Here is a 288358-nt window from a genome sequence, read left to right as displayed (position 1 = left end):
AAGGGCCACTGCCAGTCTGAGTAGAAGATACTGACATTGATAGGCCAATGCAAGACAGTTTTGTGTTGTATTTATTTATTAGCAGAATGCCACCTGAATCTTGTCTAATATCTGATGGGGATATTAGAGAGATTCCTTCAGAGCCATGCCTCACCGTTCATTGAGCTTCTGTGCACTTACAGCTTTCTGCACTACTGTATGTTTCACAGTGGGTTTTCCCTTTGTAAGCAGAATTCTCCTGCTGTGAAGCACCCCGAACTGTGCATATCTGCCCTCCCCACATCTTGGTACTATCCCTACTGGAGGACCTGCTGTTATGTGGGTGGAGGGAGCCAGGAAGAGCAAGAAGATCCATAGAAAGCAAAACACTCACTTTTTCCTTTCTCTTTCTCCCCAAAGGAGGGGGAAGACTCAAGCTTTTCCAGGTTTTGAAAGCCACAGGGCTTCTTTCAGTTGAAGCAAGGTGAGAGAAGAGAGGAAAGAAAAATGTGTTCATTATGGGGAGATTCCCCTGAAGGGAATGAACACTCATTGTGGAGGAGACCTCACATGTAAAAATGGCCATTAGGTGCAAACTGAGAAGATGTTAAGTTAAAATCATCCCATGCTTTTCATTGCTTTGCAACTTCTGACATGCTCTTTCCTGGCCACGATGCTTGTCCTACTACTCTCTGGAACTGTGATTCTCTACCATACGCATAGCTACCACACGGCACTGTTCAGGTCACGTGGGGGTGGAAAATTGCCCCCACACCCCTCCTTCTTCCCCCCTCACCCTGCCCCACCAGACCCAGCAGAGGCCACTGCTGGGCCAGCACCCCTGCCCAACCCTGCTCCACCAGGGCTGGTGGAGGCCACTGTGTGTGCCCCTGCCCGGCCCTGCCCTGCCAGGCCCCGTTGCTGGCCAAGATAAGTGGGGCAGGGGACATGGGGGGCAGTGCCCCTGCTGTGCCCCATAGGGGCGGAAAACTCAGAGTCTGCCAAGGGCTCCATTTTCCCAAGCTACGCCACTGCCCTCTACACTATAGTAACTTCATGAGAGTGACCATTCTTTAATACTGTAGCCAAAACTCACCAGATTTTTTTAAAAATCTACACAAACATGCACACATGTTATATAAATCCTCAGGAGACTGAGGAGTTCTCAAAAAAAAAATCACTGGAGAGTTGTTAGTTCCATTAGCAAACAGCTAGCAAACTTTTGAGACTGGCTCTTCATCAGGATGATTTTCTGTTGCCAAGCTTTAGCACATTTCCTTGAGGGACTGGATTCCCCTTTTATTTTTATAGCCTCATTTTGGTGCTTTTGTTTATCCATAATATAGCGCTCCTGAAATTAAAAGCATTGTTTATGGGTCTTTTTGCACTGAGACTTCACTAACGTGGCATCGCATGCGTTTCCTTGATGTACGTGTACCAGGCTTCCTCCCTGCTTTGTATTAAACATAAACAAAATAAATAAAACCATTAGAATTGTGGAGTGCACTTTATTGCTTCAGCTTCGGCATTTTGTATTTAAAAATTCTGCCTGTGTGACACCAAGCTTTTGTATATGGCTCTTTGAGGCTTTAATTATTGTCTCGTTCTGTTTCCTCCTTTTGTTTGCTCTTCTGCAAAGGGTGCTGGATTCATCACTCAGAATCAAGGGATGAGCAAATAATCCCTATTTGGTTTCTTTCTTCTTCTTTTACATTTGCTATTAGAAAAAAAAGAGATGTTCTATATATGCCATACAAAGTTAGTGATCACTGAATTGTAAAAAAAAATCTCAGAAATGAAAGGAATGGAGAAGCACCATTCATATGGAATCCCCTTTCATGAGGAGCGCCATATATAAAGACATCCTCTATGAAACACTGGACAGAGATATTTGTCTTTAAAAAACATTTCCTTCCCCATTAATCCATCAGGTGCTGGATACATCCAGGAGCTCAGTTTGAAGGCCAAAGCCTCCTAAAGCTTCCTAAAGTATGAGCCAAAACCTGCTCACTTAAAAGTAAATACCACTGAGTTCAATGAGACGCTCTCAAATAAGAGTGTGTAGCATTGCTGCCTTAAGCAGATTTTGCATTCTTCTCTTTTTCAAGGGTTACATTGGTATTGATTGTCTGTGCACCTGCTAAAATACAAACTGTCCAAACTGAGATATTTAGATCACTTGCTATCAGACTGGTCTGTTAAGCACTTAGCATACTTCTGGCTATTAAAATGTCTGAAACAGAACCATTAATTATGTATTTGTTTTATATCTATACCATAACAAATTTGCATTGGTCCCTTTTAAAAAAGCCAAAACAAAATTGCAATACTGTTCAGACAAATAACTCATAAAGGACACTAATGAGCAGTGGGAGATGGAGTGGAAAAGCTTTAAATGTGTCCCGTTATTTAGTAGGATAATTAAGAACACAGTCCTACCATGGCATTTTATTACAGAAATAGATAAGATCCCATCTTATTGCAAGCAGGTGCTGTAATGAAGCAAAGCGAGATCACTTTCCAGAAGGTTATTCTAGTCCGGAGAAGATTGCCAATTTTCCTTATTGCACCTGAAGCAACTTTGGTTTTGACAGACAAAGTCTGTGCAAGGAAGACACTTTCTGCCCATTGTTATCTTGACCTCTGCCTGGCACACGGACCAGGGCTGCAAATGATTTTTTTCCCCAAATTCAGCCAGATGTCCCAGGAGTCAGCTTGAAAAGAAGAAGAAAAGGTCTGAGTGCATTAGAGAACACTTGTTCTCTTGGCTCTTTTCGGATTCATTTCTGTCCCCTTTTGTTTCTGGAAATTTATTGAATAGGTGTTGGGCTGGCTGACTTGATGGAACTTCCACAACCCACTGCACACTACAGTACTTGTGAAGCTAAGCAGATCTGTACTTCACAGTGGGGACTCTCTGACTCAAAGGGCAGTGGATATTCTACCCCTAAATGCTGTCAAATGCAGAGACTCCCAATAAATACCCATTTCCCCACACCTGGTCTTTTTCAAGTTTGTAGGAGCTCCCACATGGGTAGAGACCTGGTAGCCAGGATGGTATAGTGCAGGGGTAGGGAACCTGCAGCTCTCCAGATGTTCAGGAACTACAATTCCCATCAGCTCCTACCAGCATGGCCAATTGGCCATGCTGACAGAGGCTGATGGGAATTGTAGTTCCTGAACATCTGGAGAGCCGCAGGTTCCCTACCCCTGGAGTGGTTAAAAGTGGTGGACTCTAATCTGAAGAACTGGGTTTGCTTCTCTACTCCTCCATGTGCGTAGCAGATGCTTATCTGATGTTTCTCCGCTCCTACACACGAAGCCAGCTGAGTGACCTTGAACTAGTCCCAGTTCTTTGGAACTATTTCAGCCCCACCTATCTCACAAAGTGTCTGCATTGGAGAGAGGAAGGGAAAAGGTTTGTAAGCCCCCTGGAGTCTCCTTACAGGAGCGGAATGTGGGGTATAAATCCAAACTCTTCTTCTTCTCTTCAACTTGCTATCCTCCTAGTTTTTGTGTTGGTGGAGCACAGCACAGAGCTTATGTAGCCCTGAAAATCATAGCTCCTTCCAACGAATATTTGCAGACTTTAATCTTACTGATAGTTTGGAAAGACAAATTGATGGAGGCTAGGTCTATCAATAGATAGGATGGGCAAATGAAACCTTCACCATCAGAGGAATCCTATCTCTGAAAACCAGATGCTACGAATGAACAGCAGCAGAGAGGATGTTGCATTCCTTCTTAGCGTGTAGGCTTCTAACACTCACCTGGCTGGTCGCTCTTGGAAACATGATGCTGGACTAGACCCTTTGTCGAATCCATTAAGGCTCTCTGTATATTCTTAAAGAGACATAAATGTATGAGGAGAGAGAAAAAGGAAAGTAGAAATGGCTAGCAATGCAGGGGAGAAAGAATGGGGAAACAGATGTAGACCAAAAATGACAAAGTAAGCAAAACAGAGGGGGTTCATGGATCTAAAAGGGATGCACACAAAAACATATATCATATTTCAGTAGTCCAGTCTGAACACTAACAAAATATGTTTTGTATAATTAAGGACCCTGAAACAAAAGGAACTGTGTATTGTCCCTGTAGAAGGGGAGTCAGAGTAAACAGGAACTCAGTGACAATGGGAAAACCAGAACATTTGGGCTACCTTTCAAAGGAACTGATGCATTTTCCCCAGCCATACCACTGAAAGTCTGGGGGGGGCAGTTATTGCTGTTATGAACATGTACACTAATGTTCTTGCTGCAATCTCTGATTTCCCATCTCCTTTTTTAAAAGTTGTTCGACTTTTTCTTTGCAACTCTACAGAAGTATACCCTTAGACCTGCACCATGAGTCCTATTGTAAGCAGCTCTCTGTGCGGTACAAAATATGGTTTGTTGAAATACTGGCAATTCATTATCTAGCTCTATTTTTCTTTATGCTATCATGGAGGTAGAATTCAGCCCAAAAGAAGACAATTTGGATTCAATGCCTCAGCAACTTGCTCAATTAAGTGCATAGCTCAATTTGCATCGCCAAGCATGTTTCATTCTTTGCAAAGTCACAAGTTTGGACCCCCTGATGTTCCCCTGTCCCCTCCAGATGTGTCAAGGAATTCAAGTGCATTTGTCATGCTATCAGGCTTCTTTGAAAAAGAGGACAGGATCATGGAACTTCCGTGGGCTTGTTTTGAAGTTTTAAATAGCTAATGCTTTCCTAGCAAATTTATAGCAGTACCGAAGCCATGTAATTTGGATAGTGTCATTAGGAACTTTATTAGTAGCAAGTCATTATTGCGACTTCAGACTATAAGAAGAGCTATTAAGAATGAATGACCACCCAGGATAGGAAGCAATCTAATAAGTGTAAAATTTCTGATTACGTTATTCCCCACTGACAAAAATTGGTATTTTCTCAATGGCTCACAACAGGTTTAATGGATACAGAGGAAAGACAGTTAGTGGGCAATAAAGTGTGAAGCAAAACATTAGCTGCAAATAAATAGCAGAATTCCTCCTTCAGTTGTAATAGTCTTGGGTTTTTAAGCAGCCAAGAATTCTGTCTTGAATGTCATAACAGCAAAAGGTGCGATCTAGCCCTAGGTTGGAAATTGAAGTTTTTCTTCCCCAAACCAGTATTTAAGTAGCAGAAGCAGTATTTTTCCAAAAATATTGGCATTTTGCTGCCTAGACCATTTATTTAAAAAGCAACCAAGCTTTGAGGGCCTCCAGAAGGCATCCCATCTGCTTATTGGAGACGGGAAGGAGTGCAGCTACAAACAAGAATCTACAAACCTGGGGGAGGGTAGTTCCATAATGTAGAAAAATCACAACCAGAGAGAGAGAGGAGAGAGAGAGAGAGAGAGAGAGAGAGAGAGAGAGATATGCTATTCAAATGTTGCAAGAGGCAGGTGGATTGTGTGAACATGGAGCAGAGGGAAAGTTTTTAAGTAGCAATCACAATGTTTTTTCATAGTACATTTTTACAGTGGTTTTGATTTTCTGCTTGTGTCGATTTTTTATATTATGTACTCATGTTGTATAGTTTTTTATACATAGTTTGTAGAGTGCTGTTTACATGCAAAATGTTCACTCAAAAGCAAGTCTCAGGCCCTTTCTGCACAGCAAATGTATTGCAGGTTGCAGTCGGGGTAAAGTGACCCGCTTTCCTGTTTTTGTGTTCGCATGCATCTGTGCAGGCATGTTGCTGTTGTGCCTTTGTATGGAAGCATGCATATTTTTAAAATTTACCTCCCGCTGATGCGTAGCTATGGAGGCATGCATAAATGAACTCCCCACAGGCATGCTGACGTCTCAGGATACCACAATACAACCATCTGCACCTACATGGCTAAGCAGAGGTAAACCACAAAATAATAAAAAAGGAAAGTGCAGCTGAATAAAATGCCTCCTGCCCGGCTGTTCGCTCACAAGTGACTGCAACACAGGATTTTTCAAAAGACTCACGAATAGCGTGATTCTCAAAAAACCCGGTTTGGGGGAAATAACATGGGGCAGACTTGCTTTAGGGGTGGATCTGTGTGAAGTGCCCCCCCCCACACAGATTTTTTCCCCCATTCTAAACCCATGTTTAATGGCCCGTGCAGAGTGGGCCTCAGGGTTATGTGGATTCGGCAGATATCTCTGCTTCAATGGAGCTCCATGGTAGCAGTGGAGAAGCTGAATTGTGATGCTTGCTTGCAATGCTCAGTTTCCTATAGGATAGCTGCATACCAGCTCAATGCATCTCCCTCACAAAATCTGAACAGCTAATTTTTAACAAATCACAGTTATATATGTCACAGAGATCTGAGGAGGAAGCTCACAGTGGTATGGGTATAATGACAGCTGGAGAACCAGAAAGGTCCCTGAAGTGATACACAGAAGTCACAGTATTCCTCAGGATATGATTGTTTCAATCCTAATGTGTTTTTCCAGCATCAGTGACTACCCACCATGTTTATTTGCTTCAAGTGTCTTTTCAAAGAAAGGGTGTTGAAGATGAGTGGCATGAGTTTTCAAGTTTTTAAGCTGGAAGGTAGCCAAAGACACTAGGAACTGTGACTGTCTAATTTCCTCTTCTCCTCCCATCACCATTAGAAGCTATACTTGAAGATCAGTTTCAAAACAAGGACTAAGGTTTTGGGGAAAAGCTACTTCCTTGACTTTTATAGCATTAAGTTGACTCAAGGGCACAGCTGATATTGAGGATTGCAGAGATTCTACTGGATCACTAAAAAGCTTAATTGCAAAACAGGTTTGCTGAGGGCATACGTGACTGAGGCCAGGTATATTGACTGGTAGCAAAAAAAATCCTTATGAAACATTAATGATGGAAAGCAATAAATATCTTAGGACATGGGCAGCCCAATCCAGAGTCTCTGGCAGAGCTACTTTGGTGTCATCCTGCCACCTCTAAGAGGGCTTCTCAGTGGCGCAAGCAGGCAAAAAAATCAGAAAAAGTCTCCATAAAACCTCTCAATTTGGTTTTATGGGCCTGCACCACCAGTGAATTTGCCCAAAAAGGGTGGTGTATGGCCAAGTCACCAGCACTGGCATTCTGGCAGTCAAAGGCCAGGTGGAAATAAACTAATGTCAGTTTCACCCTTGAGTACACCTCTGGAAGGACCCCACTACACTGACAGTAGTGTGGGGTGCAAGAGTGTGGAGGGCTGTGGTGGATGCCCATCTGTGAATTTGCCCCTCTGCCAGTGTAAGTGCCCTAGGGAGGGCAAATCAGCTGCTGCAGCCTTGCACTGACTCCATAGGTGAATTCACACCCCGTGACTGGAATATATGAGTGATAGAAAGACCTTCCCTTCAATATGATTGCAAACCACAGACCAGCTGCACAGAAAAGAGAGGGCTGGATACACTGGATGAAGTTCTGGATTTTCATCTTTCCCTTCTATTTGAGGTTTGCATCAACGGAGAAGAGACACACACAATTTTATATTATCTACCCCTGCTGCTGTAGTACCCCTTCACATGGAGGGTTTGCTTCCAATCCTGAGAAGCAATCCTGAGAAGAATTTGGGGACAAATATCAGGGTGCTTGGGGAAGACATGGAACAATCCGCTCTGCCAACTGCTTCTTTGAACTGTTCTGTTAAATCCAACACACTGTGATGTCTGAAGTGCCAGGTAAGCCTTGTCAGTTAAAAAAAAAAATCCAAAACCATGTCTTACATTTGACTGAGATGAAATAAAATGACACCAAAGGGTATGCAAGCATTTTAGTTTTGTAGCATTTTTCATCAGGCTGGATGATAAAAGGGTGGGGATGCTTATGGCCATCATCTTAGAGCAGACTAAATAGACTCTGGATGGAGTTAGTCTCAGGTTATGCCATACTATGCAATGCCATACTATGCAGATAATTTCAGAGAATAGCTATGTTGGTCTTAGCAGAACAGCTGGATTTAAGTCCACCAAGAGCTGGATTTAAATCCACCAAGATCAACAAAATTTTCACTTTCAAGACTAAAAGCTCCCTTCATCAGATAACATCTGACAAGGGCTGCTCTCTTAAAAGCTTTTGCTCCAAATATCTTAATGGTCTTTATAGTGCTACTGGATGCACATTTATCTAATTGGATGCAAATCTATGCAGAGTTACTCCAGTCTATGGCCAATGATGTCAGTAGACTGGAGTGTGTTAAATGCCATATAATTGCTTCTGACCTATGGCAACCCTATGAATTAATGTCCTCCCAAATGTCTTGCTGTTAGCAGCCTTGCACAGGTCTTGCAAACTGAGGACCATGGCTTTCTTCATAGAATCAATCCATCTCATGTTAGGTTGTCTTCTTTTCTTGCTGCCATCAGTTTTCCTAGCAGAACTGTCTTTTCCAGTGAATCGTCTTCTCATAATGATAGCCTCAGTTTAGTCATTTTAACTTCTAGGGAAAGTTCAGGCTTGATTTTATCTAGAACCCACAAATTGTCTTTTTGTCAGTCCATGGTATCTGCAAAACTTTCCTCCAAAATCACATTTAAAAGGAACCAACTTCCTTCCTATCAGCTTTCACATCCATACATAATAATGAGAAATACTGTGGTAAGAATTAACACACATCCTTAACATACACTTAAAAATCTTTTCTAGATCCTTCATGGTTGCCCTTCCCACTCTCAGTCACCTTCTGATTTCTTGGTGGCAGTCTCCCTCTTGATTGATAATGGAGCCAAGGAACAGAAAATCTTGAACAATTTCAATTTGTTCATTGTCAGCCTTAAAGCTGTAGCCATTATCCCTGTAGCCATTATCTTTGTCTTCTTGATGTTCAGATTTAATCCTGTTTTAGTACTCTCTGTTTTAAATTCATTAGTAGTTCTTTCAAGTCTTCACTATTTTCTGCCAATGATATGGTAATCATCTGCATATCTCAAATTGTTTATGTTCTGTCCACCAATTTTCTTTTGTCCTTCTAACACAGTTTTGTTATATGTCCTGCATACAAATTGAATAAATACAGAGGCTCATTCCGCACATGCAGAATAATGCACTTTCAAACTGCTTTCAGTGCTCTTTAAAGCTGTGCGGAATAGCAAAATCCACTTGCAAACAGTTGTGAAAGTGGTTTGAAAACACATTATTTTGCGTGTGCGGAAGGGGCCAGAGTTAAAATACGTCGTTGTCTGCAACCTTTGCCAATTGGAAACCATTCTGTTTCTCCATTTTCTGTCATAATATTAGCTTTATGTCCAGAATATAGGTTGCTCATCAAAACAATTAGATGCTGTGGCACACCCATTTCTTTTAAATTCAAGCATAGCTTTTTATGATCCACACAGTCAAAAGCTTTGCTGTAATCACAAGCTGATTTTCTTCTGAAATTCTTTCATATGCTCCAGGTACCAAAATAAATTCTAAACACAATCTCTACTGCCTCTTCCTTTTCTGAATCCAGCTTGAACATGTGACATTTCTCATTCCATGTATGGGAACAGACTTGGTTGTAACCTTAGGCTGGAGTAATGGTACATAATAATTCTGCACTGTTAGTCCTCTGGGAAGGAGAATGTGAGATGATAGCAACTTCCATTTGCAAAGGTAAATGAACTTAATCAAGTGCCTCTCTAGCACCAAAAGGAATGTACAGGTCTCTTAAAAGGATGAGAGCTGAGGGAAAAATACAATAACAATAGTGGAGATTAACTTAAGATGATGCATGAGGTAAGGGATCAGTGAATGCCAAATTGTATACTATTACCTGGCTTGTGGAACTGATGTGTCTTGTCAAGAGGGCAGATTCTTGCTTGCTAGTTTCTAGGAAACATGATTGCTTGAATGACGGGCTACCAACTGGAAAGATATGTAAGAGTGAGCATTTTGGGATGAATAGTGTGGGGAACAGCATCATGTGATGCCCCATTCTCTCCAAAACTCTATGGCAAAAATTATAGATGGTTGGGGAATAGATGGTTGGAGTTTCAGGCAATGCTGAGACATCACTTCCAGGAAGTGATGCTAAAATATCATGCAATTCCACCCCTTTTTTGCTGTGGATGTTCCATTGGGCAAGGGCAGTGGGGGCAGAAGATTGCCTGCTGCAGCATGCAACCTGGGAACATTGCTTAGATACAGGACTACTTTTCTGGGGGCACATTATGGCCTTGGCATTCTATAATTCTAGGGGTGGCAGCTGTAGGGACAGAAAGCCACAAATGGGTGCCTTTGTGGCCTGCATTTGGTGCTCCCCCCCCCCAATCTGGACTGGAAATACACATGAATGTTGAAATTGTACAATGGTCAGCTTAACATTCACCATGTGCCTGATTCTCTTTTGCAGTTCAGAAGCAACCACTTTGAGGCAAAAAAAGTGCTGGATTCTGAATATTTTTTTAAAAAAAAAACAAGGGACTGATTCCTCTTGGTGGTCACAGGCCATACTTCCTGCATTCTTCTGAACTTCCATCCCCCAGCAATTTGCAAACATGCACATGCATTAAAAATTAACCTAAAGTATGGATATAAATAACAATGTTAACATTAAGTGTTGTTTCTTGTAACGTTCCTTTCTTCCATTTGCATACAAATATGCATTAGTATGTTGCGCAAACATGATAAATTCCACTTGCATCTCCAAGAAAGGAGCAGAACCCTCTGTGATTTCAACACACTTCTTCCTTAGGAGGTGGTGGTGACACAAACGTTGCTTGTAGTCCCTTTGATGAAGATCTTCTCTATCTCTTTTTGCAATGATCACTAAGCTCCTCGTTATGCCAGAATACGATAATGTACCTCGTCGCGTACAGATTAATTTTCAGCTCTGCCTGACATCCCATGCTATCGGAGAAAATTACCCCCCTTTGAAGTACAATGTTCCCGAGAGAAGCCCCACTTCCTTCATTTTAAAAAGCACATTAAAAGTTTGCTTCCTTGATGAGAGCTCAGATTGGCTCCTTTGCAGCCCTTACCTTAATTCTTATCTGTCAGGGTAAGCTCTTCTGTCTCACTCTTTCTGTCTCCTCCTTTCCCTCGTGTTCAAATCCCTTTAAAACTGCACTGAAAAACAACAGCAGAAAGGACTGTAAATTTGTCTTCATTTGATGGGGACTTCCCATCACGGACTCTGTACTATAATCAACAAACTTGCAGCAACTCCACAGAGCTTTGCCAAATCCCTTTCGCTCTTCAAATTCTTGTTTACGCACCAGCCATTGACTGCACAACAGTAGCTTTGATCACTGTCAAATATGAAAACAATAAAGAACGAGAAAATATATGGCCAAGCACCTGAAGGCTCCACTGAGGAAATACAACAGGCACAATCCAGATAATTTATTGGCCATGAGATGTAAAAAAAGGAGAGAACCTGATAAGATAAACAGTTGCAGAGATGGATTGAATTGGTGAGATTAATTTTAAGGAATCTAGAGACTGACTGAATGCTGAATTTTGTTTTTGGATAAACTTATGTTTATACATGGTGTGAGCTGATACTCTTAATTGGCACAAACATATTAATGGAGATTTGTGCATCTAAACATGTGGGGTTTAACCATGCCTCCAGTTTTGGTGCTGCTAAATAAACATACACAAAGCCCTAGACCAGATAGGCATGAAGCAGACCTAAAAAAACAAGAAATGGATGGCATAATGTTACCCAAAATGTTGGGAGTCTGCACCTTTTAGAGTGGGGGTATCAGCAAGAGCAGATATAGCAAAAGGTCTGGAAAGCTCAGGGTCTTTGTTGCCTATGTATTCAAAGATCAGTTTTTGCAAGAAATCCTGAAGGAGAGTATATAAAGTTTAAAAAGTTTATTTAGGGATAATGGGGGTACACAAGCACACAATAATCAAAGCAGCAGAACACACACACAGTCCTAGGATACAAACAGTGTTGAGAGGATAGGTTTGGAATAGATGGAGGGACTTTGGGGAGAAAGGGTCATAGTCACCTGATCTTGGAGCAGAAAAGTCCCACAAACAGAATTGAGTGACCCACACTTAGTTCTTATAGAAGAAAGAACAATGCATTAGGGACAATATCAACAGATAGAAATATTGAAATATTGAACACTGGCTACTGGGAGAGGGGGCTTTTTATGTATGAGTGGCCTTTATGTAGAGTGGCCTTTAATGTAGAGTTATGTAGAGTGGCCTTTAATCTCTCAGGACAAAGAAGACTCTTGCATTTGCAGAGGAAGACAGGACATCAGCTTTAATGGTTTGAGTATTAAAGCTAATGGTTTCAGTGTTTAGCCTGATGGGCTAAACTGGGAGTGCCTGGAAGTGGCAGAGTGCTGAGTCAATTGTAACTAAAAACAATGGCAGTGTAAATAAGGTGGCCATTGGAGAGAGACTAGTCAGAAAAAGAAGTATTGGGTGAATACAATACTGGAAGGAACACTTGGGGCAAATACATTAACAAGTCCTTTGTCTTTGCAATGGGGGACAGTCCAGGGCTGGAGATGGGAAAATACTTTCCAATGCAGGGGCACTCTTAATCCCTTTAGGAAGGGGGTTCAATTCTATGGGACCCAAAAAGGGTAGGGCCCATCTCCCACTGCCCCCTGAAGCAAAGTTCCCCAAACCTGGATGGTGTCATCCAGAGACTCTCCTGAACATACCCTGAAAGTTTTGTGACTGTACCTTCAGAAATGTGCACCCCACAGCCCTCCACCAGAAATTCCCCATTGATAGCAATACAGCTAAGTCACTGCAGAACAAAAAAATCTTGGGCAAATTTCTGGGGGTGCCTGCAGGGGCGCATTTTTAGATGTATTGGCACCAAAATTTCAGGGTATCATCAGGAGACTGTCCTGATGATACCTTTGGGGGTATCATCAGGACAGTCTTCTGATGATACCCTGAAATTGTGGTGCCAATATGTCTAAAATGTGCCCCCTGCAGGCCGAAATGTGAAAACACACACAAAAATAATAACGCAATTCGGCTACAGATGTGATTCGGACAGCTCAGATTCGAACCCTACTCATCCAAATCTGTCTGAATCAGTGCAAATTCAATCCAAACTCGGATTCAAACTGTCTGAATCTCCAACCTTACCTCACAGGATCATTATGAGGATGAAACAGAGAATAAAATGTATGCCATCATAAGCTGTTCAGAGAAAGAGTGAGATACTGTAAACTCTGTATACTGTATATACAGTTCCAGCCTTTGGCAGTTCTAACGTTTGATGACCATATTACAAGTAAGCAATAATTAACGGTAAACAAGTGAAGTTTTTTTTTTAAAGATAGTGACTGTAGTGTTTTGTTTGTTTATATCTATCATTCAATATGAGATTTCTTTCCTGAGGTTTCACATCTGAGAAGTTGCTTTCCCCCCTCCCTCTAAACAGACCTGACACAGTTGCACAGAAAAGATGGAAACTTATAAGCACACACCCAAAAACTGTTTTTATAACCTGCAGTTCCATCCTAGCAAAACTTTTGTTGCAAGGTGTCACACCAGTAAATTTATTAGGGTAAGCACAACAACACATGTAAGTTGACCCAACCTTCCTCTTCACAGTTTTCATTGATTACATAAATGGGTTTGAGAGATTTGATTTCCAAGCAAAATACCCATTTAGCAGTCAAGCTGTCGCTAGTTGTCCATGCAGGAAATGAAACTCAATGTCAGATCAGCCCTTGGGGAGCCATAAGCAATGACTTAATGTACTGATTCAGAGGGAGGAAAGCGATATTAATATAAGGGATTCCAGTTCCTGTTCATATCAGTATTGAGTAAAATGGCTAAGAATGGACAAAACTAAAGAAGGATAGCACTGACATCCTGAGATCTGAACTGAGGAAGGAAGGAAGGAAGGAAGGAAGGAAGGAAGGAAGGAAGGAAGGAAGGAAGGAAGGAAGGAAGGAAGGAAGGAAGGAAGGAAGGAAGGAAGGAAGGAAGGAAGGAAGGAAGGAAGGAAGGAAGGAAGGAAGGAAGGAAGGAAGGAAGGAAGCTTTTATTTGACTAGAGATAAGTGATAGAATTGAAACTGTGATTTGAGCCAGGTGTTTTTTATCTGTCTTTTACCAATGTTGTCTCTGTCATGTCAAACATAGATTGTAAAGGTTTTTTTTTAAAAAAAATAGAAAAGCCTTCCAAATCTGACTGAGAATTGGAATGTGTGCACGCTCAAGGTTCTGGAATCCCTCTTTCATTGTGCCATCAACTCCAGTGTGGATCAAAATTCTGGCACATCCCTATCAGAGGAAGAATCAAAAGTTAATGAGGAGATCAGGGTTCAGAAATCAACCAAGGAAGCTGACAAAAGGCATTTATTTATTTTTTTTTTAAGTTTCTAGAGACCCCCTTGAAAAAATAGGAAGAACCCCAAGAGACAGGCACATCTCCCTCCCCTTCTCTTTCCTGTGGTGGTAGTCCTTAGAGTTTGATTCAGTCAAGAACCATCTACAGCCTCAGGGAAATCCCTTGAACTCCTAACCCTACACTTGAAGGTATTGGAAGTGTCTTCTTCTCCAAATAACCACAACCCATATAAGTTGTCCAGTCTTCTCTTCTAGAACCAGAAGTGAGTGGAGAGGAGGTCACCCTGGAAAGTGAGGGGCGTGGCATGAGAGTGTGGCCTCAGGGCCTGCTGGCACTTACTTGTCACATCAGCAGGGGATAGACAGAGACCCATGCATTCAGGAAGGTGAGAGCTCTGCCCTGGCTCATCCATTCCCCACTACTTATCTGGCCAGGTGCCAAGCCCATAACAGCCTCATGAGCTGCATGAAGAAAGCTCCAGATTCAGTCTCTGGAATCTCCAATTAAAAGGTTGCAGTAGTAGATGATGTGTAAGATTTCAGCCTGAAATCCTGGGAAGCCGCTGCCAGTCAGAGTAGATAATACTGAACTTGATAAACTAGTCATCTGACTTGGTATAATGCAGGTTCATTTGTTCATGTATCTGCCACTGGTCTTGAATTCTGCCCTTTCAGAGGCACTTTCCGCACATGGGCGGAAATGAGCCTCGAGCGGCCCCCACTCCCCCCCAGCTGGAGAGGCTGCACCGCATGGAGCCGCCTCTCGGTCAACCCCCTCCACTCACCGTCATGTCCAGCGTCACCCTGGAGGGCTGCAGGGACCCACCCACGCTGCCCTCCGAACCTCCAGCGGTCGGAGGGCAGCATGGGCGGGTCCCTGCAGCCCTCCAAGGTGACGCTGGACATGACAGTGAGTGCAGGTGATGGGGGAAGCAGCATCTTCCCAGTGGTACAGTTCGCACCGCGCCGATGGGAAGACGCTGCTTTGCAAAAACCTCACTTGTTTTGTGAGGTTAAAAGCGGTGGCTTCACACCGCTTTTAGGTGGCCAGGACAGCACTGCTGCAATCCCTCGGCAGCTGTATATCACCTGTGCAGAAAGGGCCAGAGAGTCTGCTGTGGCCCTGACAATCACTAATTACTCTCAATTCTTGCCTTGCCTTGTCAGTAAACCACTGAAGGCAGCAGCCTGAAACAGGAGAAATTATCTGAAAAAAATGTGTCCCCTAGCCCAAGACATGCAGAGCTCATTGCCATGCATGGCTCAGTAATAAAGCAAAGGTCCTCTTCACAAGCTCAGCAGCAGTCTTTCCTGGCCAATAGCTCAATAAAGGGGGAAATAAACAGTACTGCCACTTAAAACATGATCCATCACCACAGATGTTCTAGAGGTGTCCTAAAGTCTAGTACTGGAGAGACAAGTAATGGTCAGCTGACATGCATTATATTTTACATGCTATATTTTGAAATATATTGTTAGCCCCTCCTGAATCTTTACAAAAGGGCAGAACGCATAGCATTCTATAACGGCCATTTGTGCAGTGGGAATGTTTCAAATTACTTTGTATGGCTTCTGCTGTGCAAAGGGTGTGCAATTGACACTCTGACAAAGCTTTTATTCAGAGGCAGCCTATCTCCAAATGCAGCAGCTCAGGAGGAGACGAATGGAGGAAAAAAAGAACAAAAAAGATGGCACAAATAATTAAAATAGCAGCACAGGCATTACCTGCCGTGATAACAGAGCCGCTTGGTAGCCAGGTTTGCACCATGTCAGCCAGGAAGCTTCAAAATCAACTTCACAAATTTCTTTTTGGCAGATGGAAGGGAATACTTAAAAGAAAAGCCCTGCAAATTTCCCATGAAAGGTGATGAATCATCATAGTTAAGTGACAGCGGTGACATTGGAGAGAGTGACAGAAGAAAAAAGACACTGTTAGCACCCGCTCTTAAGCCTGAGAATATGAACCCCTTGGTTTTGGTATTGATAGGAACAGGTCAGGTTTGGTTCTTTAAAACTTCAAAGAGGGGATATGATATACTGTGAGAAAAGGTGGGTGGGAAAAGGAGGAAAGAACAATACAGAAGCAACCTGGATAAGATGATTAAAGATCTGAGATGAGCAAATGTCTCCCCTTCCATTACTGTTCCATGGATTCTTTTGCCCCCATTTCTATGGACGTGAAGAATGTTTCCCAATCCATTCCTTAACTGTTTCATTCCAGTTTAACAGGGTGGATTTTAAACATTAATTGCCTAGCCGGTTCATGTAGAGTTTGCTATTTAGCACTTTGTACTTTCATCTATGTATTTCCCTCTCCTCTACAATACCAGCACAAAAAAACATTTCTGATCGTCAATTCATGTAGGATTGCATCCAGATTTTTTGGATGTAGTGTTTGGTTGATAAACATTTCTGCTTCTGTGCACTGGGGGGGGGGGGATGATGCAACTGCAAATAACCCACTTATTTGTTTAACCCACTTTTACTTAAGTAGGTAGCAGCATCTCATGTCTTCAAAGTGTTCATAAGAAAACAACATAAGAGAAGCTCATAGTCAAAGAACTGGCTGACTCCTGCCCATTTTTACTTTATTTTGTTTCATTTTATTGCCATCATGTCACATCTGACTTATAGCAGCCAAGTGGGGGGTTTCAAGGCAAAAGATGTTCAGAGGTGGTTTGCTATTGGCTGCTGTGTCAGACTGTCCAGTACGAGTGAGGAATTGTTATTTAGGTTTCAGAGTGGGGAATATTTACCTTAAGTACAAAGAAGCACCTGATAGGACACACCAACCTGCACTCTCATTGACTCAGAGGGGGAGGAGGCTATCTCTCTGACAGAAAAAAAGTTTGAAAGGCTTTTGGATTCTGATTCCTTTGAGTGAACATCTGATTGCATTAACTGTGTTAAACATATCTATTCTAAGGGAGTACTTCAGTCAGTGTGAAGACTCTGGCCTGTTCCACCCGGGACCCTGCAGCAGTTGCACACCGGCATGTATGATGCCAGCGTGGTCCCAGGACCACTTGCACACTGAGATGCAAGCGGCCCCAGAGTGACCACGGGGGTTGAAGGGCAGCGTGGGTGTGTCTCCTCATCTCTGCAGAGCTCCATAGAGAGAGAAGGTAAATGTAGGGAAAGCAGGAGGCACCTAAAAGCGGCACCTCAAACTTAGTGTCGTTTACATGGTGCCAGCTGGAAAATGCTATTTTCCAAAAGCCTCACTCATTGAGGGAAGCAGGAAAACAGTGTTTCCTTGCCAGTTTCAGGGGGAAAGCATAGTGCTGCCTCGATGCAGAGGCTGCAGCCATGTGAACAGCTCCCCTGGAATGGTGTTTTTACCATTCCAGAAGCTCTGTTTTTGGTCCATTCGGAGTGACCTCTGACTGGTTCTACTGTCAGCATAACCTGAGAGAGGAAAAATTGTATCCATACAAAGATAACTGGTTGTTTATTAAGGGGTCAAAGCTAAATTGGAAGAGCAGAATCTTTCCACAAGGGGTCATATATATGAACAGGATAGGAATAGAGGAAGAACAAGAATAATTCCTGGGACAAGTTAGTCTGGTGTATTTGGGGTTTTACTTGGTTTTACCTCCAGAGAGATCTGTGTTTAAGTTTTAGATTTCTAATTGAGTCAAGACTGTGAGTGTGCATACTTTGGAAACGTACCAGCCTGTTAAGATTCTGTAATAATCCTTAAGTCAGAAACATCTGAAACTGTACCATTTTTGAAAATATAAGCTATTGTAACTGAAACTTATAAAGCCTAAAATAAGATCGGTGCCGGAAAATTAAGAAACTGAAAACTGATACCTAAGCCAAAGCTCTTGTATGTATTTATCTCCTATCTATTTTTCCTTTCATCTAAGTTTCTCTTGTTCCCATCTCCTCTGATAAATAAGTGTTGATTCTGTTTGATTGAACCTGCCTCAGTGTTATTTGGTGCCTTGCCAAAAGTTAAAATAATGGGCTTCTTTCACCTTCTGGGGAGTTATAGGGCTGAGCAATATTCCTTTGAAAACACTGCCTGTTACCATCCTAAGCAGCTCAGTCCCTGGAAAAAGGTGGGAAATCTGACAACCCTGGTCAGAAAGTGATTAGCCTGCCTCAGTAAATTAGTAAATTGTGTGTGTGTGGAGTGGGGGGGGGGGTGTCTGTCATACCTGCCCTTCATTTCATCACCCTAGCATTCCTTGAAAATCTCCTATCCTAATACTTGTCACGGTCAACCCTTTTTAGCTTCTGAGATATAACAAGATTGAACTAGGCTTGGCTCCCCAGATCAAAGCATTAGCACCTCTCTTATTTTTTGAGATTTATGGATGATATTGTTATCATCTGGACACATCATAATTCTTTCAGAAATTTCACCAGGCCTTTAACAATTTTCACACATCATCAACCTGACCATGAATCAATCTCCACAAGTAGGGCTTTTTGTAGACATGATTGTAGACTTGTACAAGCACAGGACAAATACATAAATACCACCTAACTCTGGAAACCTACTATTCACCAAGCATATCTACATGTACCCAGTTTCCATCCTAAACACACTAAATAATCCATTCTCTACAATCTTCTATTCTACAGACACATCTGTACCAATCCCTCTGATAGAAATTCTCACCAGAGATATCTACAACAGACATTTTTGGAATTGCAATATACACCTGATATAGTCAGAAATGAGACTGGCAAAGCCAGAATGATACTCAGGCATAGCATCAGTGGTGGGATCCAAAAATTTTAGTAACAGGTTCCCATGGTGGTGGGATTCAAACTGTGGTGTAGCGCCAATGGGGCTGGGCAGGGCACAACATGGGCGTGGCCGGGCATTCCGGGGGCAGTGCATTCCTGGGCGGGGCTGTGGCAAGGATGCAGCCACTGTGCCAGTCCTTGGGTGGGAAACGAATGCACGCAGGTGCAGGCTGCCATGCACACTGGTGCACCTCCTGCTAAACTGCTTCAAGTTCTGTGCGCTACTGCTGAGAGGAGGGGCGTAACTAAGGCAAAAATCACGTGACAAAATCACCAATTAGTAACCCCCTCTCAGCACACACAAATAATTAGTGACCTATTCTCGGGAACCGGTGAGAACCTGCTGGATCCCACCTCTGCACAGCATGCTACAAGATAGGCCAAGCCCAGGACTCATCTCTGCACTGCCTGCCACCTCCAAGACCCACAGAGGCAGCATGGAATTTTTCTGTTTCAGGTTTAATAGACCCAAACTTTTTGAATTAAAATAAAAGCTGAAAAAAATCCTCAAACCAATATGAGAATTTGACTTTTTTGGCTTTAAAAAAAATCCCAAGTCTATTAAATCATGAGGAAGGAAGGAAGGAAGGAAGGAAGGAAGGAAGGAAGGAAGGAAGGAAGGAAGGAAGGAAGGAAGGAAGGAAGGAAGGAAGGAAGGAAGGAAGGAAGGAAGGAAAGTTACAAAGCATCAGATGGGCCATAATATATAATTTGATGAGCTTAGGGATGAGAGGAAATTATTCTGAACTATTTTGAATGATTCTTGCTTGATGGCAAAATGTCTACTTATGAAATTGGTGCATACACTGTTTCTCACAGATGTAAGTTTCTTCCACTCATTTGTGCCTTTCTCCTCCCTTGTATTATTAACACATTGTAAAATAACACATTGGATCTCATCATTTGTATGACTGCATCAAGATTATTTTTATATGGTGTTTTACTGATGCATATACGATCCTGTATACATTGAAAAAATACCTTGGAAATATAATCCTGATGCCATTATATGTACAATCACACAAAGCTTGCTTTAATGTGGTATTCTGTCAGTGGGCACATTCAGATTGTCATGTAGATGAGGGAGGAATATGGAACTGAACTGATAGCTGCAATGAGCTATTCATATAGGATGCTTAGTATAAAATATTACAATACACAAACAGAACATTGAAACTCCTTCAGAATTAAATCAGAAACTCAAAAAATCCAGGAAAAAAATTGAAAGGAAATTTTTGGAAACATCTTTCATGTCCAGTTTTTGACTTGGTGGATCCTAGTTTGGGAAAGTCTGCTATACTGTACATTAAAACAATGAATGACATTTGTTTTGTCATTACAAAAATACACATTTTGAATGGCAGACCCATATCACTGAAAGCTGTCAGTTTCAAGAAGATATGTCTCCAGTATGTTAAATGGCAGAAAACTTTCAATATTCCTACTCTAACCTTAGGAGTGTTTAAGGAAACCTCTCACATTCATGCCGAGTAGAGGAATATATTTGATTGTTATCCTGTTCTTTCTTGTTAATGTCCTTGTAACAAATGTTACATATTTATTCTCGTTCATGCTTTGAGAGTCCATTTAACTTTTGAATGAAGGGAAGAACAGTTAGAGGAGCAGTCAGAGATGACAGAATATTGTTAAAAAGCTATCATATCTTCAGACCCATCTGGTACTACTGTGGCAGCAATGTGTTACAGGCTAATAAAATGACTATAAAGGATGGGGAAACCAGCAGTGGGAAATAATTTTTCCCTTTAAAAGTCTTTTCCCATTTGTTTTATAGACAGGAGAATTAAATTGCCCTGTGTCATCGGAAACACAGCTTTATGCAACTCATTTCAAAAATTGTCTCAATTTCACTGTCGACTCATTTGGATTGGACCAAAAACTGCTTTGCTTCTACACTCCAGAAAAAGTTCAGGATGAAGAAAATATATTTGCAGTGTGGATGTATAAAGTGCTTAAATCTGTAAAAAGCAAAGTTACTTTAGTCTAGAAAGAGGACCCCACCCTCCGGTTGGCCCTGTGCTGATCTTCCACCAATTTGTGCCAGCAATGTGGATCTCTGGCTGAATCAGAACTACAATTACTCTCCATTCCAAGCCCCGAATGAGAGCTGTGATGATTTCTAAAGAAGTGGTTTTCAAAGTTTGTTGAGAAGCTTTGTGAAGGTTCCAAAATGAGAATGAGATCAGTAATGGTGGACTAACTACCTGTCAGTCATCCTCCAAAATTCAGGAGAAGGAATATACTAAGATCTTTCTGGAGAAAATTTAATCTCATGCTTCCACTGGGTGGTATATATGATTATCTTTTCTTCAGTTTGGTTTTATTATAACCCTATGAAGTAAGTTTGTCTGAAACGTACAGATTATTCAATGGGCTTCATGCAGAGCAGAGATTTGAACCTGAATCTCACAGATTCTCCCCCAGCATTCTAGCCATTATATACCATATTTCCCCATGTAGAAAAGAGAACTGCATATGCATCCCAATTGTACCCCAGAATCCTTTGCAATACAAAGCAGTTCCATAACAGACCTTCGGGAGTGAACAAGTTGGCATGATGTGGTATAGTGGTTAAGAGTGTTGGACTGGTATTTGGGAGACACAGGTTTGAATCCCCACCCCCACCCCCAGTGCCATGGAAGCTTGCTGGTGGTAAACTTAGCCAGTCACATTTTCTCAGCCTAACCTATCTTGCAGAGTGGTTGTGAAGAAAGTGGTTTCCCTAAGAAAGTATTTTGGAAGTTTTAGAAAATCTCTTTTGTCCTAGTTCTGTTTTTGTTTTGTTTTAATCTGCAGGAAGATTTTTCCCCTCAGGGAAGGATTTTAAATAGTGATATACCATATACGTTTTGAAGTGGCATAGTCCAGCTGCCACAGAACTCAGTCCTGATTGCCACCATAATTTGCTGCATGCATGGAAATGCCCATTCTGGTTTCTGCTTGTCTCCTTCATTTCAGAAGTAACATTGAAGCAGAATTCTTGTCATGGTGCTCGATGCCTATTAGCTAAGCTTCTCTGTTTTAACCTCAGACAAAAAGAATAGCTAGGGTTGATCCAGAGACAAAATGAAGCAAATTGGGTAACTACTTGATCATTTATTGAGAAACCAGCAAACTCCAAGCTTCTATTGTTTTACCAGTGAGAGAAGGCACATATATAATTTTGATGTGTAAAACAGTGAACTATCTGACCTGGATAGCTCAGGTTAGCTAGATTCCATCAGATCTCAGACTCTAAGGCCCTTTCCACACAGGCCTTTTACAGCGCCCTGGGGACAGCAAAAACGCCATCCAGAGGGAGCTGTTCGCAAGGGGGGCGCAGCTGTTTCACAGCCGCACCACCCTCGCTCCTCCCCAGCAGCGTGAAGCCACCATTTTCCCACCTCGCTCCCCGAATGGTGCGAACGGCAGCAGCTGGAAGACGCCATCCTCCCCCCTTGCCCAATTGACTTACCATCCCTGTGACCATCTGGCGCATCACAGAGGTCTGGGGACATGGCCCCCTGCCCTGCGACTCCGGAGCGGTCTCGCAGGGCAGGAGGGCATGTCCCCTGGCCTCGGTAATGCACCAGACGGTCGCAGGGATGATAAATCGATCGGGCAATGGCGCAGCGTGGCGCCGTCTTCCAGGTCGTTACCGGGATCGTTTATGTGAACGATCCCAGGGGGGTTGGGTCGGCATCATGGATGCCGACCCGACTCCCAACGTGGCTGTGCGTAAGCGGCCTAAGCAGGGTCAGCCCTGGTTAGTACTTGGATGGGAAACCATCAAGGAAATCCAAGGTTGCAATGCAGAGGCAGACAATGACAAACCACTGCTGAGTACCTCTTTCTTTGAAACTCCTACAGAGTTGCCCTAAGTCAGTTGAACACTTTCTTTCATTCCCATGCATATCAACCAAGAAGAGAAATACACAATTTTTAATCTACTTGGTAATGTGAGGTATCCATTTACTCTTCTAAGAGTTATCAATCTAGATTTTATACCAGACAACCAGGAGCATTTTTTTTATTCTTTAAAATCTACAGGCTAAAGAATTGGTTTTTTTCTTTAAAAAATACTGTATGGAGGGTCAAAGAAAAAAAATGAACCACATCTACAGTGCAATTCCAAGAAGAGTCAACCCTTCAATGTCAGTTGAAATCAAGGGGCTTAGGAGGGGGCAACTCTGTTTAGGATTTCCCTGCTATACTAAGATTTAGATTAACTGAGCAAATGCAGAGACATGTTCTGCTGCAACAACAGCCTTTTCCAGAGTCAAAATCTTTTAAATAAATAATCAATAGATGAAATCCAAGATAAGAGGAAACTGCAGTTTGTGAGCTCTCTCCCCAAGAAACTTTGCAGTTGCCTGAGAGGAAAAATAAAGCAGAGGCAAATCCTGGCATGAGCAACTGGCCCAGTCAAGAAAAAAAACTTTCTCTGATCTAGGCATATAACCAATCTTTGTAACACTTCTAATTTGATTGAAATGTGTATGATTTTTTTGATAATTTTTCCTCATTCTACCATCTTGTCCTCACCAAATCAATAAGATTCAATAGAAATCCTGCTGCTAAGACTGACTTCTATTTTCTTTTTTTAAAATGTCAGTCAAGTAAAAATTGCAGTGTAATGTAACTATGATCTAAAAATAGTTTCAAAAATGCAGCAAAGGAAAGAACAAAGAACTGGAAATTTGCTAAAAGGAATAAAAGGGTCTTTCTAACCAAGCACAAAAGCAGAGAAAAATGCATATTCACACATTTATACTCTGATCTTTCCTCAGTTTCCTGTGGTAGTTGCCAGGAAAGAACAAAGAGTACATTGTAGATGTTGCAACAATCAATGTTGTAATTAGTAAGCAAATTAGTCTGCTTGGATTTACAAAACTATAAGGCTGATTATACACAATGTGCTTGTTGCACATAATGTCCATCACAGCAAAAATTTATTGTATGAATCTACTTCCTGGAGCCCCACTTTCACTTTCTATTCTCTCCGTGTCATGACTTTTAGCACGGCTTTTAATTTGTTTAGCTGTCAGAGTGGGAAGATTTGCCAGTGAGTACAGATTTGCCCTAGAGATCTTCCCTCTGCCCATAGCCAACCTCCCCTCTCCCACCCACTGCCATCCACACCTTCCCTATTACTCTCCCTTCCATGTTGCCAGCTGCTTCAAGTTAAAGAAAAGAAGTTCACTCACACAGACTTAGCCAATGTACACCGACCTTTGCATTTCATGTTGATAGAGGTGTACATCGATATAATAAGAACAGAGAATGCTTGGAAATAACAAGCCTCTCTGTCTTCTGGTGGCAGTGGCACCAGCAGGAAGGTGTGGTGGAGAAAATATCAGCTCTAGCAGGGCTATATATGTCCTCTTCTTTGGCAGTGTGTGGTCCAGAGAATTGCTTAACTCTTTCATTTTGGGGGTGGGGATTATTTTTGGAACAGTAATGGATAAAAGTGCAGTTTAAAGGCTTAGTCAGCAATTTTGGCTACCAGATGTAGTGAGATCTGTGCCTTTAAGAATAAAAATAAATGCCTTTAAGAATTGTGCATTTAAGAATCATTTGATGGGTGGAGTTAAGAGAACAAGGCCTGGAGCATTCTCTACAGAAAAACTTGGGCCCAGGAGAGAGTGTGTTGTCACATGTAAACAGAAAAATACAAGGAGACTCCTCTGCAAGCCCACTGAGTTCATGAAAAGCCCCAATGTGAATGTTTGATCTGTAATGGGCCTAATATAGCAACTCCCCTAGCCCTATAGGAAATGAGACCTTCTAGTACATTGTGGGGCTAACTCTATGGTACAATCAACTATTAGGTCAATTGATAACTACATATTTTATCCCAGTTATGTTACTAAAACCTAATCCTTTCATCATTCTCTCAGTCTCTGTCTCTGTCTCTGTCTCTCTTTCTCTCTCTCTCTCTCTCTCTCTCACTCACACACACACACACACAATTCTTGCTACAAAATAGTAAGGACATTACAGAGAAATTACACTCTGTTTGTTGTGTGTGTTTGTGTGTAAAACAGCATTTTAGTCTGTTAGCCATTAACTGAGGGTGAACTTGAAACCCAGTAGTTAGCAGAAAATGACAGGGAAGAATTTCTCTACATCTTAATTGCGGCAGCCAGGAGTGCTGATAGTATGTAGTTAGGTGGATTAGCAAAATCACACACAGCACAGACGGCCTTTGTTTCCACAGTGCGGATGAGTTTGGGTTTCGATTAAACTGATGCCTCAATGCTTGTGTGCACGAATCATTCTCGGCTCCCCATCGCCTCAATCATTGCTGTATAGGCACAGCGCACCGCACGAGCCTTCCTCCTGCTGTCATGCGACTGCATTGCCTCTTTTAATCTTAAATGGCCACCTGAGTTTCATGTGATAGACATTTTATCTTATCACCAATTCAGTCCTTGCCCTTTTCAGAGGTGGCACTGTCAGATTGAGCCAGAACTGCTGCATGAATCATGATTTCAGATGGAAAATTCTCTTTGGCATTTATGACTAACATTTTCCCCCTTTTTTGCCTTCATTGGTATTTATAATGTGATTGAGACTGATATTTGAGTTACAGCATATGTGAAGGGAGACACAAATACATCAAAATAGAAGGAATGCTTTAAACACCCTCTGTACTTTTATCCTCTTTATACTCAGAGAACTGCACATACATTCTGTGATAATCCTACCAACTATCTTGTGAACTGGGCTGGCATTATCAGTATCTTGCTGTAGATTGGATAGAGCCAGAATTTAGGCTGAGACAGAGACTTGCCTAAGGACATTTTAGTCAGTTAGTGGCAGAGGTAAGATCTGAACTGGAATTTTCCCACTTCAGAGCTTTGTGGCTTAGCCAATGCACTACATAGACTCTTCTAATTTCTTACATTTTGCTTCAACCACTTTCAACATTCTGTGAGCAGTGAGTGTTCACAGTCCTTTCTAGATGGCTTAGAGTTTTATTCCTCTTTGCTTTTTAACTGAGGGGATGGGAGGGAGGGAGATGTACCCTCTCCCTCCCTCCCCTCCCCTTCCTCCTATTCCCCCTCACTCCCCTCCCCTTGCATGCCACCCTCTCCCTACTTCCCTTCCCTCCCCTTCCCTTGCATTTCACCCCTACCTCTCTCCCTTCATTCATTTTTCCCCTTCCTCCCCTCCCCTTTATTCATTTTTTCTCCTTGCTTGGGGAGTGCTCTGAGAATGTAGAAACTCCTACCTATGTGAGTGACCTTGTTTTTCTAGTTTAATGACTATGTGCTATCCACATTACTAACAGCAAGTTGGGCCCCCACAAGGTATGTTGGAAATCCTACTGCACCCCCCCCAAAAAAAAATGCTCCCTCCTGGATTGCCTAAAGTGAACTGAGCAAATTGAGTGCCTCCCTTTTTTCTTTAACTAGTGCTCCCAGCAATCATTCCCTGGGGCACCCCCAAGCCATTTTTTCTTTCATTTAATTTTATGGAAACACACCTTCAAAAAATGTTACATTTCAGATTCAGATGTCAAGGATCCAATAAATATCAGTATCCTGATTCCAAATGCCAGTTTGCTATTGGAATCCAGGTATATCTGGGGATTCCAATATAATTATTATTTGGTTCCATTATTCCATGTGGATAATCTTTTCAGAAGGATGAAGGCGATTTTTATGAGAAAATTGCTCCAAAATTACTGTGATCCTGCCAGTGTCTGTCTTCAAACAACTCCCAAGTTTCAAGAGAATTAGACAAAGAGGTCCAATTCTGCGGGCCCTGAATAAGGGGCCCCAGTCATCCTTCATTGCTTCCTTCCAGGGAGGAGAATTCCATGCTTTCTCCATGACAAAAAATAGCCAAAGAAAGAAGAGCAAGCAAAGCAATCCTTAACCAAAAGCCTCTCACAGCAGTCAGAATCAACAAGCCTAAAGAGACAAAGAACCAATGCAAAACCAGAAAATCCAAATGGATACACAGGACAGTTTGGCAACCCTAACACACATACATACTCACACAATGCACAACATGAGAACGCAGCTCATTGTCAGACCACTAGGCTTGGAGATGTGAATGCAACAAATACCGGATTTGGCCTCAATCTGGGCAAATTCAGGCATATTTGGGCCAAAATCGGCTGAATATGTCCTGTCCAAATATGAATGAATCCGAATGCAAGGTATTCCAGCTTTGGGGCAGTATTTTTTGTGTTTTTTGCATTTTGGCCTTCAGGACGTGCATTTTAATGCTAGCGGCACCAAAATTTCAGGGTATCATCCAAAGACTGTTCTGATAATACCACCGGGGTTTGGTGAAGTTTGGTTTTTTTTGGGGGGGGGGGGAACAAAGTTATGGACCTCCAAAGGGGGTGTCTCCATTCTTTCCAATGGGAGCTAGCAGGAGATGGGGGCTCTTGCTTTGGAAGGCACCCAAAAATTCAATGTGAACATGGCAGTAAACAGAAGCATTTTGCACTGTGTCAAGCAAATTTCAGAGAGGGTGGCTATGATTTGCATCAGTATGGACAGTGTGATTGGGCAATGACCATATCTGGACCAAGCCGTGCGAGGAAGGAATGGCAAGGGCCAGGTATACAAGAGGCCTTGCAAAAGAACAACACAGCTGCCAAAAATACACACAAAGTTTTAGCTGAATGTCTGCTGGTCTGTAGGTGATCCAGATACCTGAGGAGAGGCTCCTCACCGAATGGTGCTGTGCCAATGTTTGGTGTAGCAGCTTGAAACTCCATGAAGGCCTGTAATGCCCCTTGGTAAGTATGCCGAGTAGACGGAGCAAGGGATTCCATGATGCCTAGTGCTACCCAGCGCTGCCAAGGTTCCAGAACTGCTGGAAATTGTTCACTTTGCTGGCCAATGACCTGGAAGCGAGAAAATGTCCACTATGCTGTTGTCCAGGCCTGGAACATGGTGAGCAGAGAATGTGATGTTAATTACCAGGCAAAAGGTAATCCACCTCCTCATTAAATGCATCACCTGCTCAGAGCGAGAGGATTGCTTATTAATGACTCTTACTACCGCCATGTTATCACACCAAAACAGGACTCTGTGATTTGAAAACTGCAACTTCCAAATGTAAACTGCTACTAGAATGGGAAAGAATTTTAAGAAGGTTAGGTCTGTTAAAATGCCTGATGCCACCAAGTTGGCTGGCCAACATTGGGCCCACCAGCTGCCATTAAAATACACATGAAACCCAAACTCCCTGATGCATCTGCTCGATTACCAGCTAGGCACCCAGGGCAAGGAGGAGGAGGAGGAGGAGAGCACGCATTAGCCCCCAAGCGGGATAAAACTCAACCAATCCTGAAACCCTGCACCAACAATGTTTTCCCTGTGATGCGGTTGGGAAGGAGGGCAAATGTGTCCCTCTCCTTAGTAACAAAGCCTCGTTGGGCTGAAAAAAACAACCTGTGAGCAGGGGGAAAAAACCCAGTTAGAGAAGCGACTTGCCCAGCTTGAGTCTTCACGTGAGCAGGGAGGGATAGTTCGTAGGGGTGGGGGTGGGGTTTCTAGGGGTGACTGTGACCTCCCATGCTGGTTGACTTGCCCTCCCACAGCACAGACTTCAGCTAAGTAGACCCAGCCTGTAACCCCCTTCCCGACCCGTAAAATTAAAGGTTGGGCCATTCCCAACATGCCACCTACCTTCCATGAGGTCGCTTAGAGTAGCATTTGATCAGATCAAGCTCGGCAAGCAAGAGGGCTTTGGCACACTCAGCCCTGCCTTATGCGACAAGCTAGGCCAGGCATGCCCAAAAGGGGCCCAATGGGCACCTGCTGCCCCAGGAGGGTGAGCAAAGTGGTGAGGATGCTGTTTCCCCTCCCCGGCCAGCAATGGTGGCCGTGTTCAGTCATGGCCTATTTTTTCAGAGGATCTTCAAACACTGACTTTTGATATTCCTAGTTAGTGCTAAATATTTCCAGGATTTTTGGAGACCCATTTCTCAGTATCCCCCCCAAAAAATCCAGATACCATCCTGAAATCTGAATATATACAGAAAATACCAAGAAAGTTATATTCTATCACCAAATTCAAATGCACAACGCTATTTAGTTTGCAAGACCATATTTTATGCACATCCAGAGAGACCTCTGAATACACTGAGATCTATTCATTATCTAGATGGCTTGGTTTCTCAGCTTTCCTCATCTACACAAAAGCCAGCCTGTTCACTTTTTCATCGACTGATAATGGTAATGTTAACATTAGAAAACGTTAGATTTTGTACTTGGTAGTTTAAAAATGGAAGGTTTTATATCCATTTCCTCCCCAAAACTTTGTTCCAGATCTAGCAGCAGCGCCATTCCTCTTTTTATGAGCTTCTCCCTGATTTTATCCTCAGGGTGTTTGCAGAAAGAAGGTTTAAATAAGCCCTCCATATGGTGCGTCTTAGTTCACCCTCTGGAGTTCTCTGCAAGAGAATAAAATCTTTGCTGATTTTACGCATAAAACAGATCATAGTTTCCAGTCAAGGTACATTAATTTTCTATCACCTTAATTCTTCCCTCAGTGTTAATCCTTGGTTTACTTCCTTTTATCTTGATTTTTTTTAAAAAAAATCTGATTGCAAAAAAAAATGCTGCTGCTATTTTGAAATATGTTAGTTACAGTTTTACTTCACTCTGAACAAAAACCCTTAAACAAAATTGCCTGAGCATCCTTGAAGATCAAGTGGTCTGAGTGAATTATGGAGCATTGCTCCATCCTTCAGAAATAAAAACCGTCCCACTTCATCTCTTTTGTATTTGAAAGAAAGAATGCTAGTCCACTATGTACAAAATATACTTATATCCCTTTGATGTTTCCACAGATCATGTGGAGTCTTAATAATGTTTCAGTAATGCTTCATCAATCTGCAGTCTCGAAGTTCAAAACAGAGCAGTTGGGAAAAGTGTGAGGAGCCATAAAAGGCCATCTAGTGCGGTCATGTCTGACACGACAACACTGCATTGTGGTCAGGTTTCAGGGAATGTTTTGAAAGCTGCCCACAAACTATCTAGGCAGCAGCCACCCTTTCTAGAGAGGCTTCCTATCTGACACTTTTCCAAATGACTTGAGAATGATACCAACCACAATATCATATTCTGCTAGTAAAAAAGGGAGAAGGGAGCCCCCTTTGCCCGGCTGAAACAAAACAAAAAAGCTTTGCAGGTGATTATGGACCTTCCACTGACAAAAGCCTGGGGCTGTATAAAGGAGGAGAACTGGACAAGACTGAACTACAATTCTGGCTGGATCCCCTTCATTTGTTTTTCTTCAGGGTGTCATTTACAGATTTCACTCACTCCCCCCCCCCCACCCGGAATTACATTTTTAGTGAACACAGCTGGAATTACAACCCAGAATGGGCTAGCTTAAATGAAATATGTGAATGGAACAAAGCAGATTGGCACACTCGTCAGAAAAACAGGAATGACAGGAGCTCCCTGAAGTGACAACTATAACATTTCAGGGAGCAAACTCAGGTTCGCCTCAGTGTCATGCGCAATATGTTCCTAATTCTCCAACTTGTTATAGTTGTCACTTCAAAATTAGCACTGCTCAACGGGCATGACGAAAAAATGTCCTGATCTTTTAAATAGAGGTTTAATGTGTGGAAATGAACAATGGAGCTTTCGTTACGTGGAGGTAAATAACACCACCTGCTAACTAACCTCCCATTAAGCCTCTACTAAAGGAGCATAACAGGTTTTTTCCCCTCTGGGAAGTTGTCAACTCTGCCTCCAAATAAGGACATGAGACGTGAGCACGCAAGTTGACTCTTTTATTAATAGGTGACCTATTTTTATTTCATTTTATCCGATTTCTAAGCCACCTGTTCCCTGTATGCTCAGGCCGGCTCTACATCAATGGCATATCAGTTACATACGAGTTACATATCTAGAAAACTCTGACAGCCACTCCGTCAGATTACTTTGAAAAGCCATTGAAATCCACAAGCACATGGACAATTTCGACAGGAAGGAAGAAACTATGAAAATGAACAAAATTTGGCCACCAGTACTTAAAAACACTTGCATCAAGACAATGGTTAGTGAACACCACCCAGACTCAGGATGTCTCTCTGCAGGAAGCAAGAAAATGGATTACAAATGAGTACTTAAATGCACAGGCAAACCTCTATGCAAATGCCCTTACTTCCTGATTCTGCAACTTCAGTTGCATACTAATGCTAAAATGGGGAAATTCCACTTAACGGATGCTAATTACACTTGCAAACTGCACCTTTAACACTTGTTAACAATTGCAAATGGTTCTTTCTCCCACCCTGGGTATTTCACAAGTATATATACAGTTTACTGTCACTAGATCCGCTGAAGATGCCAGCCATAGATGCAGGTGAAACTTCAGGAGAAAATACTACTGGACCAAGGCCATACAACCTGGAAAACCCACAACATCCTAGTGATTCCGGTTGTGAAATCCTTCAACAATACATATCTAGATCAGTTAAAAATTCCTGTGTTAAAGTGAGATGCTGCTAACAAGCAGCTGCCAGCATTTGGGGCAAGCTCTTCACTTTATTTATTCCTACCAACAGTGCTGAGAGGCGTTAATCATCATCCCTCACATGCTGCTCCAGCAACTAAGGAGCTGAAGTGGCGTAGTGGTTACAGCAGGTGTACTGTAATCTGGAGGAACCGGGTTTGATTCCCCGCTCTGCCACTTGAGCTGTGGAGGCTTAATCTGGGGAATTCAGATAAGCCTGTGCACTCCAACACACGCCAGCTGGGTGACCTTGGCCTAGTCACAGTTTTTCTGAGCTCTCTCAGCCCCGCCTACCTCACAGGGTGTTTGTTGCGGGGAGGAGGGAGGGAAAGGCCCTTTGAGTCTCCTTACAACTCCTTTGAGTCTCCTTACAGGAGAGAAAGTGGGGGGGGGATATCTTCTTCTGAAAGTCTCTTTCAGAGAAGAGACTTGGCCAGGAAGAGCAGAGTGACCTGCTGGTGTTCATTTTGGAGGGCTTTTCTCAAAGCCACAGCTTTTAAAACAGTGTTATTTTAACAGGGGTTATCTCTTTTTCTCCTTGTAAGGCTGCTGAATCTGGAAGGTGGGGCTTAACAGGGGTTAACAGAGTTCATCTCTTGTTCCTCTTTGTCCTAAGAGGTGGGGCTTTTGTCCTGAGAGGTGGGGCTTTAATTCAGTCTCTGGAACCAGCGGCGCGCGCCTGGCGGCGCGCACAATTTTAATTTAATTTTTTTTTGTTTTTTAAATTAATAAGGACATATTTGACAGATAGTACATACAGATAGCTCCAGGGGGGCAGTGACTAAAAGCTTAATATCTAAATATCTAAACAAATCAGATATGAAGGCAGAAAGCCAGCAGGGGGATGGGGGCTTTCCAGCGTTTTGCTCTGAGTGTCACATGTATGATTATCTGCCACTAGGACAGAAGTCGTGGGTGTGCCCTTGCTGCAATGAGCTCCTGGCACTCAAGGAACGTGTGCGTTCTCTTGAAGCCAAGGTGGAAAACCTGGAGAAGCTGAAAGAGGGAGAGAGGGTGACAGACGAGGCTTTCAGGGACCTAACAGCCGGGTCCCACTCCCAAGGTGACATCTCTTCAGATGTCATGGAGAATGAAGGCCTTGGGGATGGAGGGTGCCAGTCTGAGGTGGGGGAAGATGCTCCCTTAGATGGGATCCCTTCCTTAACTGGTGATCAGCTATCCTCTCGCACTGAGGATACCCCTTGGGGAGGTGGGGGGCTCCTGGTAGTGGGTGATTCGATCATTAGAAATGTAGAGAGTTGGGTTTGTGAGAGGCGTGATGACCACATGGTGACTTGCCTGCCTGGTGCGAAGGTTGCGGATGTCACGCTTCGTCTAGATAGGCTTTTAGACAGTGCTGGGGTGGAGTCAGCAGTTGTGGTCCACATTGGCACCAACGACATTGGGAAATGTAGCCGGGAGGTTCTGGAAGCTAAATTTAGGCTGCTAGGAAACAGGTTGAAGTCCAGGATCTCCAAGGTGGCATTCTCAGAAATCCTACCCGTTCCACGCGCAGGGCGAGCTAGGCAAGCGGAGATACAGGGTCTCAATGCGTGGATGAGAAGGTGGTGTAAGGCAGAGGGTTTCAGATTTGTCAGGAACTGGGGAACCTTTTGGGACAAGGCCGGCCTGTACAAACGGGCCGGGCTTCATCTTAACCAAAGAGGAACCAGGCTGCTGGCGCTCAACATTAAAAAGGTGGCAGAACAGCTTTTAAACTGATCACTGGGGGAAAGCCGACAGGAGCTGAGGGGACTTCGGTTCGGAATACAGTATCTATGGGGATGCAGACAGAGAGGGAGGTTTTCTAAATCAACCACATACAAGCGAGGAACATAGCAATGTGCATGTGACAAGGGATAGTGTCTACAAAAGACTTGAGGGTAAAGCACATAAATCCCAGGTTAAGTCAGAGTGAGGGGATACAGGTGTCTCTATGCTAATAGTAGAAGCATTCGACCTAAAATGGGGGAGCTAGAGTACAGAGTTTTGAAGGAGGACTTTGATATAGTGGGCATTACAGAGACATGGTGGAATGAGGAGAACCAGTGGGATGCTGTTATACCAGGCTACAGGCTCTATAGGAAGGATAGGACAGGGCGCATTGGGGGTGGAGTTGCCCTTTACATCAAAGAGAGTATAGTATCACATAAAATAGACAATGCAAGGGGGACTGGTTCCCCTACAGAATCACTGTGGATATCAATACCAGGTGTGAAGGACAGTTTAATATTAGGAATATATTATCGTCCCCCAGACCAAAGTGCACAAGAGGATTCTGAGATGGAAAAAGAAATTAGAGAGGCCAACAAAAACAAAAATGTAGTGGTAATGGGTGATTTTAACTATCCCCATATAAACTGGATAAATGCATGTTCAGGTCATAGTAAGGAGAGAGCATTCCTGGATATGCTAAATGACTGTAGAGCAGATGGTTGTGGAACCAACCAGGGGAGAGGTGATCCTAGATCTAATTCTATGTGGGACCCAGGACCTGGTGCAGGAAGTCAGTGTTGTTGAGCCGATAGGGAACAGCGACCACAATGCTGTCAGATTCAGTATCTCAGCATGCGAACAAGTGGCAACTACTAATGTAGTTACATTCGCCCTCAGAAAGGGAAATTTCTCAAAGATGAGGGGGATAGTGCGCAGGAAGCTGAAAGGGAAAATCAAGAGAGTCAAAACTGTCCAGGATGCTTGGAGGTTATTTAAAAACACAGTAATAAAAGCTCAGCTGGAATGTGTTCCACAGGTTAGAAAAGGCAGCACCCAGTCCAAAAGAAAGCCACCATGGTTAACAAGAGAGGTTGAGGAAATTATCAGAAAAAAGAAAATGTCTTTTAGAAAATGGAAGTCCAGTTTGGCTGATGAAGAATACGAGAGGGAACACAAATGGTGGCAAAAGAGAAGCAAGTTAGCTGTAAGGGAGGCAAAAAGATTATGAGGAATGCATGGCTGCGAACATCAAGACCAGCAACAAACAGTTCTTCAAGTACATCAAAAGCAGGAAGCCAGCAAGGGAAGCGGTAGGCCCAAGAGATGACAAAGGAACAAAGGGTGTGCTAAAAGATGGCAGGGAGATTGCAGAGAAGCTGAATGAATTCTTTGCATCTGTCTTCACCCAAGAGGAGGTGAGGAACATTCCTGCACCTGAACCAAGCTTCTTAGGAGGCGAATCCGAGGAACTAGCGAAGATAGTGGTAGACAAGGAAGAAGTTCTGGCAGCCATTGATAAACTAAATGTTACCAAATCCCCTGACCCAGATTGCATTCACCCAAGAGTTCTTAAAGAGCTCAAGCATGAAATTGCTGATCTTCTCACTTTAATATGCAACTTATCCCTGAAATCAGGCTCCATCCCTGAAGACTGGAAGATGGCCAATGTCACACCAATCTTTAAGAAAGGATCTAGGGGACCTGAAATTACAGGCCAGTCAGTTTGACATCTGTTCCTGGTAGAATTAGTAGAATCTATCATTAAAGATAAAATTATTAAACATGTAGAAAAGCAAGACCTGCTGAGAAAGAGTCAGCATGGCTTTTGCAGAGAGAGCAAATCCTGTCTTACAAACTTACTAGAGTTCTTTGAAGGTGTAAACAGGCATGTGGACAGGGGTGAACCGGTGGACATTGTCTACTTGGATTTCCAAAAGGCTTTTGACAAAGTTCCTCACCAGAGACTGTTGAGAAAACTCAGCAATGAAGGAATAAGAGGGGAAGTCCTCCTATGGATTAAAACTGGTTGAGAAACAGGAAACAAAGAGTGGGTGTAAATGGGAAGTTCTCACAATGGAGAGATGTCGGGAGCGGTGTCCCCCAAGGATCCGTTTTGGGACCAGTGCTCTTTAACCTATTCATAAATGACCTGGAAGTAGGGGTGGGTAGCGTGGTGGCCAAGTTTGCAGATGATACCAAATTATGTAGGGGGGTGAGAACCACAAAGGATTGCGAAGAGCTCCAAGCGGACTTTGATAAATTAGATGAGTGGGCTCAGAAATGGCAAATGCAGTTCAATGTAGCAAAATGTAAAGTGATGCACATAGGGGCAAAAAATCCAAACTTCACATACACGCTACAGGGGTCAGTGCTATCAGTCACAAACCAGGAAAGGGATTTAGGCGTCTTAGTTGATAGTTCCATGGGAATGTCAACTCAATGCATGGCAGCTGTGAAAAAAGGCAAACTCTATGCTGGGGATCATTAGAAAAGGAATTGATAATAAAACTGCAAAGATTGTCATGCCCTTATATAAAGCAGTGGGGCGACCGCACTTGGAGTACTGTGTCCAGTTCTGGTCGCCGCATCTCAAAAAGGATATTGAGGAGATAGAAAAAGTGCAGAGAAGGGCAACAAGGATGATTGAGGGACTGGAGCACCTTCCCTATGAGGAGAGGCTGCAGCATTTGGGACTCTTTAGTTTGGAGAGGAGGCGGCTGAGGGGGGATATGATTGAAATCTACAAAATTATGCATGGGGTAGAAAATGTTGACAGAGAGACATTTTTCTCTCTTTCTCACAATACTAGAACCAGGGGTCATTCAATGAAAATGCTGGGTGAAAGAATTAGGACTAATAAAAGGAAACACTTCTTCACGCAACGTGTGATTGGTGTTTGGAATATGCTGCCACAGGAGGTGGTGATGGCCACTAACCTGGATAGCTTTAAAAGGGGCTTGGACAGATTTATGGAGGAGAAGTTGATTTATGGCTACCAATCTTGATCCTCTTTGATCTGAGATTGCAAATGCCTTAACAGACCAGGTGATCGGGAGCAACAGCCGCAGAAGGCCATTGCGTTCACATCCTACATGTGAGCTCCCAAAGGTACCTGGTGGGCCACTGCGAGTAGCAGAGAGCTGCACTAGATGGACTTTGGTCTGATCCAGCTGGCTTGTTCTTATGTTCTTCCTCCTCCTCCGATGCTGGGTAGCCCTAAAGGTGTTCTCTCCTCAACCTACCCAACTGCTCCAACCCAGAATGGGCTAGCTTGGAAATGGTCCCTCATCCTTAGACACCTCAGTGTATTTACCTAAGCTGTAGCAATTAGTTATGGACTAATCAGTGAAAACATTAGACAATGACAGAATATAACCATTTCCCTAGACTCTGAGGAGAAGGCAAAAAGCCCCTCTTTCAATTTGAAGGAGCACCCTTCCCCAAATTCCTCCTCCATCCCTAGCATTGCCAAGTTTCAGGTGGGGCCTGGAGGTCCTCTGAAATCTCAACTGATCTCCAGATGACCGATATCCATTCCTTTGGAGAAATTTAAGCTTTGAATGGGAGACTGTGTGATATCACATTCCCACTGGACTCCCTTCTTTTCCCATATTTGATTTTCTGGAGGCTCTGCCTCCAAATCTGCAGGAATGTTTGAACTCAGAGTTGGCATCTGCTCAAAAGGCAACCAACTACTCCCGCATCATTTACAGGGAGGGTTCTTTCAGCAAAAGAAGAGAGTAGGGAAGAATATGGGGACACTATAGAGTAGTGGTTAAGAGTGCTGGACCTGTATCTGGGATACCCAGGTTTGAATGCCCACTTGAACCTACCTTACAGGGTTGTTGTGAGGATAAAATGGAGGAGAGGAGAATGATACAAGCCACTTTGGGTCCATATTTGGGAGATCAGTGAGATATAAATAAATAACTATAATAGATACTCCAGCACATTTCTGATTGGTTGCTCCACATGAAACAGTAAATGGTTCTTGAAGTCCCAATAGTGCTGTTGTGCCTTATTTAAAATGGGGATTGGCACAAAACAGTACCCCAGGTTTATAAGCTGGGAATTCAGGATGATGTATTAAAGAGGAATCTGTCTTCCTGTCTAGTTCATTGCTATCCCACCTTTTCTATTAGGCTTTCCCTTACCTATTTTATCCTCATAACTACTCTCTGAGATAGATTGGGCTGAGAGAGGTACCTGCCACAGAAGCTATTGTCACATCTTATTTGTACTTAACAAGAAATTCAACAGCTACAGCACCTTATTTAATGAAGCACAAATGGATTCTCTGATTTTAACAGCATGATATTTTGAAATAGAGAAACAGAAATAGAAGCCAATATTTGGCTATAAACCAGTTAATGCCACAATACAGATTCTATGTGCAACCCAGAAAAGTATCTTAGAGGTTCTTATGAATGACTTTCAGCCAATAACCAGAAAAGAAAACAAAAAGGTTCCCATGCAGTATTTGAAAGTTTAAGCGGTCCTCCAGAAGACAATAAACAGGTTTGCTGTCCACAGTGGAGCATCCCCAAGTTCTGGATATTTTTTTTGCCTCAGAATAAACCATCATGGGCTTCTTGCTCTTTTTTTCAAAAGAGTACATATGTGGTGCTTTGTGCTAACTTCGGGAGTGGGAGAACAAGGGATGGAACATTCCTCATAGATCAATTCTGTTTCAGAAAGGTGAAGTAATTTGAAAATCCAAAATCCTGGGAGAAATCTGGATGAAGAGAATTTTGTCAGAGTCCAGCAAAATGGCTGCCATTATTTGGCTGGCATGATTAACTAGATGCTCATTGACAAACTGAATGCAAGGGTTAAGAAAGAAAATTGTTAACCTTCACCTTCTTTCCCTCCAAGGCTTCTGTGAAATATCATCAGACTTCAGAGATGTGGCATTTCACCGGCAGGTGACAAAAACCAATACAACAACCTGATTCTCAGACAGCAGATGTGCAGAATTAAAATAATTTATCAAAGCAAGGGTTTAGTCAAAGAACAGAACATGAGAGAGACATATGTCCTTTAGACAATGGATGATTTCACTTCAGCTGCAGATTGTCAGTCTTTGTTCAAGTAGCCTTAAAACCCAGGATGAATTTGTTCATCACAGCAATGCAGTACTATACATCCCCCAGATTGTCAGTTAAAAATCAGCAATATCAGTGGGGTTGCATCGGTTTTCTGATACAGGTTATGAAAATATGCCCATGTTTTGCTACTGTTCAGCACATCATTTCCCCAGGCTGCTGTGATCTGGGTAATACTCCCCAACCCCTCACCAGCTGCTATTTCTTTTCCTTGCATTAGGTTTATGAGCAATGCTACCCAGTTGAGAATCAGACCGTGAACAGGATAATAATCTATATAGCCAGTGGGAATAGGCAAGATGATGATGTCACATGAGAATATAAATTACTACTAAGAACAAGTTTAGGTGGATAGCCATGCTAGTCTGGAATAGAAAAACAAAATTCAAGTAAAGGGACACATTAAAGACCAGCAAAATATTCCAATCAAAGTTCACTTCCTCAGTTCCTGGATGAAGTGTACTTTGACTCATGAAAACTTGTACACCAGAAAAATATGTGGGGCTTTAAGGTGCTCCAGGTTCTAATAAGAATGAGTAAGGGAAACAGAAAGGAAACTGGAAATGAGAATAACGGAAGGCAGTGTAAAACCCCTTGTGCACAGCAAATCTATAATGGGTTGCAGTTGGGATAAAGGAACCCATTTTCCTGTTTTCATGTTCACGTGCATCTATCCAGGCAGTGATTGGAGCCCATGGAAACAATACGGGATGCTGTTGTGCTTTCACGTGGAGATGTGTCTATTTTTTTCATTACTTCCCACATATGCGTAGCTATGCAGCCATGGAGAAATAAACCCCCACAGCTGTGCTGATGTCCCCTGATACAATCAGTTGCACCTGCAAGCTGAAATTTTATATTTTAAGGAAAAGGGAGGCAAATAAAGCACCTCCTGCCTGACCTCGCTCGGGAGTGGCCCCAACCCAGGATTTTTGAAAAGAATTGCTTGTTTAGCGATTTAAAAAAAAACTGGGTTGGGGAAAATAACTCGTTTTGGGGGCAGGACCTGTGTGAAGTCCCCACTTCAAACAGGAAATTTACGATCCGGCATCCGTGTTTATTGGCCTGTGGGGATAAGTGATTCTGCAGCCATTCTTGTAAAGAACACTGAAAAATGCCCAAAGTGGTAAGCCAGGGATTGATTTGCTGCAGTCCAGTCTGAATAAAACATGAAACTGGATTGGCTACAAGTGAAAAGCTGCCATCCAATTGGAAGGCTCGAGGGAGAAATTTTTGGCACCAGTTGCCAACCCACCAACACTGTCTTAAATATCATAGGATTAGCTGGTCACTGGTAGATTCTACACAGCAAATGTATAACGGGTTGCAGTCATTATAAAGAAACCTGTTTTCCTTTTACCTGTTCACATGTGTACCATTCAGACAGCATCTGGAGCCCATGGAAACAATCCAAGTTGCTTTCATGCATTCGCGTGGAGATGCTTCTCTCTCTCTCTCTCTCTCTCTCTCTCTCAGTTTCCTGCAATGCATGTGTAGCTGTGCAAGCATACAGAAATGAACCCCACAATACAATTGGCTACACCTGCATAGTTGCCTATGTGCAACACACAATTAGAAAAAAAAAAAAACAGGGACCTGCCTGCAATGGCAGGACAATAAGAAATATATTGCTGTAGCAGATGGATTCTCCCTGACTGTGAGTGGTGTGGTGGAAAGCAGGGAGGGCAATAAAGGCCCTCCTGCCTGGGTGTTCATGCAGGAGCAGCTCCAACCCAAGGTTTTGCAAAAGAATAACTGGTTTAGCGATTTTCAAAAATCACAGATTGAGGGAAATAAAACAGGGCAAACTCGTTTTGGGAACGGGACCTGTGTGATGTCCACCACCCAAATTGTTCTTATTGTTCTCTACACCCAGTGGTGAGATTCAAATAATTTAACAACTGGTTCCAGTGGTGGGATTAAAATAATTCAACAACTGGTTGTTTACAAGCACCATTTTAACAACCGGTTCTGCCAAAGTGGTGCGAACCTGCTGAATCCCACTACTGTCTACACCTGTTATATTTGCCGTGTGCAGAATGCACCATTGTTGGGGGTCCAGCAGGAATTTTTGGACTTCTTCTCTGATTGGCTTTTGGGGGTGGCTTTTTTGCCTGCTTCATAACATTCAGGTTGGACAGTTATTAATAGCTTACTTAGGCCTGGTCATTGTAGGCCCTAACCAGTTTAGCTGGATTGGGGTGGATTGCTTATTGATAGATGGGGAAGCACTCTGAGCCACTATCAGATATGATGGGGTGTGCATTCTGAATAGACCACCACTTGCTTTATGGTGTGATGGGGCATGTGAAAGAGTGTCTTTGGTGCTCAGCAGGATCTTTCTGAACCTGGGAGTGGTTTCATAGCACATCAGGGAAGGGGCTTGGGACCCTCTTTGTGCAGTATGCGCAAATAAGGGCAGCAATTGCTGCTGATCAAGTTTGGAGCCAGGGTGGATTTGCCAAAACAAGACAGACATGGCTAGGCTGCCTAGCTCAGCCCACCTCAATTAAATATCCCCATAGTTAATTGGTGATGTAGATCAGCTGTTTTAAATGAACTTTTTAAACCATTACTGTGGTCTTGTGTCTTTATTGGGCACTGGAGCAAAAAAAAACCCAGCATTTTTTGACATTTCTGATTTTTTAAATGAAAAACTGCACAGTTTTAGCTCAGCTCTAATCATAATTTCTTTGAAGTTATCTCATTGTTTGATCTGCCTGGAGAGTGGGTACATGAAGGGATTGAATTAAACTCTTTAAGACTACTGCATAACAGCACACAAATAATAAATTATGGTAGCACATGACAAATTAATGCACAAAAATTAATAGATAAGTTGGCAACTACTCTTCATCAGATCAGTCTGCAGTGTTTCTCTAAGTAGCTTGGAATGAAAAAAAACATTTAATCTATTTACCCATGTATCTGTTTAATAGATTGGAATACATATTATGTACAATAATAACCACACAGTCAATTCATTGTTTGATTCCTCTTATCTTCTTTACTACAGATGTGAAGACCTACAATGCTGCCCTCTCAGCAAAAGATGAAAACTGTCTTCCAGTGAAACTATAAGCTGTGGAACCTTCTCAGATAGTCTTCTTGTGGTGAGATGTAATTGTGGACACTTTTAGTTGTCATTAATGCTGATCCTGTTTCTGTTGCTGATTTTGATCTGTTTTTGTTTTGTATTTTATGATGTCATTTTATGGAATTCTAGACAAATATGTCTTGGGAAGTCATTCCAAAATATGGGTTTAAAGACAAACTAAGGTATCCTTGGCAACCACCCAGCCTTCAAAGGTAATGATGCCCAGAGTGATGCTTTGGCTGATGCTCTTAAGTACAGAGGAGAGTTTTTAATTCCAATATAATGCCAAGATATTTCATATTTTCATGTCTATACACAGTATAGACTATTCCTACCATACCACATTCATACAGTTGGGAAGGACAGCCATAGTTTTGTTCCATCAAAGCAACTGGAACTAATGAATTGAATCAGAGTGGTCACGAACATTCGGTAACGTGACTACCAAAGGCAAGAGGTCCAGTGATCAATGACTCATGGCTTTAAACAAGGATATGAAGGGAGTGTCAATAGAATTATGTCAGTTTTAATTTTTACATGGGAAAAGCATGCTGCTTCAAAAGAAAATGAGTATTTCATGTAATGAATTATGTTATTAAAAAGCAAGGTCAAATTGAAGGGTAAAAAGGACACTGTCCTACATTTAGCTGTGCATTTCTTGGCATTTCTACCACAAGTTAATTTATTAGCTGTTGTTTATGATGGAGGATTAGTCATAAGAGGGTGTTTAGCCTTCGTGCGTTGATGGTTGGGTCAACAAGACTTGTTCCCTGTATGATTAAAGCAATGGCCTTTTATTCCCCTTTAGAGCACATAAGCTCTGAATGGCAGAAAAGGGAATGTGGCAGCATGCCAATTATGTAAGAAGGCTCTTTAGAAAAGGCCGGCCCCAGGCTAATAAGCACTTAATTATTTTAATCTCCTCAATAAAAATTAAAAGAAATGGAGGATTTAACCTCCTGTCTACTGGCCAGGTAAAAAATGTAGCAAACAATTCAATCCCAGACCTCCTTGCCTGAAACTTAAGTTAAAGTTTTGTTTTGGATGTGCCATTTGAAACCAGGAAGTTCAAACAACATGTATTTTTTAAGCTATTTTATGATCTATCTGTGGATGGTGTAGCAGTTAAGAGTGGTGGACTTTTATCTGGAGGATTGGATTGGATTCCCCATTTGGATTCTTCTCTGGTGAACTGGATTTGTTTCCCCTGCTGGGTGACCTTGGGCTAGTCTCAGTTCTTTCAGAACACTCTCAGTCCCACATACCTCACATGGTCTCTGCTGTGCGGAGAGGAAGGGAAAGAGTTCGTAAGCAGCTTTGAGACTCTTTATGGCTGAGAAAAGCAGGGAATAAATCCAAACTCTTCTTCTCTTTACAATCCTACCCTTCTTCTAAGGAGGTGAGGGCAGCAAATATGGCTGTCTTCTCATTTTACACAACCAGGGATGCCAGCTTCCAGCTGGGACCAAGGAATCCCTCAGAATAATAGCTCATCTTCGGACTACAATTTCCTCAGAGAAAATGGATGCTTTTGAGGGTGAGTTGTACTGCACAGTACTCCACTGAGGTTCCTGTCCTCTCCCGGCTCCAGATTCCCAGGAATATTCCCAGGAATAACCCTACTCTCCCATGCTTCACAGGGGGAACCTGGCAACCCTAACAGCAACCTTTTGAAGTGGGTCAGGCTAAGAGAGTGTGAAGGGACAAAGGTCAACCAGTGAAATTCATAGCATGGTAAGGACATGAACTTCAATACATCATTTACCACTGCAACACACTGCGATTCTAAAATGGTTTACATTATATTATCTTATGCATTGTGACTCATACTAATGCCAGTTCCTGGTTTAGATGCTTAAATCCCTAACAAAAACATTAAATTATATAGCCACATTCTTATTTTCTTTTTTTCAAATCTAAAGATCACATCTATCAGTAATCAACAGCTATAACCAGGATAAGTCTTAAGCAGAAGTTTCTATATGGCTAGAAATGTATATGGATATACCTGGGGTATAGAGGTTAGCACATCAGACTAGGTTTTTGGGAAACCCAGGTTTTGAACAACTACTGTTCCGTAGAAGCATGCTGAGTGACCTGTGGGAGAGTCACACTACTTTAGCCTAACCTACATGACAGGGTTTAGGGTTACCCTGACAACCAGTGGGATCAGGGGATACTTTGCTGGGTGGCGGCACCCTCACCAATGGAAGTGATATCGGAAGTGATATCACTTCCTATGCACACTGGAAGGGATGTCAGATGTGAAAATCCCCTAACAGCAATATCAACGACTCTGTGGAAGTATGCAGTCCTTGAGCTCTTATCCCACAAAGCACTACTGATGGATGCTCCTAAAAATGGGCAAGGAAGTTTCTGACCTTGTTTGAGCAAACTTGAGGCAGCTCCCTGACCTAAATTATCCGAAGAAGAGTCTGTAAGCACTCTCCAAGTGCATATGAAGGTGGGGCTACAGGGAGCTATGTCTGTCAGGTTAATGAAGCAGAATAAATCAAGCATAATCAGCAAAGCCATAGATATGCAGTAGTTAGAGCCATCAGCTTCAGTGAAGAAAGCCCAGACTGAAATCCCTCCTCAGTCATGAAACTCACTAGGAAGTGTTGGCCTCCTTCTTAATTACTTAAAGAAAACCAGGATGATGGGTGGAGGGTGGGGTGGAGGGGCACACATGGCTTTCTTTAAAAATATAGTTTTACAAATCTGAATTGGGCCTGAATGAGGGGACGCTTGAAACCATAGTGTCTATTATCCTGTAGATTGGCTCAGCAGGGAACAGAAATGCTCAGGAACTTATAGCTGCCATCTGTGGGTACTTCGGAGCAATGAGGGAAAGAGGATTTAGGAATCAAACAGAATTACTAATTAGGACTAAGGTCCTAATTTTAAAAGCCTAAATTTTTGGAAGGGAGGGGTGCCTTTCTCCACAGTCTGGGGCAGTTTTCAATATCTGTTACCTCTCTTGATGCACAAGTGGCCCTTCTCAGGATGCTCTGTCCTGAAGACTCGACATTGCTCATGGAAATCCCTCCACACCTAACATGGGGTCCCTACACTTGTGACTACTTCCAAATTTCCTTCCCAATGACAGGTGATTGCAAAGTTGTGGACGAACACTGTCCCCTTGCTCTCTGCATTTATTCATGGCTGTTTCCAGACTTGTGACTGCATGCTTGCGATTAGATAGCGTGTTCCAGGAGATGAAAGAAAACCACCCATAAAAAGCAAGATGCTTCTAGCCACCAAGCACACAGAAAACACACTCACATACACTCTGATGTCTTGGAAAATTTCCTTCATATCTGTACTACTGAATTTCGTGCATCAACATTATTCAGAAGTACAGAGTGCTGTCTGTGTGATCCACCAGCTCTGGAACCTGAATTAGTCTTGCCTGTCCCCTTTTAGTAGGGGGAAATATCTGACAACAGACCTGCAATGTGAGAGGCGGGTAATTGGGAAAATTTACATCTGTGTATACAGAGGTCACTCCCCAAAGAAATCCACTTAAAAACCAGAATTGAAGGAGGAGTGTTACAATTTTATTAAAGGATTAATGATAATTTAAAACACACACACACACACTGCCAGCACACATACAAAGTTTTGAGAAGCCTAAGATATAGAGACAGGTGATTGATAGAGGAAATAGGAGAGAGCATTGAAGGAAGGGGGATATTTACAAAACAAGAAGAGGTCTGAGGAAGCAAGATACAGCGACCTGCATTGCTCACAGGAAACAACACCTTGCACAAGGAGAGAGGTGAATTGCCCTAGGTTTTTTTGTGGGGAGGGGTCTAGCTGTAGGAAAAATTGACCCTCTGGCTATGATAATTTCATCCTTGCTCTGCTCCATGTCTGGCCTGCCTATGACACCAAGAAATGATGGTAGGGCCTCAGAAATGACCCCCCATACCCCGCACACCAAGTCCAGCTATAGGCTTGTATGCGAACAGCATCATGTTGAAAGTGGGGAAAGCAACCCCAGTTAGTCATGTTATACTCCATGTTTTATAATTAATGTAGGTATTTTTTAAAAAATGAAAACAAAACAAATACCTAAATCAAAAACCCACACAAGCTAAGATGATCCCACAAGAAGTTCTGGGTGTCAACCTTTTACTCCTTTATGCAAATTAAGTCTGAACTATGTTACCTGTGCTTCCATTGTTGTCATTTCTCTGCAACAACCTGGGCTTTGATACAAGCCACATTTTCCTTATGAGTTAAGACTTCATCTGGCCCTGATGCTGGAACTCGGCAGATGGTCCTTCTTAGGTCTCAAGATCTGCCTGAAAGATTTACACAAGATCATTATAGTTGAGGTCTAAAATGTGGTCAGACTCACTCCTAGCCACTATGTTATTCTTAAATGCACTATTTCCTCTCTTTTCATTTCTTTTTAATGAACTATGGATGCAAGATTTTTTTTTATAAGACCTGCATTTTTTAAAGATGCTGGTGGGAATGTGTGCTGGATATTTTAATAACTGTTGGTCAAAAACCATTCCAAAATACTTTCTTTGTTTGTTTTTTTAGTAGAATAATAGCATTTTCCTAATTTAGGAAGTTGAAGGGGTGAATAATGATATAATATCACAGATAATATCAGCAATACAAACTGAAAAATTAACCAGTGAAGGAAGACAGGGCCACTTCTATTACTGACAAAATTCCTGTGAGATAATATAATGATATAATAATATTTACATTTTTATGTGTTTCCTTTCACCACAGTGGCTGGTTCATTCAATATTTGACATTGTGAACCTATACAGATGACCAAAGCCCTGAGGTGAAATTTGTCATCTGTTTATAATGAGCAAATATCCCTTATTCCATTGTTTCATCATTAAATTATATGTTTGTCAACCGTTTCTCTCCTCCAAACTGTGTAAATATTATATGTTATATGTGTAATAAATACAATATTTACATTGCTATATAACTAACTTATGAGCATAATAATATGCATACAATATATGTCGCTGATTAATTGATGCACAGATAATACTGAATATATCTTTCACTATAGGGAGGAAATGTGGGGGCAGAAAACAAAAACGGTTATGAAAATTAAGATCTATGGATTTAATTCATGGCAGTGACAGAAATCAAAACCAGGTTTTCCAGGTCAAAATAACAAAAATGAAAAAAAACTGAAGCCATCTCTTTTATACATAAGATTTACAGCCCAATCCAGACTTGGCAGGTGGGCAGGGACATCGTCATTCGAGGACCATCCTGCCCCCTCCAAAGGGCCTTCCTGTGGTGTAGAAAGCCCAAAAAGGAAAAACAACAGCCCACCAGAATCCCCCATAGGGCAAAAAAGTGGAGATACACAACAGAAAATGTAGAGTACTTCTGAGGATGACTCCAGCAACACAAGGTGGTTGAATTGGCAGTGGAAGCTGACTAAGGTCAGCTCCACCATCAGAAATGGCCCCACCATGCCCCCTCCATGCCACTGCGGCTCAGGAGTGCAGACACAAAGCTGGCCACTACTATCAGGCATCCCAGGGCCCTGCAGCAGCCAGGTACCAGCAGATTGCCCTCCACCTGGAAAAGTTCCTTGGCGAGGACAAATCCACTGGTGTAGGTCCATGCCACCCCCAGAGGGGAATTTGCCTCCCTCTCGGATTGGGCTGTAATTATCCTTGTGGAGAGATTTAAGGTTCCTTGGACAATTGCACACCATTTTGTCTAAACTGAAAAAAACCCTCACTAAGTAATTTGAAAGTGACCTCTCCCCCCTCAGTCTGTTGCTAGAGGAAATGGGGGGGGGGGGATAAAAGAAGTACTGGCAGGTTGATTTTTTAAAACAGTGGTTTATGGTAGCACTTGGCAATTTATAATAGGAAAAGAACTAGCAGCCTTCAAATCACCTGTTGATTTCTGCCTCACATAAAGGCAGAGCTAAAGTTCTGTGGTCAACTGGAAATATTAGTTTCTTTAAACCATTTTCTGCAAACATAAAGCAACATCAATGGAGAACACTTTTAGCAAGAACTCCATATCTAAAAATGGTACTTTTTGTCAAAAATATTATCCAAAGAACATTATGCTCAAAACACCTTGGGATTTTCCAATAAATATTGGCTTGCACCAATTTTACTCTTGTCCCTAAAACAGCCTTTACACCTGCATTTAAGTGAGCATACAAATTCTCTGGAATGGCTTTCCTATAACTTTGTATAAGCCTAGAGTTTTGTATGAGTATGCTTTAGAAGATTGCTACTAAAAATTGCTATCATATTTTTCAGGTTCTATCCATGCTACAAAATTATATCAGTTTTATACCAATTTTACTATCCCTCAAGTGATCTTGTGAACTGGGCATTAGAGAAGTATAACACTTTACAAGGTTTCCTTGGGAAGAGAGACCCAGAATTAGACTCAGTGCAGTTTCATTTAGTTATTTATTTGATTTACTATGCCGCTTCTTCCCCTCTAGACTCATTGTACTTGTACTTTGGAATCCTGTGAATGAGATCTGCCTCTTACAAAGCATGGTTAATACATGGAACTTTTTAACAAAGAAGTTAATAAACCATTTCTTCTGTGGAATACAATGATCTATTGCACCAACTTTTCAACGGGTTTGCAAAAGTATATTGGTTCAGTTGTTAAGATTTCAGATCCTGAGTGCTGAAACAGGACAGACACGAGTTTATGTGCATTTTGCAAAATCAGCCAGTACAAATATTGTAGGAGGAAGTAGCATTTGAGGACACATAAACCAAAAGGTCATAAAACTAATTGCATCATTGTAATCTCAAATCTCCTAGCCCAATTATGTCTGACACATTAAAAATTATGACCATCATCTACGGAGGATTGGAACATTCAAGCAATGTAGCCTGAGGTCTTGGATATATTTCACTTGGTTTTATTTTCACTTCTCAAGGTCTCAGCAACGCTACACAGTTGACAGTAATCATAAATAAAATAAGACAGGAAAATGGTCCATAATGTAACTCTCCTTTAGCTTAATTCTTTTCATTAATCTACCTTATTGGTTGTGGCATACACTTGTTTGAGATGGTGAAGGCCTAATAGCCCTGTTTCTCTTACCGTATCCATATGTAGGGCTGTCGATCAATGACAATTATTCCTTAATGAACATGTAATGATGGGCAAGCCCAGGGAGAAAGGAACAAATAAATCCCTCATTATAGCCTTGATTACAAGCTAGCTGAGACTCTTGTCAGTGTGGCGTACTGTGCAATTTTGTTTACCCAACATCTTCAGACATAATCGGCTGGATCAATGGCCTAGAAGAGTTGGAAATCTTCAATCTAGCAAGCCAGATTCATAGAAGAAGAAAAAAGTTGAGTGTTCATCATCTCTCAAACAGTCCCCTGGGATTTTCATGTTTGATGGAGCTTCTGCTATTCTCAAGTCTCACCAAAAGGGTTTTTTTCAGCTCACATAATCATAAATTGATGATTGAGTTACAACTATTGCATTAAGTTCTTAAATCTCCAATCCCATTGTCTTCAACCTTCTAATTTAATGTTCTACCATTTGTTTAAGTACCTCAGTTGGGTACCAGGTTCAACAGAGTATAGTTATGCTCCTCAAGTACTGTCTCAGATGCTGGTTAATGTCCCTGCTCCTTCCTCTCCTGCCTGAAGAGGTGTGGTAGGTGGCAATGACAGACGGGATATTGACAGTGGTAGTTCCTCATCTATGGGACACTCTTCCACCTGAGGCTTGTCTCATTCTGAATGGTACTCTCTGTAAGACTAACCAATCATTTACTTTTACCCAGGATTTCAATTAAGATTTTATCTGACAATGTTTTTTCACTGTCTGTGTTAGCCTATTCTGTGAGACCCATTTAAAACTGTTAGAGGTTTTATGTTGAGTTTCTACTCCGGCTTTTTTTAAAAAAAGTTAATTCTTGGCTACTTTTTGTTCAGTACTTTTATCTATGGCTGATTCCACATGGGCCAAAAACAGTGGTGTGAAAACGGTGTGAAAAATGTGTAAAATGGTTTAAAAGGGTGTTACACCGTTTTCACACCATTTTCACACCGGTGTTTTTGACCCTTGCGGAATCTGCCTAAGTGTTTTTATCATGTTTTCTTGCAGCCATAAGCAAGTTCCCTGGAGAGGCATAAAAATGTTCTAAACAAATAGACAATAGAAAGGCTGCTGTTTAGCACAACTCACAGCCACCCCGAGCAACTGCACTATGAGATGCAGCAGGTACAGCTGAATATAACTCCACCATGACCGCCTTTCATAGAGATTGGCTTTGTAGCAGCCTGAATAACTGATGTCAAGTGTGGGGTATATTAAAGTAGGTAATGTGCCCCAGGGACTGTGGATGGATTCCTGATTGGTGGGCATGCACCACCCTTTTTCTGCTGTTCTTCTCCCATGATTAGAAGGAAATTCATGCATGGTTCTCACTGAGGAAGTCCCTATATTTCAATTGATGTACCACTAGACCTATGCACAAGTTATGGTGAACACACATGCTATTCATGTACTGTATACACATGATTTTTTAATCATATTAAATGAGTTTCAGCTGAATATGTGATACAAATCCACAAATTTATCAATGTGCTAGTCTCTGGTTTCAGATGTAAAGTGAATATGTGCTGGCTCTTTCTCATTAGCATGTGTAAGCACATACAGGCAGGGTGGATGTGTGTTCATGGCTGTTGATGAGCTTGGTAGACACTAAGGGTGCCCAGTTTAGGCTGGGAAATTCCTGATGATTTGTGAAGTGGAGTCTAGAAAAGTAGGATTTAGGGATGGGACAGACCTTGCTATCGTATAATGCCATATAGTCTTTTTTCCAAAGCAGTCATCTCCTCCAGCAGAATGGATCCCTGTCATCTGGTGATCCCTTGTAATTCCAGGATATCTCCTGAAGATTGGCATGTCTAGTAGGCACTGACCCAATGGAAAGACTTTAGAGATCTCAATCAATCAACTGTTTGATTGAGATTCTTACAGGAGGCTCCACATTTATGATGTAGGTATTTGCAAAGTGCTTCTGATCCATTTCCCCACAATGGATCAGCATGGGATCCAATGGCCAACTCTGAGAGGAACAGAAGTTCTTGAGATCTTCTCTAACTGGTTCACTGATACCTATCTGATATCTTTGCTGTTACCTGTACAATACTATTACTAGTAGGCCTGCCCTTTTGCTAGTTAGGTCAAATGCAGAGATAGCATGGGATACTACAGCACAGCCAGAGATAATTGATGAACATCCTGAGGCATCTAGGGATGAAAGGCTCTTCCTAAAAGAGCCCATTATTAATTGAAGCAGCAGGGTGGGTTGTGGCACCAAATCCTTTGATACTGAACAGTTCAAACACTGGCAGGGCAGTCCTATGCAGAAATATACCAATCTAAGACCACTGAAATGAATGTGGTTAGAACAGAGTAACTCTCCTTGAGACTGCACAGTTAGATGCTCCAGCGCAATCTTAAACGAGGATAAACATAGCCAATGGTATTGCTGATGAAGTTGGGAGCCAGAGTGGAGTTGCCCAGATGATGGTAGCCAGTGGGCTACCTTAGTTGCAATTTGTGCTTAAGTGCATATCCATTGAAACGGATCAGCCACTTAATTAATAAAGCCTAGCTAAACCTTTTGTATTGCTTTGTGCCTTTACTAGTGGGGAGGGCGTGTTGGTTTTCTTAGCCACTTAGAGTGAGAAAACACATGATTCCTGGCATCAAGATTGCTGCTCAAATTAATATCAAACCACACGTTGTAATGTAACAGGACTGCAGGCATCTGACAAATACATGAACTGGACCACTTTGTGCATATGAGTTAAATAACCACTCTTAAAGGGGGAGGGGGGGGAATCCTAATGGATTTCTAAAACTTAATTGCTTCTTTTCAAAAAGGAAGAAGACACAGTTTCATATCCAAACAGGCAGCATATCTATTGCAAAAGCATGAAAAAGAGAATTTAAATACTTAATTGTAACTTTTATCTGTAAGAGGAAGAACACCCTTTGCCATCTTCCTTATCTCATGCAGTCGCTCGTCAGACTTGGAACATACTTGTTGTCTTGAATATTGTCAGTATCCAAGTAAGTCTCATCAACAGAAATTCATATTAATTGTGATTTTCTATATCTGAATTTACATTATCTTGTGTGTGTGTGTGTATGTGTGTGTGGTTCAGAATTAACTTTTATTCATGTTGCATTAATTCCATGTGCAATCTTAAACTTTTCCCTAGATTGGTGAGTTTTCAGAAAGTTGAAAGTGCCTGCAAAAGCATTCAGGCATTGGCTTCTATGAAACAATAGTTCCTTTCAGGAAAAGAACATTTGTAATCCCATCTTCTTTACACATCGATATCAACTCACAATTACTATTGTACACACAATTACTTTGAAATGATTGCCCTCCTCTTCTCCTTGCTAATGTGGAATAGAAGTTCAAGGACCATGAATTAGAACTTATGTCTCCAAACCAGCTAGACCTCTACGTTTAATGTCAAAGGAGTGGTTCGTAGCTGACAGCTGATGTGGATTTTCAATGGATATGCTTTCAAAAGTCTTTTGGTAGAAATTTCTCTCCAGGCTTTAAATTTTTATTAGTGCTGTTCTATGCCAAGTTATACCCTTCTAAGTCAATTGATAGCAGTAGGCTTAGAAGGGCATATCTCTGCTCAGGACAGTGTAAATTTATCTGTACTATTTTCTGTAATGGGATAGATACATTTGGAAAGATTGATTTCCAAAATCTGTACATAGCATTGTCAGTATGTTCACTGGCAGCTTCCAGTTCCTTCAGTTCATCTGTATCTCACCCCCTCTCCCTTTAAGTTGCAGACATTAGCCTTTTCCAAACAACCAAAATAAAACTTTTTGAGGCAGGAAATAAACTGTTTCCTTCCAAGGGGTTCCACAAAGTTTTTTGCCCAAAATGTTTTATTTCCAGCCTGAAAACATTTTGAATGTATCCTTGATTTTAGTAAATCTTTTGTTGAAACATTTTCAAAACATTTTGGCTTGTGCATATTTCTTTAAAACATTTCCCATGTTTTTCTGCAGTCTGCAGACTTTCTCCTGGGTGCCAAAAAAGAAAGGACATCATCACTCAAAGTGTGACTGGCTTATGTAATTCACTTCTACATATAAAGATGGCCACTTGTTCAGAAGGGGATTAGATGGATCCAAAGAGGATAGGTCATCAACAGCTAATGACTAAATGGTTCAGAGGTGGTAATTCTCTGAATACCAGTGTAGGGGGTAACAACAATGATTTATCTCAATGTCTGTAGGCTTTCTGGAAGCATCTGGTTGGCCACTATGTGAAACGGGAAGCTGGACTAGATGGATTGTTGGTTTGATCCAGAAAGGCTGTTCTTCTCTTCTGAATTGTGATATAACTGTATGACCTTCCTCAGAAGGGCCACCAACTCTTGTCATTTTTTAAAAAAATCTCCACTACTTTGGCACAGCTGAGAGACAGTGTCCTGTGGTCCAGGAGCACAGCCCAGAAGAGGAGTAGTTGTAGGGCAAAAGAGACAGCTGATTTATGGCAGGTCAGTAGGCAGAGCTCAGTGCAAATAAATAACAGCTGAAGACAAAAAATGGTTAGGGTGTAAAATATCTGGCTGAGCTTTTTGTCCGGTTAGTTGGTAACAGTATTCTATAGCTACTCTGTTTACAAAGATCTGGCAGGTTTCATCAAGGTATAAATCTGCTCCATTCTCCTGTTTTGTTCTAAAGAAAAAATCTTGAAATACTCAAGGACAAAGGAGATAAATTGTGTATCACTGAAAGTGGTATCAACTTGCAGGGCATTAAAAAATACCAGCCAATTATATGTGCCATGAGGCGGTCTTCCAAATAAATCTTCTCTGTTCCTGTGCTCCTTCCTCTCCAAATGCAAACATATTGGCTGTGATTTGTCACTAGGGTCTGTTCAAGCAAGGGAGCTCCAGTCTAAAACTGTTGCTTAGAGAGCAAGGAACACAGCCGGCGAAGTTGCATTCATTTATCTTCCTTTTGTTAGGAAGACTAACACATTGGCAAAGCTGCCGTGAAATGTGAACTAAATTAGTATAAAGCCCCAAAGACCTGTGCTATTATTATGATCAGGCTGGTTTGTACATGGTACCGAAATAAATAAAATAAAATCATGCCAGAAGAAATACAAATTCCTTGTCAAGACAATTCACAATCTGAATGAAGGATTAAGTCTTTGCCTGAAATTCCCCTGTATGTTTTTTTGACAAATCATTTCTATTTCTCTGGGATTTCCCCCCCCCCATAAAAATTTAGTTAATTTGTCATGTAGACCTTTTATGATTCTATTCCCCCAGTTGTGGTTTCAATACCACACTGCTGCTATTTATCAGTCACATGGGTAATTCAAGCCAATTAGGGTTCATATAGGCCGTTTCCGCACGGCCAGGATGCGCCCCCATGCCGCCAAGAGTTCTGGCGGCGTGGGGGCGCAAGCCTGTTCGCATGAACGGGCGAAGCGGAGGCCGGCAGACGGCAGGCGGCTCCGCATGGAGCCGCCTCTTCCCCCATCCCCGCCCCACTCACGGTGTCCTCGTCGTCGCCTGCTGGGCGTCGCAGCCCCTCTGACCCCTGGAGGTCGGAGGACAGTGTGGGCGGGCCGCGATGCCCAGCAGGCTTAATGGCGAGGACACCGTGAGTGGACGGAGACAGCGTCTTCCTGGCGCGTTCGTGACTGGCCGCTGAAGACGCCTCTCAACAACAACCCTTTGTGCGGTTGTTGTTTAGAGGGTTTAGTCAGGTCGCCTGGGGAGGGAAGCGCAGTCAGGTCGCCACTGCTGAGTTGCAGCAGCGGCGCCTGTGCGAACGGCGGCCTGGGGGCGGTGTTTTTACCGCCCCCAGGCCGTCGTTAATGGGCCGTGCGGAAACAGCCCTAGAGATATATGCTAATGTCACTGAAAGAAAACAGTTGACTCAGATAGAAAGCATGCAAACTGATAGGCAAGAACTCTTGAACCTACAGGTGAAAAAGAAGGTAATTTGAGGCAATGCTGGAAAAGAAATTTTTGGAGAACAGCAAGTAATTTCTGCCCAAGCAGTCTGTCTGAACCTTCTTAGGAATCATCTCACTGAGGCCCCTTTTGCACACGCAAAATAATGCGTTTTCAAACCACTTTCACAACTGTTTGCAAGTGGATTTTGCTGTTCCGCACAGCTTCAAAGAGCACTGAAAGCAGTTTGAAAGTGCATTATTCTGCATGTGCGGAATGAGCCTGATAGTCAGGACCCAGGACTCATCCATCTTTCTCCTCCAACAAAAGAGTGTTCAGTTCCAATCTAGAGCAGAGCCTCTTTAAACTACTCCATACTGGGAGAATGATGCTTGAGGAAGTCTTAAGAGCCCACAGCCACTCTGAAATGCTCTATTCTTTTTAGGACAGTGTTGAAACAAGTCACTTTTTAGAGAGCTGTTCAAATTCTACAGACCTTGTATCTGCCTTGTGTTATGTACCAGCCAATGTGGCATAGAGGTTAAGAGCAGGTAGATTCTAATCTGGAGAATTGGATTTGCTTCCCCACTCCCCCATTTGAGTGGCAGAGGCTTATCTGATGAACCAGATGTGTTTCCGCACTCCTACATTTCTGCTGGATGAGCTTGGGCTAGTCACAGTTCTTCAGAACTCTCTCAGCCCCACCTACCTCAGGCCCACACGTCTGTTGTGGGGAGAGGAAGGGAAGGGAGCTTGTAAGCCACCTTGAGTCTCCTTATAGAAGAGAAAAGTGTGGTATAAATCCAAACTCTTCTTCTCTTCTTCTATTGGATCCCATCTTTTTCCTTCACTTGCTTAATACTTTTGATTTCTCACTGTGCCCCATAATTAACCAAGATATGATGCTATGTTACTCAAACATGTACCTCCTCCTTTTGGGTCATCTTTGTAAATAATCCTCCAAGGTAGAATGATGAACTGGGGAAAGAAATTATAATCTCAAAAGAGATCACGTCATGTTCAAGAGGACGTTTAGGTCCTGGTACAGTATGGTGTAACTATGTGAAACCAAGAAAAGCCACTGTACCTAGGCTGGTCAAATAATTATCCCAGAACTATGTTCTAGTGAAGGTGATTTAATAAATAAAGTGCAAAAGTACAAAAAAGTAACCTCCATAGCACAACAGCATAAGCATACCTTAGCCAGATCAGGGGATGCATGAATAACTTTTGTCTCTTACCCCTTGTAATATATGCAGGCAAATATTGCCACAAAACTGATGAAGACTCCTCAAAAACATGTCTATATTGTGGATCATATTCTGGTTACCAACTAAACTGGGAGAACCTGCAAGAAAAGCTCCAGACATTGGATAATTCTGTTATCAGGACTGTTATGTCTGTGGCTTGGATACTTGGGTTCATTAAAGAGTGTGTCCATTTGGAACCCCGTGGTACAGTTCCTGACTTTGTCTGTTTATTTGTGTATTGCTGACACTGATATTTGTTAGGGAAATAGTCCTATTTTTCAGCACTGATGATGCATGATTTCAGTTGAAAGCACTTTCCACTTTTTTGCACTTTGCACCTTATTTATTAAATCAGCTTCACTAGAACATAGTTCTGGGATAATTATTTGAGCAGTCTAGGTACAGTAGCTTTTCTTGGTTTCACCTGGTATAGTATAGACATCTCCCCAGTTCTCCGCCTCCTTTCATAATACATTAGAAGTCCACGCTTTTATATTTTATGCCTTCTTCTAATGCACACTCTCCCCCCCCACCCCGAAGAATGGATCTATAATTTAGAATCTGTTGAATTATAGCTCCAAAAAAAAAGCTAGCGTACAGTGAAATATTATTACTGATGAATAAGTGTTGCTAGCTATGCTGCTATGGTTCAGGGTCAATTAGCATTTCTAATAGAAACCTTGCTTGACTGAATATTCTAACGACTACTAAAAAGAAACAGATCTAGCTTTAAACTTCACATACCCCATCCAGCCACAGGAGTTCTATAAAGCGCCATTTGTTGAAAAGAGAGAGAGAGAGAAAGAAAGAAAGAGAGAGAGAGAACCAATTTGCCCACTTCGATTAGTACAAAAGCTTGTAACGCTTCTGGTTTAAGGCATCTTTTTGCCACTTCTGTAAAAAAAAATAACCTTTGAGTTACTAATTACATTTTTTTAAAACAAAAAAGATGAATACGCTGAAATAAGGTGTATTGCATTTAGGCTTAATTGTAGTATTATGATTTTTGGGGCCCTGGCTATTTGCTACACAGTCCATAGATTGCAGAAGAATAGCTTGCTGGAAAGTGAGTGAATGGGGCTGATTTACTCTAAATTATAACTTGCAACTCAGCTATAGAAGGCGGCACAGAGAAACAAGTCTTGACCTTGTCTCAAAGACAAAAAAAAACCTTGAGGGGGAAAAAAACTCTGTTGAAGTCAGTCTATTCACACAATCATTTCTGAGGTAGGACACAAGGCAATTGACAGCCATTTTAGGGAACAGCAAATGGTCCCTGTTGTGGTATTTTTTTGTATGTTACTTTACTTTTTTCATCAGTTTTGTTCCTCCAGATCTGGCATTTCATTTGTATCATGTACACTTGGTGGAGAAGTTTTATATACAGTTTATACGGGATTTATATCCCACGTATTGACGTTGATCCTAAGATGCCATTCTGTCGGCGCCACAGTAGCTCCCTGGTGAAATGGCTTCCTCATCTGTGGAGGAAGGGAAGGAGATTTTGGCTGAATCTCCCCTCCGTCTGCACTTTCCCAACCTCCACTCCAAATATTCCTTTGGATCCTCTGACCTACAGATGTTTGGGGCATGGCAGGTTCAGTGAGACAAAGAAGGAACCAGGGGGCATTCATTGAAAATGCTGGGGGGAAGAATTAGGACTAATAAAAGGAAACACTTCTTCACACAAGGTGTGATTGGTGTTTGGAATATGCTGCCACAGGAGGTGGTGATGGCCACTAACCTGGATAGCTTTAAAAGGGGCTTGGACAGATTTATGGAGGAGAAGTCGATTCATGCTACCAATCTTGATCCTCTTTGATCTGAAATTGCAAATGCCTTAACAGACCAGGTTCTCGGAAGCAACAGCCGCAGAAGGCCATTGCTTTCACATCCTGCATGTGAGCTCCCGAAGGCACCTGGTGGGCCACTGCGAGTAGCAGAGAGCTGGACTAGATGGACTCTGGTCTGATCCAGCTGGCTTGTTCTTATGTTCTTATGTTCTTAAGGAAGGGAGATTTATCCCGTACTCTGCTGATTTATGGATGCATAAACAACTGTAAAACCATGCATAGATTTTGTAGGAGAAACTGGCACAAAGAAACAAAACAAAATGACTGGGAAGCAAAGGCCCACAGGTTTGATGTGCACTCGCAAAAGCAAAAAGGATGTTTCGGAGTGTCAAAACCAGACGTAGGACACATTCAAAGACATTGATTATTCAATTTTCTTGAGGTAAAATAGTATTTTAAAAGAACCCCATAGGAAAGGGTCTAGTTAATATGTCCCATATAGAAACATAAAGATTCTTGACTTTTCCCATGTGGCAGCGTTAAATGCATTTCTGTTGTTGTTATACAAGGAATTAGGGAATGAATTAGTCCAGTGCTCCAAACACTGTATGTCATATATTATTTATATTAAGAAAGAGAAAATAGAGGTGCTCTAGATCCAACATTTCTCTCAGCAAACTCCTATTTTAATTTTGTTTCTTTTATGTCTAGGAAGTGTGACTATTCTTGCTTCATTTGTTTTGTTCCAAAACTTTCCCATTAAATGCATGCACGTGTCACAGTTGTATGAGGAGTGTGAAAAATGGTGTAAAAATGGCTTACAGGAACAAACAAATTGGGAACACCAGCAATGAAAAGGGCAAACTGAAAAAGCTCACAACATGCAAAAACAAGCAGAAATTGTAAAGGGCGTATTTGACATCCCTTCTGGATAAGACCCTTGTGCTGCAGCCAACAGGGCCATTGTTGAACCAGGGGTGTGTGGGAGGAGAGACACTGGTACTGTATTAGGCACAAGATGGATATCAATACTATGTTTGGGTTACTGGCATTAGAGTAAAGAGATACTTAAAAACAGAAGTTTTCAGTGTGGGGCTGCCCCCTTGCCTGGCTCAGACCAACCAGGTGTGTCATCCCTCCTTTCCCTGTTCCTGGGAAGTCTTCAGCCTATCCTTACTTCCAAGTGACATGGGTGTTGGCTCAATGCCCTGCTTCTTCTCCTGGAGTTCAGGCTCTGGTGCTGTTGGTGATCTCACCATGATGGGCAGCAGCAGGCTGTGGCCTGGGTGGACTGTGGGGGCTTGTACCTGCCCTTTGCCCCAACCTGAGTGGTCTTCCTGGACCCAGGTCCCTCATGATCTCTCACAATCACCCTTTTACTTCCAGCAGTCTTGCTCCTCTTTCCCTATCTCCTTCCTTACCTCTGTCTTCCCTTCCCCACCTTTGGCCTTCCTTTTATTCTTCTTCTCCCAGTTCCACCCCTTTGCCTCCCCTCCTTTAGACCCCATTGGGCTATGGGCCACCAATCTGGCCTGGCTGGGCAACCCATTGGCTGCTTTGCCCATGGCCTGCCTTCTCCTCTAAGCCAGGGAATGGCAGAGGCTGCCTTCTCCTACCTCCCCTTGGGAAGTGTGAGCATGGTTGGCTCACTGCTGGTGGGCCTGGGTGTCAGTACTTCAGTGGCCCAGCCCTCATGGGCCCTTGCTGGCCTGTCTGCCACCCTGTCCCATTTGCTGCTGGTGCAGGGGCTTTGGTGGGAGCCAGGCCAGCCACCACAATGTTCCATGACTTGGCACTGCCATGGGCCAGCCTGGCATCTTAGGTAAGTTGAAGAGCTATGGTAAGGTGACCAGATGGTCACCTTTGTAAACCGGGACGGGCGGGTAGGCGGGCGGCCGCGTGCGCGCATGCAGCCGCAGGAGCACACTGCCTTCTGGGGCGCTCCCGTTTCCTGCCCTGTCACAGGGCAGGAAATGGGAGCGCCCCAGAAGGCAGTGCTCCTGCAGCCGCGTGTGTGGGAGGCTGCTGCACTGCCTTGCGCCCCAGAAGGCAGTGTGGCAGCTTCCCGTGCACGCGGTTGCAGGAGCGCACTGCCTTCTGGGGCGCTCCCCGGTTTCCAACCCTGTCACAGGGCAGGAAACCAGGAGCGCTCCAGAAGGCAGTGCGCTCCTGCAGCTGCGTGCGTGGGACGCTGCCGCACTGCCTTCTGGGGTGCGTCCCAGAAGGCAATGCGGCAGACTTCCAAAAATCGGGACACTTCAAAAAACCCGCGGGACGCGGGACAAATTGTTTTAAGGCGGGAATGTCCCACCAAAAGCGGGACGTCTGGTCACCGTAAGCTATGGAGAAGCACCAGGCAGTGGGCACAGAGGTGGCAAGGCCCAGACAGCTGGTGGAGCCTTGGGTGTCAGCTGCCACTGGACAGTTTCAGGTTAGGGACTCCCATCTCCAGGTAGGACCTGGGGATCCCCTGGAATTACAGCTCATCTCCAGACTACAGATATTGGTTCCCTTGGTGAAAATTGATGCTTTAGAAGGTGGATTCCATGACATTGTACTCCACTGAGTTCCTGTCTTCCCTAGGCTCCATTCCCCATGCTGATTGGCTGCCGTGCGGAAGGAGAAACCGAGATAGAAACATCCCAGTATGTATGATCCCGGTTTTCCCCTGGCATATTTTGTCCATCCGGAAACCACCAGTAATTATCAGTTGAAGTGTAAACAAAGTTCCCCAAACTGAATCTGGCAACCCTGTTTCAGGAGGTTACCAATATTGGTCTGTAGTAGAAAAGCAAGATCCAAATCCTGTAGCAACAATGAAATTCCAAGGGTATAAACTTTAAATGGGAGTTTTGACTCTTGAAAGATTTTGCTCTGAAAATCTTGTTGGCCGTTAAGGTGTCACTGGACTTGATTTTTTCTCTTAAAGGCAGGATTGATTCATTTAGTAAAAATGCAGTTCCTATTGCAAAATTCACCAGTTTCTGTATTCTTTCCGGAAGCCCGGGAGTTGGAATTATCTGAACAGCTTATTCGTGGTCAGACTTTACATAAAGTTGGCACTATTCAGCAGTAATGGGCTTCACTGGGATAGTAGATGGTCACTGATTGATGTGGCCAACGGTTGAATGTACTTCCTAAAATCTACCCTCCCAATGGAAACTGAGCCTTGCTTTTCCAGAAAAGAGTAGAGACAGCAGGACAGTGGCGTTTTCCGTACAGACCATATATCCTGGGATAAGGAGGTAAAACATCCAGGTTCGGCCATGACTTTTGCATGGCTTCTGGGTCCAACTCGGGCCTGCCCCGCCCTGTGAGATTTCCCTTATCCTGCGGCTTTCAAAAATTGCTAAATTGGCAGTTCTTTTGAAAAAAAAAACAACCATGCTGCTCCTGCCCCCATGCAAACACTGCGGGAGACAGATGGTTTATTTTTTCCTGCCTCGCCGCCTGCAGCCAATCAGAACGTTGGCGATCAGTTCCCGTATGCACAGCAACGTTGGCGAGGAAAATGAAAGTAAACCCGGGGCCATGCATAATCACTTGGAGTTTTTCCTCCTGGCCTGAACATGCTGATGGGCTGCCGTGCAGAAGGAGAAACCGAGATAGAAACATCCCAGTATGTATGACCCTGGTTTTCCCCTGGGATATTTTGTCCATCCGGAAACCGCCAGTGATTATCAGTTGAAGTGTAAACAAAGACTAATTGCATTGTTTTCGGTACAAGGTAGGTGATGTTTTCATCACCCCTAAATAATGTGAGATATGGTTACCAGGTGGCAGATAAAGTTCAGAATCAGCTACATAGAGAGGTGGTGAACTCTCCCTCTGGCAGTCTTCAAGCAGCTGCTGGATAACACTTGTCAGTGATGTTCTAGTTTCATCCTGCGCTGAACAGCGGATTGAACTAGATCAGGAGTCTCCAACCTGCGACTCTCTCTCTGGAGAGCCACAGGTTGCAGACCCCTGAACTAGATGATCTGTATGGTCCCTTTCAACTCTATGATTCTATGAAAATTGCTTTGCAGATAGCTCCAACCCATAGGCTGTCACTTGGCTGTCTTGGAATTGGGGTCTTCAGAGAAGCTTCTCACCTATGCTGGGAAAGGTAAGTAATGTGATGGTCAGTGAACAAAAGCCATTGGTTTAAATTAGGCATAGCGGCCTGAACAATCCAGATTAGCCCGAGCTTCTCAGAACTTGAAAGGCAAGCGTGGTTATGTAGTGAGATCCGCATGGGTACTTCTTTCATGGGAGATCTCTAAGGATGACTGGCATTGATGTGCAGTGGAGGGCACATACATGTAACTGTTGGTCAAATACATGGAAGAAACTGCTTAACTATTATACAGGTATGTTAATGAAACAAACTGACCACAGAAATAGTGGGTTCCCCTTTCAGGCAAAGCTGAATAGGAGACTGACAACAGGCATCTAACTCTGGGCCAGAGGTTAGCATGGGTTACTGGGTCCCATCCAGTTTTGTTTTTCTTGTAATTCTGTGGTGCATTGACAAAGAAGGCAGCAATGAGAACATTGCTGATTCTGGCATCTCTTAGGCATGCATGAGTTAAAGACCTGGATAAAAAGGCATGTGGATTGAGGATCATAATGAAATGTGATGGGGAGAAAGGCAAGTATGATGAATTTATAATTTGTGCCTGGAGGCCCAGAGAACTGGCATACTGAAGCACCAGACAGAAGGAAACCTTAATGGCTCATAGTGCTCACTATTCAAATGTACAGGGTTAAAGGAACTTGACGTGATGAAATGCAAGACATGAAACTGTCGATGCTGAAAGGAAAAGCTCGCAATGTAATATGGAAGGGAGGGCTCTACGTGTGTACAAGGTGATGTACTATGTTGTTCTTGCCTCCTCCATTTTATCCTCACAACAACAACCCTGTGCGGTACGTTAGACTGAGAAAGTGACTGATCGAGAGGTGACATAATTTTGGACAAATATTAAGATTTCTTGATTTGAGGGTAGATAGAAGAACGTGGAAGGTAGTTCCAGATTAATGCATGGAAGGTAGTTCCAGACCATCCCTGCTCACCAGCCCACTCTGGATTGGGCTGTTAGACACCTTCCTGAATGATGGGAAAGGTATTCACTGTATCAGTCCTACTGGCCATTGCAGAGGAATGGACCCACCACAGAGAAAGCCTGAGTCATAACCATTGTCAAACAGTCATTCTAGGTGAGAGTATCACCAAAAGGCTGTCCAGGAAATGCAAGTATTGCACAAAAAATGCACTGTTTGACATCATGCTCTCCATCATCTGCCATTATCTGCTTTGGGACTGGTGCTTTCAAATCCTTGGCTGATGATTCTGCTGCTGCTGCTGCTGGCTTATCTGAATCTTTGAGCATTATCCAAAATACATGCTGCACATCAGCCAGTCTTATTTAGCCCAGCATCTCAGTACACCTTAAGGAGAAGCATGGACAGCTGGTGGCATTTGGAAACAAGGGATGGCCAAAATACCAATTATAATTTGTATATATGTGGCAAAAATTATGTGGTCTATCAAGAACACTTCTTCACACAATGTATAATTCACTGCTACAGTATCTGATGATGGACACTAAACTGTGGGCATTGAGTCATCAGCGAATGATTATTAATATTGATGTGCTAGATGAAATATGTATTGGCAAAGGCAGCATACCTTTGCTTATTAGATGCTAGAGATCAAAAACTGGGCACGACAGTTGCTTCTGTGTTCTGCTTGCGAATTTCCAGTGGCACACTGTTGACCTTATGACAGAATGTTGGTCAGAGAAACTTTTGCTCTGACAAGCCTGTCCTAACATTAGCAATGCCAACCCAGCCATGACCTTCCATGTGCAATTTTAATGCTTTGGCTGCGTTTTCTCTTCATGCTGCTCTTGCTTACAAGAAAATTAGTGCCATAATGCTCTAGCATTTATCAATTTGCAGTGTTTTTCCACATTCTTGATCCTGCATTTATGAGTCTGCATTCAACCCCAAGTTTATTATTATCCATTTATAAGCAGCCAACAAAATAGTAAATTATGTATTTCAAAGACCTGCTGGCTGACATTTTTAAAGTTCACTGGGCATTTTTTTTTACATAGGAGAAATGTGCTTCTAGCACTCAAAGTCTGAAATCTGATTCCCATTTAGATGTCATTGAGAAGAAAGTGCAATGGGAATTCATTAATATTTCATTGCCTATGCATTCCAGACTTTGGCAGGGCCGTCCTGTACTCATTTGTCCAACATGGAAAAGAGCAATGTGTAATTAGATAGGTGTATTTGCCTTGATTGTCTGTCATTGCTCGCTCCAAACACACAATACATTAATGCTTTAATTAAGTGTTTATAGTTTGTTCCAGCATGTACAAAATGCTGCAGGAACAGGCTGAAGTCTAGTGCTCAGTTTCAGTTTAGCTTGGATCCTACACTGTATGAGCAATGGAGTTCTAGAGAATGGAAACTACCTTGGCTCCTCCCTCTCATTGCATCCTACTGTGTGTCACCCCCTCCCCACATACACACACTCCAGGATATTTTAAAAGCATATATATTATTACAATGAGAAAAATACAACTTGGGGAATATTCCAGCAATAAGATTAAAGATCTATATATCGATCAACATATCTATGCCTATATCTATATAGGAATTCATATTTGTGATCACAGGGGGGGTGGAGAACGAGAAGAGAACAAACAGTATCTACTCCTAGTTTGGAGAAAAAACCTGGGGGACGGAGCCTACAGTAACAAACCCATGACCCCACATGGGTGCATGTCACTGCATGGTTCTCCAGTCACCTGGTGGGGACAGCCATCTGACAGCCCCCAAGTTGGGCACGCTACTGAATGGCTCCATCCCCAAGATCCCTTAAGAGAGTCCCTAAAGTGGAGGTGGGAGGGCATGCAGGCACAACCTATCTCAAATGGATTCATGCCAATGCCCAAACCACCACAACAGCAGGGCACCCATAACATTAGATGCTAATGTATTTTTCAACATTTCACAGTTTAAAAAGGTTATCAAACTGTCAGTTTCACCAACTTCATCAGATGGCCAACTTCATTGTCTTGCCTCTCTGACTCCAGACTTCTGTTCCTCCAGTGTTGTCCTTGTGAGGGTCAGGGGACCTGAGGCAACAGTACAGGGAGCAAACGGGTAGTCTGCAGCAGGAGGAAGGAATTAGCAAAAATGACTACTGCTGTGTCAGTGGAATAGTGCCTTAGGCTTCAAACCACTGCTTCTTAAAAGCTGTGGATAGGCCTAATCTTTAGAATTCTATGCCCCCAACAAATTAGAGGTTAAAATGAGAGATGAGACCAAATTTTGTAAGCTGGTTCAGCTCAGATTTCTCTTTCTGCCTTGTGAGAAATGAGCACAGAAATCTTTTTTATATACAAGGTTTTCCTCGTGCCAATTTCCCCCCACTAAAATTAAGATATTTTCCAACATATTTTCTATATAAATAACACATAATGTTTAAACAAGATATAAAAAAACAGAAGCATTAAAGAGAGCAACAAAAATAAGGTGAACCCAATTTAAATCACAATGATAATATATTATTTTTAAAAGAATAAAATAAGAATTGGTTTTATACCCCACTTTTTGTCTACTTTTGAGTCTCAGCATAATTTACAATCGCCTTCCTTTCTCCTCCCTCACTAGACAACTTGTGAGGCAGGTGGGACTGAGAGAGTTCTGAAAAAACTGTGACTAGCCCAAGGACACCCATCAGGCTTCTTGTGAAGCAGCACAGAATCAAACCCAGTTCACCAGATTAGAGTTTGCCACTCATGTGGAGGAGTAGGGAATCAAATTTGGTTTTCCAGATTAGAGTCCGCGGTTCTTAACTGCTGCACTATACTGGTTCATCCCTAACAGAAATGGGGGCTAATAATGATTTGAATACCTTTGATGGCTTGTTTGTATATGCTTGCCCAACAGTAGATTTTTCTATATGTGATTGTAAAAAACTTGATGCCCAGCAATTATCTCCATTAAGGAGACTGTTATCAGATAGCAAGTATTAGAAAAGCTTACAAACTACTATGGAATTGTTGGTACCATTTGCACAAGAGAGAAGCAAAATCAAAATAGGAATTTAGGAGACAAAGCAGCATGGGACAATTAAAGTTACCCTTGTCATAATCTGCTGCATGCAGCTTTCCCAGTTCATGTACCATTACACATTCATAAATTGTAATACACATTTCTGCCCAATTGTATATTAATTCCTGTTTCCATATTATGTTTAGCTCCTGTGTACCCATAAATCTGTTTGCAGGCTTACGGAACCCACTTGGAACGAAGCTATCTGCTTGCTCTAATTTGGGAACAAGGAAATAGCCTTCCTTTTTACAGCCTCCCTCTTACACAATCAGCATTCAAGTTTTTTCTAAAGCACACAATTTGCTGCTTAGAATAGAAGTGACCAGCAAAGGATTCTGAAAAGGAGCCCAGCTCTTTGAAGTGTTCAGTGTTTATTCAGCAGGTGGTTAAAGTCCTTTTTTCCAGGTAGGGTATTCTCATTCGTCAAGCTCAATTGGAAAAGGGAGCAGGCTGGTCCAAATGGCCTTTTACATCTTCTGATCCTTGCTTTCAGAGGGACTGTCATTTTTTTAAAAGGACCACAAGTTAACCAATCAATGATCCTGGCTGAAGTAGGCCACCTTTTACGATTAGGAGACATACCATCTCAAAGGCAGTGTGGCATTTCAGAGTAATAAAATTCCAATTTTTTTGCCATTCTACTGTGCTAACCCACAAATTGAATATAATACTTAAGGGGAGCCATTCGTTACATTTGTCCTGCATAGATTCTGACCTTTTAAGAAGCCATTAAAAACACAGGCATGCAAATGTGGGAAACTACCCAGAGGAGTGATTTATCTTGGATGTGACCTCTTGATCTGACCTTACCAGAAATCCTTGCTTTATATACTGGCATAAGTCCCATACTTTTTTTTTTCCTGAGAGGGGGGTGGTGTTGAGTCTAGCTATTCAGACATGCTTTCTTCCAACTAATAGAGAACTAAAGATGAATTTCCTAATTTGGGATTATGATAACAAATAGATAAGCTTTTTGAAAAGTCAGTGGCATAACATAAGCATTGTTATGCTCACCTTCTGGCGTTATCTTTTGAAATCTTTGGTTTATCAATAGACCTTAGACTGCATTCACAAAAATTGAAAAGACCTCTCAACTGATGTGAAATGGTAGAACTAAGGGGAGCAAGAAAACCTGAACATCCACCATGATGTAGGTTAAGAGAAGGTGGAATCTAATCTGGAGGGCCAGGTTTGATTGCCCACTCCTTCACATGAACAGTGGACTCTTATCTGATGAGCTGGATTTGTTTCCCTGCTCCTACACATGAAGTCTACTGATAGACCTGGGGCTAGTCCCAGTTCTTTGGAATTCTCTCTTACAGGAGAGAAAGGCAGGGTATAAATCCAAACTCTTCTTCTTCTTAAGAGGAAATAATACATGATCATCTCCTCCACTTTCCCTGCACAGGCAGGGGAAAAATCACACTTGTCCTCCTTTTGGAAACCATGGGGACTTTCTCATCTGCAGCACCATGAATTCAGGAGTGGGGAAAATGGAGATGCCCCATACTGGAGCACATGAGGAGCTTTAGGACATCTTGGAACTTTTGCTTTGATAGTTATTTCAACCTTGTGTATAGCTGGGAGAAAGTGTTAGTGTCCAAAAATGACAGAGTCATCCAGAGATCTGACCATCTTCAAATCTGAACATAGAAAGCATGCTCACCAGTTCAGTATTCCAGATTGATGTATACTGTAGACTGATTTCATGGGGCAAAAATAATGTTGGTATGAGGATATGAAACAGCAATAGTCACAGGCTGATTTGCCCAAGAGACAAGTAAAATCAAAGTGCAGATTTTGAAATCAAGTTGGGATGATAAATTTATAACCATTGTTGAATGCCTCAACAGTCATTAATGCAAAAATAATATGTCTCTTGCCTGAGCCCCCTTTTTTAATTTGTACATATTTGCAAAGGAATTGATTTCACAAAAAGACTCCAAAACCACCCTGTTTCTTCTAAATAAAACAGACCAGCAGCAACTACAAATGATGTGATGTGGCTACCTCCATTTCATGGATTTTGGCCACTACTATAATTATGCTTATTGGTTCGCCTTATTTTCACTGTTGTTTTATGCCATTTCAGTGTGATTTCTACATGGTTTTTACAACAATGTATACATCACTGATGCAAAAATAACAGTGACAAAGAGTGTGAGGAAAAATACGGTGGTGTGGAAATAAAGACTCACAGGTTTATTTCTCACAAAGGAGAAACAGGATCAAAATGGGCATATTTGAATCTAAAGTTGCGAAAGCCCTCCTGACTCTCAGCAGGGGGTGGAGAAGTACAGTTGCTAGTAGCTACTCCTAGAAAGTTCTCCTGCTTGGGAAAGCACACAGCACAGAAATCATTTTGATTCAAAATCATGCTTTTCAGTTTACATACCCCCTGGATTTTTCTTAGGTTAAAGAGTTCATAAGCACATGAAGGGCAGCAGGATAAATGCTGAGAAGTTCAATTGCCACGTGGGGTGCAGCTGCTGGTTTGTTGTGGCGATTGCATCCTGTTGATCATTCACCGTGCAACTGATGCAGCAACTTCCCACATAAATCACTGCCATGTAAGAGTAGCTATGGTGCTTATGCTAGCAAGACTGGTAATGGAACATGTGAAAAATTACCTTTTCACTACAGTTGGAGTATCAGCAAGCAAGCTGTGAATCATTGCAGGTTTGGGCTTGCTTTTGTGCTCTTTGAGAACTTGAATAATAATAGAAAGTTGTTTTCCTCTAGCCAATATGTTAATGGGATTATCATGGTACTGGCCCTGAGTTGGATAGCTTAATGGAGAAACAGTGCAATTCTAAAAGAAATAACACTCTTCTAAGCTTCCGTGAAAATAGAATAACACAGCAGCTCTGTTTAGGACTGCACTGAAAGTCAACGACATCCTATAGGTCTATGTTACAAATATCACTTTTAATACTCTACTGCTTGGCAGCTGAAGAGGCCCAGAGAAGATACCATGGAATTCTGTACTACCTCATTGGGTTTCTGTGAGGATAAAATGGAGGAGGGGAGTGTTACTAGACTGACCAATGGTGAAGGGGGTTTCTGTTTCTAAGACAACAGCATTTCTACCCATCTTGCCAAGCTTTGGGATGTCTAGCAATGTTTTGTCAAAATGAGGTGCCCATTCTCTGCATTGGCTAATGTACCCACAAGGACAAAAAGTCTTCTCTGAACTTGCCCTAATAATCCATATCCATCTTGCAAAATATCTGCCTCACACCCTTCCCAAAGAGATTAAGAAAAAACTGCTTCTGCCTTGGAAAGTATTTCCATTACAAGCTCTGGACTACCATCCCTACTAAGACAAAAGACTTGCTGTAGTTGCCCAAACTTCTTCCTCTGACTAATTTCATTCCAGAGACCATCTTATTTACATTGCCATTGTTTTATAACTGTAATTTAATCTGCTACCTTCCCCCTTATGGGCACTCCCAGTTTAGCCACTTAAGCCAAGTGCTCAACCCATTACACTAATGTCCCAAATATTTAAGTTTTATGTCTTACTCTTGTCTTTCCTTGGAAAAGCAAGACTCTCCTTTATCTAGGAAGATTGAGCTCTCTCAACCCAATTCTCCCTATAAAATAGCCCTTCTCTCAGTACCAGTACCCAGTATTTCTCAGCCTGCCTTCTGAGTTGCTGCTGCATGCCACCTGCATTCTACCTTGCTTCTTTGGAACCCACTGCATATTGCTGGTCTCTGCTTTATGGAACCAAAACCACTTCAGGATCTAGTACAGTATTAACTCTAAGAACTCCCACAATTCCTCCACTATTCCCAACCTATTCTCTCAACACTGCTTATATCCTACAACAGGGGTAGGGAACCTGCGGCTCTCCAGATGTTCAGGAACTACAATTCCCATCAGCCTCTATCAGCATGGCCAATTGACCATGATGGTAGGGGCTGATGGGAATTGTAGTTCCTGAACATCTGGAGAGCCGCAGGTTCCCTACCCCTGTCCTACAAGTATGTGTGTGTTGTGCTGCTCTGATCATTGTGTACTTGATTTTTTTATTTTTCCTTTAATGAAATCATTAAACTTTACCTTTATGTTGATACATTACAACTTCCTAGGCATCTGGGTGAGGCTCGAATTATAATGAAGGCCAACAACCAGCTAAAGAACTGGCAGCTGTGAAATCAACCAATAATAATAATAATAATAATAATAATAATAATAATAATAATAATAATAATAATAATAATAATAATAATAATAATAATAATAATAATAATAAACCATGGTTGGGCCAACCAGCTTTTCTGCTGGTTAAAAAGGGGAAGGAAAACCCTTTGACTTCCAAAAAGGCTATGCTGAGGATCACAGGACCTGCATGAACAAAAGGAGAGAAATTGTCAAAGACTGAGCAAAAGGCTGTGTGGATTCAACCTCATAACACATCTCATGAACTGAATTTTATAAATACAGAACAATGAAATAATGACAGTATACTAAATCCAGCCGTGACCTGGATGCCCCAGACTAGCCTGATCTCATCAGCTCTCAGAAGCTAGTCAGGAGTTGTCTCTGGTTAGAACTTGGATGGGAGATCACCAAGGAATACCAGGGTCACTAAGCAGAGGAAGGCAATGGCAAACCACGTCTGTTAGCCTCTTGCTTTGAAAACTCTACTAGGTTGCTGCAAGTCACCAGTGACTCCACACACACAATGTACATCCAATAATCAATGCAGTATAAGAAAGGGGTATCTATTGATATTATTTTATTTTATCAATTTACTTGTTTTATCAATATATTTTATTAATTTACTTAAATTTATCCCACCTTTCTGTTCAGAAGACACCCAAGGCATCACAGTCAAAGGATGGAGCTGAGCAGCTGGAAGATCTCTAGATGGCAAAATCTCTTCAGGCAAAAGGCCATAAAAGCTCTTTCCTGCTACATTCTTAAAGGATAGTTAAAAGTATGTAGTTTGGAGAAGGGAATTACCTTCATCAGTTGAGGAGAGTGAACAGTTGCCCCGTTTTTGCTTCTTTTTAAAATTTATTTGTATCTCTGTTAATAGTTCCACTCTCTTTTTTAAAAAAAACTTTTTTTGTTTCTTTTATGTGGACAAATTCTATGGTCTCTGTACAGAATTTATACTTACAAGATAGACATTATTATGTATATTATACTTCTAATTTACCATGCTGATTTATTGACCTGCGAATAATATTGAAAAATACACCATTTGCAGCAAAAATATCAGTGTGTGGGGAAACAGAAGATGGCACTAAAATATGTAGGCTCAAGCTGCAGAGGGGAAAAAAATGAACAGAAGATTTGGGAGCTGAAATGGAAGAGTCTGAAACCATCCCTACTCCTCAGAGGATGAAGAAGACTGAAACATCTTGGAGCTCCAGAGACACACTGAAGCACATATACAGCTTTGAACAGAAACTTCTGATTCCCTTTTATATATGGATACAAGTTGGTCCCAACCACATTTCCTGCTGGTGAAAAAAGGAAGAAGGTATCCTATGTGATCACCAAAAATCTATGCTGGGGGCTGCATATACAAAAATCACACGGTATGAAGAGAATTGTACAAAATTAACTGGAAAAGTTTTCAATATAGCTTTTTCCTAGAGCACAAGAGGCAGAAGGGTCTATTTTGCCCATAAATCTTTGCAGATGGTATTTTAGACCTCTAATAGTGTCTAAAGAAAAGATCTCAAGGCTTTAATATTTTTGAGCCATGTGTAGATGACAGATCTTAAGAGCTGAGTAATTCATACTTACTGAATAATTGATTCAATTAATTTCCTCAGTCTTTGAAGCATCCAAGAATAAATAGATTGCAATTTTCTTTAATCTGTTCTCTATGCAAAGTTATTTAACAACTCCTCTACCTCCATAAATTGAATTTCTGCAGCTGAAACAAATGGGACATTTCTGAAACCGTGTACTTCAGTGTGGTTTTCCACATGCCTCAATGAATATTGGTTGTTTACAGTCAACCTTTGCTGTGTGAAATTGCAGGGGAATCTTTAGTACAATTTGTCAAGAAGTCTATTGGAGGACTTTCACACAGCTTCTTATAATTTCACAGTGTGCTTCATATAGGAGAACTCTGGAGCCTGTGTCCCTTACTCACCCTAACATACACAAATGCACACAGTTGTCTTTAGTGGTGATTACATGAAACTAGACCTGGGTTTCACATTTGGTGAGTCTTTGACTCCATCCTCTCACTACTTCCAATGCTAACTCAATTGACATTGCTGTGGACTTGCTGTAGGGATGCTATGATGTTTGCAACCTTAATTAGGTTGTTGCTGTTCATACAGCAACCATTGTTGCAAACCATTTCCAAAATGCATTGAAAGTGCATTATCCAACATGCATAGAAGCAGCTGTAGCAGGGTGTTGTTTTATCCCTCCCCGCATTGCCCTGCTACCTTACCAAGCAACAGTGGAGGATCAAGACAGGGATTAGGAGGTTCCGTTCTGTCAGTTTTGTCACGCTTGGTCAAATCTAAAAGGCCATGGTCTTCCTATAACCATGCTCCCCTCACCTCATGGAGGTCCAAATAGCCAGCTGGAGAGAGAGAAGGTACATCGACAAGCATGATGTAGTGGTTAAGGGTGGAGGACTCTATCTGGAGAACTGGATTTGATTCCCTACTCCTCCACATGAGTAGCGGACTCTTATGTGGAGAACCAGGTTTGTTTCCCCACTCTCACACATGAAGCCTGCTGGGTGACTTTGGGCTAGTCACAGTTCTCTCAGAATTATCTCAGTCCCACCTACCTCAAAGGTGTCTGTTGTGTGAAGAGGAAGGGAAAAGGGAGCTTGTAAGCTGCTTTGAGACTCCTTATAGGTAAGAAAAGCGGACTATATATCTAAACTCTTCTTCTTCATCATCATCATCATCTTCTTCTTTTATGGCCAGAATCAACTGGCTGTTGTGAGTTTTCCAGGCTATGTGGCCATGGTCTGGTAGTTTTTTGCTACTAAATTACAGCCACATTGTTCAGAAAAACCCCAACAGCAAGCTGAAATGGTTGTATAAATAAATAAAATTCTGGTTATATTTTAATGAAGGACACTTATAAATAAACATAGCAAGTGTCAGTAAAGGAGCACAGGCCACATTCCAGGAAATATTTCTCAAGATGCTACTTTTAAAAGAAAATGGTTGGACTTATCCTGGAAAGATGCAAAATTTTTTAAAGAAAACAAGTTAAAATAACTACTATGAAAACCAATAGGTACGCACATACCTTAGCAATCCACTGCCAAATGAATCTTGTTCTCAATGGCAAGGTCCTTGTAATGGAAAAAAATATCAGCTAGCAGCACCAAAAATAATGAGCTGAGGAAAAGGATTAATGTAAGCTCTAAGCCTGCACTGGAGGCAGCCACTGCTGCTGAAGGCAACTTAGTGTTAACGCAATTGGAGCATATTGTCTCCTAATCTACTTGGGATAAATGTTTAGGGATTTTATTAACATAAAACAAGATAGCACGAGCAAATTTGATATCAATTAACATACTAATTAAATGTCACTTAGCTTTAGCAATTACTTGATATTTAATTAACCAGTTGAATACCTTGGGAGATTGGGCTTCTTCTACATGTAGCAAAAGGGCAATTGCAACAGATCTCTGGGCATCGGCAGGATGTTAAGGCAGCTTGTTGATGGTAACAGAAGGACCTGCATTCGGCACGAGTATGTTGAGCATCCACCAACTTGGGGGATTAATTTACAACTAATATAACTGAGCTGAGTGCCGCTTCAGAAGCCTAAACCTGCCTTAAATACTTAAAGAACCAAACTGTTAAATATCCATGTGTGTGTGTATGTGTGTGTGTGTGTACAAATATTTTGTTTTAGCTGACCAGGAAATTCATGCCTTTGTTTAGCATTAGCTTTTACAGGAGTGTATCAAGGTGGCATGTCTCAGTAGCAGTGGTGAAAAGGATTCAAACCATGAAATTTTGGGGGTCCATTCTGGTTCAGCAAGGACTGAAATTGTTCCAGTTGAAAGGGTTTGCTGACGTGATATTTGATACATCCCTCCTGCCAGACTAATTGTTTTCTGAAACATGCCTTGTAAGTATGCTATTGTGCAAATGTGAGTTTCTTGATCTTGGTCCCAGAAAGGTTAGATACTGGTTGTGAGGGTTCACATTTCAGCCTTTTGGATTTTGCCTTGCTTCACCTGCCTTTGCAAGGGACCATGGGTTTGAAGTCCCTTGCACATCTCTGTGTGTGCAAACTTTTCATCTTTATGGCCTCTAGAAATTTAGCTTGAAATATTGAATGATGGTTCAGGACTGCCAAATGTACTTCACAAAGTTGTTATGGAAGGTAACACTAAATTTGGCCTGGGGTCTCTTTAGGGCTGGCAAGGAACTCACTGGTTGTCTTGATCAATCTCAAGAAGGGTCTCTGGTAGATTTTCTTTTTGCTAGGATAATCCCAGCTGACTAAATCTTAGCTTAAATTCTTGAAATTTGTGACAGCATTGATTCTTAAGCTGAATGGTACAAAATATCTCCAACATTTATCTCTGTGATGTTGAGGAGAGTCTAATCAAAGTTTTACTTTGGGGCAGTAGCTTTGATCACTCTTCTTGTCTATGAGGATCAGAAACCCCCTATCCAACTGAGCAACTAATTGGCCCTCAAGGAGATTCTCAAATGTCCTATGGATGAATTGCTAATGAGATGGCAAAAGTAGTTTTCTCAGTTTGTTTACTTAGATTTATGAGACACCCTTCCCTATATGGGCTCAGGGCATCATATAATGCCAACATAATACATACAATAAAATCCCATAAAAACCACACATTTCAGCAATACAAGCACCATAAAACCATTTAAGGGGAGGGTAATTAAACACATATCTATGAGCCCCATTCGATCCTTTTCCTATGAACCTAGTCTAGGGCTAAGAAATAGTGGCTCACCCACACAGTTTACTATGAGTCATTTTCAAATCAGGATCTCCAAAAAGGATCTGAAACATCCAGCTGCTGTTAAACCTTGTCTCTGCCCCACCCCTTTCTTGCAGGTAACCTCTTGAAAGCTAGAGCTGCCTCTATGGTTTAAGCGCAAAAGTCCTGAGTGGTGGATTCCACACAGCAAATGCAGTCATTACAAAGGAGCCCGTTTTTTTCCCATTCACATGAATGCCAGTGATTGGAGCCCATGGAATCAGGCAGTAATTGGAGCCCATGGAAACAATCCGGGTTGCTTTTGCATCTTTGCCCAGAGACACTTCTCTTTTTACAAAATTCCCTGCAACACATGCATAGCTGCACAGGAATACAGAAAGAACCCCCACAGCCATGCTGATCATCCCACAATTTGATCAGTTGCACCTGCATAGCTTTGCATCTGCAACATTCAAAATTTTAAAGAAAAGAAAAAGGGACCTCCCTGCAATGGCCTGGCAACAATGGACATGTTGCTGTAGATTGGTCATACTCACTGCCACAGGGAGAAAACATACTTGCCTTAACAGACCAGGTGCTCAGGAGCAGCAGCAGCAGCAGGCCATTGCTTTCACATCCTGCATGTGAGTTCCCAAAGGTATCTGGTGGGCCACTGCGAGTAACAAAGTGCTGGACTAGATGGACTCTGGTCTGATCTAGCAGGCTCTTTCTGATGTTCTTATGTTCTTACTTGGGGGACTTTGGAGCCTGTGGGCTCTCAGAGAATCTGCCCACAACCTGCTGGGTGACTTGCACAGAATGGCAGGAGAGCAGATTCTTCCTGGTGGTGGACAGCACAGAACTTACAATGAGCAGGTGGAAAGGAGGGAAATAAAGCAACCACTGCTTAGCCGTTCACGTGGGAGCGACTCCAACCCAGGATTTTGCAAAAGGATTGCTGGTGTAGCAATTTTCAAAAATCCCAGATTGAGGGAAATAAAACAGGGCAAACTTGTTTTGGGGACGGAACCTGTGGCTGTGGTAATCGAACAGCAGACAATCACTGAAAAATTGGCTTCCTGTTCACTGGTCAGCATAACCAGAGAGTATCTGAGAATCCAATGGTGCTCAAAAGCTGGAGAAAGTCAGTGTAAGAAGACTATCATCTTATTCTTTTTGTAGGCATCTCAAAGGCATCATGCTGGCCACTGGTGCAGAATGCTGGGCTGGATGGACCTTTGTTCTGATCCAGCAGGGCTGTCTTTATGGCTGTATTCTTCTGTTTGTTTTGATACAGGCACTGTTTTGAGGTAGGCACTGAATTTAATGACAGGATAAATCTTGCATCACAGAATTTGTTTTGGGAAAGAATGTTTATTGCAATTAATGACTTTTATTTTTGTTTTAAAAAAGGTACCCCTTCCCCATAACCTAGTCCTTTAAAATGTACAAAAGGATTTTGTGTTGTGTTTTGCTTAAATAATGAAATCTTTTTTAAAATACTTTAGACTACTTATTTTAATAGCCTTGCCCAAGGCTTTAACTAACAGCGTCTTTTATCCCAACACAAATTGCCGCTGTTACATGTAAGAATAAAGATGAAATAATAATAATCATCAAAGAAGCAAGTTGAGGACTACTATGGCCTTGGAACATTTTGCCGAATGGGGGAAAAACACACAACAAAAGGGAAATTGCAAAGCTTTCATCAAAATAAGCAACATTTGTTGAAAGGATTAAATTTTGGATCAGAACACACAGCCAATTAGATGGCTTTTTGTCCCAGCTGAGAGGAGTAATTGGAAAATCATGATTTACACAAAAAAATCATTATCTTCTTGTGATCTGCCTTTCTTTTGAAAATCCTTACATGTTCGTCACTCAATTACAATCCGAGAGATTAGGCAGCTCAATATATTCTGGATTAAAGGTCATCTCTTACTACAGGCAGGATTTAATTGCGAGATCTATACAAATTCTACAGACATTTTGTCACAGCTGTATGTGCCACACAGTTAAAAAAATGGGGGAAAAAAGAAAACTCAAAAGATCCCCAACTCAAACCTGGGAGATATTTTTCTCCTTGATGATTATGTATCCTTACATTCAACATAGCAATATACGAAGCTGCTTTATACTGAATCAGACCATTGACCATTGACTCATGTAATGTAGTATTATCTACTTTCAATGTTATCCTAAACAGTGTTACAGTGTTCTAAACACATGACTTTAGTTGTCTGGTGTAATTCGACACTGTTTGGCTTGTAGTAGCTCTCCAGGGTTTCCGGCAGAGACCTTGCTGCTGGGGAATCACAGACTTGAAGGATTACCTCTCCTACCATGATCCTATATTGGAAATTCTACTTCTCCACTGAGTACCTGCTCAGTATTTCCTCATGCTAGTTTGTTAGAATGGGATGATTATGTTGGTTGATGTTCATTTACTTGCTTACTTCATTGTATCCCATCTTTCTCTGCAACAGGAAGCCAAAGCACCCTGTAACATTCTTCTCTCCTCCATTGCATCCTTATAGCAGTCCTATAACATGGTAAGGTTGAGAACACAGGAGTGGCTCAAGGTCATCCAGTGGTTTTCCTAACAGAATGGGGACTCTGATGTGGGTTTTCCAGATCCTAGTCTAACACTTTTAACCACTATGCAACACTGTCCCTCTATGGTTGCTGTGTTCAGAAATTGTTGAAAGTTGTTTGGCTTTGACAAATTATTCTAAGTCCTCTTAAGTCCATCACTGGAGAAAGGTGCGTTAAAAGTTTCATAAATAAATATTATAACAAACAAATACTGTTCATTATAAATTGACATGTAAGCACCCCCTCCAAAACAGATTTTGATATGTAAGTGCCCCCTCCAAATAGTTTCTTTTGGCATGCTTCCTGCAATTGGTAAGCACCTCTTGACTGCCACAATAGTTTTTAAATGCTGTTATCTGAATATCAGGATAGGACAGGTTAAATATCAAGAGTAATGAATATATATTTCACAGTGGAGAGGAAGAATGTGCAGAGAAATCTAAACTGCATGTTAGGAATTGATGGGTAGCTATGAAATTGCAGATTAAATCTTAGTACATCAAAAATTATGTTTGCCTGGATGGCTGTAAACTTTCCTTGGGGAAATTAAACTTGATCATCTCAAGGTGTTTCCCCCATGGCGCCACACACTGGGCAGTGTTCATTACAGCTTGCAAAATACGCACCATTGCTGAAATGTCCAAAGTTTAATCAATATCAGCAATTTCAAATTGTTCAAATTGCGTGGTTGAGCATAAAAGAGAAAAGTCGGGTTTTCAAGGGAAAACTCTCGTTTTGGTAACAAATATACTATCGTACTCAGTATCAAAGTTACATTTGCAATGAAGGCTTCTTCCCCAGCAATGGATACACCTCATAATAATGTCACTGTTGTAACTAAGATCAAATCTCACATTTCAGCTGGTAACCACTAGTTTTGTTTTTGTCACTTGGGCCCATTGATACAGATGGTCCTTATTCTTGATCACAAATAAACTTTGACTTTTCACACTTGATACTGGCGAATTGGCTTGACAGTGCCGAGTCTGGCCTATTGTGGTAACAATCTCACCATGGTGCCCCCCCCCCCCCACGCTAGATATCAGCAGTTAATCATCCTTGTTGCTGAGGCTTAGGTGGGCCAGTCTGAAAAGATGAGAGGAAGACTATTTCAATAGCCTTTCTGTTGTTCAGTTGCTGATAAAGCTGGCATGTCCTTTATACAGTTGTATGGAACTAGCTGGTACTGAGCAGGGGGGAGTGGTCTTCTCAAATTGGCTGAGATAAATTCCTATTTTTTTGCCTGCATTTTGATTGATTGATTGATTAAGTTTTTAGGCTGTCCTTCCCCAATGAGCTCAGAGTGGCTTACAATAAAACAGCGTTAAAATAATAATACAGTGTAGATAAATACAGATAACCTTTAATGGCATAGTACAAAGATTTAAAATAAAATACAAAAACAAAATACAAAGCAAAATTAAGATTGTTTGTTTATGACCGTGCATGAAAACCTGGTCGTTTGCTCTAGATCATCGCTGAATTCGTTGTTTAACAGATAAACTATCTTCTGCTGGTCTGTCCAGCACTCTAAACCCATCAATAAGGTTGAGAGGAACTTTGTTCTGACCTAGTTATGAAGGGGGCAGTAATACAGAACATGGTATACAGTTTCTGCAGTTTTCAGCAAAGAAGCTCGCTATGGGGTGTTTTGGAGCCTCTTACATCCCTCAAAGCAGAAGGAAGCACATTGCATCTGGCCAAAGTGATGGCACGTCAGTGCTCCGGATCAGAAAGAGCGAACACATATCTGACCACGCCTAGGTGGCCATATGGGCTGCCAAGGGAGAGGGGAGAGCAGAACTTGTTTGCATGAGCCATCAATTTTTGATGTTCAAATTCAAAAAGTCTAGATTTTAAAGCGGAGAACATCTCATTGGGAAGGAGCATGGCTATAATGTTGGGAGGCAGGTCCAAGGCATGGAGCTTCACTTCTATGTGGGCCCACCATTCGGTAACATGCAGAAAAGCTAAAGCCTGGGCAATAAGACTCATGTCCTCATGCCTGAAGCAAAGCTGGATCCACTGCTTGAATGTTATATGCCAAGCACTGGATCCAGCTTTGCTTCGGAAACATGAGAACATGATACAGCCCAGGCTTGCTTTCTCTGCAATGTTACCCACATAAATGAAACTTCACTCGCTCTCACCTAGGCACAAGTTGTGTCACTCAAAATATTTTACACAAAAAGGTAGATTGGATCCACTCGATATTTCTATTCCAGGATTGGATCCATAAAGAAACACCATAAAAAAGTTGTGGGCAGACTTTTGCATTAAAAATACATTTATAATAATACAGTATAATCTCTGGTATCATACAATCCCTCTGGCAGATAAAACATTTCTAATAATATACTATTCCTATCCCTAGATCTATCACTCATGTATTCAGAAGGGAAAGGAAAGAAAAGGGAGCAATGGACATACAATAGGACAGAGGAAGGCAAAAGGGAAATGGGAGAGGGAATAAGAGGTCAGATTACTTAGTACCCATTGCTATCTTCAACCGTAGGCCTGGTAGAACAGCTCCATCTTATGGGGCCTGCAGAATTGTAATGGATACTGCAGGGCCCAGGGCCCACTTGACAAAGGGTTCCACCAGGCTGAGGCTGAAAAGGCCCCAGCCCTGGTCTAGGACAGTTGCATAGTCTGCTTCCAGCCCCTGGAGTTAAAGGGGTGGGATGGAGATCTCTTAAAAATAGGCCTGGCCTCAGTGGGATTGATCTGCAGGTAGCGGGAGCTAACTATACCACACACTGGGTTCTGAGCAGACAAAAGGTCTAGAGATGGAACTTTCTTGGTGTTGTTCATTAGTATCTGAACACACACAATGACCAACGTAGGGGAGGACAGTTCATGAACAGTATTTCTCAGCACATGTAGGTGTTCAGGCAAGGAAAAGTGATGTGTGGTTGCATTCCTTCTTCAAGCTCTGAGCCAGATGTTTCTTTGATAGCTGTTTTTCCTACAGCCTTTTGATAGATGTTTCATCTGGTAGCTTCTTAGGGAACCCATGCCAGTGAGAAAGAAACTGTTTATACCTTTCTGTTCTAGTGTATGCAATTATAGTAAGCCTTATTGTATCCCACATTGGTGTCTTGTGTCTTCATTCTGGTGTGTATGGGATTGATTGAGTTAACTGGATACTTTCCACAATGACTCATGGAAGAATACTGTATTTCAGTGCCATTCTTGCCCCCTCATAATGCTTGAAGGTGGGACCTTTCAGTTTCTTCCTAGAAACAGCATATTCTGCAATGAAAAGACAGACAGCCTACTGTAATTTATAGTAGGTCTGACCAAGCCACAGATGTCATACTGCTACTTGCCAATTGCAGTCACTTCACACATTCACTGTGCATTGTGGTTAGCATCCCAGGTGTATAAATTCCCTGTGGATTTCTCCAATGTGATCTGTTTTCTTTCTCTTCTTTCATTGTGCGTTGAATTATTCGGTTCCTTTCATATCTTGTCAATCATGGTAAGGTTCCACTTCTTTCAGCAGCATTGTTTAAGTTTTAACACTTTCCTGAATCTTCCTTTCTTCACTTTCTCTGATTAATTAGGTCAATTTCATATTAAAGGAAAACCCAGAGGGAAACAGTTTTGTCACACTTCAGCAGAAACCCTGGCAGATAATAAATATACAATATTAGTCCAACATGGGTAAATCCATTCCGATATATGCCATTTTAGGAAGGTCGCTACATGGACATGTAAATGCAGATATGTAAATATATCATGAAAATTTTTTGGCAGTTTGTTGAGCAAATATTTTTTAAAGATTCCATTTCATAGGTAGAGCTAATATTTTGAAATAACACTATAAGAAAATTGATATTAAAAAATTCCTATTGTGCTTAATGATATGCAGAAATGTAAAAGAAACATCCACAGAATTCAAAAAAGAGCTGCCAACTGGATTTTGTCTCTTTTATCCAAAAAAAGGGGGCAAGGATTCCTACAAATCCACAAGGAACATCTGAAACCAGCAGCACACTGATTCCAGTCTGGCTTAACATACCATAACAAAGAGGCTTTTTTGAGGCTGTAGGAAAAACCTTGGGAGCTAGCACAACATCTAAACAGAAGCGAGTGACCACCCTCCATCTGGCACTGAGGAAGAGGACATTCACTGAGCACCAAAAGTGATGACAATATCATACAAGTACATATGTCTTTTCATTTCCTTGATTTACAGTATCTGTGGTCAAGATGCTGACTCAATTAACATTGCTGGCACTGCTGAGCGCACCAACCAGATTTAATTGAATGAAGAAAACCGGAATGCATTTTTGTAAGACATTATTTCTTACTGCTCTTTGAGGTAATTTGACCTCATGAGTAGCTTTGTTACCAGTCTGTCAGAGCCCTCAAAAGGTCTAGTGATCAAGGATAGTTTTATCTTTCTGGTGCTTTGTCTGTACATATTTTTTGGGGGGTGGAACTTTCAACTGGTCCCACAGCATATGTCCCTGTAAAGTTCTCATCTATACACAACAGCAATTATGACTTTTTAAATGACCGTGTCTCCATCTCCTACCTTAAAGGCTAATTTTTGCTAAATGTTATATTTTCAGGCAACATTTTTCAATATATCATATACTGCCAAGCATTCTGGAGAATGTTTCAAAATGTGATTCTTAAATTGTTCACTCTTCTAACCCCTTATATCCCCAACAATGATTTTTGGTAACTGAACTATCTTGGGCAGAGGGGTTGATATAATTTTGCAGACTTCGGGTCTTCATTTAAATGTTTGACATCTGTGGATCTTACTTTAGTGCTAAGTTTTATTATGTGTTATTAATAGTATTAGTCTGCATTTTAACCTTGTATGTAAGCCAACCTGAGCCCACCTTCAGTTATGAAAGGTAGTGTATAAATCTAATAAAATGAAATAATAAATAAATATATGTTTTATTTTATTTATTTATGTTATTTAGTATTAAACTTGTATACCGCCCTCCCCCGGAGGGCTCAGGGTGGTTCACAATAGGTAAATAAAATAAACAGGTAAATAAATAAATACCGTACATTTAGTACTGGTCCTTATTAAAATACAGTGCTCAAATTATAACATACCATTACAAAAGCAACAGATGGCGTCCAGCAGCTTAAACTCCTCTGGGGGGGACAGCAGGGCCCCCGCTGTTAAAGGGGGGGCGCACATTAGCGGCTGGTTTCCCCAAAAGCCTGGTGGAATAGCTCAGTCTTACAGGCCCTACAGAACTCATTAAGGTCCTGCAGGGCCTGGACAGCTGGAGGGAGAGCATTCCACCAGGCAGGGGCCAGGGCTGTAAAAGCCCTGGCCTGAGTGGAAGCCAGCCACATCATGGAGGGGGCGGGGACAACCAGCAGATTGGCCTCTCTGCCCGAGATGCAGAGAAGGCTGGAGTAACAGGGACGAGATGGAGTTGGCCAGACAGTCCCGTAAAGTCTGAAAGGATCCCCAGAACCGTGTAAGAGCCTTAAAGGTTAACACCTGGCTTTTGTGAAAACTTGATTCAAAACTCCAGCACTGGGGAGCCGAGTAAGAAGGCGAAGCGTGAAGTATGGGTAAGATGTGATCTCTGATGGCACCTCCTGTGAGCAAGCGAGCCGCCGCATGCTGGACCATGTTCTTGAGTTCTCACTCATTTCATGAAAGGCTCCTATTCTGTTCCCCAAGCAAAACTGTTTCTGGTGCCCTGTGCCTGGCCAGAACAGAGTGGGAGAGTCACAAGCAAGGTTCAACAGTTCAAACAAAAGGTTTAATATTTAGAAGAGTGGAGACCCTAACTCCTCCCAGTGTCTGTCTAAAATAAAGTACTTGCTTGACTGGACAGTAGAAGCTGTAGACTTTTGTTCTTTCTTTGACTGCTTCCAGGAAAGTCCACTTCTTTAAGTTCCTTGAGCCTTTATCTGGCTACTATTCTCTGTAAACCTTAACTTTATGCTCTCTTTACACCTTTGACGTGACAAATACTGCTGCCTCCTGACTCCCTAGGCACAGTGTACTGAACTGAATTGATTGAACAGGGGGATTGCTGGGTAATAAAAAAGACTGCCTCTTGGGAAACTTCTTAAAGGGACAGGGGCTAACTAAAATTCCCTCCCTTTGGAGACTATATAGAGGATTAAACCCATGATAGCTATGGGGGTAACTGATACAAAATAATGAAAATAATAAAGGCTTCTGTGGGGGCATGACAGCTCCAGTAAGACCATTGAACACCATTATCAACCCATACTTGCTCAAAGCACTTCAGAGTAGCTACCAAATACTCTTTTGTTTTTGGGAGTACAGTGGAAAACCAATAAGGGGGGGGGGGTGTCAGCAGCATCCTGATATGCTTGTTGTGACTCCCCTTGACTAGTCCAAAGACTCTGGCAGATTCCGCACGGGCCAAAAACAGCAGTGTGAAACCAGTGTGAAACCGGTATAAAATGGTTTAAAATGGTGTAAAAGGGTTTACACTGTTTTCACACCATTTTTACACCACTGTTTTTGGCCCGTGAGGAATCCGCCTCTGCATCTTTAGGGCAGGAGCCCAAGGAGCCAAAGCTGATATCTCAGGAGGACTAGAAGGCTCATGGAGGGCCCAGGACCACCAGTAGACCTGCCTATAATGTTTCAGCAGAACCAGAGGCCCCCTGCTATAACCCCTGTGACTAGCCCCCCAAATAATCACCAGACTTCTGCTGAGTAGGATGCAAACCCAGCCCATTAGCCTCTTTGGGAGCCTACACAATGCAGGGAGGTGAGTTTATTGCAAATTTCATACTGTAATTAATAAAGCCTAGTTGAACCCATGCATTTTGTCTGATGACTTTGTTTTGGGACATCTAGTTACATTGGATCATATCTATAGCATATGCTGTCGCAGCTCTGTCGCAGTTTCTTTAAAACTGAGATATAAGGGAGTTGATCTATATGTTTCTTATTATCATGCATTCCCATCCCAAACCAGCCGTAACTCTGAATTTCAAAATCATACATCTTTCCAGTTAGTGAAACGAACTGGAACCACCCAAGTCTCACATTCCTGATTATGCTTTGGATGCTGAGTAAGCACTTTTGTGTCCTGTTATTTATTTTGGAGACAACAGAATGAGGAATTTAGTTTCCATCTGTACATTTAAATAAAAACAACAAAAGCATTTGGAGAGAAACATGTTGGAACCTATCATCAGCACTTTCTAGAATCCCTAAATTGTTTTCTTCTTTTTTTTTCTTTTTTGCTGTTTTGCAAGAAGGTGATTAATGAATTGTTGACAGTCATAAAGAAGCAAACATCTTGGAGATGTTAATCTGCATCGGCTGACTTCGAACGGCAACTGAGTAAACCTTTTTATTCGTGATATTGTGAGAATCGATTGCAATTTGCCACTGGTGTCTTCTGAGCATATTTCTTCAATGTCACAGTCGTAAATGATAAATCACACCAACTATTATTTCAAACTGGAATGTCCTGATTTAGAGATGATGGAAGGGTAGAAAGAAGCAAAAGTCTCTGGGGCAGAAAACGTCCTAGCTGGTACATGCAAAGAACCTCCCAAACCTTTGCACTGTATGGAAAATAGTGATTAAATGAGTGAAAGAGAACCATAATACAGATGATGAAATAACTTCGTAAAAAGCATTTTGGCCACCAAAGCTCAGAGATCAGACAGGCAATCTTGGGCCCAATAGTAGCTCTCTCAATATGATCCACTTCATCTGTAGTTCATTACTGCACTGAAACTAGCCAGCAGTTGTAGAGATTTCTTCTGATTTCCTCCACAATAGTTATTTCCCCTGAAATAGGGTGTTATAATCCAAATTGACCATGTTGCAGAGCGGAATCGCTTGCATAATCTGTCCACCCGTATTCCTTTGGTGTGTGCCTATATGTGGGGGAAGGCTAGTCACTGGACATACATTTGAACAACAGTTTGAATATATGCAGATCATATGTGTGGATTATATGTATAAAATGTGTATCCCAAATATTCAGTCTGTGCAGATCAATGGAAATGAGCTTTACTAAATTTGAAGATGAAGAAGAGTTGGTTTTTATAACCCACTTTTTCTCCATCTTTAAGGAGTTTCAAAGCAACTTATAATCACCTTCTCTTCCCCTCCACAACATGTACCTTGTGAAGTAGGTAGGGCTGAGAGTTCTAAAAAACTGTGACTAGCCCAGGATCACCCAGCAGGTTTCATTGAATTTGCAGAGTCCTATCAGGAGGCTTCAGTGTAGAATACAGCAAAAAAAAAATACAATATGGAATAGCATTAGACACATTGGCACATTCCTTTCTTGGAACTTGAGCTGGGATCTCTGTGAATTAAAGCACTGCTTCTGGGACCACTGGGATTGCTGCTTGGAACAGAAAACTAAAAGCTGTTAACAATGAAACAAATATAAAGATTTTCAGACCTTCTGGGTAATATGTCCAGGGGAAGGCCAACGGGATCACACTCCTCTGGCTTCCTGTCTATTTGCATCCACCCATCTGCTGCCAGCATATCAATTCAAATTCTAATATGTTTCCAAGAATAAGGACTTGAACTGTCATGGGCCAGTCCCTGGACATTGAAAACTCTGGTGTGGAGCCTGAAGACACTGTAGAGCCAGAGCTGGCTCCTTATGAGGAAGTGCAGACAGCAGAGCCTGCTCCAAGCCCTCCCCTAAAAGTCAAGGCAGAGCCGGATACCGTGCAGCTGGGAGAGTCATCTGGTATCTCAAAAGAGCCAAGTAAGGAGCCAGTTAACAGAGTGAAAGGAGAAGTGCTCGTGTTACTGCTAGTACAGCAGAAGGCTCTGCGAAGGAGGCATCTTCATCTGAGGAGGGCTGAGTCCTTGCAGGATCCTAGACTCGTTAGCCAGAATCTCCTACATAAACCCTGTTTTTGACTTGGCTCTGCCTGAGTGCAACAAGTGTGTTACTGGAAAGTTCCACAAACCAGGTTACCTCTTCACGTTTTGTATCTCTGTGCCTAGCCTGCCTGCCTGCCTGCCTGCTGGAACTCCTGGACTTACTGTACTCTGGATGGTCTGACTACACATTTGCTTACTACCTGGCTTGACTCTGGAATGTTTGACCACAGCTTGCTTGCTACTTGCCATGACCTTGGTCTGTCTGATATGCCATAGCTTATGCCAACCTGCAGCACATGAACCAAGGTCCAGCACTGGAACTGCAATGACTCTCTACACTTCCCCAATCTTAATCCCAACATCTGATTTGAGAAATGTTTCCTTTTTCTTTTGGGTGAAATTCATGTTGAAACTTGGGGTTAAAAGGGGATATTCAGAATATCCCAGTCACCTGTCCTTCTGTTTCAAAAGCATTAGCCAAACTGTTTCAATAGGCTCTTGAATATTGTACAAAAATATCTAGACAGTCCTTCCCTCCCTTTTCCCTTTCTCCTTTCTCAAACTTTCATTATTTGCATCTGTTATGCCATTTAAATTACACTTTGGATGGTTAAGGTAATAAAATTATGGAGGGAAGTAGAGGGGAGGTTTAGTAGGGTAACCAGGTCCCCCCAGCAACCAGTGGGGGTGGGGGAAATTACCAGCAGCAAATTTAGGCTGAGTTCTCTGTCACAAGCAACATGGCGATGTGCACTGGTGTGTACCAAAAGTGATGTCTTCATGTCTCCAACAACCTGTTATCTAGCTTAACAGTTATGAATATATTTTTCAAAGTAGCAATGGGGAAAATAACCCAGCTTGGCAGTGCAAGAGGCAGGCTAGGTGGGATCCTTTAGACAACTATACCAGAATTGGCTTTTGAACCGGTCTACAGAGAATGCAAAAGAGACCAAATTGTAGTTTAAATATTTTAATATACATTTTGGTTGCAAACAATCACACAGCAAGATATGGAGAAGCATACACACAGTTCCTAAGTGATATAAAAAGGGGGGAGAGGGATAGGTTTGGATGATAGAGTTGGGAGAGGGAGCAGGGGACTTATACATTACCTAAATTCAGCTGGAGAAGTTCTTGGAGAAGGCAAGGATTCCTATGCCAGCATAGGGATCCAATGCGAAGGACAATATCATGTCTCCAACCAACTAGACCAAGAGAGGTTTAGCCAGTAAAGAGCGCTGAGGCTAGGGTGCACAGTACTGTTATACCCTTTTGCACAGGTAAGGGTGGGAACAAGTAAGTTTCATTTTCATTTTCCTGAATCTGTTGGGACTTCCCATGCTGGGATTGCTGGCTTGAGCTAAGTAATAGCTCTATCTATCGTTTCTAAGTGTTGGGATTATAGAGTCAATTGTTCCTTGATTACATCAGGAAAGCCTTGATTGGCTTTTGAACAGAGTCTTCTGAAGGACTCTGTCCAGGTATTCAATTTGGCTGAGACTTTGATTGGATCAGGAAGGGATTGATTGTTAGGGAGATCATATCTAAAGGTGGAGGAAATGCAGGGAAGGAGTGATTGTTGAGGAAATGGTTTCTCAAAAGCAGATTAAATGTAATTTCTAGTATCAGGGAGTTCTCAGGGAGTTCTCCATTGTGTCACAGCAGCTTAGCGGGATGTGGTAATCAAGATGCATGTCCATGTCTCATGAGGCTTCCAGCTAGGGTTGGTAGATGGGCAAAAAATTCAGTCCCAGTTCAGATTCGGGCCAGCCTCAGATAGAGGAGCTCAGACTGGCCGAGCTCTAAGCCTACCAGGCTCGGATCCATCCGATCCTGCAGGAACATCAGAGATATTCGGATGCATTTTTATTTTTTTTGTTTTCACTCTTCGGCCTGCAGGGGGCGTATTTTTGAGTTTATCAGCACCAGAATTGCAGGGTATCATTAGAAGACTGTCCAGATGATAACCCCCATTTTTGGTGCAGTTTGGTTCAGGGTGGCCAAAGTTATGGGCCCTCAAAGGGGGTGCCCTTATCCCCAGTTTTGCAGCAGTAGCACAATACGGCAGCCCAGCCTTGGGCTAGCCTGCTCCATCCATTCATCATTTACTTGTTTTCTGTATATTTATTATCCACCCATCACCAAAATCTCTGGGCATTATTTATACTATCTATTCATATATAGTTTTTAAAAGTTAACTGGTGACAGTCTTTTCAGCTCTGCTTTTGATAGGAACAGAGTGCAGATGCAAGAAAAACAGAGCCTACTCCAAGTCTGTGTGTGAGGGGTGAAGCCTGGTAAAAAAAATGATATCCAGGGTCACCAGTATACTTTTCCTGGATCTGAAAATTAAGGGCTAGTTTGAATAGCAATGATCATGGCATGGTCCATTTTAGAAATAAAGTTGAATTTGTTTCTTCCAGGATTCTTGGAATTGTATGGTTGATATCAAATTGTAGTAAATTTTGTATGATTACATTAAGCCCTGAGAAATGATTCCTGAGTCCTGATGGCAGGCCAGGGATGGAGTTAGCATTAAATGTGGAAACTGAAAAGAGAAGCCAAATAATCTCTTAGGACCTAAGTGCAGTTAGTTAGTTCATCAGAGAAGTCTACCACAATACTGTAGGTCACAGGCTGATTTTAGCAGAATCTGATAGGCCATGTATGAAGTCTAGCAGATTCTGGTGATTCATAGCAGAACCTGGTTAACTAGTTTTTCAGATCTAGATACTGGATATCTGACAGGAATCCCCAATCAATCTGATAAGGCTGGATGATCATCAGTATCAGCTCCAGCCTGCAGGGGCCTTGGGCAATGATCCCTCAAACAGTAAAAGGTAGGAATTGCTTTCCCCAGTATTCTTGTGTGCAAAGTGAAAGTCATAATGCTGTTGTGTTGAGGGGCCTTTTGCCAGTGTTGGAGCCTGGGCAAATGCCTGAAATTGATACCCTCTAGAGATATCCCTTTTTGCAACCCTATTGTAAAGTTGAATTTCTTTTTCCTGACCTTTCATGTAATCTGCAATAAATTGGTGGTGCTGTGAACTTGGCTATAACTTCAAGAATAATGATGCTTCCAATTTGAGATCATGACATTACAGAAATCCCACTAGAGAGACATTTATTTTGCATTGTTTTCTGACCTTGTGCCTTTTCTATTAAAGCTCCTTAAAAAATTCTTTGCCATACCTTCAAGTCTTTGAATTTAGCCTTTGTGAAGATACTACGGAGGACTGTTCTAAAAAAAGATCAGAGCATGACTGAATCATAGATCAATTTTACAGTTTCAAATATGATGCTCCTTACATAGAGTGGGTTGTACCTTAAACAGGTCCCTGGGGAGTCCTCTCTCTATTTGTAAATGCCCCGAAGGAGAGACAGTCAGTGATATTATAGTCTTTGTCTCTTAGAAGAACTGCTTACACCCTACTGGTTTAAGGGGTTTGAGAAAATGAGTCACAGCCAAGAGACATGATTATGTCAAGGCATCACCATATAGAAAGGTGTTTTTTTTGTGCACAGCTAATCAGACAATTGTTATCTTGATCTCAAATAACTTGCTTTTTGGAGCAAAATACACTGATATTATCCAAGTGAAAAAAACACATTCCCCATTTGATCTCACATGGACCAGTCTGATTTCTAAGATGTTCACTGGATGTCCTGATTGGAATGCTCCCACCACAAGAAGTCAAGTAGATGGTTTCCCCCTGTCAGGGATAGGCCTTTTCCATAGTAGCACCCCACTTTTGGAATTCTTTCCCCAGTTCATCTTTTAGATCCATCTTTTCAATGCCAAGTCAAAATTATTTCATTTGCATGTAGGTATTCAACTTTGGGCTTGGCCAGTTTTGTACTGCTGGCTCTGCCTCCAAAATCTTGGGCCATTTCCGCACGAATGCGGAAGCGGCCAGGTCGGTGAGGCCTGGGGACATGCCCCCCTGGCCCTGCGCGCCTGCTCCAGCAGTGCAGGCAGGGGGGCGTGTCCCCAAGCCTCGGCGATGCGCCGGAGGCCCAGGGACAAGGTAAGTACAGGGAGGGAGGGGGAAGCTCCAGGAAGCCGCTGCCGTTTGCACGGCAGTGGCTTCTAGCCGGCGTTTCCTCAACAAGTGCGCTTCGAAGCACACTGGGAAAACGCCAGCGTCGGGACGGGCGGCGCGGCTGCGACGCAGCTGCGCCCCCTGTGCAACGGCGGCCTGGGGACGGTGTTTTTGCCGTCCCCAAGCTGCCGTTTATGGCCCGTGCGGAAAGGACCTACCTGACTTTAGACATGGAGGTTTGCAGGCAAATACAGCTGTATAAAGGTGGACCCAGTCAGGCCGAGCCTGCAGTTTGATGCTGGACTTGGCCTGATCGGGTGCACTGTTCACAATGGCATATCTAGGGAGGCTAGAAGGGACAGACAACCCAGACACCACTTCAAGAAATAATGTGAGGGGCACATTTGGCTAGTCCCCAGGAGCAAGCAGGGCCATGTGGTGGCAGCAAGGCACCCACCCCTCCTCAGCCCAGCAGCAGTCTGCTCAGCTCTCTCCCCCAGGAGCAAGCCTGAGGCAAATTAGCATAAAGGGTCCCTTGTTTTATTATTGCTCTTAATTGCCTTGCTACAGGGATTTCAGTGTGAGTTGTTTCATATTTTGTAATCTGTTTGGGGAACTCTAAGATAGAAAAGTAGTGCAAATATCTAAAACCAACAAACAAGCTGACAAGGGCATCCAAGAGCAACCAAAGGAGGGTGAGAACCAGAGGTGGGATCCAACCAGTTCTCACCACTTCTCTAGAAGTGGTTACTATTTTTTTCTGAGTGCCAAGAAGGGGTTACTAAAGCAACCTCCCTGCCCAAAAGGGACTGGAGTTGCATGTGTGCGGTGCCTCCACTGTTTGAATCCCACCACCATCAGAACCTGTTATTAAAATTTTTGGATCCCACCACTGGTGAGACCTATATTGGAATATGTGCTTTGGAGGCAAACCTGCTTTAAGCATCAATCTCTCTAGTTAAGACCTTAGGTAGCAGGCCTAGTGAAAACCTCTGTCTGCTTCTAACTTGACACAGTAGTACAGGCCTAGAATGACTAATAGTCTACCTCAGCATATGGCAACTCTGTTTATCCAGATTTTTTTGTCTATCGCAAAGTATTCTCCAGGCACTGAAAAGAATACAGAAATGCAACTACTGCTTCTGTAACTGATAGGAAAAGTGAGATCTTTAGACTGTCCTGATCATCCTAAAAACCTAGCCTTCTGCCCATGTGCAGAAAAAGACCAGGGATGGGGCAAAATCCTCCTAAGAAGACAACTCTAGCCCATCTCTTATTCATTTCTTTTTTAAAAGCTTCATCTGGGGATCTCTTCTCTGTGGACTGTGTGCAAGGTCCATCCTTGTAAACCATCACTAGAAGGAGGGTCAAAACCAGCACAAAACAATAGATTTAAGTCAATTACATCTCCATGTGAGTTTGTGCTACAGAGAGAATTTATCACAATGGATTTACAATAACCATTGCTAGCTAAATGAGCTGATGCAGGATTTACAGCCTTATGGGAGATCTCTTAGTAGATTTCTTGTTAACTGGAGCTAAATTTGTAGTAATTGGAGACCTTATCAAATAAGGAAGATAGGTCACCAGGATTGACCTTCAAGACAAATTTGTGTCAATATCAGCTAAATTACTCTACTGAATATTGCTCACGGCCCAACAGGTTTATTGAAAATTCAGTTCTTCCATATCTGACATCAGTTCACATTTGATTGGTTGATAGTAGAGATTAAGTCTATGGATTTACAATTGTCACTGTGGGCCGAAAAAGCTGATGTGGATATTGTAGGCTTATGAGTTGGGTTTTTGTCAATGGAGGATAAATCTGAAACTGTCTCCTCTTGAAAGGAAGGATTGCAAATTTGGGTTTGGTCATCAGCTTTATAATCCAGATAATAGCAGAATCAATGTCTCAATAATGACCCAAGTCAAGTGTCCATAGTCAACAGTGTAGTGGCAAGTTTGGCTTTGTCTAACTTGACAATTATATCTCACATTTAATGTATTCAAAAGACACCAAAATATCATTGCAACATTCTGGCACAGATACTTTGGCTAACTGAAGTAACGAGAACCATCCATGATTTCTCAGTTATGTTCAGATTTCTTTTCATTAAGACGCATGAACAGATGTATGTGAATGAGACAATCAAGTTAAGAATGCATCCATGTAAATGATGTGTCCTCTTGAGATCAAGGCTGGATTTGCTCGAATAATGGCAGCCATGGTTAGATTTAAGATGAGATAAGTCATTTAAATTAACTAGTTAAACATTCACTGTTGTGTCTTCATTGGGGAGGGACGGCAGGGACAAATATTACAGCAGCGTTGTCATTTCCAGAGGTAGGACACCTCTGAACACCTGAGTCAAGGAGCAATAGTGTGGCAGGCTGTCCTACTATTAGACCTTCCTACTTGACCATTTTTGAAAGGGGAAGCTGGATTAGATAGATGACTGGTTTGATCTAGTATAGCTGATGTCACAATTTTCTCATATTCTTGCAGTCTATGGAACGAGCATCACAATGTTTTTCTGGCTGTGAGGTGTTTTTTTTTTCTGAGAAAGAACTAGAGTTCTGAGAAATTAACATTCTAAAGATGCCCCTTCTCAAGGGGATGAATGTGTTCAGAATGGAGGAGCTCAGGGGACTGATTATTGCTTCTGGTACATGATGTTTCTCAGCATAAGGCTAATTCAACAGCATAATTATGCTACATCTGGATATGACTGATTTACTACAGCATCCTAACAACCATGCCTCATAATTAAGAGAGAATGGGATTTGGCTACTTTGAGAATGCACCTTTCCAAATTTTCATTGCATCCAGTTGGCTCAGACAACAGTGGATTGTATGTGACAGGAAGTCTATCAGGGACCTTGCGTTATATTTCCTTGGCCAGAGCCAGAATGTAGCAGCACTTAACGTTCAGTGGGCCAATTTCAGCTTTCTTTTTAAAGTGCAAACTACCCAACTGCCTTCAGAGGGATTTCCTGGGTATAATTACCAACTCGCTGTGGCGGTATGCCTAGAATGGATGTTCATGCCAGTCTCTTTACTTTGAATGTATGCTTAGTCAATCGGCAGCTTTTCAAGTCAGACAGAAGCAAAACCGCTATTTTTTTAATACCCTTCTCTTGCCAGCACTCAGTTATGAGAATCTAAATCTCATTGATTGCAGTGGAATGTCAAGATTGCAGCCTAACAGGCTGTTCCTAATCATGTTGACTTGGAAGCAAGACTCGCTTTGAGACTGGGATTCCTACCCTCATCTGGTTCCTCTTTTGTCCCAGGAGTTCCCTCAGTTTTCCACTACTTCTTAATTAATGTTTAATGAGGAAAATTCAGACACTTAATTTCAGAGCTGGAGTATATGCAGTGTGCTACTTTCCATTCATTTGCATCTTTTTTCCTCTTTCCACTGATGCACGTGTGAACACCGATCAAACATAGCAAAAACAACCAAAAGGTCTTAATATAATTGTCTGAGTTTGTATTGACTCTTTTTATGCACTGATTTACTGGCACACACATGCATTCCTATTTTTTGGCATAATACCACACAACAATATTGGGGATCCGTTGGAAAGAACCATCATATCACTTTCAGAGGGTTTTTTTTTTTGCCTTTTTTAATGTACACATCTTGGAAATGAATGAAGAAAAAGAGATGCAAATGGACTGAAACATTTCCAGAGCTGTAGCTTCCCTTTGCCTTTATCTCTCGACTTTCAGCCTGGCTGGTGAATGTTTGATGTTATTAATTGCCATTTGATTGTAAGATCATGTAATACAGTTATCTAAACATTATCAGCCTTCTAACCAAAGGGAAGGGTCATTTTAAAAAAAGGAGTGCAAAGCATGGGTGGGAAAAATGGTATTTTCCAGGTTTGAGGTTTAATTGGTGGTGTACCGCCCACGGGGACATGTGGGGTCACATGACCCTGGGCACAGGCCATTTGGTCATGTGGGGAGTGGAAAATTGCCCCCACACAGCCACACCCCTCACATGCCAGCTCCCGAGCAGACCCTCCATGCAAAAGGGGCTTGGCCGGTGCTCTACACTTCTCCTGGTGCCCTCCCTGAGAGCCCTGCAATTGGAGCAGATGGAGCAGAGACTGGTAGGGACTAGGGAGGAGGGAGGAGATAGGACTGGCTGCTGGCCTGCTGCTGTCAGGCATTGCTGTGTGGTGAAGCAAAGCACTAGCCAAAGGGGAGGCCAGCTCTTCCGTGGGCCACTTGCCCTACCTTCCCTGCTCATCCACCATTTGCCCATCTGCTCTGATTGGCCACCATACCTGGCAGCCCAGCCCACCTGGCCCAGCCTGTTTTCCTTGGCCTGCCACAACCAGAGATGTAGGAAAGAGGGAACACAGTTTTGCAGGGATAGTGCAATTTGAGGGGAGGGCAAAATTTGGATGTCAAGTCAAGTAGTATTTATTAAGCCATTGGCTATAACATCCAAACATACATACAGTTAAAACATTCAGAAATTTGGAGGTGCGCTTTCAGTAGTTGCCTTGAGCACCAATTAGTGAAACTATGCCACTGACTGTTCAACTGCCAGTTGTTGGTAAGGGAGGGAGGGAAGGGGGAGACTTTATTGTAAAGGCAGCTGGCTGAAGTTTATTTGACCTCCTTTTATTGCCACCTTTTTGGGGGCAGGGGGTGGGAGAAACCCAGAAAATAGTGACATTAGGGAAGAATACCTGGTTTGAACTGCATGTGAACATGTCCCTGAAGCTTGGGATGCTCCTCACTATGTGCTTCAGTCTACATTTCCAAATGTGTCCTGAGAGTTGTTGAGTTCCCCTTGAGAGACCTAGTGCCTGCAATGAGAATCATTGATTTGAATTAATATCTTCCTTTGGCCTTACTAAAGATATTGTTTCAGTAACTACGGAAGGATATGCTGTTCTATTTTGTAACTGAACTCTTGGGTTGTAAAAGCAGCATAAAGAAACTGGATATGGGAACAACAGCGCTCTTTTAAATCTACGAAGTTCTTTATTTCAGCATGACATATTAAAAATGATCAGTAAACAGAGATTGAGATATCAGTTTTTTGGAAGTCTTCCAGTAGCTGGATCTGGCACAAAGTCATATTTTGTTTCTGCTACTATCCTTTCTTCAACTATGACTGATCTTGATTGGTTTTGCAAGGAGAGGCAATTGATTATGTGTAAACAGGCACTTTTGGAACTGCCCTCTCAGTTGAGGCAATGTTAAAGGCCCGGTAGGATACAGGGAGATGGTCCATGATAACACTGTGGACGGGCTGTGGCTCAGCAGCACTCCATGCAGAAGGTGTTTGTTTAATTTCTGGTAACTCACCATTTTAAAAAACCTTTAAAAAAACCCCAAACCCTCAAAACCTCAAGTAGCAACAGTTCTCTGTCTGAAACCGGTGAATGCCTCTGCCTGTCCAGTCATGGTAAACAATACTAAAATAGGACTTTTTCCACATATGCCATTGATGACATTTTCAGACTGGAAATAAAATATTGCCTCCATGTTCTGCATTTTTCCTTCCTTTGGTTTTGGAAACTCTTCTGAAACACTTTTTTCTCCATTGAATCTGTTTTACAGTGTTCCTTTTCACTGAAACGTTTCTGAGCCATCTTCCCTCACAGTACAATCATACTGAAACATTTTATTCTCCACGCCAAAAACATGGGTCATTTTTCATGCCCCCTCTGGGGTTGACAAACTTCAATTAGAGTGCTTGCTTTGACATTTTTTTAGTCCCTCTTCACACCTCTTCTCTTAAAATTTATTATTTCTCGCTCCCCCTCCCCCCCTCCGTTTTTTTGTGTCAGTGAATTAGTGCATGGCTAGGGAAAAAATGCTGATGGCCAGTAAACATTTTGAGAAAGGGAGTGTGGACGAATTTCATTGTAAATGCTGGGATTGAGATGGTGCAAGTGGCATGTGTAGAAAAGGTCTAGTTGAAGCAATGGCCTAATTTAGTTCATCAGATCACCTGTGCTTATGTGTACAAATGAAGTTACCATAAAATGAGTCAGACCACTGTCAAGGTTAATATTGTCTACTCTGTTTGGCAGCTGTTGTTCAGTGTCTCAAGTGGAAGTCTTTCCCATCGTGCACTAGCTGGAAATGCCAGCGATTGAGCCTGAGACCTTCGGCATACAGAGGAGGTTGTCTACTAGAGATGCTCCACCACTGAGCCATAGCTTCCTCTCCAATGAAAATCCTAAATCATGCCACTGCAGTAGAATGAAATACCCCCATTGAAATGCTTTCCCCATATTGGTGTGTCCATCCCTTTTCTGCATATAAATTTGAATAGACCTGTTACCTGGTATAAATATTTCTTAATTACTGGTATTAATTACGAGGAAATCAGGTCATAAACACTGTGTGCATTTTTTTTGTAGCAGGGTTTCAGAAGAAAATTCTTCTCTAATATTCATTAAAGGTCTTCAATGCAACGTGGGCTGAGACCCAACTTGGATCTGAACACCCACTTTCAGCGATATAATCAAGCAGCATTTCTAGATGCTCTAAATAGGGCAGAGGCTCACAACAGTCATTATCTTCCTATTGTACATAATAACTTAAAGGAGGAAGAACCGATTCACCATCAGAGCTAAGGATATAAAAACCTTATGATGGGGAAATGAGTGTTTGCCAGGTGCTTAGAGGAAGAAATCCATAATAAAACAGCTATTGATTTTTCCCTCAGTGTTGCTGAGTGTTTTATCAAAAACCAGCCTTACCCTGTCATTTGAATTTTCAATTAAGACACTGTGTTCCATGGACATATTTGCTATCATACCCTAATGACATTTATTTGATTCCTAGAACCTCAACTGCCATAGTAAAATTGGAATTTGTCTCTTTCTCTCTCTTTTAATTAAATGAATGATTCAGAGAAAAAAATAAGACTATATCAATATTTTTTCTATGCGCTACATGGAGACAATCCAGTTTTAAAATGAATTTTTATTTATAGTTGCAGAGATTTGAGAATGAGCACTTGCTAAGATGAAGTAATTATGGGATGTCAACATTACAGGTTCACTTAAAGTTGTTCACTTGTGTGCACATGGAGGGCAGTCTTCTGCAGAGCAAGTACTGCAGCAGCCAGCATAGTATAGCCCTAAAACGATGAACCAGAATGAGCCAGGAGCTAGAAAGTCCTTGAGCAATGAATGGCTGAGTCGTGGATTCACAGTGACCTCAAGCAAGCCACTCCCCCGCTTCCACAACATGGGGATACTAATACTGGCATAACCTATGGGGTCATGGTACTAATCATATATGAGGAGCTTGGACAACTTGGAAGAAAACACTAGAATACTGAGGATATATTTAAGATCTAAGATATTTAATATATAAGATCTTCTGTACTTGGCCAAAGTTGACTTCTGGCTAACCTGTTTTGTTTTGTTCTAGGAGGCCATTCAGAATTGCTTTCCTCTAAACCTGGTCAATTTTGATTTACAGATTTCCTATTTCCTTGTTTCAAGAGACTGCTTAGAACTGGAGCTTCACACAGGGCACATTTTCCTCTGATACCATCCCACTGTGTAATATTTGTTGGAAGAAACAACATCTAGCACAGAAAAGGAACAGAGAAGAAGACCCAGCAGGCGATGGGCAATGGTCAACTAGATAGAGCTGTAAGGTTAGAGACCCTTCCACCCTTTTGTGTCATCTCTTTGACTGATCATCTCCTAATTTCCTCCTCAGAAGTCTCTCTCCCTTTTTCCCTAGCTACCGAAGTAATTGAGCTATCTCTTTCCTATCTGAAATGTAGTTCCCTAATAAACATTTAATCAGTGAGTCTGCCACTTCTTGGCATAAAGCAATCCACCAACAATTTTTGCTACATTTATATCTTGCAAAGTGGTAGGGACTTTTTAGGAGAAGGTACTCAGGACACCTCCCTATCCAGGCCCAGAACAGATCCAGACTTGGGTAGGTTCAGTATCAAATGCTTTCTAACCACAACCCATGCTAAAAAACAAACAAACATGTAAAAAAATGGAGTATTGGGAGGTTTCCAGGCTATATGGCCATGTTCCAGTAGCATTTTCTCCTGACGTTTCGCCTGCATCTGTGGCTGGCATCTTCAGAAGATGTAAATAAATGTTTAATCTTACATTGGATCTGATTACACTTACAGCAATGTGTATTTTTGTTTTCTTTTGTACATATATCCTATGAGCATTTTCATCCAGCTTTTTTTTTCATCTTCTAGTTTCATTTCGGCAGTTTTATGCCATTTTTTACAACCTTTCTTCCCTATATGCTATTTTTGCATTATTCTTATGGCATATGTATCTTAGACCATTTTTGTGCAGTTGGTTTCCATGTATAAACAAAAACGGGCATCAGTGTTAATGTCAGCTTTACTATGAAACATTGCAATTTTGTTTAAGAAAGAAATGAACTCAATTTTGTCCCAAGCAATGAGAAACAGAAAAGAAACTTCAGCTCTTTTATGATTTCTTGGCACTCAGGATAAAATAGCAGCCATCATTTTCCAAACTGAAGCAACAAAATGCAATAATAAAACACGTTAAAATTGAAGTCAGTTTTTGCATATGAATAGTATAAACTAGTGTAATTTTGTAAAAATGGTATGTGACATAGTATAAAAAGGCATGATGAAACCCACCCACTACAAATGCATACAAAACTAAAAGAAACGGGAAATGGAATAGTTGTACTACTATCCCAAACCAACCAGCTGTTGTTGGTAAATGTACAGGAGTTCTCAGTGTTAACTATCCCTCTGATGAAATTCCCATCAATTGCTGTTAATTTTGTGAGCAGATCAAACAGCCTTTTATTTGTTGACTACCTTCTCTATGTAGGTTATTTTTTCCTGGAAACATTATGAGTAGTTGTCCCCCCATCTAGATTAGAAACATCTCTTGCTTCTGAGTACATCTGTTATGGTGGGGAAAAGTTGACCAACAAATAGTCAACTATGGAATGGGTGAGTTCAAGGCAAGTGGATTCAAGAAGAAAATACAACATGTAAGCATGCAACACCAGAAGCATATACACATCAACTTCACACTCGGAAAAAACTCTTGGGAAATGGATGAACTTCTTCTGAATGTTCGCTGAGAAAGGACACAATATACCAAGCTGATTTCAAATCATATTGAGAGAAGTGTGCATAAATTGCACAGGAGAGGACCTCTAGTGTCCAGAATGTCTAGGATGAGAGGACAATGAATAGGTCTAGGAAAGACAGGATAAAGGGAAAGAATTCAGAATTTGAGCTTATGAGTAGAAGTCCAATACAGGATAGGGGAAAGTTCTCATGGCAGGCTGTCCTGGAAGTAATGAACCTTTTCCATAGAACATGAAGTCTTCTATACCTGGCCTATAGAGGCAGATTATTAGTCTGTCAATACTGTCTACTCTGACAGCAACTTTTCAGAGTAGAGGTCTTTCATACCACCTACCATCTGATCTTTTTTCACTGGAAATGCCCAGGACTGAACCTGGGATCTTCTGCATGCAAAACAGATGCTCTGTCACTGAGCCACATTCTCACCCTTTTGCTTTTTTTTTTGTATTCGCATTAGGAGTTTTCACTTAAAATTATAATTGTTTTATGCAAAAGTTCTTGTGGAAGTAATTAAAGGATAGCCTTGTGCCAAAGGAGATTTTCTACAAGCATATAGGAACTGAATAGAAGGCACTGCTGAATTAACACTCTTGAGGTTATTTTAAACTAGAGCCTTGGAACAGGCAAACAACAGGTTTGTTTCAGTTCCAAAAAATGTAATCATGTGTAGGTCAAGTGGAATTAAATCCAAGGCTGAGATATTCAACTTTTTTTCAAAGGATTTGGCTACCATGGATTTCAATTTCATTTGGGTTCTTCTTTCCCTTTTATTACCTCCTATAGTATATAAAAATCGTCTTTGAAAATTTGCACAGTTTAGGGCACAGAACAATTGTTACCTGATAATAACAGAGTAAGACAGCCTATGCTTGTGGCCTATCTCACAGGGTTGTTGCAAGGCAAAACAAACTGTTCAGGTTCTTTGGATATGAACAATGCTTAAAGGAATATCGTTTAATAGGACGCCGATCATGTTTTGTACATAGGAAGCATCCCCCTTTCAATCAAAAGTCCTAATTACTGGTTTCCACTTGTCTCCTCTTTTTCATATTTGTTTGATTGGCTCTGTATCACCTGGAATGAAGTCCATTAAAAATCTAGGTTTTTCATCAGCTGGTATCAGCAAACAAGCAAAACTCATACTTCATCCTGGCCAGAAATCATGGCCCAGTTTTTCAGACTTTGAAGAAACCAAATGAAATTGAAATCCATGGTAGCCAAAATCTTTGAAAAAAAGCTGAACACTTGGAAACATCTCAGCCTTGAATTTAATCCCACTTGACCTAAACATGATTACACATTTTTGGAACTGAAACAAACCTGTTGCTTGTCGGCTCCAAGGCTTTAGTTTAAAATAATCTCGAGTGTGTCACGGATAGAATTGCCAGTTGGGACCCACAAGAAAGAGGGGGCATATCTTCTCTCCTTTTCTTTGCTTCCTTATTCCCCCTTCTCTAACCTCCTCTTCTTCCTAACCCCTCCACTCCTGTCAATCTTCTTTCCCTCTTTTTCTTCCCATTACGTAATCTTTTAATCTCCCCATATTTCCCCCTTTTTCTTCTCCTTACCTGTTAACCTACTCCTCCCTCTGTATTACCCCATTCCATCAACTTACCACTCCACTTTTCTATCAACCGAATCCTATTTTCCTCTGTACCCCTTCCCCTGTCATTGTACCTGCATCTTTTTTGCCCACCCACCTTTTCTACATTAATCTACCCCACCCTTGTACTCACCTCACAATCCCCCTTGACACTTCACTCACCTCCACCCTTGCTGCTCTTTTTACCTCCCAGAACAACACACCTACTCTTCCATTGATTCAGGTTTTTCAGCACTCCCCTCCTTGCTACTGCATCTTCTGGCCTTCTTGTTGCTGGGATAGCCTCTTCACCACCAGGCAGCATTCCATGATTACGGCAAAATTGCTGCATTACTTTTTCTGCTGAAGCCAGGTGGCCCTCCATGGATGCTGGGCTCCTCACTGACACCCCCCCCCCATTCTCTTCCAGCAGGAATGTTGGCTTGGGGGGAAGTGGCACCTACACTCCCCCCCCCCATTTCTTCCTTCTCAGCTTGGAGAGGGGCACAAAATTCACTTTCTTGCCTGGACCAGTTCCGCTCCTAGGCTGCCAGCTGCTGCCAGGCCTGCCTTAGCTCCAGGGCTGCGTCAAGTCCAGCATGGCTCCCGGGCTCCTCCAATACCACCAATGACTCCAGAGGTAGGTACATCCTATGCACTTAAACAATTTAATCCCCACAATGCATTTTAAATATGTCAGATGTTTCTGCAAATCTAGGAGGTCCCACAAGTTTGCAAAACATCGGATTTGGGTAAATATGGCTCCAATCCACACTTGAGAAATATATCGATTATCATTATCAAGCCAGATTTTGTTATCTTTGCTGAGGAGGGCAGTAACCAGTTTTCTATTCATCTGAGTTTCTTCTGCTCCCCATTGTATTGTTTGGAAATGAGAACAAAGCTTTGGCATAGTTGCCTCTTCTTTTTTTTTAACAGCAAAGCTCAAAATTAGCACAACAGAGCCATCACAATCTGCTCCCTGTTATATAAAACTCATTTAGGAATTACACACATGAGGTATGCTTACAAATGATCTTAATTACAAACTAATTACAGTTTGGTTCAGCTAATCAGATGATCGGCTGCATTGATTTTTATCGGCTGATTAACGCTAATATAAAGTGTTGCAGAAATATGCCAGACTTGTTCAGGAACTCCAGTACAGTTTTGCATTAGGGTGGACTGCCCCAAGAAATCTCCAAATTTGTTCTTGAGACTCCATTTAATGGCAGAACTGCAGACCTAGTGAAAATCTGCAAATAAAAGTTTACATCCCTGGTTGAATATCCTTCCTTTTGAACCTAATTCCCTGATCTAATCAAGTCCAGCTTGGAGGTTTCCACTAGCTACACCATAAATATATCCTCTGTTACTTCACCAAGGGAAGCGAGTACACATTTCTATAAGAGCCGAGTTAGTAACAGGACAATGCTTACAGCGCAAACTGAAATTGGTTTGCTAATTATGAGAAAAATCTGTAAGGATTAAGTACAATCCCATCTTTTTAGAGAAAACAATTGGCTCACTTTTAAAAAAAATATAATTCTTTCAATCCTATGTATATCATCCTAGTTGGCCGTGAGTTGCCCTGCCCATCATTTCATTGACAAAATATCAAGTCAATGGACTATCCTATCTTACTATCCAGAAGGCACACTTAGGCCATTTCTGCATGGGCTAGTTAGACCGGTGTGGGGCCGGTAAAAACAACATTGTCAGGGGGAAGATCACACAGGGCGGCATCCCCCCCCCCAACAATGGCATTTTTTGGACTCACTCAATGAGCAAGTTTTTTTGGAAAACGCCGGCTTCCATTCAGTGCAACCGGCACAGAGCAAATGGCTGGCCAGGAGGCACTTTTGCTCTGGCTGCACTTGTGTCTTGTCTGCATAGCCATGCAGGCACACAGAGTCATATCAGGGTCTCAAAGGATGTCAGTGTGGCGGGGGGGGGGGAGGGGGTACATGTGTGCATTCCTGCAAAGCTATGCAGAAATCAGTGGCCAACAAAAAAAGCCATGCTGCCATGCAAAGTCTTGTGGCCCTGCCAATGTGCTTGGTGTCGACGGCAGGGCCAGCCGTGCAAATGGACCAGGGGGACACCTGTGTCATTTACACTGTTAGCACAGCACTTTTTATTTGCTGTGTGGAAGGAGCCAATGGAGCAGTGCTTGGGAAAAACATGGAAGAGGTAACTTCAGCTCCCTGTTCTCCTCATTCCACCCCCTCCCAGCCCACACCAGAACGGATCTTTCCAGGGATCAGAAAGATCTGCAAAAGTAAAGTAATGCAGAAAAGCTTTGATCCAGAGGGTCAGTGCTAACCCAGTGTCATCAGATTTCAGAAGCTAGCAGGGTCAGCTGTGGCTAGAACTTGGAGGGGAGATTAGTAAGGAAATTTAGGATTGCTATGCAGAGGCAGTGAATGGCAAACCACCTCTATTCATCTGATTCTTTGAAAACCTTATGGAGTTGCCGTCATTCAGCTACAACATTATAGCACTTTCCACCAATGCAGGAAAAAGACATGTTCAGTGTATGGAGTGGGAGGAAACTGCTCATACGAGCAACCCAGGCAATTTCATTAAGACCTAACAATTAATTTCTGGGCACGTGACAGCAGCGGCTACTGGTCTCAGCTGTTTAGCCCAATGAATGCAGATTATGAAATACAGCTCATTTTTAATTGCATGAATGGAGTAACACAGTAAAGTCAGGGAGGGTCAACTTATAAGGCAAATGAGCAGGCTGAACTGGACACACTCCTATTGCAAGAATATTATTTTCTCCCTATGCAGTACTGATAGTCCTGAGAAATCGACCACATGATGCATAACTGAAGGCTCTTTCTCCTTGCTATTGTATAGCATCTGCTATACAATAGACTCCATTCTCCCCTTCTCGGCTTCTAGAACAGGATGCTTTAGTAAACTAATCATAACAGTTTCAGGTTTTGGAAGTGTTTAATTTGTATGTTTATAGTAGAATTCTAAGCAGAGTAACACCATTCAAAATACATTGAAATCAGTGCGCTTGGAAGAGAGAGTTTAAGTTTGCACCCTGACAATGAAGCTATAGTTGTCCTCATTATAGAATAGCTGCAATTCAAACTATTCCACATTTGTTCTGATTTTCCCTGATTTTTGCATGACAGCCATGCTTTTCTCATCAACATTTTCATTTGATCGCTCTAGCAGGAAAATCTGATTTTCTTTATGACGATCAAGCAAATATGCATATTTTTCCTCCTTTCTCTTTAAATTCAAAGCTGTTCAATGAGCCTGCCTAGAAGGGATCAAATCTGAATTAGGAGTAGGAATGAACTAACATTTCCTGTTTTACGTGGATCCTGTTTTGCTGCTTTTAAATTATGTGTGTGTGTGTTTGATTCTCTGCTTTTCTCGGCTGGTTTGGTAAATTAACACCCCCATGAAAAAGATGTGAGTTTGTGCCAGCATATTTGCCCACCCCACCAGCACATTTGACAAATGCATCAGTGGGGTGGGCAAACTAGGAGGCGGGTGGGTGCCACATACCTCAGAGGTACCTGATCTGGAGGGGAGGCTGGCTGTTCTCCTGCCTATTTTTTAATTAAAAAACAGCTCATCCAGCGATTAAAAGACAATAAATGCACAGTGGGAAAGATTCATTCAGGCAATCAATTCTAACAATTCCAGATCTTTCTGGACCATATCTTCCAGTAGTACAAGAACTAATAATAACCTGGCTGCTCGCATTCCAACTGAGGCCTGGTACCAACACTATGAGAACATCTTTAGTGCTGAAGAGGTTGGTGCCATAACCCAAGACCCACCATTCCCTAATAATCTCTCGGACTGGCCTTCGGTTTCTCCTTCTGAAGTAGTGACCTTAATAGAACAGCTTGAGCCAGGTAAGGCAGCAGGCCCTGATGCACTACCGCCTGATATTTTTCAAACATTTGCTGATTGGTGGGCCCCACTTTTGGCCTCTCTCTTTACAATGATCAATAAAACTGGTCTAATCCCTGAGGCCTGGACAAAGGCTATAATTGTGCCCCTTTTTCAAAAAAAGGTGATCACTCCTTATCAGCGAACCATAGGCCAATTAGCCTATTATCAATACCGGGGAAACTTTACGCCAATATTTTTCTCACCAGATTTGAATGAATGGGTTACTTTGAATGCCTTGAATGTCTTCAGGAGACTCTCCTGGTGATACCACCCAAGTTTTGTGAAGTTTGGTTCAGGGAGTGCAATTTTATGGTTCCCAAGGGGGCGTCCCCATCCTCATTGTTTCCAATGGGAGCTAATAGGAGATGGGGTCTACCCCTTTGAGGATCCCCTAAACCAAGCTTTACCAAACTTGGGTGGTATCATCAGGAGAGTCTCCTGAAGATACCCTGCGATGCAGGTGGTGCTAGCTGAAAAAATGTGCCCCTGACAGGAACCCCAAGGTAAGTATGGGGGTGGGATTTTCTGTTGGGTAGATTCTTTTGTTTTTTCTCTTTCTTTTAACATTGTTTAGAGTGAGAGAAAAAGCAAATTAAAGACTCCACCACCCCATTTGGTGGCATTCGGGGCTCTTTAGGAGAGTCCAAAGCATCCCAGCACTCAGTCAGCATCACTGGGAAGAATGCGGGGTGGGTGGGAGGAGGAACAGGACAGAAAGACTTGCTTTCTGACCCATTCGCCACACCCTGCACCCTTCTCAGCAATGCTGACTGAGTGCTGGGCTGCTTAGAGAGCCCAGCAGCCCAGTGCTCTGTCTGCAAAGCTGAGAAGAGTGCAGGGGAGGAAGGGAACAGAATTGAAAGATCCTTCCCCTGGGAATTGGCTGCATGCCGGGACCGTTTTAACAATTCTCATATGCCACTGAATCCTGAATGTCAACAAGCCACGTCGGCTTGTATTTGGGAGCTTTGTATTTGGGCCGAATGTGGCTCAAATATGCCCCAATCAGCCCCGATTCAGGCATATTTGGCGATTCAGGCTACTCGAATCACCAAGCCTATGTATATATACACACACACACAAACACACACAAACACATATGTGAAAATACAGCAAGAAAAATATTTTATGGAAAAATATTAAAAATTAAAGATAAAGCAGCAAAGAATTGTAGGTGCAATTCTCACAAATGCGAAACAAAATTGAAATGAGGATTTTCAAGTATGTAAATATACACACACACATACACTAATTGTGCTTTATCCCAGGAGTTTATAAGTAAGCCAAGGAACATCATAGTTGCAGGACCCAGAAGGAAAGTGCAGTTATTTTGGCTTCCAGGATCATCAAATGTTTGTGGCCTTTGAGCCCTATTGAACCAGATTAGCATTGGTCCCACTAGGCCTTACCATTTACTCTTTCAACCATTCCATAACAAAACAAAAATGAATTCCAAAAACAGAAACCTTCTGCTAAAACCAATCCAAATAATATTGTCCAAGCATTTGAATTCCTAGGCTTGATGTTAAAAAGTAAAAAAGTAAAAATAGGATGTCTTTAGCCATAGTCTTGAGACCTCTCACACTGCATATAGGTGCTTTGTTGATTTCCATAGGTAAGGAGGGCAGTGTGGCTAATTAGTATCAAGTTGCATCCTCAGTATATTGGGATAAAATGGGAAAAAATGGATGCTATCTTCTAGTTTCTGATTTTGGATACTGCCATGGACCAATGCGGCTGCCCTAATTTTTTTTTTGTAAACAATCCCATGAAGTAGCGTAAAATAACAGATAATAACTAAATTGGTCCTGTGAGCATCATAGATGAGCATAAATTTGAACCAGGGCTCCCCAGTCAAGTCTGGCATCCTCTCCACTACATCCTTGTGGTACTAGACTTGATGTGTTTGGTTCTTGTTTTTTAGCTCGTTAACTGTGCCATACTAAAATAAGTCATACTCTTCTGAGCCCACTGAAGTAAATGGGTTTAGAAAGGTATAACTCTGTACCAGAGTTTCTGCTGCCACTGTTGGTTTAGCTGAGGAAATACATTGAAATGGTCTCTGATCCATTTCCACTGCATTTTGGCCTCTGAGCCTCCAGGGCTACACACGTATATTTATTTTTGGTCACACTGCTTTTAACAGAGCTCTCTGGAGAGTCATTAGAAATAAGTAGCAGTTGTTTCCTGAATAGAACAATGCTCAGAATATGCTTCCAAGTGGTATAGAAATACAAAAAATGAGTTTTTATTTGTAAAATGGGGTTACACATGCACACATTTTTAAAAGCAACTGCTAAATTTTATAGAACAATCAATTTTGTATGTTGGAAGATAGGAAATTCAGAATGTCAGAGGCGCACTCCGCACGGGCCATAAAGACCGGTGTCCCGCCAGTAAAAACACCGTTGTGGGGGAGGAGTTCGCACTACTGCCACACCACTGCCGCTGCTGGAGCACCACTAAGCAAATGGCACTGGGTGTAGATCGCTCCTGTTTATTCAATCACTCCTGTTTACACAAATGTGCACCTGTAATCGCTCCTGTTTGCACAGATGTGCACCTAACACAAATAACTGTATGTATGAGTGAATGACCTGATCTGGACCATCTAGGCTAACACAATCTTATCAGATCTCAGAAGCTAAGCAGGGTTAGCTTTTATTAGTACTTGGATGGGAGACCACAGACCACCAAGTAAGTTCAGGGTTACTACGCAAGGGCAGGTAATGACAAACAGTTTCTATTTGTCTCTTGCCTTCAAAACCTTAAGTGATCAACATAACTTGGTTACAACTTTTTGTATTGAATTTTCCAAACACAAGGCCAACACAAAACACAGATAACAAAAAAAAACATTAAAATACAAAAATAGGGCAAAATGACAAAACTATATAAATGCATAAAGCTGAATCAAATTATTGACAGGAGTCCTAGCATTTAACACATTTTTTCAATCCATCTTACAATTACTAATAGAGGAATTTGTTAATGGCATTGAGGACTGTTCATATATTTTATACTTCATTCCATGTCCATCATCCAAGGAAAGTTTTAGATTTTGAATACCTTTCTGATTGATATATGAAATAAAATCATGTCATGTTTCACTTGGGTGCAATTTGATGGCAGTTTACATGCACACACAAGTGAGCCATTGATCTAAATGTTTGGTGAGGTCTCCGCCCTTCACAAGTTCTGACAAGCAACCTTTCCTCACAGCTGCTAAAGAAGACCCATCAACACAATGGAATAGTAGGTCCATACCAGATGATGTACATTCTTCTGCCAACTGCCCTTTTCAATAATCTCCAGAGTTTCTGCTTTGTAACTCTGTCTTCTACTAACCCCTCTCCCCCCACAAAAAACCAGTACTTCCTGGCAGGGGGAGGAGCTCTCTTCTCCTTTGGCATTCACCCTCCCCATCCCTATCTGGTTACCAGACCTGGACCCTCTTTGCAGCTGGGGGGAAGGGGAAGAGAAACAGGTCACAAGCATTCTAAAAGTCAATACAATGTTTTTGAAAGCCTTAATGACCTTTACAATAATGTGTTTGGGTGTTTTAGACAGACTAACATACTTTATTGGTTTTATATTGCCATTCCATTTCGACACGTCCAGGGAGCTCAGAACAGAGACACAGACAATGGCAGAAAACCACCCAGAAGGTTCCACAGCTGAACGGGGAACCAGCCTGACATTCAAATCACTACCCCACACTATCAGTCAACACAAATATTAAATATTATCATTATCACATAGGTGGAGAGGGGACTTGATTTTCTTCTTTGATTTGAAAAAGCCCAAGCTTTAGCTACGGTTATTAATTATATGTTATTAAATTTTGCCACATTGTTAGTGCACAAACTTCCTCTTTGCTCTGGATACGTTGGCTAAATGCAGAGATGTGAAACAGTAGGATAATGATGTTTCCATTTCTCACTGAATGTTCAAAGCTGGTCAAAGTGACATACAAATTAACATTTGGAAAATGTAAATCAGGGAAATCAAGACATTTATTTGATATGCAGGAAAGAGGGGAAAAAGACCAAAGAGAAAGCCTGGTAAAGGGGTAATATTTGATGACAGCAGAGAAAGTAAAAGGAAAGTCATATCAAAGTCCACTAAGCATCATCTGAATCTCACATTCTCAGAAACTTTCTTTTTTCTTGATGGCCTTTTATGACCAAGTGAAACCCTACATTGGAAGTTACACTGGAGGAGATGTAGATCAAATCAATCCGCAGCATCCTTTATTTCTGCAAGGGCAGTTAGCTTCAAGGAACTGCATTGATCTTGGTTCTGAACCTTATAATCAAGTCTATTATTCAGTATTGGAATTGAGCCAAGATTTACTTTGAAACTTCTTTTATTGTAAGAGCAGGAGAAGGAAAATGAGAAGCAAAGGGGAAAAAGTCATTGCTTTCTCTATTTTTATTTTCAAAGTGGACTTCCAGTGTGTGACATTTGATATGCTTCTGCAGAATTTCAATACCTTGATGTCAACTCATAGGCAGGCAATCGATAAAAAATATAGAACTCCACTTCCTCTTCCCTCAACAGTGAAAAGTTCAGGGTATGATTTCAGTGGTCAATTTCTTTTCTTTTTTTGTAGAACATATACTGGTGCTTCTGTTGTCTTGCAAATATCTGTATACTGATAAATGTTAAGATGAAATTAAAGGGATGCAATATCCACTAGAGGCAACCTTAGGTGGAATCAGTTCAAGCAGGCAATGTCCAGTGATTCAACCCGCTTGCTGCCAACTTGGGGAGTCATTGGGTCCATTTGGGCTATATTGATGATACTGGAGCCATGGACATTCTAAGTTAGAATAAGCCTGGAAGGCTAAACGAAGAAACTTTGGAAAGTTGATGGGTCTTTGATAACTGGACAGGAAGTTTAAGATTTAATTAAAGGAGGGTTCAGGATGAACTAGGTCGAACCAGGACATGAGGGATTTGTATGCTCTTTGTGAAGTCGAGGACAGGTGTGATTCTCAAGGCTGCACTTTTGTTATCCAGATCTGAGTGGCTGAACCTTCAGGAAAGGTATTGTCTACTGCTAGACACACTTGATTGGGCGGGGGAAAGCATGTGCTAGGCAAAACCTCTCTTAGTATCAAAGTCCATGAATTAAGATGGCATCCATCTCAGTTCAAACTGTCTATGATACCAAGCTATGACTGATAGAACATTTTAGAATATGGACCCCCTGTTGCATGCCAAAATATTGACTTCAATGGACTTCAATGGACTTCGAAAACTCCGTTCAGGATTGCACTGCAAGTTTTTGTGTTCCCAGTCTGAATCTTTAAACTTTAAACTGCTCTACCATACTGTTAGAGTCTTGTCATATTTTTTTGCCTAGATGAACCCATCTTTTAGAGTTGTACTCAGAAGGGGCATATGTCTTTCAACGATGGTCACTTATCCCTCAGTCAGGGCCACCAAAGTTAGCACATAGTTCCCTGTGGCTTTAGTTTTCTGCCCATGCCCTTGGGTGAAATGTTTTATGGTGTCAATTGAAACAGCAGACAAAACAGCAGATGAAAAGGCCATGAAAACAAAAGCTCTCTGGGAGCTTTTTTTATGATTTAAAAAGTGCTGAAGATATTCAGGAAAGTTCACTTAGCAAAGAGCATAGCCTTCAGTTCCATTTTCGATTGAAGGCTCAATCTTAGATGTCATCTTTCAAGGCACTGGGAACTTTCTGATATGCACATCCCCAAGGAGTCCAAGACCACTTCTGTTGGTGTGCTGGAGGTTTCTGTTTTCCCTCCAGACACTACTTAGGAGCATTATAAATAAATGACTTTTGATCTCTTTTTCTACCAGGCTGGGGTTTTGATCTGTCTCCCAAAGTTGTCCTTGCCTTACAGATGAGAAATAAAGAGGCATGTAATAGTCACTAAACTCTTCACACTGGTGTACCAACTTATTCCATTTCTTTTTTTTTACTGAAGGTACTGTATATCAGGACTTCATTGTTTTCAATAGAATCTTGGGCTCATTCCGCACATGCAGAATAATGCACTTTCAAGCTGCTTTCAGGGCTCTTTGAAGCTGTGCGGAATGGCAAAAACAGTTGTGAAAGCAGCTTGAAAGTGCATTATTTTGCGTGTGCGGAATGAGCCTTGGTTGATTCCACTCATAGCCTGACTAGTCATGATGAAAAGAGAACTATGATTAGATTTACTATCTTTTTAAAAGGGATACTGTTTGGAGGGGTTCCAGTTCAGGTTCCAGTTCAACTCTTTTGTCTCTGCCTAGTTTTACTAAATATGAGTGACATCCTTCTCCATGCTGGAGTAATATAATGGATTACAGAAAGAAAAAAAAAATACAGGCACCTTTTTGTGCCCATCCTGTAGGAGGGTCTGTTTTGATTGACAAAATTATGCAATGGCAGAAGACTTTGAAAAACCCGCCCCAAGGGTCCCAATGTGAAGAACCCAATGCAGCTGTTTTCCCACTCAATCTTATCTCCCATTTGAAGAACTGGTGTTCTGGAGAAAAAGCTAGAAATAAATTCATCAGGCAGGATGGCTCCTGCTGACACCCTGTTGGATAGTATTAGGCTATACATAAAAAGCATAAGAGGTTTCTCCAACTACTCGGATTATGTACTGTCAGAGGCCACATTGTGCCATGTGTCATGAGAATGTCCAGTAATAATGACATTTCTAAAAAAAATAACCTTGAGCCTACAAGTAAGTCCACTAACATCAAAGATACTTCTTTTAACAGATCTTCTAATGAAAGCTATGCTAAATGGATATACACACAGTGTCATCCTAAACTATGCATCCCAGCCTCCAGGTGAGAATTGGGAATCCCCCAGAATAACATCTGATCTAAAGACTAGAGAGATCAGTTCCCCTGGATATTGTGGAGGGTAGACTTTTTCACATTGAACCCCACAGAGGTCCCAGGCTCCATTCCCAAGTCTCTAGGAGTTTCTCAACCTGAATTTGGTCACCCTACCCCCTGCCATTCCATTGGTGGTCCAGGAAAACATGACAACTATATCCTAAATACTTATTCCAGTCTAATTCCATAGCAATCAATGTAGTCAGACTCATGTACCTGCATAAGAGTGATCTGAAATTCCTTTTAATTTCAACAGAGACATCTGTCATAACTAAAGACAGGGCCATAGCCCAGACAGGACCCGTGTGAACCCCCCCTCCCCAATAGACCATTATTTTGCTCCACCTAAAACTTAAAAAAAATATATAACCATCTATTTTCCACCTCTGGGGCATAACTATTTCCATGTAAATATTAGGATCTTGTTTCTAGAACAAAAAGATTTCTAGCAGATGATGAAGAAGAAAAAACAATTTTCTCCCAGTTCTTTTAGTTATTACGCTGATTGGGGAAAGCGGATTGGATATCCCCTTTTAAGATTGGCTACAGCGCTGTATGGAGAACCATCATATGCATCTCCATTACACATACCTTGCCATGTAATATTTCCCACATCATTTGTATTGTATTACACCAGGACAATTGATTTTGTCCCAAGTGGCCAATACGCCCACTTAATGTGAAACAGTAAATGTATTTAAAATAAATGTTGCCTTTAAAAAAGTAACATAGCTTTGTTAAATTGTGGAATTTTTATATCATTTCTGTTTTCTAATGCCTATTACACTCAATGATTATGTGCTAAATCAACTAAGCCTCTGGTCTCAGGAATGCTTTGTTTGTTGCCAATAACTCTTGCCTATTTGATATTGTTCTCCTGGTGCCCAGTACAAACATCAAATGCAACAAAGCCCTAACATAGGTCCCTTCTGAAGTGATGGGCATTTTATCACATTTTTATAGAGGGAGATAAAACAATAGTTCCATCTAAAAGTGAAAAGCCCATTAAAAGGAGAGTTACAGCTTGAGCTCAGAGTTTTACCATATTTATACTTCAGTGTCTACAGAATGATCTTTTAACTGTTGTGTTCCTTAGACCTTTACATCTTCGAAAAGTTATTGTACAAATAAATCAGCCCACTTACATTCTTTCTCTCTCCTATATACAAAAATTTAACAACAATTGGATTTTCTCCCCTTCCCTACTGGCAAAAGACTATTTGGTGGTTTATTTCATCATCATCCTTGTAAACTAAGTCTTTCTTCTTTTTCTTCTTCTTTACTTATCTTGTTAAAATAATACATGGCAGTGGAAGTGCAATGCGATAAACTCCTAGAGTTCTGCAACAGAATACTTAAATCACTTGTAAATCCAAGAGGTCTCCATGAATAAACATTTGAAGTAGAGCCATGGCCAGGCCTATGGCTACAACCATTATACTTTGGACAACCAGGGAACATTTGCTCGGATGATTTCAGGCCTTCTAGGAGTTTTGCCAGAACACCCATTGCATCCTTGTGGAAAATGTTCAGCTTCTTGGGGATCCAATAGTTTTCCTAGATCTTCTCTCAGATGGATCCCTTGCAAGCCATAAGCCTTGCCATGGCAGCCATACCATCAACATATTACTTGACTTGAGCCCATAGACTTTCTTGAGTAGAATCTTGGCATGAACATTGATTTATGAGTTTGAATAGCATCTTAATGGGACAGGAAAAGTAAATAGCCATAGCAAAGTACTGACCTTTGGTTTCCAGTTCAGCTTTCTGGCCTGTATCACTTTCAAATAAATATTTGAATATTCTTGCATATCCTTTTTTAAAAATCCTAGCCTGCAGAAAGCAACGGACCGCATTGTTACCTTGAATCTAGCTTCATAATAAACTTGTAAAAGAGACTATGGGGAGAACAAGACTGATCCGGCTCTAAGGTGCCACCTCTACTCAAAACAGACAACACTGTGCTTGACAGTCAAATGTCCTGGTTCTGTAAGGCATCTTCATATGTGAGACAGAAATAGGGATGCTGTAACACCTGCCATTTCAGCTGTTCAGTTGTTGTCTAGTTAAGAACAGTGAGCTAATTGTCCATCAGTCAGATTTCTGGTTTCAAAGAGTTTGAGCATGTGAGTTATTTTTTTTTCAAGTATTCAAATAACACTGTGCAATGGACAGTGTTTCATAGATGCCATGCTGACAGAGGTGAATGGAGTCATGATTCCACCTTCCCCACTGACATTTTCACATTTTCACTGCACCCTCTTGGCAGCCAGTGGTGTCAGTGAGCAAGTCAATCAGTCAGCCAAAAATTAAAGACACTGTTTTTTTTAAAAAAGCCTTACTATTCAAATGCTCAAACTTATTTTGCTCATGCACAATTTTGCACAGCCTTATTATGGGAGGCATAATTCCCCTCCATATCATTTAATGGTGTGATCCAACCACCCACGACCCCCAGGAAGAATAAGTGCCACCTACTGCAGAAATGCAAAAACACCTACAAGGCAAACAGATGAAACTCCAGCACCACAGTTGGATAGATCCAATGAAATGTCCCCGAATGTGCAGGGTTGATTACGGCTGTCAGACAAGATATCCTTGGCTATCAACTATGTGTGTTGAGAAGCATCTCTGAACTGAGGGGCCTTGCAGCTTCATGGAAGCCCTCAGATCTGTTGGTTGCATAAATATTTTGGCTCAAAGCTACACTAGTCAAGTATGTGCAAGACTTTTGTTGTCTTACTAAATAAATTCTACTTCTGTCTACTGCCATCTTTCATTAGCTTTGCAATTTTGCACCAGGTGTAGGTGAGTACCTCTCTAAATATTAACTGGTTCATGTACAGTGGCTTTGTATTGCCTGCTAATTCATATCTGTTGGGAAGTTAATTATCTAGCTTCAATAATCTACTTTGATGAATATAATTCAGGCAAAATTTAGAAGGAAGGGGGCAATCTGTATGAAGTATGGATGATCTCCTGTGGAATGCAAGCTTGCAAAAAGATTCTTATTCAGAACATCATGCAATTCATACATGATGTGTAGAATAAATATTCATATTGTAACAGAGAAACAGCAACTTTTCTGGTGCGGAATGCTTTTTCAGATACATTTCCTGGCATGGCATAGTTAAATTGTCAAAGTAGAACCTGGGTGTCCAGGGATGGGATTGCCTCCACCCTCCTCCTTACCACAGATACCCACCCAGGGACCATGGAACACTCCACAACTGGTATCCCTGTCTTTGGAGTTCCCAGCAAGAGCAGAGACGTGGTGGCAAGGGGGTGGAGTTCCCAGCAAGAGCAGTGGCGTAGTGCCAAGGGGGTAGAGTGGGGGTGCATGACACAAAGGGTGCACGCCAGTGCAGAGGCATGGAGGGGGCGCTCTGGGATCTTTCATATTGGCATGCAAATTAAAATCTTATTTGGAGCACCAGTTTTGACTCTTCTTCTGCAAACTCATCAGCCTGAGCCAAATGGCTTTTACATTCTTTTGAATTACACAGCAAAGAAAACAACAGAGCTGGCAGATAAAATACATTCTATAGATTTGGGGTGAAGGTCTCAACATGTCAAATGATTAATGTGAGATGATGATTCTAAAGGAGAGAAAACACCAATTAAGAAGAAGAAGAAACTGGAAATGATTTAAAGCTTGCTTTTCTAACGTATTTCAAGTTAGTACTTGCATAAGAAATGTTCTTTCAATAATAGTAAACATTGATGCACTTTTATGGCCCCAAATAGCACTAGTTGTTTGAAGATGACTTATATTTTAACTTTAAAAAAATGATACAAAATTAAAAACAGTCTGCTGGGGAGGGAGGCTGTAGCTCCATCCCTGTTCAGACCTTCGAAGACGTAGTGAATACAGAATAAGGGTAAGTGGTTTTATCTTTGCTGACCTTCACATATTCATTGGGAGGACAGGTCTGATACATGTACAACTCAATCAATGGAATCCTATGCAGAATTGTAGTCTTCTAAGCTCATTAACTTTAATGAACTTAGAAGAGGATGACGTGTGGAATTGCATTCTATGTGTGAAGTTTGCAAGAGCCTATATACATATAATAATAAATGCTTGAATACTTTGTATACTTGAATACTTTGTATACTTGAATACTTTGTAAAAAATGCTACAGGGGTCAGTGCTATCAGTCACAGACCAGGAAAGGGATTTAGGCGTCTTAGTTGATAGTTCCATGGGAATGTCAACTCAATGCATGGCAGCTGTAAAAAAGGCAAACTCTATGCTGGGGATCATTAGGAAAGGAATTGAGAATAAAACTGCAAAGATTGTCATGCCCTTATATAAAGCAGTGGTGCGACCGCACTTGGAGTACTGTGTCCAGTTCTGGTTGCCGCATCTCAAAAAGGATATTGAGGAGATAGAAAAAGTGCAGAGAAGGGCAACAAGGATGATTGAGGGACTGGAGCACCTTTCCTATGAGGAGAGGCTGCAGCGTTTGGGACTCTTTAGTTTGGAGAGGAGGCGGCTGAGGGGGGATATGATTGAAGTCTACAAAATTATGCATGGGGTAGAAAATGTTGACAGAGAGACATTTTTCTCTCTTTCTCACAATACTAGAACCAGGGGGCATTCATTGAAAATGCTGGGGGGGAAGAATTAGGACTAATAAAAGGAAACACTTCTTCACTCAACGTGTGATTGGTGTTTGGAATATGCTGCCACAGGAGGTGGTGATGGCCACTAACCTGGATAGCTTTAAAAGGGGCTTGGACAGATTTATGGAGGAGAAGTCGATTTATGGCTACCAATCTTGATCCTCCTTGATCTGAGATTGCAAATGCCTTAACAGACCAGGTGATCGGGAGCAACAGCCGCAGAAGGCCATTGCGTTCACATCCTACATGTGAGCTCCCAAAGGCACCTGGTGGGCCACTGCGAGTAGCAGAGAGCTGGACTAGATGGACTTTGGTCTGATCCAGCTGGCTTGTTCTTATGTTCTTATGTTCTTACTTACAAATCAGTGTTCAAAAATGAACTTCACTTGCTCATGATGCATTCCTTGCTCAAGTGGAGCATCAACCCATGGGCAATTGGTTCACAGGTTGTTGGGGGTTTTTTTAGAAATTGTGTTGTTGTTCTCCCTTGTATTATGGTAGGTATTGGTGATGTCAATTTGATTTTTATCTTTAGCAGTAAGTATCAGTTTTCTGTTTTGAACTGGTCAACAGCCAGTTGAGTGCCAGAGTAGTGTAGTGTCAGACTAGGAGTGAGAAACTTGGGTTCAGTTCCCTCTTGTGCTATTGAACTTACTTTGTGTGACTTTGGATCAGTCATACTTTCTCAGCCCAACTCCCCTCACAGGATTGTTGTTAGAAGAAAATCAGAAGGCAAATTCCTTTTGGGAGAAGTGGCAGATGAATTCTTTAAATGAACAACCCATTTCCCATTTTGTTGCTTCTTTTATTCAGATCAAACCAGTGATTTCATAGTCTTGTGCCATTGTAATGCAGTAAATTAGCACTGGGTAATGGACACATGTTATATACATGTTAATATTGTGTAAACTGAGGCACAACGTGGGTACACTTTACCAATGAATTGCCAAAAGTTTTAAAAAATGGTGAAAAATGTGAACTGTTATCAGTGACAATGATATCAACAGTTATAAGAACACTCACTCATCCTTATGGGTAGGAAAGGAAATAAGTTAAAATTTTGTAACTCCATAGAACATGCAGGGGAGCATACAGAGGGTATCTCGTTGGATCCAGTCCAATGAGAAACATCAAAGAGAGCAAGCCAAAATGGAAACATTACAGCTCAAATGCCAGAAGCCACTGCTGTTGCCCAGGGCCGCCAGCACAAAATGTTGAACTGACATGCCTGGGAGGTGGGGCTGATCTTAGCTGGCCTCCACTGACCAACTGGCTGAGCTACTGGTAGAAATATGTGGTTTATCTCTACTCCCCCTATGGGGGATTCTCAGGACTTTGTTCCTTTTTGGTAGCTTTCCACACCATGGGGAACCCTTTTGGAGGGGGCAAAGCAGCACCAAAGTGGTGCTGTCCCCACCTGCCAGACCCCTCTGGATGGGGCTGTTAGTGTCTGAACTTATGGCAAAATAAAGTTATGGTTTTCTGGTCTGGATTTTTGCTTTGACCAGGCCAGTTTTTCTGCTCTAGGTGAAACTCAGTTTTGCTATCTCTTCTACACAATGTTGTTGTTGTTTTTCCTTCAGTTTTTCCCCAGATCAAGTCAAGATTGGGTTTTGCATTATTCACCTGTACAAAATCAGCAAGAAAAGACCCAGAGATCCAAGGGAATTTACTGCAAAAGACAGTTGCCTGGAGTGACTCTGTTTTTTGTTGCTTGATTTGCAACCGTATAGGCTTGAAGCACCTATGAGATAGGGGAAGTCACTGAAATACTTAGTTGGTGTCACCATGGAGTGACAGACATTTGAAAGATGACTAGATTTGGTGTTCTCAACAGAACACAGCCTTATCTTAATTGTATGGCAGATGGGAGCACTTCTACCTGTTGTTACCAGAGTAACGGACACTATTGATGGACATCTTAGGATACTGCCAGCTTTTGCAGGTGGAAAGTTCTTTCCCCCCAGGTTCTACCAGGTTGGAGCCAAAGTCTTCTAGAGCCAGATATTTTTCCATGATGCACACCAGGCCATAGCCACAGTGAGGGAAAGTAGTGCCCCGCCCTACCTACAGCACTGGTTTATCCCACCTAAGAACTGCAAAAACAGGACTTTTGAAAAACAATGACATTTCTGTTGATATAATTAGAGTTTCTTTTCAGAATACAAAAATGCCTGGTTAAAAATGTCAGTGACAACTGCTGTCCTCCCCCGCCCCCGCTGTGGTAGTGCTCTAAATGTCATCTATCTATAACTCACCCAGTTTCACCTGTCCAAGATTTCCATTAGTGTATTTTTCAATATCACAGTCATACTTCTGGGCAGGTGATCCCTAAGGGAGTAGAGCCTCTTTGGTAGTGATGGATGGCTCTGCCCTGTCTCATTTCTTGTTTCAGGATGCTGTCACTGTGAGCTGTTTAAGTCCATCAGTTCATTATTGTTGATGGCATCAATGATGCATTCATTTCCTTGTAAGCCTTTGTTGTGTACACATCTGTATGGTTTTAATACATGATTTTTGACATGCTGTGTATGTCATTTGCGTCTACAGCCAATATACACCAAAGTGAGGGTGATCTGCATGATAATAAACACCTCTCTCCCCACTAGTATGGCCTACCACTGACAAGCATCCTCTGCTGGCTGCCACCATTTTGGGCAATCCTACATGTCTCCAAACTCAGCCAACATCACTATTGGCCTTTTCTCCAGGGGAACTGATCTTGGGAGTCTGGGCATCAGGAGTAATTATTGGGGATATCCAGCTTCCCCCTGGAGCTTGGCAACCCTAGCATCCAGCCAAGAGAAACTAACTAGGGTGCTCTAAATAAAACTGGGTCCCCCTTCACTGATCAATCAGTGCACCCCAAGGATATTGGACAAGACTTTTGTGAGGCCTGTGGTTAGGGTTGCCAACTTCCAGGTGGTGGCTGGAGGTATCCTGTAATTACAGTTGATCTCCAGGTGATAGAGATCAGTGGAGTCTCTGGCATTATACTTTATTGAACTCCCTCCTCTCTCCAAACCACACTGTCCTCAGGCTCCAACCCCAAAATCTCCATGAGTTTCTCAGTCTGGAACTGGCAGCACTACATGTGGCTCCCTTGTTGCCTTAGGGAAAATTGTCCTTCTCTGAAAATCTGAAGTTGAAACAGACTGAAACAGTGGTGAGAAGCACTGAAAGATGAGGCACATCTCCATTGTCTGTTTCTCCTTCCCCATACACAAGCTATTAAGGGTTTAGATAAAGCTGTACATCACCAAGAGAGCCTTCAGAAACTCCATTCTCACAACCAGTGAGCAGAAAGCTTAAGAAAACCTTCCTTTATCCTCAACTGCCTGAGGGTACTTACCTACCATTCCTATCGTATGAGTTGAAACACTGATGTAGATTGTTCTCATTTTAGAAAGATGATTCTGTTGGTTCTGTGACATAGGAAGCAATGAGTTCATGAAGAGGCATGTGTCTAGTACCATGGTGTGAGTCATCGCCAAATGTGGTGGCATCATATCACTCCAGTAACAACTAAATCAGCACTATGGTTCATGATCATAAACGGGCAGTGGATTTCTTCCAAACAACATGGAGGCTTACTCACATTGGAGTCCATTTTCAATTAACATCTTACAGCGCAGACCCAATACTTCTCACACAGTGTTCAAACCAGTTTTGGGGATGGTTTGTTAAAGTGTGGCAAAATCTCTGTGGCAGTGGCAGATGTGTTTGTTGAATAATAGAGCTAGTCCCAAAGAGCATCCTTTGTGTGATTGGAATTCCAAGTAGCCTCAAAGCTTCGGTAAAGAGCAAACTGTATGTGCATCACTTGATTGACTCACAGCTGCAGGTGTGCATAGATTCATCAAAAAGCACTGCCTATAAGATGACATTGAACAACATGAACATCCTACTTGTGTTGGATCTGGAAAGGGGTTATTCACGCATGCCACCACTTGATATTGCAAACATGCATCAGCCATTCATAGTATATAGACCACACACATTTAGATTAATCCTGAAAAGCACATTAGTCTTACCTCTGGGATGCTGAGAATTTGGCTAAAAATACAATTGATATACAAATTTAACATGTTCAAAGGTGTCAATCAGCTGAGAGCCAATCGCACAGTCTGTTTGGTTCTTGCCAAACAGCCAGAAACCTGTGACAAATCAATTTGTTTTTTAAAAATGCACATCTGCAAGGACGTGGTAAAGTTAAAGCAATCATCAGTCATTGCCATTATTTGAAATAATTTAGATGACCACCAAAGAGAGGATTTTATTAAAACACAGCACTTATTAATGACTAATGTATATGATTTGTGTCTGGTTTAATTAAAGAAGCATTTAAACAATTGCCTACTGAGTGGAGCAGTCATGCAGCAGGGATAGTGGAGGGGGTCAATCGAATTTAAAGTTGGGCTGTATGAGAATGCATATGCACAGAAGCCAATTACACTGCACTGCATGGTTATGTAGGAATGTGGGAATCCAGTGAAGAAATCAACCAGACAGCCACAAATGGGTCAGCAAACAGTTACAGAGGTCATTTAAAATGAGCAGGAGATGAGCCAAACCAGGGGAGATTGGAGCATTCCTATGTGAAATATTTTATCTGTGGTATCTTTTTTTTTCTTTTCTAAGTTGTTTTGGAGATCTTACAAAGTAATCTCCACATGGGGCTGCTGGGAGAAAAATGAGCCTGTTGTCGAATGCATCTGCATTCGGAGTTAGGACATAGTGATATTTTCTCTGCTGTGATCCATCTGCCTGCAATTCATTTTGGTTTATATCTTCTCTCCATGATGCTCTGCTGCAGCCTCCTGCTTGTACTTCTATTCTGGAAATTGGGAAACAGAATAGTTGGCTTTAGGGATTTATATCCCTCATGGGTAATGGCTCCGATTACTTAATCACCTCACATGTTTTACTGAGAAAAGTTGGAAGTGCAGTCATGTGAACTGGGTGTCATGAAGACCAATGGCACCGTCTGTTTCTGCCTCCCTGGTTGTAATCTAACTGGTGTCTTCCTGACATTTGGGAGTCTGGAGCTGGTGTTTACTGCAAGTAAAATCTGCAGTCTAATTGCCAAGCTTGTTCCTGATTTGTTACTATTTAACATTTATTTAGCAACAACAGATTGTTAGGTGCTGGTTTATTGTTATTAGTTTAGCCACAGCATTTTCATTGGCAGAGGATATCTTAAGATTGTTTAGTTCTTTCAACAGTCCCTGAAGCAATCCAAAAGGGTGGTGTAAGTCCAAGAATCGGGTGCCGTGATGCCAACCCTCATTCCCAGAAGGGAGTCAACTAATGTTGGCTCTACCCCCAGGAACACCCCCACCCCCCGCTGGCATCAAATTGGGATGCCAGCACAGCCCCACCACAGCCTGGACTTTTGGGTGTTGCAGTGGGCTGAGGGACACTGTGCATCTACCTTCTCCACTGTACACACCCATTGGACAGGGCTGCTAATGATACAATGCCTCATTCCTATATTATGAACATGCTGAATGGAAAGAATGCAAAATGGTAGATGAAATTTCTACACAGATACTTGCCCTTCAGACAATGTTCCCTGCAGAGGAAAGGGTGGGGGGTTAAATGGAAAAGACCCATGTTGTAATTGGGCTCAACTAGCTGACTACAGCATTCAGAACAGCCTTCATTTGGGTAGAAGCACATCACTGCAACTGGGGATTGCATCTAAAGGCCACCACAGGCAAAATAGATCTGAGATATAAGTGTCTTGCTCCAGAATATAAACGGTATCTGAGACAGAGGTTCTGTCCCTTGCCATATCAGAGGGTCTTTTAAGGATTGGCCTCCCATATCTGAGCCTAGATCTCTGTATGGAAACCATAACTAAACTGCATGTGAAGAGAAAAATGGTTTCTATATAGACAGAATTTTAATATTTAATGAAACAGAAGAGATAATTCAATCCAACATTATGGACATAAGTTTTTAGGTGATTGCCTAGGATGACCCATCATAGTAGGATGGACTTTTTAAAAATGCATTAACAATATTAGTATTGGCTCACTATAATTTGGTTTAGTTCCCCATATGGCTCCAATGATTCTTACGGCACTGTCATGGCAATCATGAAGCCCAGTTCCAGTTACTTTAAGATAGTAAAGTATGGAGAATGAGAGGAATAGAAGGAGGAGGAGAACAGAAGGGGGGAAAGTTTCAAAAGTTGGAAAAGCAAACCATACAACATAACATATTGAAACAAAAACAAAAAGAACAAATCCATGTAATCCACTAATACTGTCAATTTTTTTCATGCTGTTCAACAAGATGATAGGATAGCAAGAGAGGTGTTTTAAAATTATTTCAGGACTCTTTATATAACTCTTTATATAACACAAAATTGAAAGACTGGATGCTGCAGTTCCAATGCAAGTGAACGGTTTGACTTCTGAAATTTTATATTCAGCTTTTTATCTGTGCGTTTTACTGATTTCCATTCCAAGCAAACATGTTAAAGAATGACTCACAGGAACTCACAGTCTCTCCTCCCCAAACTCCACTTCTTTGCAGACCTTTCTTCATGCCATCCCGAAAGCTGCATTTGAAAAGAAATTGCTTTTCCTTGCCAGCTCTTCCATCTCAGTTGTATAGCCCACACATCAGACATAGCCTGATTGGAGCATGCCAATGGCAAATTAGTCCCAGTTAATTATTGTGAATTCTCAATTTCCAAAGGAGCAAAAAAGCCACAATAAAAAAAATGGTGGCTTTTCATAATACACATCAAAAATGGCTCCCAGTGTAAACTAATATTGGAAGTACTATATGTCAGTCTGCATTTTTTCCACACTTGGGGATCAATCTGAACTGGGGCTCAGCTCCAGGACCTATTGTCAATTTCACGACTTGGCCCAGCAACATTCCAATTAGGACATTAATGGATTTGTGTTTATAGCTCCAGGCAAAGGATAAAAAAAGGTTAATTTCTTTAAGACCTTTTCCCTGACACTGTATTTTTCAGAGAGGAAAAGGCGTCCTTCCATCCTACATTCCACCCACTAGAATACAGTGGTTTCAATCCAATACAAAGTTAAGTGGGCTGAAATCAGTGGCAAAGAACAAACTCTTACACACTCTCCTTAACCAAGAAGCCATTACAGAAGCTGCCATAGCAATTGAAGTGTCTCACATCACAGAAAGCTAGTGTGACATAGTGGTTAAAGCATCAGGTTATAGTTGTGAGAACCCATGTTCAAATTGCCACCAAGCTAGCATTGATCTTGGACCTCACTGAGTGACCTTGGGCCAGTCACAGATGCAGATACTCAGCCAAACATACTTTCCAAAGGCGTTATAAAATCAAAACAGAGGAGGGGGGCAATGTATGCCATCTGGAGTAGCTTTGTGGGAGGGACTGATACAGTTGAGATGGCAGCTTGGAAGAGTCAGAAAACCTCATTAGGATGGAGGGTGAGGATAGATTTTTTTTTAAAAAAACCTGCCTCCTGTTTCTCATATCCCTTTTTACTGTCTTCTTCAGTGTGGGATTTGATATTTAAAAAAAATGATGAAGGGAAAATACACAAACTATGAAAAAGTTGATGACTGTTTTTTTTTCAGTTGTTTCTTGTGGCATGCAGTCTGAGAAGTAGGGCTTTAAATCAGACAAGTGCTGCTCATGGGTTCATTGCAGAACTAAAACCATGTTGTCTGCATTATTTTATTACCAAATGGGCTTGACAGATGAACTCTAATGTTCAGGTTTGTTCTTTCAGAATAAACCAAGCCTGCCTGCCTGTCAGTCAGTCAGTCAGTCAGTCAGTCAGTCAGTCTGTCTGTCTGTCTAGATTGGATCTTGGAACTGGATTATTTTTTGAGTCTACAATGAGATGGAAAGTTGGGAGGGAAACTTTAAAAATACCCATTAAAACACAGGAGTGGAGAAATGAACCATTCACCTTCCTGTATTTCCACCCTTCAAAACTTTCTTTTTAAAGGCACATTTTTCACAATCAGTCTCAGTGCCCAGAATCAATTATAATCAGAAATACAACGGATAAGAAGTGGGTTTAAAGGGGGGAAGCATGATCTGTAATGCAGCTGACCTCATCTCCCTACTATATGTTTCTCCTATGTTCCTACTTATTAGGATTCAGCAACATCTGAATTGGTTGGGTCACTGTCTACTGGACAATTGATCCTTTGCTATATTTTTAGGTTTAATGTCAGCTAGATGTTTGTGGAGGGCACGGTTTTCTAGCCTGGCTGAATTAAGAGAATCACACATACATTAGACACCTCCTAATTCTATTCCAAAACATTAATTTTTTTCACCTGTCTTTGAGTGCATGTCCTCATCTTTAATATTAAAATAAATGGCTGTGGGAAATGTAGCTGTTCTTGGGAGAAAGAACCTAAAGAGCAAAGCATTGGGAAGATTAAAGATATTAATCTTTTTATGTTTTTGCTTAGCAAATGCCCCATCTACTGTATGAGCAAATTGAGATGCAATGCTGAGAGATGTACAATCTCAGGTCTTCCTGACATTCGAAAACCTAAACAGTAACTGTAAGGCCTCAAAGTTGGATTAGGCCATATATGGTGGATAGGAGTATTTAATTCTTCCATCCCCCTCATGATTCATCCATCAAAACTGACCTATAGCCAGAAATTTCCCTTTTTTCATTTCTTGCAGGAGTCAGAGGGTCAATTGGGACTGGGTGAAACCATGTGGGCAAGAAAGAGTTAAACTTCTGTTCTTTTCTGCATGGTTCTAATAAAAATCATGGGCCCATGTGACTACTATTTCACTTTTTTAAATTCCTGGAAGATTTGTCCATGGATCTCCCAAACTGCATGCTAGGAAAATATAATGCAAGATACCTAGAATGAGGACATTCAAATCACACAAAAGCAGCCCACAAACTCACAGAGGAAGAGTTTATTGAGGGATAATTGGGGCAATTTGTTGGGGTTTTGATGCTTCTGAGAACTATGCAGCTGCAGAAGTTTAGATGCTGCATCTGGCAGACCATCAATCAAAAATGTGGGGGCTGGGATGGCTGAAGTTGAGGAAGGTCCAGAGCAGCTGAAGTCACTACTAACAGGTCCAGAGAAATCCTGCAGAACATTCTGGAAATCAGTAGGAAGCGCAGGTGAGCATAAAGGCCCTGTGCATGGGAAAATAAATCTCAAGTCATTCTGGCATTGGTTCAGACTTGATCAGAATTTCTAGATCTACAAAGGTGCAAAAAATAAAAATCCAGCACATGGCCTCCTCCATGTGTGGGGCCATACAACCTGAGAGAATCTCAATGTTGCCATGGACTCTATGAAGTCTGAGGAAGACTCTGACAAGGCTGTGTCTATGGGGATATTGAAATCACCCAAGGCTATCAGTTGAGGGAAATGTCATTTGGGGACTGCAACCATTGACCTCTTCAGGGTATCCACTGGTAAGTTTAGTGAATAGTAAACCAGTGGGATAGCCACCCTCTCCCCAGTACCTTATACCAAGCTCACACAGTCTATTCTGGAGATTCCAGTTGCAGGAATCTTCCAACAGGAGGAAAATCACACACACACACACACACACACACACACACAACCCTTATCTTTTTGTACATGACTGATGAAGGACCACATAACCTGGAGAACGATGCTGGATGTGAAGAACTGTTTTATCAGATCCCTACTCAGGCCTTGGACAAGCATGCCAGATCAAAGCTGTCCTGCTGTATAATATCTTGAAGGGCTCTGCTTTTAGTTCCAATTGATCCAGCATTACATAGCATTAGTTATTAAGAGGAATACTCAAATCCATGTACTCTCATTACTCTCCATCCCCAAAATTGTCCCTCTAGGATTTGCTTTCAGGGGCTTCAGCAGGCTAGCTTCTCATCCCTTTACCCCTTTTAACTGAATCTCAACTGCTTAATATTTTGCGTCTCGTGGGCCATATTTAGTCTTCATCGGGCCAGTTTTCAACCATTTTTTTTTCTAAACATATAAAACCATACTTTTATGCATACCCAGGGAGTCCTTTGAGTATGTCAAAATCCCTCCTTTAGCTGTGTTGACCTGGTTTTGCTGCTTTCATGATTGGCACAACAGTTTGCCACTTTACTATTAGCTACAGTGACTTGCAATGCGCACAAATTAGCGTTATGAAAGTTTGAGTCCAGTGGCACTTTTAGGACCTACAAACTTTTAGTCTTGGTGAAAGCTTTTGTGTGGCTGCACACTTCTTCAGATACACCAAGACAAAATTCACCAGCCATAACATATATGTAGAGGGTGAGGAGAGCTAGTTAGCATTAATTTGCATTAGTAATGAAGTGTTAAGTGAGATTGGATTAATGCAGGTGGTGAAACCTGTGAATGACAACAAACTAGCATAGTTTACAAACACACTCAGGAACTGAATAGTGTTAGCATATACAGAGAGATAAGAATCCCATATCTCTATGGGGTCCTGGTGTTTCCATTGTCCCGAGTGTTGTAATAAATTGTAACTCAGCAGCCTCCCATTCTAGTCTGTTTCTGATTTGTCAATTTTATGAATTCCTGATGTCAGGCCTGTGTCCATTTATCCTTTGCTTGATCTGTTTGCCCTATGTAGAGAATGAAAGGGCATTGCCGGCATTTAATGCCATATACAATGTTAGAAGATGAGCACGTGAATGAGCCTGAGATGGTGCTCTTGATGTTTTTAGGAGATTGAGGACAGTTTTGACAATTTTCTCTTGGACAGTTTTAACCCCATCTGGGCCCAAAAACTAGAAAAAATGACTTTATGGTTGTCAGGGTTAGGGTCTTGATACTTAGGTTTTGTGGCTCATTCCAAGGGTTCTCATATCAGGACTAGGCCACACACATGATGACTGCATTTAAAATCTCAATGCATGCATGTTTTTTTGTGTGGTAATGCTGCTTATGCATGTTGGAGAGGGGAGGTAATAATCTAGACCTGTTAACTAAATGATATTTTGTGCTGTAGTTAACATTTCTGGTCTAGTGAATAGCCTAGGGGTAGCTACCTTTTTCGCATTATTTTTGGGGCTCAACGTTAGCAGACTTGAAAATATTTTGGGAAAACTGAAAAACAAACCTGATACTTCATATCAACTTTTTATTCACTCTCCCCAAATTTTTCAGGTTTTTTTTTTAAGCCAAACCTGAAAAATGCTAGCTGAATGTAGGGATCAGTTGAGCTGATGCCTTGTCATGCCCCTGGACTGTTCAATAATGAGACTTGATGTTCAGACGATTTATTTAAATTGAAAAATAGCTTCAGGAAAAGGCATTTAGACTTCTATTGCCAGAACTAAGAATTAGGCCCTGAAGCAACTTCCATTATAATAGCCCCCCAACCATGCTCATTCCACATCACACAACACCACAACATCAAGGAAAAGCACCCCTTTCAGTCCCATGGGAAGCAGACAGCACGGCCTTCACCAGAGCAAAGCAACCCATCCTCCCCAGTGCTTTGAACTGCAGATGCCAGCAGGTGTCTAATAAGCAGATTAGCTTGAAAGTGAAACTACGAAGCAATCAATATAAACATTCTGGGAGAGAAGAAGCCACATCCGGTGCTGGAACCATGACAGTATTGGGCCAAGACAGGGCAGATCCTGACACTCCTTCATTAAGCTATGTGGAGCTGCCTTGCCACTTGCAAAGCCAGAACCTGCTCCATAAGTGGTGAGAGAGAGTTCCTGTGTGTGTGTGTGTGGGGGGGGGGGGGGGCGGCACCCCTCCAAAAAAACCCTGAAATGGTTTTTTCCCATTGCTTTTCATTTGATTTTACTGAATGGCCAGCCCTAGAATATTTCCTCTCTTTAGACCTTCACATGGTGACCACATACATTTATTTACTGATACTCCTCTGTGGTTCCAAAGCTTCACCACAGATTCATAGATGCAATGCAGTACAATTTCTAGTGTGTGTGGAAGTACTACCTTTACTACTGCTTATCCAGTGTGACATTGCCAGGTCCCACCCTGTGACATCACAGGATCCTTCCTCACCAGTCTCAGAATGCTAGGGATCTGCAATCCTAAAATGATGCCCAATCCAATTTAAATCTGTGGAGTGGAGGATTTTGTTTTGAAATTATAAAGCTGCCCCTTGACTGCACTTCTGGTTGCAGATGAGGGGGGGGGGAGGTTTGCATTTATAATATTTCTACCTAGAAGCTGTACACGCATCAACAGTTATCATACAGGGGAAAACAGCTTTGCCTAGCCTTCTCCCTGGCATTTTTTCTATGTGTGTGAAGGGGACAGAATAAGGAAAAGATTGTATTCAAATGTGAAGGGCTACTAGTCTAGGAAAAGTCTCGGATACTACAAATTGTACAGGCTGGTCCTCACAAATAAAACCATGCTGCTCTTTCAGGTACAAATGACAATCATCCCATGGCCATGTGCTTCCCATAATAAGTTTGCTAAAAAAGAAGATATTTTTGAGTCATAATACTGAAAGTAGCAGAAATGTAGTAATTTTCTCTTCAAATAATGATGATTGAAGACTATATTAGTAGTGGTTTGCAGTGACCTTGATCATCATGTGCATAAGTGATCAAAGGTCACTTCAACCCACCATTTAAATCAAATCTAGTAATGATGCACATTTGCTGCTCGCCACATCTGCAGAGATATCAATGCAAGAGTGCTTTGAAGTGGCATGCTGCCTTAAATTCAGAAGCCACCCCCACATAAACCACTTAGGCAAATTAAAATATCCTGATTTTTTTTTAAAAAAAATCTTGCAATCTACTTCTTTGATTCATAAAACTTCTGGAACACAACTTGTTGCTTGGAGGTAGTGAAGGGTTGAATCAGGCCAAATAAACTGAAACGTAATCCTTGGAATAAGTAGATATGCCATTTTCATTTTTTTAAAAAAATGCATTTCATTTCTTTTACATTTTTAGTCTCACTGTTGCTGGATGCAGTCCACCTCATTTTCTCACAGTGTTTGAATTAATCTTTCAGTTTTGCTTACGCCATTTTGATGCTGCTTGCCCAGGTATGGAAACATAATGGTCATATAGACCTCAGTGGGGCAAATGGTATCCCCCCAGGGCTGTTTCAGGTTGGGGAAAAGGTGCAGAGGCAGAACAGACAACACTATCTTCTGGGATTGAGCCTCCAGATGGGACTCAGACCACAATAATACAGTGCCCCTTAGTCCCAGTGCTGAGAAGTGGTTCAGTAAAGATAATATGTTCAGTAGTATCAAAGGTTACCAAGAAATCCAGCAGAACTAGCTAGGTCATATTCCCCCATCTAGCTTTTTACAGAGTTCACCAATTAAGGCAACCCAAGCAGTCTGTGTTTCAGATCCAGGTCTATAGTAAGACTGAAATAGCTCTGGAAAATTAGTCTCTTCCAAAAACTCCTGGAGCTGAGAGGCAAAAACCTGCTCAAATGTAAGATTGGCCAGAAATTTGCTAACATAATAGGGATCAGGGACTTTGTATTCCAAAACCATTCTAATTTTTGAATCCTTGAGCATGGATGGTACTATCCCTGTTCTCAGCCAGTTCCCCTCTGGTAGTTTTTATAAGCCAAGAAGGTTCAAGAACACAGGTGGTAGGTCTCACCTATCCAAGGATTTTGTCTACATCATTGAGATCCACAAACTGAAAAGTACCCATACAAATTGGACAAGCAAATGCCAAAAGGTACATCATCTGGATGTGCTTCCATACCAGCATCTATCCAAGAGCAGATATGAGCGATTTTGTCTGCAAATTGATCACAGCAGGCCACTTCATGACCAGAATCCAAATCCTTCAGGCTATGATGTAAAAGTCTCTAAGCCACATGAAACAGCGTGGCTGGATGATTAAATGCAGATGCTATGATAGTGGGGAAATGCTTCCTTTTTGCTGTCATCACTGCCACAGAATAGGCTCTAATATGACCTATATGGTGTGTTTGATCAGTCTTGTTCTGGGTTTTCCACCAGTGGCACTCTAACAATTGTCCCTCCCTTGTGTGTTTTTCCCCTCTCAATATTAATCATGGGCATATTTGATGAAATGCTGCCCCCCCCCCCCCCGCCCAACAACGTGACTCAATCACAATGTGGTTTATGTAGGATTGTATCAAGATCCTTTCAAGAGAATTATTCTGAAAAGCTCTGTTCAGGATATTCAATGGGACTTACTCCCAGCAAAGTGTTCTTAACACTTAACAACGATGTCTTTAAGCAGTGCTTGTAATTCGGTCAAGCCTTGTAATTCGTTAGGGCAGGGGATTCCAACCTTATTGAGCCTGCAGGCACCTTTGGAATTCTGACAATGAGTGCAATCACAAAATGGCTGCCACAGCTTACTTAGTGAAGCTGTGGTGCAGGTAATTCTAAAGCATTCTAAATTCTAAAGCAGGTAATTCTAAATTTAAAAAATCTTCATAGCCAATCAAATCTCCAGTATCTTGCTGGGCAAATGTCTCATTTGGCCCTGCTCTCTTTCTAACAGCATTTAGCAGATGTCAGGAAGAATGTCAGTTGGTGCCATGGCTCTTATGGGCAATTTGTTGGGAACACTTGCTTTATGGCCTGATAACTGACTGGCATAATTATCTAATAGCCTTGCTCAGCTAGGTGGTTTGATAGTCATATAAAGACATCCCCTTCGACATAATTTTCCTGTTCTCAGAGTTTCAGCATTTTTTTAAAATGATGAACATGCAAGACAACATGAATTACAGACAAATATTCTCCCATTGGATTTATAAAACTGGTTTCCTGTCCATTCCCAGCCGCCAGTAGATTTTCCCGAGAGATCCAGAATGCTCATTGAAATCCTATTGCCAATGAAGAGGAAAAAGGATTTTGGCACCAAAAACATTTTTCTGCTGATAGCATGTCTGTGATCACGGAGTCATTCGCTAAGACCGGCTTTCAAAACCAGACAACTGATTTATTGCTTTCAGGTTGGAAGGAGGCAATAAAAAGACTCATCTGACAAAAAATTATAGGGACTCTTTTTCTCACAGGTCAAATCAGAACACAGACTTCAACATTACCTTTTGTGATTTAAGCATCAAATCTGGGCCCAAGAAGCAACTCTTAGTAAATCCGCTGCTGCACTTTCTCTGTACTGTCTTAGCTTTAATTTTTCTTCCCAAAAGCTATGGCATAGTAGTCAAAACCACTCCTTTACATAAACTATCTTTGTTCCATGAATCTCAGTGCCTCATCTCCCTTTGTGCTCTCCTGGTGGTCTTGAATATGGAACTTGTGCATTATAATGGACCAGAGAACATAGCAAATTAAAAAAAAAATCCTGAAACATACTCAATATTGGGAAGGGGGGTTAAAATAAGTTGGACACATGTCACCTACTGCATGACTAGTGAAGTATTACATGGTGGCAGATGGGTAGGGAAAAGGAACTAGCATTGGAAGGGTTGAAGGGCCAGAATCTGGAAAAAAGACAGGGCCGATTAGAAGCATGGGATTTCCTTTCTTCCATGTTACATTTTCGCCACTGTTGTCTGATATACATCTTCAGTTATTTCTCAGAAAAGGACCATGCTCTTCTTTACCCTGATTAGGGACCCATGAGTACTGACTGGCTAAGTAGGACTAAAGTCAGAGACGGATTCCTCACAGGCGATATACAGTGGTGTGTGACCGATAAAAACGCCATTGTGGGGGAAGACTTCACACAGCTGCCGCTGCGAAGCTGCAATGACCCATTTCCCCCACAACCGAGCGAGTCTTTGAAAAAACAATGGCATCCACCCAGTGCCGAGGGAATGGCACCAGTTGGAAGGTGCAGTTTTTGGGATTACCGCTTTTTTTTCAATTTACCTTCAGTGTTGGGATTCAGCAAGTTTGCAACACTTAAGCAGAACCGGTTGTTAAAATGGTGCTTGTAAACAACCATTTGTTAAATTATTTGAATCCCACCATTGCTTACCTCCTCTTTTCTGCATAGCTCCGTGGAGATGAGGGGAAATGTCTCCTGGCCCCTGACTCCCAAAGTGTCACCATGGCCATGGGGACATTTCCCCTTGTCTCTACAGAGCTGTACAGGGAAGAGGAGGTAAGTAAAAAAAAGATGGAGGTGCCCCTCCATCTGGAGGTGTCTCTGCGAGCCACTGCAGCTCTGGGGCCACATGCATGGAAACATGCAAATGGACCCAGGGGTGCACCAGCATCAAATATGCTGGTGCACCACCATTTTTAAGGCCCATGTGGAGTGGGCCAGAGTCAAATAACTGCTGAGGTTTTTTTTTTTTCATTTTCAAAAATTCTTGCAGAAAACCTTTACAAAAATCATCAAATGATGATGCATAAGCCATTTCCTTTTCTTCAGATACCAAACTAAGTTAAATTATATATAAGTTGGACTAAGGAGGTCTAGCTGTGTGGCATCACATTACTTGCAGTAAAAAGACTGCCATTGAGGTTCTGGAAATTCCTAGAGTTACCCTATGTCACTTTCATTTTTTCCACCAGATGTAACATGATGCCAAAACTGGCACTGATGTATTGTTGTTGTTGTTTATCTCACCCCCCACTAAAAGTGGGAAATAATGAAACTGGGGAGAGGGTCCCCCACCCAGCCTCAGGCCTAGGAACCCTAAGTCAGAGGATTTATGGCCACTGTCCAGCCCACTAGATAATATCTGAAAAAGAGAGAGACTGAGGGCTGGTTATGGTAGAAGTAGGAGTGGGTTCCAGTTAGCCAGATGGCCACAAGCTATTTTTTCTAGGCTAATGTGCACAAGCCCAAATCTGAATGGTCTTTCCTCATATTGGGCCTGCATTTTCAATTTAGTGAAGCTTACATTTCAAGGTCCTTCACCTCAAATGGTGTTAGTATCACTGATTTGGATAAAAACATATTACAGCCACAACCACCATGTTCATTATTAGCAAGAACTTACATTCTAATAGCAAACTTGGCCAAACGTTTGGATAGTTAAACTCAAGTGACCAGAGTTGAGACTGGGCAAGATAGATGTTTCTCCAAATTTGAAAAACCCCAGGTTTGCTGAAAAAAGTGAAATCAAAAACAAACATTGGGGGTTTGAAAAACCTGACAATGTTAAAAAGGAGCGTGTGTAGCTTTAAGCAACAAATGGTCTCATTGGCTGTTGCTAGGCAACCACAGCATTCCAAGGCTTGGTTCTGTCAGTAAAAGCAATATGGGGGGACAGGTCTTTTCCACACCTAATTTAGCCTTTGAGGGAGGGCAGCCATGCTTCTAGGATTGCCAGCTCTAAGTTGGGGAATTACTGGAGATGTTATGGTAGAGTCTGAGGAGGGAAGGTAGAGGCCTTAGGTGAATATGTCAGAGAATCCATCCTGGAAAACAGTAATTTTTTCCATGTAAACTAGGGTTGCCAACCTCCAGGTGGGGGCTGGTAATCACAACAGAATTACAACAGTTTTCCAGTTGGTAGAGATAACTTCATCTGGAGAACATTGCTGCTTTGGAAAGTGGACTCTATAGTATTATAACCTGCTGAGGTTTTTTTCCTCCAGAAACCTCACCCTCCCAAGGCTCCACCTCCAGATCTCCAGGAATGTCTCTACCTGGAACTGGAAACACTAATCAGGAAAAGGGGAGAATCTATTGCAAGCTTCCATGAAAGAGAAAGAAGAAATAGTGGAGGAAAGGAAATTGAGAATCCCCCTCCCCCTTGAAGCTTTGAAGGTTACTTATCATGCAAATGGGCATGGCCCAATGGCATGTACCACACAACTGGGCCATAGGGTTTTTTTTAGGTAGAACCTGCTGGGTAAGGAGAAGGAAAGTGGAAGACAGAGGGGCATATGCATGTAAGTTGGTGTTGGGCAGGGAGCAGAAAAGGAGGCAGGATAAGGCAGAGACTATGGGGGCTTTCAGGAAAGGGAAAGAAGAAATGGTATGGGATACAGAAGTGAGATGTCTCCCACAAGTCTTTGCAAATTCCCCCTTTTCTTTGTCTATTCTGTTTTTCACTTTGTTCTTTCTTGTTCTTTTTGCTTAACGCTGAGCTTTGGAATAATTCTGTGAACACTGAAAGCTAGTTCTTAACTTTTAAATTGTTCTTATAAAGAATTATAAAGTGATATCATGCTTGGCTGAATATTTCATATAACGAGAGTTATCTTTAATAAAGTATTGAGAACAGGGAAAAATGCTCCTGTTTTTAGTAATTTTTACTCTTGTGAAACACAACTGACTGTTAGCACTATTCTCCAGCACTGTGGCTAATTGTATGCATAAATAACCTTGGGGAAGTCTATGGATGTCCTCAATGAATCTTCTCCCATAAACATGCTCATGTTAACTGTCTCCTTTGTCACCCTTGGTATAAAGTAGTGAAAGTTGCTGGGATCCCTTTTCCCTTTAATTCTGTAGATACACTCACCAGTGGCCCCTGAGTGCCAAATTGGTTGGGGAGTCGCGATGCTCCACTGGTATGGAGAACTGGCTTGCGGTGGGGTCATGACTGGGCAAAGGAGGGGGTGTGGTGGGGGCATTCTGGGGCTGGATGGGGGCAGGCGGCACCATGGCAGGGGCACAGGTCATGCACATGCCCCGGGTGCAGTTTCCTCTTGCTCTGCCCTTGGATACCACTTTTCATTTAATATAAAAATAAACATACAGTGAAGTTAAATTTCAGTTATTTGACTCAGATGATAAACAACAATTCACAAAGAAACAAACAATCCCTCAACATATAAGATTCTTCCGAACAATTACTCTTTCTACTTCATTGGAACGAAGAAGACCAGAGTGGCTTTCGCTTCCCTTGGTTTATGCTTATTACTGAACTGTCTAAAATTTCCAACATGCTTTCTAACAAGTTTTAGCCTAGTAAAAATTTGAAATTTCTCATCCCTGATTATACCACTGTTTATGGTATGTATTCTCAGTATTAGGTAGATTTTGCTGTAGTCTACAAGCATGGCATTGTGGTTAACAGTGGTCGACTCTAATCTGGGTTTGATTCCCCATTCTTCCACATGTACAGTGGACTCCAATTTGATGAACCCCACTACTCCACCTGAAGCCTTCTGGGTGACCATGGGCCAGTCATAGTTCTCTCTGAACTCTTTCAGCTCTACCTATTTCACAGGGTGTCTGTTGTGGAGAGAGAAAGAGAAAGAGTTTGTAATCTGCTTTGAGACTCCTTAACAGATAGAGAAAATTGGGGTATAAAACCAACTCTTATTCTATATACTGCATTATTTGATATATTAAGTATGATACTTTTTTGCATTATTTCTGATTTGAAATCTTACCCCTGTTGTATTGCCTGATGTCTCACACTACTGGGTTGCATAGTTTTACACTGTGTAATCTGCTGTGAGTCTCAGTGAAAAAGGCTATCTATAAAAAAGTAAATAAATCTCCACTTCAGTTTCAATTCACTTTGGTGTGCATCAAACCCATGATTCTAGATTTTTATGCCATTTTCTGCTTCCCCTCACTAGATTTTTGTCATAAAACATTACTTTTTTTCAACATTATTTGTACATCAATGTATTTTGTGTGTGAGTGACATCAAGTTGCAGCTGATTTATGGCAACCCCATTAGGTTTTCAAGGCGAGATACTAGCAGAGGTGGTTTGCAATACCCTTCTTCTCCATAGCAACCTTGGAATTCAATATGTCAATAGATTGGTATTATATGTGTAGGCATAAATGACAGACATTGCAAGTATAAATGCAACATAAATTGTGTTTAAATTCCATACAACAGGCACACTTGATTGGATAAGACAACCATGGAAAATAAAGATCTGAAACAGATGCCAAAATATATAAAAATCTAAACATAGGGAATATTTGCTAATTGTGTGTGTGTAAAGTGCCATCAAGTCACAGTTGATTTATGGCAACCTAAATAGAATGGTCTTGAAGACAAAAGACTAAGGCCCCTTCCGCACACGCAAAATAATGCATTTTCAAACCACTTTGCAAGTGGATTTTGCTATTCCGCACAGCTTCAAAGAGCACTGAAAGCAGTTTGAAAGTGCATTATTCTGCATGTGCGGAATGAGCCTTACAGAGGTGGTTTGCAATTGCCTGCCTCCCTGTCATGACCATGGTATTTCCTGGTGGTCTGGTCTCCCATTCAAATACTAATCAGGACCAATTCTGCTTAATTTCAGAGATCTGACAAAATCAGGCTATACTGGGCCATCCAGGTCAGAGAGTTGGTCATTACTACTCAGTATATATAATCTCTCTCCCCCCCCCCCCTCTACTTTTATCCTCACAAAAACTCTTTGAAATAGGAAATACTTGAAACAAGTGACTGGACCAAGGCCACCTAGTTAACTTCAATGACTGCACAAAACTTTGAAGTCAGGTCTCTCAGGCTGAAGTCCAATATGCAGTTCCCTCTATCAGATCAGGTTGTCGGATAGAAACAAAATATCTTATGGATGAGAAACACAGAGCCAGCTCTTTCAACTGAGATTTTACTGGACACCCTCTTTGTTTCAATACATTGAGAAGGCATTGATGTTGAGATATGGGGGGTATCTAAGATGCCAGCTGGTTTTGATTTCAAGAGAATTTTTTAAGCACACAGAACTACAGCAATGGCATTCTCTGTGGAAATCACAATGGGTATATTATTCTTTAGGAATATTGAGTTTGGAATATTTAGAAATCATCTATTTTATGGATATTAATAAAAAGCTGAGTTGTACAATCTCTGTCCACTCATATTTTTAACAGCACAAGATGCCCTATTTTATTAAGCAGAGAGTGAAGTGACAAAGTGTTTTAATAATCTTGCATGTTGTCCACTGCCTCATTCAACTGAATTATTTCTTTAGTGGGTTGAGTCCCTGAATTTTAACCATAGGATTCTGTCCCTCCCTGCTGTGGGTGCACAAAATGTCTTACAAACGAAGGTAGGTAGCAATGGATAAATAAGAATAAAATTGCTGATATACCATTCTGGGCTGGAGTATAACTTACAAGTAACCCACACGCTGTAACTAAAAATGAGGAAATGTTCCTGGTTTCATTTCTTTTTTATATAATTTTATATTTTCATCTGTGGTTTTGGTTCTTCACTTCTCACTGATTTTGCAGATTCCCTAGTGTTGCTTACACAAACCATATGGCTTTCATGCATCATTTATATATATTTACATGCACACATGCACGCACATACATACATACATACATACATACATACATACATACATACATACATATATGTGTATATGTGTGTGTGTGTATATATATATATGTATATGTATAAGTGTATATATGTGTGTGTGTGTATATACACACATATATATATACACACACATATTATATTACATTATTATATTATGATTGACATTATTGCGCTATCATTATTACATACCTACATACCTACATATATGTGTATGTGTATGCATATATATATGTGTGTGTGTGTGTGTGTATACACACACACACACACATATATACATATATACATATATACATGTATGTATGTATGTATGTGTGTGTGTGTATGTGTGTATGTGTATGTGTGTGTGTGTGTATGTATATGTATATGTATATGCCATTCTTTCTTTACACACATATTATGTAATGTAGGAAGCCAGAATGGGGTAGTGGTTAAGTTGTCGAAATAGGATCTGGCAAACACAGGTTTAAATGCCCATTTGTGACTTGGAAACTTGTTTGGTGACCTTGGGCCAATCACATACCCTAAGCCTTGGCCCAGGTGAGTATTTGGATGGGAGACCTCCAGTGAATAGCAGGGTCATGACATAGAAGTGGGCAATGACCAACTACTTCCAAAAGTCTCTGGCCTTGAAAATCCTACAGAGTTGCCAAAAGTCAGATATGAATGAAAAAATGCAAGCTTATCAATGCTCACACATCGACCCAGTTAAATGAAATTATATTCTTGAAATAATTCACTATGAGGAAACAGAAAATGGATGTACTTGTCTTTCTTTCCCGTCCCAGAAACTGAAGGACTCTGGAGGTGCATTTTCAATTGGGGAAACATAATGGGAAAGAGCTTAATATTCCGTTCCGCAGTGCCTAAACTTCAATTCATATTAGATCTCTGTAGCTGCTTCTTAGAACTAAAATAGAGGCCAGGTTTTTGGTTATGGAACCTCAGCATTGCACATGTTTTGCCCTGAATTATTGCATTACTGTGTGTGGTCTGGGAAAGAAGAAGAGTTGGGTTTTACACCCTGCTTTTCTCTACTTCTAAGGAGTCTCAAAGTGACTTACAAACTTCTTTCCCTGTTTTTAGGAAGTGAATGCAGCTTTTCCCAAACACAGTGTTTGCACCCCATAGACTGCAGCCACGCCCACCAGTGGGGTCCATCCTGTGGCCTCAGATAGGGTCTTTGGCTTCCTGCCCAACAGCAACTTACATGGGTACTGACTGACTAAGTAGGACTAAAGTCAGAGAAGGATTCCGCACAGGTGGTATACAATGGTATGTGGCCAATAAAAAACACCGTTGTGGGGGAAGGTTTCACACAGCTGCTGCTGGTGGTGCAAAGCTAAGGTGACCAGATTTTCACCTTTTTGAGGCGGGTCGCCACAAGCACGCGGTCATTGAGGTATATCGTTCTTTCTACGCTTCCCGGTACTTCCCGCCCTTAAGTCATTGCAGGGCGGGAACTCGAGCCGCCTCAGAAGCTGCAGTGCGCGGCAGCCTTCCAAAAAAAATCAGTGACATTTAAAAAATCCCTGGACGGGGATGACAGCAAATCTGGTTACAAAGCTGAACTGTCCTCGGCTAAAAAAGCGTACATCTGCTCACACTATGCAACGCCGCAATGACCCATTTTCCCCACAATGGTGTTTTACTAACACGCTAACCGAGCATGTCTTTTAAAAAAAACAATGGAGTCCACCCACTGGCATAAAAAGGTTGCTTTCCCCTGGCCTGTTCTATTAGGCCCCATTCTCTGATCTGTCAGATACCGCACTGCCATTCCTACTCTGTATTTATTTAATTGTTTTATTAATTTCAAATACTGCTGTACAACAGAGTCATTTAAAATACCTCCAGCTTCCTGCATCTCAGTGTCTGTGCAAGCCCTATTAAAAAAGCACTGCACATCAGGATGAAGACAGTAACATTCTGATGTGATTTATGCTCGTTACAGAGGCACACAGATTTTGTCACATCACATTTTTGTAATGAATTGGAATGCTAAAAGCTTGTTTCTATCACCATTGTGCATCAGAAATTTCACTTTCATGCTTTCTACCCATTTGAAATACATATGTAGCATAGTGTTTAAGAATCAGTAGGCAAAGTATCTCCCTCTTAAGACTTGAAGCTTGAGCCAGAACATCTTCCTAGTCTAAAACAATTTTCATAATGAAATGTCCCCCTTTAATATCTTTTGCCTGGGACTGCTGAAGTCTATCCATTTAATGCCACTTCAAATCAGCTTATTGGGTTACATGAAACTCATGCAGGTCAGCTGATCACCTGCAGCAGTTTCTCATATATCTCTAGTTCAGCTACTCATGTACCTGAAGTGGAACAGTACAAAAGCCTCATTTCAAACAAGGAGACAGATATTCTGTGTGCACCAGAGTTATCTGCAACTCTAGTTTGCTGAGCTCCATTTCTGAGTGTCTAATATTAGCAGAATCTTCCATTGTCACTAAGGCCCCTTCCACACATGCAGAATAATGCACATGATTCAATCCACTTTCACAATTGTTTGCAAGTGGATTTTGCTATTCCGCACAGTAAAATCCAGCTTCAAAGTTCATTGAAAGTGGATTGAAAGTGCATTATTCTGCATGTGTGGAAGGGACCTGAGAGTTAGTTCACCCAAGGAGTTCTTATCTAAAACCATGAATGGGATTCTGGTGTGGTGGGAGATTCAATCCAGGCTCCAACTTGACTTGGAGCCACATCCAAAGTGGATGGCATTTCCACTCATGGTAGCAATGACCTAGGGAGATGGTAAGCTCCTGCTCACTGGCAGTCATTAAGCAGAGGCTGGATGAATGCTTGTCTGGGAGGCTCTTGAGTGATCCTGAATTGAGCAGGAGGTTGGACCATATGGCCTATATGACCCCCTCCAACTTTATGATTCTATGATGCTTTTCCAGGATCATTACCTAGTTGGGCCAGGTAATTAACTGAAACTTGGGAAACACTGTGACCTTTACAAAGTGGTGTGAAAATGCACATGTGCAAAATACCCTCAACAACAACAACCCCAAACACTAAGATGGATCATCTGCAGAAGTTTCATTTACTGCTCTAGTTCAGCTATGTCCACGACAGCATCACATCAATATCATTGTATAGAACTGTGACTGTTCATGGCACATGCTACAGAGCCAAGTTACTTCTGGACCAGATAATTCATTAATATTGGGAAGATCTATGATGAAGTTGTGTGAGCATGCAAATAAAAGAGAAAATCTTGACAGTAACACAGAATTGTATCAACTTCAAAGGCAAAGTTTATCATCACTGACTGATTAATTTGCTGGCCATTTATACAGTTGTCTTCTAAGTGGCAAGCAGTGAGGACAGGTCTGTGGGAACAAGGGGAAACAAAATCTTTCATAAAACTGTGTGGGAATACAATACCTGGAACACTGCCCAAAACACTGTACAGTGTTGCATGAATGTATGAAAAGTAACCCAACAAACAGACTCAGTCCTCTTAGAAACAGCCAAACAGCCTACAAAAACAGCAGAGCTGTGCTTACAAATGGTGCTCAAAATGTGAGCCAAACTGCCAAGTGGTTGAACATCCTTGTTGGCTACAAGTCTTTTCAGTTCTGATCATTTGAAGGTAGTTGAGCAGCTGAAGAAGAAAACCAGATGTGAGAAAATCATAGGTTATTAACGTTATTCATTGCATAGCATGATCATCCAAGTGCATACCTGTTATGCTTCTTGAGTTATTATGTTCATGTCATGACTCCGCAAGTAGAGAGATGCTGAAATGGGTCCCCCGGATCTTTTTAGAAAACCTAAGTTAAACAAGACCAAAAGCATTTTGATAATGTTTCTGCAAGCCTGGCTACATTTTAAAGGGGTTGAGTGCATGCTCCAGATTCTCCATCAAGACTGCAGTTGCTATGGCTGCAAAGTGGCCTGTAAACCACTACTGTTCCATGGCTATCATAAAGGGCCATCATAAAGTTGACCATTATCATCCAGCAGGGAAGGGAATATGGAATTTAATGAGTGCAAGTAGACTTTCTGTCTTTACATCAATGTTTAATGTCATTCTGGGGCAATCTGTAAAATGTTATTAATTGCTCCAAGCCATGTAAGAGTAAAGGGAAGGAGAGATCTTTTCACTATGCAGATATTTCGGGTATTGCTTTCAGCCCTCGAATTTTCTGAAATCATTAGAATGCTTTCACAATGTGGCAGACCTTTTTTTCCCCAATGACAAAACTCTATTTTCTTCAGCACAGCCCTTAAGATTATTCAGATATAGTTCAGCCTAGAAGTTGGTTTCATATATGTTACTCAGTTTGTACCAGAGGCGTAGCAAGGAGGAAAAGCGCCCGGTGCACTGGTGCATCCTCCACCTCCATTCTGCCCCATTCTGCCCCTGCCATGCCCCCGGAACACCCCCACCACACACCCGCCATGCTCTAGCCACACACCTTGAGGGTGCATGCCCAGTGCGTCGCACACACCCCTCCCCGCTCCCTTGGAGCTATGTCTCTGGTTTGTACAGTTCCTTTATTTTAGAAGGTACTGGCTTATGGTTTTTATACACACAATCCTAACATAGGCCTGGTATTTATCCACGCTCGCTCAGCCCTCTTGTTAAGAAAAATCGTCAACGATGAAGGAAACTCTCCACTGAGATAAACAAAATAAATCCCTATACCCCAGACCCACTGGCACACTGGAACACTCCTCTACCTAAAGATATTCCTATCCTGGTGTCACAAGCAAGTTCCGGGGGGGTGAGGAATCTGAAGCACTTTGGGAGCATCTGCATCTGGGGAGGACTGATTCCTTACAGAATCCAACCATGTCTTGGGTTGGCTCTGCCTGGACACAATGAGTGTTTTTCAGTGGAAAACACCTCACACCAGGTTCCCTGCTCCATGGCTTGTCCTTAGTGCCTAGCCAGCCTGCTTGCTTGATGTACTGGACTTGCTTGACACAGGACTGTCTGACTACACATTTGCTTGTCACCTCCCTTGATTTTGGACTGTCTGGCTATACCTTTGCCTGCTACCTGCCTTGACTTTAGTCTTTCTGGTACACCATACCTGAAACCTGTTTGCAGCATACCTGGTTTATATGACCAACCACTTGCCCTCCAAATAACCTTTTCCTCAGGTCTGTGTATAATTGCTTTCTTCAGCACTCAGGCTGATAGCAATAGTCTTTGTCACACTTTGGCCCTTTCTGCACATGCAGAATCATGCACTTTCAATCCGCTTTCACAATTGTTTGCAAGTGGATTTTGCTATTCTATACAGTAAAATCCAAATGCAAAGTGCATTGAAAGTGGATTGAAAATGCATTATTCTGGCATGTGCAGAAGGGGCCTTTAAAGAACTAGTCCTTTAGTTTTTACTCAATTTGGGCAAACAGCCCTAAACAGCAGAAATGTTCAAAATCAAAAGCCCCTTAGATTGTACTGACAAGGAAGTTAACCTCCTCCCCCCTCTGCATCATACAGTTAGTTAGCCAATCAGAGTGCAGGAGGCCACAGCCTAGGCTCTGTATGCCACTCTCTGAAGGTAAACAAGTCTTTTCTTAGATAGAACAGCACTTTAAATTACCTTTTTCCTTGCAGTCCATCACAGCAGTAATTAATTTTATATTTAGAGGGGCTTCATAATCTGATACCCATGGCTTGTTCATAAATCTGGCTTTGGAAAAGAGAAAATATTTTAGCATGAAAGAAAAGGAAAAAAAATCTCTGACTCACATCTATAGTTCCAGCTTTAGCCCAAAGAACGGCAGTGTGGTAGAAGTAATAATTAGGGTTGCTAAGATGGTACCAGTATTATATTAAAGGTAGATAATTAGTTTGACCTTGTTTATGCTGTTTAGATTGATCTTGTTCTGATCTCAGGATGACGGAATTGCCACCAAAAAGGAATCCTACATTTCTCCTAGTCATAAATAACTGGAGGAAATATATAACATCATATTATTTCATTGTGTGTTTTTCTGTTCATCTCCAGAGGCAGCCAATAATGCTAGAAAATGCATGATATGATTGAATGTCAGGTATTTTCTTAACTAAGAAGAAATGGAGAGAATATTAGTCAACTCTGTTATGTATGTGTGTACTGTCACATCAACACAAGAAATGCTCAGAGATGGTTTGTCATTGCCTGCCTTTGTGTGACTTGCCTCAGATCACCCAACTGTGACTGGCCTAAGTTCACCCAGCAGACTTCATGTGGAAGAGTGGGGTATTGAATCAGGTACTCCAGATTAGAGTTCACCACTCTTAATTACTACACCAAGGGGCTCTCAATGTTACAGGTACATTTAATTCTACATTGAAGTTTCTGAAAGCAATGGCTGCTTGCATCTCTGCAGCACAAATCCTCTGTGAGCACATAAGCAAGTGGTCAGCAAAAACTACCCTTGGTGAGAAGTCACCAGGCTGTTGATAGTTTTCTTTCTGTTGAATGTGAATGGTGTGGTAGTTCAATAATCTCACCTTTTGTGTGAACCCATCTGGTTCCAAATAAATGTTTTATTTCATATTACATTTTCAAAGCCATTAATCACAGGCAGAGTCCTTGGTTGGGTTAATATAGTGGTGTCTTTTTGTTATGCAGATTAAGAATAAGCAGCAAGGTAGTTTTTTTTATAATTTTATTTATTTTTATTTATAATTGGTTTTATATACCGCCCCTCCCCCGAAGGGCTTTTTTCTCACAGAAGGTATATTTGTAAGTATTATTATATTGTGTAGAAACAAAATAAATGATCTTTTTAGAACTTTTTATACAGAAGTGGAAAAGAGGATACTGGAATGCAGAAATCTTTTAAAAAGCCACATCTCAATACTCCAGGAATCCATTTTGTTATATATTAAAATATCCCCCCAGATATTTGCCAGAATGAAGGTTCTGCCTGTGTACAAGGTGTATGAATTGTGGTATTGCTACTGCAAAGCTGGAGGTCTGTCAAAAGGGAACAAAGCTGTAGAAAACTGACCAAATACAGCTACTCAGATTGGTCCAATCTGTTTGGTACTGGAACCAAAGTTCATGTTTCTGGTCAGTCAGCAAACTACCTTTTCTTACTTCCTTCTAATAGGTTCTTGGCTGGCAGATATCAAGTACAACATGATTAAGGTTGGTACAAATGGACCAGAACAATGTTGCATCATTATCATTGTTATTCCCCCCCCCCGCCCCCGTCCCTGTCTGGTTCCTGTGATTCTGCTCAGGCAACTCAAATAGATTGCATTAATCTGTGCAGGCTGTGCTGCAGTTTGTACTGTGGGTGCAGGGGCCAGTCAGGATCACTGAGATCCCAGTGCCAGGAGGAAGAATGGTTCTCACAAGAAATGCTGTGTTTCCATGAAAACTATGCAGCTGAGAATTCCCCCACCTGAGAATTCTCCCACTTGAGAATCCATCCCCCTGAGAATCCACCCCTTGAGAATCCCCACCCGCCCACCGGCACAACATGGTGGCTGCCCATTAGAGAGTCCACTCTAATGTCACCTGCCTGAGGAATCCACGATACTGGTGAGTGAGAGGGGGTGGGCATAGATTACTCCCTGCTTGCTGTAGTTCGCATAGGCAAGCAAGAAGTGTCTGAAACCCAAATTAAAGAGGAAAAAGTCACTAATTTCATTTAACCTGGGTTCAGGCAAGTATAATGGGTCAGAAGCAGAAGTGGGATCCAACTAGTTCTCACCACTTCTCTAGAAGTGGTTACTAATTTTTTCTGAGTTCTGAGAAGGGGTTACTAAAGCAACCTCCCTGCCCAATAGGGACTGGAGGTGCGGGTGTGCGGTGACGCCACTGTTTGAATCCCACCACCATCGGAACCTGTTATTAAAATGTTTGGATTCCACCACTGGTCAGAAGTGTTTGGGAGATGAGTTCTGTGGGATCTTTTCCCCAAAAACACTTTTGAAAAGGACCTGAACCCATTATATTTTGCCTCTGCAGAATCATTCTCTCTCTCTCTCTCCCTCGCCCCCACCCCCCCTTCACTTTCTACCTTGGTAAATGTGTGTTAAAAACATTAATTCTCAGGAACTTAATAAACAACTATAAACGTTGGTTTCTGAGAAAGTCATCTTTCACAACATGGTATCTAACAGATGGCTTTGGCAAGACCGATCTCCAAAAAGGAATGTGTGTTTGTCATATCAAATTAGTAGTAACGAGGAGATGGGTAATGGAGGTATTTAGAATCGGAAAAAATAGTCAGTGAAAAAGAAACCCATGCATACTTCCTTCTCAACCCCCCCCCCCCCCGATCTCGGCTATGTTCTGATGATTAAGCATTTAATCCCAGCCTTGATCCACTAGATTTACCCTTAAGCTAGATTCCATCTCTCTCACATCACTCTATCCTGGGGCAAGTTCTCTTTAGATCAGCTCAATGCCATTACCAACAAACAAACTGGTAAAAGCTTCTGCATTAGAGGCAAATAAACAAAGGAGACATTTCCTAACACAGTGATTGGCATTTACTTCAGCTGCATCCTCTCTTATGTGTATTCCTGGGTGTGGCACCATTGCTTATGTTCAGCTGTGTTATCCACAGGGAATAAACCCAGGGAAACATTTGAAGCTACCTTGTACTGAGACTTTTGCAGTGGGAGAATGGCCCTTACAGAAAAACTGTCTTTGCCAAAGGCCTTTACTCTGATTCAGCACCCTCAGTCTTCGCAGGTCATGTTACCACATTTAAGGAGATTACGGTTGATTAGTGGTGGTGGAGGTGATAAGGTTGATTTCCATGTATTGTTGTTCATGACAAATACATCTCAGCCAGTAGTTTGTGGAAGTTACCGGTTTAAAAGGCTATATTAAGGCACTCCTAAGGTTTACATGAAACTTGAGAATTCTGATAGACCATTTTATTTACAAATGAGATAGGAAGCCAACTGAGTTGGAAAGGAATTTAGGTAATAGGTAGAAACTGAAACAGGTAACAATTCAGCTTTCAACAGGCACAATTTAGGAGAGAATCACTGGTCCACATCTGCTGCTACTGTTGCCATTTTTAATGTATAGTGTATATCAACAGTGCTATATATATACAGTAGCAATTTTAAAGTATCGGAAAGTATATTAAATCTAAAATTTTGGTAACAGATATGGGAGTAAGAGTAAGAGTTGATTTTTATACCTTGCTTTTCTCTTCCTTAAATGAGTCTCAAAGCAGCTTACAATCACCTTCCCTTCCCCTCCCCACAATAGACACCGTGTGAGGTAGGTGGACTGAGAGAGTTCTGAGAGAACTGTGACTTGCCCAAGGTCATCCAACAGGCTTCATGTGGAGGAGAAGGGAAAACAAACCTGGTTCACCAGGTTAGCGTCTACCGCTCATGTGGAGGAGTAGGGAGTCAAACCCAGTCCTCCAGATTAGATTAGATCTTAACCACTACTAGGGTTGGAGATTTGGATAAAACAAAAAACAGATTCAGCCTGACTCTGGGAGAATTTGGGCATATTCGGACAAAAATTGTCAGAATATGTCCTGCCCAAATATGAATGAATCCGAATGCAAGGTAATCAGGCTTTTTGGGGGGTATTTTTGGTGTTTTATCACGTTTTGGCCTGCGGGGGGCGCATTTTTAAAGCTAGCGGCACCAAAATTTCAGGGTGTCACCTGAAGACTGTCCTGATGATACCACCTGAGCTTGGTGATGTTTTATTTAGGGGGGGCAAAGTTATGGACCCCAAAATGGGGTGCCCCATCCCCCATTGTTTCCAATGGGAGCTAGCAAAAGATGGGGGCTACCCATTTGAGGGTCCATAACTTTGGCCCCCTGAACCTAACTTCACCAAACTTGGGTGGTATAATCAGAACAGTCTCCAGGTGATACCCTGAAATTTTGATGTCACTAGCTTTAAAAATGCACCCCTGACAGGTACCCCAAACAGTTAGCCCCCCTGAACGAAACATCACCCAACTTGGGTGGTATCATCAGGACAGTCTCCAGGTGATACACTGAAATTTTGGTGCCGCTAGCTTTAACAATGTGCCCTGTGCAGGTCAAAATGTGAAAAAACACCCCCAAAATACAAAAAAATTCAAACAGACCCGAATTTTTCAGATATACCCGAATTTTCAGATAATTTTATGCCCAAATAAATCCAAATCCGAATTTCAGATAATTTTATGCCCAAATAAATCCAAATCCGAAGTTTACTAAATTTCTAGGGTATTTACCAAGCCTAAAACCATGCTGGCTCTCATTAGAAGGATCCAGTATAGAGCTTAGGACTGGACGTCTCAGGGAAGGGAGGGATATAAATAGAAGAGCTTATTTGGTAAGCAAATAAGCCACACAGGTAATAAGCAGAACATCCAGTAGAAGTAGAGTTATGATATCTTGTCTACAACACTGAAGACAATTAGTTCAAATGATGAGACTTTCCGCACAGTGGAAAGGGCGCCTCTCAACTGGCAGAAATTATGTCGGTGGAGGGAAGGGGGCCATTTGCATGGGAGCATGCGAGCATCCCCCGCAGAGGTCGGTGCAGAAGAGGCGGAGCTGCATGGAGCCGCCTCTTCTGCATCCCCCCCACTAACCTCGTCCTCCAGCATTGGTCTGGAGGGCTGCAGGGACCCGCCCATGCTGCCCTCCAACCTCCAGGGGTCAGAGGGCAGCTTGGGCGGGTCTCAGCAGCCCTCCAGATCGATGCTGGAGGACGAAGTGAGTGGGGGGGCGGCACTTTCCAAAAACCTCCCTTGGGAGGGGAGGTGGAAAGTGGCGCCTTCACGCTGCTCGGGGCCACACAGGACGGCGCAGTTGCATTGCAGCAGCGCTGCCTGTGCGAACAACTCCCCAGGGACCAGTGTTTTTCCGTCCCAGGGCCACTGTTTTTGGCCCTGTGCAGAAAGGGCCTAAGATTCCATGTGCATGTCAGAAGGTTTATAGGACCAGTGGGGATCCTATTGGCCTGAGCCACCTTACACTCTCCATCCAATTCAGCTGCTATAAGGAATAGTGTGAATCCCAGGTCATGTAGTTAAATACAACATTAATTAAGCCAAGAACTCTTTTGGGCACAGAGGTTAAGACGTCATAACAGTTTGAAAACAAGATGCCTGGGATCCCAGGGAGCATTTCCAGACTGAAGACTTCCTATTAGCCAAGTAGGACTTTCTCATTTCCTCCTTCCCATTCCAACCCAATATGCCTTCCACAATGTTGTTTCTAATTGACAGGGAGTCACGTCAATGGCATGTCAGGGTGCATTTTGGGACAGGGGAGCCAAAGATCCAATCCACAGGCTGGCCATTTCCACACAGCACAAATAAAATGTTTCAGGATGGGGAAAAAAGCTTTTTGGGGTTTAATTCCACAGTTCCCTCCCAATTTTTTTTTATTTCCAGCCTCAAAATATTTTAAATGAATCCCTTTAGCAGGGTTTTTTTTTTTTGCTGGAACCTTTTTAAAAAGGCTTCATTTCTGTGCTGTGTCTTTAAGATGTCATTTTGTGAGATCACTCTTTGCCTGCAGAATTTTACTGCCCTGTTTTTTGGAGTATTTCAGAGCATTTTTTGATATATTTTTGGGGGCGGGGGTTTAGTCTTTACAGCATAAACTACAGAAGGCTCAGGGAACTACTGCTTGAGACTGTGAAGCATGAAGCACTGATCTGTCCACATGCTGGGGGGAAAAATAGGGAAAAACGGAAAATTGTAGCCAGGAATCTTTTGAAGGGGATGAGTGCGAACAAAAGGGGAGGGGGAGAGGGTTGAAAACGTTTTACAAATGTTTTAGGAGATTTGTGTGAAATGATGATAAAAATCCTCCCATTACAGAAAATGTTCCACAGAGCATCTCTTTCCTTTGGTTATGTCACCCAAATCTGTAATTACTTGTTTCAGTATAAGGATTTGCATATCTCCTATCTAGGCTGTATTATGAATCAAACATTTCTTGAGACATTTTTGAACAGCTCAGAATGTAAAATAAGGTTGTGTATGTGCTCAAAATATGCTTTCAATTAAAGTCTATTTGTAATCCAGGTTCTAAACACAGACAGAGCCATGCTAGTACCTCCTGCAAACGCTGAGTTTCAAAAATGGAAGGACTCGTTAGAAACAAAGCAAAGCCTCTCTAGGATGCTACTTGCACATAACTAAGCAACCAGCACATAAAGTGAAACTAGAACAAAACTAAATGCTTCGTCACATCAAAGTAACAAAAGTACATTTTAAAAAAGGGAATGTGAATATACTACTAATATTTTCCCCAAACATCCCAAAAGATCTATGAGACCAGAGCCACACAGCCCGGAAAACCCACCACAACCAGTTAAATCCAGCCGTGAAAGCCTTCGACAATACATCCCAAAAGTTATTCAAAATTATAAACAGAGTTATATTTCTGTACTTCAATTGACTAGAGCTTTAACTATGCTGAGATCCAGACTACAAAAAATGGCAGGGAAGATCAGGGAGGAGCTACCAACACTGGTTTGGAAAATTCCTGGAGATTTGGGGATGGAACTCAGCAGGGTTGTGTTATCACAGGGTCCATTCTCAAAAGCAGCCCATGAACAGTTCTGTAATCTGGAGATCAGCTGTAATTCTGGGAGATCTCCAGGCCCCACCTGGGTGTTGGCAATGCTAGCTCAGGGCCTTTTGGAAAAGAAGCTGTGCAGACCTGAAGTATGCCCATTCCTCCCCCCACCACCTCATTCTTCAACAGTGCTTATAATTTATAGTCCAATACTAAATCAATATAAGGAGTATTTGCATAGCATCATTTATTTATTTATTTATTTATTATTTTTATTTATTTATTGCATTTGTATTCCGCCCTCCCCCAAAGGAGGGTGGTATACCTTTCCATCTGATTGGGGTCTCCAAGGCAGCAGACATAAAAGCATCACAATATTTGAATAACATTTGAACAATCAAAAACTTTTAACATTAGGGAATAATTCAATAAAAAGACATAAACAAACAACACCAGAACCAGGGAGGAGGCCAAATAGCTATTACCAGGGCAGAGAAATCTCCTGGGAAGGGAGTTTGAAAGTTTTGATGCCACAGATGAGAACGCCCTTTTTTGGTGGCCATTTTCTGACCTCAGATGGCAGAGACAACTGAAACAGGGCCTCTGAGGAGGACCTCAGTGAACGAGGAGGTTCATAATGGAGAAGTTGGTCTTCAAGGTATGTTGAACAGTGCTTTAAACGTCAATACCAGCACCTCCTCGATCCACTCCAGTGAACACTCTGGCATTTAGAGTCCTTAAGATAAGCATATCCAAACTAGCTTGCTCAAAATGAGAATCTGACTTGGCAACACTGGTAATTTGGGGTCTTGGCTTGCCCATAGCCATATAACATAGCAGCAGTCAAAATGGAAAGGTTGTGATGGAAACCCTAAGCAATGTTTTATATTATTAAATCTTTTCGTTCCTAGCTTGCATTGTGATTGCTGGTCCAATCCATCTCTTTTTTTAAAAAAAAGTTAAAATTACCTAGCAAACCAGTTATTTGTACTTTTTACCAGTTGTAGCAAAATACCAACAAGGCAACAGTTAACAATTTAATTAACTGCCCATATTCTAGTCGGATGTTTTTAGCACTACAAGACATATTCTCCTGCTTGGCAGAAAATAACTGCCCATGGAACAAAAACTCACATGGATCTCAGCAGTGTTTTTTTTTAAGTAATTGCCTTTACACCGCAACATCTGTTGGCAGTAAACATTCATGACTTATGCGAGCTCTGTAAAAAGAAAGATCTAAGTCTTATCTCTCTTCTTTATTTTCTTCAGAAAATGTCCCACTATTTTCCTTTCCTACTTATTTATCCTGCCTGCACTGTTGTCAGAACAAGGGAAGGTCATGGGCGAATTCTGACTGGTTCTAAGGAATGACTTGAAAAACATCACCCCCACCAGTCCTGGGAGGTATACTTTTATTTCTGGTCTGACAAACAGCTCTTCGGTTTTCAACTTGCCTCCTCTAGGCTAGACTTCTATATTTCAATTTTTTTCCCCTGTATTAAAAAAAAAGCCCTAGGTAACTTCCTTCCTGTCTAATGACTACTTGAGAGGATTCATAGTTACAGAAAATCAATCTTTTAAATGGTATCGAACAAGGCTCTCAGAATCTCAAGGTGAATAGCTCAGTCTTCCCTGATTAAACATGACACAACAGCATCAAAGTCAGCTACAGAACTGTTTTCCTGACTGTCATCTGGCACTGCTCAGAGAGAGCATTGCTGGTTTTAGACCTGTGGAGTGCTTTAACTATGTCTCCCCAAGAAGACTAAGGGCAGCATTCTTTAGTTCTTTTCTAAGAACAAAAAAATACACACCGAGGTCCAAAAGACAGGAAGAAGCAACATGCATGCAATTGTCAATGGCTTGCCATAGGACTGTGTATTCAAATAAGTCAAACTTCACAAAAAAGATTCCACCCCAAAATCCATTTCAGCTTTCTTCAGCCTTTCTCAGTTGGGCAAAACAAACAAACAAACAAACACACACACACACACACACACACAAACACACACACACACCCTAGCTATCCAAATGAAGTTTTTGGGGCTTTCTTGCAACCTATGTAAGAACACAGGGAAATTAAATTAGAGCTCATTTACAAGGGTGGCTGGTGATTGGGCTTTAAATTCCACCCCCACCTCCACCCCCAAGAAAACTTAGGTGGGCTTTCAGGTTGGTTCTGCTGGTCTGGCAAAGATGCCTCTCCCTTTTTGCTGAATTGCACTAAAAGGCGCAACCACCTGTTGTCCTTTTCCTGTCTTGTGGCTGGTTTTCAGAGCAACAGGAGGGAGGGGGAGAGGCATGTTACATAGCTTAACAGTTAGAATATATATTTTAAAGTAGCAATGGGGAATAACTCGGCTTGGCAGTGCGAGAGGCAGGCTAGGTGGAATCTTTTAGACAGCTATACCAGAATTGGCTTTTGAAATGTTCCACAGAGAATACAAAGAGACCAAATTGAATGTTTGGTGCAGACATTCATACAGTGAGGCATAAAGAAGCATACACACAGTTCCTAAGTGATGTAAGCAGGGAGGAAAAATAGGTTTGGATGATAGATTGGGAAGGGAAGCAGTGGAGACTATACGTTACCTAAGTTCAGCTGAGAAGTTCTGGAGGAAGGCAAGGATTATTATGCCAGCATGGAAATCCAAGTGAAGGACGATATCGTGTCTCACAACCAACTTGACCAAGAGAGGTTCAGGCTAGTAAAATGAGCTGGAACGAGCCAGCAAGCTTGCTAGGAGCCAGCTTGCGCTAGAGTGGAGCCAGCCTCAGCAGCATGGAACTTGGGGTGCACTTTATTTTAAACCCCATAGCATAGGTAGGGTGGGAGCTAGTAAGTTTCTATTCCTGGATTTTCTGGGTTTCCATGCTGGGATTGCTGGCCTGAGCTAATTAATAGTTCATCTATTGTCGTCTAAATGTCGGGACAGTAGAGCCAATTGTCTTGTGATTGGATCAGGGTTAGTCTTGAATGACTTTATGTAGAGTTACTTCTTAGAATCTCAGCCCAGATATTCAAATTTGGCTGAGGCTTTGAGTGGATCAGGGAGGGAACGATCGTTAAGGAGATGGTTCTAAAAGGCAGTGGAAATGCAGAAACCTTTATCAGAGAGTTCTCTGGGTTCTTTGTGTAAGCGAACTTTGGGGGGGTATGGTAATCAAGATGCATGTCCATGGGGCTTCCAGTCTCAGATGACTGCATTAACCCTTTTTAATGATGTAATTTTGCTAACAGACCTTTTTGCACATTTTGGCCTGTATTAATATCTGGACATTCTGCTACACACACACAAATATATGGCAGTTGGCATTTGCCAGTACATATTGCATGAAAATCATATCCATAAGGCCGAGTATGAAGGGTAGGGCAACAGGCATCTTGAAGGGATAAATACGAGACCTTGCAAGAGCTTTTCTGTTTGGCCAGTGTCTGCATCTGCAACTAGGGTTGGTCAATACTAAAAAAATTCGGTAAAATTCGGATTTGGGTATTTTGGGGCATAAAATGATTTGTATGCCCGAATCCGAATCATAGCCAATTCGGATATACCCGAAAATTCGGGTAAATCCGAAAAATTCGGGTCCGTTTTATTATTTTTTTTTTGAATTTGGAGTGTTTTACACGTTTGGCCTGCAGGGGACGCATATTTTAAAGCTAGTAGCACCAAAGTTCAAGGATATCATCTGGAGACTGTCTGATGATTCTCTAAGTTTGGTGCAGTTTGGTTCAGAGGGCAAAGTTATTGACCCTCCAAAAGGGGTGCCCCATCCCCATTGTTTTAATGAAGCTAAGCAGGAGATGGGGAATACACTTTTTTGAAGGTCCATAACGTTGGACCCCTGAACAAGCACCTAAACAGGGGAGTATCATAGGGACAATTACATTTGTAGAGTACCCCGAAATTTTGGTGACAATGCTCTAAAACTTCACCCCTCACAGTCACCAAAGAAATTTCCCCGATTCTGTGCTCTGTAGTGGCTGGCTGGCTCCATTGCAGCCAATAGGAAATTTCTGTGGGTGGGCTGTGGAGTGCACATTTCTCATGGTAAACCCACAAAACTTTCAGGGTGTCATCAGAGTCTGTTCATGACACCCGCCAGGTTTGGGGACCAGTGCTTCAAGGGGTTCAAGGTTATGGGTAGGGTCCATGTCCACTGCCCCCCATAAGCAGAATTATAAGCCTGGATAGGTGTCATCAAAAACTCTCCTGAAGATACCTGAACATTAATGACTGTACTGATAAATGTGCACCCCACAACCCTCCACCAGAAATTCCACATTGACAGCAATGCAGAAATACTGGAAAAAAGAACAGGCGTTTTGGGGTGCCCTGCAAGGGAGCACATTTTGACATATCAGCAACAAAATATCAGGTATCATCAGGGGGGCTGTCATTTTACTCGCGGTACGTTTGGTTTAGGGGCCAAAGTTATGGACCATAAAATGAGCCACCATCTCATGGCTCTCATTTGGAAACAATGAAGTTAGAGGCCCCCGAGGGTCCATAGCTTTGGCCCCCTGAACCAAGCTGTAGCCACCCAAACTTGGGGGAGTCATCAGGACAGTCTCAAATATTCCAATGCCACTAACAGAATTCGGTTTTCATGTTTGCAGCTCCATAGGCGCGGGTAGTGAAGCTGGTGAAACAACAAACCAGCATTTTTAAACTAGTGACACCAAACTTTCAGCAGGGGTAACATCAGGGGCCAGTGGTGCCTTTAAGTTTAGTGCAGTTTGGTTCAGGGGAGCAAAGTTATGGACTCTCAAGGTGTAGCCCCCCATCCTATCGCTCCCGTTTGGAAACAATGGGGATAGTTACACCTTGAGGGTCCATGCCTGAACCAAACTGCACCAAACTTGGTGAACTGTTTTATCAGGACAGTCACCTGATGATACCCTGATAATTTGGTGCCAATACATATACAAATACGCCCCCTGCAGGCACCCCAGAACACCCAAGATTGTTCTGCAGTGACTTAGCTATATTACTGTCAATGGGAGATTTCTGATGAAGACAATGAGATGCACATTTCTGAAGGTATGGTCACAAAACTTTCAGGGTATCTTCAGGAGAGTCTCTGGATGACACCATCAGGTTTGAAATTTTTTGCTTCAGGGGTTTAATTCTATGGGACCCCAAAGGGTGAGGCCCATCTCACTTCCCTGAGTAAAGTTCCCAAACCTGGATGGTTATCAAGGCTCTCCTGAGAGAATACCTGAGGTTACAATGAGTTCCTATGTAATAACCACTCACAACCCCTCAAAGAAACCCTATTGACAGCAATGCAGCTAAGTCACTGCAGAACAAAGAATCTTGTGCAAATTTCTGGGGTGCCTGCAGGGGTGCATTTGCCAGATGTATCGGTACCAATATTTCAGTGTATCATCGGAGACTGTCCTGATGATACCCTCAAGACTGGTGCAGTTTGGTTCAGGGCCAAAGTTATGGACCCTCAAAGGGTAGCCACCATCTCTTAGCTCTCATTGGAAACAATGGGGATAGAGGCCCCTTTGAGGGGTCCATAACTGGCTTAGTAAACTTTATAAGCACTGAGATGTCATCAGGACAGTCTCCTGACTGTCTATTGGTGCCACTGCTTTAAAATTCCGGTTTCATGTTCCGCGGCTCCTGCACATGAAGCCTGCTGGAGTAGTAGTGTGATTGAAACCACGCAAACCAGCATTTTTAAAGCTGAGTGACACAAACTTTCAGGGTAACATCAGGGAACTGGCCTGATGATACCCCCCAAAAGTTTAGTGCAGTTTCAATTCAGGAGCCAAATTATGGACTCTCAAAGGTGTAGCCCCATCCCTATCAGCTCCCATTGGAAACAATGGGGGATAGTGCACCCTTTTGAGGGTCCATACCTGAACTGCGCCAAACGGTGGGCAACTTTATCAGGACAGTCACCTGATGATACCTAAATAATTTAGTGCCAATACATCTCAAAATCGTCCTGCAGGCACCCCAGAAACGCAAGGATGCTGTTCTGCAGTGACAACTGTATTATGTCAATGGGGAGCCTTCTGGTAGAGACTGTGAGATTTTGTTTCTGAAGGTATGGTCCCCGCTTTCAGAATATCTTCAAGTCTCTGGATGACACCATCCGGGTTTGGGAATTTGCTTCAGGGTTTAATTCTATGGGACCCAAAGGGTAGGGCTGTCTCCGCTTCCTGAGTAAAGTTTCCCCAACCTGGTGGTGTCATCGAACCTGAAAATTTTTATTAGTTCATGAAATGTGCGCTCCACAGCCCCTCAGAATCCTATTGACAATGCGGCTAAGTCACTGCAGAACAAGAATCTTGCAAATTTCTGGGGGTGCCTGCATTGTCCAGATGTATCGGTACCAATATTTCAGTGTATCATCGGAGACTGTCCTGATGATACCCTCAAGACTGGTGTAGTTTGGTTCAGGGGCCAAAGGATTATGGACCCTCAAAGGGTAGCCCTCATCTCCTTAGTTCCCATTGGGAAAGAATGGGGGATAGGGACCTGCTTTTAAGGTCCATAACTGGCTAAATGCACCAAACTTGGAGAGGACAGTCTCGATGATACAATCTGAATTGATATATGTTTAAAATGTCTCCCCTGCAGGCGAAATGTGAAAAAAACACCAAAAAATAAAAAACGCAATTCGGCTGGTAATCCGAATCCCATGGATTCGGATCTGTTAGGATTCGGACAGCTCAAATTCGGCCCCTGCTCGTCCGAATCCGTCCGAATCCGTGCAGATTCGGTAAAAATTCGGATTTGGACTGTCCGAATCTCCAACCCTATCTGCAACACATGTTGCATTGTATTTTTGCTAGGCTGCTATGGATTGCAACAACTTATAGAGAGGGGATGGTGGAAGTGGGAACAGAAAGTTAGAGTGGCTAAATGGATTTTAGGTTACGGACAACACTGCTCTTTGGCTAATCACAGAAGGTGTTTTGGGGCTGGATTTCTTTCAAATTTGTCTATGTGGGCCAAAGAGCATAAATAGAAGGTCTGGTTGCAGCAGAATCCATTCCACAAATTGTGTTCTGTGCAAAGCTTGGCTTAGCCGCTGCTCCTCCCTCTTCCCTCCCTCTTGTGCGTTGACTGCTACATCCTTGGATTACTACCTCTCTGCTTTGGATTCCTGCTGCCTGAAGATGTCAAATGATTTGAAATAATAGGGGGTTTTTTGGTGAAGCATGCCTGTTCCATGTTTTTTTCTTTGGCCTGTTGATGGGTAGGGGAGGTCCTCAGGGCCTGGTGTGGCTTAAAGGGCCTTCAGCTGCCTTGAGTTTGGCTGTTTGGTTTTGTTGTGAAAAGCAAGCCTTGCCTTGGGACAACAGGAGGGGGAAAAGAGGTAGCTGAGGAGAAGGCCAAGGGTTGAATCCTTTGTCCTAGCCCTGGCCTGGCAACCAATAGGGGACCAGATGGTGGGGACATTGGAGGGAGACAGCTGTATATGATGTTCTGCCTCTCATGGAATTTCCAGCAATTCCTAGAGAAGCATGACATTACTTACAGACTTTTTTGGATGGCAAAAATGTTTTTAAAAAATTGTTTCCTAAGGTTGCTAGCTCTGAGTTGGGAACTACCTGGAGATTTTGGGGTGGAGTCTGAGGAGGGTGGGGTTTGCGAAGGGGAAGGACGTCAGCAGGGTATAATGCTATGACATTCAAAGCAGCCATAGGGTGGCTGATTTTGATGGTCTGGAGATAATTTGTAATAGTGAGACAGGAATTAGTATGAATCATACAATAATATCCATTTGACAGTAATTTTTATGAATCATACAATAATTTAGTGCTTCAAAGAGGTCATAGTGTTCTGTAATGTCTAGAGCTGCTAACAGGTCTGTTCAACCTCTGTCTTTGTATTTAATCAGCAAACATGATTAAATTCCAGAACTGTCTTGTATCAGCATCCTTAGGATAAGCATTGAACGGTCTGATAAGGAGCTGTTTATGCCCTCTTTGTCACACTTACCTCTTTGTTCTTATAAGAAAACCTATAGAATGTTTAAGTGATTATGTTTGAGTGCTAAAATTTGTTATGTTTTAGAGTAAACCTTTTCTCACCAACTTTGGCTTTTTTGTTTATTACTTAATACATTAAAATGTTTCAAGGAGGCTTACAGTAATAGTTATAAAGCATTTCAAATTAAAACCAGAATAAAATAGTAAACCCCAAATATCTCCCTCCCACTTAGAGATCTTTCACTTTTCAGTGTCCATTGTCTGGTGCTGCTTTGGTAGAAGAAAAGTGCCATAGGACAGATAACATTTTAACTTTTCGTGGAAGTGATGTCATGCCTCTCTAGGATTTGCCAGAAACACTATGGTTTTACCATAAAGTATCAGGCAATTCCTAGAATTTTGCTGGAAATGAAGCAACACTTTTCCTGGAAATGAAGTCACACTGTTGCATCAATTTTGCCCTCTGAACCCCACCCCCCACTGCTGCCCAGATGCATGTTGGTTGTCAGATGCTGACTGACAAACCTCCTGCACTAATCGTGAAAACCCTTGGGACCTCTTGATTCTTTTCTTCCATGTGCAGTGCGAACTGTGCAAAAAAACCTTCTTCCAAAAAGAAACAGAAAAATACCCTGAACAAATTTAAGAATTTGGTCAAAATTCCTTCTCAGCCTACCTGATTAGGTAGTCCAACATGGGAAAGTGAGCAGGTTTGCTACTATAAAAGCAGAGCCTTCAGCAGAATCCTCTTCCTGCTATGATGGCTTCTGTTGTGTGTGTTCTGCTATGATGGATTCTACCTGATACCCAACCTTTTCGAAATGCGTAGGGTAAAAGGGTGAGAACCAGAATTCTTGAATTCTAATGGGAAATGTCCCATTACACTGAGCAGAAACAAACGACAAATTTGCAAGCATAATTTTATGCCCTCCACACTTCACCAATGAAAATAACACATGGGTAAATTGTTTTCTCAGAAACTTTAACAGGATGTTTAATCTGACAGCTGATCTGTTTGTATTTGTAGAAGGGCTGCAAGTCAAACATACTCAGCAACATTTATTGTGAATATTTATTAGCTTCCAAAAGTGCTCAAGGCAGTTTCCAGTTTCAATAAAACAGAATATTAAAAACAAAGCCTATTATGAACAAGAATAAAGGTAATAGAACAAAAGTAATTAAAGACAGAAGGAGAAGAGGAGGAGAAGGCAAAGAAGACGAACAGGTAAACATGAAAGTGCAAAGTTGTTAAATACATGCACATGCTTCGTGAAACACCCAGGCCCATATTAGAATGTTCAGCTGATGTGTAAAGTTTAAGAAACTTGGTGCCAGACAAACCACTCTAGGGGATAGCATTCAATGGTTAAACACCACTATATGATGGGCCCTGGTTCCCATCCATATCACTTCAGAAGGCAATATCACACACCTCATGGGGCCTTTGATACCTGTCTGAACCAACAGGCAGGTTTATTTAAGCTGTGTCTGTGAGCTGTACACATGGGTTTGATTCTGAGTCTCCCTTGCCCTAGTGTGGCAACTTAGCCACTAAAAACACACACATTCAAAACAGGAAAGGATGTCTGGATGGAAGAAAGGCACTGAAATCAATATTCATCATACTCATTCACACATGTATCTTCTAGAGGTGTTGCCAGATGAAGCTCTTTCCCTTTGCCCCATCTTCCTTCCCACAATCTGGAATGCAAATCTCACAATGGTCTCTGAACCTTAAGATAACCTACAACCTTTCCTATTATCATTTTGAGAGCTCATTATCTCCTTTTCTTTCTTGGATCTTTCATTGAGTCCTTATGTGATGCATTTTGTCTGGCTGCTCCTTCCCTCTGTGCACTTTCCATGCAAAACTCTTTTGCCTGGATTGTTGATAGCCTATTAAGGCGTCATCTCTTTTTATTTCCTTACTGGGTATTAGCCCTGAAGTACATCACTGAGCATGTTTATCATCTAATACCTTAAGCAAAGAGCTGTTCTAGCCACTTCACGGTTCTGAGAATAGTGAGGGTATGAATAATGGGATCCATTAGCCATTTTCTTCACCTACTCATTCAGGAGTACATGTAAGTTGCAATATCAGCTACAAACTCAGGTAAGGGGGAAGCAAAAAGAAACTAAATGTACCATACCACAGATTTCACCATAAGATGGTGCCATAGGACAAACTGGAACCATAGGACTGCAAGTGGTGGAGACCGCCATCATTACAGTCATATGTATCCAAATATGTATTCCTTAAAAAAAATCAGGAACATCCTACACCAACAGAAACCACAAATAAGACTATGGCTGCAGTTTTGTTTGGCAGAAGACAAATCAGATTGGACCAGGAAGAATTCCTAGTGGCTAGGAATTCAGAAGTTTCTCCACACAGGTGGTGCAATGAAGACTATGGGTTAAAGACCTTGAACTGAGCCTGTGTTTTCTTGTATATCTTTGTCAAAATATGGTTCTTTCTTCAGAAAAAAGCAGGTTAATGACAATATTAATCCCAACTTGCCTTTGTTTGGAATTCCTCTCCTACAGTGCCTTACTGGATAACCAACTGTTCTTTAATTTCATAGCTAATTCCCAATGAGCTTGAAAACAGCCTTTGCTGATTCCCCAGCATCATCACACCAATTGGTAATAAATGAATAGGTTTTGCTCATTATACTGCAAGTATTTAACGGATGGCCACCCTGTATTATATTTAACCTTTTTGAAGATCTGCCTTCCAATTTTCTGCCTCATAAAGGTACTCAGGTTTATTTATGATGATACTGCAGAAATGAGCCTTTTGGAATGAGGAAACCATTCAGATTTCATACGTAGTTTTACTATTGTTTCTGTCCTCGCAAATACATCATTTCACAGTTACATTCAAACTGAGGCCAGGAGTGATAGTTAAAAGGGAAGTGGATTTTAGTGGGTATAATGTGAGTGTCATGAAGAAGAAGAAGAAGAAGAAGAAGAAGAAGAAGAAGAAGAAGAAGAAGAAGAAGAAGAAGAAGAAGAAGAAGAAGAGGGAGGGAGGAGGGAGGGAGGAGGAGGGAGGAGGAGGGAGGAGGAGGAGGGAGGAGCAGGCGTAGTTTGGATTTATATCCCCCCTTTCTCTCCTGCAGGAGACTCAAAGGGGCTTACAATCTCCTTGCCCTTCCCTCCTCACAACAAACACCCTGTGAGGTGGGTGGGGCTGAGAGAGCTCCAGAAAGCTGTGACTAGTCCAAGGTCCACCCAGCTGGCGTGTGTGGGAGTGCCCAGGCTAATCTGAATTCCCCAGATAAGCCTCCACAGCTCAGGCGGCAGAGCGGGGAATCAAACCTAGTTCCTCCAGATTAGAGTACACCTGCTCTTAACCACTATGCCACTGCTGCTCCATGAAGCAAATGACTTCTTGCAGTTGCCAATTTCATAGTGAAATAATCAAGGATCTTAGAAGTTGCACGGCAAAATGAACAGCTGATAGGATGAGGGAGTGAAACACTGGTTCACATACTTTTTTGCCCAAAGGGTTAAACTTTGGGAGGTGGGGCTGCACATATAGATCCACTAACAATATCCATCAATTGCAACATGTCTTTCATGTGAATTTAGTCCCCAACCTATATGGCTGGTGTACTGATTTGGGCAGTGATTCCAATTTTTGAATAAAACACAAAAGCACTATTGGCTCTTGATAATCCATTTGTTGTGTTGCATACAAAAGCCAATCAGAAAGATACTGGAGAAACTATTGTGCTCTATCCTGCTCTCTGTAACAGGCATTTGCTGCAACTTGTCATACCCAGCCTCCCTCTGGAGAAAGTGGTTGTCTTTTGAGGGGTCAAACAAAAAACTTTTGGGCCATAGAGCCCCATGGCACTAAGTGGTAAGCTGCAGTACTGCAGTCCAAACTTTGCACATGACCTGAGTTTGATCCTGATGGAGTTGGTTACAGTCAGGTAGCCAGCTCAATGTTGACTCAGAATCCCATCTGTCTGAGGCTTACTGGGGGTAAAGTGTAGATGATTGGGGGTAAGTGTAGATGGGGGTAAAGTGTAGATGACTGGGGAAGGCAATGACAAACCACCCCATAAACAAAGTCTACCTAGTAAATGTTATGATGTGATATCACCCCATGAGTCAGTAATGACCTGGTACTCACACAGGAGACTATCTTTACTTTATCCTTAGATCGGTTGAGACAGGAATTTTTTTTCACCTGCTCCACAGTGTCTTGCATGGTATTCTGTAAATAGGTCTAGTCTTTTGATTGGTTAGGTCATAATTAGTTTTGGTAGAAATAGTGTGAGTAGTGAGAGGTAGGAATAGTGAATAGAGGTAGGAATAGTGAATAGTGAGAGGTCGGAATAACTGGCAGGCATCTTGAGTAAGGCGTCAAGCAATCAGTGGACATTTGTGGTGAGGGGACATGGGGGTGCCTCACTAGAAATTGCTGGAAACTCTATGGTAAAATGAAGAGTTTCTTAGAGAGGACTGATGCCACTTTGGAAGTTTTCCTGAAGTGATGTAATGTCACTGGTTCAGAGGCTGTTTTTTAAAATTCTCCTGCCGCTGCTCTGAGGTATGGAAAAGAAGAGAGTGTAAGAAACCTAGCAATTCCAATCCTGAGCCATCTGAGGATGAGGGAGCTGTTTCCAAGTTAACACACCACTGGACAAATCAACTTGGTGTGCTGGGGAAGGAACTATCTTGGTAGTTCAACAGTATCAACCTAACCCTTAGTTGTTGGAGAGGCATGTGGAGAATGACATTTAAAAACTCTCTGCACTATATAATATGCAAGTGAGGATAACACCATGGCACATATAGTAACAAAATATGTGGATATAGATTGTCCTGATTAGGGGTGAGCATTTGTATATACTGACCTTGGGGTGGGAGACAGCAATCCAGATGAAACCAAAAAGCAAATAATTTTAGGCTTTTTTCAAGGCAATGGAAAGGCATAGAAGGAATTAAAAAATTAAAGCCCATTCACAAGGCTAGTTATTGGATTTAAATATTTACTCCTCCTCTCTTTAAATTTACCTTGGCTGGTGTTCTGGTGGGCTTCTGGGTGGGTTCTACTGGACTGGCAAAAGTACCCACCATTTGTTAGATTGCTCTGGAAGGAACAATTTTCTGATGCCCTTGTCTTGCCCTTTGACTGGTTTCCAGGGACAGCAGGAGGAAGGGGAAGAGGCATCTTGAAGGGACAAATAAGAGAGCTCACTGTAGCTTTCTCATTTGGCCACTGGCTGCAATACATTTTACATTGAATTTTTGTTAGGCTAGTATGGATTGCAACAATTTATAGAAAGGGAAGGGTGGAAGTGGGGGCAGAAAATTCGAGTGGCCAACAGAATTCCAGATTAGGGACAACACTGCTCTTTGGCCAATCACAGAAGGTGTTTTTGGGCTGGATTTCTTTTAATTTTTTATTTGAATGGCCAGAGCATAAATAGGGGGCCAGGTTCCAGCAGACCTCATTTCAGACAGATGTTTCAGAGAATTAAGTGCAAAGCTTGGCTGTAGGAATAACTGCATCAGCAAGTCTTAACCATCCTGGTCATCATCACACGAGAATCCTCCCTTGTCTCTAGCAATCAGAGCTTTGGGGATGTAACTGTCACTTTGCTGTTCTTCCTTCTGCTCCTGGATCTGAACACAGCAACAAGATTCTTTAAATGCATACAAGGTAACCTAGACCTGCAAAAGTCCCAGCTAACATCAGTGTCATGCATATGCTAAGAGACCTTCCAGCATAAATATTTAATGAAGAAATAAACCTGCCAAAGAAATATATTTACAGCACAAAAAGTGTACAACAGTACAGAGATTTCACCCATGCAGCTGAGCTGTCAAAACATGGCTTTAATCTACTGGTAGTTTAGAAAAAGAACCTTCTATAATTCTTTTCCCCCTTACTTTTTTTGGAAGAGTTAAAGGGGGGGAGGGGGCAGAAATCTCCAAAAAGTAGACAGATTAATCTACAATGACCAACTAAAATAAAAATGATAAAACTAAGTGTTCCAATGCTTCAGGGAAAGTACAGCTATATTAATGCTTCTAGGGATGAGGAAATTATTCCTTTTTTGTCATTGGATTTGGTTATCAGCTTTTCAGTGTTGATTTTGTGGCTTTATTTGCATTCAGTTTGCATGTAGATTTTATGTGCAATGTGTATGGGATTTATGTGTATAATATCTAATTCTGAACATGAATTCATATTTTTTTAAAAAAAATCAATGCATTATTGAGGATATTTTTCAGGAAACTACAGGGATTTTTAGGTGGTGTAGGGGTTAAGATAAACAGACTCTAATCCGGAGAACCTGGTTTGATTCTCCACACCTCCATATGAGTAGCAGACTGTAATCTGAAAAACCAAGTTCAATTCCCCTCTCCTCCACATGAAACCTGCTGGGCGACCTTGGGCCAGCCACAGTTCTCTCAGAGCTCGCACAGAGGAAGTTAAAGGCAAACCACCTCTGAACATCTCTTGCCTTGTCAGCTGTGATTTGATGGCACTTTCCACCACCACCCGGCAATCACAGACAATATCAATGATTTGAAACGTGAAATTATGTGTAAATTACAGATGCGTCTGACATTTTTCTCTTGCAGATTTCTCCTCATGGTAGTGAGTGATAGATGTATTTCATTTTTTTAAAAGATGCTCAAGTGTATGAAGACTTCGTGTTGCTTTAATAGAAAGAAGAGACAAATCATTTTAAAAGCATAGGATGCATGTGCATCCATTGTTTTTCATCCAGCAATGTCCAAGTGGGAATAGAAGGGGACTGACACAAGAAGTTTGACTTGGCACAAATAGGCAAAAATTGTCTTTTTCTTGCATTTATTTCTGTGTAAGATGTGGATCCAGTCTTCAAGTGAACTGGAAGACATTGTTTTACCCTGTAGCTCCATATGTATGCTAGAGCTCTTCCACATCTGCTCCAGAGCCCCTCCATGTCTAAGCAACTAATGGGTCAAGACTATTGACTCAGTTCTATCCCATGGCAAAGGTTCCCCCTTCCCCCCTTTCTGTGGTTCTTGGAACTTGTTTGCTAATGTATTTGAAGGACAGTGACTGAAACAGCTTTTGCATCAATAGTTTAATGTCAGTTAAGCAAGTTCTTTCTTTCTTTCTTTCTTTCTTTCTTTCTTTCTTTCTTTCTTTCTTTCTTTCTTTCTTTCTTTCTTTCTTTCTTTCTTTCTTTCTTTCTTTCTTTCTTTCTTTCTTTCTTTCTTTCTTTCTTTCTTTCTTTCTTTGGCCCTTTCTGCACGGGCGGTTTATGGCGCCCTGGGGACGGCAAAAACGCCGTCCCCAGGGAGCCATTTGCACAGGGGGCGCGGCTGCATTTGCACAGGGGGCGCGCCCGACTGGTGCGAAGCCGGCGTTTCCAAACCTCGCTCGGCAAGCAAGGTTTTTGGGAAAAGCTGGCTTGGAGCCGCTGCCGTGCGAACAGCAGCGGCTTCCAGGCGCCTCCCCCCCCCCGGGGCGACTCACCAGTCCTGCGGCCCTCCGGTGCATTGCCGAGGCCTGGGGACACGCCCTCTTTGCCCTGCGACCCTGGAGCGGTTGCGCAGGGCAGGGGGGCGTGTCCCCTGGCCTCGGTGATGTGCTGGAGGGCTGCAGGACTGGTGAGTTGCTCTGACGACGGCGCAGCTCTGTGCCGTCGTCTCGGCCAATTCTGGGACCATCCATGCGAACGGTCCCAGAGGGGTCGGGTCGCCGTGGATTACGCTGACCCGACCCCTTCCGCCTCCGTGCAGAAATGGCCTTTCTTTCTTTCTTATACCAAATGGTTTCCCTATAAGTGCCTAAGAGTCTTACAGCCCTATCCAGGCTGGGCTGGCAGACAGGAATGGCAGTACTCAGGCAGGGATGGCACCCCCTCCAAAGGGCTTTCCTATGGCATAGGGAACCAAAATAAAAAAAGTCAACCCGCAATAGTGTAAAGAGAAGATACGCCATGGAAAATGTGACGTACCTCTGAGGCCAGCTCTGTTGGTGCAAGGAACTCAGTGGGCAGTTGAAGCTGACTAACACTGGTTCCACCCTTGAGAACACCTCACCCTCACCATGTCAACATGTCTTGGGAGCACCCACATAGAGCTGGGTGCTGCAGCCGGGCTTCTCAAGGCCTGCAGAAGCAGGGAACCAGCAGATTTACAGCACTGCCAGGGTAAGTGTTCCAGGGAGGGCAAATTCACTGGCATTTACACACACACACTCACTCACTCACTCACTCTCTCTCTCTCTCTCTCTCTCTCTCTCTCTCTCTCTCTCTCTCTCTCTCTCTCTCTCTCTCTCTCTCTCAGATTGGGCTGCCCATTAGAAGTGTGAACCATTTTTTTTTTAATTTTGGTATTTGTCATATTTGGTCATGTAATTTTTTTTAAAGATCCCCCAAAAGCTGAATCCCTTATCAACTTTTTTGTAGGTTTTTTCAAAAATATTCAGGTCTATTAAACCTGAACAATTCCATGTGGAGCTATGAGGTAGCAGGCAGGCACAGAGCTGAATGCGGAGCTCCCTGAGGAGGGAGCTAAGAAGTACCAGTTGGGGTGAGCCCTAAGTAGCCCAAATCATGCTGAATTTTTTCAGCATGATTCAGGATCCACTTTTCAGAACTTTTTACATTGCCACTTTTTTTTCCCAATGAGACTTTTGCCAAGTGCACACCCCTAGTCTTAATCATGGCAGAGTATCTGATTTTCAGTGGTTTCTTGGAAAGGTGACTCTGAAGACAGTGACATCAGATTTCTAATAAATCCAGGTGATAACAGGTCACACATGACGTGCATTAACATTTACCAGGTACACTAAAATGATTATTTATTTTACATTTTCCACAGTGTTTACATATTTCATAGCATTCTAGAAAGATACACAGTTGGAATCCTCTAATAAATTACATAGTTATCAATTCTTAATCAGCAAGAAAGCCATTAGTGAAGATTCAAACTGTGTTTGGTCTTCAGTGCAGGATGGAAGTGATATAATATCAACTTCAGGGCAATTAGCACAAGCTCAAATGGCACAGTAGAGAATGACAGATTTATGAAATTTTAAAGATACTATTTTGTTAACAAAATGTGAGGAAAACAGCAGAAATTTATTACTTAGATCCACATGGTAAATCTTCAGAGCTTCCTTGGAGATGGCAAAGGTGGCAGTTGTAGCTATTGTGTGAACAGTAGGCTTGTGCTAGGAGAACTTCAACCATCATAGCCCCTTCCAACATATGTCTGCTGCAGTCAAGAAGAAGATTTACAATGTAGATTCAATGAAGAGTCTAGGGGCACTGAAATTAATGGGCTTTGACTAGAATGAATTTGCATATGATTACACTGCTAAATAATCAAAACTGTCAGTCAGCAGCAGAAGAACCGTTTGGATTTATACCATTTTTCTCAACTGTATGGAATCTCAAAGCTCCTTTCTTTCCTCTCCCCACAACAGACACTTTGTGATGTACATGGGACTGAGAGAGTTCCGAGAAAACTGTGACTAGCTCAAGGTCACACAGCAGGCTTCATGTGGAAGAGTGTGGAAAAAAGCCAGTTCTCCAGATTAAAGTCCACTGCTCTTAACCACTGTACCACAATGGCCGATATTTCGGCAGCTAGGCTCAAGTGAAAAAACTCAGCCTCAATTATAACCATCAACATGGGGAGTGTATTCTTCAGGGATGATTGAATGTTGGGATCTGCAGGTATTGGATCAGTGTGGGAATCTAAGGCCGTTTCTGCACGGCCCCCCAGGCGCCCCCACGCCGGCAAGAATTCTGCCGGCGTGGGGGCGGAGGCCGTTCGCACGCAAGCGTAAGCAGTGGCTCTATCAGGAGAGGCCGGCGGATGACAGGCTGCTCTGCATGGAGCCGCCTCTGCCCCCTTCCCTTTCCCACTCACCTTGTCCCCATCGTCCGGCCATGCTGGCCTCCGAAGCCCCGCCCACGCTGCCCTCCGACCTCCAGGGGTTGGAGGACAGTGAGGGAGGGCTTCCTCGAGGAGAGCCAGCAGCACGAATGCACGGGACAAGGTGAGTGGGAAAGGGAAGGGAACAGTGATGAAAAGCAGTGTTCCCCGGGCGGTGCCGTTCGCACTGGCCACACCGCGGGGAACATGCTGTTGGGGCAAAACAACCCTTTAAAGGGTTAGCTTTTTTAGGGCTGCCTGAAAGCGCGCCTCTGGGAAGGGGGAGCAAAGCCAGGTCAGCGCTGCTGCGTTGCAGCAGCGCCGCCTGTGCAAATGGCTCCCTGGGAACGGCGTTTTTGCCGTCCCCAGGGCGCCATAAAAGGGCTGTGCGGAAACGGCCTAAGTAATATCTCAAATGGAGTGCTTTGACAGTGGAACCAAGGTAATCTTTGAATACTCTCTTTCCCATTTCCAATAAAATACTCATTGACGAATGTCATCTCTATAGTGAGAGTTCTTCTTAGTCCTAAGACAGTGCTTTAATGGCAGTGACTGGTACCACTGTTTCTGTTGGGCATTTTTAAAGGATTTGGGGAGTATGGCTGAAATATATAGGGTTGCCATTTCCCTAATGTGGATGGGGGATTCCCTGCCCCAGCTTCTGTGGCCTGCTGCTGCTTTGAGCAATAGTGGGAGAAAAACACAACAGTATTTCATGCTTTGATACAGCACTTCTGGAAGAAATCCCACCAGGACTGACATGGACAGCTAGGAATCACAAAAAAAACCCCTCTATGTCACTTCTGGTTTCCCCCCCGAATTGATGAGGTGTCATAGCTGATGTTGTATCTTCCATGTCCTTGCCACTAACTCACATGGTGTTCAGCTTGGCTTGGCAACCCTAGATACATCTGTAATATACAAATGGCTATTTTAAATTGCAGTCTGGTTATCTACATTAGATTTAAATTGTAATAAGTTGCTTTGGAAGTCAGTTGTTTTTCTTTGGAAAGCAAGGCAATAACTCAGTCAATTAGGCAGAATATGGTCCTTGAGATATTTAGCTTCTAAGTGTCTAAAAAGGACAAAATGAGAATTCTGTGGGTGCAGTGTAGAGTGAATTCACAAAAAGAGCATTAAGAAAAATCTGGCACTTCTGCTAAGGGATTCAGAACACTCAACCCAATTCATCACAACAGCCCTGTGAGGTAATAAAGCTGACAGAAAGCAACTGGCTTAGAGTAAGCCAAAGAACAATTCCAAACAGATCCACACAGAATCCTACTCATGTCTATTCAATGGAGCTGAATCCCAGGAAAGTGTTTTTAGGATTGCACTGCCAGCGAGCTACATGGTAGAGTGGGAATTTATCCAGGTACCCCTCACCCTAATCCAGCATGCTATCCCCCACAGCACACTGGCACCCATTACTGAGTTTTTCAGAAGAAGAACAACAACAAAAATAATCTCAGGTCAATTTCTTTGTGAGTCTATTCCAGGATACTTTCAGAATGGATATTACTGAGAAAGAGAATATAGCCCCCCAAATATCCCAAAATAAAGACAAAATAATCCCAAACATAAGCTTGAGGAGGATTCAACAAAGCTGCAGATTCCTTCTAATTCAGTGTCTGATTGTATTTGCACGTTTAAAGCATTTTACATGCTTCAGTTGCATAGCCATCTAAAGCTTTATACACCAACATTCTATTTTATATTTATGGGGGGGGGGATTCATTTGATCTGCAGGAAGCCTGAATGAGATAAAGGACCATGTTTCCTTCTTCCTGCTTTCTCTCCCCCTTCTCAGTTTTTCCCCTCTCTAATAAGGAGAGAAATAATAAGGAAACACAACTTTCATTTAAAGAGATCTGAGCGGTAAAACAAATCAAAGGAGTATAGATTGCATCCCACCCCAAAATGATTATAGATCTTTTTTGACCGAAGTTCTTTCTGAAATTCTTTATATCTCTTGATGGCTGTAAAATGCGGTGTGTGTGTGTGTGTGGGGGGGGGGTATAAATGCAAAAAAAGTAGTTTGTGCTGCCTTGCTGGAAATTGATACAAACTCTGTATAAATGTGGGTGCAATTGCTCATTCCCGGTAACAGGCATATAAATCCTTTCCACTGGCTTTAAATGATTGCCGTGTCCAACTTATACTCACATGCACGGCTGCAAACAGTCTGTTAGACCAGAAAGGACTGCACATTGCATTCAATTCAACATTCTGTCCCTTAGCATCAATCTAACTGTATTCCTTCTAAGTTATACTGAGCTCTGCTTGCTAACCACCAATGTTGAGCAATAACGAAAATATTTGGTAAAATTTGGATTTGGTTTAATTCGGGTATAAAATTCTCTGTATACCTGAATAAGCTGAATACCATATTTGGTATACCCCAATATATTTGGATATCCCAAATAATTCGGGTCCGTCTTAATTTTCTTGTATTTTAGGTGTTTTTTTAGATTTTTGGCCTGTAGGGGACATATTTTTAGTCTAGTGGCCCCAGAATTGCAGGGTGTCTTCAAGAGTCTCTCCTGATGATCCCACCCAAGTTTGGTGAAGTTTGGTTCAGGGGGTCCAATTTTATGCTCCCATCTCCCATTGTTTCCAGTATAAGCTAATAGGAGATGAGGGCAACCCCTTTGAAGGTCCATAAAACTGGAACCCCTAAACCAAGCTTTACCATACTTGGGTGACTGACCATACAGTCTCCTAAAGATACCCTGCATTTTTGGTGCTGCTAGCTTAAACATGTGCCCCTGACAGGCACCCCCAGGTAAGTATTGGGGGGGGATTTTCTGTGGGGTGGATTCTTTAGGGTTCCCCCCCTTTCTTTAAACTAGGGCTCTTTCTGCACGGGCTGAATAGAGTGCCTCAGGGACACAAAAACGCCATCCCTAGGGAAAGGTTCACATTGCAGCAGCACCGGCCTTGCCATCCCCAAGCGGCACGAAGACTCTGCTTTCAAACCTTGCTCCCTGAGCAAGGTTTTTCGGAAGCAGCAGCTTCTAATCACTGCCGTGCGAATGGCAGCAGCTGGAGGGCACCATTTTCCCCTGTCTCTGAATGCTGTACCTCATCTCCTGGCTTCCGGCACATTTCAGAGGCCAGGGGACACGCCCCCCTGGCCTGCGACTCCACAGCCTCCACTCCAGCCTGCGGGGGGTTGTCCCCTGGCCTCTGCACTGCTCCAGAAGCCAAGAGATGAGGTTCAGCATTCAGGGATGATGCAGCCTGTGTGAAGGATGCACTGCCACCTGCACCCCTACCAGGACCGTCCGTGCATTGTTTATGCCTACGCACCCCCGCTCGCACCTGTGCAGAAAGGGCCACTGTTTAAAGGGAGTTCAAGTGCAGTTCAAGGGGCTAGATCACCCAGCAGGCTTCATGGGGAGGAGCAAGGAAGCAAACCTGGTTCACCAGATTAAGAGTCAGCTACTAATTTGGAGGAGAGGGGAATTAAACCCGGTTCTCCAAATTGAAGTCCACTGCTCTTGACCACTACACCATGCTGGCTCTCCACTATTTCCCATTTGCAATAATCTAAAAACATTCAAACATTGCTATGCAAGCATAGGATGTTTGTTTTTTCTTTACCCTAATATGGGCAGGAAATTTTTTTAGTGTAGCAGGCTGAAAGTGAAACATGCCAAACCTTGCCTCATTTATAAACACACTGACAAGTGGGAACAAAACAGCCACACTAGGATGGATTCTAAATGCGCAGAAAGGGCTTCTGAAATGGGTTTCTTCTCTTACTGATGCCAGTGGCACTGCTCATTAGAGTCCTAAGGTAATATAATCTACACAGGTATGTCCTTTCCCTTGGAAGTGCTTTTAAAGTGTCAGGGCTGCAAAACATTAACTGCAGCATGTTCACACTGTGGCAGTGTGATAGCATAAATCTTCCAAGAACCTGCTATGCTGTCCTCTGAGGGCATGTTGCTGAGATTTCTTTATTGAAGTCAGAAGCCCCCCCACCCCACCCCTGCAAGTCTTTTTTTTTGTCCGTACATATTCCTGAAGTTTCTCACCTGCAGGCTTGCAGTGAACTCATTAAAATGAATCTGGCATCTTATGCTTTTGATTTAGTTCTGTTTGACTGGTGTTCATTTAGAATTAGAGGAACTGTGACATGCAAAATGAAATAAGGAAAAGGAGCAGCAACCTCCTTTGCTGAGGAGAAGACAGCAGAATCACCTTGTTGAAGCAATCCCATCTCCATGTGCCTCAAGAAGACTTTCTTGCTCTCCTGCTCCGGTTGTCATGCTGGAGGGGAGCTCTTTGAAGAGCTACAATAATCTCAAACTACCACTGGTCAAGTTCACGGGTCTTCATTTCTTACTGTTAATACTGTAAAAACCTCATAGACAGGCCAGATTAAGACCAGTTGAAACCCTAAACTAGACATCCCCAATCTTTTTGAGTTTGGGGGCACATCTGGAATTTTGAGAGGGGTTAGTGAGTAGCCCATTGCTCCAAAATGGCTGCCACAGGACATGGAGCCAATTCCTCCCTATTTGCTTTGCAAGATGAGTCAGTGTGATGTACTGGTTGAGAGCTGTGGACTCTAATCTGGAGAACCAAGTTTGATTCCCCATTCCTCCACATGAGTGGCAGACTCTTATCTGGTGAACCAGATTTGTTTCTGCACTCTTACATTCCTGCTGGGTGACCTCAGGCTAGTCACAATTCATTTAGCACTCACTGAACCCCACATACCTCACAAGATGTCTGTTGTGGGGAGGGGAAACAAAAGCAGTTTGTAAACCGCCTTGAGTCTTTACAGGACAGAAAGGTGGGGTATACAAACTCTTTTTCTTTGCAAAAGACTCATATGGCATCCACTTTGAACACATGAAAGTGTCATTTGTTTGTCAAGGTTAGTATTGACAGTACTTTTGTTGAAAGCACTGGGAGGGTAGGGGCCCCAGCATTTGGACATGGCCCATCCACCCTAGCAGAGGGAGGGGGTGGAGAGGGAGGGGTGGCATGCAAGGGAGGGGAAGGAAGGGAAAAGGAGGAGAGGGAAGTGCAAGAAGGGGAAGTGGATTTCTACCCCTGAACACTAATCTCACCTTATGCAACAGTCCAACTTCCTGGGCTCTAATAAAACAAAGCTTCCTCCTTGCTTTTTAAAACTGCAACAGGCAGTAAGACCTGTGAGGGAAATGGAACTACAGATAACTAAGGAAAGCCCAGGTGTTACCGCTAGGGCTGATCATTCAGTGAATTTCAGCTTTTTTTCGGATTTGTGTTGCCAAATAGCCTGGCTTTGAATAGCCTCCTCCAAAAAAACCCAACAACAACAAAAACTGGGTTTCTTTTGCTGAATAGCCTGGCTCTAAAAAAGTCAAATAGGTGATGGGGGGTTTTTTTGTTTTGTTTTTTGGGGAAGGGGGTTGCTTTCCTCAGGTTAACATATTGATCAAAATCACTTTCATACTTTACTGCATTTCCCCTCTGGGCTCTTTACATTTCCCATTTCATTTCAATATTAAACTGTTTAAATTGTACCGGTGTTTTCATGGCCCGGTGCCCGACTCACTGTATCAATTTCAGCCAAAACACTTCATCATGATTTCTAAACTGTTCCCCGGTTGTTTAGGGAGCAGAATTTCACAAATTGACAGATATCCTGCAAGAAAACTCTGGAGCAGCAGTGGCATAGTGGTTAAGAGCAGGTGCATTCTAATCTGGAGGAACTGGGTTTGATTCCCTGCTCTGCCGCTTAAGCTGTGGAGGCTTCTCTGGGGAATTCAGATTAGCCTGTGCACTCCAACACATGCCAGTTGGGTGACCTTGGGCTAGTCACAGCTTTTCGGAGCTCTCTCAGCCCCACCCACCTCACAGGGTGTTTGTTGTAAGGGGGGAAGGGCAAGGAGATTGTAAATCCCTTTGAGTCTCCTACAGGAGAGAAAGAGGGGGGGGTATAAATCCAAACTCCTCCTCATCCTCCTCTTCTTCTTCATTCCCAATCAGTTCTAGAAACAAGCACTGAACACACAATGTATGTAGGCATAGGGTCCTTGAAGCTCCTTACATTGATTCAGGCCGTTGTCCATGAAGGGTATTGTCCATTCAGACTGGCAGCGGTTCTCTGGCAGAGGTCTTTCACATCTCCTTCTGCTTTGTCCTTTTAAATGGTGATGCTGGGGACTGCTAGCCAAACAGTGGTTCTACCACAATGCCATTCCCCCACCCCGACTTCTCCAGGATTGCTCATGTGGGTAGCTACCAACAAAATTCACTAAACAATTGAAAAGAGTTGTGACAACCAAGTGCTTGCACCCGCCTCCAGTCCAGGAAAGCACAGTAACAATATAAGAAACCTTCGTTAAAATATTTGTGATTTGTCAGCAGCATAGCGGAATACAATCTGTTTCTAAAAGTTGTTAAAAGTAATAAACAGAGATTTGTGATCCTTTGCTCAATAGTACTACATGAGAAGCTGCCCTTACGCTTCTGCTTAAAATTCCCAATACAGTATTTTTTTTTTTGTTTTAAATAAAAAAGAAAAATAATGTCAAGGCTGACGTTCTCATATCTACTGATTGCACCTCCATTCCCAAAGAACGAATGGTCTTATTATGCATGTTCATGATAGCGTTCACCTTTTCTGAACCCTCTCAGTAAGGTTGCAAATAGACCTGGGAATGGATTCCCACCTATTGAGAATTTTCTGAGAAACTCTTCTTTTTGGATTTAATCCCTCCCTACATCACTCCATTTTAGACAAAAAAAAAATAACACCAGGGGCAGAGGAGAGGCGAATGTTTGAATAAAACCTTCTTTTTTTTTCCAGATCAGAAAACAGCTCCAAGAGCCTACTGTGAGCTTAGGACCATGTGCATCCATAAAGATTCCAAGATCAATGTCTTTGACAGTTTGCAAATTCTACAAAGAAAGATGCATGCTGGAGCTCAGATTTCCTTGGATGCTGTTACCTATGACCTTGCTGCCTTGCCTAGAGTTTTCAAACTTAGTTGCTCCATGGAACTTATTGAGAACCAATATAGCATAATAGTTCAGGTGTAGAATGGGAAGATCCTGGATTAAACAAATCCCCATTCAGGTATGGTCAGTGCATGACCTTGAGCTAGTAACTCTCTTTCAGCCTCACTGTGATGATAAAATCAAGGAGGGACATCCCATATACACAGTCCTGAGGTTTTTGGAGGGAGGTGGGGAAAATTATATAGATAGAAAGTTGTTCCAGCTACATCACCCACATGAAGACAGAAGATATTTGATCAATCACCAGCTCCAGCCACTCCTGTGTTGTGCTTCCTTTGAATTAAGAAGGGGTTGGAGCAATTGCATTCTTGTCCCTAAGAGCTATGAATGGACTTGTGCCAGTAATGTTCCAAGGTAACTTCCTGTCTAGGCAAGTCAGTAGGCACAGCTGGACTTGCTTAGATCATAACAAAGCTACATACACCTTCAGTGATATGATGATGAAGAGTAGTAGTAGTAGTAGTAGTAGTAGTAGTAGTAGTAGTAGTAGTAGTAGTAGTAGTAGTAGTAGTAGTAGTTTGGATTTATACCCTGTTTTTCACACCCATAAGGAGTCTCAAAGTGGCTTACAAACTCCTTCTCTTCCTCTCCTCACAACAGACACTTTGTGGGGAAGATGAGGCTGAGAGTTCAGAGAGAACTGCAAGCATTACTCATTGACACAAGTCAATCTTATTATAGGCAAAGACACCCTGTCTTCCTTATTGCTTTACATTTTCTAGAATTCAGGCTCAGAAAGACCTGGCTGAATCTGAGTCCAGAGTTTTAAGAAGCTATGCTGGCATTACTGATGAATATGCAGATGCTTACGGTCAAGGCAATAGCTTAATCAGACGTGTATACTAGCCCAAACTTGATTGCATTCTGATCTCATGAAATTAAGTCCTATTGTTCAGGAATGCTTGTTTCACAAGACAGGGCATTCGGGTGCAATTACAGTTGTTCCTGAATTTCCTTAAAGTAGAATTTCTAGGTGAATTTAAAAGTTTTTATTAGTTTGAGGGAAAGAAAAAAGAGTTTTGATAAGGCTGGCATCAATTTTTCTGAAAGGAGGCAGCTTTCCCTATTTGGGACCTACCAAATATATTACTGTCGATGGTTCCCTAACTTGTGCTGTGGGCATCATCCAGTTCTCTCTAGATCGAGCGTCTCATGATAAATTCAGAATAGGGATTAACATTCACTGAGTTTGTCACAGTGGAGAAGGGTGTATAGCCAGCTCTTGATGGAGAGCGATGTCCTTAAAGGCAATGTCTGCCCAATTGTCTGTGGTGTAACTCCACCCCCGGGGCTCACAGCATCTGTATGGTTATATTCCAAGATGTATTTATTTAAAACATTCTAATACCACCTCTCCAGGAAATCCGCTTGAAGAGGTTTACATGTTCACACATACAGTCTGTCTTGCTGAGGTTTTGCTTTTCACGAGAAAAGATAAAACTGGCATAATTGCTATCTGCCTTTTTAAAAGACCACTTCCAAAGTCCTAAAAGAGCACTGAAATTTTTTAAAAACCTTATTTGTTTCATCCCTTCTTTCCTTTCCTTTTCTTGATGCCCCCTTATTTTTTTTCCAGGAAAAGCTAGGTGTTGTGTTTAAAATAAATGCTAGAAATGCTGTGCTTCCTCCCCTTTCTGATATTTGGATCTAATGCTATTCCTGTTCAAGTCAAGGGTCTCCAGTTGCACAGTTAGGTGACAGACTATGACCTCAATTCTTGAAAGTCCAATCTTTGTGATACCAGATAAAGCTTTAAAAAATTCAAAGCTTAAACATCTGACAGACTATCCCCAAGAAATACTGGAAAGAAGAAGAGTTTGGATTTATACCCTTTCTCTCCTGTAAGGAGACTCAAAGGGGTTTTCCCTTCCTCTCTCCACAACAGACACCTTGTGAGGTAGCTGGGACTGAGAACATTTCAAAGAACTGTGGCTAGCCCAAGATCATCCAGTGGGCTTTATGTGGAGGAGTGGAGAAACAAATCCAGTTCTTAAAATAAGAGTTCACTGTTCAGGTGGAGGAGTAAGAAATCAAACCCATTTTTCCAGATTACAGTCCACCTGCTCTTAACCATTTCACTATGCTGGAAAGACAATAGTCACAAAGAGCTTGGTGTATGCAGTAGTTTCCTCATTTTTCAGCAATTAAAAGTAGCTGAGGCAAGAACCCAACACTCTGAGACCACTATCTCTTCAGGACTACCACTCCTTGTATACAACTCAAAGAGCACTACACTCTACTGATGCTAACCTTTCAGTGATCTTTGACCAAAGCCAGGTATTTCCTGGTCCTTGCCCCAATTTGATGGACTGTTCAGTGTGATCCAGGCCCTGCAGGAATTAGCTCAATTCTTCAGGGCCTGCAAAACCGAGATGTTCTGTCAGATGTATAGTGGAAGCCAGTGATGGCCATGTCTCCTGGCCCGTCTCCCTTCTCTCCATCTCTCCATTTTAACCTGGCCTGTCTCCCTTCTCTCCATCTGATGGCTCATCCTTCCTGTTATATTATTGCACAGCTGCCAGAGTAGATCAGTTTCCTGAAACACGATAACACCCAAACACTAACTGTAGGATCTATAGATTAATGGTGATTTTAATTGTATGGATACATATGGTATTCATATGTATTATGTATGGCATAAGCCACTCTGAGCCCCATTTTACCAGGAAGGGCAGAATATAAATAGAAATTTCTATTCAATTCTATTCTATTCTACAGGAGCTGATGTCTTATTTTTCAATGAAGAATAGGAATTCAATCCAGGTATGCAAACAAAGATAAGTGTTCTACAAAGGAATTATGTAAGTGGCTAATTAGACTTAGGGATGGGGTATTTCTGCCTGAGAGGAAACAAGCTCTCATCCCTGTCATCAACTCCCAGCTCTCTTGGTAGTTGGACTCAGCTGGCTGGAGAAGATACTTGAATGCCACTTGGGAGGCTGGATGGCAAAGACAGAGTTTTGAAGAGGGTGGGATTATTTTTAATTAGAAGTATATAAAACAGCTCACTGGAGATGTAGAAATGGCAGGCATCTGACTGTTGGCTGCTGCACTGCCTCGAGATCAGCCAGCAGCCCTGTTTGTGTGGGTACTTAGAAAGCTCTGGAACAATACTTTTGCTTAATTTCCACTTTGGCTTCTAGTACCAGCTAAATATTTACTAGGCTTGGGAGATGTGAGGGAGAGAGAGAAATCTGCCCACGTCTTTCCAAACCATTTGTTTCAACCCCACCCCCTTCCCCATCAACAGCCTGTATATCAGATCTAATAAGAAGTTATCTGTACACGGTTCTTTCCATATGCCAATATTTTTATTTGTTCACTCATTTCTGTTTCTAGCCTATTCATTGCAAATGTTGTACGATAAGAGGCAGACCAAGCAGAGTAACCTGGTTGGAAGAAGGAAGCCATTGTTGTTCGGGATCAACACTCAAAAAGCTTCCTTAGCCACACTCAGAAGTATGTCATGAAATTTTTGCCCTTCTAGCCTTTGAATAGCAGACCAATGCCCACTAAATACTTACAGAATCCCTGTCTGTTTAAGAAAATATTCACCATGGGATTTGTGAGAGAGGTTTCTATTGGAGAAAGGTGATTCTAAACTTCTGGGTCACATGGAACTCTTATGGTTTCAATGATTGGAGTGGGGCTCTTGTATATTTCAAGACCTTCTACATGGTCACTGAACAGTGGCATTACATATATTACAAGATAAACCTAAGACTCTGTAAGGCAAGGGTAAACCAATTAGTATGAGAAGCTGAGGGCAATGAAGCTGAGCGCAATGAAAAAGTATCCTCAAGTTTAGTACTGCCCATTTGCACACTGAAGTAACCATAGGGACCCACAAACAACTGAGAATTTTCCCACAACCCAAATCTTTCTCTCTAAAGATCTGTAAGCAATTACAGCTTGAAAAGGCCCAATTTCCTTAATTCAATTTTCCTGTTTTCTCCCCATAATTGATGTTATACTGCTCTCAACATTCCATGTTCTCAACATTCTAATCAACATACTCAGACCTCATCAATCTACATGTGTGTTCTTTTTAAATTAACAGACCGTATTGTTTTGTGTACCTAGAGAGCCTTTTCCAATAAACAAACACCCTCACTTTTCTCTTCCCTACTTGTAACCATCAAGTTTCCTGTCAAAAACAGTGATGCATCTGGGAAACTGTGCCAGTTGAATTTATACCCCTTTCTAGCCTTTGAGAATCTGAATTCTGTTCTTAGTCATGTTATTGGCAAAATATAGCAACTGGGATAGATGATGTATTGGATAGATCTTTATTCTTGTTTAGCACACTTTTTTTACAGAGGGATGGACACCCCAATTCCAAAGGAACTTAGAAATCTGAAAAGCTAACAAGCATGAATCCAGGGGCAGCCAATATGTGAAGCACACAGATGTTAATTTGGGAAATTGATCCCCGCATCCAGTATTTCTGCTTTTGGTAAAATGAACCTATGTTGCTACTTGCAACATATGCACACAAGAAATATGGTATGTGAATAGGAACAAGAAATGGCTGATGCTTGCTGATCAAATCTGCATGAAATATAGCTCCACCTGTCATGGCTGTGGGGCACAGTCCAACTGAAGGATATTTCCAAAATTCTTTTCCTTCAAATAGCATAAGTGGCATGTGCAGAAAAAGCCACCATGAGGATATTGGGTGCTTATGTAACCTCAGCTTGTGAGTTCTGTGGGGCAGTACTTGGAATGAGTTGCAACAACAATTTTTAAACAACAATATGGTTTACTTCTCTTTACAATTAACATTAAACATCAACATTTAACGTTACAATTCAAGGTCCTGTTCAGGTTGCATTTCAAGTCCTTCTATTTACAGTCTACTGATATTGCCAAGTCCAATTTCTTCTTGCAAGTTGGCTGGCTCCTGAAGACTCCAAGGGCTTGATGAACAGGTTGCAACATGATGAAGGTTTCCAGGAGAACTCTCACCCATTACAACCACAAAAGAAAACCCTGAAACAATAAACTCCAACATTTACAACACAGCAAGACCAGCAACTACCTTCCCAGTAGCTCCCAACAATATTGAAATTACCTTAACAAGGTGCTGGGCGGGCTTATAGAAATCAAGGTCCTGAAGTCTGGTAGCCTTCAAGCTGTGTCTTCTGCAAAAGAGCTCTTGCAGCCTCTCTCTGCTGCTCCGAGTCTCCACCCCCCCACTGGGTCAACCTGGCATTCTGGGCCAACTCCATTCTGGGCATAGGGGTTACATTCTCCTCCCATCTTGCTAAAATTCTGTCGTCCCGAGCAGTAATTGCACAATGCAGCCTTTTTGAAATCATTAAACAATGATTTCCCATAGATTCCTGTACTTGGAGGAACCACATTTGGTGCATCTGAATGCAGAACATTGTCTTTCCCTTAAGCTTAGCTGCACTGGCAGTTTGCAAATGTTGCAATTCAGCCAAGCAGTTTGCAGAAGGGATGGGGGATTGCAACTGGAATCCCTTCTTTCATTTAACTGCCAAACAGTGTTTCAAATTAACACAGCAACATCTCTTGAACTTACTATTTCAACAAAACAGTTTTATGGGGATCAAACCTCCCCAACTCTTGCTGTGGGTGTACACTTCCAAGCTGTGCAAGCAATTCTATATTTACAATCTTCACTCTTCGAGCCCCGTAATGCACGCCACTTTTACTTGTTGTTAACCTCCCAGCTTTGTGAGAGTCTCTGTGGGGTGGTACTTGGAAATCGAGTTTGCAACCAACAATTTCACAAACAACAATATGGTTTACTTCTCTTTACAATTAACATTAAACATCAACATTTAACGTTACAATTCAAGGTCCTGTTCAGGTTGCATTTCAAGTCCTTCTATTTACAGTCTACTGATATTGCCAAAGTCCGAATTTCTTCTGTACCAAGTTGGCTGGCTATTCCTGAAGACTCCAAGGGCTTGATAAAGACGGAGTTGCAGCTTATGATGATGAAGGTTTCCAGGAGAACTCTCACCCATTACAACCACAAAAGAAAACCCTGAAACAATAAACTCCAACATTTACAACACAGCAAAACAACAACTACCTTCCCAGTAGCTCCCAACAATATTGAAATTACCTTAACAAGGTGTTAAGGGCTTATAGAAATCAAGGTCCGAGTCTGGTAGCCTTGCTTCTTCTGCAAAAGAGCTCTTGCAGCCTCTCTGCTGCTCCGAGTCTCCACCCCCTTACTGGGTCAACCCATTCTGGGCCAACCCATTCTGGGCAGAGGGGTTACACTTAGCTCAAAAAAAATTGCACGTTGCATATAGAGTGAATCAGATTTTTTGGGGGAAATATTCTCTGGGAAAATTAGATATAGTTAAATGAAAGACACAGCAGAGTGAACTTCCAGAACAATAAAGAATGAGTGTAATCTTCTCATCCCTGCATTGTAGTACATACCCATAAATACTCGAGTATAAGTCGACCCGAATATAAGTTGAGGCACCTAATTTTACCACGAAAAACTGGGAAACTTAGTGACTCGAGTATAAGTCTAGGGTGGGAAATGTAACAGCTACTGGTAAATTTAAAAAATAAAATAGATACCAATAAAATTCATGAACGTATCTCACTGGTTGTAAGAAAAGTTGACTAAAAGCAGTCTTCATTGATCAGAGGAAGAACAGGATGAAGGCAAGAAGGGAGACTGCTTCATGCCAAAGACTGTGAGTACCCACAGGGCCTCCCTCAATAATGGCTCACTAGAATTTTAAAAATGACATTAAGCAAGGCAGTTTTTAAAGGAAGCAGATACTGTTTGCTAGCAACACCTTGTGAACAATGTACACTTTTATCCTTGCATGTTCAGGGACATATTTTATTCAAAAGTAAGATTTAGCCATTAGGAAGATCTACAGTGTCTCTTTGTCTCCTACCACACTTGCTAAATAGCACAGAGGGTATTTCTGTCTTTGACCTGTAGGACCCACTCTTTTCAGCTTAAATTTGTACTGCTTTACAGAGAGGAATTTGCACAAAAACTCAGCTTGACCTGATTTACTTGTAACAAATCTTGACTTGCATTTTGCAGTTTTTAAATGCTACAAGTGCAATGGAATCTCTCTCCAAGAGGATGCCATGCCTGTCAGAACACAAATTTCAAGGGCACAGAGTAATACCTAACATGGCATTCAGAGCCAATGGAGCAATTCTAATTGCAAAGAGTGTGGCTTTATCAAAGCTGGAGAATTTACAAGCCTAGTTTTACATAAAAACACAAAAGGGAATGGTGAATTTAATACTCAAAGTTGGATGCAGGCAAAAAGCTTCTGCCACAGCTGGTGTGATCTCCTTTCTCGGTGTGCCACAGCTCAAGCGGTTATCTTGGAATTACCGTATATACTCGAGTATAAACCGTGGGGGGCTTTTTCAGCATTAAAAATGACTTATACTCGAGTATATATGGTAAACTATGCAAGAAACAAAATTAACATATATGTGTTCATAAGGTTGCGCATACATGGCTTGAACAGGACACATTCATAATCATGAGATTAAGTGTTTACTATGCTATTCCAGAAATGCTTTAACCTAGTTTTGGAAGCCACCTTGAACCATGAAGAAAAAAGCAGGGTTTGGATGTTTTAATAAGTAAATCCACTGGACTATAGCTCAAGGCCTTCTATACAGATATTGTCTAAATGTTTGATATCTGTTGCTTTTCAATTGTCTCTGCTCTGTAAACATCAGTTGTAATAGGAAAAATCAACAGGGAATTCACAGAATATACATTTAAATAAAGTATAATCAAAAGCAGCCCAATCCCCTAGAGTTCTCACATGTCATTTCGTTTTAGTCAAATGTATTTGTGCAGTGCTATGTTACCAAAGCATACAAGTTGAGAAACTGAGCAGTAGCTGGGGATCAGACAAGAAAGAATTAATGGGTGAGACGACAGCATTGAGGAGGGGGCATTCTTAAAACTCAGAGAGGCAAGAAAGGAGAGATGCCATTAAGGCTCTGTTTAAACCCCACAATCAGTTTTCTGTTGCTATTTTCATTTTTAAAATGTGGGAAATTATAGTTTTCCTCCATCTGACTATGAACATAATACTGAGATATCAGAGTCACAAAGATACGAATGAAAAGCAAAGAAACAGAAATTGCTTGATGATGTGGTACACAAATTGCGTGATAGAGTTTTCAATATAATCATAAACAAGGCAAGCACTTAAAGTGGGGAAAAAACAAGTATTCTTTAAAATGTTAATTTTGTTTACCCGTGCAAAATTTGTTCTCTTTCTTTGTAATAGTTTGTATCTCTTCCATAGGTGTGTTTATCTCCTATTCTGCATGAAACATTTTGGGTGCATTTTTCCCCCCTCCACCCTTCTGCACATTGATTTGCCTTGTGGAGAAAAAACATCACTGCCATTCTCAACAGAGCTACATCGTACTATATTAATTGAAGTCAGGGGGTTTAGAAGGATGTCATTCTGTAAAACTCTTGCTTTGATAGAGGTGCACAGTGAAGATTTCACATAGGTGAGGGTTATATGACTAATAAGAACTCAAATTAGAAGGAACCTTGTTCCTAAAGCATAGATCTGATATTTGTGCTGGGGAAGCATGCTGTGATGGGTTCAGATTGCTCTTCTAATAAAATCAAAGCTAGTCTGTGGTAATCTTTTAATGTCAATTGCTATGTTCTTACAGAGGCAAATGAAGTGTCACATTAAGGCACAAAATATTATGAATTGCTACAGTCAACTGGTATAGTGATAAAGAGTGGAGGACTCTTATCTGGAGAACCGATTTGATTCCCCACTCTTCCACATGAGTAGCAGGCAGTAATGTGGGGAGGCAGTTATGTTTTCCCTGCTGTACGGTACCACAAAAGGCCTGCTGGGTAAAATAGGGAAGGTGAAGAGGTTTGCCAACCTCACTATAAGATAAGGCCCTCTCCATGGCTGTATGGCCAGAAAATCTTCCCTATCTTCAAAGAAGGATGTCTTCTTGTTTTTCATACTCTTTGAATGAATTTGCTCAGATTTGTAAATCCCACAGTGCTATTATATGGCTATCCTTCACTCCCAAGTGACTGACAGATCTCATGGGGTCCCTTTTGTTCTAACAAGCAAGCAACTATCAGTTTTTTAAAGTACCTGGCTGACCTTGGAATCCTATTGAAGAGAGTTCTGAAAAGTGGAAAAGGCTCTTGGACAATGAGTCTGTATGTTGTTGTAGCCAAGCTCAGCCCAAATTTTGATGATTAACTGGCTGCTGGGGGAGTGTGAATTTCTGAGAACTTGCAGGAGCTGCTCTTGATGAAACAGTTCTACAGGATTTTCCCCAATGAATTGGGTGCTCTTGTACAAGATTGGACTCCCAAGTCATTGGGGGAAGCTGCAGAACTGAGAGAGAGGATGAAGCTGCACCCTCAGAAAAGTTTGAGGAAGGCAGCAACTGGAGGGAGCAGAAGCTCTGGGCAAGAAGCAATTGAGGGGAGCTGGAATTCACCTTGAGTTGAGGAGGCTCGCAAGCTGGTCAAGAACCATTCCACACCCTTGAGTTTTGCCCCAGAGTGGACTGTGCTTTTACTGCATGAAACCAGGGTATGTGAAGTTGGACTGCTCTTCTTGGAAGTACAAAGAGAAGCATAAGTCTCTGACCCCCAGCAACTCTGTCCCTCAAACGTGTGTGGTTCAAGCAGTTGAGCCCAAGGAAGACTGGGATGCAGAGGAAGTTCCAAAACAATCCAAGCCAGAAGAGTCTAGCAACATTGGTCCAGGAGAAGGTTCTGTGGGACTTCAGTGGAGGCAGAGGCAAGACTCTACCCAGCCCCATTGGTCCAAGATGGAGTTTGGCCATGAGGTACATGAATTGCATTGGACTTATGGAAGACTTGCTAGGGGCCAACACCCATGATTAGAATGTTTATGTTCATATATGTTATGTTTATGACAATGTGATTTTTTTGAAAGACTGGCCAGGGCAAGTTGTTGGATCTTCTAGAGCTGCACAGTTTTGGCAAGAGGAGAGCAAGGTGGCTGGGAGGTACAAGAACATAAGAACATAAGAACAAGCCAGCTGGATCAGACCAAAGTCCATCTAGTCCAGCTCTCTGCTACTCGCAGTGGCCCACCAGGTGCCTGTGGGAGCTCACATGTGGGATGTGAACGCAATGGCATTCTGCTGCTGCTGCTCCCGAGCACCTGGTCTGCTAAGGCATTTGCAACCTCAGATCAAGGAGGATCAAGATTGGTAGCCATAAATCGACTTCTCCTCCATAAATCTGTCCAAGCCCCTTTTAAAGCTATCCAGGTTAGTGGCCATCACCACCTCCTGTGGCAGCATATTCCAAACACCAATCACACGTTGAGTGAAGAAGTGTTTCCTTTTATTGGTCCTAATTCTTCCCCCCAGCATTTTCAATGAATGCCCCCTGGTTCTAGTATTGTGAGAAAGAGAGAAAAATTTCTCTGTCAACATTTTCTACCCCAGTCATAATTTTGTAGACATCAATCATATCCGCCTCCAGCCAGCCTCCTCTCCAAACTAAAGAGTCCCAAAGCGCTGCAGCCCTTCTCCTCATAGGGAAGGTGCTCCAGTCCCCTCAATCATCCTTGTTGCCCTTTCTCTGCACTTTTTTTTCTATCTCCTCCAATATCCTTTTTTTGAGATGCGGCGACCAGAACTGGACACAGTACTCCAAGTGCGGTCGCACCACTGCTTTATATAAGGGCATGACAATCTTTGCAGTTTTATTCTCAATTCCTTTTCTAATGATCCCCAGCATAGAGTTTGCCTTTTTTACAGCTGCCATGCATTGAGTTGACATTCCCATGGAACTATCCACTAAGACGCCTAAATCCCTTTCCTGGTCTGTGACTGATAGCACTGACCCCTGTAGCGTGTATGTGAAATTTGGATTTTTTGCCCCTATGTGCATCACTTTACATTTTGCTACATTGAACTGCATTTGCCATTTCTGGGCCCACTCACCTAATTTATCAAGGTCCGCTTGGAGCTCTTCACAATCCTTTGTGGTTCTCACCACCCTACAAGCTCCTCAATAGCATAAAGCTGCTGAAGAATTTAATCACTCTAGAAGCGGCTCCCTTTCGGTCTGAAAATTTACCAAAAGAGCAAATTCCGGAGGCAAGAGAGGTCTGTGTTGCCTGGGAGGAATGCCTAGTGGAGCCAACTATGGGAGCTCACCTTCCTCAATGAAGTGTGGAAGTCAGAAATTGTTTTCTGTCTTCTGTGGGATAACAAAAAGCTAGCAGAAGCAAAATAAATGACTTTACCTAACTATATGCTTAATTGTTGGATGTGATAAGCCATGCAGGTGTGAGAAGCTTGTGCGGGCTTGTCTCTTACTCCTCTCTGTTGGCTTGTTCTCAACCATATCACTTGGTCATTCCAGTATGGAGCAGATGGATCATTGGCATTTTAGAGAACATATAAGATTCTGCCTAATCATGGGGGAAGGGGCATCTTAAGATATTGCCATCAGCAAGTTTACCTAGATTAGGCGGCTGGTATGACTGGCCCTGGTGTACCACCCCATGTGGGATTTTCTAATAAAGAGGGGGCTTACGGGTAAAGAGTGTATTCTATGAAGGCTTGCAACAGGACTCTGGGGTCCGCACAAGCAGAATAAAACACTTTCAATCAACTTTTGCAATTGTTTGCAAGTGGATTTTGCTATTCCGCACAGTAAACTAGAGCTGCAAAGTGCATTGAAAGTGGATTGAAAGTGCATTATTCTGTGCGTGTGGAAGGGGCCTGAGACTCCTCCTGGATTGGAGAGTGGGAGGCTGTGAGCTGCATGAAGCTGGCCATGAAGCTTGGACTAATAACTGTCAAGAAAGCCTGGCCATCTGTTTGTCTTTGCTGTGTGTTACACATGGTCTCCTTTGAGACTAGTAAGGTTTTGTTTGTTTTCTCACTATCTAAATGTGTTCTGTCTAAACTTCTTGCAGTGCTAATCTGAAGACAGCAAGGAAAAAGCTGTCCATTTCCACTTACAGGATTTCAGATAGAAGGTGCTCAGAAATAAGTTTTGCTGCCTGAGATTCTGAAGGGATTCTTTTAGTCAGGGTAGAAAGTGCAAGGACAGATCAACAAATTACCTGAATTGATAAGGAATCTTCATAAGATACAGCATCCAGCGCATTCCCATAATGACAATTCCATCATAAATGTTATAGTCATCTCAGCCTTGATTTCTGAATGTCTGTATTCTTGACCATTCACATTTTCAAGACATTATACATTTCCAGTTTAAAGAACTGGAAATGGCTTTTTTAAAAAAAGTGAAATGTATGAGATTCCTGGATTCCTGGAATGAACACTGAAGGGAAACACAAGTCTTAATACTTAAAACAACAACAACAACAACAACAACTGTGATTGCATGACTTCTTTTTGATGAAAGATGAGGTTAGCTGTGTGATACCCTTACTGTTCTCAGCATGCCATTACAGTGTATATACAATAACAAATCATAAAGGAAAATTAAAACATGCATAGATTTATGATCATCCCAATTTTCTTCAGACGAAGAAATGGGTTTTTCTTCTATGGTTGCTAATTTTATATTGTACACATTCTAGGTTGATGACACATTTATCTTCTGATCGTCTATTGATGATGAGTGGGTACGGAGCCAAGCCATTAAAGTACACATAAGCCTACAGTATAATGCAATGTAATATGTAATTTGATTCACTCTACTTACAACCAGTGGCAATTTAGTCATGGATTTTAGTTCTAATTGCTCTCTTTGTCAAAGTGATGAAGATTATTTAAATCTGAGTGGTCTTAGTCAACTGATGTTGCATCTCAAATGCCATTTCATTCTTTATTGACGTAAATACTCTCCAACCAATTTAAATAGCAAGACTATACAGTGGAGCTTTATTCAACTATAGAAAATTTTGAAGAGAGAAAGCAGAATTTGCCATGTCTCCAGGCAGTGGATCAACAAATGTAACTAGGGCTATGCATGTCTTTCTTTGTAATTTTTATTTTATTGTTTACATAACTTTACAATCATTTAACGAAACAAAACATGAATTTATGCATGAGCCAACGATTGGGCACCATGGCCAGAAAAATTCAATGCATTAAATATAGGGTGTATAACAGGATTAATATTAGCATGTACCTATAACATCAAAGATATATAAAGGAGTAATCATTTTTACTAGATCATATCCAAACCAAGCTAAATGCTCCCAATACCACTGTAAGCACTGGACAGACTTAAAAGTAACCTTATAAGGTGGGTCAGTAATCAGTATGGCTGGCTAGTGATGTCCAGGTTCAAAGCCCTGCTCCATCATGAAACTTGCTGGGTTAATCTCAGGAGTATCTCTCAGCCTGACCTACTTCACAGGCTTGTTGTAAAGATTAAGGTTGGTCAATACTAAAAAAAATCGGTAAAATTCGGATTTGGGTATTTTGGGGCATAAAATGATTTGTATGCCCGAATCCGAATCATAACCGATTCGGATATGCCCGAAAATTCGGGTAAATCCGAAAAATTCGGGTCCGTTTTATTATTTTTTTGAATTTATGGTGTTTTTACACGTTGTGGCCTGCGGGGGGTGCATTTTTAAAGCTAGCAGCACTAAACTTTCAGGATATCATCTTCAGACTGTCCTGATGATTCTCCCCAAGTTTGGTGCAGTTTGGTTCAGGGGGAGCAAAGTTATTGACCCTCAAAGGGGTGCCCCATCCCCCAACTTCGTTTCCAAATTCTGGAAGCTAACAGGAGATGGGGGCTACACTTTTGAAGGTCCATAACTTTGGACCCCCTGAACCAAGCTCACACACTCAAACTCAGGGGAATATCATAATGAGCAGTATGCAGGAATATGATACCCTGAAATTTTTTAGTGACAGTAGCTCTAAAACTGCACCCCTTCACAGTCACCCAAAGAAATTTCCCCAGATTCTGTGCTTCTGTAGTGGCTGGAGCTGGCTCCATTGCAGCCAATGGGGAGAATTTCTGTGGGAAGGCAATGGAGTGCACATTTCTCATGAGTAGAAGCTCCACAAAACTTCTCAGGGGTGTCTTCAGGAGAGTCTCTCTCATGACACCATCCAGGTTTCCAGTGACCGTTGCTTCAAAGGGGTCTTCCAAATGTGTTTCACATGGAGTGAGGGTCCCATCTCCCCACTCGCCCCCATAAGGCAAAGAGTTCCTCAAACCTGGATGTGGTGGCTCAATCCAAATCAACTCTCCTGAAGATAATTCTGAACGATTTTGTGACTGTACCTTTGATAAATGTGCACCCCACAGCTCCCTCCACCAGAAAATTCCCCATGTGACAGCAATGCAGAAGTCACTGCAGAAAAAAAGAAATCTTTGGGCAGAGGCCCACACAGGGTGATACCTGCAGGGGCACATTTTTTAGGCGATGGCTATCAGCACCAAAATATCAGGGGTATCATCAGGAGACTGTCCTGATGACACCCCCCAAGCTTTGTGCAGGTTTGGTTTAGGGGCCAAAGTTATGGGACCCCTCAAAATAGTAGCCACCATCTCCTTAGCTCTCTATTGGAAACAATACTGGGGATAGGGGCCCCCTTTGAGGAGTCTCATAGCAACTTTGGCCCCTAGGAACCAAGAAACTGCACCAAGCTTGGGGGGTGTCATCAGGACAGTCTCCTGATGATACCCTGAAATTTGGTGCCACTAGCTTCAAAAATTCCGGTTTTCATATTTCACCGCTCCTGCACATGAAGCCTGCTGGAGTAAGTGAGCGGTGAAACAACATAGGCTAAACCAGCATTTTTTCAGAAGCTGAGTTAATCACCAAACTTTCAGGGGGTACATCATCGGGGGAGACTGTCCTGATGATACCCCCCCAAGGTTTGGTGCCAGTTTGAAGTTCAGGGGAGCCAAAGTTATGGACTTCCTCAAAAGTGTAGCCCCCATCCTCTATCAGCTCCCATTGGAAAGCAATGGGGGGATAGTTGCACCCCTTTTGAGGTGGTCCATACCTGAACCAAACTGCACCAAACTTGGTGGGCAACATCAGGACAGTCAAATCTGATGACATACCCTGATAATTTTGGTAGCCGATACATCTCAAAATGTCAATCGTCCCCTGCAGGCACCCCAGAAATTTCCCCAAGATTCTTTGTTCTGCAGTGACTTGGCTGTATATGACCAACTGTCAATGGGGGGAATTTCTGGTAGAGGGCTGTGATAGGTGCCTGCACGGTATTTCTGAAGGTATGGTCACAAAACTTTCAGGGTTATCTTCAGGAGAGTCTCTGGATGACACCATCCAGGTTTGGGAATTTTGCTTCAGGGTTTTCAATTCTATGGGACCCAAAGGTGTAGGGCCCATCTCCCACTGCCCCTTCTGAAGTAAAGTTCCCTAGCAAACCTGAATGCAGTGTCATCCAAAGACTCTCCTGAAGATACCCTGAAAGTTTTGTGGGTTTACCATGAAAGTATGTGCACTCCACAGCCCTCTATCAGAAATTCCCTATTGACAGCAATGCAGCTAAGTCACTGCAGAACAAAGAATCTTGTGCAAATTTCTGGGGGTGGCCTGCAGGGGGTGCATTTGTAGATGTATCCGTACCAATATTTCAGTGTATCATCAGGAGACTGTCCTGATGACACCCCCCAAGCTTGGTGCAGTTTGGTCCAGGGGGGCCAAAGTTATGGACCCTCAAAAGGGTAGCCCTCATCTCCTTAGTTCCCATTGGAAAGAATACCGGGGGATAGGGACACCCTTTTGGAGGAATCCCATAACTTGGGCCCCCCTAAACCGGTAAACTGCACCAAACTTGGAAGAGAATTGTCTATAAGGACAGTCTCCCCAATGATACCCTGAAATTTTTTGAGCCCCAGTGCTGATATATATTATAAATGCGCCCTGCTGCAGTAGCTTGTTGAAAAAACCACCAAAAATAAAAACGCAATTCGGCTGGTGATCCGAATCCCATGGATTCGGATCTGTTAGGATTCGGACAGCTCAGATTCGGACCCTGCTCGTCCGAATCCGTCCGAATCAGTGCAGATTCGGTAAAAATTCGGATTTGGACTGTCCGAATCTCCAACCCTAGTAAAGATGAAGAAAAAACAGAAAAAACTAGGTCCACCACCAAGGATGTAGGTAAGGAGGGTTTAACCCCCCCATTACATGTCTGAAGCTCTGCCCCCCCATTTGTTTTTTTTTATTTTTACAGTATTTTTTCAGTTTTTGGCCTGCAGGGGGCACTGTTTTTAGGCTAGCAGTGCCAAAATTTCAGGAATTTTTTGGGAGACTCTCCTGATGATACCATACAGGCTTGGTGAGGTTTGATTCAGGGGTTCCAAAATTACGGACTCCCAAAGGGGGTACCCTCATCCCCCATTGTTTCCAATGGGAGCTAATAGGAGATGGGGGCTACACTTTTGAGGGTCCATAACTTTAGATCCCATGAACCAAACTTCACCAAACCTGGGTGGTAACATCAGGAGAGTCTTCTAAAGATACCCTGAAAGCTTGGTGCTGCTAGCTTAACAATTGCACCTCTGACAGCAGGCACCCCCCAAATTTCCCCAGATTCTCCTTTTAAATCCACCGCCTTCGGCATGGATTTAAAGGGAGACTCTGAGGTCCCCAGTTTAAACATTGAAAGTGATGCTGTTTCAGGGTGGGGGAAAATCCACCCCAAAACAGCATCACTTTCAATGTTGTTTTAACTGGGGACCCCAGATTCTCCCTTTAAGGTGGATTTAAAAGGAGAATCTGGGCTCCCTAGTTTAAACACGATTGAAAGTGATGCTGTTTGGGGGTGGATTTCAGCATCACAGCAGCTGCCAATGGTAGGGGGCACAAAACTCAGATTTTGCACTGGGCTCCATTTTCCCTAGCTACGCCTCTGCCCAGAGGGGAGGGCAGAAGGGACTACCAGCTACCAGCTGGGAGCCCAGTCAGTGGGGGGGCAGGGCAGGTGGGGCGTGGGAGCTGCTTTTATAAGCACTGAGGCTGGGGGCGGGGCTTGGGGAGGCATGGCCCCTCCCCCCAAACCCACTCTATAAAATATCTATACCTACGTCCCTGTCTACCACTATGAGGGACAGGATAATAATGTAAGAGGCCCTTTTCCCACAGGCACTTTAAAACTTTTTGAGGCAGGAAATAAAATATTTTCTCTGTGGAGTTCCACATTATTTTTACTCAAAAATGTTTCATTTGTAGCCTCAAAGTGTTTTAAATGAATTCCCTTTTTAAAAAATTCTTTAGTTGAAATATTTTCAAAATGGCTTCATTTGCCTGTGCAATCCCTTTAAGACATTTCCCAAGCCTTTCTGCCTTTCCAGCACTGTCTCATTGGTGACATTTTCTCAGCTCGCTCTTTTTTGATCAAATTATATGCACATTTCAGCCATTCGAGTAACACCACACTGTATCCTACCTTTCATAATAATGTTTAAACATTTACTTTTCAATAACTAATTTGGAATGTTCTTTCTAATTTCCCCTCCTTTCTAGTTGATTCCTTTTCTGACTTCAAGGGATAGAAGGATCTTAAGGCAGAGAAGACAGGTCTTGTAACTGAATTAAGTACATGAGCCAGTAACCAAGAATCTAGAGCACTGTTTTAAAAGCTACCTAGCTTGAACATGTCAGAATGAGAGAAGTGAATGCTTAGAAATTTTTCATCTCACAGGGCACATTGTTTCATTGTTCCACCAAGACTTATTGGTCAGGCTCACACTATTTTTGACAATTATCTCCATGGACTCAAGGACACAGAAGTCTTTTCTAATACTCACCCCATCCACACTTGTGTTGGGCATTCTGCATATAGTAGTTGGCCATGAGTCAGACTTGCACAGTTGTTATCCCATGAAAAAATAATTGACGTTTCTTCAGACAATTATCTCCACACTCTAATGGAAGACAAGTAGGATGCCCTGTTTGCTGACTCTTGAGCATCTGAAGATTTTGAGTTTTGTTTTGCTGGGACGCTGTTACAGAACAGTTGCTCTTGGCTTTGTAGAGGAGGTCAATGAGAACAAGATGAAATGTCAGGCCTGCAAAACTTGCATCATTCGGCACCTGAGCATGTTGAATGTTATTGTATCAAGAACTTGAAAAGCCAGCAAATGTTAAGATGCAGGCATTCCATGTGCAATTAATTGTGAGTATTGAAAGAGAAAGTCAGACAAATGCCTACAAGTGAAGATAGACTGAATGTGGTGTGTGGGGGGGGGACCCCTTTCAAATACTTATTTGATAGGACAACAATTATCAGACTAGAAGAACAAAGACAACCTGCACGGTATGGAAAGTGATGAGATGCAAAAACATAGGGAGCCGGTCTTCCTTTCCCTCATCGTTACTCAGGAGTGGTAATTTCTGGCAGGTACTGCTATTGCCATCCTCACCACAATAGTAAATCATAGCAGTTGCCATCATTTGAAAGCGCAATTTTGCCAAGGTAGTCAAAGCAGCAAGCCACAATAAAGATATGGATTTTGTGCGTCACAGTAGACTGGACACTTTTTTTGGACTTTGGAGTCTGTTTTGAATCACTTCCATTTTTATCAGAAGAAAACTAAGAAGGTCACACAGGAAGGTTGTGGAACAGCCTCTGCTTGGCAAGCAGAAGGTCCCTGCCTTTATCCCTGGCATCTCCACTTAAAAAGATCAGGTAATAGTGATGTGAAAGCCCTAGCGATCCACTGCCAGTCTTAGTAGACAATGTGGATCTTCATGAATGGATGATCTTATTCATTACAAGGCAGCTTCATATATGTTCAGAAGAGAAATAAGAAGATAAAGTAGGCAGGAAGAGATGTGCTTCCTCTGCCCTTGGCTGGCAGCTCATGAGAGCTTAGGAGGATGTGTCACACAAATTGCATGACAGAGTCTGGTGTCACTTCTGCTTGCATAACTGCAAGTGATGTCATAATGTTGGTATAATGCTCTAACAATACCCCAACAAAATTGGTGGAGGGACTTGTTAGAGCGTCACACCAATGTGCAACGTTACTTCCAGATGCAGTCAACAGTATTGTCATACCAACGCTGCATTGTCACTTCCCCAACCCACAAATTTCTGCACCAGAAGTGGGGGCTAGTTCTACTAAATTTCTACATTTAATTTTGCAGATGCTCAGAGACAGGTGGCAAAGTCAAACCTTCCTACCTTCATGCTAGTACACCCTGTAGTATACAACAGCAAGGGCTGAAGTTACGAGGATTTACAGATTTTAAAATAGCAAAGAGAAACTGATCTTTTGAAATAGAAAAATAGACTAAAATGAATCGATGTCTACATCTGAAACAGAGCAAAAGAAATTCCACTTCCCACAACAGCATTAGTGATAATATATCTCCCAGCACAACAGAAATAGGATTGGATGCCAAGCACCTGATATTCCCTGAAATGTCTTCAGAGAGCTGACTTTGATTTGATGGGTCCCAAGTTGCATAAGCGTTTCCTACTCAAACCATTCCCTAACAGCTACTATAAAGTAGCATGCAATACAGTCATCATCAGCATGAAACAACAAAAAAGGTTACAAAGAAAGAAAGAAAAATAGAAAGTCTATTTCAATTGGAAACATGAAAGCAACTCTTCCTTTTTCATAATTCCAAAAATAGATCAAACTCTCCAAAGTTAGTTTCTGTTTGCTATCTAGCATTGGTGCTCTTCCTTCAGGGGTAGGAAACACTTTGTAAAATTACACAATGTTCCAATTTGTGAGTCCTGTGTGATAGTGTCTGTGGAGCATTATCTCATCAAGATAAACAAACACCTGCAATGAGTTGGCAGCTAAGCCTGATAACAAATTGCCAAAGATAAGACTCCAATCAATTGTTGTCAAAACTTGCTTTAAAGGTGATTTCCATTGCTCTGATGTCCTGTCATAGAACAATCTAAACTAACAAGCTGGCTCCAGAAAAGTAGCCTGAAACAATGACTGCAGGGAGGGGGAGGGGGGGGAATGCACACACAAGGCTGAACTGATTTTGTTGTTATTATTTTGCTCAACTTAGACTTGAAACATAGGGAAGTTTTTTAGTCATATACAACTCTTCTGCAGGAACACTTCTTCAGGAGTGAAGTCGATCTAGGCACTGGCATAACTCGGAAGCTGCTAAGGCCTCAAAGAGTGGCCATGATTTGACTTATATGCAACCCTTCCCCAGGAAAGGGACAGCTTACAGAAAAGCCAATTTAAAACACTGTACAATTTTTAAAAAATCTATGGCACCATACAATAATTGTAGCTAAGGGGAATGATGGCAATGGAAGGGGAAATGAGAAAAAGCAAAAGGAATCAAAACAGGCAAGCAGACCAGATATGATGGAACATACCACTGCTATCCTCAACCATAGGCCTGGTGGAATAGCTCCATCTTACAGAAGCAGCAGCAGCTGCAGGGGGAAGAGGAGTAGTAGTTTGGGTTTATATACCCTGTCTTTCTCAACTATAAGGTTTACAACTATAAGGTTTACAAACTCCTTCCCTTCCTTTTCCCACAACAGACCCCTTGAGAAGTAGGTGGGGCTGAGTGAGTTCTAAACAAACTCTGAGTAGCCTAGCAGGAATGTAGGAGTGAGGAAACAAATCTGACTCATCTCCACCACTCATGTGGAGGAGTGGGGAATTGAACCTGGTTCTCCAAATTAGAGTCCACCTGCTCTTAACATTATGCCATGCAGGCCCTGTTGAACTTAGGTTCCACAGGGTCCAGGTCTCATTTGACAGCATTCCACCAGGCTTGGTCTAGAGCCGGAAAAGCTCTGGCCCTGGTCAAGGACAGCCAGATATCTTTTGGTCCTGGAAATCACCTGGTCAATCTCACATTCCTAAGTGGGGAAGATGTCTGCTGGCAGTGGATGAAACAGAGTGCAAGAGAACCACACGTGATGCAACCTCTTCCAGGCACTCCTTCCAGTACGAGAGGCTGGGTCTCAGGTACAACATCTACTTGGCATGCAGAAGGTCCCAGGTTCAATCCCTGGCTTCTCTACTTAAAAGGGCCATGCAGCAGGTTATGTAAAAGACCTCTGCCTGAGACCCCGGAGAGCTGCTTCCAATCTGATGGACAGTACTTGACTTTACGGACCAATGATGTGATTCAGTATAAGGAAGCTTCATAGGTTCACAAGCATCTCTGGGACAATCTTCACTTTTTCTTAGGTCCCCCCCCCTTCTTGGAGGTATCATGGAGTGAGCATTCTTTTTAGACCCATCAGAATTAATGGGATTAAAAGAAGAGAATTGGGATCTACTTTCTTTAGTGTCACTATAGGGAAGAGGCAAAGAGCTCTGTGATCAATGCCAGTTCCAGGTTTTGGGCTGGGGGGCTAGGCAGAAAGTTCTCTCTACTCACCACTAGCCTTCTCCCACTCATGCCTCCTTTTCTCCCAGTCACTCACATGGCTCCCCCCTGCCCAAATGATATTTGCCTGCCCACTCACAAGCATGTTCACTACCCGTGCTTAGAGCTGCCTGTACTGCTTACAACCCTTCCCTGGTAGCACTGGCAATGCATGTGATTGGTTGTACAGATAGTGGAACACTAGTAAATGAGGGGGGCCATAGCAGTGGGCCCTGTCAGAAGCCCTGGCACCTGCTCATCTCAGGGTATGCTGACCAGCCCTGCCTGTGATTTGGATACTGTTTCCCTTGGCCACCAAGGTTGCTGACTGTATCAGGCAGCTAGAACAGATGAGACCTCACCTGGACTGGGGAGTCAGGAAATGCTAACTTAGTATACTGGAGATATCGTTGACCTTTGTATAGGCTGCCTTTCCTCAGTCTGGTAATCTGAGAAAAGCCACCAGGTTTGTGTGTGTGTGTGTGTGTGTGCGTGCGTGCGTGCGTGCGTGCGTGCGTGCGTGTGTGTGTGTGTGTGTGACCCCACACACTACATGTATTAGAGATGCTCTTGGGTCTGGCTGTAATGACTGCCATTTGTATTTGAGATTCCATGGCACATGAAATGTCTTTATCATCATTATTATATTTCTATATATACTTTGTAAACCAATGTCAGCCAGTCAGTGAAAGTGATGGGACCCATGGTATGATAGAGACAAGGCACTTTGTTGATGCTAAACAGGACTGGGTTTGCTCAGTGGTAAAATGGTTCATCTACTTTGGACCTTCTGGTGCACCATACTGTGCTCTGTGGTAGAATTCCCTCCTCAGCTTTTTCTGAAATGACTAGGTTGAGATACAGCTGTTATGCAACAACTGTACAAGCCAGTGGAAAAAAATGCTGGTGATTCAGAAATATTTGATTTTTCTCTCTTCCATCCCTCACTATTTTGTAATTCCTTTAGCTTTAACCTCTCTCAAGAGGATGGAGTGGAAATCAAATATTAGTTTCGACCCTCTTGTTGAAAATAAAACCCAGGGTGAATTTCCACAAACTTTAGTCCTGTCTCCTCATTGCTTTGCAAACGTGCTCCTCATTGCTTTGCAAACGTGAACATATGCCACAGTCTTCTAGCAAAACAAAATTAAACAAGCAAACCAGTGAGAATGGCATGTTTAATGTTCCTGCTGAGAGGTATTCCTTTAGGCTGTTTGCTGTCTAATGCTCACAACATTTGTAGTATGCCATCAAGGAGGTAAAGAGCTCCAGAATGAAAGATGCCAAAAGAGACGCAGATGTGCTATAATTCCTAAAGGCAGAACTGGATCAAAGATTAGGGTTGCTAAACCTGGAAACAGAGTTGGTCCGTTCTGTTCCTGTGAAGTCAAACAGACCTCATGTATAACAACAGTAAAAAGCACCCATGGATTATATTCAAAAGTGCTAGGATGGTATAGTGGTTAGGAGTGGTGGACTCTAATCTGGAGAACTGGGTTTGATTCCTCACCCCTCCACATGAGCAGCAGACTCGTACACGGTGAACAAAATTTGTTTCTCTGCTACTACACATGAAACCTGCTGAGCAACCTTGGGCTAGTCACAGTTCTTCAGAACTCTCAGCCCCACTTACCTCACAAATGCCTACTATGGGTGGAGGAAGGAAAAGGAGTTCATAAGTCAGGAGAGAAAGGTGGGGTATAAATTCAAACTCTTCTTCAATTTTGATAATGCAATGCTATTTCTCTTAACGTAGGAAAGTGAAAATTTGCATTTTGGCCTCTAATTTTTCTCTCATGTTGATCCTGAGGGTTCTTTTGTCACTCAGTACTAAATCAAATGACCCTCTAGCACCAAGCAAAACATGTAGAGATTCCACCTAAACATTAGGAAACACTTCCTGATGTTTAGGGTTGTTTGACAGTGGAATACGTTGCCTCGGGAGGTGACAAAGTCTCCTTCTTTGGAAGTTTCTGAATGGAGGCTGGTTGGCCATCTTTCAGGAGTGCTTTGGTTGTGTCTTCCTGAATGCTAAGGGGCTGAACTGGATGGCCCTTGTGGTCTCTTCCAGCTCAAAAGCCAGTAGTGGAGCAAAGGTGCTGTCCAAGGTGCTCACAGTAGTATACCATTAAAGAGCTAAAGGCAATTTTAAGAACACTTTCCTGGGAGAAAGCCCCACTGAATACTAGTCCTGAGTTGGATTCTGAATAGACCTGTTTAGGATTACTGTCTTAATCCCCTTTGGTAACCCTAGCAAACAACCCTACTGGACATGAAAAAATAGTAGCAATTTGTTAAGGGAGACCCATAGCTCAATCCCTGATCTCTCCAGTTACCATAAAACAGCTCAAATGTAAAAGTTGACAAAAGTCCTCAGATTTTGAAGAAGGGAAGTTCGTTGGAATAGACAGCACTGAGGCAGGTAAAAATGTGTCATTTTGCACTTAAAGTAACTTCATATGTTAAATGTATGATGAATGAACAGTCTTCCAGTTTTACGTCTGCCCTGTAGGAATGCTTCTTTGCCTCTATGCCTGTGTGGTATAGTAGTTAGTATGTCAGACTGGAACCCAGGTTTTATTCCCTAGTCTATTGTCGAAGGCTTTCACGGCTGGAATCACTGGGGTGCTGTGTGGTTTCCGGGCTGTATGGTCGTGTTCTAGCAGCATTCTCTCCTGACGTTACACCTGCATCTGTGGCTGGCGAAATGTCAGGAGAGAATGCTGCTAGAACACGGCCATACAGCCCGGAAACCACACAGCACCCCATTCCCTAGTCTGCCACTGGCTTACATGGAACCTTGGCCCAAAAACATACACTTGCCCTAACCAGCCTCACAAGGTTGTAATGCTGATAAAATGGAGAAGAAGAGAACAATGTGGGCCACTTTGAATCCCCATTGGGAGAAGCAGGGTGTAAATAAAGTACATGAATACATAGATACCTGCCTACCTTAACAGAACAGAACATTTCAAAGTCACCCACAATCTCACTTCCAAAATAGAACTTCTTATTGCTCTGAGAACAGGGAAGACACCATGAAAGTCACCATTTGTTCAAAAAGGTTGCAGCAAATTTACATTTAACACATACAAAGCCATCATTTCCCCGGTAATCTAATTATCTATCCCTTCCTAGGGTTTCCAACTCCTGCTTGGGAAATACTTGGGGATTTGATGGCGGAGCCTTGGGAGAGACCTTGTCAAGGTGTAATGCCATAGAACCAGTGGTGGGATTCAGCAGGTTCATACCACTTTGGCAGAACCGGTTGTTAAAATGGTGCTCGTAAACAACCCGTTGTTAAATTATTTGAATCCCACCACCAGAACCTGTTGCTAAATTATTTGAATCCCACCACTGCATAGAACCCACCCTCCAAAACTTCCATTTACTCCAGGGGAACTGACTTCTGATGCCTGGAGATCTCCAGGCCCCACCTGGCAGTTGGCAACCCTAGCCATTGCTCACATAGGTCTGGCCATACAAATATTGGTGATGCAAAGCCTAAATCATCAGGAAGTTTTCTCTCTGAGTTTCAACCCAACTTTTCTGTAGACTTGGAGATCCCCCCCCTTCAGTCAAGAAGATCAGAGACACCAGCCTTGTTTCCCAGTTAAGCGTCAATGTACAAAGGACCAGCCATGAATAATCATTGCCTTACTGCACGGCAGGGAGCATTGCCAGGCCAGAAAAACCAACACAAGGTCTGTTCTCTCTGCAGTTCCAATTAACTAAGGGAAATTATAAAGGCACATCAAGGAGAGAGAACAGATATGTTTGCCATAATACCCAGGGGATCTAATCAGCAAAAGAAGACAATATCATTGCATTAACTGCAAGATCAAGGTTATTCTGTGTCTGAAAGTGCGCCAATTTTTCTTTTTAAAAAACCCCTTCTTTCATATGCATTGTATTTCAAGATAAAGAAGAAAGATCTATGCATTGACTGTCAAGTCTATTACTGAGATTATCAGGGAAAAAAATCAGAATTATCGAGCATTTTCACTTTGCCCTTTTTGCTGTGTTTTGTAATCTGGATGTTTCAGCAATCTCTAGTTGCATCCAGAATGCATTCTGGCAGGCCAAAATCAATAAGGTACCTCAAGTACTTAGATTTTCCCATTAGCTTTCTCGTCTTCATTCCCTGTGGTATGGCTGTCACTGTGGTTGCCAGAAAAACTCAGTAACTTCTCCAGGTATAAAGGGTAGTTTTGTGCAACTTAATTAGTTAATTTGGAGTTATCAGCTGTCCTGACCCTCCAAGAGGGAAGTATCTTGGGGCTTCAAAATGCACCTGGTGTTATTCAGAAGGTTTAAACATGAATGCAGGTCCGTTCCAATGTCACTTTAAACCCTGTTCTCTCTCTCTCTCTCTCCCTCTCTCCCTCTCTCTCTCTCTCTCTCTCTCTCTCTCTCTCTCTCTCTCTCTCTCTCTCTCTGGGAGGGGAGACAGAATCTAATTCTGGAGTGACAGAAATCGTAGGTCGGTTTGTGCAATCAGCAGAATAAAATGGTACAGCTTTCCCTAGGCTATGCTATTTCAGTCTGTAGGAATGGGAGTTTCATGCCCAGCTCAGTTATTATATGCAGGTAATAGAGGTTATTCATGTACTTTGGGAGGGGCATTAAAATATGCAACCCTACCTCTTGCAGTTAAAATGGCATGATTGCTCAAGGTTGGGAAATTCTTGGAGATTTGGGGGTAGACCTTGGGGAAGGTCGAGTTTGGGAAAAGAAGGGTGCTCAGAGAAGTGTAGAGCCATAGAATCTACCCTCCAGAGCATCCATTTCCTCCAAGGGAACTGATCTCTTTTGTTTAGAAGCCATTTGTAATTCCAGGAGATCTCCAGCACCCACCTGGAGGTTGTCAAGCTTATGAAAAGTTGTTTTTTTTGTTGCTGGTATGAAGAGGTCTAAATTTAGTCATAATCCAGGCTTAATTCATTATGTAGCCCTGAAACAAAAGAACATGTTCTGGCGCTAAAGATTAGTTCTGAGTAACTCTGCCCCCAGTAACAATAATCTTAGTTGGTTAATCATATTCCTATTCATACTCAGTCAAATCAACACATATCCCTACGTGAAAAACATATTCTAAAGAAAAGATATGTCTCTTTATTTTTAGATATTGTGACCATGAGTGACACTAGGTGCTATCTTAAAAGAAGCATTCTGCTTGGCCAGTTCCCACCAAGGGCAGTCCAGTGAATTCAGAATTCCATCTACCAGTCAGGCGGGGCAAGGAGCACAATCCAGAGGAGGGCTGCTGTTGCTCTTCATTGTTTGATCAAGAGAAAACTCTTTTCCAGCAACATGCCCCTGGGATCCTGCAGCCAAAGAAAGCACAGTTTGACCATAAAACTTCTTGCATGCAGGGGCATACTGGCCACGGGGACATGCCCATTTAGTAATGTGGGGGATGGAAAATCCCCCCCCCCACATCCCTTCCCCCTGCAGCCAGCCAGCCACCCCTCGCCTTGGGCCTGGTGGGCGGCAAAGGGGTGCCAATTGTTTCTGCAGCTGCCAACCTGTGCAGAAACCAGGGTGCTCCTTCAGCCAGCCTCCAACTGAAGGAGCAGCCTACTGGGGGCAGGCCATGGGTCCACCAGGCACCCCTGGGCCCGGCACCACCATGGACCTACTTCATGCCCCTCAGCCCAGCCCTGCCAGGCTGCCACTGGCCTGCTATGTGCCCCTTGGTCCAGCCCCACCAGGCCTGGACCTGCCAGGCTGCTTGGGACCGCCGTCACTGGCTGAGGTCAATGGGGCGTGGGGGGGGGGTGCCTGGAGCAGGTATAGCCCCAGGGGCCATTTCTTCCCTGTACCCCTCTGCTTGCATGCAGTGCATGTCTTCCACCTCTCAACTACATTCAGTTTGCTATCTACAGTCTACAGATCAGTATCAGATTTGCCATGGGAGATATACTTGTCTCTGCCAGCTTGGACTCACCCATTTACCAACACTTGTTGGAATTCACATTGTTTTTTAATCTTAAGGAGTAAGATAGTATGGTATAGTAGTTAAGGGGTCAGACTAGGATCTGGGAAAGCCAGGTTCAAATCCACTCCTATCCATTGAAACTTGCTCAATGACCTTGGGCCATTCACATACACTCAGCTTCAACCCTGGCTAGTGTTTGGATGGGATCTCTAAGGAATACCAGGGGACTGATGTGGAGAAAGACCATGGCAAACCATTTCTTAGCATCTCATGCTTTGAAAACGCTACAGGTTTGCCATAAATCAGCTGTGACTTGATAGCAAAAAAAACCCCAAGTCCTTAAGAAGATGAGATGTTAAAAGTCATGAGGGTTTATTTTCATGGACTATGTCATCATGTCTTTCATTTTGCCAGAATTCACCCCTGTAGAACCACAGCAGCAGACTTAGGATTCCAAAATATGTAGCATATCCTAACTTAAGCTGGAAAAAGATCCTTGAGTCTAACGTGGCTTTCTCTGACCTAAAGAAACATTTCCTATGCTAAGTGTTTCCTCCATTGGAGGAAGGCTTCAAATTTTGCTCTGTGGTAGAACACACACCATTAATTGGCCCTTTCATTTCTCCAAGGAATTAGCAACTGCTGCTTTATGTGGAAAAGTGAGAACACCCGCATTGTTTTGTACAGCTCCTAACCATAATTTAAACTAGGACCAAAATAAGTGAAGTATAACGTGAATGCTAAAAACTTTTAATTGTATGCAGCCTATTCAAGTAATAATATTATAATGTATTATACATCAAAAATTGCTGTCAACAAATTTACTGGCCATAAAGAGCCAGTAAAATATAGACTTAGCGTGCATATTACAGTGGAGATTTCTTTGGGAGGGGTATTTTCAACTGTGTCTTCTGTGAAACCTAATTAAGGCTATGCATCATACTCCATTCCAAATTGTTTCATCTAGCACAGAGTTTGCTTGATTTGTTCCCTATCCAGAGTGAATCTTTCTTCCCCCCACTCCTAATATTCCCCCTGGGAATTTTTTAAAGCTAGAAAGACATAATTTTGTTTTGACTGCATGACTGTACTACAAAACACTGAATATCACCAGTTTTCATCCTACATGCTCTGACTGCAGAAAGGTGGAAAGAGGAAGACAGAGATGGTTTTAGCTGCAATGCGATTAAAAAAAATCATACCCATTGGTCTCAATTAATATTTCCTCCATAGCATTATGTTAAAATAAATAAAAAGAGGTCATGCCTATTTACACCGTGACAACATTAAAATGAAGGGTTAATAAAGACAGAGTGGGTTGCTTTAAGAGGAACTAGGCATTAAACCTTATATAACTTCTATTTCAATCTCTTTTGTACAAATTCTGTCTCCTAGAGGGGGTCTGCTTGGAATCTTTGAGATAACACATCTGAGAAGCACAGCCGTTTGCATTGGATTAGTTATTCATTGATTTGGATTTGCTTAAAATTATTTTTATGTCTCAATTTTCCATCTGTACTTTTGCTTGTTTTTTGCATTCATGAATCCAATTAAATGACAGCTCACTATTCCACGCATCCAATGTGGCTGCAGTGTTTGCTTTTTGGGGCAGGGGGCAGGGGGCGGGGGTGGAGGCAAGGAAATAACTTGAGGACATCTGAATTATTTTAACATGGTCTTTTTTTAAAAAAAAAATGTGCGTCTTTCAGGGAAACATTTTGATATGTTTTCTTTCCTAAAGGATCTGCAGTGCATGGAATATGTAGATGTCTCTTTTCTTGGAGCTCCAGAAATGACATGATCTGGCAACGGAGAAATATACAAATGATCTCACTCAAGCAGACAGATTGCCTGGGGAGATACTCCTCTCTGATTTTCTTTGACAGGCAGCTGGTCAATTCTCTTTTCCCTGCCGCTAGTGACATCTGTATGTCTTCTTCAGTTCCCTCTCCTATTCCTTGTTACTGACTTCTATGACATTCCTGCTTTGGTGACAGACTCCATTCCCTTGTCGGCTACGTAAGGCATTGGAGGTCTTGAAAGTTTGTGTGTGTATTACAGCAGGATCCAGGTATCTTCTTCTCTGCGCTATTGTAATAGTTTACCAGAAATAGGAACAGTAGACTTCAGTACCACCACCGTGAATGACCAGAAGATAGTATTCCACTACTCGGCAAAACCCGTGTTAGCAGTAGGTAGAGTGGGGCACGTGCCAAGGCCCACCCCTGCTATGAAATAATTGTTTTTTTATCTCAATTTTTTTTAAAAAAACAGTACATGTGTATAAAACCAACAGTTCATTATTTGGATTGTAATGTTGTTAAATGATTAAATAAATTGTATCAAAGATGTAACTCTTTGTTTTCAACAACCCAGTGATGCATTTCTCAGAATTAAAAACGTTTCATTTTCTTGTTAGTTAATTTATGGCTCCTTTGATTATGCATCTCCATGTTGAATGTTGAAATTCAGTTCCTTTCTCTTTACCTGACAATTCCAAATGAACATCTTCATTATGTTAGGGTTTGGGATGGATGTGGATTGATCTGCTTGCTTTTAGTGACGAGAGTGGAGAAACTTTTCCACCAGTCTTAAGACTGAGATTCCTCCTGACTGAAAATTTAATTACTTTTCCACAAACAATGCTAATCTTACTGAATACACATTAAATTAAATAATGGAAGACATATTTTCTTCTCTCTGGCTATGTACAAAGTAATAAAAGTAATTAAGGATGCACAATTTGATATGATTTATGTTTACCATAGTAAGCAGATTGAAATGGAAAAGGGAGTGGCTAAAAAGAAAAGGGAGGGGCCAAAAAGAGGTGTGGTTGGAGGTAAAATGGGCCACATCAAAGGGGAAAAAGGGCCCAGCTGTACTCCTTCACCCAGGGCCACTTAATCCTGAAACTGGCCTTACTGCTGGGTCTATAAAACTGCCTGACTCAAGCCTGGCTTTTCACTCTGACCAACTGTTCTGGTGATGTCAGGTGATCTACAGAAGGTCATGAACACAGAAAGCTCAATGAGTCAAGCAGAAAAATTGGATTGTAGTTCAAGCAGAAGTTTGAATCTGGCAGAAGTATTGAATAATCAGTCCATCAATCTTTATTACAGACCACAAACCATACAGAAGTGGAACAAGCAGTATTAACAAATGGCCTAAAATAATATATCTACAGATATCATCCATCCCAACACACCAGATATCCTGACCGAAATGGTCCAGGATAGCCCTATTTCATAAGATCTTGGAAACTAATCAGAGTTGGCTTTGGTTAATAGTTGGATGAAAGACCATTGTGAAAGTCTAGAGCCAGTACACAGAACCAGGCATTGGCAAACCATTGAAAACCCTACAGGGTCACCATAAGCTAGCTATGACTTGATGATACTTTTCACTACCAGTACCTCAGACAATGAACCAGTATGTTGTATATTTATATCATGCTGGAAACTGTCCTGAGCCCAATAGGGAAGGGAAGTATAGAAATCTAATAAAATAAAATAAACATAAATTAAATAAAAGGGTTAGAAGTTTTTTAAAAGAAACTTATACTGGACATTATCTCAGCCCATTTTTTTAATACAGAGGACAAAAACATAGTGACTTGTACTGTGATTCTTTGGACAACACTAGGCAACAAATATTTTAAAGTCTTGTGCTCAGAAAATTGTTTTTTTACTAGTCAGAATAGTATAGTGGTTAAGAGAGGTAGCCTTTGATCTATAGAACCAGAATGGATTCCTCCTTGTGAGGCCGGCTGCTGGATTATTTTGGCTAGTCACAATTTTCTCAGAACTCTCTTAACCCAACCTATTTCACAAAGTGCCTGTTGTGGGAAGAGGAAGGGAAGGTGGTTGTGAACTGCTTTGAGACTCCTGAAGCAGGATACAAAAACCAATTCCTCCTTTCTCCTCCTCTTCTATAAAATGCACAATGAAAAGGAGGCTTCAGCAGTCTTTCTGGAGTGCTCTTTCTCTCACACACCAGGACCTGCCTCCCTGGAGACAACTGCTAGGAGTTAAAGGAGCTTCACTCAATTCCAGAGGCATGCATTTTATCAGTTACCCTTTAGAACCTCTTCCCCAGAGAGATTCATCTGTCTCCATCTATCAGTGTCTTTCACCAGTAGGTGAAGACTTCTTTTGTTTTATCTTGGATGCTTCCAATTCAGTTTTGGCTGCCTTCTGTTGTTTGTGTTGTTGTTTTTTAAATTGTATTTTATATGTTTAACTGTATTCCAATGGTTTAAATGGTTTAATATTTTAGGTTCACTTTTTGGGGGACTCTGATTGGGTGTATAGGTGGCATTAAAATGTTTAAAATAAATAAATAAATGCCTTGATCTTGGAGGAGATTATAGAGAAGATTAAAGCCTATGAGCTCAGCCTGGCCATGTCCAGCATTGGATTGTGGACTCCATCTCTGTGGATTTCAGATGCAGCACACACAGGACCCCGCCAGGCTGCAGGTGAGGGAGGGAGGGGAGAGAGGTGTTTTTTTCTTTCTTTAAGGCCTGAAAATGCAGCATTTTTCAGGATCTGATTTTTTTACTCCCTTTGATTGTTGCCTTTTTTCAGGTGAAAAATCCACCAAAATACTGACAAGGTATTTTTAAGGGGGCGGGATCTGGTTCACATTTATTGAACACCCACCTCTAGTCACAGTGTTACACCTTCTTTACTTTCCAAGGGCTCATTCTAGATGTCTGTCTGTAACCATTTTGGCATGGTGGTGAAGTCATCGTCAGTTGACCATTGGACAATAAGGCTGATGCCACAAAACCTATCAAAGTAATATTATTTCTTGGAAGTGGACAAAAAAGATTTTAGGCAGTGCTTCCTTCTTAATGCTTCCTGGAACATTCAAAGACTCAGTAATGACATAGACACAAAGCGCAAGTGTGATAAGTAAAAACTCCTGCTGATGAGAATGTATTATCTTACAGCACAATAACATTCAGAATAATCAAATGGAAAATCCATTTTCAGTATGCAGGCTGAGAAATTACATAGTACATATTTGAATGTATATGTTGTATGAGTGTGTGTCTATATGGCGGTAGTGTAAATGCAAAATTGGTATGGGCGATTATTAGGAAAGGGATTGAAAATAAATCTGCCAATATAGCAATTCCCTTGCATAGAACTGTTATAACCTCATTTGGAATATTATGTACAGTTCTGATTACCACATCTCAAAAATGACATTGCAGAACTGAAACAAAAGAGGATAACCAAGATGATGGAGAGATTGGTGAATCTTTCCTACAAGGAAAGGCTAAAGAGTCTAAGGCCGTTTCCGCACGTATGCGGAAGCTGCCGGGTCGGCGTTTCCGATGCCGACCCGATGACGCTGGGACCGTCCGCACAGACGGTCCTGGAAAGAGCCGGGCAGCCGGGCAGCCGGACACGCCCCCTGGCCCTGCGCGCCTGCTCCGGAGGCCTGGGGACAAGGTAAGTGCCAGGTGTGAGGAGGGTGGGGGAGGCGTCTCGAAGCCACTGCCGTTCGCTCGGCAGCGGCTTCAAGGTGGCGTTTCCCCAACAAGAGCGCTTCCGAGTGCTCTGGGGAAACGCCGGCTTCACGGCACGAGGGCGGCGCGAGGGTGGCGCGGCTGCGATGCAGCTGCGCCCCCCGTGCGAATGGCGGCCTGGGGACGGCGTTTTTGCCATCCCCAGGCCTCCATATTCCGCCCGTGCAGAAACGGCCTGAGACTTCTTAGTGTAGAGGAAAAATGACTAAAGGGTGGGCATAAGAACATAAGAAAGAGCCTGCTGGATCAGACCAGAGTCCATCTAGTCCAGCACTCTGCTACTTGCAGTGACCCACCAGATACCTTTGGACATGATAGAAGTTTAAAAATATAAGTAGTACAAGAAATTGACAGAGAATTTTTTATCTTTCTTCCACAGGAGTAGAATTTAGGGCACTCAGCAAAACTGGTGGATAGTTGATTTAGGATGGACAAAAGAATACACTTCTTTCCTCAGTGAGTAACTAAACTGAAGAGTTCACTGCCAGTGTATGTAATGAACCATAGATGACGTAAGAAGGGGATTAGACAGATTCATGGAGGATAGCTCCATCAGTGGCTACTAGTCATGGGGACTAACAGATACTTCCATGTTCAGAGATAGTAAACATCTGACCACCTGCAAGAAGCCATCAGCAGCAGAAGACCTTGACTTCCATGTCCTGTTCATTGTTCTCCAGAGCAACTGTACAGCCACCATGTGAAACAGAATGCTGAATTAGGTAGAAAACACTGAACTGGTCCAGCTTCTGTTTATACCTATTTACTGAAAAGGGCAGCCATGAAGGAGCTACAAAAGATTGTTAAATGCAAGGATGTGTCACTGACAACCAGTATCAAGATAGTTCATGCCATAGCATTTCCCATTTCCATTTAAGGGTGTGAAAGTTGGACAATGAAGGCAGCTGATGGGATGAAAGCTGATTCATTTCAAATATGGTGTAGAAGGAGAGTTTTATGGATACCACCAATTTGCCAAAAATAAGCACGTTCCAGATCAAATCAAGCCTGAACTTTCCCTAGAAGCCAAAATGACTAAATTGAGGCCATCATACTTTGGCCACATTATGAGAAGATAAGAGTCATTGAAAAAACCATAATGCTAGGAAAAGCTGAAAGCAATCGGAAAAGAGGAATACTGAACATGAGATGGATTGATTCAGTAAAGGAAGTGGTGGCCTTCAGTTTGCATGATCTGAACAAGGTTGCTAATGATAAGATGTTTTGATGGTCATTAATTCATAAAATCACCATGTCAGAAGTTATTTGATGGCACTTACGGTAACACCCACATGTATCTATATCTATGTCTCCCTGCACATAGAAAATTAACTTGTGCTAGAGGTGGTTTCCCTAATATATGTGTGTGTGTGTGTGTGTGTGTGTGTGTGTGTGTGTGTGTGTGTGTGTGCGTGCGTGTGTGTGTGTGTGTGTGTGTGTGAGGTTTCCTGCTTCTAAAAGAAGATGTTTGTGGTCTGCAAACTGACCTGGTATGATAATGAACTCAGCTGCATCATGTGATTACTTGGACACAGCTGAATTGTGCAGTGAAGAAAAACTGTCTCCTCCTTTTCCACTGTCTTTCAGGTGAACCTTGGTGTCTGACAGATAAGCAAGCTCTAGATCCGTGGTGGTGATTGTGAACCTTTGGCACTCCAAATGTTATGGACTACAATTCCCATCAGCCCCTGCCAGCATGGCCAATTGGGCTGATGGGAATTGTAGTCCATAACATCTGGAGTGCCAAAGGTTCGCCACTACGGATCTAGATAATCCACCACAGTGTTGGAGTGCAGACGCATCTCGAGTGATTCCTTATAATGTTTGACCCATAATCCATGTTGTGCCTAGCAACAAGGTGCACAGGCATCCTAGTCAGCGACTGTAGTGAAGGCAACATGCCAAAATCCCAATGGCAATATTTGAACATTTCACCATTCAGATTTGCCTTATTGTGCAATATGCAGAAAACACTTTTCCTTTCTACATGATCATTAACTTTGTTCTCCTGTATTGTGCTACTTCAATATTTCCCTATTGTGAATGCCAAAATCACAACAAGTCCTTTGTATGTCAGTTTTACTCAGGCATCAATACCTGGGGAGGGTAAAAAGGAAGAGAACTGTAACTTCTTTGACGCCCTAAGGCTGATTTCACTCAAGTTAACATAAGCAGTAGGAAACGTGAACATTATGACATTTCTGTGCAGCAACATTACTATACCCCCCTTGCTATAAAAGCTGTTAGCAATATATGAAAGCCTTAATTTTTTTTAAGCGTAAGGAACACAAATGATGGGATGGATCCATTTTAGAAAATGGGAAGCATTTTTGGTAATCCTTTTAAGGGGGCAGCCATTAATTCACTTGACATTCAAAGCAGTTATGTACAGCACAAAGCACTAATGGGTTATTAATGAGGTGCTAATGCTATATGTACTTCTCAGAAATTCCTCTATAATTGGCCAATTGATGCCATTGTTTAAAGCCTTTAATTTGTCATAGCCTTTTAAAAGGAAGAGAATCACATTGGTTGACAGATTTAGTTCTAAGTAGGTCTGGTGCCATCTAGTCTGTACCAATCCTTTAGGGTTAGGGGAGGGGAAAAACCTTAGCAATATACAGTATACAAGCAGGGGACTTGTGAGAAGCTTTTTGGGGGGATCTCATTTCTCCATTCCCAGCTATTTCCTCTTTCCCTTCCCCGAGAGTTCTCATAGTGATGTCACTTCTGGATGCTCATCTGGATGTGACATCAAAATGTTATTGCTGCTCACCCTTCCCATGCTCCACCTCCAAAGTCTGCTAATGCAGAGCTATCAGCCTAGTCAACAGTATGGTCTGTTGGTGTTTTCCTGAATCTTAGCTCCACACTGACAGATAATGGCAAATCAGTGGATGGAGACATACAGCCAGAGTAGTTGAAAGAGACCCACAGTGCAATTCCAAGCAGAAACACATCCTTATAAGCCAAAGTGTCAGAGCTGAACTGAAGTCCTAGCTCAACTAGGAAACCAACTTGCTTACTTGGAACTCACCCTTTTCACATATCTCCAATGAGGAGAAAAATAAAGTACCCTAAGTAATTAGCCACGTAACTCCACATTTCTAGGATAAAGTAATTCAGTCCAGAATGAGGTTTATAATTATATCCTTCCAGGCTAACTCCATGTTTTCACACGGACCTGAGCTGGATGCCTTTTAAGAAAATCTCTTCTAAGTTTCTCATCATTCCATTTTATTGCAAGGGCCTCTGAGGTAATGTCTGATTTCTGGTGGAAGAGGATAGACTAAGTATTTCTGGTTTGCTTTGGGACCTCTTCCAGGCCATGGCTTTAATGGATTACTGTCAAGCCCCAACCCCGCTTGTGTCTTGCCATGGCCATCCAGGGGAGTCCAGGAGACTATGGCACTAAAGAGTTCCTTGCTTGTGCCTGTGCTTTGTTTCAAGACTGATAGAAATGGCTCTTACCAGCCTAGCCAGACAACACCTGCCCCTTATCAGGGCTCTGACCTTGGGAGAGCTGTGCAGCCTGAGAATGCTTTCACTTTTGGGGATGACTGTTAAGGGAAAGGATGTTTAGCTAGGGTAGATACTTCTGGTGTGTAGGTGATTGTTAGGCAGATTCCACATGGGCCAAAAACAGTGATGTGAAAATGGTGTAAAAGGGTTTAAAATGGTGTAAAAGGATTTACACCGTTTTCACACCGCTGTTTTTGGGCCACATAGAATCAGCCTTAGATTGGGCAAAAACTTCTTTGGAGTTCACTGGTTTGATGCAATAAATCTGCAGTCCTGAGTCTGGTTATTGGGAGGAGGTCAAGGGACATGACAGGTCAGTCCTTGGTGCCAGCCTGAAATTGCCTTTGTTGTTCATTTGAGCTGGACCCAGAAAGCCTTGGGAAGGACTGCAGCTCATAACCCAGATTTTACAAGTGCATTAATTTGTTAATGGAATGTTCTCCACAAGATTCTCTACTAAGCATCTCTCAGTTTTGACCTTGCCTCCTCTTAAAAATAGCCTCCATGATTTCAACACTGTTATTCTGGTTCTAACTCCGTGGAATGTGAGAGCAGAATATGCTCATATGAACTGTTCTGCATCTGTCAAATACCATCAGGGACTTGACAGCCAATGCACAGAAATAGCCATGGCAAGTATTTTGGAGGTGTTTTTTTTTTTTTAAAAAAAAATTGGGGGCAGACTAGGGGGAGTATGAAATTGGTTGGTTTTTGAAAATGGTTCTGAACTACTTTTAGCATCACAGCATTTTGAATTTTTTTCAAAAATGGAAGAGTCACATTAAGCTAGACTTTCAGAAATTTGTGACATTTGAACTCTCTTGATCTTTTAGCTTGAAAATGGGTCTCAGTAGATGACTGGGGCCATGTATTACACTAAACCCCACAATTCTTCCATATGCCTTTGGAAACCCCAGATTTTTAAATAAGTTTGCTCATGAATACTCAAGGTATTATTCTTTGTGCTAGCAAAATTTGCTTTGCTTGTGCTGCGAATTAACAGCTCTAACAATAACAAAACCTTTATTGGCAGATAATGAAAAATAAAAAGAATATATGAATCTAATACATAGAATACATAAACTAAAAGATATTTAAAACAATAAAGTCTCAAAGGTTCAGTGAGCTAGGTTGGCAAAGCCTTTTAGCATGCAGCAGGTACTTTGCAACCAATTCTATTATTGATGAATTTTGATTTGCCAAAAGAAATAATGTTCTAGCTTTATCAGATTGCCCTTTCCTTTGGGAAAGGAGGGGGTTCAAAATTTTAGCCCAGATATTAAAATAAGAAGGACAATGAAAAATAACGTTTGGAATAGATTCTATGCTATTATGCCTGCAGGGGCAAAGCCTAGCTGAATAAGGATTTTTTAAAAAAAACAATCTCCCATACAATTTGACAGAAAGAAGAGCATTACATCCAGCCAATGTAAAAACTCTGTGGAACTGTGGAACAGTTCAATGGTAGAATTACAAGGCTACAGACTCTAACCTTGGAAGGATCCCCAAACTCAATGGGGAACAGATTTTCCTAGTGACACCAATAAGTTTTTGCCACTCTATGGCAGAGTCTGCACAGGCCAAAAACAGCACCCCTGGAATGGTAAAAACACCATTCCAGGGCCACTGTTTGCATGGCTGCTGCCTACACAACAAGGCAGTGCTCCCCCCCCCTCCCCACACACACACTGGGTCAGAAATGCTGTTTCACTGCCTCGCTCAATGAGCCAGGCTTTCAGGAAACAGTGTTTCCCTGCTGGTGCTGTGGGAACAGCACCAGGTTGGAGGCGCCACTTTTCGGTGCCTCCATTTCCCCCCACACTTACCTTCTCTCCCACGGAGCTCTGTAGGGATGGGGAGGCACGCACACGCTGCTTTCAACCCCCAGGGGTTGGAGGGCAGCATGAGTGTGCCTCCCTGTTCCTGCAGAGCTCTGCAGGGAAAGAAGGTAAGTGTGGGGAAAGAAAATGGGGGTGCCTCCATGCAGGCTGCGGCCACTATGGGACCAGTTGCACCTCAGAGTGCGATTGGCCCCATGGGCTCCACTGGCATTATATATGCCGGTGGGATGCCACTATAGGGGCCCATGCAGAAGCCGCCAAAATGTAACATCCTGTGTTTTATTATTTTATACACGGATGTTTCAGATGCCATATTCAGAGACTCCAAAGATATCCCTATTGGTTTAATTTTTGCTCAGTGTGGTTGATCAAATAAAGGACTGATATTTTGTGAGCATGTGGAAAGTAAGACTGTTACTATCAGAGATCTAAAATGCAGACATAACCAGAACTTAATAACTATCAGCCATGCTCTGGTTTCTAATAACCTTTCTAATAACCTTTGGTAAAACCGCATAAGGAACACAATATTGCTGACGCCATTTTACTGAAATACTGCTGCGTTTTAAATATTTAAACTTTTAAACTTACATTTTAATTTAATGGGGTTTTGTTTATATACTGTATATGGAATCCATGTTGTACACCGCCCAGGGGGGGTGGGGGGGGGGGGGGGTGGGGGGGGGGGGGGGTGGGGGGGGGGGGGGGTGGGGGGGGGGGGGGGTGGGGGGGGGGGGGGGTGGGGGGGGGGGGGGGTGGGGGGGGGGGGGGGTGGGGGGGGGGGGGGGTGGGGGGGGGGGGGGGTGGGGGGGGGGGGGGGTGGGGGGGGGGGGGGGTGGGGGGGGGGGGGGGTGGGGGGGGGGGGGGGTGGGGGGGGGGGGGGGTGGGGGGGGGGGGGGGTGGGGGGGGGGGGGGGTGGGGGGGGGGGGGGGTGGGGGGGGGGGGGGGTGGGGGGGGGGGGGGGTGGGGGGGGGGGGGGGTGGGGGGGGGGGGGGGTGGGGGGGGGGGGGGGTGGGGGGGGGGGGGGGTGGGGGGGGGGGGGGGTGGGGGGGGGATGCAGCGCCTGGCCATTGAGGTAAGTGCCCCCTCCACCAGCGCATGTTGGTGCAGGGAGGTACTGGCTACAGAGGGGGATTCTCCCCCCTCCCTCTGGATTGGGCTGCAGTCTACCTTGGGATACTTCTTTCATGGCTTGTAGCAAGGATCTCTGATTATCTTCCACTGTTCCTGGTCATCCTCCATAGTCCCTTATGCTTTTTAGAATCAACAAAGAAATTCTGGCAGAAGATACCGAGGGATTTGAGTTCAAGGATAAAGCTAGATTACTGTTAACATATTCCATGTGGGACAGCATTTTAAGAAACTTCCGTTTATCAAATATTCTGCTGAAGGGATGCTGGCATGAGCACACCACAGCGATCTTCTGATCCCTGATTTAAAATAGCTGCACTGGCTATCTTTTTATCTAAACACAGTTCAGTGTCCTGTTTGTGAATGTGAATTCTCCCAGTATGTTCTTCGATGGTGATGAGATATTTGGCTGCTTCATTGGGGTGTCAACTGAGGTAGTAGATGCATTGCTTTTGAGTAAGATCTCCACATGCTTAAGAATGATGGCTAAGTTGGACTGAGATAAGATTTGCAATTGCCATTTCTAATATTTCTACTGCTTTCATCCTGTAGCGATGTCAGAATAGGCCTTGTAGCAATTATATATTGACTGTCTTTTATTATTATTTTGAAGGAGAAATCAAGCAGTAGGAAGACTATAACATTTTTTTTAAAAAAAATTAAAATACTTTTTATGTAGAAACATAAGAAGAGCTTGCTTTAATAAAGAGGCAAAAACGTTATGATTAAAATTAATCAATCAATTGATTAATTAAATGTAGAAACAAATCCTTGGAAGAGAAAAGGCTTTATTCCCTTTCTCTACAGACAACCAAAATCTTTCTCTATGGCTATGCCAAACCCTAATGAGATGTTTCATTATTATTAAAGCTTTTGAAGCTATCATTGTCTCAACATTTCTTCCATGCTTTGCCCATATGGAAACCTCCTAATTTGTTTCAAATTATGTAAAATCTAGTGACAACTGAGGGATATGAAAAACTCCCTTGAGGAATATCCTTAGTCCTAGCAAAAAATTTAAAAAGCTTCTCTCTTAATTCCTTGTAGGTTTCTGCTTCAGCAGAAACCTCCAGAGGTGCTTTAGGCAAAATTTAATAACTTTTCTGAATACACTCATGATTGTCACCATTTTGAACTCAAAAGTGGATTTGATCTAGCGTAATTCCTTGCCTGTTAGATTTGAGAAAGCACATGTTTTGTTTGTAGAATACTCAATTTATATTGCTGGCATCTCCAGTTAAAAGCAAAACAAAATCAAGATGAGTGAATGTTCTGTATTTCATTTCCTTTTTATGATTTTGTCCATTATTTTAGTTCCCCCCTTTTCACTGTTAGTTTTGTAGATTTGCTTGTATTATTCATGCATTCTACATGGCTGTTAAATGAAAAGTGAACAATATTCATACAACCAATGTGTTTCACACATGCATGCACATGCACACAAGATAAGAATCTGCAAGGACTTACGGAGAGCATCTAATCCCCCCCCCATATTATTTTCTCTTTCCCTTTTCTAAAAGCCCCCATTGCCTCTCCGCTTTTCTTGCTTCTTACTCTCCCTCCCTCAAATGGCAGAACAGTTATTGATATAATACTGGCAATACTATTGTGGTTACCTAGAAATGGTCACTGAGGATATTAGTTACTTAAGGCTAGAGACTTTCTTTTATCATTTTAAGGATTTTTAACCCCCTTCCCAGTGGTTTTTGTTTGTTTTTGATTGTTTTTAAATTTCAGTTTTTTTCTGCAAACTTGGGGTTTTTTCTCAGGTTTATACATTGGTCTTGTCAGTCCATAGCTCTGATTCATTCCACAGCCTAATCTTGAGATTTAAGTATCTACACATGGGGCCACTTTCAGAATTAGATATATTGATGAAAACACACACACACACACGTGTGTGTGTATAAATAGTTGTAGGACCAGTAGCCAGTTGACATGGACAGTTTTACAGAATCAAATGTCCAAATCCACATAAGGCAAGAAAAGAAGCATGCCATTTTGTTTCCCCAGCAAATAAAATTTGCAGAAATGTCTAGCATTTCCAACTGATTAAGAAATGTCTAGATGCTTTCCTCCTGTGACCAAAATTAGTTTAGATTCAAGATGGATTTTCTAGGTTCTGAGCAAACTTTCCAAACTGCTCTAAACTCTTTTCTCATTAAATATCTCCCCAGACAGCTGTCTGAAATATCTATCAGTCTCATCTGAAGATGTAAGCAAATCACTCCACATAAATGATGGGAAGCATGAATTTTATCATTTTCTAAATCAAACCACAGTTCACAAGCCCATGTTTCTCTCATTTGAGCAAATCGACAAGTGAAGAACAGTCCAAACAGCAACATTTAACTCTGTCACCTTTCAAACTAAATGTGATGTCAGGCTTGTGTTTTGATATATTAGAGTGTATCAGCAGCAATTGATGTTATGCATGGAATTAGCAAAAGTTAGCCAGCCTGGATACACTAAAAAAATCTCATAAGCTAAACAAACATTACTTAATAGTAAACAAGCATAACTTAATAGTAAACTTAATAGTAAAGGTGTAGTATATTCCATAGGAGGGGGAAAAACCCTGTAGGAGTGAATTTTTTTAATGTTGTCCAGATAGTAATTTACTTTGCATCTTGGGTTTAACTAGCTTATTTATTCAAGATGATCTGAGTTATAATTAAATATGTTAACATATTTAAATGTGGGGGGCTGTGCTAGGTAGCCGTGTCATGGCTGACTTTTCTGGCAGACCCATCCTGACTGTAAACACAACCAGGACCTTCTATTAGCTTTATTTATCTCTTCCTGCACACAATGTACCAATACGTGCTCAGTCTAATTTCCTCACCTGATCCACTGTGCAGCCAACAGCTAGGTTCAGAAAGATGTTGCTCATCTTAGCACAAAGAACCATGGCTTCCTAGATACATCCTCCCCCCCCACCCACACACACACAGAGCCAGTGATGTGCATTTTTGAACATGTCCTCCACCACCCTGGATTTCTCAGGGTGTTTGTGGACCATCCCTACCTATCCTAATTAGCCTGCCCAATTCCTGCCAAACTACTTATGGTCTACATAGTCAATGACCAGGCTGATTTAATCAACCTATTTAATCAACCAAAAAGTCCTGTTTGACCTGAATGGCAAGTGGCTAATCCCCTGTTGACTAAAAAGAGTGTGGGTAGGTCAGCAGCCAGCAGCTAAAACCTGCTCAGGGGTGGCATAAAACTACCTCCCTATTGCTCTTCTTTCAATCCCCCAGTGGGTCTTTGTGTCTTTTTTAAATCTCAGTGACCCAGGGCAAATTGCTCCCCAGTTTTAATGCTAGGAATTGTACTTCTTTCAATTAAGACATCTATGATTGCTAAAGACAACTTGTCCTTCTCTTTCTTAAGGCACAGAAGCAGCTGCAGCTGCCATAATTACATTCATGGAGTATGACAATGTGGTCCATACTATTTTTTTTTAAAAATAAAACATTTCTATGCCATCTTTCCACACAGCTTAGGATCCCCAAGGTGGTAAAGGCCAAGCAACAATATCCATGAAACCAAGGAGGTAGAGAACATCTAGACACTGGAAAAGACTTTGGATCATGGAAACAGGACATAGAGAGCTCTTGCCTAAAAAATTTTCTGAATTGTAATATAACAAACTGCTGAGCACATTTCATAAAGTACTTCTTTCAATTTGTATGGTATTAGATGGTATCTCTCTCATAGTGGATCTTTTTTATGAAGCCAGGAAATGATTTTAATCAAGGCATGGAGAAGAAAACAACATAGGGTAGCTCCACCATTATTTGCGCTGCTCAGTCATTCTTTTCCTGTATTCAGGTGTGTGCAGAATTACAATATACCAGTGGATATTGCACTCTAGTCAACTTTACTCTAGCTAGATGCTCCAAACTCTTCCTCTGAAATTCAAATTTTCTCCTTGGAAACCACACAGCAGGAAATGGCACTAATTCTTAATGGTGTTATAGCACCAATAAACTTTAAAACATGCAAATGAGCCACTGCTTAGAGGTCTCAGGTAATATGAGGAACTGTGTTCCTTATAAAATATTAATGTGAGGAGCATCCATAAACCACAGACACTAAGCTTCTATTCTGCACAAGCAGCAGTCCATATGCACACACACAGCAACAACCACATATCGGCTTCGAGAGGAACAAATCATGACTGTAAGGGGGGGAACAGTAGGAGAAAAACAAGGTGATGATGATGTCGGTTGAGTATGAGTATCTGTGTTATGGCAATTGTGCCATATTTTACTACTATGGAACCACCCAAAATTATTCCGTTCAGAGCTAAAGTAGCTAGGAATTGATCCCAACACAGCCATTAGTAGTATCCCAGACATTCACACAAAGGGGAAGCGTTGGGGAATTTGGGGGGATTTTCATGGCACGAAATGTTGGGATACGAGATGATGACATTGAACCTGAATCAAATAATGAGATGTTTCATTTCATTTATTTAATTAGTATGCCGCCCTTCCCCTCATGGGCTCAAGGTGGCTTCCAACATATAAAACCATAAAACATACATAAGAACATAAGAACATAAGAACTAGCCTGCTGGATCAGACCAGAGTCCATCTAGTCCAGCACTCTGCTACTCGCAGTGGCCCACCAGGTGCCTTTGGGAGCTCACATGCAGGAGGTGAAAGCAATGGCCTTCTGCTGCTGCTGCTCCCGAGCACCTGGTCTGCTAAGGCATTTGCAATCTCAGATCAAGGCGAATCAAGATTGGTAGCCATAGATCGACTTCTCCTCCATAAATCTGTCCAAGCCCTTTTTAAAGCTATCCAGGTTAGTGGCCATCACCACCTCCTGTGGCAGCATATTCCAAACACCAATCACACGCTAGCAGTGAAGAAGTGTTTCCTTTTATTGAGTCCTAATTCTTCCCCCAGCATTTTCACGAATGCCCCCTGGTTTCCTAGGTATTAGGAGAAAGAGAGAAAAATTTCTCTCTGTCAACATTTCTATCCCATGGCATAATTTTATAGACTTCAATCATATCCCCCCCTCAGACGCCTTCTCTTCCAAACTAAAGAGTCCAAAGCGCTGGAAGCCTTACCTCTCCTCACTAAGGGAAGGTGCTCCCAGCCCCTCAATCATCCCTCGCTAGCCCTTCTCTGTACTCCTCTTTTCTATCTCTTCAATATCCTTTTTTGAGATGTATGCACCAGAGACTGAACAAACACAGTATCTGCAAGTCGGGTCATCGGCATCTCACGGACTTTTATATAAGGGGCATGACAATCCTTGCAGCTCTTTTATTATCAACTCCTTCCTAATGATCCCCAGCATAGAGTTTGCCTTTTTCACAGCTGCCATGCATTGAGTGGACATTCCATGGAACTATCAACTAAGACTTGGAAATCCCTTCCTGGACCAGACTGATAGCACTGACTCCTGTAAGCGCAGGCGTGAAGTTTGGATTCTTTTGCCCCTATGTGTGCATCACTCTTACATTTTGCTACATTGAACTGCATTTGCCATTTCTGAGCCCACCTCTAATTTATCAAAGGTCCGCTTTGAGCTCTTTCGCAATCCTCTTGTGGTTCTCACCATCCTACATAATTTGGTATCATCTGCAAACTTGGCTACCACGCTACCTCCCTCTCCTTCCAGGTCATATATGCATAGGCTAAAGAGCACTGGTCCCAACACGGGATCCTTGGGGGACACTGCACTCCCTACATCTCTCCATTGTGAGAGAACTTCCCATTTATACCCACCCTTTGTTTCTGGTTCCTCAACCAGTTTTTAATCCATAGAGGAGATCTCCTCTTATTCCTTCATTAAGAGTTTTTTCTCAACAGAGGTCTCCTGGTGAGGAACTTTGTCAAAAGCCTTTTGACAATCCAAGTAGACAATGTCCACTGGTTCCCCCTTATCCACATGCCTGTTTACACCCCTCAAAGAACTCTAGTAAGTTTTGTAAGACAGGGACTTCTATTTCCTGCAGTGCCATGCTGACTCTTCCTCAGCAGGTCTTGCTTTTCTACATGTTTTATAATTTTATCTTTAATGATAGACTCTACTAATTTACTCAGGAACAGATGTCAAACTGACTTGGCCTGTAATTTCCTGGCAAATTTCTAGACCCTTTCTTAAAGATTGGTGTGACATTGGCCATCTCTCCAGTCTTCAGGAATGGAACCTGATTTCAGGGATAAGTTGCATATTAATGTGAGAACATCAGCCAATTTCACATGCTTGAGCTCTTTAAGAACTCTTGGATGAATGATACAATCTGGGGCCAGGGGATTTGGTAGCGATTTAGTTTATCAATGGCTGCTAGAACTTCTTCCTTTGTCTACCATTATCTTAAGCTTAGTTCCTCGGATTCACCTCCTAAGAAGCTTGGTTCTAGGTGCAGGAATTTTCCCTCACTTCCTCTTAAGTGAAGACAGATGCAAAGAATTCATTCAGCTTCTCTAAATCTCCCTGTCATCTTTTAGCACACCTTTTGTTCCTTCATCATCTAACTAGGGCCTACCGCTTCCCTAGCTGGCTCTCTGCTTTTTTTGATGTATTTAAAGAACTGTTTGTTGCTGGTCTTGATGTTAGCTAGCCATCGCTCCTCATAATCCTTTTTTTTGCCTCCCTTCTTTACAGCTAACTTGCTTCTCTTTGCCACCATTTGTGTTCTCTCTGGTATTCTTCATCAGTTCAAGTTGGACTTCCATTTTCTAAAAAGACATCTTTTTTTTTCCCTACTACTTCTCAACCTCCCTTTACAACTCATGGTGGCTTTCTTTTGGACTGGGCACTGCCTTTCCTAACCTGTGGAACACTCCTTCCAGCTGAGCTTCTTTAACACTGTGTTTTTAAATAACCTCCAAGCATCTTGGACATTTTTGACTCTCTTGATTTTCCCTTTCAGCTTCTTAGCACTATCCCCCCCTCATCTTTGAGAAATTTCCTTTCTGGAAGGCAAAATGTAACTACATTAGTAGTTGTCACTTGTCGCATGCAGAGATACTGAATCTGACAGCATTGTGAAGTCGCTGTTTCCCTATCGGCTCAACAACACTGACTTCCTCAAGCATTCAGGTCCTGGGTCCCACATAGAATTAGATCTAGAATCACCTCTCCCCTGGTTGGTTCTACAACCATCTGCTCTGGCCACAGTCCATTTAGCATATCCAGGAATGTTCTCTCCTTACTATGACCTTGAAACATGCATTTTTTTCCAGTTTATATGGGGATGGATTAAAATTTCATTACCAATGCATATTTTTGCTTTTGTTGGCCTCTAATTTCTTTTTTCCATCTCTGTGAATCCTCTTTGTGCGCTTTTGGTCAGGGGACTGACACATATTCCCTAATGTTAAACTGTGCTGCACCCTGGTATTGATATCCACAGTTGCTTCTGTAGAGGAACTCAGCTCCCCCCTGCATTAGTCTATTTTATGTGACACTATGCTCTCTTTGCTGATGTAGAGGGCCACCCCACCCCCAATACGCCCTGTCCTATCCTTCCTGTAGAGCCTGTAACCTGGGATAACAGCATCCCACTGGTTCTCCTCATTCCACCATGTCTCTGTGAATTGCCCACTATATCACTGTCCTCCTTCAAAACTCTGGCCACTCAGTTCCCCATTTTAGATCGAATGTTTCTTAATTTATTAGCATGAGAGACACTTGTATACTCTGTCTCTGTCCCTAACCTGGGATTTATGTGTTTTGCCCTCCAGCCTTTTGCTATGCTCCTCGCTTGTATGTGGTTGATTTAGAAAAACCTCCCTCTCTGTCTGCATCTCCATGGACTCTGTATTCCGAACCGAAGTCACCTCTGCTCCTGTCGGCTTTCCCCCAAGGGAAACATTAAATACATTAAATACATTAAATACATTAAAACATAGATAGCAATTGAATATTTTAGAATAATTTAAAAATGCATACATTACATCCCAATCAATAAACCCAAACCAGTAAGAGAGGGAGAGTAGGGAGAGAAAAGGCCTTAGATGGAAAACTACAGCTGTCAAAACCATATTCCTGGAGGAACAGCTATGGTTTACTGGCCCCATGGAATTGCATCAGATCCCCCACCAGAGGCCCTTGAATTGAAACACCATAAGATAGCAGCCAGTTAGTTGGATTTCCACCCGAAACAAAATCCATTACCAAGATCCTCATAATCCTCACTACCCACCCATCCCCACTCACCAACAGAGAGAGCAAACATGGAAAAAACTGTACATGAAAGATGAGGACTCACTGGAATCAGAGACAGAGGATTATACTTATGGTTCAGGAAATGGATGGCGCCTGGGAGAGTTAAGTCAGATCAGCAAAGATTAAAAAACTCAACTTAGATCTGGGAATTTGCTTTCTGAGCTCTGTCCAAGGTGCTGAAATGCCTGTTCTGACTGTTCTTTTGCCACCCACAAGATCAGTGCTTAGTTCCTGATCTAAGTCTGGACACTTGGATGGTGCTCATATAATATGGCAGCTAAGAAAATAAGGTACAATCACAGAGACTGCAGTTTGAAATTTCATCTCACCTACAAGTTCACCAGGTGGCCTTTCAGCAAGCCACTCACTTTTAGTTCTGTTACCCACCTTCACTCTGGTGTTGATAATGCATTGCCAACATTGGGAAGTTGTAAGACACTTTGAACACTGAAAATGCTGTATGAGTGCTATGATCATTTCCCACATTCTCTGCTGTTACAGAGACCCTTGATTTCTTGCTGGATCCTTTCTATGTGACCTTTGCCAGGACTGAAACCATGTCACTAACAAACAATGGCAAAGTCATCAGTAAAGAGGGCAGGTTTGGTACATAGACTGGGTTGCTAAACTTTCTCCAGCCAGAATTTTTCCCCACATTGCAGTCTCACAGGGGAAGGAAGCTAGAAGGAGAGGTTTGTAGGTTAAAAGTAGCAGGTGAGAAATGGTTGACTACTAATCTCCCCCTTTCCATTTCTGTGCTGCAAAAACACCTGTCACTTCACAGCTGTTTGAAAGTAAGCCAGATTTCTAGAATTAGGTCTGCCCCCAGAAGTCTAGTTTAGCCCACAGCTCAGAATCTAGTTCATTCCCTTTAGTCTTGGTAAGTGAACTGTGTTAAAGATGATGATGATTTGCCTTAATGTAATCAGCTTGCATATGTTATATAAAACAGCACTGATGAATGCAAGAGGCCCTCTGAGTGGGGAACAAAATGCCACTAAATGTAATGTGAAGTTTCAAAGTTATATCAGAAACTGTTGTTCAGAAGTTATTTCAGAAGACAGAAATCAGCCACCAAGGGCACCAAGACTCCATAGGTAGGGGAGAAGAGGGAGAAACAAGAATGAGAGTGAAAGCATTTCCCTTTTTCTTGATCAGATCACAAGAGAGAAACAATATTTTAGATACTGTTCATAATTACATCTAAAAGAGTTGGGTCATGGACTCAACTCAAAGAGATAGGATTCAAATACTAGGGTGAGACCTTGAACTTAGTCCTGTGTGGTGCCCAGGTGTTGATATGAGAAGTAAGAGTTGTTGCACTGAGTATGAACACTGTATTGTTAAGTTCAACTTGAGGTTGTCCACCACTACCCCTCAAAAGGTCAACACAACATTTGATTCCAAAAAAGGACATCCCTGAAAATTAATGAATTAATTTAAAGGAATCTGGAAGGTAGAATAAAAACAGTCAAACCTCTTCAGAATACATGAAACTTATTTAAATATATAGTCACTGAAAATCAGATGGAAGGTATCCTCTAGCTTAGTTTCTCAAATCTAACACCAATGTGGTTAATAAGCAGGAATACTATCAGAAAGATGGCTTCCTTTCAAGTTTGGATTTATTCTGTACTTTTCTCAACAGTAAGGGGTCTCAAAGCAACTTACAAACTCCTTCTCTTCTCTTCCCACAACAGACACCATGGCCCCTTCCACACATGCAGAATAATGCACATTCAATCCACATTTGTTTGAAAGTGGATTTTGCTATTCTGCACAGTAAAATCCAGCTTTAAAGAGCATTGACAGTGAATTGAAAGTGCATTATTCTGCATGTGTGGAAGGGGCCCTTGTGGGGCAGGTGTTACTGAGAGAGTTCTGAATTAACTGTGACTAGTCTAAGGTCACTAAGCAGGCTGCATGTGGAGGAGGAGGGAAACAAATCTAGTTCACTTCATGTGGAGGAGTGGGGAATCAAACTCGGTTCTCCAGCTCTTAACTACTACACCACACTGGTTCTCAAAAGTGAATGCCTTATCCAAACAGGAATCTGAAGGAGCAGAGACTCTGGCAAAATTGTTTAAGTTAATGGTAATGGGGGACGGGGGGAGGAGGAAATGAGGAGTATACGTGAAGCCATAATACAGCTGTGGCTAGTTCATATATGTTCTGGATGATTCTCAGCTGAATTTGCAAAATTTACTCGGAGGTGGTGGTGGTGGTGGTGGTGGTGGTAAGATTGCATTGGAGGTGATGAAGGAAGTATGGTGGTTGGTCTGAAATGGCTCCTTCACCCAAGCAAGGAACTGCTCAGTGCTGCAATCATCAAGTGAAACAGATGCAAATAACTGAAAAGAGTAGTGAGGAATCAAACCCATTAATGATAATATCTGTTTAAAGCACGCACACCAAAACACATGGAATCTGCCTTGAGATCAAACAAGGCTCAGGTTTCTGTTTTTCAGATGCAAAACTATTCCCGTGCTGCACAATTTCCTGGGTTTCACCGACAACAAAATTAGCACTAATTTATGAACGCCGTGTTGGTGCCTGAAACCCATTGTCATAAATTATGCATGGGAGCATGGGAATGCTAATGAAAAGAGGGCTTCATTTGAAAATGATTACTGCAAATTCAGCAGTCACTACAGTCAGGCTAAACACATTCTTTTGGCAGCCAAAAATGATGATAGCCAACCTTTTGCCATTCATTTTGACTTTGTCTGGTGTTGAGTGCTCATATTTTTCAAAGTGTAATTATTTCTTTGAAAGAAGAGCTCCAAATTCCCCCCCTCCTCTCCTTCGTAATGTATTCAAGAATCTCAGGGCAGCCACATGAATCTCATCTGCTCCATATTATCCACACAACAACCCTGACAGGTAAGCTACACTTAGGTTGACAGCAAATATATTCAGCAGGCAAACTCACCATTTCAGCAAATGTACTCGCTCATGATCAGAGTCCTGGATCTCCTTGCTTCATTACGGTGTTACCAAAACAGATGCCAAACAACTTTGTGGTTGGACTGTAGATGTGATGGTAGAGTTCCATTTCTGTCTGCCTTGTGGGAGCTGCTGCATGTGAATGGGAGGTGAGATTGATTCTCCTCAAGAGTCATGAATGGTCAAGTCAGGTCATTAAGTGATGTGGGTGAGAACTATGCAGCTGTGCAAACTTGCATGCACTAAATAACTGTGATAGCATGGACGCAACCAAATACTAAGACTTTTTTAAACAACAAACATAGTGGTTATCATTATTAGTAGGTTAATCAGTTTGCTCACTCGTAAAATGATTGAGTGCCAAGCAACATGCAGAAAGAATTAAGCAGACAACATGCCTTTAACACAACAACAACGACAACAGATGCTGAGGCATAAAAGCAACATTAAACAAACAGAGCAGCTTAAAATGATATTGATAAAACAGTCCTCTGGCTTGAGCCTGTGATAGAAAAAATGGGTTGGCCTAATGCCTAAAGGAATAAAAAACCCATGCCAGGCAAGACTCTAGAGGAACAACATTCTGAAATTATCCATATTCATGGAAATATTTGGAAAGTAACACACATTCATCAGTTACAGGTGCTAAATATGGAAATTCCATGCAGTCATTATATCCCATAGCCACTGGTTTTCAGCTAAGCATTTTGGAAGAACTTCCTGAAAGTTCAGGTGGTTCCTTGGGTGAACAGGCTTCCTCAGGAGGTGGTGGATTATCCTTCAGAGATTTTCAAGTAGAGGCTAAAGGAAGGAATAAGTAAATAGTCAGGTCTTGTGGCCCTTTCTTACATGCCCACGGCAATCCTGATGGCCACTTTGCAGTAAAAAATTAATTTTCCTCTGGGCTAAATTGACCCCAGATCCTGAAGGTTGTTCCTTTAGACATAGAGCAGGGGGTCATTGGGGGAGTTGGGGAAGGGGAGGTAGTTGTGAATTTCCTATGTTGCACAATAGGCCATACAGGTCCCTTCTAACTCTACGTTTCCACAGTTTGCCCCATATAAATTTGCCCAATCCTAGTGCACATCACCATATCTTATACCTGTGAATTATGTGTGAATTAATTATTTATTGTGTGAAGAAGTACTTTTTTTTTCATCTGCTGTCCATCAGTTTTGCTGTTGGAAATGTAAAGAAGTGGATGGCATTTTTTTATCATATGTGGTGGACGTGTAGGGAAGTGAAAAAATATTGGAAAGAGATACATGCAGAAATACAAAGCATCCTAAAATTAAATTTGCTATGGAGGTCAAGACTATGTTATTAGGGATATTTCCCAGGAATCTTTAAAGAAACTTTGAAGAACTGTTTTGATATTTGACAACTGTTGCTAGAGTAGTGCTAGCAACAATATGGAAAATGGAAAAATGCCCACATTTAGAGAACTAGGGAAATAAATCAGGAGAGTATGCAACAACAGCAAAACTAATTAAGAATTCCAAGATGAATACAAAATGTTTTTTCTCATATTATTCATAAATGGAAAAGAAGCAGTGAAATTAAATGAATAAAGTGGGAGTGTGTTTCTGTGTGTATATAAAGAGACAGGGACAGAGCGAGAGAGACAGAGAGAGAGAGAATCATTAGTATGTTTGGTGTTAGTATTGTGATATTAGGGCTGGTGGATAGAAGAAGTTTACCATGTTATCAGTTTTATAACTTTGGAAGAAAATATTTAGAAAATAATAATAACAATGAGACTAAGCACCAGAGGGTTTAAAAACAAAAACAAAAAAACCTTCTGTTTTAAAATTAAGGCATTTAAAGGATTTTTTTCCTTGTTAAAAATAAATTAAAAATAACAAAACAAGAAGAATATTAATAATAATGATAATATTCTCTCTTGTTAATCAACTTATGCCCTTATAGAACATTATTTGTATATTGGCTCTATTTTTATATCAAAAAATTGTAATCAAGTTAACTTTCAGTTTGTGATTTTATCCTTTGCTATTTAATTGCTTTTATATTGTTGCTACCGTATATTTGTATGAAGAAAAAAGTATGCCTAATGAGGAAGCAAATACTACCCAGAAAAATGGCAGGTCAGAGCTTTACATGGGAATTTGTGGGTGCTGGATTTCTGGACCTTTTTGTGAGGCCAATCTTGCATACTTGCAGGGAGGGATATTAATCCTTCTTAAAATCAGAGATGCTGAGGTTTACAAAGTATGTACCCAAGATGTCAGGGGTTATGCCTTGTTGTGGGTCTCTCTTGATAATTAGTTCAGACCCACATGTGTCCACTAAGAAAGCTGTTAACAAACAATAGGTTGGGCTGAACCTTTTTTTTTCCTGTTCACAGGAGGAAAGCTTATATATCTGCACAAATGCTGGGTTGTATTACTTCCTGCTGTCAATACTGCTCAAATTCTACAAAGAAGTGAATGGGCTTTGTCTTGCTTCTCCTTCTCAGAATTTTGAGTTCCAGAGCCCCTGTACTGGGTAGCTGTGGGGAAACAGCAATATATTAGTGCATGTGCACAATCTCTGTTTTGCATGATTGAACAGGTAGAAACTGTTTGCAAGCAAGCAGTTTGTCAAACTGGTGACTAGACTGTGAATGAAACAAGTGGGTAGGGTTGCCAGGCCTCCAGCTATGTTTCTAATGTATAATGTTGCTCCAAAAAGTGGCTGGAGAAAAGAAGAATAGTTTGAAGTATTACCTTGCCTTTCTCTCCTTTAAGGAGTCTCAAAGTATCTTAAACACTCTTTTCCATTCCTTTCCTTACAACAGACACCTTATGAGGTAGGTGGGGATGAGAGCCTTCTGAATGAACTGTGAGTAATCCAGCCCAGCGGGCTCCATGTGTAGGAGCAATGAAATAAATCCAGTTTTTAGAACATTTTTAAAACTTGCCGGCATCCACTGAACTGAATTGTATCCAAGAAGTGATAATGGGTAGCTCTAGAAATTGCTTGAAATGATTGTTTTATCATAGAGTTTCCAGCAATTCCTAGAGCTACCCATTGTCCCATCTGGTTTGCACCCAGAAGTGATGGGCAGTCCCATCCAAGGGGCCAAGCAGCCAGCTGTGGCACCACTCCTGTACCACCCCATATCTCCCATAGAGGCTTTCAGCAGTGTGGGGAGGGTTGCAAAGCAAACAAGTCTCCCTGCCACTGAGAAGCCCCCATGCTAAATTTGTAAGGCCTACCCCTACTTATGCTGGCAGTGGTGGCAGGGGTGCTCGGACACTGGCTCAGTGCAGCTACCCTGTGCTGGGGAGGGCTGCAATAGCTGCAAGTGCCCTGGCGTGACCATGCACTGCTCCCAAGGGTGGATTCAGGCATCCCCTTTGAATGAGGCTGATAGCGATGTTGACAATGTTCAAATCAATTTTATTATGATCAAAGTTCAGAAACCACAAACAGGAACATGTTACGAATGGATCTCACAAAACATACAGTCAATAAAATATTGATCCATATAAAATATAAATGAAAATGATAACATTATTACCAATGAGCCACTTTCTTTTGCATGCCCTAGCACAAAATTTTGCTACCTTATAGGATGTTTCAGCAGCACTAATGGGCAGGAAAAAAGAGAAACATTACAATGTTTTGTCTGACTAGGAAATTTAGACAACATTTGAGTCATATATCTAATACAAATATTTGATTTGGACATAAACACAGCACATAGGGAATGCAAGCTATCTCCCAACAAAACAGATGGAAGGACATTAAGCCAAGGAAAATACTCGACGATGTTTAGGACATTCTACAGTATATAGATATTTGCATAGAGCACACTTTTCATCACTACTTCCTACTCCCCAGCTGGAATAATTCAGATTGACAATATTGCTGATATCACATATTACCCCATGTCCACGCCCTTCCTGCTACAGGTGAGCCATGAAGCGTTCCTCGATAAAACACAAACATCCAACTTAGAATCCCAAAGGACCATATTTTTAAAGGGCAGGATAAAAAGGCTTACCGTATATACAAGATCACTATTTAAAATGTCACTATAAATAGCACAACAGTAAATCATTTTAAATAATTGCATTTGAAATTATAATGGATGGCAAATCATTGGAATAAGGGGAAGTACTTCCATGCTTTCCTGTTGCTATCTCCCCTTGAATTTGCAGTGCACTCCTAAACAGACCTACACCTTTCTAATTCCATTGATGTTCATGGGCTTAGAAGGGCAGCACACTGTTTGGGATTGCACTGCTAATCCGCTTTGCTCGCTTTACATGTTTTCACTATTTACATGGATTTGACAAATTCCTTGTAACAGGATTTTTTTTAAAATAAATAAATAAATAATTAGCAAAGGGGAATTTAATAATCGTTAGGTCAGGCTTTGGTGGTTATTTATAGCAATGGATTATAGCATCAAAATAGTTCTTTCATTTGGCATTTGCTGACAATTTGGAAAAGGAATTACAAGAAAGGAAATAATCTGTGGGGCAAACAGAATGTTATGCAGCCTGAGCGATGTGTCAGAAAACAGATCAAGACAAATTGCAATCATCCAGGATGCTTTGTGTGTGCGAGCGGATGATTAAAAGCACAATATGATCAAGTGGACAAGAGTTGCCGGAAACTCCGCCTCAATGCATGCTATCTTTCTTTTTTCTCTCAAACCATTCTGGTCTCCCGGCTGCACTTGCTTCAGGCCTTGGAGCCTGAATGGGATTAAAACAATTGAGAAAACATAGCCTTAGGGAGAAAGAACAGGGGCAGGGAACTTTCCAGCACCTTCTTCCCATTAGCCCATTCTGTATCTGGACAGAATATACTTTAACCAGCAAATGAATGAATGAATGAATGAATGAATGAATGAATGAATGAATGTTTGCATGCATGCATGCAAGCATGCAAACATGCAAACATGCAAACATACATGCAAACATACATGCAAACATACATACATACATACATACATACATACATACATACATACATACATACATACATAGACAGTACAGACAATGGCAAGGCTTTATCAATTGTAACTCCCTTCAGCTCCTGAAAGGTCCTTGCCTGGCCTCACACAGCTCATGGCCCGGCCTCCAATCTAGGATGGCCCCACCAGCCCTGGACTCTTGCTGTAAGTTTTCATAGAGCACAACATGTATAGGTAAAGCTCCTACTTTATCAAGGAGTAGATCAATCATGTCAATTTCCCAATCTAGGGCCCCTTCCACACACGCAAAATAATGCATTTTCAAACCACTTTCATAACTGTTTTCAAGTGGATTTTGCTCTTCCGCACAGCTTTAAAGAGCACTGAAAGCAGTTTGAAAGTGCATTATTCTGCATGTGCGAAATGAGCCTAGGTGAAATTGTTGATGCCATTGCCCTCAGAATGGCCCCTCCCTCATGACTAGGTAGAATCCAGGATGTCTCCTCAGGCCATATGGACCATCTCCTCCCTTCACCAGAATGACAAGGGCCGTTTCCGCACAGCGGCGGAAACGGCGAGGTTGGCGCATTGTGCGCCGACCTGAAGACGCTGGGACCGTCCGCATGGACGGTCCTTGAAGCAGCTGGGCAGCCAGCGCTGCGGAGCGCCGGCGCCCAGCCGACCCGGCCTGTCCCCGGGCCTCCGGCGCGTCGCCGAGGCCTGGGGACACGCCCCCCTGGCCCTGCGCGCCTGAAGCAGGCGCGCAGGGCCAGGGGGGCGTGTCCCCAGGCCTCGGCGACGCGCCGGAGGCCCGGGGAGAAGGTGAGTGCCGGGTGGGGGAGGCGGCATGAAGCTGCTGCCGTTCGCTCGGGGGAACTCGGGAAGCGCTCTGGGGAAACGCCGCCTTCAGGCCGGCCGGGCGGTGCGAGGGCGGCGCGGCTGCGTTGCAGCTGCGCCCCCCGTGCGAATGGCGGCCTGGAGACGGTGTTTTTACCGTCTCCAGGCCGCCATGAATTGCCCGTGCAGAAACGGCCAAATTGATTTGCACTGTATGAGTGGGCACCAAGCCAACAGAGGAGTAAGAAACCAGCTAAATATTCTTCACCCCTGAAGCCTTATCTCTGTCAGCAATTTTATTGTGTAGATATTCAAGGCTATCTTCCCACTCCTGTGTCAGCTTTTTGTTAACTCACAAGAAACAGCTTTCCGAAACAACTTACTTAGTTCTCAAAATCCTCCCAACCACCACCAATACAAAATTAATACCATCTAATATTATAATAATCAGGGTGGGAGAAGGAAACAAAGCATGAAGGCTCTTTGGCAAAAAAGACTTCATGACATCTTCTCTTGTTTTGTTTTTAAGAGGGCCTACGGCATCCTGGTATTCGATGAAAGAGGAGAGTGTGAAATAAAATTAAAGGGCAACATGTCACATTGAAGGCCAACATGTCACATGAGACTGCACCGATTCCATTGAATGTAGTAATTTGGCTTGCTTAGACAGTTTGGTTCAGTTGAAACAGCATTCTGAGCTTTTAAGCTTTATTTCTTGATTTCATTCCTATGCTGCATTTGAATAAATGGGGTTGGGAGCTATGTAGCCTTTGACCATTACACCGTTCATTTTCTGACTCTTTCCCTAACACATCCCTTGAAATTAATATCAGTCTTCACTGCTAAGCTTTTTTAAATTTTCTTTTTGTGTTATAAGATATCACGAAGTCCAGATATTATTTATTATTACTTTTAATTTGATTTAATTTAATATCCCATCTCACAGTAACTCATCACACACACATATATATATACATACAATTTCTTAAAATACCATATAAAATAATAACATAAAATTAGATAATCTAATATAAAAATAGACAATCTAAAATAGATAATCTAATAGTTTTGGAAAACAAATCCAAATCACTGCTGGCTTTTACATTTTCCAAAGGGAGAGAAGCAAGTAGCTCTTTGCACCATGTAACATTTTTTGCTCAGTCTTACTTGACTTTATGGTATCATCACATAGCAGTTCTGAGTGTGTGTGTATAGCTATAATGTCAGTATGGTGACTCTTGATCTCTGGCTGGGATCATAAAGATAGAAAGAATACAATCTATACATACACAAACACACACATCTTATCAAATGTTGCTAAAGTGGGATAATGAACAGGAATGAACTGCTTAAGACTTTCACAGAACTTTTTGGGAGCCTCCAAAATTGTCATGTTATGCTAAAAATGTTCAGAGATGAACATTCAGTGCTTCCTAAATCAATCCTTATACATAATTCACAAAGGGTTGGAATGTCTGATGATGAATCCCCAACCAAGGCCACACAGGACTCATGAAGAGATTCCTGTGTTCTCCTTGGTTGGAAGTGTGTCCCTCACATTCCAACCATCCCTCACCTACCTTCCCAAGACCTGTGGGCTTTGGTAAGTGAGGTGTGGGGTGGGGGAGAAGCAGGTCCAATCCTGAGTTCAGCAAGTAGGATATGGCCCCTCATATCACTTCCCAAAATCTGTGGGCCCATTTATTCCCCCAAAATCTGAAGTGAGGGGAGATCAGCCACAAGACTGCAAGCTGGTCTGTCTCCCTGCCCTGCTTTCCAAGATCCCCAGGCTTTGGAAAGGGTGGTGAGGGAGAGATAGCACAATCATGCATGCAAGGTCTCCCTCCCCACCCCACCTTCCAAAGTCTGGGGACCTCAAAAAGCAAGATGAGTGGGAAAGACAGCATGGGGGTGCCTATGGAGATGGGGGAATTCTCTTCATCTTCACAGGCACCCTACTTGCTCCCTTAATCTTCACAACGCCAGGATCCCAACTTTGCAAAGGGTGGCAGCAGGGTGCCTATGAAGATGGGGAGAGTTCCCCTCATCACCTTAGAAACACATATAAATCACATAATAAATAAATAAATAAATAAATAAACCTCCCCCTCCTTTGTAAAGCTGGATTCCAGCTTTACAAAAATGGGGGAACCATCATAGCCAAGGGTGGGGGAAAGGCAGGAGGAGTTGCCCCCAAGAGATGGTAAATCCACTAACAGCTTTCAAGAGACCATTGTATTTGTTTGTACAATGGGCTTTACTGCTAGTATCCTTATAAAAAACAAGTATGCCCCTGCATGAAGTTACAGAATTATCACTGGAGAGTGAACTTCACGAATAGCAAACAGCTTTCCTCCATAGGAACTTTGTAGTTATGTTAGAAACACTGATTACTCCTGTCTGCTAACAAGCCATCTACAAAGTGAAAATTGGAAGAGTATTGCAAAAGAACAATAGATTCTAATTATCTCTCATTGTACACCTATCCTAGATTTTTAATTAGCAGGTTGGCTATATCAGCACTATTCATGCTTTCAGACAGTTGCTAAAATATCCATCAAAACATTGCTAGAAGTCACTCTCAAAGTGCCATATCACTTAAAGTATCTATAAATTCTTTCAGTGATTAGATTCTGTTTACATGGGCTCCACTCCTGCCTAAAGCTAAAATCCAGTGTCTGAAATCACATGGATGAGATAGCTCCTCTTTTCTCCTCTTGAAAGAGGCAGCCTAATACAGGGTGGTGAGGTAGAGCAGCAGCTGAGGACAGCACGATAGTACAGCCACCAAAGGGGGAATCAGCAGGGCAGGTGCCAGAGGAGAGGGAGAAAACACTAATCAGATGAATGGGTATCCCTGGGTTTATTTATGGGTTAAAAAGTGCAGCATGGTATAGCCTGGTCTAGCCTAAAAGTTATATGGGGTCAGTACTTGGAGGGGAGACCACCAAGGCAGACTCTCCAAAGAAAGACCATGGTAAGCCATAGCTTCTCACTTCTTTTGAAGCTTCTTATTGGGATTACCATCAGTCAACTGTGACTTCACAGCACTTTAAACATACATAACAATGTGTATGCAAATAATATAAGCAGCTGCTTTACATCAAGTCAGACCAAAGGTTCATTCTGAAGTACAGTCTCTCCCAATGGAAACCTGTGCACTAGTTCAGTTCTCCTCAGATTCCAATCTGCCTGTTCCCTCTTTTGGAGCTGCTATATCTGTCATAGTTGAGACTTGATTTTTTATTAACTATGGCACCATCGCCCTAGAATGGCCACTCCCAAGGAGATTTTTTCTGGGAGGAGGGGTAGTCCATGGTAACTCAAGTTCTGCAAGACTGTTTTGTTCAAAAGGACTTTTGATGATGGATGACTCTCTCTAAAATACACAGAGAGAGATGAGATCATATTTGTTTTGTTTTAGTTTGTAGCTGATTTTTTCTGAGTTTTTTTTTAACTGTAGTACCAGGGATTACTGGCTTTGGAAGTTAACTTGAACCATTATTTCAGGTTATAATAAATGGGTGCAACCAGAATTCTTCTGATTTGTAAAGGCTGTCCTATCCATTTCAAAGGATGCGTGCAATTCAGAATGTGCATACTAAGTACATTACTTATGTATAACAAAAGGCATTCAGGAAGAACAAGCTCCTCATTGTTCAATAAGGTAAAGCTCTTCAAAGTCATAATCATATAGTAAGTACAAAATGAAGGTAAGAAGTCTGTTCCTGAAATGTCTAAATGGCAGAGGTTCAGTGATAGAGCAGATGTGCAGCATGCGTACAGCCCCAAGTTCAGTCACCAAAAATCTCTGGTTAAATCATCTGAGATAACAAATATGGGAAAGGTCTTCCTTTTTCCTTCCAAACTCCTTACTGATGTATTTGATTTTTATCTCCTCCAAGAAGCATGGACCGTGATTCTGTGGGTGGGTTGGAGGGAGAGGCCGGTTGACTTTTGCCTGCCTGTGCTGGATGGCAAGGTCTTGAAATTGGTCTTGTCTGTCAGGAACCTGGGGGTGACCTTGGACTCAGCTTTGTCGCTTGAGTCCCAGGTTGCCAAGACCACCCAGGTGGCTTTTTGCCATCTGCAACAGGCATGGCATCTGACTCCCTACCTCTCCCGTTCTGACCTGGCCACAGGAATCCATGCAGCAGTCACCTCCAGACTGTATTATTGTAACTCGCAATATGCTGGCCTTCTTTTGTCTGTGACCCTGAAATTAAAACTTGTTCAACATGCGTTAGCCAGGCTTCTTTCTGGAGCATCAAGTGGCGACCAGATTACTCTGGTTCTGTACCAACTCCATTGGCTGCTGATCGAGTACCAGATCATATTCAAAGTGTTGATGTTAACCTTTAAGGCTGTGAACGGTCTTGGACCTGCATTTCTCTGGGACCCCCTCTCCCCATATTGCCTCATTAGATCTCTCCATTCATCGGAGGGAAACTTAGTGGAGATTCCTAGCCCAAAAGATTTCCAGGTTCTAGAAGGGCCAGGGCTTTTTCAGTCCTGGCCCCTACCTGGTAGAATAATCTCCCCAGTGAGATCAGGGCCCTGCAGGTCTTGAATGAGTTCCGCAGAGCTATTAAACAGAGTTTTTCCTCCAGGCATTTCCACTTAGCCAGTTGGCCTGACCAGTACTATCATTGGCCTACAATCCATGGGTAAGGGGGGGGGGGATTTTTCACCATATATAGTTGGTTTTGTTGTTTTAAATACTGTACTGTTGGTTATTTTATTATTGTTCTTGGATTCCGTGTTGCTGCCACCCTGAGCCCTGTTGGGGAGGGTGGGATATAAATAAAAATATTAAAAATAAAATATTAGGATTTAGTAAATTTAGATCTTGACCAAGCAGTGCAGAGCTGGTAATTATCATACCACCCACCCCCACCCCCTGCATTATATTCATTCCTGGGGGTTGTCAACTCTACACAAGTGAGGATTTTAACTTGGGACTGCCTCATCAGAATTCTTGACAAGACTGTACAATACTTCTTCTGTTCTGAGTATTAATGTATTTTATCCTGCCTTTCTGTCCCAATAGGGACTAAAGACAGCATACAATTAAAAATATATTAAAATACACTTTATCTAGCAATGCATATGTACAGAACAGTATACAAAGGGCATGTTTTATGGTTTGTTTGTTTTAATATTCTAGTTAGTTTTGGATTTCTGATTATCACTGTTTGTTTTGTACATGCAGGTATGTTGTAAGTGTATGTACCGTTTTTAATAAACAATGCATATTGTATTGTCTTCATATGTATGTCATTTTTGATACAATGTTTTATTTATTGATGCAGAAACAACACTGAAAATGCATATGTTTTATGGTAAACAACTCTGTGCAAAGAAACAATATTGGCATGAAGGTAAAGAATTGCAGGTTTAATTCACATAAAGGGAAAGTGAAGCTGAAAACAACAGGTTGCAGGCTGAAACAGCAGGGATGAGAAATAAAAAATAATAATTTCTAATCCAAGAACAGACAAAATACTGAGTTACAGAGACCATTTGGCTATTGTGGGTTTTTCAGACTGTGTTCCTTACAATCCATAAGAACATAAGAACATAAGAACTAGCCTGCTGGATCAGACCAGAGTCCATCTAGTCCAGCACTCTGCTACTCGCAGTGGCCCACCAGATGCCTTTGGGAGCTCACATGCAGGAGGTGAAAGCAATGGCCTTCTGCTGCTGCTGCTCCTGAGCACCTGGTCTGCTAAGGCATTTGCAATCTGAGATCAAATCAAATCACAAGCCTTTATTGGCATAAAATAAACATACAAAATCAGCATACAAAATTTGCCCATTATTGCTCACAATTATAGACACTGGTACTAAAATACTAAATACTAAAATATATACATGGTCCTTCTGTAACTATAGGACATTCCTTCAGCTAAGTTAACTCACTTAAACGTCATCGGATACTGACAGAAGCTAGAAAATTACTGCTGGCTATATGTGGTCATAATACATAGACATTGGTTGGTATTCATCTAGACTTACGTCTATTATTGTTAGCAGAAATTTTGCTACATTCTCACACACTGTGGGATCCATGTTGTTCAAAAGCATAGGTATCTTAAGAGCATCAGTTAGATTGTTATACAGAAATGGGATAAGTGCAGATTGTGACATTCTGATTTTGCAAACCTTACACAATGAAAGAGGGTATGATCGAGTGTCTCCACCTGACCCATATTGCATGGACATAGCCTCCTCTGTTTATCAATTTGTTGATATCTGCCATAGAGCAGCATAGAAGGCATTAGATTGAATCTGGCCAGTGTTAAAGCTCTTCTTAATTTAGGGTTGGTGATCCACTGTAAATAATTGGCCATGTGTCCTTGTTCAATTGGAATAAGCAGGGTCAGGGGAACACGTTTTCCTCGCAGCTGTTATCATATCCCGATACTCTTGTTCTAATAGCTTAGTTTTCAAGCAGCTATATGCTTCTGATAGGGAAAGAGGGACTAACGACTCTAATGAAAAGCCAAGAGTGTTGATTTTTCCCTCAACTAGTTTCAGCCACCTAGAATTTGCATAGTCGGAAAGCATGAGGTGTAACAAACTGGAGTGATCCTGCAAATAGTGGATAATGCAGCCAGTATCTGACAGTTCTCAGCCAGGCCATCGTGGCATATGATATTTGCCCGAGTTCTAAACATAGGGCTGCATATGAAGCACAATTTGGTAAGCCCATAATTTTGTGGAAGAAACGGGACTGGGCTGTGTTTATATTTTTGTTTATAGCTCCGATCCAAATAGGTGCTCCATAGAGGAGCTGAGAGCCGCATTTAGCATTGAACACCTTCAATGCGGATGGTATATACTGGTGGCCCACAGTGAAAAAGAAACGCTGAGCAATCTGAGATCAAGGCAGATCAAGATTGGTAGCCATAGATCGACTTCTCCTCCATAAATCTGTCCAAGCCCTTTTTAAAGCTATCCAGGTTAGTGGCCATCACCACCTCCTGTGGCAGGATATTCCAAACACCAATCACACGTTGTGTGTAGAAGTGTTTCCTTTTATTAGTCCTAATTCTTCCCCCCAGCATTTTCAATGAATGCCCTCTGGTTCTTTCCCCTTTTAGGTCTGATTGGCTTACATTTTCATATGTCAGTAAAACTCATATGTTATCCAACCATAACACTGAAATTGAAATAATGAATATCAGAAAGCTGAAAGGTGTAGCTAAGGCTGGTGCCAGTGTCTAAAATAAGATCCTAGCAAGAAAAGCTCAATAGTCTAGCAAACAGAAGTCATTTTAACTGCCTTCTTAAAGGGACAATGAAATGACTTTGTTGGATCCCTTATGAACAGGAGTTAAACAATGAAAGGAGCTGTGAATCCCCTCACCCTAGAATAGTGTACCATTGTGGTGGTAATGATTAAAAACTCCTCAACATCATTCTAAAATACTAGGGAGGAATATACAGATGATGTCACTTCCTTAACTATTTTGATTGTACAGCTTATCATTTTGGCTGTAAACCATCTAACCTTTGAAATGTCTGAGCATGAATTTGTTCATTAAATGAATGTATATGCCACATCTTTGCCATGCATCTGAAGCAGTTTCCAGGTAAATATCACCCACTACAACAGCAAAAAGATATTTAACAGCCAAGTGTTAAAAGCGAAGTAAAACAGCAGCAATTATTCAACAGAGACAACATGAATCTCCACAGCATGTATTTTTAAAGCCCCACAATTAGTAAACAAAAGGCCAGCCCAACCCAAAACACAAAATAAAATGAACATTTTACTGGATTAATTATTTACAAAGGCCAGGGCAATTTTTAAAAAACTTTTTTGTGGTCGCAGAATGTGTGTGTGTGTGTTCATTTATTCACTTATTAGCCACTTTCCTCCTTTGTGGATCTCAAGGCGGTTTACAATATAAAAAGTATAGATGGTATTCAAGCACTCCAGTGATTTCTGAGAGCTTAGTGAGATGTTAGGGAAAAAAGAGGGGGGAAAGTATCACATTTCATTCTGTGCACATTCTAACAAGGGAGGTATCTTCGCCCCTTTATCATTCCTTCAGCACTTATTCTGCCTTCATGAACAGATTTAACAGAAGCCAGACTCTGTTGTTGCAAAACCTGACTGCTGTACATTGGATGCTGTTAATCAGAGCATCGCACACACTCACACACACACCATGCTGATTCTCGCTTTCCCAGGTTGCAACCTTACCATATGTTGCTTCATTGACAGAGGCAGGTTTCAATGCCGCATTTGGGATGTAAATATGCTCATCTTGCGATGCACCCAAAATATTCCTCTTGCATCTGTGACCCATTTATTAGCATCTACTTTTGAGCATGGTGCAGGGGGGGGGGGATATTGTTACATTTTGATTTTGTATGTATTATACACCACTATTTTGATGTTTGGTGATTCTGTTGCATTAGGCCTGAACCTAAAACTACCAAATGATGTCATTATATACATATAGACCTGTTCCTCACAAGTCACTTCCATACAAGTCTTTTGAAATATTTTCACCCCCCCCCCCCCCCGCCTTTGCCATGATCTTTGTTTGCATTCACTCTCTCCAAACGTTTCATGGCCACTGTGAGGGTTTTCCCCCCTTTTGGGGAGTTATTTGTAGAAATGATGCCATCTTATGGGAGATGGTCTCTCTTAGTAATGAGTTCACAATTAAGAGAGCAATCCTGAGCATTTCTATGCAGAATCCTCCTGTGATCTATTCAGTTGGCTTATTCCCAGAAAAATGTTCTGAGAATTGCATTGCAAAGTGCTTAAAAGGACCTTTTGCTCATGACCAGCTGGGGGTTCCTGGTCCCTTTTGGCTTCTGGCAGGGCATGGGAGAGTAGGGAGAGTTTTTAGGATGGACCCTGCAGAGGACAGGAACCTCAGAGGGCCACAGTGCCAAAGGTTCCACCCTCCAAAGTTTTCATTCCCTCCAAGGAAGCTGATCTCTGTGCTCTGAAGATGAGCTGTAATTCCGGATGATCCCCAGGTCCCTTCTGGAGACTGGCATCCCATGACCAGTCATTTCACTCATGATAGTGATGGAGAAGGTTCTGAATGATCCCCAAGTTCTTTTGGGATTAGGTGAACTTGAAAACTTTGTTCAAACATTAACATCACTGGCAGGGGAGGAGTGAGGGGGCCTGTGCCCGGGACACGTGTGTGCCCTGTGACCTGACCCTGCCCACCCCTGCCCTGCCCTGGAACACCCTCTCCATGCCCCGGCCATGTGCCCGGGGCAGCACGCCCTCCCTGCCCTGTTGGTGCTATGCCACTGATGTATGGTGCTCCTGGAAATACCAAGTATTGCTATGGGGATACTCCTCAGGAGTCTAATTGTTTTCTTTGTAAAATACATATAAAGAAATGCTGAATAATTTTGTCTTAACTTGAACCCATTCCTGCTTTTGTTTTCCTAAGCACTGGGAACAATTTGTTTCCCAGGCAAAACCTGCTATGGGGTTGAAAGCGATGGTTACCACTTCTGCATGGTGCTCTCCAGAGGCAAAAACTCCGAAGACTCATTTTTTTAAAAAAAAAAATTGGACCCCAGTTTGCTTGTATTGTCTGTCTGAATTGCTCATCTTGCTATTTTCATATTGGAGTTATTGTATGTATTTTAATTTGTATTGGTCAGTTCAGTATGAATCCTTTTTAATGGGTTGATGTTATTGTTGCTCCCATTTCTGTAAACTGCAAAGCATTCTTTTTTTTATCTTTGTACAAATAATGAAATATTGGCTTTGTATTTGGGCTGTTCTGGAAGAAAATAATTGGAAGACCACACAATGAGGTTCAACTACTGTGGCACTTTGTAAGTTGCCTACACGTATAGTAAAATGGTTTAAAAACAGAAATGGGCAATTAAACTGCTCTTAGGTAGAACAGAAAAAAAAAATCTACGCCTGAGGTCTTAAGAATTTATATTCACTGGCCATTTAAAGCATGTACAGCTCTGCTGATGAAAAGTACCTTCATGTATTCCCTGGTTTTTAGAGGGTAACTTGCATCATCTAACACAGTTCACTTCCTTCTAATTTTTGATGCACGCTGGATAGCCGAAGAGTGTGTGGGAGGAACAGTGAACTGTGGGTCCTTGCAGTTCTACCATGCTCTAAAGATGATTGACTCACACATGTAACATGAATGAATAGCCCTCAGTCCGTTTACCCATCTCGATAACCATGGCAGAAAAAAAAAAAATATTACAAGCGGCAAATGAGCTTTTGAAATATACCTCTTCAATTTTCATACGTTATTTGGGTTTTTAATAGCGCAATTTTGATGAAATTAGGTATTGCACATTGGAGCTAAATGCAAAGGGAGATTTAGAGATGTAATTTTCAGATTGCCAGAGTCCATTAACCTGATGTCTATTTAATGTAAGGAATTGCGCCTCTGAGGCTAAGATGAGGCATAAAAGAAGCTGGAAACATTTAACCAAAAAAAGGCCTAAGTAATTCTTCATTATGTACAAATAAGTCAGCTTGAGAATAGTTCTCAGATCTTAGCTATTAGAGAGTTAACAGGTTTGTATAATTTCACTGGGAATAAAAAAGCAGGAAAAATAGAACTACACATCTCATACTGAAAACAAACCTTTGCTTAAGGTTTGCACTGCTGTGCTGAAGTGGGGGGTATGAATTTCTCTGCTAGCAACTATGCTTCAACAATGTAAAAGAAATTGCTCCATTGCTCCTTCTTAAAGGTCAAAAAAACTGCCTCCGAGGCTGGGTCTATCACATCTGATGGACATCTTTTGTTCTATCTAGAAGTCTTAAAAATGACTTGCATTAATGTATCTTTTGACCACGCACCCAAAAAATGAATACATCAGACAGAAAGTGCAAGTTAAACAAAGGTTTATTAATTATAATCTGAACTGTTCAAATAATTTTAAAAGTTTGAGTCCAGGGGTACCCTTAACACCAACAAAGCTTCATTCTTGGTATAAGGTTTCACGTGCTGGCACACTTTTTTCAGATACCTAGGTATAAGCTTTCGTGTGCATGCTGTGCTGGACTCAAACTTTTAAAATTATTTGAGCAGATACCTGAATTATTGTTCAGATACCTGAAGAAGGTTATAAGCACATGAAAACTTATACCCAGAATAAAAATTGGTTGGTCTTCAATAACTCTAATTTTACCAAACTTGTATTGACTCACTGCACAGAAGCATGGGGGGGGGGGATGGTGCCCAGGGCAAAATGGCACCCGACCCCAGCCTTGCAGAGAGTGGGGCACCCGCATGCGCCCGGTGCATGACGCATCTCTCCGTCCCCTTATAGCCACACCTCTGGCATAGCACAAATCAAATGTCTTGAGGTCTTTAAAAGAAGGATTTGGGGGAAGAACTCCTCACAGCTTTTTCCCCAAGACATCTTTAGCTCGACTCATTTTTTTTTTTTAGAAAACACTAAATCAGCAATCTTTGTTTCTCCAAGATGGGGTCAAGATTTTTTCCCTTGACTGTACAGAACAAGGAAGCATTTTATTTTTTCCTACCCAACTTCTAACAGCTCTTACTTTGAATTGTTGAAGACTTTCACAGCCAGAATCACTGGGATGTTGTGGATCCTCTGAAGATGCCAGCCACAGATGCAGGCGAAACGTCAGGAGAAAATGCTACTGGAACACGGCCATACAGCCTGGAAAACCCACAACACCCCAGCTCTTACTTTCATTTTGCCACGGCTCATGCCCCCCATTTCCCCCCACTTGTGATTCTCCCTGCCACTTGCCATTTTGTGAAGGTTTCCCTTGGTTTGCTCTGTTTGTAGCTCAACTGCCTGACATTAAATGTAAAATGTACATAAATAAAGTTTGTTTTCACTGCCAACTCGGTGCACATGTTGTTTTGTTTTGATGGAAGTGTCTTCAATGCTATGATCACATAATATTTCTGAACAAATCTCAATTCCCATTCCCTCAGCAAGTGGCTTTATTGATATTGTATGCAGGTTATGCATTTGGTCCTTCAGAGGATACAAAATAACATGTGAACAGGGATTTAATTTAAGGAGGGCAATCTTCATGCTCTATGGTCCATGAGGTTTCTCTGTTCATGTTAAGCACAAGTCGATGACTTAGGGCCTAAATGTGAAATACATATGTTATGAGACTAGGGGTGCCAAACTCTAGGTGGTGGCTGAAGATCTCCTAGAATTAGTTCTGATCTCCAGGCAACAGTGATCAGATCCTCTGGGAAAAATAGCAGCTTCAGAGGGTGGACTCTATGAATGATAATCGACTAAGATTGTTCCTCTCCCCAAACCCTGTCCTCCCAAGCTCCACCCTCAACATCTCCAGGAATTTCCAAGTCCAGAAGTGGCAACTGCATGTGACTGCATGACAGAAAAAGTGCAGAGAAGGGCAACGAGGATGATTGAAGGACTGGAGCATCTTCCTTATGAGGAGAGGCTGCAGCGTTTGGGGCTCTTTCATTTAGACATCTGAGGGGGGATATAGTTGAAGTCTATAAATGTCAACAGAGAGAAATGTTTCTTTCTCACAATACTAGAACCAGGGGGCATACATTGAAAATGCTGGGGAGAAGAATTAGGACTAAGGAAGGAAACATTTCTTCACGCAACATGTGATTGGAGTTTGGAATATGCTGCCACAAGAGGTGGTGATGGCCACTAACCTGAATAGCTTTAAAGGGGGCTTGGGCAGATTTAAGGAGGAGAAGTTAATGTATGGCTACCAATCTTGATCCTCCTTGATCTGAGATTTCAAATGCCTTAGCAGACCAGGTGCTTGGGAGCAGCAGCAGCAGCAGCAGCAGGCCATTGCTTTCACATCTTGCATGTCCCAAAGGCATCTGGTGGGCCACTGCGAGTAGCAGAGTGCTGGACTAGATGACTCTGGTCTGATCCAGCAGGCTCTTTCTTATGTTCTTATGTTCTTCTTATGAGACCCATGATCTGACTTGCAGTCACATCTATGACTGGGAATGCTTCTTCCAAAGTACTCCATTGCTTGCTGTATGTGAGAGCACTGCATGAAGGGAAGAGGGGTTTCAGCCTTTCCTCTCAGGACATTTTCCCAAGTGGAAATGACAGTGGGGGAAAGCTATTTGTCCCACTGTTAGTCTCTGCATAAGATCCACAACCAGACTCACATCATGTACCTTGTGTAGTCAGGCCATGCATGGAGACATGCAGAGGGTTTCAAATTTAATCCCTGACATCTCAATTTAATAGGATCAGGAGCCAGCATGGTGTAGTGGTTAAGAGCAGTGGACTCCAATGCAGAGAACTTAGTCTGATTCCCCACTCCTCCACATGAAGCCTCATGGTTGACCTTGGCCCAGTCACAGTACTGTCACAGCAGAGGCAGGCAATGAGAAACCACCTTTGAACATTTCTTGTCTTGAAAACTCTCTGGGGTCATTATAAGTCAATTGTGACCCGACAGTCCACATGCATGCACACACACACAAACAGAATAGGTGATATGAAAGACACTATTCTAAGATTTTGGAAACCCAAAAACTGACCTTGATAGACCAAGGGTCTGTCTCAGTATAAGACACATATGTTCATGTTTGTCTCCAGCATTTCATGTATAAAAAAGCTTTTATTCTTCTAACTCCACTATTCTAATGCCAAGGATCACAGTTTACACACCAGTTATACATTTCAATTGGCTGAGCTTTTATGAAACCACGTTTAGATAGTTTGAGAAATAGTGTGGAAGGAGTAGGAGCAGCATTGTGGCATTTTGCATCCACCTGCCTTCCTGTACTTGGATATGCACCTGAGTTAAGCTGCCTTCACCCCCAGCATTTCACAAAACAGAAATCAGGACAAGACTTTAACCCCACTTCCAAGGAACAATTTTCAGCCTCCCTCCAAGTTTATACATTGCTGAAGGCTCTACTCTGCTCTGCTTGCTTTATGCTGTGTTCATTTACTCTGCAGTAGACATTTCAGCACTTAAAAGCTACAGCAGTGTTTCTGCTTTGGGGAAAACCTTATGTAATTGGGTTACAAAAGGTTAGCAATAGTTCAAAAGATAGTTCGCAAGGCAAAGGCAGGTCATGCATTCCTTTATGCCTTCAGCACCCATCAGGTATATTAACATACAAGTGAACAACAAACAAAATGTAACTCCCTCACCACACACTATGGGTACAAAAGGTAGCCCCTTTCACCCCTTGGTGGTTATCCCCACTGCTGGGCTGGAGGGGTGGAATGGTGGCCAATCTACATCATTGCCAGCATGATGTCATGATGACCTGAAGTGCCTTCATTGTGTCACTGCTGACATTGCCATGTTGCTGTCAAGGCCCCTATTTGACTAGTGAGTTTCATGCCAGTTGGCTGCCTTGTGCTGAGGGAGTGGCAGAGGCTATGGTGAAACTTCTCTTTTTTTAAAAAAAATCCTTCTGATTCTGCCAGCTGCCACCCAATATCCCACCTTTCTTTTCTGGGTGAGAGAGCAGTGGCAGAGCAACTCCAGGCCTCTCTGGAGGATGCATCTATCCTGAACCCATGGTCACAGGCCAGAGACAGCTCTGACTGCCCTCATGGGTGATCTTCAGAGACACCTAAACTGAGGCAGGTTGGGGTTGCTGTTGCTCATGATCTGGCAGTGGAGTTTGACCTGGTTGATCATAACATCTTGGCCCGCCTCCTCACCAACAATGCAATTCATGGATCATCATTGCAGTCCCTGTACTTATTTCTCCAGGGCTTGGGATAGAGGGTAGCAGTTGGACAGAGATCCTTTGCATGTCACTCACTGGTGTGGGGATCCTGCAAGGGGCAATTCTCTCTCTGATGTTGTCTAACATCTATATGCTCCCTCTTGCCAGGCTGATTCATCAATATGCTGATGATCCCCAGCTTTTTCTTTTGATGGATGGTCATTCATATTCCACCCCAGTTGTTTTGGCCAGTTGCTTGGAGGTCATGGTAAAATGGTTGAAAAAGAACTGGTTGAAGTTGAATCCATCTAAGATGTAGGTCCTGTGACTGGGGCAAGGAGGGATGGATGAGACTTGCCAAGTGCCAACTCTTGATGGTGTGATACTTTATGACATTTTATTTGATGGAGGCCCAAGTCATAAGTGGCTCACCAGGTTTTCTATCATGTCTGCCAGGTCAGATTATTGGTACCCTACTTGTCCCAAACTGATCTAGCCACAGTGATCTATGCATGGTCTCCTCTAGATTGGACTACTGCAACTCGCTCTGTGCAGTATTGCTGGTCTAAGTTTGTACAAATAAATTGAATTGAATTGCCAAAGCCTCGCTCCCTGCAGGGCTGCCCTTGGGCCTGCTCTGGAAACTCAAACTGATGTAAAAGGCAGCAGCATAGGTCCTCCCCAGGACCCTGTGGAGGGCATATGTACAACCTGTGCTCTACCAGCTGTATTGGCTCAGGGTGGAATACCAAAGCAGATTCAAGGTTCTGGTGTTTACCTTTAAAACACTGAACAGTCTGGGGTCATTGTTTTGCAGGACAGCATCTCCCAGTATGTTCCTCAATAGATGCTGAAATCAGAGAGTAATGATCTACTAGTGCTTTCTGGCCCAAATATGTCCAACTTGCCTCAACCAGGGCCAGGACATTTTTGAACCTGGCTCCAGCCCTAGTGGAATGCTCTGCTGAGTGAGACCAAGGCCTTGTGAGACTTGATGCAGTTCAGCAGGGTCTGTAAGACAGAGCTGTTTCACCAGGTATATGGTTGAGGCAGCTGTGGTTTTCCACCATTCCACAGGCCTCTCTTACCCCTCCTTTCTGAGGCCCTTTCCACACGGGCACTGAGCACGGGCACATAAACAATGCCGATGCACCTCCCACGGGACCGTTCACACAGATGGTCCCGGTAGGGGCGCAGGGGAAGGCGCAGCCTTCACACAGGCTGCACCTTCCCAAACCGGCTTACCTGCTCCTGCTGCCTCCCATCGTGTTGTGGAGGCCAGGGGACACGCCCCCTGGCCAGAGCGATGGCGCTGGAGACGGAGGCCACAGGGGCATGTCCCCTGGCCTCCACAACGCGCCGGGAGCCAGCAGGAGCAGGTAAGCCAGCTAGGGAAGGCGGAAGGGAAATGTTGCCTTCCAGCTGCTGCCGTTTGCACGGCAGCGGCTGGAAGGCACCCCTTTTGAAAAACTTCGTTCGTGGAGCAAAGTTCAAAAGGGGCGTTTCCATGCTGCTTGGGCGGCGCGAGCATGGCGCTGCTTCATTGCAGCAGTGCCTGCTATGCAAATGCCTCCCCAAGGACAGTGTTTTTGCCATTCCTGGGGTACTCTATTCCGCTCATGCGGAAAGAACCTGAGTTTTGGAATTCTGTTCCCTTGAGACATTTTTAAGGCTCAGTATTTAAGCATATGAAGGTGAACGATCTTGCCACCATCTGAGATTTAAATTGTAATGTATGTTTTTTCTTGTCTATAATATGTTGGAAGCTGCCCTAAGTCCATGAGGGGAAGGATGACATAATTAATTACCCCACAAGTATATGCTCATAAATGTAACTTCTTAAGAGTGAGGAAGGAGCTGCCTCCTGAAAAAGAATAATTGTAACAGCTCCCAGAAAGATGAGACATCAGGAGAATAGCTGTTTTGCATCACATAAAATAAAATAGATTATAGGTTACTATACAATACTATTACTGCTTTTGCCATTGATAGATTTTAGCATATGTTTTAACATCATTAATTTATGGTAGTGTTTTATAGTTATCCTTATATTTCTGTAAGCCACCCTGAGCCTGACTTTGGTTGCAAATGCAAATGGGCAGGGTAGAAATTCAATCAACATAAATGCTGCCCTGGTTTGCTATTTAACAAGTAACCTTCCATGGCAAAGCCACCATCATTCCAAATTCAGCAGCTATGTGTATTCTTGCCTACACATAAAATAGTGTTGAGAGATGTTAAGCTTCATCTCTCTCCCTCTCAGCTCCTGCTGCTCTGGCAAATAAGCAGTGTATTCCTAAGGAAATCTACTCAGAAACTTACTCCAGTAGGAATGGGACTTACTCTCAAGAAAGTATCCTTAGGATTCTATTGTAAATACCTCATTTTATTGAGCTGTTTACCCCAGCTCACTGCTGAAGTCAATGAATGGGTTATCATCACCTCAGCTATTCCACTTGCCAATTACCCTTCTTAGAGGAGTTTCTCCTAAGGAGTTTTGAAAGTATGGCTTTTGAGTACCTAAATCTTACATCATCTGGAATGAAACTTTTAAACACTAGTGTGAATCTTCATCCTCTTTTAAAAGAAGTAGATTAGGATTGCTCTATTTTGTACCAGCTGCTGTTTCTGAACCATCTTCAAGCATAAGCCATGAAGGTCACAGTTATGAAGTCCAGATGTTACCAGACCATATGTGTCAGTGGTACATCTACAGTGTATCTCACAAACATAAAATGTGCAGTTCTCATGCAATGAAACCCAAATAACTTTGAAAATGACTACATTTTTCAAGGGGGAAAATGGTGTCAGAAATTGTTACAAAAATGAGGCATCAATAGTCGGATGCACACAAGGGAGAAGTGAAACTGGAATTCTGGAGATGAGAAATATGAAATGTTCCTTAAGAAATGACAGTAAAGGCTGTGAAATGATCCACACATAGCGGTTCAACATTCCAACTGATCATCTGCTCCCCTAATGTTAGGAAGAGTCAATAATAAGAACTGTTTATATAGTGCTATTTTGCTGAGTGAGAGAAAGTCACTCACAAGGAGATGAACTTTGGCTGCCTTCAGCCTGAAGAGCCCAAGAGGTAAGAGATAATAGCATTCCTTAAAACGATGCCTGTTTTACCCCCTAAACAGTGACACACTACATTACACAGCAGCTGGCTGTCTAACTTTGTGGTTGGGAAAAGTCCATTATTTTGAGCACAACTCTTAGGGGAATTGCTCACTCTAAAATGGAGTTAAAAGAGCCAAACTATGTGGTCCATTATTTAGAAGAAAGCCCTTCAGGGAACTGTTTGCTCTCATCCTATTTCTTCAAAATGAAATTTTAAACTAGTGGTGAGAAAGCTTAGGCAAGGAAAGCAGCCTCTTTCCCCTCCTGTATGGAAAATCTTTTCCATACATTTATTATGGTCTACATGAATATGTATGTTTTTCATTCCTTAACAGTTATTCATAGTGCAACCCTAAAGACACTTTACTGAGAACAAGCAACATGGAATATATTTTTGCATAGTCCTAGTTAGCATTGTTCTCTTAGTTAGCAGCAGCTTCTAGTGATGTTTTCATATGCCCCTTGACTGGCTAAGTGTTTTATTAGGGAGAGGGGAAAACAAGGCCTGCATTTGACATTTAGTCATTTATTAAAAGCCGCCTTAAAGGCCCAATTTTGCCAGAGCTCCTCAGGCGTTGGCAGCTAAGCAGGATCAGCCATGGTTGATACTTGATGGGAGGCCACCAGGGAAGACTGAGGGGTTCCTACATGGAGGAAGGGACTTATCAACCACCTCTGTTCCTCTCTTCACTTGTGCACCTCATGGTTGAGATGGTCGTGAGTTGGTTATAACTCAATGGCACATTCTTCTTCTATTTTATTGGGTTATTTTTAGTGTTCACTTCCTCCAAGGAGCTTGTGCATCTCCTCTACCCTTCCTCACAACATCCCTATGAGGTAGATCTGGCTGGGAGACAATGACTAGTTCAAAGTCACCCCATAAGTTTTGAGACAAGCAGGGATTTTACCCCAGGTCTCCATGGTCCTAGTCTAACATTTTAATTATGGAGTGCTACCTTCACTAGTCCAATCTCTCTCTCATTGTCAGGCCCTAGGTGTGTTCATGTTGCCTCTTCATGGTTCTTCCCCTTCCAGGCTTGGCTGGGCAGCTGCATGACCTATCCCCAGGATGGCCTTTCACTTCTCCCTTCCCTTCAGTTCTTGTTTGTGAGCTTACTAGGCCTCACTCTCATCCCTTCCTTTTCTTCTTCCTCTGGTCTTCATTCTTTCTCTTCCTTCAGCATATTTGTCCCATCACTTGCAACGCCCACAACCCTTCATGCATCTCTTTTATAGAATCTCCTGTTCCTCCCTTTCAATCCTGGCTCTGCCTGCTGATCCATCTAAGTTGGGTAAAGCCCCTGAATGGCTTGCGAGCTTTCAGTTGGGCTTGCTCAGGCTGGCATTGACAGGCAACATTTTGAGCCTGCCTTCCATTCTGGCCACAAGGGCCACGTGGGGTGCAACTGGCAACTGACACATGTTGTGGAGCATGCTCTGTGCTGCCTGACCAGCCTACTGAGTGCTCCCTAGATGAGCCAGTCTGTCTGTGTCTCTGACAGCCAAGTGAGCCAGGCTCTGCTCAGGCCAAGGCAGCTAAAGCTAGCCTCTCGGAGTCAGTAGGGTCATCTTCTAGTTGTTGCTTGAGATCCCTAGACCTGTGGGAGAGGAATGGGTCCATCACTGGGTAAATCCTGGGATGATGGCAAGTCTGAGAAGACCAGGCAGGCCTGGACACAACTATGACACCATGTGTGTGTTTGTAAAGTGCTATCAAGTCACCACTTAGTTATGGTGACTCCATAAAGTGTTCAAGACAAATGATTAAGCAAAGGCAGTTTGCTATTGCCTTTTAAAGCAAAACCTTCCTTGGTGATCTTCCACCCAAGTACCAACCTTGTTAATTTCCAAGATTTTACAAGATTAGTCCATACTATACTAGTCTACATCCCCATGACCCCTGTACTGGACGATAAAGAAAATCGCAAGAATCTCACAAATCTCACAAATAATGTGCTGGCCATTAGAACAGACCTGGTTTTTAGAATGATCTTTTAAAAAAATCAATGTAAGATGTCTTTTAATTACCTCAGTTTTGTGGCAAATGGTATGACAAGTAGTTCTGAACCCGCGCACTATCACTGATTTCAATGGATTTAGGAAGGCACAACTCAGCTAAGTATGGCATTGTCTGTTTTTGCCTTTTCTATAACAGAGGGCAGGGGCTTGAATCCTCCAATGTAATTTTGACAAGAAGCAGATGCAGTGAAAAATCTATTTCTGCCCTGTGTCTGCAGGTTGTGTTCCCAATTCCAAATTAGGCCTCAGTCTGCAGGTTTGGGTTTCACCATCTCCCCCACCCCACTCCAAAAAAATGCTTACATATAAAAAAATAGCATGCCAAGGAAACATTTAAACTAGAATCCTTCCTCTTGACATGCCCGGATTTCAACACACTAGGGGTGTGGCAGAATATTCCAATGTGCACCCCAACCTACTGTCAAGTGATTCTGTGAATTGGGAGAAGTTTGTCTCTTCCTCAGACTGATCATACCTTTTTATCATAGAGACAAACATTGATCTTTTTTTCCTATGGAATAAGAAATTGTGAACAATCCCATAATAAGGCTGTTGGCAAAGGGCTGTGTTAGCAAGTAGGTGATGCTGATAGCAGCAGACGATGTGGGTGGGATGGTTTAATGTCTTCCATAATGCTCAGAGCTGCGTAAAATAATCAGCTCACCACAGTGTCTTCTATGCCATAAAACAACATGGAGTGTGAATATGCATATTTTTTTTTCCAGAGCTCACCTTTTTCCGTTCCTAGCAAGAAAATAAAAAAAGTTTGTGTTGGATATTTTAGCAGAGTGACTGCCAAATCAAGACAGACAGAAGCCTCCAAATGACACTGCACCTGTTCTTGGACCATAACTACTGAAACAAATGGGGCAAAATTTGGCCAATTCTTCTTTAGAAAGGAACAACCATGACAGTTTGGAAATCATTTTTAAAATATATGGAATACAACATTTAATGAAATGTGCTTTCCTGACAACATATTTTAATTTGCTCTATCCAGTCCCCAGAGCTGTATATAGGCAGACATTCAAACACATCATTTCCAGCATTTAAAGAAGTGTCAGTATTCCAAAACCATCAGCATAACATTGGAACAACCCTAGATTATTATTTTTATCCAGTTACCAACTGAAGTCGTGGTTGTGTTTTAGTTCACTGGGTACATAAGCAGTTTGTTTTATCTCCCTGTTGCCACTCAGGTACAACAAATAGCCAATCACTACATAGAAATGTCCATTGAGAAAGTAGCAAGGTCTGTGAAAGACTGATGGCGGCAAGTGCTGTAAAGTTGTAGCCAGTTTATGGTGGTCAAATTGGGTTTTCAAGGCCAGAGACAAATAGAGGTGGTTTGCCATAAGCTGCCTCTGCATAGCAAAACTGGAATTCTTTCTGGTTTTCCATCCAAGAACTAACCAGGGCCAATCCTGCTTAGCTTCTGAGATCAGGTGATCCAGGGCTATCCTATGTGAACAACTACAAGGAGTCGTAAGAGACTGTGAGGTGTAATGGAGGGACTGTTGGACTAAGAGACCTAGGTTCAAATCCCCACTCACTTAAGAAGCTCACTGAGGTGACCTTAAACTAGTCCAGCTGTCCAACTGATCTACTTCCCATATTTTTGTGATAATAAAATGGAGAAGCCATGTACACTGCTGTAGCAAAAGAATCTACAATCTGGAGACATTCCCTTATATTTTACAGTTTTGTGAACTGGCTGTGTGTGTCTGAGTGGACTTGCCCTTGGCTTCTATGATTTTTATTTTCTGTAAAGCGAATCTTGGTGAATGCACCATTTTTTGTTTTGTTTTACTTTGGCTGTAATCCTACACAAACTTTTGTGAGAGTAAAGCCCTTTCTGCACATGCCAATTAAACCAGGATAAACCTGGTAAAAACCCCAGGTTTGGGGGGAACATTGCATGGATCCCGATCCTAACACTCCGTGTTTCCCCCCCAACCTGGGTTTTTCGAGAATTGCATTATGTGCGATTCTTTTGTTTTAATGCGGCTGACAGCTGTGAGCTGCGCTAAAACAGAGAATCACACATGACACGATTCTTGAAAACCCTTCCCAGGCTTCCATCTGTGGAGCCATGCAGGGGAAATGGGCCATATTATGGCCTACAGGTCGGTCCGGACTAAGCTCCACAGAATAAAATGCAACATTCTCTGAGGTAGACTTGTTTCGGATTGCTCCACAGTTGCTTTTCTTTTTAAAGTTGTTTTAAGCCATCCATTATTCCATTAGTTTCTCTGTGGACCAAGAAATATAACCACTGTTTGATCCTTCAAAAAATGATAGAGTTCATGTGGCATCTACAAAAGATAATGTTTTTTAATTATCAAATTTTATTGGATTTTAAATAGTGGAAGCACCTTGAGACCATGAGAGGAAAGGTGGCATACAAATGTAATAAATAATAATAATAACAACGTAATAGTTGGGTTTTTTCCCCTTATTTCAAGATTTTAAAAGATTAAGCACAGCTACTCCCTTCAGTTCAACAGGCTGAAACACTGTTTAAGATTTCACTGTTAGAGTAACAGAATTGATATTCCATGCAGAGGCATCAATCAGGACACACAAAAACATCTTCCCAGGAATGAACATTGATGGTTATAGCTACACTCAAGGCCACCTGCTTATTTATTTTTTCTAGGCATGCAATCACCAACACCACCATTTAGTAGAACCAAATTAGCATCAGTCTGAACAATATGGAAATTATCTGCTAGCCATGTCCAATGGCTCGGTTCATCCATGCATATCCAAAATGATGACTGTCTCAGAAGAACAGTGCAGAGCAGTGAATGCAGCAGCATCTAAACAATTATCTAATTAATTAGAGAGAGAAAATATGGAAACAAATGGCAAGTAGGCATGATCGAGGGTCAAACGTTTTCATGATGTGGTCATGTAATCAAATTGAAAAATATAGTCAAACCAAGTCAGGGAGTGAATTTCTACCTGTTTGACTTCTGAAAACAAAAGGTGAACTTGTGAGTCTTGTTAGGGAATTCTTCCTTTTCTTTTTGTACCTCATAGTTCATAGGAACATTTCAGATCTACAAGGGGCAGCTCTTTTGATCAAGGGTGTTTTTTTGTTGTTTTAAAGTAGGGGCTGCAATGACAGTGCAGATTAATTCTACATAAGCTTGGAGAGAAGTGATGCAAGACATCTAGAAGATCAGAAACGTTCAGTTCTAGACTCAAGAAAGACATCCTAACTGTTGTTTAGACATTCATTGCTTTCTAGCAGGGTAGATGGAAATTGCATTTTTCAGGTCATCTCGAACTAAATCACAAGGCTGAGAAAACAACTGTTTCTATCAACTTCAGAAATCCAGTAAGTTGTGCAATGGGTTGGATCCAGCAAGATTCTCTGCTGCTGAAAAAAAGGAGGGATCCCTCCATGACTATATTTTAACAAAAGGATCATAAGATCCAGATTCTAAGATGTGGGATCATAAGATCTGGATGCACAAAAGCCATTGGGATAATGGCTGTAGTAAGAAGTACAGAGCAAGAATCAATGTGCCAACTCAGTATTCCAACAACAGCTACAGGCTAGTTGACCAAGTGATGATAATAGTTTACGCACTTTATGTAACTAAGGAAGTTTCTCCCTTTTAACGTGGGGAAATTAGCTGGAGCAGACTCTTGGCATTGCAAACGTATGGGCAACCTGGGGTCTTGACTGCCTATTTATATGACAGTCAGCTTTTTGTAAGAAACCACAGGAGAGCAGAAAAAGTTTAATATTTTTTTTATTAAGGGATAAAAATGGGGGTACACAAGCACACAATGAAAACAGCAGAACACATGCACAGTCCTTGGATATAGACAGCTGTGAGAGGATAGGTCTTGAATAGATGAGGAATAAATGTGGAGAGACAATAAAAGTTACAGTCACCTGATTTTGGAGTGGAATAGTCTGATGAACAGAACTGAACAACCAGTGCTTAGCTCTGGAAGAAACAGCACTGTGGAACAGTATCACAGAGAGTTTTCCAGAGATACTGAACACTGTCTATTGGGAGAGTGGGTATCTTATAGGGAGAAACGGACCTTTGGGGCTATGCAGAGTGATCCTAAATCTCCCTAGACAAAAGGGATTTCCTGCCTTTCCTGGGAAGGGCAAGAGACAGACATAAACTGTAATGGTGGGTCATCAGTCTAATGGATTGAGACATCAGCCTGATGTGCCCAGGGAAGTTAGCTAAAAAGATTACAGCTATGAAACAATGACAGTGCAAAGCAATGTGATCATTCAAGGTATTACGCAGAAAAAAAGTACAATTCAAGGCAGGTAAGCACATTAATACAATTGTTGTCTTCATCAGGGTGTATGGTCCAGGGCTGGAGATGGGAACTCTCTCCCAGACAAAATATTTTGTGTTGACTTAATCTTGTCAGGAAGGGTGTGAGAGAACACTATGCAAGTTGTTTTGGAAGGAGACAAGTCTAGAAAAAGTTCCTTTACCTTGTAGGTACATTGAGCCAATGCCCAAAATAGGCTCCCCCATTTTGGGGCACTGTGCTGCCAAGCATCCAAGGTTTGACTGTGATGGTAGAGATGCCACTGTCTTAAAAACAGGGTTCCTCAGTCCACTATAGGCAGTCTGGCATAAATTTGCCAAATACAAATGTTGGGTTCAGGTATACCAATAGTTGATTGCATACTTACACTTTCCACTCTCAGATCAAATCACTCCATCTATTGGCAGCCAATAACAACCCTATCTCAGCTTAGAACTCTATCCAGCTATGGTACAGACACTTCACTTTTCCTTGTCTGTGCAGCATTGTTTGGCAAGGGAAGCTCTCATGCTGGATAGCATTGGGATTTGACTGATGGAGTGCCAGCCCCATAGGGTCCCTTTTCCAATTACCCTAAATCTGGGCAGCAACAGGAGACTGGAATAGAAATCTCTCCCATCCTTGAATCCCTTATAGTGCTCACCAGTTTTTTTTCTGAATTAATAACAGAAATTATGCACTATTCTTGCATCTAAATAGTCTACGCAACTAAGTCTATGTCTTAAAACCTCTCTTCCAGCAGATAGAGAACAACAGGTGAGAAAAGTCTCTTCTTTTGGTCAATTAGAGATCCAGACCAGCTAGTCCTGCTTGCCTCAAAGGAACCCACAATTCTCACATTGGCTACACGAAAGGACAGAAAGGGAAGGTCCTCTAGGTAAGTTCCTGACTAAGTAAGGAACATAATGCTTAAAAGTTTTAAAACTACTCATTTGCCTATTCTGCAGTTGGCCAGACTACTCCATCTCCCAGCCATCCTCTGCTCCAATCCTCAGCAACTTCCCATTTAGATGAATGAGTGAATGGGCAACAACAGCCAGGGATGGAGTGGTTATACTGCTGAACTAAGATCTGGAATATCCAACTTCAAATCCCTATATTATCATGAAGTTTCCTGGGCAATTCTCAGTCAATGACATTGTCTTCACTTAACCTACCTTGGGGTTTTTGTGAGGATGAGATGGGGAAGGATGAACTTTGTATGAAGCCTTGATCTTCTTGGGGAAGCACATTATAAATAATATACAGGAAAGATAGACAGACAAATCAGTAGATCGCAGCTGGGAATCATCAGTGGAATTTTAAATACCTGAGTACCTCACAAGCTACAGTTTCTAAGAACTTGCTGGACAAAGCCACAATTGTTGAAATTCCACCCAGCAATGGTACTGGCATTTCACCAAGTTTTCAAAATAGAGATTCTCTAAGCGTTCACATGCTTCTTTCAGAATTTGTCAGCTCTGGTATTTTAAGCAGAAATCAAAGAGGACTTTGTTTCCTTTTGGATTTTTTTTTTGCCAGCACAATTTTTCCCCGCATATATGATGATGCATTAGACGTGTCTCAATAGAACAGTATGAATGATTATGTGAGCATGCGGAGAATAAACAGCATATCATAATACAAAGTGCTATCTTTATTCCCAACAGCTATGGGAAGGGATTGGCTTCACAAGCTCCAGTAATTGAGAAAACAGAAAATTTGCAGTGATGTATGACCAGTCGGCACTCTTTTAAAGAAGATTCATTTTCCATCAAGTTTAAGACTGCAGCAAAAAGACAGGAATAATTTTTCCCCTCCCTACCTCTACAAGATTTTAGTTCAAAAGAAACAACACTTATCTGTATTCTACTTCCTCTCTTCCAGTATTTTGTGCATCGTATGAAGTACATACTGGAAAAGAGTTCAACACCAGATCACTTCCAGTCCTGAACTGAAAAACTATTCCATGTTATGGAATATGCACAATACTTGGCATAAGGAATGATTTTGAATTTCCTGCCCCTGATGTTACCCAAAATGCATGGGTCTTCCCCTTTTAGAGTGATGATTTGTGAGGGGCAGACCTGACTTAGGCACCTGATTGGTGGTGCCGCTTTTAGGTGCCTCCTGCTTCCCCCACACTTACCTTCTCTCGCTGCGAAGCTCTCCAGGGATGAGGAGACATGCCCACACTGCCCTTTGACCCCCGGGGATTGGAGGGCAGTGTGGGAGTGTCTCCTTGTCCCTGCGAAGCTCCACAGGGAGAGAAGGTAAGTGTGGGGGAAACAAAATGGAGGCAATACCATATTGAAGCTCCTCTGTGGGCCGCGGCCACTTTGAGGCCGCTCACACCTCAGCATGCAAATGGCCCTGGGGCCATACTGGCATCATATATGCTGGTGTGCACCCGCTGCAGGGGCCCATGCAGAATAGGCCTCACATTGTCCATGTTTTTTCAGGGCTATATTTGCAGTCATAGGATGAATAAACTTGGATTTTTATATGGTGAACTCTCAGAGTTTCTTAGTACTGAATTCTCTGCTAAATTCTATGTTCTGTGTTTATGTGAAACTGTGGCACTTTCCAGAGAACTTCAAGCAGGAATCATGTGATTGGAATTCCTGCTATCTGTTTCCTGCTGCAATGCCTTGCAGGCCCCCCTCCCACCCAGTGTAGAGATCTGGGAGACACTTTGGAAGCTTATATCTTCAGTTACCGAAATCTGTAGATGAGTGGAGAAAGGGTAATCAGAAAAAAATTACAAAACTTCACATTGCTAATTGCAAACTTCATGCAAGGGGCTTACTGGATTTAGGACTCCCAACTTACTGCATCTGACTGGTGATGCCAGCTCTTCATTGTCCCTTCAAATCTTGTAATGCATTCTGCATAGTCACAGTAAAATGCTTTTCTTCCAAATATATATCCAGATTTGGGAAGGTGTTTGTGTGTTCAATAATCTTGTTTCTAGGGTTCACACAATATTTTGATTACTGGATTTGGTTTGAACCATGCCTAGGCACAGATCCTTCAAACAGAATTTTAATGTTCTTCAGGGTGTATGAACAATGCTTAAATCACAGGACAAAAAGGAGATTGTTTTGCTGTGATTATACCATCACATCTGGATCCTTTTTAAAAAAAGATTAAAATCTCAAGGAAAAAGAATTCAGTTGTGATTGTGCATCATGTCCCAGGGCAAAATGTGAATTTGATTGTTAGTAGTTTTCCTCTCAGATTGCAGAGAAAGTCCCTTTATTGGTGCTGCCATTTCCTTTTGTGAATTGGTCTTTGCTGGCTCCAGATAAGTTAAATGACAGCCAAGCCAATCTTAGAAAGGTCCTCAGCTTAGGGGATATTCAAGAAACCATTTGAGCTATCCCAAAATGATAGATATCTAATGGAGAACATTCAGTATCTGCAGCCCAGGGGGATTTCCCTAGCATCCCATATTTAATAGATTTTTCCTCTCCGGCTTCAATAGTTAACGGGCTTTTGATGTGTGTGTATGGGGGTGGGCGAGGATAATATTTTTTTATAATGAATTCATTATCATTCATTTTCAAAAGGTCCCTGGAATTTTGAATACAGTTAAGAGTTGTCTTTCTTAATCAGGACAGAGGTCCATCCAGGAAACACAAGGGTTCATCTTCAGTACTACTAAATAATCATGATGGGTGGAAAGGATGTCTAGGATGATGTCTGGGAATGAGAGTGACATCCAAACATACTTATTATTCTCTTTAAAGAGATTAGTGCAATGATACAAGCAGCCGAGAAACATGATGTTGGAGAACCAGATGGATGTGGAATGGGGTGAACCTTATGAAAAGAGGATCAGAAGTTTCACCAATGACAGCCCCAGCAGAGCTGCCAGAAGTGGTCTGTAGACTCTGCCAAGAAGACAGCTGCTGATGTCAACAGTGCATAGATTGGCAACACTCTTCTCACATCATGTGCGATGCTGCCAGAAAGGCACATGCAATGTACCATGCCAGTCATTCAATATTCACCAAGAGCTGTGGAATCTTTGCATATTTAGATCATGACTATCCAAAGTCTGTGGTTGCTTTGTACCAGTAGGCAGAGATGGCACTTGACAGCACAAATACTCCTACCTCACAAGGTGCATATTGGGGAAGGGGGGGAAGGTGATTGTAAGCTGCTTTGAGATGACCTAATGGTGCAGAAAAGTGGGGCATAAAAACCAATTCTCCTCCTTCTCTTCCTCCTCTTCTTCCTCCATTTCTCCTTCTTGAGAGAAGAGTGCATAGTTCAGATGCCCGTAAATTCCAATTCACCCCAGGAAGGGTAGCACATAGTACTTAGAAGAATTCAACTCTGATTAAGGTGGCACTCATAGACATTCATTAGTGTCCCTGATCAATTTCTATCAAAATATTCAGGGATGAAGCTTTCCTTTTCAGCCTATCCTCACTTTACACAACTATTGTGAAATACTGCTTGTAAGCAAACAAGATTGATACTAGCGTGCCAAGTAGCACTAGCAGAAACAAACAATCCAAATTGGCACACTAACCTGGACTTACATGTTAATAGCATTAGTAATAAAAGATTCAAACATTAATTTGTACGAAGTTATTATTTCAATTATATTTCATGTAAATAATTAACAATAAGTCAAATATCTTAACACTAACCCTATTCTAATCTCAAGTTCCTGGTATTCATAAAGTGCAATACAAATAAATATAAAGTGCCAGTGTCAATAGAACAATATCCATGTACAATTTTTATGATATCTGCATATATATATATACCAACAGGTCTTTATAAATATCCTCCAAAAATGGTTGTTATCATTGTCCCATTAGTTATCCTGTGTGTATCAAAAGTCCATGTAAGACTTCAAGCACAATAAATTCCAAGGAATATATATATTTCCAATTTCATATGATTCCCCTATTTTTAATCCATACATTACTTTTAGAGCATGCCAGCAATATCGGATTAGGAAAGGAGGAGGCTCCGATGGTTAGCCACTTTAGGGAACAACACCATACGGAGAAGGATTTCTCCTTCTTAGTTCTTTACCATATACAAACAACAAACAAGGATACTAAACGGATCCTCTTACAAAAGGAGGCAAAGTGGACCTATACTCTACAATCGTATTGTACGGGTCTCAATAGAGAAATAGATTGGATCTGCTTTTTTATGAATGAATTGGCAGGTCCCTTTAATTGTAGCTCTACATCCACACGGAGACAGGTGTGCATCATTAATGGGGTTTATATACATTTGAGCATCTTTCCTGTTGTTCAAGATGATCTCTAGAGGAAGAATGACACTTTGTAAATTGTTGTAAGTATATACAATAATTGTTGTTAATTTAGATTATAATATTATGAAAATATGGATAACAATAACTTTGTGTTGTAGAACCTCAGGATGAAATCAAGCTATTGAGAATTGGTATACTGAAGAAGATACCTTCGAAAACGCATTCAGACGCGTGGTGTGATTCTATACAAAATACTGCTTGTAAACATATCTCAAATGGAAGGTGCCAATACAGCGATGAATAATTGCTACTGGCAACTAGTGGATCTGTTTGGTCCACTGAAGAGGCTGATACATTTGGAACTGGGTTGTAGACCTCAGAAAGAGAAGAACGTGAACAAGCTTTGTATTTAAATACACAAAGAACTGACATTATTATGCTGAACATATGCTGTCTGGGGGGATGCTTTTCATGAGCTGGCTGACACAGTGCCTTGATGCAAAGGTTGCTATTTCAGAGTTATTATTCTGAGAGGAGAGTCTATTCTTGTAAGGAAGTCTGGAATGCTTCAATGGTATGATCCCAGCTGATTACATTGGCTCTTTGGTTTCTTTCTGACCTATGTATAGTTCACCCATTAGGTAGCTATTCTCCTAAAGTTTATATTTGGGATAGGTAACTGACAGTTTTTGAGCCAGGAATGGCTCCTCAAGGGGATTTTATCTGCCCCCAATAGTCATAACCCAGCAATAAGCTGCTTACAGTTTCACTTACAAGTGGAGGGAATAGAAATGATTTCAAGTTGTAAGAAAGACAAATGGTCTATATTTTCATGCAACATCTCTGTCTTCTGGATTTTACTGTGTCATATTATGTAATGTGCTTTTGTATATGCAAAATTTCTGGAAGTTTTGAATCTATGGGATAAATCTATGGGATAAGTTTTGAATCTATTGGGGAAAAAATCACATTTGGGATGTATGAAATATATACAGAACTTACTTCCTTACCAGTTCTCAATTTATTACACTGCTTTATTAAAATAAAATATTTTAAAGAATTTAGTTAGCATATAAAATTTTATATGCATTATATTTAAAATATAAATGCCTTGATTTTCTATGATCAAAGTTATGAATACTCAATAGAAGCAGAAGAAGAAGAAGAAGAAGAAGAAGAAGAAGAAGAAGAAGAAGAAGAAGAAGAAGAAGAAGAAGAAGAAGAAGAAGAAGAAGAAGAAGAAGAGTTGGATTTATACCCCCTCTTTCTCTCTTATAGGAGACTCAAAGGAGCTTATAAATTCCTTTCCTTTCCCCCCTCACAACAAACCCCTTGTGAGGTAGGCAAGAAAGGAACAGATGCAAACTGCTATACCCTATGTTTCCTTAGCACATGTATACTACTTGTTGCCATCTGAGTAGCAGGGGGGGAAAGTTTTCAAGAATCAAAATCATAAATTTTGTCATAAATAAAAGGAAATATATTGTTAGGACAGGAACACTCATAGTAAAAATAGTGTTGCTTACTGTAAATTGTTCATCTGGTGGTCCTCTGTGCAGGCACACGTGGGTGGGTCTGCACTTGTGCAGGTCAACTGACAAGCTTTTTAGAGAGCAAATTAAGAGCTTTAGGTTGTCAAAAGAGTGCTCCCCTCCCTCCAGCCACATTCTGGACTTGCCCAGTCTCCATCCAGGACACATGACTGGGGAGGAGGGGTGCACCCTTCCCTCCAGACCTTCCTTTGCCACTGCAAGGAGACATCCTCTTTGCTTGACCGCAGCCCACAGTGGTGAAGGAGGGAGGGACATATGCCTGCACAGAGGACAACTAGATGAACAACAGTTACAGTAAGCAACATTATTTTTCATCATTGTGGGAGAATGACAAACTTACATACTGTGGAGATGGGTGGGCACTGTGAAGAAATGATTTAACACAGCTTGACCCACATTCCTCTCAGCCCAATGTTGACTGTGTAATGCTTGATAAAAGTCAAGGGAATAGAGCATGTAGCTGCTCTGCATATGTCATTAAAGTTCACTCTGTTCTCAAAAGCTGTTGAAGTGGCTAGGGCTGTAATAGAGTGCACCTTAACGGCAATTGGGCAAGGAACCTTCACCTTACAGTAAGCCAATTTAATTTTATATGTCACCCAATGTGATAGTATGGGGATTTATACCTGAAGCAAACAAACAAACAACACCTTGTCCTTCCTAAAGGACTTGGTCCTCTTAATGCAACATGATAGAGATCTGTGCACACCTAGGGCATGCATGGTTCTGTCCTCATCAGACTGAGGGTCCTGGAAAAACACTGGCAGGATCACATCTTGTGGAAGGTGGAACTGTGATGCCACCTTGGGTAGGTGCTCAAGACTAGGCCATAACACTATTTTGTCAGAAAAAATACTGGGGGAATGGAAGATCACACTGTAGTGCTCTCATATCACTAACCCAGCATGCCTTGTAAGACAGGAACCTTAAGGGGTATGAAGCCATACGTTCAAATTGTTCAACACCAGTACAAGGTCCCATTGGGGAACAGATGGTTTTGTAGGAGGGTACATATCATTGAGACCTTTCAAAAACCTTTTTGAAAGGGAAAATGTTAACAGTGAGCAAGAGCCCACTCCATCATGAAAGACAGAAATAGCTGCTAGATGTACTTTGACAGAGGAATTGGCCAGGCCAGTTTTCTTTAGTGATGGCAAGTAAGTAAAAACACTGTCCATTGGGTGGGAATAAACCTCTAAGTCTCTAGTTTTAGCCCAGTCCATGGATACAGCCTATTTGGCTGAGTATGAGTTCCTGGTTGAAGGCTTTCTTGAAGCTACCAGCACTACCAAAACCTCATTTGGCCAACCTGCCAGGGAGTGAGGAACCAGACTGTGAGATGCAGTGAACTATTGCCATGGTGATTTATCCCACCTATCCTCAGGAGATCTGCTTCCAGGGGGGTAGACTGATATGTCTCCCTCTGGACATGTTCCAGAGTGGTCTGAACCATGGCCTCCTGGGTCAAAATGGGACAGCTGGGATCAAGTTGGTCCTTTCTGACTTTGCCTTTAGGCTTGGCCAATGCCCTAGAAATTCAGTAAAATTCAGATTTGGATTTATTTTGGGCATAAAATTATCTGTATTCCTGAGTAAGATGAATAACATATGTGGATATACCTGAATATTCAGGTATACCCAAAAAATTCAGGTCCATCTGATTTTTTAATTTTTGGTGTTTTTCACGTTTTGTCCTGCTGGGGGTGCATTGGTAAAGATAGTGACACCAAAATTTCAGAGTATCATTCAGAGACTATCCTGATGATACCACCTGAGTTTAATGAAGTTTGGTTTAGGAGGGCTAAAGTTATGAACTTCCAAAAGGAGTGACCCATCCCCCATTGTTTCCAATGGAAACTAATAGGAGATGGGGACTACCCCTTAGAGGGTCCATATATTTAGCCCCCCTGAACCAAACCTCACCAAACATGGGTGGTATCATCATTACAGTATGTAGATAATACCCTGAAAATTTGGTGCCAGTAGCTTTAAAAATGCACCCCTGACAGGCACCCCAAGGAATTGCCCAAGATTCTCTGTGGGAGGTTCCAGCATTGACCTTGGCAATGCTTTGTAGATGGAAAAAAAAAAAAAAAAAGCCCATTTTTAAAACAAGAGGCACCAGACTATCAAGGTGGCTTCAGGAGGCCCTCCTGGTAATAGCATCCAGGCTTGGTGAACTTTTCTTCTAGGGGTTCAATTTTATAGGCCCCCAAAAGGCTTATTTTGTTTCCCCGCTCCTGCACATGAAACTTGCTGGCTGAGTTATCTCAGAATTCTCTCAGCCTGCCCCCCCCCCCACCCTCAGAAGCAAAGTTCACCAAGCCTGGATGCTATTACCAGGAGGCCTCCTGCAGTCACCTTGAAAGTCTGGCACCTCTATCTTCAAAAATGGGCATCCAATGCTTACACACTCAGAAATTCCCCATTGGTTATAACGGAGTCACTGCAGAGCACAGAATCTGCCAGGCTCTTCAGCAAGTTCTATGGTGAAAAAAATTAATTAACTTTTCACACCATATACTTCAATTGGCCTGAATATACTGGAATTTGCCCAGAATAATGGGCCGAATCTGTTATTTGTTGCACCCGAATCTCCAAGCCTATTTGCCTTTGCTATTACCATGAGTATCTATCTTTTAAATAGCCACTGCTACGAGTTGTTGGAAGTGGTGACCAAATTTTAAAATAGTGTTATTTTAACTCATCTGAAGTTGTAACTAATGGCTGTTGTTACGTTGTGATGTTGAACTATTTATATGCCATTAAAAGTATCTATTTTTCCTATTGGAAAAACTGGGAGGGGGGGGAGTCCAGGGGGGACATCTATGTATTTTTGCATGCCTTCACATTTCTGTAACATATATGAACCACACACATCTCTCCACAAACATCAGTCTACGTTGAGAACTCATTGGCCCTTTTGTGAAAGTTCTCTCCATCAGACCTGCAGCTTCCCGTATATGAAGACTTCTTATTTAAATTCCACTCCCCTTCCGTCCTGAAATAAATTATTTGAATATAGTTCTTACGAACTCCAAGATGTGTCAGAAGTGTTAGGAATGTGTTTTAAAATTGGTAAGTGCTGTAACACTCTATTATTCATTTGAAAAGGATTCAACAATTCATCTTATTTATTTCCTCCAATTTGCATATGTTCTGTTTCTGTACTTTGACATAAGATTTAATTGTGTGGATTTGATATTTGCAGGATTAAACACTTCCCTTTCCCCGCCCCACCCCAACCATGTATTTTAATGGGATATGACCTTTGTTACTTCTGCTGTGAGAAAATCATAGTATTAGTCAAGTACATTAGTAATTTTAGTAATTAGTAGTTTTGATTGTGTATTCCTTCATGGCAGGAGGTTGGACTTGATGGCCCTTGTGGCCTTTTCCAACTCTATGATTCTATGATTCTAATTTTGCTTGTTAGTCTGCCTGAATTGTGTTCAGTGATTTGATTGGCTTGCTGATATTTCCATGAACCACTACTAAAAATCTACAGTCAAGAGTCTAGTGTTGCATCCTAGAACAAATACAGTGAGAAACCTTGAGGCTTCCAGCCAGCAGCAAGATCTAACTCCACACATTTCAATGTTTCTCCCCAAATCAAATATTGTTGTGACACCCATATTGAGTGGAACTGATACTGAAGATAGGGAACTCATAGCAACCAGTTTGCTTACAATAAAGATTTCATCAAGTAGACATAACAGTAAACAGAACAGCCGGGGGGGGGGGGATATTTCATAACAAGCCTCTGGTGGGACTAGTCAGACACTGGGAGGAATGGGTTAATCAGCCGGTCTTCCAGCCCTGGTTGAATAAGATTATACTTTTGTGTATTTTTCTATGTTCTGTATCATGCCCCAGAAGGAAAAAAAGATATAAAGTAGACTCAAAATATATCTTACTTACTTATAGAGATATTTTATACTAGTTACGACAATCATTTGTAGTCTTAGTGACCACTCCATACTCCAGACAGTGGTCAGTTTCATAGTAAACATTTCATTATTTAGTATGTGTTCCATGGTTACTGAGCAGATATGTGCTAAGGTATAGAATTACTTGAAAATATATTTACATATTACATAATTATAGAATCCAGTTCCTGTTTCCCACATCTAAAATGATCAAACTAATCTGTTAAATTATTTTGTTCTAATTTGGGAGCCCCCAGCTTTTCTGAACCTGCGGGGATAGGGCAGGATAGAAATTTGAATAAATAAATAAAAAATTTCTGACATGGCATGATGGGCACAACAATAAAATGGTTGCCACAAAATGGCTGCTTTAAGAGGTGGAGCCAGCCACAAAATGATTGATTTAGCTTAATTTTAGTAACAGAGAGCAGTAAAAGGAAATCAGTGCTGCCAACCAAATTTCCAATAATCAGTCAGAAGTCTTGCTGAGTAAAAGCCCTACTTGTCTCCACCCACTTTTTAACAACAGTTGATGGGTGCCAGAAAATGTATCAGTAGGTGCCATGACATGCTGGGGACCCCTGGTCTATCTAGATCAGTATTATGTGCTCTAATTTTACAGAATCTGAAGCCAAGATCTTCCAGAGGTTTGGTCTAAGATCCTTAAATGGGAGATGCCAAAGATGGAAGTTGGGAACAGATACATGTTCGGTCACTGAGCTATCTGATTCAACAACAGCACCATTTTTTCCCCACAAGAACATTTTCTAACAATGTTTGTTGAATTGAGTTTAGAAAGCAATGTTCAAATACCTATTTGATTACATTAGTTGTGCTTCAGCAAGCCATAGAACTGGTTGTAATCAGCTGTCATTGTGGTTCTTTTACTAAAAAGCTTCCAATGGAAGACATACAAGAATTGCCAGATAAGTTATGTGACAGATTGCAGAAGCTGGAATCCATATGGTTCTCCAGGCAGTCCTCTGAATGTGATGAAAGTTCACTCTGGCTTTAAAGTACAGCATACAGTTGTGTGAAGCGAGCTTTGCTCTCCCTGTCTGAAAGTCTGTATTAAAGGAACATTCTTCAAATAAGCTGGTGATGCAAGAAGTTGCCAGCAGGTGGTCTGTAATTATTAAACATCACATCTCTATGCTGACGTACCATTATTTTTGCAGAATATTGCAAAATTGCTAAGACTTAAATGCAACTTTATAAGTTGCTACTGAATTTTAAAGTCAAGGCAAATGCAAGGAGGAGGAGGGGAATCAGAAACACTTAAAGGGAAGCAACTATGCTTTTCTATAATTTCTAAAGGTGAGGTGAGGATTGCAAATCTTGATGCCACTAACAGGTTCTTAATTACAGCAAAATTAGTTGGAAGTCTAAAATTTTCTGCACATGAAACTATTAAAAATTCATGAGGTCTCCCTCCTTAACTCCTGGACACCCACTCTGCCCAACCAACTTGGAATACAGTGTTGCATGCCCACTATGTTTTGAGTTTGATCCCATGATCACTTCTGCCTTTTTAATCGAATTAAGGTTACTAGCTGCTACCACTAGATGTTCCTTATTAGTTTGGAATTCATCAGTTTTACAACAGGCCCACTACTGGAGTGAGCCCTAAGACATTCCCAAGATTGATTCAGATTTCTCCAATACCCTTTTCAGAATAAAGATGACACCAGATTTGAGAATTGAGCCACCATTTCCTGGACGCATCTTTGTTCTAGAATGTGCTACCCTGGTGCATACCAGTTCTGTCCCCAAGGCACTAGGATCCAAGTGAAGCATTCTAGAACAAAGACAGTCCAGAAAATGGCAGATGAATACTCCAATCTGGTATCATCTTTATCCTGAAAAGCATATAGTCAGCCTCTCTATTCACTGATTGGAAAGTGTGAGGATGTGGGGGGGTATCATCTTCTTCCTCTCCCCTTCTGGTTATCTATTTAGCACTTTATTTGAAATGAAGGTAGAATGACCTTTATGGAAATCCTTGTTACCCTTTTTAAAGGTTTTCCTCTAGTTTGGGAGTTATCAGAATCAGAACTTGGGATACAAATTCAAAATTCCCTCCACAAAGACATTTGATCAAAGGTTTTCATTGGCCACTTAGAACAGAGAACCCCGTGTAATCATAAAATTGTATTAATTCATCCAAAACAAAAGTCTTTTGGAAAAGTTTGACAGTAGTGTTGAGAAGACTAGAAAATGTCTTAGTTGTGAGGGAAGCACAATGCTATTCACATACTCCTAATATCAAAATAGATCTGAATCAATATGAACGCTGAGATATATATTTATTTACTTTTTATCCTGCTTTTCATCTCAAAGAAATTCATGGGGTTAAAAATTACAAATGACATTCAAATTCAATATGAATATTCTCTGAGGAGAATGTTCTCAGCTGGACCTTGAGCCAGGCCTGATAAAGGGATCTTTGACTGCTTCACGAACTCCTTAAATTTACATTATGATAAAAATGCTATATTAATGCTTCTGTTGATGGCTACCATGTTAGGATGACTAGAAACACTAAGGGTCATGAGTGTGACCTTTGTGTTTGCTCTTGGGCCTGCTTATAGGTCTTCTTGTAATATCAAACTATTCACGGTACCAAACAAGATGCTTGACTAAATGGGCCTTCGATCTGGTCTAGCTAGCACAGCTATTCTTATATTCTCTTACATGGGAACAATACATGGATTTGGAAAAGAGGCTGGATTGCAAATTCTAACTTAGCCATGTGAACTCATTGAGTATTTCCAGTTAAACTACCTCAGACAGCAGTGATTGGGACCTTTTTTCTGGTTGGGACCATGGACAGCTCCTGTTGGTTACAGTAAAACTAGTTGGACCAAAAGGCTAAAACTATAACAACTGCTTTTTTTATGTTAATCTTTTTAGCCTTGATAAGAGAAGGAAAGGCTTTTGAGCCTATCCTTGACTGACTCTATTTTTTAAAGTCAAATAGCCCCAAATGTTATGAAACTTGAACTTCCATGAGATGGTGGCAATTCTTTGGGTGCTTACATTTTTTCAAACATGTTTGTGCTTCGAAGCAACCTATCAAGTAAAACTATTGATTCATCATTTTTTAAAAAAAGAGGTAAAATCTAATTATTTTTGTTAGTTACAAATCCAATTTGTGTATTAATCTCTCAAATATGTCAAATGGATTTTTAATTGGGAATTAATTGCTTCTTGCCTTCCACAGCCCTTACTGATTGTATAAGCTTACTATCAAAATCCTTTGGTGATTTTTCACCTGATAGAGAGATAACATATCTAATTAATCAAGTTGTATATTAACAAATCCCATATTTAGAGGTACAATAATTAGATTGGGAAAATGCTAGGGAAACAAGAAAAATTATCCCCAAGGTGGTAGGATTGTGAGTTCTACTTGAAAGAAGGGCATGCATTTTGCAAAGCTGATTAATTAGTTTTAAGGAGGTCTCGGAAGATTTTGGTATTTTTTTGAAGTATGCAATCAGTTTTCAAAAAGCATTTATTCTGAGCCACAAAGATACTTGCAACCAACTTTCAAAATATTATCTGTGACAAAACACAACATTTGCTTTTTTTTATGGAAAAACCTGTTTTCACTTTTGGAGACACAGTGTGATAAATTCTGGCAAGCTCAGTGATTTTCTATCTTCTACTCATTTGGCAGAGGCAGAAATGCAAAATAAACAGTTTTGCCTTGTCTTTTCTTTCAACATCCCATCTATACAGCTTCTAAGATTGGAGAGGACATTGTTTCAGGTGAGACAAAGTAGTTTGACTCACAGATTAATAGTGCATTCTTTCACTGCTAGGTTGAATTGTTAATCCAGGTCTTCACAAGTCTGGAGACAGAAATACAGAAAGATATGCAAGGATAGTGACATCATGACTGAAATGTGTTCGATCTCTGGACATGTTGACCAAGAGGGACTAAGGTTCCTAGGTTAAAGCAGCTGGCAATCCCTGCTTGGGGTTTAAAATCACTATGACAGGGCCACAGTAGCTAAAGGATAACTTTCAGCCAAGAATGTGCCTGAAAGCAAGTTCCCATTCTTGAAATGGAAATTGCAAGATCTTCAGTGGGGCAAAAAGACTGACTTCATGCTTTCCATAAGCCAATACAGACCTCCCCATTAACTTATAGTGTCTATTGATTAAAATTCCATTCTGTACTCAGTCACCTTTAACCCTAAGGCAGCTTACAGAAACCGAGTGAAAATAATAACTTTAGAAAAATCTACTTGCCTGAGTAGCATTGAAACAAGCAACAGACCCATATATAAAGTGAAGAAGAGCTCAGCCTTAAAAGCAGTAGTAATGGTGACAGCCAGAACCAAAGGGGGGGGGGGTATTTTAGCTGAGGAAAGAAAAAGTAAAAAATGGGCAGAAGGCAGATGAAAATAAAATGTATTTTTTTAATTTGATGTCTAAAGTTAGACATGCTTAAAGTCAGGCCAATTTTTGCAGAAAAAGGAGTTCCATAATCGAGATGCCACAATGAAGATACCTGATCTCTTATTTATGCCATTCTGTTTTTTGGAAGAAAAAGTAAGGGAGACTTTTTAAGCGAGGTATGCAGTTTAAACTCGATACATAAACCCTTATATGGGCACCTAGACTAATCTCAATGTGTAAAGGGTGGTTCATGCACACATTTTTATCCCTTGATTATTTCAATATTAAAGAGTGATTTGCAAACATGAATGAGCCATTACAGTTCAGACATAACTGATAGAACTTTGACAGAAAGAGAGGGGCCGTTTCCGCACGGGCAATGAATGGCGGCCCGGAGACGGTAAAAACGCTGTCTCCAGGCCGCCATTCACACAGGGGGCGCAGCTGCATCGCAGCTGCGCCGCCCTCGCGCCGCCCAGCCGCCACGAAGCCAGCGTTTCCCCAGAGCGCTTGGAAGCGCTCTTGTTGGGGAAACGCCGCCGTGAAGCCGCTGCCGAGCGAACGGCAGCGACTTCACGACGCCTCCCCCACCCAGCACTTACCTTGTCCCCGGGCCTCCGGCACATCGCCGAGGCCTGGGGACACGCCCCCCTGCCCTGCGCCGCTGGAGCAGGCCCACAAAAGAGAGAGAAAGAGGCTGAGATGGTGGCAGCACCAGAAAAAAAAGAGGTGACAAGACAGCATATGTGACAGAGTTCACAACAGGGATAAAAGCAGGCTTAGTTTGTTGCAAATGTCAGGGGTTTTTTTAATTATAAATCATTACAAAACAATATTCCTCATCAGCATTTGCAAAGATTTTTCTGGGCTGATCAAACAAAGACATTTTCAGTCATTTACCTGCCTCTCCCCACCCTCCCCATTCTTGAAATGATTGATGGACACTTAAGGTTGCCAAATGTTCAGAGAGAGAAAAAATCCTGTCTCTTTAACAGGCACTCAATGGGCTGTTATTTACTACGTGTAGTCAGGTCCATGTCACAAAAAGCTTCCACACATTAGGCTTCTACTAAGGAACAGGGCATTTTTTCTTCAGGCAGTCCTATCTGCACTGATAAAAGTTGACTGCAAGAAGGTAACCTTGCTATGATTCCATGCCAGAATGCATCACAATTCTTTTTGTGCAAAATATCATGTGGAAGGCCCAAGGAACCTTAGTGTAACCACACATATGTGTAACTACACATGTAGTCCAAACAAGTTCCATCATTTAATTAATGCACACATATAGAAGAGTAATATAGATCAAGGGTGGTGTGGGAGATTTCAGCTACCTCAGGAACTGAAAAATGGATGGAATTGAAGAGATAGAATATTTTTGATAACTTAACATTCCTAATGAACATAAAAGCAACTGTGCTGGGTCAGAACAATGGTCCATCTTTTTCCAAGTTCCATTTTCCATATTAATCCTACTCAGATCCATTCAGAAATAAGTCCCATGATAATCAGTGGGCTTACTCCCAAGAAAGTGCTCTTAGCATTGCAGCCTACCTTATTTGTCTAATTCCCTTTTAAAATCAATTAAACTATTAGTTATCACCAGACCTTTAGCAGGAAATTCCACAAACTCTTTTGGAAAATTGTTTCCGGTGTATTCCAGTTAGACAACAAAAAGGCCCCTTCCACACATGCAGAATAATGCATTTTCAACCCACTTTCAGTATACTTTGAAGCTGGATTATACTGTGCGGAATAGCAAAATCTGCTTTTAAATAATTGTGAAAGTGGATTGAATGTGCATTATTCTGCATGTGCGGAAGGGGCCAAAATCTATTTTGAGATCCCTGCTAAAACATTTTTTCTTCACTCTACCCCACAGAGCCTGCCCATATTTCTCTTTTGCCTATTACTATGGAAAATCTCCCACTCTTCCAATCACACCTGCAAAAGTTAAAAAAGTTGTAACCCAGATAATATTGGGGAAGGTCCCAGAGAATGATCTGATCCCTCTGGTACTGATCGAAGTGGATTTTGACTGGTGGGCACCAGTCCTTGCCATTCTTTTCACTTACATTGACCAAACTGCACAGAACTCCAGAGACTGGGGTCTGGCCATCATAATCTCAATATATAAAAATGGAGTGAAATCAGATCCATCTAATTATTGCCCAGTCACTCTGCTTAGTGTCATGGGTAAGTTTTACACTATATAACTATGCTGGAAGTTTGGGGCCTGGCTTGATAGAGAGAACAACTTAGCTGAGAAACAAGCAGGTTTTAGAAGTAGCTGCTCAATAATGGTCCAATGCCTGATTTTATGCCATCTGATCTGATGGAGAAATGTATTGCTGGGCCACATGGTGTTCTTTATGCAGCATTTGTTGACTACAAGATGGTGATTGACACCATTTCACACAATTGATTATGGCTAAAGCTAGAAGCTTCTACAACAGACCAAGCAATCATCAAACTTTCCCAATTTCCCTTCTAAATTAGCAAAATGCTCCATAGATTCCTTTTGCGTAACTGCCATCATTTGCAGTATTTGGTCTGCTTGGGAGTCATTTTCTAACTTGGACATTTCACTTTTCACTACTTGGTTTTAATAGAGCAATGCATTAATCTTCTTAATTAAGATAGTAAACACAGTCTCTGTTCCTTTCCTTTGTTATGCATCTCCCCACACCCCCACACCCTCAGGCCTCCCCACCCTCCTTTTCCTGACCCTTTACAATACTTCCTTAGACAAAAAGTCCAAAAGCACATAAAGTCCCCAAGAAACCTCCCTCTGCTTTAAATTGTAACATCTTGTTATGGTGCTCTGCTGCTCTGTTAGACTTCAGCTGCTTTTATTCTCCGGCACTGCAGCTTGGAGAGACTTTATTGCAACTCAAACTTTTCTTTCGTTTCCCTTTCGACACTGGCACCCACCTCTTTACTTACCTTGCTAGCACTTTATGCTGCTTTTAACAAGTAAGTCTCTTTCCTAGCTCCAACCAGTTCAAAGGTGTTGCAAGCGCAGCAAGCTTAAATGCTCATCCGTGCTTGGCAAGTGTATAACGCCCGTCGCCACAGGCTTTCAGCTGCCTCTGGTGTGGGCTTTTCCTGGAGGTTTCTTTCGGCCTCTGTGGGTGGGTGCTTTGATGCCCTGGGTCTTCCCTGGGTCTGGGAACAGAGTAAAATCAATTCCTTTGATATCTCTTACATTAAAGGAATCTTGGAAAGTGGGAAACAAAACAAAACAAAACATGGGTGATTCCTGAGATGCTCAGACACTGCTCCCTCTGCTCGCAATTGGAAGTTCAGGATTGCCAACTTTTAAGAGACAGTTATTTGTTTAATCCTCTTCAATGGCATGATCTGTGTCATTTTGCTGATTGACCAGCATTTCGACAGTTACATATCTATTGAGGTACTCTCTTCCTTTCCAGTTGTCCTGTAACCATAAATGCCTGAGACAGTTCCCTTAATTGCAGATGGAGGGAAAGCAGAATGGTTGTGGTGGGTTTTCCAGGCTGTGTGGATCTTGTTCCTAACATTTTGCCCACATCTGTGGCTGGCATCTTCAGAGGTGTATCACAGAGGAAAGTCTGTTACACACTGTGTCCAGTGAGAAGGGAATGTTTTAGTGGGGTATATATTGTCATGTCCCTGGGTGGGGGACCAATCAGTAATTGTTTGGGTGGAACTTGCTATGCAAAGGTGTGGTTGATAGTATAGTATTGCAGGTGGGATGTTCAGTCCAGGGAGTGATTCACATTTGGATTCCCTCCAGCAGCAGCAGTATTGGTGAATGCAAATCCTGTGTTTGGGTGGAGTCTCAAAGCATAGTGGAAAGCTGAATGGTTGAGCCCAATCTCATTAGACCTTGGAAGTTAAGCAGGACCAATACTTGGCTAGGAGATCAACAAACAAAGTTCTGCAAAAGCGGGTAATGACAAGCCACCTTTACTTCTCCCTTGCCCTGAAAGCCCCTTGCTTGAAGTCAATAAAAGTCAGTTATGACTATTTTTTAAAAAAAGTTCTCTTTTTCATTTCCTTAAAAACAATGAAGAAACAAAGAAAAACTTAAGATAAATATACAAAAAGACAAAAATATAGTAACAGTGGTGGAGGAACTTGACATACATTTCTACAAATGGTTTCAAACTATCTAAAAAAAGAGAATGAACAATTGTCATCTATACTTGCCTTCAAATATTGAAGTTAGTCGCGACTTGAAAGCACTCAATAAATGTATAATAACAGACAGGTCTAAAGACTTCAGAATATTTCTAACCAGCATTTATTTTTTTGATAATGGCTAGTTAATTTGGATTCATTTCATTAACAATTGAAGTGGTTTTTTAAAAAATGTTATTATTATTCAGATTTTGATTAATTAATTTCCTGTCTGTCATAGAAACTTGCGGAGGATCTTGCACATTCTCAGCTTAACCTACTTCACAGGGTTGCTGGGAGAATAAAATGGAAAAGAGGACAGTGACATAAACTGCTTCAGGTCCCATTGGGGAGAAAGGTGGAATATAACTAAACTTCATTCATTCATTAATGAGAAATCAAGTAATGTGCATGGTCATGTGAATCAGTCTCCTGTACCACATTAACAGCCCCACCACCAAAGCTGGGTAGTCAGCAGCAGTGCTGCAGCCATGCCACTGCGCTGCTCTCAAAGAGGCTTCCCGGTGGAGTTGTCACCGAGAAGCCCCATTACCCCATGTCCACCTTACGTTGCTGACAGAGGTCCCTCAAGTCAGGACTCCCAACTGCCAGTGCAACATGGAAACCTACTAATGTTGGCTCCTCCCCAGGCCATGCCCCCACCTTCCTTCACTATGCTGGCAGCAGTGATGACCCTGTGATGCTGGCATGGTGTTCAGTGTCACACTCCAGTGCTGGGGGAGGGCAGCAGTGCCCGCAGTTCAACAGAATCACCCTCCTGCTGGCATAAGTGCCCCAGGGAGGGCATTTCTGCTGGCGGAAGCCTGTGCTGCTTCCATTAGTGGTTTCAGTCCCCAGGCCCCATCTTTTGATAGGGGTCTTAGCCTCAGCTGGAGAACACATTTGCTTTGCTTTTCAGCTTGCTGGATTGCTTTCCAATGGTTAAGGATACTATTTTAGGAAAACATGCTTGAACAAGGCAAACAGTCATATCACAGCTGGGCCATCTGTGTGCCTTATCATGCTGCAACGGACTCAGGCAATTCTTGCACATCCCACTAATGCCAAAATGAAGATCACTGTTCTTTATCAGATGGTAGCACTAAAAAAATGAGGCACATTTTACACATATGCTTACAGGCAGATTAAGATATGCAGGGCGGGGAGTACACTGTGGAACAGAAATCTGCTCTGCTATCCGATCTAATCACTTAGTACTATAAAGATTGTGAGTTTCATCTGGTAACCTATATGTACTTCCTAATTACCATTCATCAACTTGGCATTTTTACAGCTTTTCCCTATATTACTATTGGGCACTTCAATAGATGCCTCTAGAAGTTACATTTGCTTTTTTATACTGGAGGCTTTTTCTGAGCATGGCTCTTTTCCTACACTTCTTACCAACTGCAGCAGGTGTCCGTAGGGAGTGGCTGGTGAAACACGGCCCAATCAACCAAGGTGCTGTCTGCAGGGCATGTTGAAGAGCAGGGTTTGGCCCACAGTCCCTTTGCTGATACCAAGCAGGGAGCTGATTGGTTGGTTGGTTTGTTTTGTCAAACAGTTTGGCTGGTGGTGAACAATTCAAGCCTGTCAGTCAGGTTATTTTTCACATATTCAAACAGTACAATATGGTGCCATCAGCAGTATTTCACACATGTGCCAATAGGAATCTTGGTATCCTCCCACTCCCCTCACAGATCTGCCATTGCCATTTGTTGTTTGGCAGCTAGTCATATAAACAAACAGTCAGCAAATTAATAAGGCAGCTAGTGATTATAAAACAGGGGTCCCCAGCTTTATTGAGCCCTTGGGCACATTTGGAATTCTGACACAGGGTGGTGGTGGGTGCAGCTATGAAATGATTGCTGCAGAAGGCAGCGCCAATCACAGAATGTCAAGGAATGAAGTTCTGCATATCGCTCATAGTAATTCTTTGACATTTCAGGCAGAAGCTCTGCTTGACTAGATGTTTTCTAAAATAAGTATGTTATTTTAAATATTTTCTTCCACACAGACCATTTATTTCAAGTCACACAGAAAGATCCTGGTGTTGTGGTGGCATCTGCTGCTGAATCAGTGGTTTTTTAAAAATCTGCATAGCCAATTGGGCAGTATGGGAAAAAGAAGCTGAAGCCATTAAGCTGGCACTGGCAGTGTGGTACCATTGGCTGGAGGGGGCTTCATGCCATTTGATGTGTGGACTGACCCCAATAATTTGGAGTTATTGTGGTCCCCTCAGTAGTTGAGAGCAAAGCAACTTTGGTAGGCAGAGTTCTTCTCCAACTTTAGTTCCTCTCTAAAGTATCTCCCAGAGAAGAGTAACTTCCTGACCAATGCTTTATCCCACCTTCCTCAGCATGACAGTAAACAAGTGAAGGTGACTGATACTGTGTTCACTCCAAAGCAGTTGGAGTTGGGGTTGATGACTCATGGCCAAACTCAATCTAAAGAGCTGCTGGGGTTGATGACTCATGGCCAAACTCAATCCAAAGAGCTGCCCTGAATGGGGGGGGGGCGGGCAGGGGTGGAGCCAAACCATCCAATATTGACAGCCAGGGCAGCACTCCCCCAAAACAATTGATCTGGGAAGCCCTCCAAGGGGATAGAGAGGCAGAACTTCTCAAAGGGACATAAGAGAGCAGGGATGGACCGTTGTGGTCTGGGGCCTGGATTTATGTTCCTGAAGCCCTCTGCAAACAGGTGTTGTAGGTTTGCCATGACTCCAAGTCAGTTGGACAATTTGGATTTGTCAAGACTTTGTATGTGACCCACAGAAAGTTTTTTTAAAATCTTTACGGAAGGATGTGGAGGCCTATGTGCTAGGGTGTCCCGTGTGTGCCATGGCCATAGCACACCAGACACCCCAACACATAGGCCTTCGCTCTCTCCAGGCTATTCATAGGGATGATTCCTTTTAAAAATTCTTGTCCTTGTGGTTTCAAACATAACATCCCTATTTTGCTTTTCTCTTGAATGACTGATTCTTTATTTTCCTGTCATATTCAGCTTTCGTGTACCAAATTTCACCCTTAAAATACATAGGTTGTCCCATATCAAATATTGTGCATCAGTACATCAGCCTTATACATTATATACATACTAGTAATAAAGCTCATTGTGACAGAATACAATGAACTCTAGAAAACTGACTCATCGCCAATATGTCTTGCACATGTTTGCATCAGCATGGCCTACCCCACCCCCCCTGCTTATGCACCTGTGCTGCTTTTTAAAAAGTAAGACATCTCCAATGTGCCTTGTCCTTTAAATAGATAGATTACAGGTACATATGTATGTGTATAAATGCTGTATATATAAAAACAGTAAAAGTTGCTTTTAAAAACAATACATGATGCACAAGCAATTCAAACAGAGCTACAAAACCCACAGGGGAAAAAAATAGTGAATAAATAGTCTTCAGATAGAGAGTACAGAAAGGCATTGGGAACATTCCTTCATTTCTAGTTCATCTGCCCTGTGATAACTGGACCCTCACCCCCAAACTATGAAATGTATCCTTTCTTTTTTATCTTGCTTTTCCTTTCATTAGCTTGGCAATCTCCAGCTCTCTCATGGAGGTTGTCACTGTGTATCCAGAAATGCTAATCCAGCATTAATATAGACATTTCTTGTGCATATGGCCCACGCTATATCGATTTAGACAAGCATTCATCATGAACTAATTAAAACTCTCTTTTCTGCTTAATTATTGGTCTCCAATGATATTAGTTGAAGACAATGTATATCTCCAGAAGTTGACAGGCGTGTGCACTCTGGCAACAGTGATAGCTGTCATACACTTGGTGATTTCAATTTTCTTTCAAAATTATGCTGGAGGAAGCACTTCTGCAATGCCTTGAGAAAAATAAAATTAAATACAAAGAGAGACAGTTGAGAACAGCTGCTGATATTGATTCTATGAATTTGAAACTTTATGAAACCATGGATGGATACATTTGACACAGGCTTATTTTTGGAAGATTCTCAGACTTTAAGCAAACAACATCTGTTAATATTGACTTTTGAAGTGGGATAAGGGATTACACAGGAATTTTCCCAAAGAATTACAATCAGCAATTGATTGAAAGGTCTGTTTTGGGAAGGAGAGTTTCAAATATACAACAGAAAGCCTAATTTCTTTTGTCAATATATAAGATACATAGGAATTATATTTCTATCTTAATAAAGGCAACTGAAATCAATGAGGCCTAGTTCTCAGTGGGGTGGTAAACCATCAGCTGGGATGTACTGCTAGTTGAATGTCACCCCCCTGCCAAAAAAGAAAAAAAAAAGGCTAAGCTAGATCCCTTCTCCTTCAATTAAGACTGAGTTGCTATATTGTAGGAGGGAAAAAACCAAAGCATTGTCAACAGTATCCCAAGGAAGTTGCTACCACCAATTGCCAGGACCCCTTGCCCCCACTTCCTGCCCAGATCAGCCCACTTCCTTTCATTATCCAGTCAGCTTTCCAAGACCTGAAACAACTAATTCTCCATCACTCCCTTTTTCCCGGACATCTTTAAAGTCAGCATAAAAAGCTGCATATGGCCAGCTGGACTTTCCAAACTCGTGGAGGCAGAGATGCCTGGCTTCATTTCATTGCAGAGTGGCCATGACAAATATTAAGGTTTAGTGGATGTTTAGAATATTATATAAAATCAACAACACAAATTTGGGGACAATATAATTGATTGGCAATAGAGTCACAACAGAAAAAAGGAAATACTTCTTCACTCAACAAGTAATTAAGGGAGTACTCAGCATATCTACTTGGAAGTATGCCCCATTTTATTTACTGAACTTAGTCCAAAATTCTTAGGGTGGTGCTGAAAATTGGGGAACTCACTGCCATGGCATGTAGTGAAAACACAGATGACTTTAAAACAAATTCTTGGTTAATCCATGGCTATCATATGCTTAGGAGGCAACATCAGGAGAAAACCTTGGCCTCCATGCTCTGTTCTGTTGCCTTCATCTGTGCTCTCTTCATGGGTTTTCATCAGTTGTCATTATAAGCTCTTCAGTTTCATCCACTTTCATTACTGAGGGTCCCAGTTAATAGTTTCTTTTCTGTTATTATACACAATTGTCACACCAATTTACAGTATTCATACATTGCATGCTATTGATAGGCCCAACAATAACATTAAGAAGTATATACATTTAATGAGAAACTTTCATAGTGCAGGGAAACGGAACTGTACAAGAATTAAGAATCCAGTTCAATTTGCACAAGGGAGAAAAATGTTATCCCAATGAAGATTTCAGAGATGAAATGATTGGGTTCCATGGGGTAATCCTATCCAGCAGCATTTCTGTCCACCTCTGAATCAGTCTAGATCTAAAAACCAAAAGCTACACACAAGGACTCATTCATGTGCTGGGGGGGAAGGGGTTCATTAATGTACAATAAAAATAAAACTTTTTTTCAAAAAGTCTGTTGTATGGCCCTTGACCAAAGCATGGTACACTCCCATCTGGGATGGTCATCCTTTTCTACAGAGTGTGCAGCTTCTGGAGGGATCCACATGGAGTGATGAGGGAGGGAGGTGACACCAGGCTAGCCAGCCAGATCAGCCAAATCAGCCTTGGTGATCATGGGGTGACAGATGTCACAGCCAGATTGCCCTTTCATCCCTTGTATGACCAAAGCATCCATGCATAGAAGAAACTATCCACTACATCTCTGCAGGGTATGCTTCTTTTGCCTTCTTCCTTAAAATCTAGCATTGGTTTGTTTAAAATCTGTGCAAGAGAGAAAAAATTTTGTTCGTTCTTTTGCTGTATCTCTTTACCAGGTGTTACTGGATAATGCAATCACTGCTGATGCAGAGGGGATCCACCCATAACAGTGACTAATACAGAAGCATAAACAGTGACTTCCTTTGAAAAATAGAAACTTTTTACATGCAAATTTTATCAGTATACCTTTTAGTGTGTGCAAATAAAATGTCCCTTCAGTTTTAATTCACAAACTGTGCATATCAGGAATCTGAGAAACTCTGACCTAAGCAGAGCCCAAAGATACTTGGGATGGTCTATTGTTCATTCTCCTGAGATGAACAACAGAAGTATTCTATGGATACGGAACAGATAATATACAACAATGTAACAAGTACTCTATTTCTGCTTGTCAATTGAACCTAGATCCTCCTATATCCTTTAGACAAAAAGCAACAATGGACTACTACTGAAAGCAGAATTCTTCTTAATGACTTACAGTGCTGCAAAATAATTTCAAAGATGCCAAAAAGGTCAGGACTGAAAAATACAATAAGGTAGAGCACATGAATCTTTTCCTCCTGCAGGTCTTATTTGTCTATGTTGCCTACCTCACACATGCATTATGATGCTCATGGTAATCTGTCACTGACTTGATATATATTTCTTTACCATGTCTGGCATTTGTTCCTTGCTGTTGACAGCAAAATGTTTGTTTCAGTGCCAGCTCATTCAACACGCTTGGCATCGACAGCCTGTTTGGAATCATTTTGTACTTCCTGCAGACCTGGGAATATTCTCTGTCAGCTCTGCAATGATGGAAATCCTTCTTTTGTGTGATGATAGTTGGAAGGTTTGCAGTACAATTATTGTACAATATCCCAAAATTCTCCCAGGAGAACTAGAATGCTGAGCCAATCATCATATTTTACTGGAATCCCAATTTACATAACTTACATATGATTTGCATGAATAGTGGGGATGATGAATGTGGCAAGCTTGTTGCATGTATAATGCCTGTCCTTTCTGAAACCTCTTCTCATAACATGGAGTCAACTTTTGGGGAAAAAAATATGATGAGACAGTGTCATATAGGAAGATTTTTTTTGCAAATAGAGACAGAGAGACCTCTTTCAGTTTTTTTGAGGGATAATTTTGAAATGAAGTGAAATGTTTGCTTGCATCTGAGATCTTCACTTCTCTCTCTCTGTCCTATCTCTGCTCAACTAGTATGTGTGTGTGTGTGTGTGTGTGTGTGTGTGTGTGTGTGTGTGTATAATGCACGCACACACGAGTGTTTCTGTGTGTGACATATTTATTTATTTATTTATTTATTATGAGATTTATAAGCCGCCTCACCCCCGAAGGGCTCGAGGCGGCTCACAAAATGGCTGCCCTTTAAACAACAATCAACAAAACATTTCAAATACAAGAATGCAGCTTAATTCATTAAAAACTTAAAACTTTAAAAACTTAAATAACAATTACAGTTACATATCAGTTAAAACAACAAAGTGCCAGATCTAAAGGCCAACAGAGGGAGGGGATAGGTAGGACCCAAGATGGAAACCAGGGCCCAGCCAGATGGAAAGCGGCAGCTTCAGTGGGGGGGGGGTGATAAAACCGCGGACAGCCCCCCCAAAAACCCGGTGGAATAGCTCAGTCTTACAGGCCCTGCGGAACTCACCAAGGTCCCGCAGGGCCCGGACAGTTGGAGGTAGAGCATTCCACCAGGCAGGAGCCAGGGCTGTACATGTCTGCTATATGTATATAGTTACATATTTTGTTATATATAGATATAGCACATATTACTATATAAAAGACTGGCTGTGGTGGTGATGACTCACTTCCAACCAATCACCAAACACACACGACTTGGGGGGTGGGGCTTACACAGAATGGGTAAAAAGACAATACAAACAAGCCAGTGCACTGTGGTGGTCACTCACTCTCTTGTGTGCCTGCCTCTCTCTCTCACTGCTGAATAATTTCAGTCACTGTAACATTTGCACCTGTCTGAGGAGCAGCAGGCATTGATGTCGGTTGCTCTTCATGGGAAGGTCATGACTGCTGGCAGCTGTACTGCTCTGTTAACCATTTCATGTGATATAGGCATCTGGAAAGAGGAGCAGGCATCCTAGAAGAGGAGAAGGAGAGAGCTGGTGACATGAGGCTGAGAGGGATGGAAAGGCAGTTGGAGGTCATATCCCTCTGTGGCTACAATTAACCCTTGCATGCCAATACAGGCATCCAGGAAGAGGATGAAGATGAGGAGGGAACTGGTGACATGGGGCCAAGGGGAGAGGAAAGTCAGGAAGGGTTGCCCCCTTGGTAGATGCTGTTAACCCAAAAACAATTTTCTAGAGCCTGTTGTAATTGTTCATTCAATGGGCTTTGCTGCTAGTATATGTATACGTATGTAAATGTGTGTGTGTGTACACACACAGAGAGAGAGAGAGCTACGAATTCCATCCCATTTTACAGTCACTTAGATTGGGGGTGTCCTTTAAGCTCATAGACAACTCCTCTTTTTTGCTGTCATGTTTGGTAAGCTTTTCCTTTTACATTTGGTATGGTAAGCCTTCTTTCCCACCCCCTTTGGTACTTTGGTGGGGCTGGCGACCCGAAGGATGAAGTGAGCTGATAGCTTTATTTCTGGTGCTTTTCCTAGGCTATGTTCTGCTTCTAGGACACAGCAAAAGATGGTACAATCAGCTAAGTGATACACAGCTACATCCTTGGAAATAAAAGTTTCTTGAAAAGAAAAAGCCTGGAGCAGATCTTTTTGTGGTATTTTTCTGGGGACTTCCAGAGAAGGAGTTACTTTTCACAGGCAGTGTAGCAGTGATTGATCAAGACTCAGAAGTACATAATTTGCCTGAAATTTACCCGTAATTGAATGGAGGACTTGTTTCAATGTTTAAATATAATGCCATTTTTATTGATAAGTTGCTTCTGGCTATACTTTCTTAATAAGCTTTCAGGTTTTGTGGATACATTTATTATTTCAAATGTGTATTCAGGATGCTATCGTATTTGCTGTTAACCACACACACACACACACACACACACACACACACACACACACTCACACACACACACACACACACACACACACACAGTGTTTATTTTAAAACCAATGCTTTTCAGCCCTGTAAAGAACTTGATCCAAGTCCAAATAAACAAAAGGAAAGATTTATCCAGTTTAGTTGGCGTAAAAGTATTTCATTGCATTTAATTACACTTGTTTAGACATTTATGGGATGTAACAAAGTTGCTTGAAATGTAGGACATCAAACTGTTGTGTGTACTCCATGTTTAAGGGCTTCCTTTTGGCTCAAGAACAATGAAGAGGTTTGTTTGTTTTTTGAAACACAACATCTGAGGCTACACTAAAAACATCATTTCTTTTGTCAAACCCTTTATTTTGGACAAACTCTTTAATTTAAACAGATGTATAAAATTATGTTCTGAAACACAGTTGAAATCTTCAGAGGGAATACAAAACATATGTGTCAAATGATCCTTGCTTAATGCGAACAGTGGTTTGTGGATATTTTCCCCCTTGCTTTTTCTAAAGCAAAGAGAAAGAAAACAATCGGGTAGAAATAACAAAGAATACATTTCTAGCTTAGCTGAATAGTTGTGTTTTGTAAAAAAAAATAGCCTTGAAATATACATTGCTTAAGGACTCAGAAATGAAGCCACAAGAATCAAAATATTGGTTTAGTTAAGGCTTAGTTTTTGAAGTAATCCGTACAATCATGAAGCAAAGACTTCTTTTCAGCGCAGGTTACATTAATTGTAGGGGTTTTGTCTGGAGTTTCCCACCTTTCCCAGTTAATGTTCAATTGGGAGAGCCACATACCCAAGCCTTGCCAAAGCCATATCATCAGGTTTGGGAGGCTGCCCTCCCAGAAGCAATTCCTAATTGTGACCTGAAACTGGAACAATAACAGAAGGAAATGCCATATAGAACAGCTTATATAAGCATCTAAAATAAAACATTTCCACTTAATTCAAAATATACCATAAGGGTCAGAAACTTCAGATTTTAAGGGCTGCTGTTGTAAGTAAATGCCTTATTCTGCAACACTGGAAAGATGTAACTCTGTCATGGACAAAACAGTAGACAGAAGAATGATAGATTCAGCCGTGGAAGAAAAAAAGCATTTAACAGCTGCGATGTGAGCATGAACTAAAATGGCATTTCAGTTGAATGCGTAGAGCACTATGCAATATGATATAAAACTTATCTTTTTGGATAAGGTTCACTTTCCCACCGTACTTCTTTTTTTCTCCTTTTCTTGCCCTTGTTTGATTTAAGCCTTTGTTTTCATTCATTTTCTCCTACCTCTCCCTTGTTTCTCTCTGCTCTGGTAGGACTAGGAAAGAGAGTGGGATAATGGGAGGAAAAAGGTGGTTTGATAGTGTTAAGCATTTTTTTTTTAAATCGGCATTAAACTATAAGCAAAAAAATACACTAAAGCCCCTGACAAAACTAACAAAAGCCCCAAGTGCCTACAGCTTGCATCCCTCAAAAGTTCCAGCAAATAAAATAGCCTTGCAGCCCCTCACAAATGTTGCCAGACACTGCATCCCATCACTTTCTTAGAGAGTCCATTGCACTTGAGCGCATGAAGCTCCCTTATGCTAAATCAGACTTTTGGGTCTGTCAATATTGCTATTATCTGTGCAGGCTGGCAGTGGCTCTTCAGGGTCTTTGTCAGAGATCTTTCACATCCCCTACCACCTGACCCTTTCAGATGGAGTTGCCAAGAACTGTATTCCATATGGTGGCAATTATGATGGAAAAAAGCACAAGATCTAATCAACCTCAGGCAAGCCACCCTAATCATTCGCTCTCTTCTGGGTGTTAATTGAACATGAGTGGAACCCTTTCTGTGTTTCAGAACACATGGGATTCTTCATCAGGAGCACCTGTGTTTTTGGCGAGCGTATTGCTTCACCTTCCTTCAGCAGCCATTAAACCCTAAAAATCTGTCTATTCAAGCTCTGTAACAAATGGAAACAGATTTGTACACAGGGAGATCAGTGGAATCATTAAGGCCCTGTGTTAAGGCCATTCGACAGAGAGGAACCAAACCAATCAGACTGCATTTGTTGTGGGTAAGGGACCCTGGCAACCAAAAATGTTCTGTCTTGACTGCTCAGTATTGCATGAAATGCCTTAAAGAACTACTCTTGGAACTGCATTAAAGAAATTGTTTCCCAAAAAAATTAGTAGGAGCTCAGAGTCTCATGCTTTTAGAAAGTGCCCCTTGCAATGCTTTTTTTCACTGTACTTTCAAAATGCTAGTTGAACACAATTCATAACAATTTCTCCTTTTTCATATAGTAAATTATCTAGATTTTCTACAAATTATCTAGATTTTCTATACTATGATGATCAGCAGTGTTGCTCTTATATCTTTCAATGTTATTAGAAATATTGTCACAGGTATGCACAATTATCCTCAAGAATGAAAATGCTGCCTCTACATTTCAGAATAAGAGATTTGCAGTGTCCATCCCGAAGTTACATTCTTCTAAGCCAGAAGTCTGCAACCTGCGGCTCTCCAGATGTTCATGGACTACAAATCCCATCAGCCCCTGCCAGCATGGCCAATTGGCCATGCTGGCAGCGGCTGATGGGGTTTGTAGTTCATGAACATCTGGAGAGCTGCAGGTTGCAGACCCCTGTTCTAAGCCTATGAACTTCAGCAGCTTTAGAAAAGTGAACTCTGTGTGAGGTGGCACTATGGCTGTTAAGCCACTGCTAAGACATCATGGATAGTTTGGCAGATGAGAAGTCACTGTTAATGACTTATTAATATTGGCAACTTTGTCTATTCTACACATTCATCTGAATACAACAAATACAAATACAAATACAAAACCTTTAATGGCATATATTCATCTGAATACAAAAAGTATCTGTATAACAGTATTCCTCTACACATCATGCACAGGGAAACAGGGAAGAAGGTAGAGCAAAATCTACCGTATAGTGTGTTTTTTCCTGGGTGTGCCTTTAAACAGTGTATGTTAGGAATGTGCCTTTGGGGGAAAAAAAGACAGATTAGGCCAGCAATCCTATATGAGAACCCACACATCATTTTATATGACAGGCCTAGCTGGTTGACCTTTCCACCTGTCAAGTTCACCTGACATTAACCTGAGCCCATGCTTTCTCATTGGCAGCTCAAGTTTTATGGACCAGGTACCTGCAGGACTTACAGAAATTCTTATTGGGCAGGATTTTTGTCTGAGTGGGCATATTTTCAATTGAAATATGGTCTGTCAGTTTTTGGATGGCAAAGGTTTCATGTCAGCAGGCATGCTATCAGTAGACTTAATACTTGACAGAATCCAGTGGGTTGGGTTGGCCACTTTCCTAGGTGCCTTGAGAAGGTTCATACCCAAAGGATATGATAGGAAGTAGTTTAAGATTGTTCTTGATAATATTTTAAGGAATACATCAATATATTGTTAAGAACACAGATAAGAGAGAAAGGCTAGCTGGCTGATTGACGTTAAAAGATCATCCATTACAAAGCAGAGAGAGGAAGAGAGAGGAAATATGTATAAACAAGACAAATTGGGAGATGACAGTGGGAGTGTCAGATGAACACCAAGGCATTTGGCATAGGGAGTAATCGACTGGACATTTTGACAAGTCCACCGATTTGAACATCTTAAACGAAAAAGCTGGCTGATCTCAAATAACCAAAAGACTTCTTGGACTGAGTAGTGAGAAGAATATGCATTATGCATTAGGTAATTGTAATTAATTATATACGTAGTAACTTCAATGTGCAACGTTCTTTTCATTCATCCACACAACTTGTGAGATAGGCCATTGTCTACATTTTTCAGATGGGGAAATTGAGGCCGAGAGTGAGGTACTCAAGGCCAGCCAATCAATCAAAGGCTGCATGCCGTCCTTCTCAGCTGATGACTAAAACAGCACGGTACTATAGAATATTCACAAATATTACAAGAGGAAATAATCTGTGGTGAAATGCTGATCAATAAAGCATAGCTTTTTAAATAGGTGGTTCAGGAAACAATAAAAAAGATGAAGCCCCAAATTCAGTTTTTTCTCTAAGAATCTTAGGAAGGGATTATTTTATTGCTCCAAAATTTTCTTTACTGATGCTATTAATTTTGGTTTAATCAGAAAAAATCTAGAATTAATATCAACATTGGATTATGCTTAGTGTGCTACTGAGTTCAGTACTTTTAAGTTCATTTTTCTATTTTCTACCCTACAGTGTACACTGATAAGCGTTGCACAGGCAGAACTGCAGTATGACTAATCACATGCACAAGTATATCAAAATTCTTTTAAAAAATGTTTTATCAGCACTCATGCATAAATCAATAACTCTGAAAAGACTAAAAGCTGTGGTAAAAGGTTCATGTTAATTACTGTGTGCATAAACTGGATTTAAAAAAACACAGAGAAGTGTGCAATAGGCCCCTTTTCCTCCTTTCAATTCCCCAAAAGATCTGACCTCAGAAGTGAACATCTGGCCACCCTGTAGCTTTTGGGTGGATCCCACTGATTCCTACAGGAAGGGATATACAGCACACATTTTGTATACTTTCTGGATTGTTTGCTGGTGCTGGAATAGTGTACTGTTAGATTTAATAAACAGGTCTGAATAATAATCAGTCTAGCTGTTTGTATGAATGGTTGGCTTGATCTGACTAATGTCTTGAGAAGAATCTGGAGCATTGTGATGACCTGCTCAGTGGAATGGACCACAGTGTGACAGAAACCTTTTCCACACAGCAAATGTATAGTGGGTTGCAGTCAGGATAAAGTAATGCGTTTTCCTGTTTTCATGTTCACATACATCCACGCATGCAATTGGAGCCCACGAAAACAATCCAGGTTGCTGTTGTGCCTTTGCACAGAGACCCGTCTCTTTTTTAATTGACTTCCCACCGATGCAGGCATGCACAAATGAAACCCCACAGCCATGCTGACGTTTCATGATACAAGACATTGTTCACTCACAAGCAGTTGCAACCCAGGAATTTTCAAAAGACTCACAAATAGCGCAATTCTCAAAAAACCTGGTTTGAGGAAAATAACATGGGGCAGACTTGTTTTAGGAGCAAGATCTGTGCAAAGTTCACCCCGAAACTTTTTTTTTCTGTTCTAAGCACATGTTTATTGATCTGTGCAGAGTGGGTCAGAGACAGGGTTGCTCAGTGTGGCTGCCTAAAAGAGAAGGTAAGCCAACCTGTATGTGAGGAAAGTGTGTTTGGCCCAAACAAGAGAGTTTGGAGTTTTCAGTGCAGGTCCAGGGACAATGAATAATTCTGATTTATTGCTGCAGAAATAATGTTGAGAAATGCATATGGAAAAAAGTAGACACAAGGAGC

This window comes from Sphaerodactylus townsendi, linkage group LG13 (assembly GCF_021028975.2).
Source record: "Sphaerodactylus townsendi isolate TG3544 linkage group LG13, MPM_Stown_v2.3, whole genome shotgun sequence".
In the NCBI taxonomy this organism is placed as follows: Eukaryota; Metazoa; Chordata; class Lepidosauria; order Squamata; family Sphaerodactylidae; genus Sphaerodactylus; species Sphaerodactylus townsendi.
Note: the sequence above shows the minus strand (reverse complement) of the source record.